Source organism: Phyllostomus hastatus, unplaced genomic scaffold, assembly GCF_019186645.2.
Source record: "Phyllostomus hastatus isolate PE091 unplaced genomic scaffold, TTU_PhHast_1.1 phas_scaffold_585, whole genome shotgun sequence".
Lineage (NCBI taxonomy): Eukaryota > Metazoa > Chordata > Mammalia > Chiroptera > Phyllostomidae > Phyllostomus > Phyllostomus hastatus.
In genome coordinates this window covers 11831598-12119955 of record NW_025334037.1, presented here as the reverse complement: position 1 = coordinate 12119955, position 288358 = coordinate 11831598, and the positions used below count along the sequence as shown (strand labels likewise).

The window sequence follows — 288358 nt, the reverse complement described above, 5'->3', positions numbered from 1 at the left end:
AGCATACATTTAAAAATAGACAATGAAAACAGAAGAGTCGAAGACAACTTGGAAATGCTAAACCTGCATGCTCACAGCGATAACACTATGATAATAGAGATAACCTGAGAGAAAGAGCCAGCTGACATTTGCTTGTAAATGATAAGTTTGGGTTTTAGAATTGGCATTTGTTTTTATTTTATTTTAAAAAAATATTTTGGTCATTCACGACCATTCATCTCAGCTTTCTTCCAGACATGCATTTTTCTCCCCACGGTCAGTCCTTAATTCTGGGTGACACCATGCACAACTCTGAAACAGAATCTGGGAGCAAGGCCTGAAGCAAGTGCTTTTATTCTTTTACTGCAGCAAAGGAAAGGCAATTGAAATAAAATGGGAGCAGACTCAACTTTTCCCACTAGATCTTAAACTTGGAGAAGAAAGTCACAGTGTAACCATGCAAACTGGGTCTCAGTCACTAGGTGCATTTTTACATGACTTAACTGTTTGTGTGGAAGGACCAGGGTTTTAGTAACAGGGTTCCAACACTGGAGGGAGGGCGGCTGAGAGCACTCCTGATTGGAGCCCTGCTCTTCCACGAGATCCAGAACTGCCCTTGCTTTCCAAAAGGCTACCAGCCAAAACCGTGCCCAGAAGTTTCTCACTGCCTTATTTGTCCTTAAATCTGTCACACAAATAGACTTTCATTCTCTCTGGAAAGTGCACCTGTGGGTTTCAGAGTCCCTATCCTCTCACAGCAGCTCTCCCCTTCAGGGTCTGGGGTGCACTGCTCCCAGTCTCCATGTGGCCATGCAGAAACCATGCGCCGTGCTGCACTGAATGACGGAGTCCCAGATGCTGGAGCCCAGGCTGGCACACGTGCCTGCATGGGACCCTGCCTCCAGGAGTGGGTTTCCATCCTCTGTGGCGTCTAAGCCCCTGGTGAGCCCTGCATCTCCTGGTCCTGTGAGTGTTCCCGTCCATGTGGGAATCAGGGCCAGAGGCCCAGAATGTCCAAATGCCAAAGCCCAGAGGGAGAGAACTTGTACCAAGGTCCTAAGTCCCATGCCAAGAACCCCATACTGAGCACATGAGAAAGAGAGAGAGAGTGAGAGTGAGGGCCTCTGTGCTGTTAAGTCCTGCTTCCCTTAAAAACACCCAAAAACAAATAGTCCTGCCTCCACTACCCCCATGCCTGGAGGTCCATGGGCCCTATTTCATCTGTCTGGTGCGCATCTACTTATCCAAAATTCACTCTGTGAACATTTATTAAACACTGATTGAATCCTAATTACTGTACTAGAAATAAAGTATTCAAAGATATTAGAACATGTTTCCTATATTCCGAGGTAGTCGTGGGGGAAATATGCAAATAAATAAATATTATAAGTTTGCAGAAAAAAGTTACACTATAACAAACAACCTAAAATGATACATGAGAAAAGGAAGACTGATGAAACGTTCAAAGAAAGGGACTTTGAGCTAAAATTTAAAGCAATGTAAAAGACACAAGCGTGAGGGAGCGTGGAGGCTGGGAAAGGCAGTGCAGGCAGAGGGAAGGGAACACACAGAAGCGCAGGGGGGAGGGCAGCAGTGGCTGGGGCATCCAGCGTGACTGTAGGGAGGACAAATGGGCAGAGGGAGAGGCTAATACAAAGGCACACAGTTTCATCTTCGTGTTCTAAATGTGTCTAGACCTGATTTCTCTGGTTCACAACCTATACCTCTGTGAACACTTCAGTCATATTTTGCTTTTGTTTAGCCCATAGAATTCTTTAGACACTGTGTGAATAACACACTAAATGATATGTCAGAGCCCTCCCATTTCAAATCTGATATCAAGACACCAGGTCTTTTCACACTTAAACTATTACTTATAACATGTTTTTGTGCACATAAACATGCATGTACTTTCAATATAGAATTTTTTTCTCATTTTACAATGTTTTAAATTACTACTTAAATATGAACCCCACAGTCCTGGGGAAATATCTGGTACATAAACACTTCATAAATATTTTAGCATCTCTCTAATTATTTTTGCCTGATCACACTTAAGTGCATGTATTTCAAAAATTAAAAACTAGAAATACATTATAATGGTTGATTTGAATTTCCTATTATAAACTATTGCATTCCCAGCAGGACTGACTTTTAGGGGCATCTTATGAAGGCAAACAAGCAAGTAGTTCCACTCACTAATTACAGTTCTTACGAAATTTGAGCAAAAAAGAAAAGATAATTGATACTCTTTTGGAAGGACAAAATGAGTGTTCTGGATGTGGGAATTATAATTATATCTTAACAGTTAACAGGTCATAAAATAATATATTAATTACATGAAGTTTTAATAAAATATCAATTTAAGGTTTACCAACTGTCTGTATGTGAAATATGTTTGAATACTTACCAAGTGTCCTCGTCAGGTAAGCAAGACCATTTTTTCCCCAATTCATTAATTAACATTTGTTAAGGGTTTTTTACTAAAACTTGTAAATACACAAATGTAATATGCCGATTCCTCATAGCTAAGCAGAAACAGTATGATAAACCCCATACTCGGAAATCTCAAATGAGAAATCTCTCCTATCAGTTTCCTAATGCTTCTCACACTTACAGCTGAAAGAACACCTGACAAATATGAAAAAAGGAAGAACTCAAGTTGAATCTAAGAATTACTAGAAAAATGCAACAGTAGTTTGAAGTCAGGAACTGAGGTATGATCCTTACGTGACTTGACATGAACCTGATGATCAAAAACAAACACTGATGATCAAATGAAAAACTGATGATCAACTTTCCCTTTATTTTTTTAAATCAATACTTGAACTGAGCACAACCTCTCGCTCCAGATCTCTCTCCACTTCCCTTTCCACCTAACGTGCACCAGCTGCACTGACATTGGTTTAAAACCTGAAGTTCATTGCCATTTCTGGGGTTTTCACAACTGGTTTCTTCTACCCTAGCACACGGTCTCTTCTTCCCTCTTCTGTCATGTGACCACTGCACAGTTCACCTGCCTCAGCCTCAAGATCCCTTCCCAACAGACACCTCCTCTGCATCGGGCTTCCTCTATGCTTCTCACAGCCCCAAGGACTGTTTGTTCTGTTCCTTTCTCACACGTTAACATCATGGCAGAGGGGTTCAAAGTGCGCGTTCACAGGGGGTTCAACTCCAGACCTGCTGCTTGTAAATTGTATAAGGAACTGTGGGGACAATTAACTGAGTAGTTGTGGGCATAAGATACGCACAAGTAAGCTTCTAGAGACGACAACCCTAGGATCAAAGCTTTATTCTTCCATTTACTGGCTCTTGTTAACCACCAGGGGTCTTGGTTTTAGCAACTATAAAATGTGGATACTAAAGTTTAAGTATTAAATGTCAGATATCTTATAAGATATTACGTAAGTTTCTTACATAGGCAAGAATGTACCTGGTCAGTACTTGGTATATATTAAGCAGTCAATAGTTTATGTGATGTATTTATTATATTTCTGATAAAACAGACACCGCATTGGTAATACAGACTCAGTTTTGTGATTGTTTAATGTTGCTTCACCTCTGCATGGTTAACAATGGTACCCATCTACCAGACACTGTATCCCCAAGAGTAACTCAATGTCTGTCACATACAACAGGCTCAATAAATAAAGCTACATGTGAAATGAGTTGCTCTTCCCCTTCAAGTGGAAGTTATAAAATCAATTAACTTGTAACTTCTTAGAGCTTTTGTGTGATTTTAATTAAAAACACCTAGCACACTGCCAGAAGTATGGTCTGTATTCAGTAAATGCAAATTGTTTCTCTCTCTCCCGTGTCACTAACTACCCATCTCTTCAGTGCGTCACATCGATGATCTGTGTCTCTCATATGCATCTTTATTCTGTAATGAGGACAATTGCCAGGACACTGAATGCTTGTTCTTTTATAACTTTCACCAGTTACAGTGGTTTCACTGGGGAAATGGTTTATGGAGGTCCTTACACAATTTCAGAAGTTTTCCTTAAATTGACTTTTAACATTTGTTCTTCCTGTAGCTTTTTGTGCCACCTTGGACAGTCACACTGAAAAGTGGGATTAGACCAGGTGAGATCTCTACCTGCTAGTCTATCACACATTTGCTTGTATTCCCTGTTAGGAGGACAGTGACTTCTTAGCAACCATAGGAAGAACATACAATCACATACACACACGGTCCTAAGCAAATTGCAATTTACCCTATTTTGCAGACTATAAGATGCACTTTCCCCTCTCCCCCCAAATTTTGGGAGGAAAATGGGGGGTGTGTCTTATAGTCCAATTGAAGCTTACTTGGCTCGTGGTGGGGGTGGGCCGCAGTGGAGCATGGTCACAGGTTGTTACATATTTTACCACATCTTTTGCTCCAAAAATTTTTTGCCTATTTTCCTCCTCTAAAACCTAGGTGTGTTTTATGGTCTGGTGTGTCTTATACTCCTAAAAATATGGTATATAAGCTTCTGAATTCATGTCCCTGAGATTTTTTAATAACTGCAACAATAACCAAGATTTCAAAAACACTTTAAGTCATAAACCACTGAACACAGACAGCTGCTGCACTTGTCCCTTTTACATTTAAAATTCACCAACCATAGAGCTTAGCTGAAAAAAAAAAAGTCAGAAAGAACACTTTCATCTGTATCATGCTAAGGAAAGGTCAGGAGAGGCTCTTGCACCATTATGAAGCCATAGGAGGCCCTGAGTGGCTGTCTCACCGTTGACCTCTGCTGGTGAAACTGAGGCCCTTGCGCTGTGGGTATGCTGTCCACGTAGCTGGTTCCTGAGATCTGATGACTTATGTCTCCTACTGACTCATTTTTCAATGAAGGGTAAAACCAGACTAGCTGTTTATAGACGTTTTCTGAACATTGTTTGAGGCAGGTCAACAATTCTGCTCCGAAATTAATGTCTGTGGCAGTCAGAGGTTCAGATCACTGTAGAGACAGTTCACAGAGTCCCTCTCTGTCACTTGTAATTTACTTGAACAACAGTATGTGGCTGATGCTTATCAAGCAATGTTTAATAGGGGCCAGATGCTTTATTGGGTGATTTGAAAACATGTTTAATTATACTAACCTCGAGACATTGGTATTAGGACCAAATGATGTAGTAATTGTTTGTGGTGATGGCTACACAATTATGTGAATATACTAAAATTGACTGAATTGTACAATTTAAATGAATAAATTATTTATATGTGTTTCATATCTTAACAAACTGATTACAAAAGCAGTTTGACTTGCTTTTCCTTTCCAACCTCTGCTGGACAGATAATGTCTCCTGTCTTACGAGGGGATTACAATTAGACATTTGTTAGACCTTTATACTATGTCTTCAAAACTTATTTCTGCATTTTCTATTCTTTTTTATCTGCATGCTTCAGTGTGACATCTTGTATTGATGATCCGTTGCATTCATTTTTTTCTGCTTTTTGCTGCATTTGGTCATCTGTTAATTTTTTTAAATGTCCACATGTTATGTCTTTTAATTCTAGAATTTGCATTCTATTTCTTCTTTGAAATACTGATTCTCCATCTTTTAATTTATTTACTTCTATCTGTTTCTATGGTAAATTTATTTTAAATTCCTTCCCAATTTTTTTTGTCTATTTTTAATTTTGGTTTTCACTTATGTGCTCCTGTGTTTTGTTATGTATAGTAACTTTTGATTGCCAGAAATGGAATAAAACATTTCAAAGCCTCCAGATATTATATTCCTCCAGAGAGGGTTCAAAATCTCCAATAAAGCAGTGGAAGAATTCAAGACTATGATTGAAGCCAGAACTGTTCACAGCATTGTAGGTTCAATCTGCCTCTGATTTATCCCTAGCCAACCACAATATTGAAGGGACAACCCAGTGTAGTTTACAGGGTTCCTCCTTGTAATAGGTTCCAACCTCTAATCTGTGTTTCATGAGACTGCGGATATTCCATTCAATGTGTTGGATGGAATGTGTTGGTAGAATTGTGCATAATTGTTTAGTTTCCACGCAACACAATCCCAGATTTCAGCAAGCATCCTGAGGGTAAATGCAAGCATGCACCATGGCCAATGTCTTCAAAAAGCACTACCATTTTTTGGTTGTTCTGTGCCCTTTTAAACAGCTCTACACAACTGTAAAATTTGAATCTCAACTTTTGGAGGTAAGCAGAATTAACAAATCTCTAAGGAAAATATGGCTATAGAATTAAGTGCACCTTGAGGTTCTTGACACTTCAGTAAATTAGTCTCTCAAGTCTTATTTCTTCAGCACCTAACCATTATACTCATATGAATAATTCCTCTATTTTATCCAATTTTTGCTCTTGACCTTGGTGGAAGTTATATACTGTTGTTACCTTAGTCCCTCCTCTACCATGTAACAAAATTATTAATAAAAATTTTTCATATATGATGAATTATTCTATTATCTTTTGCATAAAACTAATTATGTAGTATAAAACCTGCTAAGGAGAACAGTCAGTGTACCCATCAAATAAACTGACTGCACCAAACTGATGAGTACTTCTATACTGCTTGCTGCTAAATCATCTATCTCCACCAAACTGAAACACCTATAACAAAAACTTATAAGAAAAATGTATAACTTTTAAGAGTGTAAAGCTCCAAAAATTACATTTTAAAAGTTTATTTCTACAAAGCTAAAGTACATTAGCACATTTTCATTTAAATAGGCTTAGCTTTAAGTTAATATAAATTTTACCTTCATAATCATGTGGAAATGTTTTTGATATGCATAAAAATAACATATTGAAAACAATCTCAGATTTCTGCACAAGTATAAAGTAAAACCAAAGTGCAAACAGCACAAGAAGGATGTAGCTTTATAAACATTTGATACCTATTCAAATAAGTTAACTGAAATAAAAATCCCTTCAGAATGAATTGCGTATCAGGCACTGTTTCGTGTTCCTAAAATTTAGGTTTCTGGAGGATGTGGTTCACACACAGACTTTTAACATGACTGTCACCTTATAAAAACCCTATTGTTTTTAAAGCACTGGACAGAACAATGACTACTTCATAAATATAATGTTTTACATCAAAAGGAATTAAATGTTTGTTTTAGTAGGAGGATTCTGTTTTTGCCTATGGTTTCTCTCTCTTTTGGTCTTTTCCAGCAGATGTGAATTCCTGATGTTGAAATTCCTTGGAAAAACATAAGTTCTCTTATTGTTATCTAAAACATATAAAAATGTATTTTGGCAACCTATGAAGTTCTAACTTCTGAAACATGTTTATGCAAATAAGGAAAGGGAGAAAGTTATCTGAAGCCTCAGCAGATAGTTTCAAGTTTCCAAATTCTTTTTCTCACTGTCATAATTACAGCTAATCAAACTGCAGTTTCCTCTTTTATAAAATAGTGATAACTATAGTCCACACACCATTCAATTACTGAGAAGATGCATGCAAATGCAGTCATGTCACTTAGCTTGGTTATCTATAAACAGCTGCTATAATTCTTGTCATCATCACTTTTGTTATTACTATTATTTATGACATACAAATCTGGCACAGTGGTTAATCAAAATCTTACTGAAAGTATGTAAAACTAAAACTGTGACCAGTAATATCAAAAGAGACTAAGAGAAAAATGTTAGGTGAACTGACTTAGTCACAGAGATCAGAGATCTTTACACTTTATCCGTATCTGTTGCTTCCTCTACATGTCGCCTTCTATTCCTGGAGAATTTCCATACAGGACTGTCAGTTCCATCTTTTGAGAAGAGTTCATAGGCAATGATGAATATAGAAAACACAACTATACAGACACATGTGAGTGTTGGGGACATAGTATAATTGTAGCAATAGATAAAATTTATGAAGCATTATTCCCACTATCAAATCAACCACCCAAAACCAATCAGATGTTTTATAATAGTATTACTACCCAAACTTTACAGATAAAGAAAACAACTGCTAAGAAGTTTACTAACCTGCCGAAACTTGCAGAGCCAGGAAGTGCTGAAACTGGATTTTTAGTGCAAGCAATTTCACTTGCTGTGCTTTTAATTATTTATTCTCTTCCATTCCTAGTAGAGTTTACTCCACTGGCATAGTAGCTTTTGCATATGTTTCACCATCAACATGGTGCAAAACTGTGAAAGAAAGTAATAAATTGTATTATTGTGCTTCAAAAAGACGGCTTTTCACACCATCTAATCCACTTGAGAACTCAGTTCAGACAATGAAGTGCTATTGGAAAATAGAAGAACACAAATAAATTATAGTAAACCTGCATGACAAAAGGTTTAGATTATTTTTTGTTTTGAGTGTTTATATTTTATTGCCTCTATCAATCTTTCTGTAACACCATGGGAAAGCATGACATGAAAATCCTCATTAATTTGTTTAATCTTGAAACAACTGTGAGTACATGACTTTCTTGATCGTGATACTTTTAGATTTCATTCAACATTAAAAATCTCCCATATTAACCATAAAAAAACACATATTAAGATAACCTTAAATACTCAAGTTAAAATAATGAAGAAAAATTTAAATTCATGAGAGTCCCACAAATGTCTTATTGATTTTTACTATTATACTTCGAAGTGTCTGAATATTTATTAACCCCTCATAGTAAATTTGGGGAACACAGAATAAATTCTGTTATATTCAGACCACAAAGCCAGGCAGAAAGTAAAATGCATTGAGAAACAATGAACAATTCAGAGAGAAACTGTCTCTAGGTTCTCCTGTTTATCGCTAAAAAGTACAATACAGATTTAGTAACATGTTGAAACACATGTGTGTCCTGTTAGAATGTTGACTCAGAATAGTCCTGTTAGCTGTTACTTTACTAATTGAGGCATATTGAACATGCGGTAACTTCTCCATAAATTTTAGCTATTATCAAGTTGCTATAAAGTGGTTTATTTAGATAACCTTAAGAATTTATGGCAGAACTTCTTTATGTAAAATAAGCAGAAAAAAATGTAAAACTCCCAAATTATATAAGAAATGTGTCACCTAATTGACAACTCAAGTCTTTCACAGAGAATAAGATTCATACTTCACAGACAATTCTTTGATTTTCACATTATGCTCAGCAATGAAAAAATGCAGATTTAGCACATCATTATAAAAGACATAAAAATCAAGGTTTTTTTTTAAGCAAAGACATTTCTTTATTTGTGGAACAGCATTGAAATGAATCTCATCTTTTTAAAATACAAGACATCAAACGTTTCTTCCCTTAAACGTCTCTGTATAAATAAAATTCAAAATATTCCATCTGTTCCAGCACCATTTTTTACAAGAAACTGATTTTCTCTCAAGACAGTAAATCTACAGAGAAGAATGGATATGAAGTGTTCATGTGCCTGCTAGGAATAAAAACTAAATTGATCTGGCACTTCTTGGAAATTTGGTTCACGAGAAAGCTTCACCTACCCTTCCTGTACTTTTCCTCCGTTTCTGTAGAGAAAGTGCATGTGGAAGGAAGAATGAGATTCCCAGTCAGTAAGCCTGAGATTCAGCCTTCATCTGTGCCAGGAACAGCCACTTGTTTGGCTTGGTGTGCATCGTAGCAACATCCAACTTTTAATAACTCCTCATTAAAACACAGTAAGGACTTCTGTATAAGAGATGGTTGACTTCTAATTGAGGCTCCCTCCCACCCTTCTGGGCCACTTGGTAAATAAATTAACAATGCTAAATGTCAGGTAACTCCTCTGTAGCACTATCTAACAGGGTGTATGTGAATATCAACTAAAGTAAACTCCCTGGTTCTACCTTCCCATAGCACCTTTGAATTCCTTATGTGAACACTCGTTACATTGCAATGAAATGCTTTGTGTGGTTCTATCTCCAGTCCCTCAAATAGTGCCAGAAAAATGAGACATTCAATAAGACAATTAAGTGCTTAGTTCTATTAATTCCATGTAAAGCACTTAACATAGTTTCTGGCATGTATAAAGAGTTCATTAAATGGAATTATTATTTCTTGTTCCTCCATAAATTAATGTGGTTAGGCAGTACACACCTACAAGTAAAGGACGGAAGGTGAGAAATTAGTTCTTATTCTAAAAAGTCATCTACTCAAAAGTAGTTCTTTAACAACACCTTTGTACTGTACATTATGTTCACAACTGAGGGGAAAAAATACTAACACATATTTTTTCCATTCAATCCAGGAACCATCACCTGTTTTAGGAACCTCCTACTCTACAAAGACAGAGGTGAGCCTCTCAAGCAGTTAAGATTTTTACGTTGTGATCCCACTTCTATGTATAATAGTTGATGAACAGCGCAAGCAGCTGATCCAACTAACCAAGTAAGGTCTCTCTCCAGAGATGGTAATTTAGTGTCTGTAAAATATTAGAAATAAAGTGATGACTCTTTTTGAGCCAAGATTCAGATATGCTCTGGCTCTTGCGGGGGAAGTTGGTTCTCAGCAGAATGAAGTCAGAGAGACAATGCAGAAGGAAGACAGGACACGCAAAGGCAAGAAAGAGGTGACCAAATGAATTACTGAAAACTCAGTTTCTGCTTCCAACCAGCGTGTGCATTCCAACCAGGTCATGGGTCCCCTGAAGTGCCTGTCCACTTAAATTCTTGGAACAAATTCCTATTCTAGTTTGTTTGTTTGGGTTTGTTGTTTCTGATTGAAACAGTAACACATTCAAGCTTATTTATTCATCTTCAAAAAAGTAGGGATCTCATTATCAAGAGTGGCACAGACTTTACCTCAAAAAGAAATCACTATTTACCATCTTCTATTATTGCTTTTGTTCATAGGTGTATCCTTGAAACACTGAACGATATTTTATCTCTGTAATTCCCTCTTCAAATATGTATCATAGAAATCACTGGATTTATTGCAATACAGTTAGGATGATTTATTGAGCAAGATTTGAAAATGTTCAGTAAATTCAAATCTTACTAATCTTTCATCTCGTGGAGACAAACTGAAAGACCAATGAGAGCTAACCTGGAGTACTGAAAGAACTTGATCCAACTGATTCTGAATAAGGGACACAGATTTCCCGCTGCTCGGCGGTACTCTTCCCACCTGGCCACACTCACCTTGCACTGTGAATATATTAGACATTTCCTCATCATCACAACGGGGCAAATTATACCTTCTAATTCTATATAAATATATACATTTTTAACCTTTTGAAGGTAGTCATTTACACGGAAGTTTCTTATTTCAGGAAAAGAGAATAATGGTGGAACCTTGTGATGATGCATTTAATGTGACTAAAGTTTTTAAACTGCTTTTCTTTTTTTTTTTAAGATTTTATTTTACTTATTTTTAGAGAGGGAAGGGAGGGAGATAGAGAGAGAGAAACATCAATGTGTGGTTGCTGAGAGTCATGGCCAGCAACCCAGGCATGTACCCTGACTGGGAATCAAAACTGCGACACTTTGGTTCACAGCCTGCGCTCAGTCCACTGAGCTACACCAGCCAGGGCTTAAACTGCTTTTCTAATTAGAACCAACTTGGGAGATCAGAAGGAAAGTGAATATTATGTATCATGAAATTCAACTGAAGTATAACAGTATTTTAATTATATTTAATGAGTTTTTAAATAGCTTTCAGGAAATGGGGTTAGTGGAAACTGCATGAGAAGGGGCTGTGGGATGGTGTTTCCCTTGAGCAGGGCCACTAAGCTGCTGGGCAAAGAGGAACTGACTCTGTGAGAGAAGAGAAATGATTTCAAAACTCACTTCCAACTCGTAAAGTCAGTTATGTGATAGAAGGAATAAAGTTCTAAGGTATTTCCACAACCAAATTTTATGTTCTATTCATCTCCTTAAAACAGTGCGATTATACTACTTAAATTACCTTTCTACAGTTTTAATCCAAATAAATGTATGTTCTCTGAAGCATTTTTAAACTAGACCAAATGGATTTTAATGACTGATAATCAAGTAATCAATTACAAATGTGGCTTCATTGTATTGACTCATTTGCATGATAAACCTTCTATTCATTGTTACCAGAATGAACTAGCAATTAAGCATTGACATTTGCCTGCCTAGTTGAATACTATTTAAATTAATCATTTCTCAAAGCTGTCACACCTGTACATTCAACTAGTATTGGTTCATTTTTAGCAATATTCTAACTGCAGCAATTAGCATTCTAAATTCAAATTAAATTTACAGTCCCCAGGAGAAGCTGAAGTATATAATGTTAATTTGTTTTGTTACAGGGTGCAGCCAGGAGGGGGGACCCCAAATGGGCATTTGAAGTGGGGTCCAGAACTTAAGGTGTCCAGGAGATTTTAAGATGTCTCCATCCCGCCCCCCCCCCCCCCCCCGCCCCAGGGTGTGGGTTGGGGGAAGGGACAAATGGAGCAGGGCCTTTGAGAGCTGTTTTGCATAGCAACAGCCTTGCAGCTAAGCTCTGGCGTGGTCATTTAACATATCTATAGCCTTTGGCTGGTTGCTTAGATATGTTAAATAGCTGTGGCCATGCCCTGAGCCAGGGGAATGGAAGTAACTTCCCCACCAAGACCTAACTGGTGGGGAAGGTCCCCCAAGCTACAGCGCCTGCATGGGAGCTTGGAGATGATTGACTCCAGGACATGGGCCATGCCTGCCCAGACTCATGATGGCAGCCCAGTAAAGCTGGAAGGATACGAGTTCTGGCATGTGAAGTTGAGTGTGGGAGGAGTCGGAAATGAGGCTGCAGAGGAAGACTGGCCGCGGGGATTTAAAACCCAGAGTTGGCGGCCATTGAGAGGAGAGAACCATGTGGCTGTGGAGGTGCAGAGCGGATCACGGCCATTGGAGAGAGCCACACAGCTTTAGCAGAGTGAAGACTCCCGCATCCCTGAGAGGGAGAACCACGCAGCCTGAACAGAGTGGGGACCCCCACAGCTTTAGAAGGGGAACCACCACCTGGTTTTAGCAGAGATCCCAGCGACTCAGCGGAGGGTGCCGGGAACCCAGGGAGGTCTCCCAGTCGAGATGGAGGACTAACTGGGAAGAACCAGAGGACTGCCTGAGCCGTGGACTTCTATTTCCTTTCCTGAGATACGGTACTCTGGACTGGGCAAAGGGGGAAGGAAGGAAGGACTGTGTCTGTTTGTGAGTGTTTTTTAGGGACTTTAGGATTTTTGATAAAGACATTAGGCCACTACTTTAAGTTTGTATAGCATTAAATAAACATTTCCTTTCCTTTTCACAAATCTCTGGCATTGAGAGACGTCTTTCCTAGGGCGGCGGACATAACAGACCTGGGGCCTTCTTTCAATAATAGTATATTGTCCCAGGCCCCCCTTGTTTGTTCTGTAACAGTTTGTCTTTATACAGTTCAGCTTCTCCTTAATTAACTAGTTAAGGCAATTTCCAATGGCATCTCTGTAAAATGATCATGTTTGTTGAGATTTCCTTTGTATATTACATTGGATTAGTATAGTCATCTTATTAAAGTAATATAAATTGTAAATTTTAGTGACTCTACTATATTGTCAAAAAGTCAATAATTTGCACGAAAGCAAGCTTTTCTTAACAAATATTCTTCCGTCATTTGTTACCACCCACTTGTATCACCTTTATTACAGGTGTCAACCATCAAAAATTAAGAATTACATAGGACTATTTTGAGCATAAAATCTACCTTAAAAATAAATCCACAAAAGCAAGTTTAGTTTCAAAAATGCAAAAAATTATTTTCCTTTTAATTTTAGAATAAAAAATAAAGGTGATGACTTATTTCCACAGACTCCATATAGACATTCTTAAACCTGCTCTCATTCAACCTAAATTGAAATGAAAATATAATTTTCAATGTAGACTATGTCATAGAAATCAATGCTAAAGTATTATAGACTGTACTTGGAATGTTTTGGAAACAGAAGCAGATCCGATTCTACAGCTGATAGGTAACAGTAAAAAGCTAAAACTTCAACTGAATAAATAAACTGCAGGCAAAAACAACATCAAGAAACCATGCCAAAATACTATTTTCTGGAGTGTTGAATAAAATAAAAATATACATCTTTGGAAAAACTAAAACAAAACAATAATAAAGAAGTGAACTCCTTGTGTTTCTTCTGAACCCAAATAATGACCTTCTTATGGAAAACTATATCCATGAGTAGGCCACAGAGATTATCGCTTAGATATTAAATGTCAAAAACATTCTCATATGCATTCTCCTGAGAAAATATCTTTGATTGAAAGAACATAGGCCAGAGATTTAACTGCCAATCAAGAATATAAGCTACTGTCCTAATGACTCCAGAACTTAATGGCAAGTTTCCATCCTTCCTCCCCATGACTGGAAAATGCTCGATACTTACGTAGTGATCATGGCCATGAGATGGAGTATTTCATTGTAAGACAGATGTGGTAATATTTCTCAAAAATTATTTTGCTGCCATTTTCTCTTCAGAAATTATGATCTTAAAAATAATAGCTTGTCATAAAGAAAACAATTGTAACTACAATGCTGTTTATGTGAGATAAATAATCATTGCATTGTGTTCTAAAAATTAGAAAGTGTAGCTGGAAGAATGGATTTTGTTATTTGCTCAGCTCATACTTTAAAATCTTAATAAAACACTGATCTGATTCTTAAAATTTGTCAACCAGTTCTTTTTAAATGAAATTATCTAAAGCCTAAGAGCACACAGATAGTCTCTAAAGTTTTCTTATTTCTTGATAGTGCTTTTTAAGTGCATTAAAAGTTTGTTCCTATAACCTATGTTTCCATTGGCTTAAAGACACAAAAGTTAAAACTGGCTTTGCCTCAGATCATCCCCTAAACAGGTAAAAGCTCTGTGACCAACCATCATTACAGGTAAGGATGCTCAACAGGCAAACCTTTCCACCAACCTGCTGAAACCTGAGTGCTCCGGTTTTACAAGTAACTAACCACAGATAAATTATGAAGACAGAAAATAAAAAGGACATGTTAGTGGAATACCACATCAGAAAATGGTACAAGAGTTTTAAAAAGCAAAATTCCTGCAAGATCTCTCTCCCTCTCTCTTCGTCTCTGTGTCAACACACCTCCAAAAGGGTCTTAAGAAAGAGAATTTCATTATTGATCTATTTCCCAAGTATTTCTTGTGCTTATGCAACACTGCAGTTGTGAGTTTATGCTTTATATCACATCTTAGCAACTTTGAGGGTGATAAGTCAGGTTCTTTTTATTGCAGTTTTTCCTTATTTCAGAACCCCTGAGCTGCTGAACATGACACTCAGGTTTGTACTTAATTATAGAATGATTTTAATAAATCTTTATATCACCAAAGAGAATTTATCCAGTTTAAGGCTTAATCACTTGATCCCTTTGTTCCACAGACACTTTAGCTTCTCTTTGGCATCATTTCCAAAGAAGTGAACAGGCTGAACAGAAGAAAGCCCAATTCGCAATGTATGAGAGAGACAAACTTCAATTCTAAAATTAAAAATTTGAAATAGATTTTATTGCAGTATGGGTGCTCAAGGAAACACACCTTCAATGGAATTTCAGTATATGTATTAGGAAGTGTCTTTAGTATCAATATATCTGGAAGGGAGAGAAATGCAGATGCATTTGGCATAGTTCAGATGCAGGTTTGACTGTTTTGGAGGACTCTCCAGGGAATCTAGAGCTGCGATGGCCCATCAGAGTTGCCCATAAGTGGTAAGAATAGCCAGGTCATTATAATTCCACTTTGAGTTAGTCATTGGGTGTTGGCCATGCATGAAAGGTCCTGAATCAGGGCGAGGCAGCATCCCCAGAGAGGCTGAGAGTTGAATGCAGTCCACTGACAGTACTCACAGAAGTGGAAGCAACAAGTATTTTTGTTTGTTTTTAATTAAAAGATGTTATTTATTTATTTCCAGAAAGAGGAGAAGGGAGGGAGAAAGAGAAGGAGAGAAACATCAATGTGTGATTGCCTCTTGTTCACTTCCCATCTAGGGACCTGGCCCACAACCCAGGCACATGCCCATCATCGAACTGGTGACCCTTTGCCTTGCAGGCCAGCACTCAGTCTACTGAGCCCTACCATCCAGGGCAATAAGTATTTTCTTAAAGTGGAATCTGGTTGGTGAATCTTCATACCCATAGGTGGTGCTCCCCCAAGGTACTTTCAAGTCATCCTTCATTCCTCCACTTCATGATGAGGTCTCATTTCCCTTTCCTTATGTTTGCAGTCATGCCACCGTTTCTCAAACTCAGTTACAGATTTCATCTAATAACAGTAAAACTATATCAGAGATATTCAATTTGATTTAAATTCTCTTAATATTGATTCAATGTCTTTTAAATATCTGCAAATCTAAATTCTTTAAACATATCTCTTAAAAATTAATAAGTAAATTAAGTTTAAATACAAATGTAAGCAAAGAACAAGTCAAGAACTTCCAAATTGACATTAATATATTAAATAAACTGGTTTAACAGTTTAAAAAGATCAAATATCAAAATATATTCTTCTAGCTTGACAATAATAAAAATAATAATAATGCAATACAGAATAAGCTCATTGTAATAAGTAAATTTGGAGAAATGATCTTAAAATTCTACAGAGCAATCCTTGAATGCTTATTTCAATAAGGAGAAATTTCGCAACACTTGAAATCTCTCTTTCCATTGCAGATAAGATTAGCTTTGAGAAATATTAAATTGCTCACTGAGAACCAGGAAAAGGAAAACTCACATAATAATGAAAAAATAATGTCTAATCACTATATGTCATTAATTATTTTCAGCATTTTACTTGCATTCACTCATATATCTCACAGAGAAGTATGTGGTGGGGTCTATTAATAACACACTTTATAAATAGCAAGATTGAGTTACAGAGAACTTAAATAACTAGTAAAATGTTATAAAACTTCAGTGTGCTGTGTGTATATACTCATTTATTTTTATTTTGAATTATTCATGTTTTTGACATAAATATATTACTGTCATTCATTCTAATTGTCAAAAAGTCATTATTAATTTTGTTATATTTCAGCACAAATGGAATCACAAGCACAAAGTACCCACATTTTCTATTACAGTAATTCAAATTACTTAGTGATTTCTATCATTTTATAGGAAAAAAATGGAAATGAAATTACAGATGTAAAATATGTACATTATAGTTAATAAAAGAAAGAATAATCTACCATGGAACATGAAACTTGGAATCTAACTGCCAAGAAATCCAATGAAAAGTAAGAAGCAAAAATCTCTAATTTTATACGTGACTAAAAGTGGTTCTTGTAATCATTAGTAACCTCTGTAGCAAGAGAAAAAATCACAACTAAAATCTAATTTTAGTGCTTAAATTCTTGGTAATTATGTTATAATGTTTTCAAAATTATTGAAGAAAATATTACGAGCAGACAATGATAAAAAGGCTTGAATTAATGCAATCGGGATAGAGAGGATTATTTTTACAGTCCAAACACCATAGAAAATTAAAAAGAATAAACACTAAGTATTTGTCATTGAATATTCTAGTAAGTGGGAAATTGAGCTGTATAAAAACCAGTGTTAAAAAATATATGTAGTTATGCAATTTGTTTGCACAAAGAAACATTGTAGGCCAAAATAAGATGCATGATATATAATATCCTGGTAAATAAATAAAACAATAAGCTTTGAGTAAATGCCTCTGTGACAGAGAAGATATTTTATCAGTTACTCATGATTATAGAATAAGAAAACATTTTCATGTTTCAGTTTTATGATCTATCAAGTCAACCCTTAGCTATAAGGATAAGAGCAAAATTAGGGATAAAATCAATTACGTGATTTTATTGAAAGAAAAAAATTCCCCTTTTTTGTTTTTGAATCTTTAATTTTCAGGGGATGTTTCCATTGCATCTCAACAGCATGCATCATTTGTAGATGTAGGTTAACAGTCCAGTTCTTCTTTGTCTTTCATAAAACATGTGTACTTGAAGAATCACAGTGATTTTTGTCAGAGCAGATTCCCACCTATCACCAGTCCCAGGGGAGGGCTCCAACCACGTGGATGATGGGAAAGACCATCGCAATGCCAGCCACTAGGAACGGAAGTCCAAACACCTCTACCCATTGCCATGTAGAACACAACGCAGTCGAGCACTAGATGCAATAATGCTTAACTCACGTAAAGAAGAGACAGGGCAAGTTCAGCTTCAACTGTTAGTGTTGTTCTCTTGTGGCCAACAGTTTTCTGCCCAAGGCCTACACACAACTTTCCTGTGCCAAAGTAAAATACCTCATTCACTCCTTGCAGTGGGGTTGGCCAGGTGCCATATGACCTACATGCTTCAACAAAAGAGTAAGTGATATGCTTGGCACAGATGTGAGTTTTTGATTTCCAGGCATGGAAGTGCTCCAAGCCCGAGAACCATTTTTATGTGGCCATGTGGGGTAGAAAGACTGAATGCACAAGATCGCCTTTCCCAACAATTTCCTTGTCTGGGTTAATTCTGTAGTATCGCTCAGAGAGCCAATCATCTCTTGTAAAATTCACAAGAGGAAAATCCAAGTCTTTTCATGGTATTATAGTTTTTGAAAATATATATATATATCCACCCCACTGAGAATTTTTCATAATTATGGCTGACATTTTATTTATTGAAGAAGCAATATCCTGAATAACATAACAGACAGGGATTCAAGATAATATTCTTCCAGACAATATACATCGGGATCATTTAATATTGTTTGACAACAGGTACTTTTTTTTCTTATTTGAAAGAACTTATTTTTCACTCAAGAGTATCTTATGTCTTGGTTTATTTTCTTTCCTCTCTATATAAGACCTTTTTAAGAATTTCACTGTATTCTTTTTTTAAAATATTTTATTTATTTATTTTTAGAGAGAGGGGAAAGGAAGGGGAAAGTGAGAGAAACATCAATGTGTGGTTGTGTCCCGTACATCCCCTACTGGGGACCTGGCCCACAGCCCAGGCATGTGCCCTGACTGGGAATTGAACCAGCGACCCATTGGTCTGCCAGCCTGTGCTCAACCCACTGAGCTACACCAACCAGGGCAAATTTTTATTTTATTCTTGTTCATTCTATTACAATTGTCCCAATTTTTCCCCCTTTATGCTCCTCCATCCCCTCATCCCCGCTCCCACAGTCCATCCCATCCCGGTTGTCCATGTCCATGGGTCTTTCATACATCTGCTTTGACTGCTCCCTTCCCCTCCTTTGAAGCAGCACCATCAGCTAATGCTAAGTGATAGGTTTAGTTCTCTCTGCTCTGCTCAACAGTACAGATTCCACAGACATAGTTAGATTTTGCTTCTCTCAATTTACCTCTTGAATGCAATCAGTCCCTAAGGATATATACCCCAAAACATTGAACACTTGGTAATGCCTCAATATCTGATTTTTGCTCCATTTATTATAATTATAAAAGGAAAAATTGAAAAGTTTTAATTCTCTTTTCTCTCAGTGATATCTTGGGGTCAGTGAGGAGAATATATATGCAGAAATAAACACTTTGGTACCAAAAGTTGCTGTAGATCTTCAAGTTAGAAAATTCGTAGATGGTTCAGTGAATGCTACTTTACAAAAACATATAAATGCGGCTACAGCCAACTGCTTTAACAGCACTTTGTTGGAACCAGAGTAAACTCCTGGGACCCTTTACTGCTGTGTCTTAGTGCCTCAGTAAAGTAATCTTAATTTTACTTTGCTAATAGCTTATATATTGAGACAACATTGTACATTGAATATTTATAACCCACAGAAGGACCAGGTTATAGCAGTAAAAGTATGGTTGGGGAAATTTAAAAAGGAGAATTCATTTAATTTTCAAAATATGCTAAAAATGCAGATCCTAAATCCCAATGCATTTTTCCACTGCAGGTGAAACCAACTGAATCAAAGATTCTGTTGAATTATGAACAGTCATATTCCTCTTGGACATTTGCAGGTGCACAACTGAGATTTGGGTAATGATTACAAGAAGGTGTTTGAATACTAAGATATTGTATGTGGAAACATTGTAGCATTTAGGCATCAAGCAGGGTGATTTTTTTCAGCATCCTGAGACACATGCATTTGAAACTGACCTTGACAATACAGTCTACAGGTCCCTGGAGTCCACCATGACTAAAAATTAAATTGGGCCTCGGGAGTTTACAATTAAATAAATAAGCACAGAGAAACAAATAGAAACATTTGGTTGCGCTCAAGGAAGATAATAACCCATGCCTGATGAAGGAGAAAGAAAGACATATATAAATCTTGGTCGTATCTGTGGAGGTATCTTGGAGAATGTGAAATTTGAGGGGACTTTAAAAATATCTTTATTAGGTTTGCATGGTGACAAAGAATATTTTAGGCCGAGGGAAGAGCTTGAGTAAAGAGCCAGAGTCAAGAACAAATCAGGGCTGTGCAACATAGCTTGTAAGTCAGCAAGAGTCAAAAACGAGGCACACTGAAAAGGTAATCAGAGATGAGGTTGGAAAAGTAGAGAAGGAACAAATTATGAAGTTTTAAAGACAGGCTGAGATTTTGAACTTGACTTTTTTTCCCCAGAGCTTGCCCTAGGCTAACTTTTTTTAATCCAGAAAAGAAAACATAAGTATAGGAAAAAAATGGTAAGAAACTACTGATTCGTTTTAAAAAGCCCACATCTTAAAATGTTGGATATGTTTTTGAACATAATATTCCAAAATTTCAAATGTCATAACAAAGAATTTGGACCCATGTGTTACAGCACTGCAAACTCTAAATCATTCCAATGCAAAGTTCTTTACAAAAGTGCTGTGTGCAGAGACAGGATTTAGAATACACATCAGAGAATGGCAAGGCACAATGAAAAGAATCCTTTTTCCACTTCAAAGTAAATAAATAAAACACTTCACCAACCAAAAAAATGCAGGTGTCAGCTACCAAATAGATGTTGGTTGTGTAATAAACATTCTGAATAATTCATAGCCTAAATAACTTGCAAAAAGAATACATTCCTGCCCTCCCTCCCCGTCCCCCGCTCTGGCACCAAACACCATACTTCAGAATAGCCTTGACAATGGCAGCTGTGAGCATATGATAAACAAGGAGAAAAATTAAAAAAGAAAAGAATTGACTAAATGCTTTGACCTGTTTGTGTACTTCTTGATTGAAAGAACTTTTCAGTGAGCAGGAAAGAAACAAAAGAAACTAGAAAGAAAACTTAAAGCTTTCAAATATAATTTGAGTAATTGAACTCTGTCGTTATTTATTCAACAAACACATGTAGTGCTTACTAGACACCGGTGCTTTCCTAGGCATTGAACAAGTTGCAACTCCTTTAATTCTTCTAATGATCTGAAGACGTGGATATGGTTATAATCACCATTTTACATACGAGAAAACAAAGGCACATAAGTATCTTACAGAAATTTACACATATTTCCAGGGGGCGAGTCAGGGTGTATGTGCATAACTACTAGACCATGTCCTCTTTGTTTGCAGATTATTTTCCAAGTTGTAGCAAAAACGTCGTTATTAACATGCATTTTAAAAGATTAGCCCTTGTTTTAGTAGCTACACGAGATGCAGTGGTAAACTAAAACCAGGTAATAACTCTGCCTTTCTGGACCTCATTTTCTTTTTAGACAAGGCAGGGAATATATAATCAAACCATTAAATCAGTAAGATGATATCAAAGAGAAATATGAACCATGAACACAAGTTTTTTGATGGAAATAACTGGAGGTGGACCAAAATTTACTATATGCAAAACTGGCCTTGGAGAGGGCAGACTCAACTGTCTAAAATTTATTTTCAAGTCTCAAGACAGGAATCATTTTCATTGCCATTAGTTATCAATAATTTACATAGCTGTAAAGTAGCTCAAAGACAATGAAATGTAAAATTCCTATAGAATCAAATAACCCAGAAGAATGTGTTACAGATAAAACACTTTTTTTTTCTATTGATTATACCCAGGAATTCTCTTCTTCTATTCATTTTCAAAATCATTCCCAATTTTTCCCAACACTCTATGAGTCATAGTGTTGGTATCGTACAAGTTACTCTAAGAACTTAGAAATGTGTACCTCGAGTCAACATTTCCCCTGTATTCTGACTCATCTACTACCTACTTGGCATCTCCACTTTGGTGTGTGAAAAGCATCTCAAATATACCATATAAAATTATTTTTTCCATTAAACCTGCTCTTTTTCTTTTTGCTAACACAGTAAATGACAATCACTCATTTTGTCACTCTGCATGAAATCCATTAGCAAATCCTGTGTGCTTTACCTCCAAATTGCAGTGATTTTTTCAACTTATCCCTCTCTATTGTCACTACCCTTGTTCAAACCACTTTTGTCTCTCAACTGACAACTTCAACACACTTGAAAAACATCTTCCTTTTTCATTCTTGTCCTTCTTCCTTCTATTTTCTTAAGACCAAGCAACCAGGACAGTCTTCATAAAGGTAATGCAGATCATGTTACTGTGAGGCTTTAAACCCTTTGGTGCATCTCTGCAGAATGAAGGACAAATCACTCACTATGTGCCTATAAGTGTCTGCATGAATGTCTGTCTAATTCTCCAATGGTATCTGGTCCTCTGATGGCACTTAATATATGAGGTCTGTCCAGAAAGTATCCAGCCATCTAACATGAAAAATAGAAACATTTAATGAAGAAAATACCAGATACAGAAAAACATTGTACATAAAACAGTGATACCTCAGTCCCCTTCAGAGTAGGCACCTTTAGACCTCACACAGTTCTACCAATCACCACCAGCTGCCCTGTTGTATTTTCCTGAATCTCATCAATGGTCTCAAATCTCTTTCCTTGCCAAGGTGATTTTAGTTTTGGGAAAAGCCAGGAGTCACAAGGTGCCAAACCTGGGCTGCAGGGGAGCTAAATCACCTGGGTGATTTAATGTTTAGCCAAAAACTGCACGAAACAAGATGCATGAGTGAGCAAATTGTCGTGATAAAGCTGCCAGTTGCCAGTTGCCCACAGCTGTGGCCTTCTGAATCATCTGAAGAGTTTTCGTGGAGGAATGCTCAAGCTCAATGAAAAATTTGATGCAGATTCATTGCTCTACTCACTCAGTCATTTTGAATGTGAATGGCCACACAGTACACATGCTTCCTCAACACAGCGTCTACTACCCGCACTGACTAGTACAGTGAAGTTGTCATTGCTCACACATGCTCATCCAGTCCACTCTCCTGGGCTGCCAGGTTGCATTGATGTTGTGCAAACCGCTCTCATTATATTAACAATGCCTGGACTTTTTCTGGATAGACCTTTTATACACGACCGACACAGGGAATTTCCAGCTCCTCAAATATCACGATGTTCCTATCTTGAGAACTTTGCACTTTCAGTTCTGTGTCTGTCCTGGTCTTTCCTGGCTCTTCCCATACTGGATCCTTTACTAACTTCAGATTTCAGCTTTCATTTCCTCTCTTCAGAAATGTCCTTTTCAATCTGCCTATTAGAAATAAGTCATCCCTTCTCAGTATTTTTAATTGTACCACCCTGTTAAATTTCCTTAAAGTACTTACATCAGATATAATTATTTTACTTGATGATTTTCTGTCTCCCTAAAAAGAAAAGTCTAGGGAAGAGGTCCTGACTTTTTTATTCTTGCACATATTGATGCTCAACAAACACGTATTGACTGTTTAAAAGGCACTTACATAAATATTTCCCAAAGCATATTTCATGAAATAGTAGAGTGATAATTATTGACACAAACATGATCTCATTAACATCACTAGAATTAGTAAATGGTTAGAAAATACATTTTGAAAGTTTTGCAGTTTTGTACTTACTAGATTGAATATAACAATGTGAACTGTGAATTTCTAACAGAAAGACATAGTATATTGCATTTTGTTATTTTGGATTAAAGACATACTTAAAGTGATAATACTTTAACTCTGCAATATGGTAAGGTCTGTGCATGTATTTATATTTGTGTTTATTTGGCTTCATTGTAAAATGGGGGACCATGTATGGGAAACTCAGGTCGGAATTTCTTGTCTATTCAGTTTAGTTATCTTACCATATTTTTGTGACTAATTCTTAGTCATTTATACCTTTTTTGTGTTTTTCTGACTTCTGAAAATATACACACAATCCTAAATACAAGAATTAAATTTAATAACATTAATTTTAAAATAAAAAGGGTTTTATAGAACTGTTTTATCTTTAAAAAGATTAAATGAGAAAATAAAATTAGCCAACAGAGAAATGTGATTTATAAAGCTATAGATTCTCAAGCTTTTTAGCTAAGAGCATCTTCTAAGCCTGTTTAAATTATACTATGGGTTCTAAGCTTTGATGTTATTCCTCACCTGGGATAATAACCCCTTTTCAATAATACATTGACCCTTGAACAACACAAGGTTGAACTGCATGGGCCTACTTATACCAAGACATTTTTAAAGTAAATGTAGTCAGCCCTCTGTATCCGCAGGTTTTCTATCCATGGGTTCCACCAACTGTGGATGAAAAGCAGTATTTCCCATGGTTAGGAATCTGCAGGTGCAAGAGGGCCAGCTGTATGCATTATTTTATGCAGCTTTATAGAAGGGACATGAACATCTGTGGATCTGGGTATCTGCAGGGGTCCTGGAACCAATTCCCCTATGGATACTAAGGGACAATTATAGTTAGGTTTTGGGGAAGTCAAAAGTTATACATGGATTTTGAATGCACAGAGGTCAGCACCTATAACCCCCACATTGTTCAAGGGTGAACCATATTATTTGATTGTAATGCCTTTAAAAAGATATTATAGGGACAAAGAATGTGCATTTTTTATACTTGATATAAAGTAACCTATCATCCTTGATTTGTTCATGGGCCTTTGAACTTTAAGGAAAGAACTGATAAATCCTTTGTGTCCAGCCAGCTTTGCACATCTGTAATGGATTGATTGCCAATGAGAGGAAGAAAAAAGAAGATTTTTTTAAAGGTTTAACCACAATTTTCCTTAATTCATTAAATTTCAAATACTACGATGCAACGATGTCGTGAATAGGCTTTTACAGAAAACTCTGAGAGAAAGAAATGTCTCAGTGACTATGCCTGAATCCCCTAGCTATTTGTAGATGCATCATCTGGATTAGAGTAATTTATTAACTGATTAATTTTACAAACATTTACTGGACATCTCCTGCCAGATACTGGGAATCAGTGGGGCAGCAGCAGTAGAGTGGGACAGGAAGAGACAAAACACAAGCTTTACCTCTGTTGGATTCTGTGAGGAAGGTAGATATTATTAACAGTAATTGAGCAAATAAGCCCATAATGCCAAATATGACAGTTGCTATGAAAAAGGGCAGTACAGGTGACTAAAAAAACATGCAATGAGGGCACCAAATTTAGTCTTGGAGATTAGTATAGGCATCCCTTAGGAAGAGATGTTTAGAAGTTTCAGTGAATATGATTATCATACAGCATCATATTAAGTAATTCTGTTACAGAACAAACAAGGGAGGCCTGGGACGATATACTATTATTGAAAAAAAAAAGCCCCCAAGTCTGTCATGTCCGCCTCCCGAGGAAAGACATCTCTCAATGCCAAAGATTCATGAAAAGGAAAGGAAATGTTTATTTAATGCTATACAAACTTAAAGTAGTGACCTAATGTCTTTATCAAAAATCCTAAAGTCCCTAAAAGACCCACAAACACACACAGTCCTTCCTTCCTTCCCCCTTTGCCCAGTCCAGAGTACCGTATCTCAGAAAAGGAAATAGAAGTCCATGGCTCAGGCAGTCCTCTGGTTCTTCCCAGTTAGTCCTCCATCTCGACTGGGAGACCTCCCTGGGTTCCCAGCACCCTCCGCTGAGTCGCTGGGATCTCTGCTAAAACCAGGTGGTGGTTCCCCCTTCTAAAGCTTTGGGGGTCCCCACTCTGGCAAAGGCAGGTGGTCCTCTCTCCCAGGGCCATGGGAGTCTCCACTCTGTCCAGGCTGCATGGTTCTCCCTCTCAGGGCTGCGGGAGTCTCCACTCTGACAAGGCCGCGTGGTTCTCTCTCAATGGCTGCCATGTCTGGGTATTAATCCCTGTGCCAATCTTCTTCTGCAGCCCCATTTCTGACTCCTCCTACACTCGAGCACACTTGCCCTTAATCTGCTGTCTTCTCCAGCTTTTCTGGTAACCATCGTGGGTCTGGGCAGGTGTGACCCCATGTCCTGGAGCCAATCTTCTCCAAGCTCCCATGCAGGTGCTGTAACTCAGGGGACCTGCCCCCCAGTCACATCCTGGGGGGGAGGTCCCTTTCCATCCCCCTGGCCTTGAGCATGGCCATAGCTATTTAGCATATCTAAGCAACCAGCCAAAGGCTATAGGTATGTTAAATGACCACGCCATGGATTAGCTGCAAAGCTGCCCTGCATGTTCTTGCTCTGTGTGCCCCTTCTCCCAAGTCACACCTGTGGGGGAAGGGGTGAAGACACCTTGAAATCTCCTGGACACCTTGAGTTCTAGACCCCATTTCAAATGCCTATTTGGGATCCCCCCTCTTGGCTGCACCCTGTAACAATTCCCTTTTTCTGTAGCAGATTGGCCATTGCTATTTATAATTTAGTTACAAGTGACATGTAAATGCAGAGTCATAGATATGCAAATGCATTTGCTCCTGAATTTCTCCATAACATTGTTATTCAAAAGAATGACAACTTAAAGAATGAAAATAAGCTCTAATCAATGACATTCTCTTACTATCTTACACAAGAATATTTTCCATTAACAAGTATATTCATTTATGTTTTTAAAAATGTAGCTGTCACAGCTTTTTACGGAACATAATTTAATATTAATTTCAGCATTTATCATGTAGGTTTGCTTGAGTGTTTGCTATTCAGATCTTAAATTAATGAGATTTCAAACTTTGCAAACAGGATAAGAGTGTGTCAGAAGGCTGATAATTTACAGTTAATGTGTTTTGCCTTTATCCATTAAAAAAGAAAGTAAAATTTAGAAAGGAAATTAATAATCCTCAACTACTGGGGAAGAGAAAAAAATCTGTTTTGAAGGTTCAAAGGTATTTTTTTCAATCGCAAAAGCATCATTATCACCTCCAATTTCTAAAAACCTTTTGAAAATACGTCGTGAATCCTTGACAGTCTTTCTGGTAAGTAGTGAATGTGTAAGGTTTTAAAATATCTAGACAGATGTTTTGATAGCCTGTAGTTGTTTTTCAAACTCTAATAAAATCAGAAAATCCACTTAATGTAAAAATTAATACAGAATACATCTGTAGATGTTTTCTGTACAGCTTAGGAGTTTCAAGAGTTTTAATTCAACTTAGACATGGATTGGCAAATGTGCTTGCAATACATAACGAGATGCTTTAAATGCTTACCTTCTTGGTCAATGAAAATAAACTTGTGTAATGAAACTAATAAATTCATTACTGGTACAAGTTTCTAGATTTAACATAATGATCCCATGGAGTGTTTATTATGTGTTTGTAGCGCTGTCAATCCACAAAGCAGGAAATCACACAACTCCTGGATTCTGTGGTTAGTGACAAATTACACCCATTTTGAAAATATTACTGAGCACCAACTATGCACCATGGCTCTATGAAAGGTACAGGCTGGATTTCAAAGTGAAAACAACATAGATATTGGCACCAAAGAGCTTGAAATCATTTAATATGGTGTTGTCCAATATGGAATGGGAATTAGATTACTACAAAGGTTAGAGCAAACTGACATTATTTATCTTTTTCTTATTTATATCTTGTCTCATTTAAATATATTTCAAGTATGATATGTATGATACAATAGCAAGAATAAAATGAGAATTTATGTTGTAGGAAAGTAATATGTAAAGGACAGAGGATGTTGAATGTGGTAAAAATACTCATCATCACACTATAATGGTGGATATACAAAATTATATATTGTCCAAACTCATAGAATGTACAATATCAAGGGTGAACCCTAATGTAAACTGTGGAATTCTACTGATAATGATGTATAAGTGTAGGTTCATTGATTGTATAACATGTAGGATTCTGGTGTGGGATTTTGATAGTGAGTTGGTTGTATGTACATGGGAAGAGAGAACACATGGGGAATCTTTGTACTTCCCACTCAATTTTGCTGTGAACCTAAACATTTGCTAAAAAAGAAATTATCTAAGAATTGCAAAAAAAAAGAAGAAAAAAAATTTCAAGTATATTCATCAAATATATACCATACAATTCTACATAGTATTTAGTAGTGGGTCAAAAATTTGGCTTCTGACAGTGTAAAGAGAAAATTAATATCGATAACTCAGTTTTAAGTAAGGTCAAGAAGTTTTCGTCATAATGAGGCCTGAGAAAAATTTTCCTTTGTCTCCCTGAAAGGAGGGGTCATGTTTTGTAGTGGAATACAATATAATAAATATATCAATGGTGTTCCCATAATGATTCCTTATGAAAGAACAATTCAACTAATGTAATTTTAATAAGTACCAAAACAGTACATTCTGAGTATACAGCTTTTTGGTGATCTGTTTCCTAAATAAAATTTAGACCATCTAGAAGGTGTGCATCTCTAATTGTGTTATGAACACTCCAGAAGATAAGCTGAAGTGTGCAAGAGTACTTTACATAATGTTGAATCACGTGAAACATTACTTTTAATTACTTATTTATAAAATTACTATAATGAAGTTGTATGCACAATTAGCAGAATTTTCCCACTTTCACCCCCATCCCCCCAAAAGGAGAAAAATAACATGAGACTTTAAAGAAAATTCATTCCCTGTTTGCAGCAGGTCATTTGGCTCTGTTAGTGTCTCATGAGTACCAATGTACTCTGTGTCCTTAGGGTGAGGTCAGTAAAAACTGAAGTTGATTCCCAAAGGAGAGTGTGATATCATGTTTGAGTTAATGTTTGTGATGTGCTTTACTGGGCTGCAAACTTCAGCCTGGGAACACTCTTCATTTTCCCTCTGAGGTCCATCATCCCCTGAGAGCAGCAGCATTTCCACTGAAATAAAAAATGAAGAGACTAGGAGACATATCAGTGAAAATATTGCTGTGTGGAATATCAAATTTTCCTGTCTATGTTCTCTTCTAGGACTTTCATGGTGTTGTGACTTACATTTAAGTCTTTTATCCACCTTGAGTTTATTTTTGTGTATGGTGAAAGTTGGTGGTCAAGTTTCATTTTTTTTCATGTAGCTGTCCAGATCTCCCAACACCATTTGTTGAAGAGGCTATTTTTACTCCATTTTATGCTTCTGCTCCCTTTGTTGAATATTAATTGCCCATAGAGACTTGGGTTTATTTCTGGACTCTCTGTTCTGTTCCATTGGTCTATGTGTCTGTTCTTACACCAGTACCAGACTGTTTTGATTACCATGACCTTGTATCATAGTTTAATATCAGGCATTGTGATCCCTCCTACTTTCTTCTTCTTTCTCAAAATTGCTGCAGCTATTCAGGGTCATTTTTGGTTCCATATACATTTTTGAAATGTTTGTTCTATATCTGTGAAATTGGTCATTCGTGTTTTAATAAGGATTGCATTGAATCTATAAATTGCTTTGTATAGTATGGATATTTTAATGATGTTAGTTCTTCTAATCCATAAACACAGTTATATGCTTCCATTTGTATCTTCCTTAATTTCTTTCTTCAGTGCTGTATAGTTTTCTGAGTAAAGGTTTTTTGCTTCTTTGGTTAGGTTTATCCCTAGGTACTTTATTTTTCTTGCTGCTAGCAAATATGATTTTTTTTCCTGATTTCTGTTTCTGATATTTTGTTGTTGGTGTGTACAGAAGCAAAAATTGCTTCTGTACACACCAAAAGGCAATAAATTGCCTTTAATTTATGAATATTGACTTTTTATCCCACTGTCTTGCCAAATTCACTTATTAGGTCAAGTAGCTTTTTGAAGGAGTCTATAGGGTTTTCTGTGTACACTGTTATGTCATGTCCAAACACTGACAGTTTTAATTCCTCCTTTCAAACTTGGATGCCTTTTATTTCTTTTTCTTGTCTGATCACTGTGGCTAGGACTTCCAATACTATGTTGAATAGAAGCAAAGGGCATAAAGGACATAATAAATAAATGGGATTTCATCAAAATAAAAAACTTTTTCATGGCTAAATAAAACATCAGCAAAATTACAAGGGAACCAACCATATGGGAAAATATATTTGCCAATGATACCTCAGACAAAGGTTTGATCTCCAAAATATATAAGAACTCATACAACTCCATTCCAGGAAGACAAACAACCCAATTAAAATATGGGCAAAGATTCTGAATAGACACTTCTCCAAGGTGGACATATAGAAGGCCCAGAGACGTATGAAAGGTTGCTCAGCATCACTAGCCATCAGAGAGATGCAAATTAAAACCACAATGAGATAACACTTCCCACAGGTCAGAATGGTCAGCATAAACAAATCAACAAACAACAAGTGCTGCTGAGGTTGGGGATAAAAGGGACCCCTAGTACACTGTTGGTGAGAATGCAGACTGGTGCAGCCACTGTGGAAAATAGTATGGAATTTCCTCAGAAAACTAAAAAGGGAACTGCCTTTTGACCCGGCAATTCCACTGCTGGGATTATACCCTAAGAATTCTGAAATACCAGTTCAAAAGAACCTATGGTACCCCAATCTTCATAGCAGCACAATTTACAATAGCCAAGTGGTGGAAGCAACCTAATTGCCCCTCAGTAAATGAGTGGATCAAAAAACTATGGTATGTTTATTCAATGGAATCCTATGCAACAGAAAGAAACAAGGAGCTCCTACCCTTTGTGACAGCACGTATGAAACTGGAGAGCGTTGTGCTAAGTAAAATAAGCTAGGCAGTGAAAGACAAATACCATATGATCTCACCTATAATTGGAACCTAATGAACAAAACAAATAAGCAAGCAAAAAAGAGCCAGAGACACTGAAATAAAGAACAAACTGACAGCAACTAGAGAAGAGTGGGGAGAGGGGTAATGGGGGAAAATAGGGGAAAGGTCATCAAGAAACATATTTGAAGGACACATGGAGAGAGCCAAAGGGGGTAAAATCAAGGGTGCCAGGCGGGGGATGGGTAGGACAGGAAGGAGTGGAGGGGGAAAATGGAGAGAACTGTACTTGGGCAATAATAAAAAAAATGGGAGTTAGAACAGTAAAAAAATAAATAAAATAAAATAAAAAATCAAAATGAAAAGACTAAAGGTAAGCAACACAGACATAGAGAAGAAAGCTCCATCAGCATGTGTACTGTGTGTAGTGAGTTAGAAACATGGACTTCCTAGTCAGGGAAACCCTTGTTTGAAATCCTGGTGATGGCACATTTTTGTTGTATGACTTCAACAAAGTTACTTTACCCTTAGTATTCTTGTTTTGCAAATAATAATAAAAAATGTCCCTCCTTAATTAGAGTGAGAATTCTATGTGATGATGCTGTACTGTCCAATATGGCAACAACTACCTACTTGGGGTTACTGAGCACATGAAAGGCCACCACTCTGATTTGAGCTGGGCTGTGATTGTAAAATACCCATGGGACTCCCAAGATTCAGTAGGAAAAAAATAATGTAAAATATTGCAGGGATAATTTTTTATACAATTTAAATTCTTTATATATTGTAATTATATCTTCTATATAATGGCTTGAATGGAAAATATTAACTATCAACTATTTCTTTTTATTTTTTAAATATTCTTATTTGTTCTTTATATCCATTCTGAAATAGATTGCTTTCATTATCTCAATTTTACAGACAAGAAAACTGAAGCTTAAAGATACCAAGACATATTCAGAATTCCACAAGTAGGGATAGAATATTAAAACAAACTTCTATCTTATGCGTGTTTTTAAATCACTTGCCTGTGCTGTCCCTAAAAATTAGCATCACTGCAGAATATTAGCAATAAGAATAACAACAACATCTGCATTTATCAAGCATTCTCTCTGAGCCTGACGCTGTTCTAAGCACTTTAAACGAATTGACTAATCAGATTTTCACACCCACTCAGGAGGTGGATGAAATTATGAACTCTGTTTTAGGCACTGCAAAAATGAGAGGCAATGTGGGCCTGTATTTACTGGCTTCTTGCACTTTGATCTCACCTATAGACTTTGACTTAAATAGGGAGCAAATTAAGGGAACTTGAGATTTGTTTTTTAAAGTCAGAACTTCTTTGCACCTCCAATGCATGTCCTGAATTTCACTTTATAATACTGATTTATTAACCACTACCAGTAAGCATCTTTTGCATTTTACAAATGACTTTAAGCATTAACTCTGTTATATATATATATATATATATATAAATAATAGTGGTTCAGAATGCAAGGTCTCAAGCCAGCCTAAGTTCAATTCCTAGATCTAAAGCTTCCTAGCTGTGAATTTGGACAAGCTACTATTCTCTTCACGTCAGAGCTTTGTTTTATTTTGCTTTGTTTAGTCTGCAAAAGGACAGAAAGTAAAGGAAGGCAGAAATCTAGACTCTTTCTTATTTCAAATATTGTCATTTATCACAGAATTTCACCAAAGATTTATTTTATCAAGGTGCCAGTAAAAATATAACAAATAAAGCCTTTCTGAAATTCATGATTTTAATACATTTATTACTTACATTATGTGTTTTGAAGTGAAAATAAAAATAATGAAGAGAATGTCAGTGTTATACCAATATCAGTAGATAGATAGACAGAAGCAGTGTGTGTGATTGATGTTACTGTGTTGTCATACTTCTTAAATTCAAACGTAATTAAGAAGACATTAACATGAGTCATGACTTGGAGTAGATTAAATTATGTATCTGTAAAACCTTGGCATTATATACTTTTCTTATTTTTTTTTCATATAAGAAAGAAATGGACACCGTTTTTACCATAGCATTTTTTCCAGGTATGTAAATTGTCAAAGCATGTGAACTGTCTTTGTTAATAGAGCTCTGTGTACTTCCTTTATAATAGCCAAGTCTGAGGTGCTAAGCTGACAATTTCTTTAAGGAAATGATACAAGGTTGTAGAATAAATGTAGATACCACTCTCTAAATTTATGAAGTTTTAAGCATTATCTTTAACAGCCATAATATATATATAATCCAATTCCATTTGGATTATATATTGCCCAACCATCATTTGCAACCTTCTCTTAGTAGTTAATCTCTTTTGCTATTGCAAACATAATGAAAAACATGTATTTTAACTTCATCAATAGCTCTGAAGTCAACTTAGGAAAAAAAGCCCACTCACTGGCTCTAATCACAGAACAGAATAAATATTAAACCTTTCCTTGATTCACTGCTATACATTCTCTCTCTCTGGATTTAGTAATTTAATTTTCTATGTCTCAACAGCTGTTCAAGCATAGGAGTTATGTATATAAAATTCAAATACACATCAACCTAGGACAACTGAAATAAGAAAGAGACCATGTTCAACACTTAAATCCTCAGGGTAATACTTATTTGTGTGTTTTTCTCTAATTCTAAAAATGCTAATATCATTAATGAAAAATGTATACATTTGTTCGATGAGCATATGTTTTTAAAGATTTTAATCTTCATGAGACACCATGCTAGACTCCTGTTGGGGAACACCCTGCCTGGTCTTAGGAAGCTGTAACCCCCCATGACTTAGGCCGAGTGAAAGACCTCTGGACCAGGAGCCACTGAAGGAGACAAAACTTATTTCCCTGGCATGATTGGCAGTCAATGACGGGTAACAATTCTCTAAGAAAGAGAATGAATCTAAGACGGATGCCATCAAGTGGGAATGCCCTGAGAGAAGGGGCTGTGGAAATGAGAGGGTGATCAGACATCAACCCCTGCCCCCTTGGCTTTGTCAAAGCCTGAGTCTTTGCTCTTGGATGTGAGAAATCCAAGTCTCCTGGCTAACTTTGTCTTCTCAGGCCTGCAGGAGCAAAACAGCCCAGACCAGAAATGGTGGGCCCACGGGGTAATCAGGCATGGGACATAGAATATGCAAGATCCTGTGAGATCTGTTTGCTGGAGGATGTTATTATCTTGAAATTTAAAAGCACAGGCAGGAAACTTTTGGAACCTGTAGCTCTTTCATATGTTAAAGACCCCAAACCTTGCCCAGAATCTCAGCAGGAGTTCTGTCTGCACCTTTGTAAGTCACCTACATTTTTTGATCTTTTCTGCCAGACTGTGAATCCACAAACTAAGTCTGTTTTCTCAATAAAAATCTGCTTGGGGATGGACACAGCGCGCTCCCCATTAGAGGGGGTGGCCAAGCGGCGCCCTCCAGGAGAGAGGGTGGCCATAGGCGTTCCCCACATGAGGAGTGGCCCTTCTGTCCCTATTCCCCCACAGGACCTGGTTGTCTCTGGGTATGTTTTTAGCATGTTTTGACGAACATCCGCAGTCGAGATTGATACTGCAGGCCAGTATCATCCACAGACTCCATTGTTAGAGAGATGTCTAAGAAATAGTAACTCTCCTCAAGCAGCTAACAACTAAAATATAATTTCATTGGCACTAACATTTTTCATGAAGAATAGAGAAAACAAGTTTGTAAACATACTTGTAAACATACTTGTTTTCAAACCCTTGGGTGAGGGAAAGCAGGAGGACAGGGACACAAAGGCAAGGCTCACCAGGCAATATTTAAATTGCCTAATTCGATGAAAATTGACCTGGTGGACAATGCACAATAAGTTTTGGAGGAGGGGGCAGCCAGTCTATGGGGGGAAAATCACTCACAGAGGCAAATGCAAACATAGGACAAGAAACACAATGATTTAAGAAATTGTCAACAGTTAAGAAAGTTTACTCTGTTCCAGGTATACGTTACAAGGGAAAAGACATGGTTGAAAAAAGATGATAAAATGAGGTGTTCAATCATGGAGCAAGCCTTCCTTCAATTTTTGTGAATCATGAGGGAAGAGTAAAAATATAGGTCTACATATCACACATGAAAAATTTTTAGAAGTTAGAAGTTTTTAAAAAAGCTTGAACATAATTTTTTTACTGTGACTTATAATACCTCAAAATGACTAGGAAGGCCAGTTTCTAGGATTTCTTAGGAATTCATGCCAGAATGGGACAGTGAAAGAAAGCAGGCCCCTGGCCCCTGGCCTGTTGTCTACCCGTCATCTTTTCCCATCTGTCTCTATCCCATACCATGAGAGCCTCACACACACACACACACACACACACACACACACACAGAGTTAGAGAAACCCCAGCATGCTCATCCAAGCTCTAAGCTCACCTTCCTACCCTAAACGCTAAACTTTGGTTACTCAGGGGCCACAGGAATGCACACATAGGGAATGAGAGTCCCAGCTACACAGAGCATGGTCTGAAGCAGCTTTCTATAAGTTACTCATGAGTTTGGGGGCTCACACATGTATAATGATGTCTGTTGTCAAGAACTGACTCAGGTCAGGCCTACCTAGACCATAGAAACAGGTAGCCATTGAGCACAAAATTCTAAAGAAGACCTGAAAATCAAGGGTTTCAGGAACCGGTACTGAAGCTGAGCATATATCCTTGACCACAGAGACTGCCTTCCTGCAGGGAAGGGTACAGCTAGGGGAGAGCCACATGGTATCCTTTAAGTCATGAAGGACAGGAATGCTCTTGCTTGGGTCTAACACTGAGAGCTTTACAAGCGAGGCATAAGATTTGGCCTTTGTGCATCCTAAAGACACAGAGACACTAAAGGCTTTTCAGTAATAAGTGCCTTAGATAACATTTTTATTGTTTGCATAACTATAAATTATGAACAACACGGGTAGGAAAAATTTCTTTTCAAGGTGCAGTAATGTTATAACCTTCTTGGAAAGGACTCATTTATTAAGGTGCTCCACAATAGATAATTAGAATTGGCAAACTACATGATTAAAATACACATTGCTATTTATCACATGTAATGCTTTATTGTCTAAAAAAAAAACCCTCAATAACCCTGCCACGTTGTGGAGTTAATCCTGATAATGTTCACTCCAAGCACTGAGAGTAATAGTCTTCTCACAAGGAGGTTTGTAAATGTCTAGGCTGTACCTCGCCGACTCTTTGGAGGGACAGGAGAAAGAAAAGAACGTTCAGAGATGCAACTAGGGGACTGAATCTAGGAAGACTGGCTTTTAAACAGTCCAACCCTATTTTTTGGCATTTGTTCTGTAAGTACGTAGAGTCTATCCAGAAATCCTCTAGCAAAGCCATTTTTTGGCTTTAAAATTGTTCACCCACACAATGACTCATACAATATAAAAATATAAGAATTGTGTTGAAATACAGTAGAATTTAAATCTCAAAAAAAAAAAAATGTCAAACACACTGTAGTGGGTATTGCAGTGTGCTATCCAGGTCCCCGCCCCCTTTGGAACAGAAGCCCGTGTTTCCCCAGCTGGTTGACAGCTAAGTCTGTCTCTGGAAATTGCCCTTTTCAGAAGAGAACTGCCTCTTCCAGGATTATACCTCCTTCTCAGGGGGAGTAAACATACGATTAGTCAATGTCAGTTCCCTTATAAAGCTCCCACCTGCTTGCCTCAACGCATGATAGCCTTGCGGGGTCTCCTCAGCAGCAGAGCGTATAGCTTCGTAGCATCCCCTCTCCCTGCGAGCCCTGCTGACCGCGCTCCTCCACAGGTGTTGATCCTAAGACTCCCCCGACTAAATGCCCTGAGCTTGAACTTCCCTCTCAGAGTCTGCTTTCTAGAGAACAGGACCAGAAACATATATTGGCCTCAGCAGCATTTAAAACTGTTAGCTCAAGAAATGGGAAAAATCTCATTTTATTTTATTAACTTTTTTATTTTATTTTTTATTACCACTTATTCCCCTTATAATGTCCCCCGCAACCACCACACTGTTGTCCAGGTCTATGAGTCCTTTTTCCTTTCTGCTCCATCCCTCCACCCTCTGTCCTCCCCCATTATAGCTATCATCCTGTTCTCTATCTATGAGTCCGTCTCTATTTTGCTTGTTAGTTCAGTTTGTTTATTAGATTCCACATATGAGTGAAATCATATAGCATTTGTCTTTCTCTCACTGGCTTATTTCACTTAGCAAATGTTCTCCAGGTCCATCCATACTGTTTCGAAGGGTAAAACTTTCTTCCTTATTATGGTAGAGTAGAATTCCATCGTGTAAATGCCCCACAGTTGTTTTATCCACGCACCTAGTGATGGACACTTGGGCTGCTTCCATATCTTGACGATTGTAAATGATGCCACAATGAACATCGGGGTGCTTATGTTCTTTTGAATTAGTGTTTTGAGTTTCTTTAGATGTATTCCCACAAGTGGGATTGCTGGGTCAAAAGGCCATTCCATTTTTAATTTTTTTCAGGTGTCTCCAATACTGCTTTCCACAGTGGCTGCCCCAGTCTGCATTCCCACCAACACTGCAAAAGGTTCCCCTTTCAAGATTACGTGTGACACCAGTGCCTCATCTTTTCCTTAACATTGTGGTTCTGGGAAGGAACAATTTTACCCTTATAAGGGAAAATTAACCCTTTTAGAATTTTAGAAAGGTCAGAGAGACCTTTCATCCACTACCTTTCTTAAAACACTGCCTTGAAACACCTGATGATAACCCCTGTCTCTGTCCCTTTAATATGCATGTCCAGTAGCCCCACATTATCAGTTTCACTTTCCACCTCTTAAGGGCAGTCAACCATAGTCCAAAAATATTACAGGGAAAATCCTGGAATTAAACAATTCCTAAGCTTTAAATTGCACCTAGTTCTGAGTAGTGTGAAGAAATCTCGAGCAGTCCTGCTCCATGCTGCCCAGAACATGAATCATCCTTGTATAGAGCGTCCACTCTGTGTGTGCTACCATCCAATCAGCCACTGAGGTTTCTCGATGATCTTCTTAATGATCTTCTCGATTGTCATAGTGTTGCTGTGCTGGTGCTCAGCTAACCCTTCTATTTAATAACAGTCCCAAAGCCATTCATACAACTTTCATTGCGGTATATTGCCATAAAAGTTCTATTTTTTATGTCATTATTAGTTAATGTTAATATCTTACAGTGCCTGACTTATAAATTAAACCTTGTCATAGATATGTGTATAGAAAAAATATGGATATATAGAGTTTGGTACTATCCTTGGTTTCAGGCATCCACTGGGGGTCTGGGAATGTATCTCCTTTGAATAAGGAGGGACTGCAGTAACTCTTTTTAAAGGATAAATAAACCAGTGTTACCACCCAGGAAAGTTTTCTTAAAAGCTGGAGCATCATCTCTTTGAAATGTAAACATCAGGGAGGCTGGAGTTGCTGCATCCTAGCCATCAGAAGCTGAGCCTGAGGCCTTGTCCCTAGCTGCGACCAGCAGCTTGTCACAGAGGTACAGAAGTTTTATTCTTTCTTCTGATAAAAGTAGTTAGCTAGCCCAGCTTGCTAGCCCATTACCAGGTGAATTTGAGATTAACTATGAAAGATTATAGAGCAAGCAGTTTGGTCAAGTCTTTTTCCAAGACGAAAAATTACTGCTAATCTTGAGAACATGTATGTAATGGATTATACCTGTTTGAGGGTATACAAAGGATGGGACTCCTTCCTGTCTTTCTACATATCATTAGCAGATTACTGCTGATGCACACCCCAGTCTGGTTTAATGTTTATTCAATAGCCACGTGTTTTCTTTATTGTCCGTATTTGTGGAAAGACTATTCTAGGTCGAGAGACTTTATTTTTAATTTTTCCTCAACACATTGAACAAGTTTGTGTCACAAGGAAAAGTATATAATAAAGCAATGGTACATCAGTGTTCACAGTGCTGATGCCAGTGGTCTTTCTGTCACTTGATCACTCCCATGGAAAGAGTTAGACAGATGGCCAGACTCAGGCTCTGGAATCCTCATTCGAACGGGAGAGCTCTGGGCAATAATCACACAACACTACAGAGCTGGAAACCCCCATCCCTGTGTGGACCCTAGGTATTAATGAGCTGACTTGAGGCATGTGTGGCCTACAAGTAAGTGGCCTGGTCCCCAACCAGTCTTCTTGGTCTACTGTCCCCTGGACAGTAGTCATTACTACTTTTGAAAGCATCATCAATTCTAAGAAATTCCGATGACAGCTTTGGACATCCTACTCAGAAAAGTGTATATCTTCTTAAAGTCAAACTTTTGCATGCACATTTAGGAAAGCTGTGGAAGTCATGGGCCTCTTTTCTCCAGTAATCATTAGAATTAAATATTGCATAATACTATATGATTTTTGGCTGGAAAATACTCAGTAAATATTGGCTGGATAAATCCTAGTCTTCCTTGAAGAAATGAATGATGCCTATGATTAAAATTACAAACTATTACAGCCTTTCTCTTGTTTTTCTATGAAAAACTGAGTTTTAAACAGAAAAGGGTCATAGGCTATACTCAAAATTTTATTTTATAGGGGAACTCAAGAGTCAAAGATTAGTTATAGTTATAGTTTTATAGTTGAAAGGCTTATGTGACTAATGCATATGGAAAGCTGTTATTCCAGGAACTGGAATGGGATGCATGACCTGCATGACTCCAGAAAGCAATAAGCAATTCAACCTTTGTGCCCCAGGGGTCTGCAAGTCATGGAGAGGGTACCTGAGCCATCACCTTCCAGGGAGGGAACATCCACATCCGTGGCGATGCAGGTAAAGAATTATTAATCAGTAGATTTAGAAATAATAGGCAAATGACCACTCCTGTTTGATTAATCTTTTTTCAAACCCCTTACCTACCCTTTTCCTCTCCTTATAAAAAGGTTGGCTTGAGATCAGATGTTTAGACAGTTTTCAGAACACATAACTGGTGTCTTCTCAGATGGCCAGCATCTGAATAAAGTGCCCATAAAGATTCAATCCTTGTCTCTACTTATTGGTTCTGGTAGTGACAGGCAGCACAAATGCACTTTTCCAGTTTCAATGTCACTGAGCTTCTACAAAGGGCCCTCTCTGTATACACCACTATGCTTTAAGGGTGGAGATAAAAAGTAGGGAAGAACATAAACTGGAGTCAGATTGCCTGGGTTTCAAATAAACCTCTGTGCCTCAGTTCTTTTTTTTTCTTTCCTTACTCAAGGACATTTTTTTTCAATTGTCTTCTAGAGAGAGAGGAAGGGAAAAGGAGAAATATCCATGTGAGAGAGAAACATTATCACTTGCCTCCTGTATGTATCTGGACAGGAAATTCCATACATAGGAATGGGGATTGTACATGCCCAGGCTAGTAATTGAACCTGCAACCTAAGTATGTACTCTGCCCAGGAATTGAACCTGCAACTTTTTGATTATGGGACAATGACCCAACCAACTGAGTCATTGGGTATACCAGCCAGGGTTCAGTTCCTTATTTTTTTAATAAAGATAATAAGAGGTTCTACTTTATTTGCTTTTATTGACAATTAAACATAGACTAAATTTGATGGATTGAGAAAGAAAAATAAGTCTTAATGCTGAAGTTGTGACTGATGTGAGAATTAAAATAATATAACTCATGAGTGATTGAAGAACAAAGTTCATACTGATCCTTACTCTCCTCTTTATTCTTCCTCCACCTTTCCCCCCAAAAACCATATTCTGAATTTTTGGTTTTCTATTAAAAAATTGTTTTGAAGCCCTGGCTGGCATAGCTCAGTGGATTGAGCGTGGGCTGGGAACCAAAGTGTCCCAGGTTCAATTCCCAGCTAGGGTACATTCCTGGGTTGCAGGCCATAACCCCCAGCAACCGCACATTGATATTTCTCTCTCTCTCTCTCTCTCTTTCTCTCTCTCTCTCTCTCCCTCCTTTCCCTCCCTAAAAATAAATAAAATCTTGAAAAAAAAAGATTCTATAATTTCTTTAAAAAAATTGTTTTGAGAAATATAATCACTGTAAATTTAAATAAGTCAATCAGAGAAAGACAAATATCATATGATTTCACTTATATGTGAAATTTAAAAGAATAAAATAAAAGAACAAAAAAAACACTTGTCAGTACAGAGAGCAGACTGATGATTGACAGAAGGGAGGAGGGGTGGGGAACTGGGTGGAAGAGGTGAAGAGATTAAGAAATACACATTGGTAGTTACAGAATAGTCAAGGGGATGTAAAGCACAGCATAGGGAATATAGTCATGATATTGCAGTAACTATGGCTGGTGCCAGGTGGGTACTGGAAATATCAGGGGGAACACTTTGTAAAGCATATGATTACCTAACCACTAAGCTGTAAACCTGACACCAATACAGTGCAACACTGCAAGAAAACTGTAATTGAAAAATAAAAAAGCAAAAATATAATCACTATAAATTTGAATGACTACTATTCCTCTTTTCACACATGTGTCGTGAATGTGAAAATCCATATCATTCAGCCCACTATTTGTGAGCTGTTTGAAAATGCATATAATGAGATAATGCAGTCTCAGGTGTTTATTTTGCAATTTAGCTAGGCAGCCAGAAAGCAAAAAATTTATTTTTTATACTTCATTACCACTGCAGGCACCAAAAGGGATGTGCTAAATTGCTTTTTTTTTTTTGCAGAATGTCCCATGGGCTCCAACCTACAAATCCTGCCTATCACTAACAGTGATAACTTTTCACAGCCAAAATAGTCAAGGTAGATTTGTTACAGGGGAGCTCAGTTTCATACTTTTTTCTCCTGCTTCTGTAAACTCAGTCTTTTGGACTATCAATAAAAGAGAGTCATCCTTTTTGTGATTATATTTGACCTGAAGATAAAAGTTTAATGACCTCTATTTCATAACGTAACTGTAGGATATTAGACTATGCTCACATAAATATTGGCAACATCCACAAAGCCACTATGCTATGTTGTTCCCTTTATTACTTCCAGAAATGACCTTCAAATTAACTGCATCTTACCCTGATTTCTATTTTAAATTCTTTGCTCACATTGTTTTCCATACTTAGAATTCTTTTGCTCCACATAAATTTGAACAAATTCTATTTCTGGATCTAGACTTTATTAAAGTTCCATCTCTCCCACAAAACCTTCTGGGTCCACTCAAATTTGAAATTATACCACTTTCCTGTCTACAGCATTGCTTGTAATATTTATCTAATGTTCATGACTTGCTATCTGGGCAAAATCACAACTGGCTATCTTATGTACAAGTGGATCAACTGGATTTTTCCAAATGAGATTGTCAACTCTTCCAAGACAGAATCAGGCCTTACACTTTGTGTATCTGCCGCAGAACACTAGTACTTTAGATGTGATGCATGAACAGGGTCTTGTCGTGATGAAGCTGCCAATCCCCAGTTGCCCACAGCTGTGGCCCTTCTGAATCATTCAAATAGATTCCACGGAGGAAGCTTAATGCAAAATTTCATGCAGATTTGTTGCTCTGCTCACTCAGTCATTTTGAATGTGACAGCCACACAGTGCACGTGCTCATTCAACAACGTCGATCCCCCCTCCCCACTGACTAGTACAGTGAAGTCGTCACTGTTCACGCATGTGCATTCCAGTCCACTCTCCTTGGCTGCCAGGTTACATCGATTTCAATGTCATGCAAATCATTTTCGTTATATTAACAATGACTGGACATTTTCTGGACCAACCTATTTATTATCTTTCTTTTCTGTTGTTTGTTCATTTGTTTGTTCTGTGAAATGCTGCCCTTTGGAAGGTGAGGCCCTATCAATTGCACAAATAACCCTGGCCCTGACCCTGAGGTTGCAGTCTCATTTATCCCTCCCCCACAGGATTTTGTGTATGTTTATGGAAATGTAGGTTTAAAATGATCTCTTTTCCATTTGATAATTTTGTAACATCCCTCTTTATCTCTAATAATGCTTTTTGTTTTTGCCTTAAGGTCTGTTTTGTCTGATAACAACATGAATACAAAGCATTTTTATTTGTTTTGTTTTGCCTGGTTATGAGATTAACATTCTTGAAGTTTTTTTCTTATTAATTTTTATTAGCTGGTGTATTAACAAAGACATTCAATAATATTTTCTTTTCCTCTTCAGACATAGATATGTACTTGACAAATGCAACAACATATATTTGCATTTGAAAAGATATTCTTTTTCTACTTTATTTCTGCAATGTGGCTTCCTAAAGAACCAACTAATATGAAGACGTAATTTATTACTCTGTAACTATAAAATATCTGAAAGGTTTCACAAAGGAAAAAAAAATAGTCCCTGCACATTCTGTTTTACTTCCAAGAGCTGGGAAGTTACATTAATGTCCTTTGTAACAAGAAAAATCTGAACAAATCAGAAAACTAAGTTATGGAACAAATTGCCACCCAAAACATGGAGAGACAAATTCATCCCCAGGATGACAACCAAAACGTACTTAAATGAAGCAGAAGTTACTAGAGGCATAAACTGGTGAGAACAGTTACATGGTAAATCTGATAAACTGATGGAGGCTAAGTGTGCCTGCAGCAGTGTGGATGTCTCCTGGGGACCACAGTATTAGGGGCTCCCACACACTTTGTACGCTTTACCTCAAGAACCACACCCAGTTACCACAGTGCAGATTCATGAAAGAGAATATCCTTGGGTTTTGGAAGAGGAGGGGAAGAGTAACCTTTGTAAATATGACCCGAGCATGCTTTATGACAAATGCCTACCTTCCAGGAGGGAAAAAAAAGTCTGCTGAAGTCATATGTCAGCTGGTGAAATGGCATGTAATCATAGCAATTGATGCAGAAAAACATTTGACAAAACTCAACACTTGTTCAAGATAAAAACTCTTAGCAAACTAGGAAAGAGAGGAACTGCCTCAGCTGATTAAAAAACATCTATAAAAACCCTACAGCTAACATCACACTTCCCAAAGAGAAAACGGACACTTTTCCTCTAAGCTCAGGAACAAGGAAAGGATGACTTTTCGCATATTCATTCCTGTTCAGTTTAGTCTTAATGGATCAGGAAGACGAGGAAATTAATAAAAAGGTAAAAAGATTACAAAGGAAGCAATAAAACTGTTTTTATCTGCAGATGATATAACATCAATGTAGAAAAATTTAAAAACTATAAAAATCTCTTTTTGGAAATAAGTGAATAATATATCAAGTTCTGATGATACAAGGTTAATGAACAAAAGTTAGTTGCTTTCTTAGAATATAGCAATGAAAAATTGGAATTTAAAAGTTTTAAATTACATCATATAAATAGCCCAAAATAACAAAAATGGGTATAAATCTAACAAAGTATGAGTAGGTTCCACATAGAGACATTTAAAACACTGATTAAATAAATCAATAGAAATATAAATAAATGGTGATTTAATGGCATATTCAATATTAAGATGTCAATTTTTCCTACCAATTTTTTCAATATTCAACAAAATCACAAAAATATCCCAGTAGGCTATTTTGTAGATATCGACAAACTTATTCTAAAGTGTTCATGAAAAATAAAAAAGACCTAGAATATCCAACACAATACTGAAGAAGAACAAATTTGGAGGATTCGGTTTCTAGACTCATGTAAGTTTTCATAATCAAGATAGAGTGGTATTGCCAAAAAACACAGGTAAATGAGACAGTATAGAGCCCAGAAATACACTGACATGAATGTGGTCAACTGATTTTTGACAAAGTTAACAATTAATTTAATGTCAAAAGTATAGTCCTTCTAAAGAAATGGTGTAGTAACTACAGACTTCCAAATGTAGAAATATGAACCTAGACACACACCTTACAACACTGACAAAAAAATGAAAAAAAAAAGAACTCAAACTGGACTACAGACCTAAATATAAAATATAAAATGATAAAACATCTAAAAGAAAATATAGGATGATATCTTTATAAACATAGGTTTGGTAAGGAATTTTTATACACAACACCAAAAGCATTATCATGAAGGAGAAAATTGTAAATTGGAAGCTTTTAAAATTTAAGACTTGTGCTTTGAAGGAAAAAAAGGAGAATTAAGTCTCTTAATCAATTGGGTGGGGGGGGGGAAATAATTACAACATACATATTATAAAGAACTTGTATAAAAAAAAAAGACTACCTAAAACCCAATATTTCAAATCAAACAACCCAAATAAAATATGGGCAAAAGATATGAGCAGACAAAAAAGATATACAAATGGCAAATAAGTATATAAAAAGGTGCTGAACACCAATTGTCATTAAAAAAATCAAAATGAAAACAATGCAATACCACAATTCCTAGGGATAATATGCAGCAACAAGAACCATGACTCATTGCTGGTGGTAATGCAAAAAGCCACTTTGAAAGACAGTTTAGCAGTTCCTTACAAGGCATAGTCTTGCACTATGTCTTGTAAGACATACATAGTCTTACACTACATACATAGTCTTAGACTACATAGTCTTACACTATGACCCAGCAATTGTGCTCCTAGATATGTATCCAATGGATAAGAAAATTTGTCACTACACAAAAACCAGCACATAAATATTTACAGCAAATTTACAGCTGACCACCAAATTTACATAACCACTACAAACTAGAAAAAAACAAAGTGACTTTCAATATATGAATAAGGAAACAAAATGTGCTAATATTCATAAATTAGTATATTGCAATGATAACAAATAAGCTATAAACCATAAAAAGACATGCAGTAACCTTCACTGCATATTTCTAAGTGAGAAGTACCAGTCTCAAAAGGCTATATATTGCATGATTCCATTAACAGTCATTTGGATGGAAAAAAAAACTATAGATTTGATAATGTGGGAGAAGAACAAACTCAAAGTTCTTCTAGCTGTTCTGATGATCAAATAGATATGAAACACATAAAAACAAGAAAACTATCAAATTTAATACAGACACACGTATGGGAACCTCACTTACATGATAGGTTGAGAGCCCACATGCAGGAGAAGTTCAGAAACAGAAAGATGGAGGTATGACATAATGCACTTTGGGGGCTTCCAAAGGTCATTGTGTGGTGATAAGAAGTGTAGATGTTTAGTAAATACATTTTCTCTGCCATACAGGTGGGTCAAAAAGTTATCACTGATAATCTCTTATTACAGGCCAGGTACTAATTCAAGTTCTTCTAGGGAGTTAAAGGGAAGGGGGGAAGTTTCTCTGAGGATTCCACTAAAGTTGCCTTTGGCTCAAAACAATTTGCATACCACAAAGGCACATCTTGAGGTGACTCATTTTGGACCCCCACGATAAATACTGCAGCGATTGTCAGGGACTGCCGGGCGAAGCACAGGGGAGTTTCTAGGGGTGTAAACCTATCCTGTATGATACTGTGATGGTAGTTAAACAACACTGTGCATTTATCCAAACCCATAGAACTTTACAGCCTAAAGGGGAACCTATTCCCTCTTTCAGTAAATAGATTACAGTCCAATCCAAGAGCCAAAGTAGAAGCACTTTGTCTCTTGTTTTAATTTTGATTTTTTTAACAACAACTGATATTAAACACCTTTTTATATATTTATTTGCCATCCGTATATCTTTTTGGTCTGCTTATATCTTTTGCCCATATTTTATTTGGCTTGTTTGATTTGAAATGTTGGATTTTAGGTAGTCTTAATATATGCTCGCAAGATGAAGAATTCTAGCCCCTTAGCAAAATACAGTTCAATGAAATCAAGCCATTTAACCAACTCTTTCTAAAGCTGAAGCATTTGTCGGTGCATACAGAATTGGTAATTGTACACCTAAGCAGCCATTTTGTTCAGTGAACATCTGTTTGCAGATGCAAATGGGCTGGTTAATGGAAAGAGGGCCTAGAAATTATAGCATCTGTCTTTTCAAGATGTACCTTTGATACTTAACACACAATGCACAAGCTTCCACTGCCACCTTAGCATAATTTCTACGCCCTGAAAGCATTCTGTTTCAAAACTCGAGAAAGGATAATCACATGTATTTATGAGCAGCTACCAAACTCTCATCCCTCAGGAAGGTGTCTATGAATAAATGATGTAGAAATATGAGACATGATCCCTACTCTTTCCAGGTTTATGTATATAATACATTTAGAAAGATACAGCTAGATAGCTAAATCAAAATTGAATAGTTCAAAATATAGTTGTGGCAAGGGACTCTGAGAACAAAGGACAGGGAATGATGAGTGAGAAGAGCTGTGCCTAAATGCCCAACATAATGGGAAAAGGCAAAATGAACTTGAGCTAATGAATCTCTCTGTGTGTTGTTTCCACTTTCATATAAAAGAAATAATGTTACTACTACATACCTTATTGGACTCCACTGTGGAATACCCACTGAGCGTCAAGCATTAAGTAGCAAGATCATGAAGTTGGAATCACCCAGTCTCATGACCTTCAGATACATAAATCTCCTATTTGTATCCACAGGGCCCCTATTGTATCCCCTGAGCCATCATGGAGACAAGAGCTCTCCAGGGAGAGTCATAGGCGGCTAGGGGCCACACCACCTTTACTTTCCAAAGGGAAGAGGTCCTTGTCTGTTTTCTTCACTGTATTCTCCTCTTGACATTGTCTTTCACAAAGCAGAGTGTTTAACCTTAATGAAGTCAAGCTTATCAAGTCATGCTTTTATTTACCATGGCTTTTGTGTTGTATCTGAAAAGTTATGGAAAGATCCAAGGAGACTGAGGTTTTCTCCTATGTTATCTTCTAGGAGTTCTATAGTTTTGCATTTTACATTTAAGTTTCACATTCATTTTGAGTTAATATTTGTGAATCGTGTAGGGTCTAAGTCTAGATAACTTTTTAAATTTATTTTTAGACAGAGGGGAAGGGAGGGAGAAAGAGAGGGAGGGAAACATCAATGAGTGGTTGCCTTTCACGTGCTCACCCACTGGGGACCTGGCCTTCAACTCAGGCATATGTCCTGACTGGGAATTGAACCGGTGACCCTTTGGTTTATAGGCTGGTGCTCAACCCACTGAACCACACCAGCCAGAGTGATTCTTCTTCTTTTTTTTCTCACATGGATGTCCAGTTGTTTCATTCTCTTTAGTTTTTCTCATTATTTAATACTTTAGTACTTATTATTATGAGGCACCAGATAAGCACTTTATAGTCATTATTCTATTTAATTATGACAACAATTTTGTGTGGTAGACACTGTTATTATCCCAATTTTTACAAATGAGGAAGGTATTTATTTTACTTTTTAAACAAATACACAGTGCTAATTAGTGCCAGAAAACATACTAAGCACTTTAGAAATATTGACTTACCCCCCATGACAAGCCTCTGGGATAGGGACTATGATTACCCACAAGTTTCAGATGAGGAAACTGAGGGGCAGGGGGTTACTGCTTCACACAGATGATGATGCTCGTTACTGATGGTGCAGGACTCTAAGCTGAGGCACTCCGACCCCAGACCAAAACTTAACAATGGCTCAGTAACTTGTCTAAGCATGCACAGATGGTCATTGATGAACAAGATTTAAAAATCCAAGGTCTCACTGCAACATCATATTAGACTCCAGTAAGAGGAACCTACGCCCTGGGTCCTGTACTTTAGAGGGTCCCTCTCTGGTCCTCCTCTCACCAAGCCCCCTGACATGCACTTGGACCCTACCCTCTCTCAGAACCATACTAGTAGCAACTAGCACCAAGAACTGCCATTTCCAGGCGAACCACACCTGCCTCCACTGCCTGGATGTCCCTTGAGAGCTTACTGCACTGTTAGATGTCTGCAAGGAATCTGGACAGAGATTGGACACGCAGCCTCAGGACTTGAACACATGAGTACAAAGGATGCCTCACGATTCGGGACACATACCCAGGAGTGAGAAGGAAAAAGAGTGAGCCCTGGTCCAGAGGCCAGCAGGTTCCTCTCTCCACGTGCTGCCATGTTTCAATGAGAACTCCAAAGATTTTGAGCATTCAAATTTGAATATGGCCTTCCAGATCATTATGAAGAATGTTTATGAGGGTGAGGAGATCTAGCATATTTTGTTCAGCTTCTTAATTTTGTAACATTCATCTCTTTAGTGATGAGTCTCCCATTTGAACTTCTGTCTGGACCCCACACATGTTAGGAGTGGACCTGTCAATCTAATTCCAGTAAACATTCATTTATAACCCTTATGCTATTCTGCTGCTTCCACACTATTTCACAACATATTTGTAAAGTTTTGGGCAATGGAACGCCCTTCCTTCAAATTTATGTGATACTATATATTGTGGACTTTCCTAGATATTCCACTGTGTTTAACAATCCATCTTTTTCAAAAAAATTTAGTAACAGTCAAGAAAAAGAATATCATTTGATCTGAAAAAATGCTTACAGTTGCAACAAAATGTAACTTCAGAGAAAAATCAATGTTACCTCAGCTCGCAGTTTGGGAAGAATGTATGAAGGAGTCAAACATATGAAGACTGGCCACAAAGAACACAGAAAAAAGAACAAACGCAAAAGGTCAAACTTTCTTATTAGAGAGAGAATTCCCAATAAAAAATAATCTTTTCGTTACAAGTTAATATACCTCCATTTTGAAAAAATGGGCTTCTTTCTATCCAATGATTTTTAATAGCTTTTTTATTTGAAGATTTTTTTATGTGATGAATGTGAAATGGAAGTGCTGGTCATACCTAGTTCTTTTAAAATCTGTTGCAAATTGTATACGAGGGCAAACTAGCATGCTAAACCACAGTTCAGCTCCTTCACTCCTTACAGTCCCCTTTCTGGTCATGCAGCGATTTCATGGCCCAATTCAACTGCCTTGTTCAAGATGCTGAGACTTGCTGTGTTATTGAACAATATCTGTTTTCCTAAATCTCAGCTTTTGCTACAGAAATCATCGCTTATCTCCATTCTAAAGGAAAAGTCCAGGTTACTGAATTTGAGAGTGGTCCCTGGACCTGCGCCCACTGATTTCAATTTTGCTTTTATAATCACATTCATTAAACTGAACAGCTGTCTCATGAAATCCAACATTAGTGCTCCACTGATGGCTTCTGAAGCTACCTTAGACTAAGTCTGACACAAAGATCAGAGAAGTAGAAAGCAGATTATGTTCATTCCTCTATTTTCTCAATTCAGGTTCTTGCAACCAACAGCATCTTTGATTCTAATTCCCTGGAAATCGTATTCAAATTTGGGTACCATAATGTTTCTTACTGTCCTGAGTCACTACATGTACTGCTAATAGTAACAGCTAACACTTACATACAGCTTGCTATGTGCCAGGCAACTACTTAAGCACTTTAACTCATTTAAATATTATAACTCTACAGCCTGGGTAGTACTATTCACTTTTACAGATGAGTTATTTCTTCTGTTGTCCAGCTATCAGTTCCTCCACATTTAATTCAATTACATATTCATTCCGCAAATGCTTATTGAATTCCTTCTCTGTGCATGGCATAGTTCTGGACACTCAGGGAGAAACAACATACACCCACATTCTCTTCCTTCACAAATGGTACAGTCTAGTGGGGGAGACAGGCACATAAACCAACAGCCCAGGGTAAGTCCCAAAAAATGCATATGAGAGTACCTTAGGGTCACAAAGATGGCCATGGAATCAGACCAGGAAGGTCTTGGATGACTCTTGTGCAGGAAACACTTAAGCTGCATTTAGAAGGACCAAGTGCAAGTCAAAGAAAAAATGTTTGTGTGAGAGACAGTGTATGTGTGTGTGTGTGTGTCAGAGGAAATAATGCATGTAACAATTATTTTGATTATTTATAAGCAAATTTTTGACATGTGGTAAAATGTAATTTTGATGAGATGAACTTTTAATCGAGAAGCATGTGGGGGTAGGGAAAAGGGATGGGGGATGGTGGCATGGGGTGAGAGTCGGGTGGTGGGTTACTTAGCTAGTGGGAGAGACCAGCTTACTGGCCAGCAGCCACCTTAAAGACGTTTTTTTTGTCCATACTAATCTAGTTGATCATAAATCTCACTGTGAGACAAAAATACATCTTATAAGTTTACAAAAAAAGTTAAGGTTGTTAATTTACTGAGTATACACCCCAGAAATATAACTCTTAAAGAGAGAGAATGATAAAAGAGAGATGGGAAGTGGGATAAAAACAGATTCTAGAAAAAGATAAGAAGCTTTGCAATTATTTCTGAATCGGGAGCCACATAAAGTTTTTCCAAAGCACTCATCTTGGAGATTCCTGTCAAGAGTAAATTCTCTTCTCCAATCTGCTAGCTTCTTAGGATGTACTTGACTCTACTTCGAATAAATGTATTCTTTTCCTAATTACCTCTTGCTACCAAAAGCAGCTATACATACACCCCTGCTGTTATACAGACAAAATATATTACTTTATAGAATAATTCACATTAATTTTTACTTAATCCAACTATGACCACTATTTTTCACAGCAGGAAAAGTAAAATTAGGACCTTTGCAATCAGAGAGACCTTGCCCCACTCACTCAGGCAAGCCAGGCGAATCTCGACCCCTCAGTCCTCTCCATGAGCCCCCACAAAGCCGCTGGGAAGCCCCTATCTCGCTCTCTCACTTTCCCAGGCCTGGAGTCAGATCAGTCCCAAGCGTGAGTCAGGTATCCCTTCCCTGTGACTCTCACTGTAGTAACACATTTTAAGTTCTGCAAAAGGAACTTCCAAAGATATGTGGGGTGAGAAAGCTGCCCACATTGCCCATCACAACAGGGCCACCCGCAGGACAAGCAAAGTTCTCCAGAGAAAGCTCTTCACCAGCTACCTGTCCTCTCTTGATCACTTTTAATCTTAGAACCAAACAGAGGGGTTCACATGTCATAGAACGGTCTGGCCTCCATTCTCTTTGTAAAGTACCTGGGGGTGTCAGGGATGTGTGTGGTCTCACATGGACTATTGTCTCCTCACAATGTCTAAAGCTGAGCCAAGAAGAATTCCTTTCTAATATGTTAGTATATAAGAATCTGACAATCGAAACATTGTGAATTTAAACCTTTTAGAAAACTCTGACATTGATGGATTATTCAAGCAATACTAAAATTAGAAAAATATTTTTCAGAAGGCATCATTTAAATATCAACACCAGGTTTTAGCCCCTGTTTTTGTCACCAGCAAAATTAAAAATTATCCAAAGTAATTGTTTAAGGACAATTGAGTGAAAAATTTATAAAGCAAAAGCATGTATATAAAAGAATCATAGATCAGGATGAGATTTGAGTAATCACTTTTTTCCTCTTATTAAAACTTTGCTAAGACTGTCAGAAGAGTTTTGAGTGAAAGTTAGTCTGTGTTATTTAAAGTAATCATAAGTCACCTAACAGTGATGCTGAAACAGTTAAACAGTGAAACGATGGCCATTAAGATGTTTAATAGTTTTACTGCTCCTAAACAGGAAGTATAATCTGATCTGAAAAATAGAGTCTCTTGCTTTTATAGATTAATCCTCCCTTATGTGAATTCCTTGCGGGCAGGCTGTTTCGGAGTTCAGAACTTTTATGATTTTAGAAAAGCAGTAAAGTGCATAATTTGGGTGTTATGTTGTCCCCTGGGGGGGTCTGGGGCAGTAGTATCCTCTAATCAAACTCATTCATATCCCTGCAATGAAATGTGTGGCTGCTCTCAAGCAGTGGGAGAAATAAAGGCATTAATAGATTCAGATCAGGTTGCTTCTGGTTTTGTCATGAAATCTTTTAATTTTATGAGACCATAGATTCTAACACTATGGTTATAGGGTCGTGAACTCACACCACCTTAAGATAGAATTCTTAGCCAACTGACCGTAAAACACAGAACGCTTAAGTTAAAGAGATACAGTAAATCTCAGAGTCACGTAAATAGAAAATGAAGTCATTCTCCTGCAAGAAGTAACTACTTGCACATTGGAAGGAATTCAAACCTCCTCGTCAATAAAATTGAAAAAGACTGTTTCTCGTAAAGGGAATATTAAACAAATGCGCAGAAACTCCTAGCAATAAAATAGCAAGGGACACACACTTAACAATAAACCAAATCTAGAAAACCAAGGAAAACAATTTTCTTAACAACTTTGGGGAATGGATTCTTCAACTTTTCAGGCAAGAAGAAAGAATGAAATTTAAAATCATTAACCTGTTGTACATGTTACAGTTTGGAAAGCATGAATATTTTAAAGTTAACTCTCTAGTAACCAGCCTAGTGTCCTCAATTTTTAGTGAGGGTTGAGCCAAGCATCACCAAAGCCTAAGTTGAAGAATCTTTATATTTATTTGGATCAGGCAGAACTTTTCACAATTCAGCAGCTAAACTTCTAGGGCCACATGAAACAGATCTGGTGGGCATAATTCTGTCAGGAGTACTGCCCGCTGTCCTCACAGATCTCCTGAATGCACACACCTCCTAGTTCATAGCATAAGGCATGAGATAATATGTACAGTCAGATAACTAACTAACAATAGAGTGACTGCTATGCTGCCCATTTCCAAAACAGACAGATGCTCAAAATCAAAGCGCAGTTAGATAGACCTAAACAATGGACATAAAAAAAAAGGAACATAAAATTGCGGGGGCGGGGGGGGGGAGGAAATGTGGAGAAAGATAGCATTAGTTTTTCTCTAAGAAAAGATAAAGTCATTGTGTGTGAAAATCAAACCATAAGCTTTCAAGAATTCATGACAAAAGTGACAGTCGTAACTCTGTGCTTTCAGTGAAATAAGGTCAAGTCCATTGATAAAATTTGGAAATTTCCCTTATTTTATCACCAGTGTTGTGAATTTTTTGTATATAAAGTTATTTTTGGCATAAGAGTTTTGCCTCCTTCCTTTGAAATATTTATGAGCATTATTATACAGATACAAGTTAAAAGAAGTCTATGAAGATTTTAAGCATTCCTCCTCTGTTTTATATTTTGCCAAAACACTTAGGAAGTGATGTTTTAAAAAAATTAATCTGAGACGCAGAGACTTGAGATCACTAGTCTAGACAGAATGTAAGGCTAATTGGTTAAAATTTTACTACAATCAAGAAAATTCTGTAAGACAAGGCCATTTCTATGTACCTGTGGTAAAGCACTTTATTAGTGACTGTAAAATTTTGTATAATATAAACAAGAGAAAGCACTGAAAAAACTACTTTCTGTGGTTCTTTTACCTCAAAATGATTTTAATAAAAGTGTTTTTTCCAGTATGTGTAATGAAGAACAAGTTTCACATTTACTTACGTCACTGAACAGCCTTCATTCTCTTCCATGTTCCACTGCCCGAGTTTCTCAGGTGAGGAGGGTGGGAAAAGCCTACAAGATGCCCAATACAAGTAGCAGCAAGATAACCATGGAATATACCTAGCGTATACATTTTTCTGTAAGGCTTCAGAACAGTTAATTTGATATAAAAACAAGATATGTTATAAAGTAGAATTTCAGGGGAAAAGGGGAAGGGTTTACAGGAACAAATATAAAGGACACATGGATAAAAACTAGGGGTGGGTGGAAATGGGAGGGAGGAGGGGAGGTCTGGGTGGGTGGGTTGGGATGGGAGTAAAAGAAAATTGTACTGCAACAACACAACAATTAAAATAAAATTTTAAAAAAACTTTAAAAAAGTAGAATGAAGAAGCTGCATGGTCTTTTAAAGTAAAATTTTAGACTTCAGCGGATGGCGGCACCAGGGCTGCGGAAACTCGGCCTCCAGGACCGACTGGGGCAAACCTGGGGCCTTTGCAATCCGGCGTAGTGTCCTTTCCTCCACCCCCACCCAGAGGAAATAAAAATGATTAATGTTACCTTTTATTAGAAACTGTAGGTTAAGGATAAATGGAAACCTGCTATTTTTATTGCCATTAACCTACAATGGAAGGAAAAGCAAGAACTATCTTGAAGCCCACTTTTTCAACTGCCTGGTTTCCCTAAGCAACCCATGTACGCACATAGTGGAAAAGGCCCTGCTCCTGGAACTCTTGGATCACAGGTTTGTTTTGCTCTAAAGAAATAAAAAACTTACACAGACAAAATTTAAGACTCATGATGCTCCACCATATGGTCTCCAAGGACAAGGAATCTATCTGATTTCTCTGTGTCAAGACCAACACAATGTCTGAGCTCCAATGAGTGTTCATTATAGTGAACTTCTCTTCACTTCTCTGTACTCAAATATCCCAAACCCCCAAGATATGTAAGTACATTTTCAAACTTTTCACACACACACACAAAACCACTCACAGAGATCTTAAATTTAAATGATTGTGTTTCGTACTGTTTTTTTCAAATCAGATGTTTCTGACGCTCCACTAATTTGGGACACAGCTACAGGGGCTGAAATAGTGCAGGGTCTGCAGGTGGTCCCAGATTTTCCTTGTCAGAGAGGCTTCCGGGCAGCAATCTGGTTAGACGGGGAGACGGGGAGACAGGGGACTGGGAGAAAAGGCTTGAAGGTACACCATCAGCAGGCACATTGTTCGGTTCTATTTCTTAGAAAATCATTTACATTTTTAGTACTTTGGTATATAATTATAATAGAGAGTTTTTTTTAATAAGAATTTACTCTGAAAAGCCAGTAATGTAGAAGAAAAGCATTATGAAGGAAGCTTAAATAGAATAAAATGTTATTTTTTTCTAAAAAATTTAAACTTTTAAAATTGGAATAATGCACTAATTATACTTAACAATATCAAGCTTTTAAGCAAAAATTTTCTAAGTAAAAGTAAATTTTCATTTTTTTAATTTAAAGTCTTATTAAAGACGGTTTTAAAAATAAAACTATTCACAATTCCAGCACTCATCGTCATTGCCAATACATATATCATTGAATGTGCATTGTTTTTATACTTATATATGTGCAAATTTAAGTGTGATGCAAACTGTTTAATGTTGTGAAATACTCCTTAGCTCCTATGTACAGTGGTTGTAAATACTGTGCTAAATTGTAAGTAATCATAAACTGGAATGCAAAGAGAAGCAAAAAATAGGCCCTCTGCACTACTGTGAAAGCACCCTTAGTATGCAAGAATCGTTTGCACTTAGGCTCTTAGAGAAATAATTTGACAGAGTAATTAATCTGTCTTTTCTCCTAGGCAAGCATTTCTGCCTCTCCAATCATCCTTGCCCTCCAAAACAATGTGCTGTTAGCGTCAGCAGTGGCACAGGCCCTGGACCTTCACAGCCTTAATGCTAGGATCTTATTCCAAGGACACAAGGCAAATGATTTAGACACACTCTGCCTGAATAGGGTTATTCACAGGAGTCTGGCACATGAACACCTCTCATTCCATTCTAAAAGTATCTACAAATTTTCTTTCACTGGATATTGGAGTCCTGTTGAACACAGAATATCTATCTATCTATCTATCTATCTATCTATCTATCTATCATCTTCCCCCCGCCCCAGGGCTGCCCTTTTTATTGCAGGCCTTCTAGAATTCCTAATCTGAATGCCCAGTGACAGTTGCACCGCCAATCATTTGGACAGCCACACCAACTCCCACAGGTTTTCTCAACACTCCCACTGGGCCTTATAGCCCCCGATGGAAATCACTATCCTAGAGTGAATTGAGTTAAATCTAAGGACCATTAACATTTAAACATGAATTCTAGTGTGGCTTCATCTAAACTTCATCTGTGAGGCACAGCATTTGAGTTACAGTTCTAAGAATGGCAGAGACAGTTATTCACACTTCTGTACCACAAAGTGGCTATTGGTGGTCAGTGCTGTGGCTGATTCCTTCTAACCAAGCAGAACTTCAACTTCAGTGGGACTACCAAATACCAATGATTCATTATTGACATTGAATCATTGTTTTTATCGCTTCGCCACCTTATAGATGTTTACTACCATGAAGTCACATGGATCCAGGAAGGCAGGAGCGTTCAGTGCATATGCCATGACTCTGCCCACGGAAGATGTGACAAACCTCAATCTCAGCACACCTTCCTGCTAAGCAGTATGGGTCCTCTCTGTTCTCAGGCCCACATTCCAAGCACCCACAACTAGGTGAGACAAGTAGAATATGAAATGACATTGGTTTGTCATTCTTCATGTGGATGAAGATGAATAAACTATCAATGAGGCACTAATATATATATAAATAGTATTGTTAAATTCATTTGTTAGGTCTCAAACATCTCTACAAGAAATGCTACTCCAGGCATTCTGGGATCACTACAATGTGAATGAAGAACAACAGCACGAAGGGCTTTACTCTCTGACAGAAACAGAGTGCAGTTCGTCTGACAGGCAGGCACTCCATTAACCAGTTTACTCCTAAAACCCTTTCAACAAAATCACTTACATCAAAATTGCTGAGAAGCATGTGCACCTGCTTCCATGTAAGATGGAGGAGACACACCCCACCCGGTGGCTCACACTGACTGCAACTATGAAGTATGCACATGTATGAATGGTTCATACTTCGTACTATGAAGTATGAATGTGAGGGGCACTGACGGCAGACTCTGAAAGCAAACAGTAGCAGGCAGACCGAGAAAGAGGATCAATGTTTGAAGCACCAGTGAACCACGACTGAGTTTGCCTTTACCTGATTTTGTTCACTTTGGTGCAGCCCCAGCCTGGCCCCAAGCTAATGATGATGGATTATGACAGCTCCACAGGAAACCCGCTGGTTTGGACTCTGGGGGCTGGAGTGGGTTTCCTGATACTCAGGGTAGGGGAGAGAATCCTTTGTTTGTCTGTTTGTTGTTTTCCTTTCTCATGCTCTGGATGCCAAGCCCCAGACAATCCTATAGCAACACTGGTGAGAATGGGGCCCACAGGACTGAAGTTTTGAGGAAATGGAACCTTCCTCTCTGATGAGGATCCCCACAAGATGGAACAAGCCTCTACTTCTTTTTTCTCTCCCTATGTCTTCCTATGGTTTGGCCCTGAATGAGAGCACAGGCATGAGACGCATACAGGTTGAGGAAGGTAAATAAAACCCAGGTTTCTGGCCAGAAGATGGAAGGGGGAAGCCTGAGAGAATCAGAAAGAACTGGAGAGATCCCTAAGAGAGGGGAGAGCTCAGGAAAGCAACTTCATATAGTTGTGAGGTGTACATACATGATCTAACACTAAGTAGCATACCACGTATGTTAAGAATTGAGCTACATGACAGATCACTGCCCAGGTCCGAAAAGCCTCTGGTTGGTGCACACACAGAACAGATCAAAATGGCACAATAAAAGCTTGGAAAATATATCTGACATTGATACTCAAACTCACAGAAAGCTGGTTAGAAATTGCAGCCTAGCCCTGGCTGGTGTAGCTCAGTAGATTGAGCGCGGGCTGCGAACCAAAGCGTCACAGGTTTGATTCCCAGTCAGGACACATGCCTGGGTTGCAGGCTACGGCCCCCAGCAACCGCACATTGATGTTTCTCTCTCTCTCTCTCTCTTTCTCCCTCCCTTCCCTCTCTAAAAATAAATAAATAAAATTTAAAAAAAAAGAAATTGCAGCCTAAACCCAACTGGGTCAGTTACCCACTGAAACAAAAAATCCAGATTCTCATGGGATATCACCAAAACTTGAATTCCATATCATATTTAAAATGTCCAAGATACAACTCAAAATCATTTGGCATTCCAAGAGACAGGAAAATTACATCTCACATGATTAAGGCCATAGACACCAATGTCCAGAAGATATTAATACTGAAATTATCAGACAAAGACTTTAAAGTAGCTTTCATAAAATGCTCTAAGGATTAAAGATAAACACCCTTGAGATAAATGGAAAAATAGACAATCTCAGCAAAAATTATTATATAAGGAACCACATGTGCAATTTAGAATGGTAAATACAATAACTGAAAGTAAAGACTCAGACAATAGTCTCCACAGTGAGATGAGACTATAGTGAAAAGAGAGAAAAGAGTTAGTGAACTTAAATACAGGTGAACAAAAATGATCTGATTCAAACAATAGGGAGTGGAGCAAAAAGTAAATAAAATGAAAGAGAATAAGGAAGCTGTAAGAAAAATAACAAAGGGTTTAACATCTATGTTATTGAAGTCTCAGAAGAAGAGAGTGTGTAGTGCATAAAAAATATTTCTTAAAAAAATAATATGTGAAAACTTCCCAAATTTGGCAGTAGGAGAAAAACAAAAAGATCAGCAACTCCAGACAAAAGAAACCAAAACAATTTTTATCCAGACCCATCACAATCAAATTGATGACAATTAAGGACAAAGAAAAACTGTTTTAAAATCTCCAGAAATAAGCAACACATTACTTAGAGAGCAGTGTGTCTCAACAGAAATGGTTTGTCCTCACCCTCAACCACGGGACACCTGGTAAAGCTAGTCAGTTTTGACAGTCACCACAGTTGCTACTGCCACCTAGTGGGTGCAGGCAAGGGATGCTACTAATAAACCTGCAATGCCCAGGAAAGTCTCCCACAACAAAGTATTTTTTGGCCCCAAATATCAATAATGCTAATGTTGAGAAACTCCTTGTAGGGAACAGCTATTCAGAAAACAGAATTTCTCATCAGAAACCCTGGAGGCCAGAAGGAAGTAGAACAACATTTTTAAAGCACTCAAAGTAAAGAACTGACAACTGAAACTCCATATCCAAGGAAAATATCCACCAAAAGCCAAGATGAAATAAAGACGTTCTCAACTGAAAGAAACATGAGCATTTGTGAGTGACTTTCTCTTTAAAAACTATATAAAAATACATGTACAATATGTTAATGATGAACTAAAATGTAATATTACAGATGTTCAAATTAAAAGAGAAAATAGACAAAGGAAAAAGAAAAAAACAAGAAACATAATGATGAATAAACGAAGCCAGCCTCAAAGGTTACATATTAGATTATTCTATTTTAATGCTATGTTGAAAATAGCAACACTACAGTGTAAGAGAACACGTCAGCCACCACCAGGTGTTAAAGTTGGGGACAGTGGAAAAGAAGGACAACACAAGGAAATGAGGGGAGGTGATGGAATTCTTCTGTATACTAACAATGGTGGTAATTTCACAAATTTATATATGTGTTGAAATTTCTAGAACTGTACCAAAATGGGGTCAATTTTACTGTATTGAAAGGTATAAAAATAAAATTTAAACTTCAAATCTCTTTGAAAAAAGAGACAATATAATCTACTATATAGTAAAGCACATCCCTTTAAACAAGGGAAATTTTTCTTCCCAAATATGGGAATCAGTCTACACCCAGGTCGAATTGTTGCATAACTACTGCAAATGCCTCCAGAACTTAAATCTTTTATTAACTGTTCAAATTAACAAAAAATAAATTAATTAAATTAACAACACAAATTGTGAAAACATTCAGCTGCAAAGACCAGCATTTGATGTTCTCATGTACTGCCATGTGAGCCAGACTCACAGTATATATAAAAACCAAGTCTATTTCAGGGTATTCACTGGCCTCTTCCAATTAAAAAAAATAATAATTTGAACACTACCCTCGATTTAGAAAAAAATGAGGCAAGATACAAAAGAACCATTCGAATTCTTTGTTGCTGTAATTCCACTTCTAGAATTCTTCATATGGTAGGTACCACAAGCTGAATATCTGCGCTCCCCCGCCAAAAAAACCTTTTGTGTTGAAACTCAAACCCTAATGTGATGGTGTTTGGAGGTGGGGCCTTTCCAGGGTAATTAAATCAAGAAGGTGCCCTCATGCCCTGGGTGAGTGGCTTAGTGCCCTTATAGCGGAGGCCCCAGACAGCTCTCTCACCTCCCTCTGCCATCTCAGCGCACACAGCAGAGATGGCTGCCCGCGGGCTCCCTCTGACGAGAAGTGGGCTCTCAGCAGACAAGGAATCTGCCGACACTCTGATTTGGGACTTCCCAGCCTCCTGAACTAGGAGAAATAAAGTAGTTATATATAAGCTTCCCAGTCTATTATGTGCTGGTAAAGCACTCTGGATGGACTAAAGCTTATGAGAATAAAACAACAGAAGCATAACAAGTACAAATATTTTATTTAACAATCACTTCTAATAGTATAACTGTAAAAAAATAAAAAGATGGAAAAAAGGAAGAAAGGGACGGAGGGAAATATAAAGCCACATAAATGACCAATTAAAAGAAAAGTTGGTATGCTAAATCAACAGAGTATAATAATCATTGAGAATTAGGAAATCTGTCATGACACAGAAGAAAGAATTATGTAATTTCAAAATCAGAAATGCTGTGGACATAATGACCGCAACTACTTAAAATGCATCTGCATGGGGACTGAAAACCAATTTCCATCCATGCGTGTGAGGAGGTCATTATGAGAGCAAAATTAAGGAAGCTTTTCTCTTCTTTTCAAGAACATTTTTAATTTGCTACATTTCTATCCTCAGTGATGAAAAAAAAATAGTTCAATTTAGAGTATATATGGTTGACTAATTTATAAACTGCACACAAAAAGTTATTCTCTACCATGAAAATTATAATTGTTACAACATTTTACTTTTAAATAAATCTTGTTAAAAAGAGTGCCATGATAGAATACCAACAAGCAAAACAAAATCATTGTTAGTAAAAAGAAAATAAATTTAAATAATGAAATTTATACAAAATTGACTTAGTTTAAAGAAACATTTGACCATGCTGGCAAACACTCAACGGCCGTCTGACACCATTAATAAAGTAGGCAATGAAATGCTGACTAGCCTGAATGAATGAATGAATGAAAGAAATTCAATTTTAGCTACTTTTGTTCAAGCTCTGTAAACTATAAACTGAGAAAAATATTAAAGAATATCAATTCCCAGGGCTTTGTGAAGTAACTTTTATGCACATGTTAGTAGAAAATGATATATGAAAATTATCCAAGCTATGTGAAATAAAAAAGCTAAAATACAGAACAGAAAAGGCTGCAATGAAACATATATGCACATTCTTAGGAACTCAGAAACTCGAAATCTTCTCTCAATGTCCATTTGTACTCAATTCCTCTCCCTCCGTCTCCTTATTACTGCTGTAGCTGGTGAAATGGGTTATCACCATGACAAATGATAATCATCTTTACTCCCAGAGGTGGAATTACTCCTGCAAACCAAGAAATGGTAAAGTATTAAAAGAAATTTTAGGCTTAAAGTAGAAGCAGCCCACGGTCTCAGGCCTGATTATACACTGTTCGGTGAGATATCCGAGCATTGGGTCACTTTAGCCATCTAAAATAGATCCACATGGAGGTGAGGAAGCTGAAACCAAAGGAGGTTACATTTTGTCTACTGTGTTAGCCTTGCTCCCATCAGAAAAGGGAAAATGACGTGAATAATTTTGAGCATCCATGGTGAGCTTTCTGTTTTGCGTACATGATGTCAATTTTTGCTAAACAACCCTTCTCTGAGGAAAAGTTCTCCACTTCTCAGATGAGGATATTGAGGCAAAATTTCTTATGTTTTCCATGAACCAAGTTTACTTACTCACGAGGGAACAAAACTGGCTCTTTCCCTAATTATTTTCAGTCCCTCTTTCTCTAATATTCCTCAGTAGTTGTTTTTCTCCTGCTTTACATTAAAACACTGAAGATGTGAACAAGTAAAACCATTTACAAGGATACAATAATATCATTTAAGCATTATCTTTCTATTGGGCACTTGTTACTAGAATACAAAAAAAAATATATCAGAATGCCGTACCTGAAATTCAACTGGGCAAAACTAAAACGGCAGCCACTCATTATCGCTTTGGTAGGCTGTGGTGGCGGGGAACCGGCATGAACCATGGGATGCAGGTCGCACCATAGTCATTCTAGAGAAAAAGCATATCCAACTGTGGAACACACTCGTATTTGGAGATAGAAGGCAAAATGAAAGGCATAAACTATACTTAAAGTCAAAGATAATCATTTCTCTCCCCATAATCCTGTTATTCTTGGCAGCTGCATTGAGCAGCTGAGTGAATAACATTCTGGCAGCACGCAATTGAGACATCCTTGGCAGGTGTGGCACAGGTATGCTACTCCTTACTTACTAATTACTAAACAAAAATATAAATAAAGGTTGGGAAATAGTTTTAAATATACTAGTAATCAAAATAGTCTAATCATTTATTTTATTCACATTTTTTCAGGAAATGGTGCTTTTGTTATTGGCACAGGTCAATGAAGTGGCATCATTAAATTATGTGTATTTATATCTAATCAATTAAAGTCATAGCATTCAAATGACTCCATAGTCCAACCAGTTTAAGGCCCTCATTTTATTATGTACCATGACGACCACGTACATGACCATGTACATGATATATACGTATATGATATATGGGTACCCAAAAGAGCCACCCCAAAATCCATGACTAATATTAGATGTGGAGATTTTTTTAGATATTCTTTTTTAATCCCCATTAGCCTAGGGATTTTTTTCTACTCACTTCCTCATCAATGATCCAGTTGGTTTCTTAGACATTTTTATTAATCTTTAGTAAATTCTCCAGTAATAAATACATTACTATCTCAACTCATAAAAGGATATGTATATATATATATATATACATAAATATATTGAATTTCCAAAATATGCCTGTGCAAAAACTCAACTATAGTCATTTTTTTATTGAGGTTGAAACAGTCTTTAACTCTCTCTCTCTCTCACACACACACACACACTTTCTCTCTCTCTTTAATATGAATTATCAATTGCATTGATATTTATCAATTAAATATTTCTTACAGTTAGTAGAAGTGATCATTTTGGGTGCATGATCACTTTTATATGATTTTTTTAAATCACATACTCACTTGAAGAATGATCTTGTTCTCTCAGGGACAGATGCAAACTCAAGAATTTATTTAGCTATGAACAACTGAACACCCAGAAAAAAAAAAAAGACTTAACAAGCATTTGAGTTTGGACTTCCAGCCACCAGAACTGTGAGAAATATATTTCAGTGGTTTCTAAGATACCCAGTCTGTGGTATTTCATCATAGCAGCCCAAATGGACTAAGAAAATTAGTGTTGAGTAGCTGGGATGCTATTGAAATGAATACTGGCTTCCTCCTCTTGGAATTTCTCTGATAGATCAGAACCTCTGGCATCAAACAGTTCCTTTTCGCCTTCTGACCAGGTATGGTGTTGTTGGTTTTAATGAGCAGGGTTATGTTTTTCAGGGCTGGCATCAGGAGAGATGCCCATACAGGAGCTGGGAGGCAGCCTGAAAGTCCCTTTCTCCTTGGGGCCATCTCCCTCTGACAGCTGCCCAGGGCATGGTTTCAGGGAAGTGGATACCCTACAATACAACCACCTCAAGCAAACAAGCTGCCAGTTGTCCCTGACACCCTCTAAAATGGGGCAATGTCAGCGATTTCACTTCCGTCATCATCCATTTGACAGGTTGCTTGCATATCTGTTAATGACCATTTTCAAAGCTTGAAAATGTTAAAAAGCTTCAGGGGCAGTGGAGTCCAATTCACTGTAATTACATAACTTCTGAAACAGGGCCCTTCAGAAAAAGCCTCAAAAATCTACTCCAATGCAAATCTGCAGCTATATGCATGATATCCAGAAAGGAACATATTTATTCTAGCCTTAGGGATTATGTACTTGAATTCCCTTGAACTGCATTTAAATTAACTGGACGACTCCTCATAATACGAGTTCAGTGGTTCACCGTACAGCCAGAACCACTGTAGATCACTAAAGTTAATATGTGGAATAGAACTGTGGCGAACCTATGTGAAAGGTATAGTTTCTTCTGAAAAGCATCTATGCTAAGGGACAAGGGGAATATTACATTTCTGTTCATTTGCTCTATTACTTCAGCCCCTATGATTGCCAGCTCTAATCATATCATTACAAAAATTGTCTCCTGGGAGATTATGGGCATTTTTGTTCTGCAACCTCATCTGATGCAATGATTTGCAAAACTCCAGGAATAAATTAGGTTACTTTTCAATTTTTCTACCTCGATGATTTAGAGCTATAACTAATTGCAATGAATCTGAAATTTTAATAAAGGAAGCTTTTCACCCAGGCCAGCTCCACTAATAATAAAACATTCCTTTACTGCAGCCAAGGAGTGAATTCTGCACTAAGAACTGGCGTAGAGTGGCATTTTGTTGTCACTGTGTGGGAATATGTCTGCATGTACTGACATCCACATTCGATAGGGTCCATTTCTTCATCCAGTCTACTCTTCACCCATCTCCTTCTTGATCTCTGCTTCAGAGTCTGGCTTGTATGGGCTACATCAATAGCTTTTAGCACCCTTTGGCTTCCGCTGGATTTACCCAGTGGGTAGCCCCCAATAGGAGGCTCAAAAGGAGCAGGAGAGTAAGAAGATCCTGGTATTGATTCACTTGCTGTCTCCTTTCAAGTAACCTGTGTCTCTTGATCAAAGATCTTTGTTCCTGTCAAGATGCACATCTTATATGTTACAGACCATGGTCTGTAACAATTTCTTGTAATTGTCCCTTGAGGGATGGGTTAGGGAGACGGGAGGTGGTCATAGAGTTTGTGATCTTTAAAAATGCACCAAGTTCAAATGTTTCTTTTTTGCCCCCTAAGTAGAAGTAAAAAGGAGGCATTAAAAAAAAAAAAACAGTGCCTTCCCTCTGACAAGTTTCCAGATGTCAGTGGGAAAGAGTACAAGATGCAGCACCTGGGAATAAGAGTGCTCCTTCATGCTGAAGGATTCATTATGGAGAGGGGATAAATGTTATGGAGACGACTACCATGGAAACATCTACTCTGAGCAGGGGGCTCCCCAGCATCAAATATTTTGCATGTTAGTACCCTCAAGGAAATAAAAGTTTCTCTACATAAAAGGTTCTAGTAATTTCCTGTGATTTTTATGATACTGAACATTGGCCCAAAGAAAATAAGCACTCAATAAAATTTTACTCATCTGAAATAATCTGACCACTTTATTGCTTCTTTGTTAATTAAATCTCTTTTATTGTCATGCATTTTGTTTGCTTAGGTTCAATCGCATAGTGTTTATACTCATCCCAATGACTCAGCTTCTTTGCATTCTCACTTTACATAATTTAATACTGCAGTGGTTCCCAAACTCACATAAAAAAATGAGTGTCCTCCTAACTGATTCCTGGGTAAAAATCCAGGAGTACAACCAATTCCTCATCATTGCAAAATGCAAGAATAACCCAATTCATCTAAGACAGCGGTTTCAAAACCAGGCACCTGAGCCCTGAAGTATGTGATGGGAGGGCTAAGAACATTTGGGTCAGGGCCATCGGGCAGACCTGGCTCCAGTCTTGACTCCCAAGGTTACTGGCTGTGTGACCCTGAGCAAGTTACTGACCCTCGAAAGCTTCAGTTGCATCACCTGTAAAGTAAACCTGTATATGGAGACAATAATACCTAGCCCACAGTGTCATTATATTGATTACATGAAAAGAATGCAGGCAAATTGAGTGCAGTACCTGGTATCAAGTAAAAGTTCAATAGACTCTATTATCATCTATTGGGGATGCCGTAAAAGAAGTCCATGAATGGGTGGAGCAGGGGGTTGATCTCTCTCTCTCTCCCCCCTCCCTAACCTTTCTCTCTAAAAATCAATAAATAAAAAATTTTAAAGATTTACAAAAAAAATAACCAATCCAAGAATTCAGGAACAACCTATTTCCAGGAGCCTGTATCCATATAAAATACTATGAACAATTTCAGTGTAAAGTCATAAACTTTAAAGTTAGACAGATCTAGTTCAAATTCAAGGTGTGGCTGTAGTGGCCACGTATTCTCTATTGGGACTCTCAAAGTGCCAATTGACAAAAACTTAACTCTTTATTGGCACAAAGATGTAGTGATTGATGGAAAAGATCCTAGAATGCTTCACAAAATGTAGAACGAGGCCAGCCAAAGGACCTCAAGGTTTAAATCAGAGCACTCAGTACCAAGAGAACTTTCTCCTCTCCTCCTTACATTCTTCCTCTGCATCCCCCACACCTGTACTCAGCTCTGGAATTACATCCATAGTACTCATGGTCAAGAACAAAGGGGGACTTTTCACGGCCAGTTCCAGCACAAAACCTGACAGAGTGACTCCAATTGCCCAAAGGTGGACCACCTCCCTTCCCTTCCTATCCAACCACCCCACCCCCGTGCCAAGGAGGGACCCTCTTATTTCCAGACAGAGGAGGCCTGTTTGGAAAAATGAGAATTCACCAAGTAGACTGAAACCATAGTTACCACAGGGACTGAGATTTTAATAATATCTGAAAACTTAGGCAATTCTATTCTCCCCATTGGCTTACAATAACAATAAGGTGGGTTATATATGTCAAGCAACTGGCACATTGGAGATGCTAAATAAAAATGAGGTTTCCCAAGTTATACAGCCCTTCCTCCAAATAAATACAGGGAAGCTACTGACAAAGGACCAGAAGAACTAGCTGAGAAGGAACGTAAGTGTGTTCTTTTTTTCCCCCAACCACTGTACTTTTGAAGTGCTGGCCTCCCTGACAAAGCTGCTCCTCTGTACTCTGTTTTTCTCAGATGACCACTCCCCTTCTATCCACCCCACCCTCCTCAATCCGGGCAATGTCGAGGTGACTTCTGCTGTTCCAGAGGGGGTCCCGCAAAGCTTAGAAGCCATCCAGTGGCTTTTCACCATATGGTCTACAGTAAGAAATATATTTTATATTTACACTCATCCTCATTACATATCACTAAAATGAAATAAATTTCCATATACTATGACCCTGACTAGGTGTGATGGCTTTTCATATCTTGTGTTTGAGACAATTCCTTTAAAAAAAGAAGTCAGTTATGGATCACTAAATTGACTTTTTTTTAATTTTATTTTTGAATTACAGTTCACATAAATTGACTTTAAGACCTTTTACTGCCATGATACTCATTTTAAAATAAACACTAGTTTTGGTGGGAGTAGGAGGGTATAGGACAGGGAAGCTGGATCTTTCTCCTGCTATTAATTTCACTAGGCCTGTCTCAGCATGTTACGTGTTACGTGTGCCCCCTTGTGGTTGCCCAGTGGAGAAGCTATGAGGCCCATGGTACAAATCATTCCCAAGATGCACAGGTGGAATGTTGAAGGGTGGAAAGACAGCCAACAATTTGATGATACTCTCACCCATAAGAAGTAAAACAAGGGCTGACTGGCAGCATATATATGTGGCATTTAAAAGCCCAGGACTTGACAATACATGAATATGAGTACAAATCTACTATTACTATGTAATAATGCCGTATTACTTAACATCTTCAGTCCTCAGCCACATCTCCTGGAAACTAGAGATCAGAATAGCACAGTATATTTTTCATAAGATGTTTTGATAATTAAGTGTGTTAACATGTGAGAACTGAAATAACCTGCTCTATAATGTAGGATGTAAGTAACAGTCTCCAATAAATTTCCTAAAACACAACCTTTACATTCATATGTTTTCAATTTATCAAAGAGTCCAGTGTCTCACCCACTGAAGCCTCCCCCAGATGTGACTAGAAATCCAAGTGCTTCGTTTTGTCCGAAGAGTACGTTCTCTCTCCTTGTCTCTGGAGCCAGAGTTCAGCTGTGCCCCATGGAGGCCGGGGGGATTCTGAAACTGCTGGTGCCCCCTGAGGCAGCTTTTTCCATCACAACATACTATGCTGGGTGAACATCGTGGCTGGTGCTGAAGCCAAAGGCTGACTGACACAGAGGACACCGAGATAACTGCAGAGGGATCTGTCTTTTGTGGGCTGCTGCTTCAGGGGTGCCTGGAGTGTGTGGCTAGATCAGAATCCCCTGCCCCGGACCCTGCAACTGTGACTGATGCAAATGCTGGCCCCTGGCTGCGGTGGATTTCTAAGGAGTGAGGGAGAACACCCCACCCCCATGGCTGTGCTCCGTAGAAAGCAGCGCTGCCTTGGAGTCCAGGTACAGAGTGGATGCAGCATAATAGTGGGTAGGATGAAAGGAGAAGGGATACTATTTCTACACCTCCATTTAGGAATGCCACTGTTACTTTAGTGTCCTTCCACTTCCGGGCCTGGCCTAAGGAGACAACAAGAAAGATTTCATTTAATTCAACATATATCACTGTCAGTTCCATGCGGCATGCATTCTCCTGGAAGCAGCTGAATGATCCCTGAGTGATCTGGAAAATTGGGGTGCATATTGAGTGCACTATAAACTTGGCTGGTTACCAGATGACATCAATGAAATTAGGATCGTGGACTTGTCCCTAACTACTTGTGTGCCATCTGTAGACTCCTGACAAAATTGCAACAGTAACATCATACACACGCTCATGCTGTCTGTGGTCTCAGAGGACTGCAGAAGAAATGCATGGCATGGGGACACAGGTGGAGGGATTGAACAGAAAAGTTAAAAAAGAGAAAAAAACTCATGGACACAGATAACAGTGTCCATGGTGATTGCTTGGGGGAGGTAGAAGAGGGTGTAAGGGGGAAAAATGGTGATAGAAGGAGGCTTGCCTTGGGGTGGTGAACACAGTGCAGTGTACAGATGATGTGTTGTGCAGTTGTGCACCTGAAACCTGTATGATTTTATTAACCAATGTCATCCCAGTTAAAAAAGAAAAACATGGTGGAGTGGAAAGAGCATGAGCTTTGAAACCTGTCGTTTCAGCCATGACTCTGTGATGTACTATCTTTGTTATCTTGGGCAAGTTACTGTCTTCTCTGAACATTTTTCCTTGTTAACAATGAACCCATTACATCTTCTTCATATGTGTCTTTTCTCACAAAATAATGAAAAGTATAATCAAAGCAATAAAAAAAAACTGCAAAAAAAGCCAAATAAAGACAAAAACATTGCTCTGTTAATGTGAGCTGTCCTGTGCCTTTTAGGAAGTTCAGCAACATCCCTGATCCCTTCCCACTAGGTGTCAGAAGCAAACCACGACCCCTTCCTCCCTTCCCCAGCAACACGTAACAATAAAAAACATCTACAGAATGACTAACTGCTTCCCGAAACCACTGGTTTAGGAAATCTCTACCTAATAGGACAAATCTGGTGTTCTACACTAGAAAGAGAAACTTTCAAATTCCAATTTTCCTGGAAATTAGGATCTTGGACTTGTCCCTAACTACTTGTGTGCCATCTGTAGACTCCCGAAAAAATTGTAACAGTAACATCATACACACGCTCATGCTGTCTGCGGTCTCAGAGGACTGCAGAAGAAATGCATGGCATGGGGACGCAGGTGGAGGGACATAACCCAGTCTACTCTCATGCACCCATCCCGAATATTGATTCATACATCAGTAATGCAGAAACCAGTAACTGCATAGAGTCTGTGATGCAGAGGGTGGCATCTGTAGTAAGCTATAGCGTGCATCCAAAGATAGTGTGCCGTGGACCAGTGTTAATGGTGCTGCCGTGTATACTGCGGTGCCTAGACCCGACCAGTTCTTCAGCGTCATCAGGGCATATTGTTCTTGGCTACAATAGTTTCTAATCTTGATTTTGAACCCTTTTTAAAAAGTTGGAGAGCTACTCAACAACCTTTCAATAAATTTTCTGCTCGTTGCTTGCACTTAATAATTCTGACTAATACAGTCACTAGTGTATAAATTCAGATGTTTCGGGAAATGATGACAAATTGTGAAATATACAAAATTTGCTTCCAAGTGAATGTTCTTGTCTTCTCCTTTAGAGGGGCTGGCCAAACCCTTACTGGTGTCTACAGGTTTGGAAAAGAACATCTCAGATAGGTATTTCATGATGGATTAGACAAACAGATGCTACTTATTCTGCAAGATCAAGATTGCTTTCAAAGAGAAAAGCTAGTTTGAAAGAAAAAGAAAGTGTGTGCTGAGCTATAATTTTATGTGGATCCTCCAAGGCTGCTGCTGTACAATACGGCACTGTTACTCCCGAAAGATGGTGGCTGGTCCACTGCCAAGCTCATAACAGGCTCTCAGGAAAGGCTTCTTAACTCGACTACAGAAAGCACACTATATGAAAGTCCCCTAATGGTATTTTTCCCACTTTCTAAACAGAATGTTGCTTTGGCTGGTGATTTTAGAATAGGAGCTATTGTGCAGAAAAATCACACAGCAGAACTTTTCATTCAGATACCTACAAATCCTCTTCTTAACATAAGATGTCCTCTATGGTTCAGAGCTGTGGGAAAGGGGAATTGAAAAGATGCTGGGATGTTAGAAAAAGGACTCATTTATCTCTCTGACATTGTGCTTTTAAACCAGGATCACACACTCCTTAGGGGGCAGGGAGGCATCCAAAAACTACCAGCCATAGGCCCTATGCTTTTTATGAAAAAAAGAAAAAAAAAACACTTAATTCTCTCACTTGACCCATACTCTTGCTCTGCTCACCCAACCAGGGACTTTTGATCTTTTGCATTTTATCTTTCACTCTCAGCCTCAGGTGTACTTGGACGTTATGGGTGTTTTTCTCTTTTGGGGACTTTGAATCTCTAAGCTTTCTGGCCATTATCTTGCATGTATGTAGAGACTTTTTCCTCATCTGGATGCTTCAGACACTCATCCCTCCTGGCTCAGTTCTAGCCCACCTCACCTTGACACATGCCCGCCAAAAGGAGGCTCCAGCCTGCTCCAAAAGTTTTTCTTTAAAAAGGGTATCAAAATACCACATTTATCAAAAGGCCTGCCCCTGAAAGAACAAAATCTCCAATTAAAACCTTGTAACTACACAGGTACTTATCATCTTACCAAATCAGAAATCTAGAGATGAAGAAGCTAGCACTGGAGCAGCAATTCAGCACTGTTATCAAAGACCCAGACTCCTCCCACTCCTCTGACAGTGCTGGGTGTCTGCCGTGAACCCCCACGGATGCATGGTTACAGCCACAGCTGCAGTACCCCAGCATCTGCAGCAGAAAAGGGGGGCATGGGCAAGGTGGTTTTCTGCATACGTGGCTCTTCTACCTGGAAGGGAAATTGTTCCCAGGATATCACCCTCAGACCTGCCTTCTGTCTCATGGCTCTCCAACTCACAGAATAGTAAACATCGTGGGGCTGGGCAGCCTGTCACCCAAACCCACTTGGAATCTCATCGGCAAGAAAGGAAGACATGCGTTTGAATGTGCAACCAAAAATGGCTGCCACCCTAGCTCCGAGCAGAGTAAAGAAAGGCATGGTGTTGCGTGTGCTATCCTTGTTCTTTCCACCATTTACTCAAAAAACACTGGAGAAGAGGCAGGTGTTTCGAAACAGAATTCAAGTTTTAGTCGAAAGGGGGCATTCGGTACCACTACCTGAGTAATCTGTAGTAGATTACTACAGATTAATCATCTAAATGAGAATCACCTTGTAGGAGGACCCTTTTGGTGCCTGTCCCGTGAGGAATCACCTTTAGCTACTGCAACTACCACCTGTGCTCTCGATTCCTATTATCCTATTTGTGGGGCCACGGGAGGCAGGAGGAATCGCAGGGGCAACAGAGCTGGCAAATCTGCACATGGAGATGGATGGCCCAGCGCCTTCTCTCTGCAGGCTCCTGAGCCGCGGCACAGCGCGCTGCGGGGCAGAGGCCGCATGCGGAGAGAGCAGCCAAACGCAGGTGTAAACCTTGTTTTGTACCAGCCAGGCAACCCCGAGGAGACCATGGTGATGAATGTTCTAGAAGAGGGATTCACTGAAAACTATTCTGACTGCGCCGCAGAAAATGCTGCTGATGTGTTGCGATAGCTGCTAAAAACAGGAGGCTTTAGGATAGACGCCGAAAACAGAGCTCATCACAATGCAGAAAGTGCTCCGTTGATATCCATGCCCGTGGGGCAGACTTGGCAATCGCCTGTGTGAATGGAATAGTTGGGCTGAAATAATCCCGCGCAATGGGGGCTTCTTTGCGGTTTTACTTTTCTTCGTATCATCTGCTCCGGAAACCAACTTTGAATCTGAGTCACCAGCATTATTCCATTTTAAGTAAGTACATTTTATAAACCTTCATGTAAAAACAAACAAACAAAAAAGAGCACATGGCTGCTAGAAACAATTTTTTTTAAGATACACAACAACATCAGTAGTAGTAATATATAATGTACAGGAAAATCTTTCATTAGTGTTTTCTTCCCACAGCATAAAATGGGTAATAATACATACGTGACAGAGTGTTCATAGGTACTTTATCTGGATGAGCCTGCATCAGTGTTTTTTGTTCTACTTAGAGCTTCCCTACATGTGGGGAATACTTTAATTCTCAACCTCCAGCCCACTCCTCTTTAGTCTGGAGGGTTTGGAAGCTATAAGCTAAATCCCTCCAATATTCTTACACCTCGAGTTCTAGAAGCAAACTGTAACTGTCAGTACTTGTGAGAGATTGTAATCTTAAAAAAAAAAAAGAGAGAGAACATATAAAGTCAGTCTGGGATATCTTAGGCCAGAGGCTAAGGAGGATTCAAATATTGATGGGGATCACGTCCAAAGTATACAGCTTAACTGTCCTGGCTGGCCCCCGAGCCGGGTGGATTCCCATGCCTGGGTTGTGAGCCAAGTCCCTAGTTGGGGGCATTTGAGCAGGAACCAACTGATGTTTCTCTCCCTCCTGCCCTCTCTCTAAAAATAAATAAATAAAATATTTTTTAAAAATACTTCAAGTGATTTCTGATTTTTGCATTCAACTCTACTGATTCACCTATATTTTATTATATCATGATTGTAACTACATACATCTTATAAAACAAAAATACTTCTTTTAAATCTCATGCCATTCCTCCCCTACCCAAATTCTTTCTTTAAATTGAGCTGGTCTCTTTGCTATGCCCAGAAATGCCCTTAGTTCATTCTTACGTGTATGCATTGGCATCGTCTAGGTCCCCCTTCTGCCCGCGCAAGCCCAGTGGAGAGAAACCATGGCATACAGTGCAGGAGCAATGAGTTCTAACTGTCCTGCCATACCCATCGTGCTTGATCCAGCAACAGCAGTCCACATGGGGGACCTGCCATGTCCAGCACAGTGGGACAAAAGCACTGTGAGATGCAGCTGGGAGGAATCGCTTGGGCCCAAAGAAAAGTTTAGGTCGAAGGGGACTTCACAAGTCCAGAGCTGCCCTTGAACAAGGGCACGGATAATTTGGGAGTATATATTTATATATTCTGATCCTTATGTATGATTTCATTATGACTCTCCCCAACAGAACTCTGAATTTCAGCAGCGCACACTGCAAATGAAAAAAATCGAAGTCTGTGTCATATGACTCATTTCCTCCTCTTTGTTCTTCTAGGACAAAGTTAACATCAGATTGTATTACTCTGTGTCTTTCTCAGGTTTATTTTTTAAAAGAAAAATGTAGCCCACAATGAAGTGCATCAAATGTGCTGGGATAGGCCAGCCCTCATCCTCAGAGCCAGACCAGAATGCAGTCCCCTCACACAGAGAAAAGCACCACTTCTAGTTTGTTGAAAGTCTTTCTGCCATCTTCAGATGCATGCACATACATGACATTTTTTAATGGAAACGCACATGTATGTATTTTTTGCTACTTTATATTTTCTCTTACAATTTACCACGAACATATATCCATGTCAGTACATGTTAGAATACCTCCTTCTTTTATAAGGCTGCCTGGGGGCCCATGTCAGTTTTGAGTTCGTTTCCTCACTTTGATTCATGGAAACAATGAGGCAATCAATGTATATCTTAGAGTACTCGGAGTTAACTTGATTTGGGAAAAAATGTTGAAATGAAGGTTTCATCTGCCATCTAGCAAAAAATTTTAAGCATTAATTTGCATACGATGAGGGCTGAGGATAAAATGATGTTTCTGTTTGTAGTTTGATATAAAATTTGTATTGAGGCATAAAAATTAGAAGGTAGTGTATTAAGTGTAAAGAACTTGACCTCCTTTTCTGCATTAAACTAAAACAGGTTCCTGGAACAAGAAGCTCATTAACCACCTATGTTTATGGATGAAATCGAGATTTCTACCTTTGAAATACAGAATTTAAGTCTAGCCCCAAAAGCAAAATAAACTAATTTTATTGATTCAAAATTCAAATGCATTCTCAAACATTTATCAGTAAATGTTATCAGTGATTCGGTAAAAATTAAAAATATAATTTAAAGTAGACATTTTCAGTTATTAGAGAATATAATACATATGAAACAAGTTCTGTTTATGTTCCAAGTATAATAATATGAGTTTAAGCTAAAATCAGGGATGCTGATCATGGTAGGAGGTCACACATTCTTTAAAGTCTCAAATGCAATGACACTTAATCACAAGACCCTACGGAACCCCCACCCCGCCCAGCAATGGCGTCAGAAAGCAATCAGCAAGGCAAAGACAGACATAATCTTTGTAACAAATCATAATCCCCAAAGAATCTCAAAGCTCAAACCAACTTCAAAGGCCACCTAATTGCTCTCTAGTCCTTGAATTCCCTTTTCTGCTCCCCACCAATTGACTACTTAGTAGCTTAAATACCTCTAGTTACAGGAAATTCTTCACCTATTGCCAAAATTTGTTTTATTTTTAGATACTCAGTTTTAAAAATCTTCAATTTAATTCTTCTGTAAGCTTTTGTTTTTAGATCAACCCCCCGGAACCACGAAAAATAAGCTTCACCCTTCTTTCACACTAGAAGCCTTGCAGATGCCTCGACAGGGTGTGGATCAGTGGGTTGGGCATCATCCCACAGAGGGAAAGGTCACCAGTTCGATTCCTGGTCAGGGCCCATTCCCGGGTTGCAGGTTCAGTCCCAGTATGGGGTAGTGTGAGAGGCAACGATAAATGTTTCTCTCCTCTCTTTTTCCCTCCCTTCCCCTCTCTCTAAAAATAAACAAATAAAATCTTTAAAAAGAAGAAGAAGAAGAAGAAGAAGAAGAAGAAGAAGAAGAAGAAGAAGAAGAAGAAGAAGAAGAAGAAGCCCTGCAGATATCTGAAGACAGTTAACATCTGCATCCTGATGTTTCTCTTGAGGGTAAACATCTTGCCAATAAAAAATATCCTGAACCCATCAAATCTATTACACTTTCCAGAGGCCTATGATTTTTTTCTTTGATCCTGCATTTCATTAATATTTGTTGAGAGCTTCTCACATGTCAAGCATGACACTCTCACTGTCTAGAAATACAATAGTTAGCAAAGTAAACACTCCTCTGTCCCCATGAAGATTATGTTAGAGTTAGAGCAGAAAAAGACACTGACCGATTTATCCCCACAAACCACACCCAATTCCAGAGGTGCATGTCATAAAGGACAGCTACCCAGTTGCCATCGGAGCACATAATAGAGAGCCCAGACCTTCCCAGGTAGGTGATGTTCGAGCTTGGATCCAGAGAGTGTGCAGGAGACATATCTCAATGGAGATGTGGAGAACTGCTCTGCTCACTGAAAGAAGACGTGAAGAAGACCTGCAGGAGGAACACAGTCTGAGAAATGCCAGGTAGTAAGGGGCAGAGGAAATAAGTGCAAGAATGGAGAAGTGCCTTGTTGGGTCATACTGGAGGTGTGGATGTTTGAGAGCAATGGAAAGTTATTGAAGGATTTCTAGACCGGCAGTGAAATGATCAAATTTACATTTATAATATATTGCTTTGATCTCACGAGAAAACAGATTGGAGGGGGCAGGAGGGAAAGTAAGTCAGCTACTAGGAAGCTACTGGAAGGGACCAGAAGCTGAGAGTAGGGGATGAAAGACAGGAGGTGGCTGCATTTAAGAGACAGTTCATAGGCAAGTGGTTAGAATTCCAAATGAACCAACACCAATTTTTAGAATATAGTTTTTGATTATATGAAAATTTAAAACAAAGTTATAAAGCAGTTTAATTATTTTAAAGTGCTGAAAGACTTGAACACTGACAAGAGAATATACAAAGGAATTAAAATGAAAGTGTTTTAGAAAGGTCCACAGGGAACAAGAGAAGAAATATTTCAGCTTTTTTGCCTAATTTAGATATGTCAGAAAGTGTATCTGCAGGTTTCTAGATCTTCTGATTCAGTGTTTCATCTTCTAAGAGAATCAACATCTAAGAGAATGTTGCTGGAAAAGCTGAAAGAAAAGATCAAGGAATTTAGATGAGAATGATGAGTATTTCTATTTTTTAAAAAGCATAATCTTGAAACATGAAGACAAACAACAAAACTTAAATTTTTTAAGTATATTTTTCTTTGCAAAGACTGGGAGTGACTAAAAAGTAGAATGTAAAAGTATTTCTTGCTTTCATGAGATAGTCAGTTATTTTATTATAAAAGTAATACATTTGAAGTTTAAATTTGAAGCTACTAAAGACACAGAAGAATTTCAAAAATGTGATGTCAACAGCACATTGGTTATATATTCTGGGATTCAGTAAAAGTGAAGTAGCCCATTTCAAAAGCAGACCTTGGTTTTTAAAGATTGGTCACCTAGCACCACCTTCTGGCTACGTACCAACTTTCACTCCCTCACTACAAATGGCCACTGTGTAAATATTATGGTTTGGGCGCCATCTGCTGGACCTTTCTCTAAAAATGAAGACATCCTAAAGAGTTGTTACTGGGAAATGAGATAATTACACTTCAGTGTTATGACTTCTACTCACTCTAGAAAAAAATTATAATATTTGCTAAGTAAATAAAAAATTCTAAGAATTATTCTAAATTATCCATATATACTATTCTAAAGAATTATTATGTATTCTATTTGTTCTCGAGAAAGGCCATAGGTATCATTCATAGGTACACACACACACACACACACACACACACGTACGAAAGGGTAATTCATTCTCTATTTCCCTTTTGCTGTCCCCATACAAACTCTAGCCACATGAAAAACTCTCCCCAAATTTTTAAAAAGTAAAATACACTTGAAACTAACACCTAACCCCTTAAAACTCTATGAAATACACAGGATTAGCCCCGTTTTGCAGACAGGAAAACAGACACAATTGAGCTGCACCTGAAGTGGCTGACACCGGAACAGACCACACAGGAGTCTGAAACAAGGGGTTCTGCATTCCGGAACCCCTTCTCTCTCTCCCCACCTGTTTTCATTGCTTCTTAATGGAGTTTGGGCAAATGTGTATCACATATAAATATAATTTAAAAGCCTACTAAAGGACTTTCTAATCTCTACTAATTTGTTTCCTTATCAGAACTTTGTAGCTCTTAGTCGAGATGACTATCTTTTCTATTAATTTTTCTGCAGGCTGAATGCCACACTTTCTATTTGTCACCTTGGATTTCTTTCTGTGTATCTCTCAAAAGCAACCATGGCATTTAAATCTCCCTTACTAGTATTTGAATAGAAAAGTAAAAAAAAAGAAAGAAAGAAATAATTTGTCACCTTTTCTACATTTTTAAAATTCAACCTAAAAATAAGGATGCTGTAATTTCTGAGTTAAGCAACAGATGCTCCATTAATTTACCAGTGCTAACCATATTTCATATTATTTACTGAGCTTTTAGATTATGTTCTTTTAACTGCTAGTATACACCAATTAGGATCCTCCCCCGAAGCTGAGATAAATACTCTGTCTCAGGGAGTGGGTCAAACTGTAAAGAACAGTGGTAGCCTAGTAGGATGAGGTGGGTGCTAAAGGTCCTCCTTATCTGCAGAGAAACCTGTCCACAGCAAGACAAAGTGGGCCAACCTGTGGAGGAGAGCAATCTCCTTAACAGAAAGGTATAATTACTTGACTAAACCAAATGTCCTCTTATGTTTTCATCATGCAAGCCAAAGTAATCATCCCTTTCAATTTATTACTTTCCTGTGTTTCTGTTGAGGGGATATTCTGCCACCATGAAGCTACTTTTTGGGATATTGATTTTAAGCTGTTCATTAGGAAAAAAAAAAAGACTCAGAAAGAACTTTGACCCCCTCCCCTTTCCTGTCTAAGAGATTCAGACTAATGTTAGCATGTTTCCCTTAGCCTAGTTCGAATTAAGTGCAGTAAACAAGAGGTGCCCCCTGTGTGCCATTGCTTCCGAGTCACCTAGCAAGGCTTTTCCTCACAGGTGTGCTGTGCCCTTCCCCAACTACCTGCAAACTGCCCATTCTCACTTCTGAAATTGAATACCCCATTCCCCCACCTCTTCCCCTTTGTCCCAAATATCTTATGTGACTAACATTGCCTCTCTGTCTTTGGAATTTTTGTGGAATTGATGGAGTAGTCAGTTAGGCATGAGCAGAGTAGAAATGATAGGCCAGGTACAGAATGTCACCAAGGCAGAAAGTCCTGGGTGCCTAGCAGCAAGCAAAACTGGGAAACGCAGTATTACAGGCTAGGACCTTACCCCCAAGGTGACCTTTCCTCTCCTAGTGTCACTGTTACAGGGTGCAGCCAAGAGGGGGGACCCCAAACAGGCATTTGAAATGGGGTCCAGAACTCAAGGTGTCCAGGAGATTTTAAGGTGTCTTCACCCCTTCCCCCACAGGTGTGAGTTGGGGGGAAGGGGCACACAGAGCAAGAACATGCAGGGCAGCTTTGCAGCTAATCCATGGCATGGTCATTTAGCATACCTATAGCCTTTGGCTGGTCACTTAGATATGCTAAATAGCTATGGCCATGCTCAAGGCCAGGGGGATGGAAAGGGACCTCCCCCCCAAGATGGGACCTGGGGGGCAGGTCCCCTGAGTTACAGCACCTGTGTGGGAGCTGGGAAAAGATTGGCTCCATGACATGGGGTGACACCTGCCCAGACCCACGATGGCGACCAGAAAAGCTGGAGAAGACAGCAAATTGGGGGCAAGTGTGCCCAAGTGTAGGAGGAGTCGGAAATGGGGCTGCAGAAGAAGATTGGTGCAGGGGATTTAAACCCAGACACGGCAGCCATTGGGGGAGAACCACGCAGCTTTGGACAGAGTGGGGACTCTCCCTTCCCGCAGCCCTGAGAGAGGGAGAAACACGCAGCCTGGACAGAGTGGGGGCTCTCCCCTTCCCTCAGCCCTTAGAGAGAGAACCATGCGGCCTTGACAGAGTGGGGACTCTTCCCTCCTGTGGCCCTGGGAGAGAGGACCACGTGCCTTTGCCAGAGTAGGGATCCCCGCAGCTTTAGAAGGGGGAACCACCACCTGGTTTTAGCAGAGATCCCGGCCACTCAACGGAGGGTGCTGGGAACCCAGGGAGGTCTCCCAGTCGAGATGGAGTACTAACTGGGAAGAACCAGAGGACTGCCTGAGCCATGGACTTCTATTTCCTTTCCTGAGATACGGTACTCTGGACTGGGCAAAGGGGGAAGGAAGGAAGGACTGTGTCTGTTTGTGGATGTTTTTTAGGGACTTTAGGATTTTTGATAAAGATATTAGGTTACTACTTTAAGTTTGTATAGCATTAAATAAACATTTCCTTTCCTTTTCACAAATCTCTGGCATTGAGAGACGTCTTTCCTAGGGCGGCGGACAAAATGGACCTGGGGCCTTCTTTCAATAATAGTATATCGTCCCAGGCCCCCCTTGTTTGTTCTGTAACATCACTAGTTATTCAGTTTAGACCCCCTGACCTTCTATATCATTGGTCATGCCATCGAGAGCCCCCCACACTTAGAGGAGGAACATGGGGGCCAGAGAATAGCCTTACAGGACTCCCATATAAGCCCTTGCATGACCACTACCTTAAGCATTGAGCCCCTAGGACAATGAGGTTCTGAACCATATCAAACAGTCTTAGAAACAAAACCTCTGATCTGTTAACCACAGAGACAAAGTTCAGGTGGAACTAGAGATAACACCTAGGCCTCAGCTGTGTTTTGGCTCCAGGCCCAGAAAAGCAGCCAAACCAGATGCTGACATCAGGACCAGATGCAATGACTAAGGGTCTCCTCCCCTAGTGCCAATTAAATAGCAGAGACCACCCCAGACCCTGAAAGGACACACCTAGAAAGCTGATGAGTGTTCTATATTCTATTGAGATCCCTGCCTTTGGAAAACGGACACAAGCCTTTAAGACGAAGGACCCAGTGCGCCTGTATACTTGCTTGTGCACATGCTCTCGCTCCCTCTCTTACTCTCTCTCTCTCTCTCTCTCTCTCTCTCTCATGCCCATGCCATTCCCTTCTATCCTCAGGAAGGGTCTCTCTGGAGTACAACCTCACCTTTTCTCTTCTTCTTTCCCCAGGTGCGTTATCTTTGCTGTCTTTCCCCCAAGCACCAAGGACCCTTCTTTTACCTCTATAACTTATTTCCTGAGTCTATGCAGCCCAACTGGCTTATTTCTACCTCTGTCACTTTCTAAATAAATTTCTTACACCAGAGCCCTTGACTCTGAATTCTTTCTTAGCTAAACTCAAGGACTGAGGTCACACTCTGCTGTTAAAATTAAACTGCTATGTGCCCTTTTCCAACAAGTATAACCTACCTAAATAAAGATGGAAAAAAATTGAATAAGAAGTCTTCAAATGAGTGTTTTTCCTCCAACTCTATAATTTCCCATAAAACAGTATAAACACTTAGAAAAATGGAGAGTAAGAAGGAGCTATAACTTACCATAACAGACCGTAAGTCTGGAGCATTAATAACCCTAAGAACAGATCAGGTTCAATATGCAATTCCTGGGAATGCATGCTATCTAACGAAGATATATCCAGTATTGAGCCATTTAAGGCATGCCCACATCAGATTAAAATATAAGTACTCAAAAATGATGAAGTGTGATTATAAATCATTCATTTCATGTTTACTTTGATGACTGCCTAAAAATTAGTGTTACATCCTGAAATCCAGAACTGTGTTTTCCCAATAGGGAGTTAATTGTCATTCCAGATAAATAATCTACTAGTAGTTTATTTTTAGAGCCATGGCATTCCAAGAGAAATATGAAAGTATCATCACTTTTGAAAGATTTCTCCAGATAGAAATTATGCAACAAGAATTTCTCTAACACTTTCTGAAGGTTATCCATGATGAGGAAGGGATCAATTAAGTTTTGCTGTGAAAGCTGATCCCCATTAGCATGACAAGTCTGTTTTGCATTGCTGATTGCTGTATTCAGATAAGTGAAGGTCCAGGCTACTCTCATGTGTGAAGATCTGCCTTTCATGTCTTGGCCGGTGTGGCTCAGTTAGTTGGAGCATTGTCCAAAAGGTTAGGGGTTTGATTCCCAGCCCGGGCATATACATAGATTGCAGGTTCAATCCCCAGTTGTGGCATGTATGGGACACAACCAATTGATGTTTCTCTCTCAAATTGACATATTTCTCTTTCTCGCTCTCCCTTCCTCTCTCTCTAAAATTAATAAACATATTAAAAAAACGATCTGCTTTTTCATGGGGAAGCAAAAACCAAGGGTCCTATCATCAGACTTCCATAGATCAGAGCATAAATGAGCGATGAGATGAGGAAACTCCTACATGTTCCTCTAGGCTGACTGTATGTAACGAAAGACAGAGACCTGAGGAAGAGAGAATGTTTTATATTGTTAAATGAATGAAACAAGAAGGCCATTAGTCTGATGTGGCATCAGCCTTGATGGCCTAAGTGAGCAACCCAAAATTCGTGCCTGTTAATGCTCCAAGGTTACAAAATCAGGACATTAATGGCAACCAATCACAAATAGCCGACTAGGCTTGAAGCTATAGCCAACCAAATAATTTCTATATATGTCTTTTCCCAGGTACCTGTTAGAGAGAAAAGGGCTCCTAACACTTCCAGCTTAGCATTGCCCAATTCCAATAACCTTTTGCTGAAATAAACTTTAAAATTTTTAATATGCCTCAGTTGATCTTTTAACATCACCATGTTTTGGAGCATGTGGGTGTGTATATGTGTGTGCACATCTGATGATCTAACAGAAAGGCTGTGTTCTTACTGGTAAGGAAGTGTTTGCAGTCCTTTCCAAACCTTCTGAATCCTGACATAGGATTAATAAACAGTTAAACATTCTAACTAAGAGAGAAAGGGAAGACAAATTTCCCCAAGGTTTTTGTTTGTTTGTTTTTGGCCAGCTAAACTAAACTTTTAGAGACATAGCTTCATGTAAAAAGCCAAATGTCTATTTATAATATTTAATTAATTTTCTTGTACATTCTTTTTTAAAACTACATTATATATCAATATATTACTTTAGAAATATTGCTTATTTGCATACCTACATCATCTGAGTTTTAGGTGCCCTCTTCACATGCATTTTCAACATTGCTGTCTTAATTGTCACCAGAGCCAGTTTTTGAGCAATTTCAAAAGACATTTTCACTCCTGCCTTGAAATATAGCACTTTTTAAAATCTAATTTGATGCTGTTCCATATTACTGGAAATTTATTCAAAGCCCTAAGTTCTCTTCCATGTAACATTTGAACAATTGTTTGTTCTTTGCATTTGTTCTTTAGATGTATACCAAGGATCTCCAAAATACAGTCATTTTCTTGTTCTGTTAATTTTTACAATTTTTTACCCTTACCAAGGATATTTTTTCATTGTTTTTAGAGAAAGAAAAGGGAGAGAAGCATTGATATGAGAGAGAAGCCTTGATATGAGAGAGAAGCCTTAATCGGCTGCCTCCCCTATGCACTTTGACTGGGGACAGAACCCGCAACCTAGGCATGACTCCTAGGCAGGGGTCAACCTGCAACCTTTCGATTACAGGATGACACTCCAACCAACAGAGCCACACTGGCCAGGCCTGTTCTGCTACCTTGTAAAGCAATCTTTTAAAAAGGCTTGTTTACCAGACTTTCAGAACTTCCAAATATGAGGCTATTTGACAATTACTAAATTTCTTAACTTATGTTTGGACTGATTCACCCAGGTGATCTCCAGCAGCACCCAAAGATGGCATTCATTAAGGCCGATTTCTAACTAATATGTTGTCCTGAAAAAAGCTTTGTTTTTCAAAGTAGAGTAATTGAGAAGGAGCTCTGAAATAGACTTCATACGAGTTCTTATATAAAGTGACTCAGTCTTTTCTGAGGAACAGTTTTGGGGAAAGACCTGACCTTTTATTGGGGCAGGCATGATAGCTGTAGAGTCAGCAAAGATGAGGAGGTTGAAATGCAGATCAAGTGCAGAACAACTTAGGATAAAGTTTCGCTGAGTGGGAGCAGGGTTCATGGCCTGTTAGCTCCCTAAAGCCCTAGACACAGGGCTGAATAGAGAAAAGAGAGGAGAGAAACCATGAGAAGAGCAGCCATCACCACTGGTTTGTGGGTCTTGCAGTTGTTTTACTTTTACCCCTTTGTAACTTCAATGCCCAATTCCATCCCTCTCCATTTAACCTCACCTTTTTAAATTGCCAGATTCCACCCACAGCTTTCTAACCACCCCAGGCTATTATAAAGGTAACCTCCTAAATGATCCCTTCCTGCCTATAGAACCAGGTCTTGTGAACTCTCTGATTTCCTCCTTCTCTCTCCTCCGGTTCACTCATTACCTATACATTTCTAAAAGCTGATACAGGAGAAGGTCCATGCCAGCCTATGCTTTTCCTACACCTTAATGGGATTTCTCTAGTCAAGGTCTCTTATATCCTCTCTTGTGTTTGTTCTGCCTTGCTCTTCCTTCTGGGCATCTGTGCCAAGCCTACGATTTATGTGGCACTATCACCAGCTAGCAGCTCATGGCCTCAGCCATCTCATACCTATATGCAACCTCAATAAAAGCCCTGACTTATCTGCTGGCCCAGAAGGAATTAAAAAACCAGAAACAATGACATATGATTTATGTCATACCAAACAGGATATGGGATTAAAAGCATCATAAAGATGTTGTCAAAGACAATTTCTTATCAGTAATAATGGCAAAAGATGTCACTTGTTACTTCCAGCTTTCTAGCTGCAGCAGCTGATTATCAGCTTTCCCTGCAGTGGATCAATGACCTGGAGACACATTAAGTGTGACCCCAGCTAGCTCTTTACCATAGAGGTGAGAAGTTTCAGCTTCAGGTGGTGGAAAGAAGAAGCAGGTTCTTGTGAAATGAACCCCTATTCAGTGCCAGGTTTAGACATATAGTATCCCTAGGGGCCAAAATGTATAAGGCCCTTCCTACATATAATTAAAAATTAAAGAGGTAAGTTATCTGTGGTAAGTTCATAACTTTTGAAGATATGATCATGTTCTCATGCTTGGAACCTATTGATGTCTCCTTATTTGCAAAAGGGTCTTTGCAAGTGTGATCAAATTAAGGATTTTGAGATGAGATTATTCTGGATTATGTCGGTGGACTCTAAATACATCACAAGATTGGTATGATGATATTCCACCAAACCATGGTGGAATACCATGTCTTTATAAGAAAGAGGCAAAAAGAGAGATTAGACACAGAGGAGAAAGACAAGTAAAGCTGGGGACAGAGGTTGGAATGATGTGGCTTCAAGCCAATGAGTGCAGGAGACAACACAAAGCTGGAACAGTCAAGGAACGGGTTCTATCTAGAGCCCTGGGGACAGCACAGCCCTGACAACACTTTGCAGACTTCTGGCCTCTCGAGAGTGACAAATAAACTTCTGTGGCTCTAAGCCACCACGTGTGTGGTCATTTGTTACAGCAGCCGCAGGAAACTAATACAATAACCCAGGACACAAACGTAAACCAGCCCAACAAAAATGCCTGATATTTTTCTCCCTATTTAATTCCTTTATTGATTTCTCTTCTTCAATGTCAACTCTAAAATTTTATCAACATTAATTTTTAAGTTATGGAAAGGTTTAATAAACAAATTTCAATAGGGACTAGAAGCCTAGAGCATATCTAGATTCCAGCAATGTATTCGAAAAAGCCGTGATACTATCATGGGTGAGATGGATATCATCAGAAGTAGTTGATAGCAAATCTGAGTGAATTTATAAAATAGTGAACAACTCTACCCAAAAGTACTGGCAAATAATCACTGATGAACACGCAGCGCAGCTGTCTGCGCTTTGCCACAGAGCGTCCTTTCCGGCTCCGCCCCGTGCAGCGCTGTTTTCACCAGCTTGGACGGTGACGTAGTGTACTGATCTCGACAGCAGATGACCTGAAGGCCCTGTGCTACAGAGAAGAAAAAACGCTCTTGGCAAGATGAAATAATAAGTTGAATCTAAAAAAAATGTACTTAATATAAACAAATTAAAATGAGTATAATTTAGGTTTCACAATTTAACTGCACAGGTACAAAGAAGGGAAAAAAACTGGTATAAACTCAGTACATGGCAACAATAATAAAAAATTTCATTAAATGCTATGGTGTACCAGGTGTTCCATAGCCAGACAGAAGATAATAGATGATAGATAGATAGATGATAGATAGATAGATAGATAGATAGATAATTTCTCAAAAACTGTAGGATAGGTTCAAGGTTACCTGCACAATTTGCAGGTCCTAGTGCCACATGAAAACACAGAGCCAGTAGCTTAAAAATGAAGCATTTTAAAACAGCAAGAGCAGAGCAACTACAGGATACAGACACAGCATTTATTAGTGCAATGCTATTTTAACTGATTTACCACTGTATATTTATCAAATATCCAGAGAAAGAAAATAAAAACACCATCTGTGGTATGGAAACATCCTAACAAACTAATCTTACTTGTATTATGAAACAGATACTTTAAGGTATAAAACAACAAAGCAATCATCAAGTTTTTCTGAGACAGGAAATGAGACAAATAACTAAATGCAGGAGTGGTCGATGGCTATAAGAACTATGGGAGATAAGAGTAATTTCCCTAAGCCTAACTCTTTCAAGAGATCTCTCTGCAGTTTCTAACACTCTGCAGAAGACACACGGTACAAAGTGTTCATTGATCAACAGGAAGATCATTTGTAACTGTTTCAAAACAAATACCAATAGGATAAATAGTAAGGGTTGAAGCTGATCTCAGTGAGCCAAATATTACACTGGATGTAAAGAGGAGATGAGAATTGCAGACAACTCCTATGAATATTAACTGTAATCAGGGTGTCCAACCAGCAGCTCAGGATGTCTACGAATGCAGCCCAAAACGAAATCATAAATTTACATAAAAATGTAAGTCTACTTACTTGAGATATTTTTGTTTTCATTCGTGTTCGTGTGTTTAACGTGTGGCCCAAGACAACTCTTCTTCTTCCAGTGTGACCCAGATATGCCAAAAGGTTGGAGACACCCCTGCAATAGAGGAGATGGAAAATAATTATTATCAGTTGTTGTTCAGGGTTTTGGTTTATTAGTTTGAAGAGAAGAAGATTGAGCATATGGTATTTAAATGTTGAAAAGAAAATAAATATAAAGAGGTTAACAAGAAAAGAGAGCAATCTGTGGAGTAAGATCTCTGAAGAGGCTTCTAGGCAGGCAATGGCATAAGAACAGGAGTAGAGAGATTTACTTCAGACAAGAGGAGAGGCAACAACTTTTGCAATTGCAACAGGACCACAGGGAAAAGGATAATGCGGATACAAAGTTATAGGCATATAGGTGGCAAGGAATTGAGGTAGCTGGTCTGGGCTTTTAAAAGCAGTTGGTGGCAGCCCTGGCAGATATGGCTCAGTTGGTTTAGCATCATCTCATAACCAAAAGGCTGCAGGTTTGATTCCCGGTCAGGACACGTTCCTAAACTGAGAAAACAATCCCTGGTCCCAACTGCATATGAGAAGCAACCAATCAAGGTTTCTCTCTCACATTAGTTTCCCTCTTTCCCTTCCTCTCTCCCTTCTCTCTCTCAAAAAGCAGTGACCCGAGGATTAAAAAATAAAATAAAATAAATAATAACAATAAAATAAAAGTAATTTGTGGAATAGTGATTAAGGGCACGGGCTCTGAGGTCACTTTGTGAATTGAAATCCCACCTCACCCTCTAACTGTATAACCTTGGACAATGAACATACCAATGCCTTCTTTTCCAGAGGATAATAGTCACTCACTGACGCTCTTGGGTGGTTGTAAAGGGTTGATGAGCTAGTAAGTATACATTCATCTAAAAAGACTGAGCATGAGTTCTACACGCTGTAGCCATTATCAGGCTGTGGAGCAGGTGCTGAAAGCACCTGGGAGAAAGTGGGTTCAGAGGTTTTAACAGCAGGAAGGCGGTTTGAAGGGAATGCTGCAGAGTACAGGAAGGAAAGACGCAGGCAACATCAAAAGGGTGAGCACTGGTGAGCACCCAAGCTAAGTTGCAGATTACAGATACTGTCGCGGAAATCTTCTTTTCCCCACTTCAGCCCAGGGAGAAGGCGGATAGTTGGATGGATCCCACTGGAAGCTGTGATTGACGAACAATGAGATCATGGAATTAAAACACCTGAAGATAGGCTGGAGTAAGGGGCCATGTCATGTAAGTTAGATATATTAATAAGTGAAGGGGGACTCGGTGGAGGGTAGCGAGATGAGAACTAAAAAAGATGAAACACTGGTATTCTGCGGTTGTCTGAGCGAAGAAGTTGTGAGGACCGGGAATTGCGAAAACCTGGCATCCCTAATTCAGAGGCGCTCTCCGCACAGCCAGGGACTTCACCTTCCCTGCATTATGATTGAAAGACGGCTGAGGGGAAGGGCGGGGCTCACCGGTGAGGACAAAGAGAATTGTGATGGGGCGGGCGGGGCTCGAGGGCAGTGAGTGGGTGCGTGGCCTGCCAGCAATTGCTTAGTCGGGATCTTGGCAGTGGGCTCCAAGGGCCCTCTGAGGCTCTGAAGTATGTGCCTGCACTGTTTAGGGGACGAAACTACCCACGTCAACCCCGTGAGTCTCCTGCCCTTAACCTGCCTCTGTCACCCTTGTCCAGGCGTCGATCTTCGAGGCCACAGTGGCCACTAGCACTTCAGGCTATTGCACACACGGAGTTAGGTGTGGAGGGTTGGGAAATCCTTGGTTAAGGAGATGAACTGCCCAGAACAAGGAAAAGCCCTCCACCCTGTGCCTTCCAGGAGCCAATCATGTTTGTTAACTGACCCACGGAGCCGCCCTGGAAGGTGGAGTGAGGGTTACAGAGGTGAGGGAAAGGACTGACTTCTCAATATACAGATGGGGAGGAGGTTGCTTTTAGGTGTTGTGATTAAACAATTGGATCAAAATGAGGTTGGGGGAGTACCGCACAATTTAGAAGATAGGGGGAGGAGTGGGAACTCCATAAACTACCAGCTAAACTCCCTGCGCCTCAGAAAACCTGTCCATCTGGAGGAGATTCTCAATCCCCTCAGCTTTACTAGACTTTAGACTCCAGACTAAACAGAGTGGCACCACTGAAGTCATGTACCAACGGAAAAACATGAATTTGGGGATGTATTGTATCTCATTTTCTTTCAGAATAAATCTCTGTAGTCAACGTGTTTCCTGTGTTGCCCTCAAAATAAAACAGCCAATTATTTTAGTAGTATAATGGGTATAGCTGGGAATAGCAAAGAATTGCTATTCTAGACAAGCATGTTATAGCAAAAACTATAGGCTAATCCAACAAGCAAAGAAAAGGGATTTTATAGTGAAAAAGGGGGAAGTTGGGAGGGGTTGTTTTGAAGGACAACCCCTTGGAGAAAAAGTGAAGGTTCAGGGTGATGGTGGTTTCTCATTGGCTGAGTTGTAAGGAAGGAAATCTTCCTCCTGCTGGAATCGTGGAAGGGCCATGCTGAGGTCCACGGGTGACAACTCTTCCTGATGGAGTCTGTCACTGAGGTCCAATGGCAGGGCCGGAGGGTTCCCTCTACTGGCCTTCCTGCCCCATTTTTCAATTTTCTTACCTGTTATCTGGTTTATCGCTGGTTCTCTTTTCTTATAATACTATCATCAATCTCTCTACCTTGGCTCTTACCTTGATGTTCTTTGGGATAATATGCCTATATTAATTAAAAAACAGGATCATAGGCTTCGTGTTATAACAACTAACCTTTCTGTTTGCCCATGACTTTCATGTATTTTAAAAATTATTTTACATATTTTGTAGGAAGGACCAAGACGGCCACATCCTTCAGATGTCACCAATAGGCAGGTAATGCTTAAATACATAATTCTAGGTATTTCAGAACTGTGATTTTTACCTTGTCCCTTTATGTGGGGTGCTCCCTAATACAATAGAACTTCTATGAACACTTCTGTGTTCTCTTTCGTGGGACTCTGGGGTCTTGTGACTTGCCGTTAGAATGAGACTTAACCAGGATCACCTAACTGGCTTATATTACCATTTTTAATGTACATTTGATACAGACACAAGAACATATGTAGAATGTGCAAACTGTAAAACAGAATAAGAAAATAGATCCCGAACTTATGAAAACATTACAAATATCCCTGAGCTCCTCCAGGGGCTGCTTCCTACCTTCCTGATTCTCTCCGAGGTGACCACAGTCTTGGGTTTTATGTTTACCAATCTCATGTTTTAAAAGTAGTTTGTCACGTGTGTGCCTCTCAAAATATATGGTTTGATTTTGCGTGTTCTTTAACTTTATAAACATATAACACACAATTTGGCATATAAATTTATTCCCCTGAACATTGTTTTGTAAGATGTCCCCATGTTGTTGTATACTATTATTGTCACTGCTGTTTAATATATCTCAGTTCATTAATCCTTTCTCCTGTTGATGGGCAGTGGGTAGTTCATACATTTTCCTGTAATAAACAGTGCTACTGTAAATATTCTAGTACATGTCTGTTGTTGCCCCTGAACAAGAGTTTCACTTGAATATTTAGGCAGGAGTAGAATGATTGGATCATAAAGAAAGTGAATTTTCATTGTTATGAAAAAATGCTGCATTATTTTAAAAGCAGCATTAAAAGCATATATATACATATGCACACATAGTAATATACATATATGTATATACATATATTAGTAACACACATATATGTATATAAATATATTAGCAATACACATATATGTATATACATATATTAGTAATACACATATATGTATATACACACACACATACATATGGAAAAAGTCCATAACAAGAACAGTTTGTGTGACATTGATGTAACCTGGCAACCAAGGAGAGTGGGCTGGAATGCACATGTGTGAACAATGACGACTTCACTGTACTAGTCAGTGGTAGTGGTAGATGCCATTGAATGAGCATGTTATGGTGTGGCTGTCACATTCAAAATGACTGAGCGAGTATAGCAACAGATCTGCATCGAATTCTGTGTTAAGATTGAACATAACTCTGCAGAAACTATTCAGATGATTCAGAAGGCTGTGGCTTTGGGCAACTAGTGATTGGTAGCTTCATAATGACAATGTGCCTCCTCCTGCATCACATCTCAGGCAGAGTTTTTGGTGAAACATCAGATCAACCAGGTGACTCAGCCCCACTGCAGCCCAAATTCGGTACCCTGCAACTTCTGGCTTTTCCCAAAACTAAAATCACCTTTGAAAGGGAAGAAATTTCATACCATAGATGAGCTTCAGGAAAATATGTTGAGGCAGCTGATGGCAATTAGGAGAACTATGTGAGGTCCTACTTTGGACCTATGTCAAAGGTGCCTACTTAGAAGGGGACTGAGGCTTCATTGTCCTATGTACAATGTTTCTTGTATCTTGTATCTTCTTCAACAAATGTCTCTATTTTTCACATCACATGGCTGAATGCTGTCTGAACAGATGATATACATATAAATGTATAAGATTCATATATATATGACTCTTGGATCTATCTAAAGGTACACAGTTGTTAAAGTGAAAATCAAGAGTAAAGAGTCCCTTTTGAAAACTCTATGACAGTCCAATGTGTTTTCTTCATCTACAAACCATATGCATCGATTGTGTTTATCCTCTTGTACTCACATAAACCAAAAATATAATCTGCATGTTACCTTTTTGTTATAAGAAGTATGATTTGTTTTCTTCCCTTTTAATTTTCCACAAGTCCTTAGCAAAACGTGTTCAGAATATGAAAAACCTAAGGAAAGAGAAGAGGAAACTCAATAAAAAGTTTACAAAGGCTGCTCCTGTCCCAGAACCAGGGCTCCTAGTAAGTATGAAGACATCACTGAAGTTAACAGATTCTTAGGCACAATGGTCTCACCCTTAATTTATGAAATACTCTAAATTTTGTTTTTCCCCTTTCCCTTGAAAAACATGTGACTACAGTCTGGAAAGGTACCTGAAAGCTCCTCTAGCCAAATTCTCATCAAGTATTTAAATCTCCTTTGTAATCAGCATTGTGGTTTAATGAAAAGAGTGTGTGTGATCTTTGAAGCCATGTGTCCTGGATTCTGGTTTTTGCCTTTGCTTTGTCATATGTTATCTGACAAAATTATTCATGTGAATATTTTAGATTATATTATTTGAAAAAAATTGCAAAATCTCCTGCTAAATGGTTACTCAGACTAGGTTTGGACACAGCAGAAAACTCTACACCAGTCACAGCTTATTCCATTTTTGCACATCCTTGACATGGAGTTAAAAGTTCTTGCACATAACACATTATATTGCATCCATGAGCCTTTTACATGTGGTATTATGTTCTCGTAGCCAGAGATAAATCCAATGCTTTTTCCGTCTAAAAGTCCTTCAGATAGTTGTGCACAGTTATTACCTTCCTTAATATTCAGGCTTTTCTTTAGGGTAAAAATTCCCACTTTGCTCATCCATTCCTCTGTCAACTCAGTAGTGATTCCTGGCCTTATCCAAGCACATCTAGGAACAGGGATTATATTTCATTATGGGAAAATTTTGGAAACATTCTATTCCTGACAATTAACGTCTCTTCTGTTCATTTCCTTTCTGAAAGGAAATATTTTGTAAACACAACTAATTGATAACTATGTCAGTTAGGAATGGCTAACTTTAGTTCCTTACAAAAGAAACTCAAGTGCAGTGACTTACCCAAATAGTAGTATATTTTTTTCTCCAGACAAGAACAACTGACCTAGGCAGCACAGGCTGAGATGGTGGTTCCAACAATCACCAGATGTCCCAGGTGCCTTCTCTGTTTCTAGTTCTTCAGACCTTTCTTATGACCTTGCTTCTCATGGTCTCAAAAAGGCTTCTACATCAGGAAATAATGTTTCCACATTCCAAGACCAAATAGTACAGGACAAAGCTGGAAAAATATATGCCAGCTGAGTTAGCTCCCTGTTCATCAGGAAAGCAGGCCCCAAATGAAGAGTATGTGTCTATTGTTGTTTATTTTTCAGCTTTACTGAAGTATAGTTGCCATGTAATAAACAGTACATATTTCAGGTGTACATTTTTTAATGTTTTGACACATGTAGATCCATGAAACCATCACCACAAGATAATCAACATATTTTTCTTGTACCCCCTTTTTATTTAAATCAATAGTCTTTATTTTTTATAGCAATTTAGGCTTATAGAAAAACTAAATAGAAAGCAAGGAGTTTCTACAGACTTCTTTTCCTTTTTCTACACACCTCCTATTATTGGCACCTTACACAGGCATGATACAGGTAAATATCTAGATTTTTTTTTAGCATGTGGATGAATGTTGTTCTAGTCGTTCCAGCATTGTTTGTTGAAAAGATATTCTTCCACTATTGTATTGCCTTTGCTACTTTGTCAAAGATCTATACAGGTCTATTTCTGGGATTTCTATTCAGTGTCTTGAATACAATATCTGGCTTTTTTGCCAATACCACACTGTCTTGATTACTGTAACCTTATAATGAGTCTTGAAGTCAGGTAGGTGACTTTTAATTGAGATAAAATTGACATGTAACATTATATTAGTTTCAGGTATATAACATAATGACTCAATATTTGTAAATATTTTGAAATAATCAGTGTAGTGAGTCTAGTTAACATCCATGACCACACGTAATTACAATTTTCTTTCTTGTGGTGAGAACTCTTAAGATCTACTCTTTTAGCAATCTTCAAATATACAGTACAGTATTACTAACTATAATCACCTGCTATATATTATATCCCCAGAACTTATTTATTTTATAATTGGAATTGTACGTTTTGACTCATGTCACCCATTTCACCCACCCACCCCCAGCCCCTAGCTCTGGCAATCAGCAGTCTGTTCTCTATGAGCTCAGTTTTGTTCTGTTGTGTGTGTATGTGTTTTAGATTCCATGTATAAGTGAGATCATATGGTATTGTCTTTTTCCATAAGATTTATTTTACGTAGCGTAATGTCATCAAGGTCTATCCATGTTGTTGATATTGGCAAGATTTTCTTCTTTTATGGCTAAATATTATTTCATTGAATATATATTGTATTTCCACATTTTCTTTATCAATGGACACTTAGGTTGCTTCCATATCTTTGCTATTGTAAATAATGCTACAATGTGTTCAGTTTTTTTGTTGTTGTTGTTGTGAGGATGGGAATGATGATTTCCAAGCTCTTCACATGTCAGGCTGGAAGCCCTCATTTATATATCATCTATAAGTTGTCCAAAATGTATAATATCCCCTGTTTAAGCTGAAGCTCCCAGTGCTTCTCCAATGTGGTCAAAGATGAGTTTTGTTTGATTTTTCTTTAATTTTGTTTGTTTGGTTTAATTTCCAAACCATCATAACATACAATCAAGATGTCATAACAATCTCAAATTATTATAAATGAACATAAATGTATACTCTCAATTCTCTGTTAATCTTGTTGCAAAACAACATTAAATGGAAGACTAGCACCCAAACCAGAGTGCACAGAATAACACTGCTTTAAATGCACTGATTCTCCTTTCACTTTTTCTTTTCATGTCATTTTGCAAAGTGTTGTGTTGTAAGCTGCATCCCTAAGAAACTCTTCTCTTTTTCTGTGTTTGTTAAATTGATCTTTGCCTTCAGGGAAAAAAATATATAACTGTATTTGTGCAACTTAAATGATTGGGAATGAAAATTAAGACCTGAGTCCATACATGTGACAAAAGTTCATAGGGGCTGTGCCCAGTAGAACAAAGGATGCATGATGAGACTAAGGCCCCCAGGTGTGGAAAGAAATCTGAGAAATTATTTTTGTTTGGATTTTTGTCAGCTTAAAATATAACAAGAAAAATTATCTCCTACTTATATCACTAATTATATACTTACAGATATTTAAATTATCCTGAAATATTATTTTAAAGTTAAATCCCTATTCTTATTTGTCCCAGTTGATCACTTCATTTTGAGTTATTTTAAGACTTAAAACATTCTCAACAGATGTTTATGTTTTCTTAGTCAATCACAGATCATACGTTTTAGAAAAGAAAAACTCTATGTTCAACAGTTCTGTCACATCCAGATGTGTAGAAGTAACTGATCCTTTCTCCACACTGTTATCTTTATCTTCTACAAATGTCTCCTGCTCACGGAATTTGTTGTCTGGCTCACAGAAAACAAAATGTTTCCATCAAATTTTCTCCAGATACGATTTATTTGACACTGGTGATTTTCATATCTGGATGGTATCTGAATGTGGCTTTAATTGAGAATAGCACTTCTAGCTCTTTATATAATTCTTTCAGTATACGAAAGACTTCTCTTTGATACTTTTACAAGATAATTTATAGTTTACATAAACATTTCACTAAAATTTTAATTGAGTTTAAAATTCACTATAAATTTTAATTGAGTTTCTTTTTCTTGTATATTCTATCTCTTCCAGTGGACATAAAGCAGGACCTGTGTGGAGAAAATCATGTGCAGGACCAAAATGTGCATATTTCTGACATCAAGTGGCATTTCCACATTTTACCTCATTTGAAAAATAAAGGCAAAACTCTGCGCTTAGTGCAAAATAAACACAATGCGATCATTTCACATCCAAGCCACAGGCTCTAGAATTTTATTAAATATCATGTCACTCTACCACCTTTACTTGTTTGGAAATTTGTGATTTTCTGCTTTTCACCAAATAATAATGAATATGTGTAGGTTTTTTTAAAGTAGTAAGCTCATGTTTAGGTTTTGCAGTTGTAATTATGACATATGTAGAGATTTAGAATTATGTTCTAATAATAAGGGAAATAGATTTCCTCTGCTGTATATTTATAATGACTTATGCTTAAACAAAAATGTTTAAATAGTCCTTGGAAAGAATTTTAATATAACTAAAACCTATGCTATTTGTTGATATTGCAAATAAGCTATAGTGTAATTAAAATTTTCATTTAAGGTAAAATTCGGATACTGAATTAAATTTTACTTTCATGTATGAAATGCATGATAATCACATGTTTGTAAAATACTTATTTAATTACATATGTAATTCTTAACATGCAAATGGAATTATCACAATTATTTTCTAAGTTGAAGGACTACCAACTATTAGACTAATATGAACATTATATTCAGTGAATGATTTGCAGCATCCAAAATACAATTTCAAATACAGGGGATTCTGTTTCTTGGAATGATGGAAGTACCAGAATTATGCTTCCACAGTAAAGAGCTAGAAAACAGGACAAGATTTTTAAAACAATGGTTTTCAGAAATGCAGCATAAGTCAAAAAAAAAAAAAAGGGCTGGTCCCTAAGAGAAGGGAAATAGGTGGGCCCTATGACTACCCCTTTTACTGCCTGGAGAAGCATTCCAGATTCCAGATCTTGATGCAGAGAAAAAAGAATCACAGCAGTTTTCTTGAGTTGAAGATGAGGTGAGGAGCAGAGATAAGAATTCAGGAAGTCTGGGAATAACTGGGAGTTGTAGAGCACAATTCCAGAGAGTAAGGGACTACACACAGTACTTTGGAGATTTGCACACAGCTTATGCTGACTCTTTGCCAAATGCTAAACTGCATATTCACAGTGTGAAACTCACCAAAGTCAGATCTGCTTATTCTTTGTGCACTGTCAATGTCCAATGTCTGGTATCTAGTCAAAATTACTAGGCATGCCAGGAAGCAGAACAATGTAACACATGATCAGGGGAAATCAAGTCAATAGAAAGAGACTCAGAAATGAAAAGAGATTATGTAATTAGAAGAATTCATTTTAATATTGTATATGTTAACTATGCTCATTGAGTTAAAGAAAAATATGAACACAACAAGTAGAGGAATAGAAGATTTTTAAAAGAACTAAATAGAACTTTTAGAACTAAAAAAACCTAAAAAGTCACTAAATGAGATTAATGGCATAATAGACATTTCACAAAAGTCATGAAATAATTCAAACTGAGGCAAAGAGGAAAAGACTGGAATGTGATTAGCTCCTCGCTGACCCGGGACACTGAATCATGCGGCCCGACCTGAATAATTGGGAATGTCTGAGCAGAGGAGGATGGGATTGAAAAAGAATTCCCCAAACTTTTCCAAATTTGATAAAAACTAATCCCATGGATCCAAAAAGGTTAATGCCAAGCAATATAAAGACCCAAACTTACCAAATATTTCATAATCAAATTGCTGAAAAACACTGAAAAGAGAAAGGAAAACAGCAATGGGGGAGGGTCATTAAACACTGAGAGACAAGCATAAAAAACTCACAAACCTCATTAGAAACTACATAGGCCAGAATGATACCTTTAAAGAATTGATTAAAGAAAAACCTATCAAACTTAAGTTTTTTATGGAGCAAAAAATGTCCTTCAAACCTGAAGGCAAAAATGCAGATTATTTTTCAGCAGTGCCAAAAACTGTAACAATAGACTTGTAGGAGAAAGTTCTTTAGGTGGGAAAATAATTGTATCGGGTAGATTTTTGGATCTACACAGAACAATGAAACGCTCTGGAAATGATATACATATAAGTAAATATAAAATCATTGTATTCTAATATTTTATTTAAAAATTAATTGAATATTTTAAGCAAAAGTAATTATTATGGTTTTAATAACCTGTAAGGGTAAATGCATGGCAACCATAACAAAGGGTGGAAGAGTACAATCATTGAAAGTTTCTTATATTTTATGTGAAAAGAGGTATTAACTGAAGGGACAATTAGATATGTTAATTACATATACAATTGGATAATGCAAATACTAGAGAACCACCCCCCCACACACAGAGAAAGAAGTATAGCTAACAGAGATAAAATAGAATGCTTAAAACCCATCCAAATGAAGACAGAAGAAGAAAAGAATGGACTTGATAATAAAGAAAACAAATGGCAAGATAACAGATTAAATCCCAAATCAATCAATAGCCACATTAAATCTAAATGATCTAAACACTCCAATTAAAAGGCAGCATCTTAAAGAGTGATGGATTTGAGATTTTATTCTACTTACAAGAAATAAGTTAGACCATCACAGTTTTGTAGATGCTGGCAGAAAATGAGAGTTACTGGGTGGAGACGAATAACCCTACTACAATTCTCTGGGCACAGGAGGCTCTCAAATGCATGTTTGGATTAGTTTCCCTTGACTCGTCAAGCCTCATGAGGTTCTTACACAGGTGAGCCCAGGTGGATACTGTGGACACTGTGGGTTTGTGTTACAACTAAGGAAGCCCCAATCTTACCTAAGGGGTTGCTAAGCAAACCTGCCCAACTTTGCCCTAGAGAGAGGCATTATCTCCATTGTACTGGATAGTAAGCCAATCTGATCTAGACTGTATATCTTCCAAGTTTGATTACTATACAAACATCTTTAAAAGACAGTCTAGAGGAAAAAAATATTAAAACTTCGCTCAGAAAACACACAGGAACATGCAAAACCAATGGAGAAATTTCTTCAACAAGCAGAGGTTATCAAGGTATTTAAAAAAGCAAAGCCAACTACTGATGCGGCCACCGACCAGCAGTGACTTCAGAACACTGCGGATGGCTCATTGAAACACAAGAAAAACATACAGAGACAACTGAGTCCTGTGGGGAAATAGGAACGAAATGGCCACTCTCTCTAGTGGGGAGTGCCATGGCCACCCTCTTTAGGGGAGAGCACACCCCGTTCTCCCACCCGAGCAAGCTTTTATTGGGTTCATTTACACAGGAATTCAGGTAAAGCTCATTAATCATTGCCAGGAAGTAAGGATCAAACAATAGATAACAAAGAACTCTGAGGGCCTATTTTGGATCAGGGTCAGACAGCTAAAGAGCTGTAAAAACTTTAAGGAACAAACTTACTTCTTGCTTGGACCCTTATCATTTCATTGAGAGCATTCTAAACAAAGCAGGTTTCACAGGATTTTACATATTTTTTCTTCAGCCTGATCACCCGGGAAACCAGCCCTTTCCAGCACAGGGCTGAACCACCCTCTTCATTGTTTCAGGCTTAGGTGGAGCAAGGGAACTAAGGCAGCCAAGAGATTAGGAGATTCTCTCTCAGACAATGAGGACTCAGGCTATTTCAAAGCCGAGGGGCAAGGGTCCATCACCCCCTTTTGCTGTAACCCTCAAAGTCCTTCCATGGGGGCCTCCCACATGATTGTGCCTGTCTTACTTAGATCGTTCGCCCCATGGGGAATCTTACCCATCATTGGCTAACTGACCAAGCATTGGGGGCCAGGCAGGGTGAAGTAAAAGGGGCAGAAGTGGTGCTCCTGCCAGGGAGATAAGCTTTTGTCTCCTTGCTGGCTCAGGGTCCAAGGTCATTCCCTCAGCCTTAGCCTTGGCAGGGGTTACAGCTTCTGATACCAGGCAGGGCAGTTCCCAACAAACTACAAAATGTCTATTAGAAACATGCTTTGTATATAAACATTGATAGGTTTAAAAATAAAATGATGCAACAGTATATACCATGAAAATATAAATTTTAAAGCTAGAATGGTTACTAATACATATTAGTTTTCAGAATAAATCATATTATCATGTATATAGATAAATACTTTATAATGAAAGCTTCATTCATCACAAAGACATACACTCAATAACAAAGCATCAAGACATTAAACAAAAACTAGAAGAATTCAAAGAATAGACACATCCACAATTATAACTGAAATATAGCATTCCTCTCTTGAAATATGATGCAATAAATATAAAATTATTAAAGATTTAGGAGATAGCACTACCATTCAGCAATTTTAGTGATATTTATAAAATATTCCACTCAACATCAACAGAACAGATATTCTTTCAAGTGTACACTAGCACACAAAAAATAGACCATCTGTTGGGCACATAAGGCACAAGGTCTGTCCAGAAAAAGTCCAGTCATTGTTAGTATAGCAAGAACAGTTTGTGTGACATCAATGTAACTTGGCAGCCAAAGAGAGTGGACTGGAATACACATGTGTGACCAATAATGACTTCTCTGTGCTAGTCAGAGAGGTGGTAGATGCTAGTGAGCATGTGTACTGTGTGGCCATCACATTCAAAATGACTGAGCGAGTAGAGTAAGGAATGTGCATGAAATTTTGCATTAAGCTTGAACACTCCATAGGCAATTGGTGACACTGCTTCATTACAATAATGTGCCTCCTCATGCATCACATCTTGTGCAGTTTTAAGGCCAAATATCAGTCAGGTGACTCAGCACCCCTACAGCCCACATTTGGCACCCTGCAACTTCTGCCTTTTCCCAAAACTAAAATCACCTTTGAAAGGAGAGAGATTTCAGACTGTGATTAAGACTCAGGAAAATACAATGGGGCAGCTGATGATGACTGGAAGAACTGTGTGAGATCTCAAGTTGCCTACTTTGAAGGGGCCTGGGATATCATTGTTCTGTGTATAATGTTTCTTGTGTCTTATCTTCTCCAATGAATGTCTCTATTTTTTATATTATGTGGCTAGATACCTTCTGGACAGGCCTTGTACATTTTTACCCAAAGAACTGTACACAAATATTTATAGAGCTTTGTTCATGATAGCCTCAAAATGCAAACAGCCCATATGTCAATGAATAACTAAATTCATTTTAAAAATGTGATACATCTATAAAAGTGGAGTATTATTTAAGATACATGCACACAGTAACATTAATAAATTTTAAAACTTTATGTTGAAGAAGTACACATGATTCCATTTATCTGAAACTCTATAAAATACAGTCAATCTATAGCAAACAAAAAGCAAATCAGTGTTTTCTTAGGGCACAAATAAATGGAAAGATATATTGTATTCATGAATCACAAAAATTAATAGTTTAAGTGTCCATTCTATCGAGAGAAATCTGCAGATTCAATGCAATTCCTATTAATACTCCAATGGTATTTTTTCACAGAAATGGAACTAACAATTCTAAAATTTGTATGAAATCAAAAAAGACCCCGAATAGCCAAAACAATCTCAACAAAGAAGAACAAAGCTGGAGGGATCACACTTCCTGATTTCAAACTATCTTACAAAGTTATGGTAATCAAAAGGTATAGACTGCCATAAAAATAGATGCATAGACCAATGGAACAGAATCAAGAGCCCAGAAATGAACCCTTGCATATAGAGCTCACTACTATTGGACAAGGGAGCTAAGTGTGTGCAATGTGGAAAGGATAGTTTTTTCAATAATTGAATGATGTTGGGAAAGGTGGATAACAATCTGCAGAAGAATGAAATTGGACCTCAGTCTTACACAGCTCACAAAAATTAACTTAAAATGGATTAAAGACTTAAACGTATGACTTTAAACCATATAATGGTGGTTTTGGAGGTTTTAATGGTCACTTTACAACCTACCTTTCTGTGGTATTTGAAGATACTCCAACAAGCAAGGAAAACTAGTATAATGCAAGAAAAAAAAATCAAAAGCAGATGTGTGAAGAGATCAGAAACTTTACCTTTACCCAGGAGCTTACTGGAAATGAATTGCAGGTTTCACCCCAAACTTTTTTAACTCATAAACTACATTTTAACTAGATGCCCAGATGATTTTATGCCTATTGAAATTTGAAAAACAATTAAAATATTTCTGAATAGATCAACCTCCATCATTACCGTTGTAAGGCTAAGTGAATCCAAAAAAATCAGGAACCAATGGGCACCTCAACTAACGCCATGTTCAAGAGGCTGGTTTCTAAACCATAGTGACCTACAGGGAGTGGGAGAGGGTCCGGCAGAAGTAAGCCTGCATGAGTGTGGTTGGTAGGGTAATCATATAGGTGTAATAATTTATGGTTTTAATTTGAACATTTCGCCTAAAATGTCACATGTGTGCTTCAGTGTGCTATTTTGTTACAGAATTGCATGCTTATGATTTTGTAATAAAAGATTTTGTAATAAAAACAGGGGTGTTACTTGGGCTGCATCCTGTACTTCATACTCTGCTCTCTCAACTGGAATAATACCGAGTCACTTAGAAAGCAGAACAGGGTGCTCATGTCAATTTGCAATTCCAGCAAGTTTAATCCAATTAAATTTTAATTTCTTGGAGGTCCGAGTCCCATCTCACAAAAGAAGAAGCCTAAGCCATCCAATGTCGTGCCACTCAGTTATAAACGGCCAGGCAGGTGGGAGCTATGAATACAGTTTCTCCATCCCATCCCAGCACGCCGCCCAAAGCAGGCGTTCCCCGGCGCCCCGGCCCGGTCCGACAGCCGCAATCCCGCTATCCCGGCCCCTCGGAGGCGGTGGGAAGCGGCCTCAGGGGGGCGGAAGCGAGCGCAAGGCCCGGGCGGAGGCGCGAGGGGAGGAGCGTTGCCGCCGGGGGCGGAGCCGACCCGAGTGAGCCGCCAGCGGGGTGGGGCCCGGGCGAGCGCCGCCGACCTCGGCCGCGCGTATCCCCGCGCCGTTTGCGCTTACCGGCCCGGGGCGGGAGGGGTCTCCAGCCGCTGCCCGGATGGGGATGTGTTTTCCCTGTCCCGGGGAGTCCGCGCCCCCCTCGCCAAACCTGGTGAGTAAGGCCGCGTTTGCGCGTCCGCCCGCCGGCGCCGCGCGCACCTGTTCCCGGGACCCGCGCTCCCGCCAGGCCCGGCGCCGCGGGCACCTGTGCGGGCGGTTGGACCAGGCGGAGCGCGCCGGAGGCCCAGCGGGTGGGCGCCCTGGTGGCGGAGAGGTGCGGTCGCGTCCGGACGGACCTTGGGATCCTGCCGGCGGGACTTGGGCCGCCGCCTCCGCGTCGGTCTCCCCACTTTGGTTTCACGAAATTACTCAGAGGCAGCGCCCGGGTCTCTTTGCGAATTGGAAGTTGGTAGGACGCCGGCGGACGCCAACCGTGCGGTGTAGGGGGCGTTCTCGGCGACGCGGTGAACGAGTTAGGGTGCAATAAGGAATTCCTCTTTCTGCACTGAAGTGTCGAATCTTCTAGTAGGAGATGTGTGTATTCCTGTGTCTGTACGAGCTGTTTAAAGAAGGTGCTCAATATAGCCCCGTATACACCTGAGCTTTACTGGATATTGTATTAGTACTTTCCCTTTATTAATCTTTTTTAAGTTCTTCCTTTAAAAACGATTGTTTTACGTAGCACATACAGTTTTAAAAGTTGCCATATTTAGCAAATAAGAATACAGGACGCCCAATTTGAATTTTCACATAAACAAGGAATACATTTCAAAAATAGGCTTGTCGCATACAATATTGAGACATTTATACTAGACTTATTCGTTGTTTATCTGAAATTCAAATTTAGCGGTTTGTGCTACACTGCATTTATTCTTTTTGTAGCTTTGTTTTTAACAGTATCTTTACACTAACACTGCCTACTGAGAGTTGCTAACAGAACAGCTGAATTCCTCTCTTCTCTCCTATCTTGCTAAAAATTCTTGTGAAGAAATTAGGTATTTAAGAAAGTGCATAAGCTCTTCAGCTATTTGGTTATAGGTACTGAAAATGACCTGGAAGTTGGTACCAGGGATTTCATCATGCCTTTTTTGCAACTGTTGCTTTTAAATGCTGTTACTTTTGTCTGGCTGCTGATAAATTTCCAGTCTGTAGGCATCTGTTAAACCCTCCACCCACTCCCACAGATAAACACGTGGCTCACTACTTGAATGTCACTTCATTGTTGCGGTTTTTCTTGACCGTGCTAAATAAAATAGATCCCGACTATACCACCCACCCATCCTTCTATTTCTCTTTCTTTTTCTTTCCTAAGCATTTACTACCGACAGACACTTTTTAGTTAATTATATTTGACTGTGTGCCTTCAGAATTTAAGTTTCATTTGCGTGGAAACATCAGTATTTTTTCAATGCTCTATCCTCAGCTCTCCGACAGGCTCCTAAGACATGCGATAGGTGTTCAATAAGTACTGTACTTTTACAGGGAATGAATATGGACGTATATATGGAAAACGAGGGAATTATTAACACAGCTGACACAAGTATGCTACTTACTGTCTTATATAAAAATGCTATAATTAATACGTGTTAGAGAAAATCATTGTTTCCCACCATGGAACAGTACCTTTCCTAAACATCCCATAGTTCTTCCTATCGTACACAGTGAGATTCACTCACTTATTCATGAACCTTTCCTAAAAACACCAGCCTACTTCAAACCCCCTTATAACTGGTAGTGCCAAACCTTGTATTATTAAGTATTATTTGTTTTATTGCCCTGACTTGCTTGTAAGCCTTTTTTTAAACAAAGGCAAATAGATAATTTTATAGACCAATCTATGTTTTTATATATATGCATATATAATACACAAGACATACAATATGTATCATATATATGTTTCAGCATGTTCTTATTTGAAAGTATGTTGATTAATTGTGAGAATGAAATTCAGAAAGTTGATTATTTTATAAATGTAAATACTGGCATTCTTGATGGAACATTTTGGGCCAGTACTAAATATTTTTATAAACTGTATATTATCTATTAGAGATATATAGGTGTATAATTATCCATGATAATGTTTGGTTTTATTTTAAAGCATGTTTTTTACATATATTCTCTAGGAAGAAAAAAGAGCAAAGCTTGCAGAAGCTGCAGAGAGAAGACAGAAGGAGGTGAGAATAAAAATGAAATTTTACCTAGTTAGAGAAGTTTGTACTTTATTCTTTTCTTTTTTAAGATTTTATCTATCTTATTTCTATCACATCAATATTTCTCTCCCTCCCTCCCTTGCCGGCTTCTTCTCTGCACCTGGGCACCCGGGCACCCGGGCATCCATACCCGGGACCAAACCTGCAGCCCAGGCTCGCGCCCTGACTGAGAATGAACCAGTGACCCTTCCCTTTGCAGGAAGATGCCCAACCAACTGAGCCACATGGTCAGGGCTGTACTTTATTCTTGATAGATGTCTATGACTAGTAGTATTCTCTAACAAACATGGTATTGGATATCCTTTAAATTTATATTTAAATGTAATTATTTTTTCAAAGTGATCTCAGTGTTTCTATAAATTACATTAATGTATTTATATCATTTAATATATGAAAATTATTATATAGACGTCTTCTCTAATGTGTGATGCCCCTTTAATAACATTACTCCCTAAGATAAAATGACCATGCTTTGTAAAATACTGACAGATATGAAATTAATTTAAGGGAAAAAATTGGTTGCAAAATACCCAATGAAAAAATGATTTTTTATGTAAAGCTCTTATAGAAACAGTCTAAATCTTTGTTACCAAGTTGATCAATACCCCACCTCGAAAGCAAATGAAACAGACCAAGACACTTGGGTACTGAATTTTATTGTTTTTTGTACTCCTTAAATTTCTTAAAGGCTGCATCTCGGGGCATTTTGAATGTTCAGTCTGTGGAAGAAAAGAGAAAGAAAAAAGAAAAAATAGAAAAGCAAATAGCTACATCTGGGCCTCCACCAGAAGGTGGACTTAGAGTAAGTATTAAAATTTACTTAAGATTTACCTGGAATTTTTTTAAAAACTTCAGTGACAGTCCACTCAATAATTTCCTCTTAAAATGTATTATCAGAAAATTTTGAATTAATTTAAAAGCATGGATACTACAGATTGGAAGAACTGTCAGTTTATTTGGACATTCTAGCATTTACTTGGTATAGGTTTACTTTCTTTTTCCCAAAATTAAAATAGATTTATGCTGGTTATCTTAATACTTTATATAGTTAATACTAATCTTGACTGTGTAGAACACTCAGATAATATGAAAGAGTACAAAGTAGTCAAAATCACCCAAATTCAGTGTACACATAAATCCTACTAAGTTGGACTACACTAAAAATTTGTATTTAAAACCTACACTTTTTCTACTTCATGATATTTTATATCTTTCCATTGTCATTCATGTCATAGTGAGGTAAATGTTCATTTGGATAGTAGGGCCCACAGGAGCGAGTGTGACGCATGCACCTCCCAGTGTAGCGGTTGGATCTCTTGACACTGGGGGGATAATGGTGGGCAAATTAAATAAGGTCCTTGAACTTGGGGATCTTCACAGTCTAGTAGGACGATAAAGGTTTTATTTTACATGTTAAAACTCAGAAAATAATGGTTAAAATACTAAGGTTTTATTCTTTGGTCCATTTTTAAAGAAAATATCTCAAGTATATTTGTGAAAAGGACAATGTTCCGAATTTCAGTCAATTAGATTTAACTTTTCAATCATTTATGAGCACTTGTTTAGCCAATTCACTGTCTTCTCAATTCAGTTTGGTTTTTACTCTCAAAACTATATATAAATACTGAGATGTATTTGTGGGGCAGGCAATTTAGGAACATTTTGAGTGGAGGTGATTCTGGCTCAGAAATATCACATAGAGATAAGATTTATCTGTGTGTGTCTTCCAATTGTATGTTACTTTATCTAATTTCACTTAAAACACTTTTGTGTTAACTTTTAACAATGTATAAAATAATTGGTTTCAATATTAAATAGCTGCAACCATTTTGCTTATTTTTATTAATATACCCCCAACAATAAAATAGAATAAGTTTAGTATAAAGTAAAACAGGTGGGAAATACAGGGTAAAATAGTTATCAAAAGTAAAGATACTTACTTTCATTATTATGTTGAGATAAAGATTTGTGTCACCAGGTTTACTTCATAGAGGGTTCTCAAAAACAATTTGTGAAAATTAAATTATAGGACTGGTAATGATGCTGAGATCTACTGTTTCATAGTAGAAGAAAAGGAGGTACTGAGGGACTTGTCTCATACAATCTTATAAGGAAAGGATACTTTGTATATTGTTGTGCCTCCCCACAGAATCTTATAAAAAAAGGATACTTTGTGTATTGTCATGCCCTCCACATAGTCATCTCCCAACCAGCTCTTCCTCTGCCCAGGATAACTGGCACTGGTATTATGCACTGTCTTTTGGAAAGGCAACCTTATCTTAAGAAGTCAAAGTGGTGTTGGCATCAGGATGCAGACTAGCATCAGTACAGAACACAGCACTACAGGAGTGACGACAGACCTCTAGTGCAGTGGCTCTCATCCCTGACTGCATGTTGGAGTCTCAAGAGGAGCTTGCAAAAGAGGCTGAACCGTGTGCCCCACCTTATACAGTCAGAATCGCTGAGAGTGGGGTGTAACCACCAGTATTTTTTTAAGCTCCCTGAGGTAATCTAATGTCAAATCAGATTGAGAACCTCTGATCTGGTGTTTTTTACCCTAGTCCAAAGAGAAACTGTGGAAAATAGACTCCCATGGTAAAAACATGTTTTAAAATTCTGTATATTATGTTGTATACTATATCCCTTTCTCAGAAAAAAGAGTACAGTATTCAAGTCTGTAGGACAGGGGTGTCCAACCTGTTGGTGTCTCTGGCCACAGTGGAAGAAGAGTTGTCTTGGGCCTCACATTAAATACACAAACACTAACAACTGATGAGCAAAAAAAAGGTCCACGCATAATTTGCGTGATATCCACCACAATAAATAAGCAAAAAAGTCTCTCATAACAAACCTAATTATGCAGTGGCCCTTTCGATAATCTTTTAAAATTTTTGAGCAGGTCCCAAGTTTGTGATTGCTAATATAGAAAGTGTACCTATCTAAGTAATGAAACATCATGATTTAAAATTTTTTATTATAAAAGTAAAAGAAACGAGGACAACATAAAACTAGTGGGATGTTTGACATTGTATTTGAGAAACTAGTGCATCAGTATCTGGTTTGATAGAAGGAGTTGCAGTTCCCAGTGAGTTCCCAAGGTGCTCATCAGATATTTTGGCTCTAATTTTACTCTTAATGTGTCTCATTGTTGAAAGTAATTGCTTGCAAATGTAGATGCTGCCAAATAGCGATGACATGGATAAGGTGTGACTGTGAAGCCAGGGATATTTGTTTCTGAAAGATAGGACCTATAAAAGTCCAGTAAAGAGACACGATCAAATTTTTAAGTTGGGCATCAGATTGCAGCTCTGTGCATTCCATTTGAAATTGGCAAGTAGCATATTTATGTCGACTGAAAATGGAGTCACAAATATATGACATAATGTTTTAAGTCAGTTTACAATTTTTGTCTTTACTGTATTTTCATTTTGTAGCTTCATTGTTTTTATTTGGTGGTATTTGCTTCTTTTTTTCCCCCTTAGTGATTATTAGATATTTAGGATTTAGTTACCCATTAATCTGACCAGATACTTTATTTCTTTGTATGTGTAAAGTAAAATTTTATAAATCACTGCTATTCACAAAAATCAGTTTACATTTGCATATCCCAGTGATTTTCAATCTTTCATCTCATGACACATATAAACTAGTTACTAAAATTCTGTGGCATACCAAAAAATGTGTTTTTTGCCAACTAACAAAAAAATAGGTATAATTTTGGTTCATTCACACTGGATGGCTGTTGTGTTGGCTGTTGTCATTTTTTTATTTGACAATAATAAGGGTCAATAAGTCAGTGCCCTGACTAAATAGTCAGGTATTGCATGTTTTTTTTTTTTTTTGATGTGCAATAGGAATATTAATCGATTGCCTCTCACCCACCCCCAACTGAGAACCTGGCCCATGCCCAGGCATGTGCCCTGACTGGGAATTGAACTGTCAACCTTTAGGTCTGCAGGCCAGTACTCAATCCACTGAGTCACACCAGCCAGGGAAGGTATTGCATGTTTTAAAAATTCTTGTGGCACATTGGTGATTTTTTAAAAAATTCTTGTGACACACCAGTGTGCCGTGGCATACTGGTTGAAAATCACTGGCATATCCCATCAGCCTCTCTTTGCCTGTCTGTTCAACTTTGAGTATTGTTACATAACCTTAAATAAAATTTACTTTTCTCTGTATGTTTTTATTTTCTAGTGGACAGTTTCATAAAGGATAATAGGAGTGAGAGTCTACTGCCAGTAACTAACATCTGCAATCAAGTGGACGTCCTCTATTTAATTTCTTCTTTTTGAATAAATGAAGATTCAGGCTTTGTAATTTTAGTGCCCTTAAATGCAATGCTTTTTCAGTATTGAAATATTGAAAATGATTTCAATATTGATTTTCAGACTTGGAAAATGGCCAGAGCTTTCATTGAATACTTATTTTCCTACATTTGCTGTTCTGCTGGTGGTGGGTAATTTGCCATTTTTAGTCGTGAAATCTAAAAGGTGAATATATATACGTCACATGTAAAGAGTCCACGTACATCTCAAATATTAAAATTTGCAGTTTTATTTTTCCTCCTTCATAAAAATGCTCTACCCGTTTATGGTTGTGCTGCTTAGCCACACGCTTCTTTTGTTTCATCACGTATGAAGCCTTTTGCTTAAACTTCTGGACATAGTGCCTTTCAACTGATCATCAGGGAAAACCTTAAAATCATTCGAAGGGGTTACATGAAGGAACACTGTAAATTTTTATAACTCATTAGGTAATGAATATTTGTAGAAAATATTGCATTTCTCATTTGTTTTCTACTTGTGTAGCTTAGGAACACAACCTACTGTTTCATATTACAGTTTAAGTTTTTGGCTTGCTGGATTGGAAATCACACACCAGCGGTGCCGTCAGAGGGCAGCGATGCCCTGCTGTAGAGTACCAGAGTCCGCACTGCGAGGGTCTGTGTAGTCACTGAATGAGTTAAACTAAGAATCAGGGTGGGTTAGACCAAGCGGTAATGTACTTGTCCAAATTTCATAGATGTTTTTATTCTTTTGTATTTATTTAAAAATGACCATAAGATTCATACAGGTATGAAATTGCCAAGGCAAATAGGAATGCCTGAAAGAGAAACATATAGGTACTGTATTTTAAAAGGACTGCTTTAAATATAAAAGTATTGTGAGGTAATTCTGTTAGGCATAGTCATGAATTTTGCAGATTTTTATTTATTAGTAACATGAGTTTTATCACATTTTTGTTTTTTGAATTTTTTTTTAATGTATACTGAGCTAACGTGGGAGAATCGCTGTATCTTTTAAGTAGCTCTTATGATCGCTAACTCTTTTGGATGGCAAGGCTACAGTCTGAGCCCTAAGTTAGAATTTGCAGATACTGAGTGTCAATAGGGACTAAATAAAATAGACCCGCCCATATGATTTATAGAAAGGAAAGTGAGCCACTGTGTCGCTCATCCCTACCATAAGACTTATGTTATATTGCAGTGTATTGTATATGTTCATTATAAAGAGTTTGAACTATAATATAGGTCTCTTGACTTATCATTGGAAAAATAACCCTTTCTATTATGGCATGAAATAAAAATTTCATGATATCCATGCAAGACATACAGTTAGGCTCAGTTTTCTTCATCCCTTAGAGGATTAGGGGCAAAATCATAAAGGATAGTGAAACTATTGAATTTCATTTTAGAAATAAAATTTTGACTTTATGAACGTGATTTTTTCCAAGGCAGAAAGGAAAAAGGATTATTAACAGCTGAAAGGATATAGAACCAGATGTATCATCCTTGAACTGTGCAAATCCATCCTCCTGTTTTAATATAGAGATCACAGTTTTATCAGTACTGCATCCTAAGAATGACAACTTGGGTTAGTGTACACAAAAGGTTTACATCTAGGGGATAATTCCCTGTTTCTGACAGCAGCTTATGTGCAAACACCATGCTACTCGCTGTTGAAGCATGAATGGGAGGCTGCTGCATTGCTTTCTGGGTACTGTGGGAGGTCCTGCTCCAGCCAGCCACAACCTGCCTGCCCCCGTGGGTGTGGGCAGCTTCCCCAGGCCACTTGGGTTACATGGGTTCAGAGGTGATACCCAAATGCTAGGAACAGTGTTAGGAAGGGAAAGGGGGAGACTAAATGCCTGACAGGAAACCGGTAAATTATTACTAAAAAAGGAATATTTGCACATGCATACAGATACATCCAGGCATCTCCCTCATAAAGTTATGAATCACTTCCTGATGAAAACCTTAATGAGGAGCCATTTACCATAATTCATAACTTAAATAGGAAAACACAATGCTTAATATACCCAAACCTCCCACTCAAATTACCAAAATGTTAATGAAACAGTAAAATGCATATACTTAATGATTATGATAAGATGTAAAATGCCTGAATCACTGCTTTATTCTTCTAGTTGTCAAACATAACATGGCTGGTGACAAAAAGCTGCATATTATTCCATGAACTCTTGGTTGACACACTGCATGTTTTATTAAGCGTCTGTACGAGTCACTGTTCTGCCAGTTGTGTTCGGAATGTAATTAATAGTTTTCCCACACATGGTTTTGTTATAAATTCTGTATTGCCATCTAGGGATATAAATACACATTTTTCCTTTATAAAAGTTGGCTTTGGTTGTCTCTGTTTAACACAATTTTGTCCTCACTGTATCTTAAATAATTAGAACTTGGGTTAGTGGTTAGGGAAAGCTCAGCAACACTGTCGTCTCTTTGGAGTAATGAGAGCAGCGCTAAGAGCTATTCGGTGTGTCCATGCCACCCCTGAAGCTGCAGGCGGGCGTGTTTCTTTTCCAGTGCTCTAAAGAAGAGATGATGTCACTAGTCCCTTGTTTTCTTAGAGAAATACCACCATAATAGGTTCTAGCTATCATCCTTGGTCCCCCAGGAGAATTGACATAAACCTTGCATTTTCCTCTCTTCCAACAATTCACCTTGTTTATTTTCTTATAAGAATTATGCCACACCCTTAGGGAAAAAAGTAACTTGTCAGTTTGAGATTTGAGTAATAACGGCACAAATAGATCAGTAAGAGGTTGGTAGCTGTGCATGCCCATCTGTGTTGAGAACCTCTCCAGCCTGTGGTCAGATGAAGAAATGGAAAGAAAGGAAGAAGCATCACTGAGATGTTCTATTGCTGGCTTTGAAGAGGGAGGAAGGGGATGTGTGCCAAGAAAACCAGGCAGCCTCTAGAAGGCGGAACAGACAAATGGATTCTCTCCTAAGAAAGGAACACAGTTCTGCTGACGTCTTGCTGTTAGGCCCAGTGAGACCGTCGAGACCGCCTTGTACTTCTGACCTACAGAACTGCCCCATAATAAACATGTGTAAGCCACTGAATTTCTGGTCACTTGTTACATCAGAAAACAAAATACACAAAGAGATTAATATTATTTTTGTTAACTTAGACTTCTTTTTTAAACTAAATTTAATTACTAAAGATATAACTATGTTTACAAGAAAAATTTAAGCACAGGAGAAGGCTTTGATAGAAATACTCTTGCCCATTACTACACAGAGCAATTCAGTGTGAATATTAGCTTAGGAACATAAAATTCAAATCACTCAATATCTGTGTTTTTAAGACACTACAATTTTAGCCACTGTTCCAAGGTAATTTCATTTCCTACAAAACTTTAATTTTCCCCCAGAATGATTATCACCACTTTGGTGCCACCAAATTACACGGTGCCTGTTGTTTACAAACTTCCCATTTAACAGGTTGGATCGTCTGCATCTAAAGTGGTCACATGACAGGCATTTCCTCCCTGACTTTCTGGAGCAAAAAAGGTGGATGATGTTGAAAAATGAGGAAATGACAAATTACCTCTGCCTATACTTTTTATACTCAAGGTAGCATTTAAGGGGCCACCTATGATAAAAACTAGACTCTTCACACACCACCATCCCTCAGCTGCCCAAAGTGAAGAAGTAATTTAACTCTAACTCTCAGGGAGAGATGCCGCGTGAAGATTATTGTTATTTCAGAATGAGGCATTGATATTGAGACAGATGAAATTTTTTTCAATTTATCTTTTTAATTTTTGAATCAGTGAGGACAACATTTTGCCATTCATGGTTACAAAACAGCTCTGTCCTCGGTGTACAAGGGTATACATAAGTCTGTAACATTATTAGCTACAGTGAATTGACTTTACTAGACAGCATAGCAAAGTAGGATTAACTAAAGATATACTTTAATAAGAATGCTTTAAAAGAACATGAAGTCAATGAACATTTGACTGTACAATTTACTCTGTCAAAATATAAATGTATGGGTCAGCTTATGGGTGTGATTACGCTTGGTCTCAACACAGCCCGAGGAATGTCCGGGCCAGTTTATTAGTGATTCTCTAAGGGGCGTGTACTGAAAACCTCCAAAAGTACCCCAGATATTTGGTCATAGATAAGGGATAAACTTTAAGGCAATCTTCCGAGTGAATGTAAACTTTTCTGAAGTGGACTTTCCAGTCAAGTATTACTGTTGCGAATACTCTGGACTTATAGTGCTGTTGGGTATTTTTAGTAGCACATTATTACACGAATTGTCACTTTTTAAAAATTAGCTTAAAAATCCTGCAATTACAAAAATGTCTGGGGTTCTTTGTAGACATAACGCAGGCACTTTCTGTTTTCCTTACTTGTAAATCCTAAATATTTTCTTCTAATAAGTTTTTCTCTCTCACTAGAAGTGTATTTCTAATACTGTATCCTAAATACTGTATTCACCTATTGAGAAGTAATCATTTGCCTACAAATTTGTCTAATCTAAATGTGAATTGAGAATTTCTTTTCATAGGTCATTTTCTACAGAAGCATTAAAATAAATAGTGCTACTCTTTGAACATTTTTTGATATGATGGCATCTTTCTGTGTGTTGCACCTTTTTCAGTAATTTGTGGAGCCTGTGAACTAAACTGACTACACTGGAGAGGTGGACACAGGCCACTGTGAGAGTCCCCTTGTCATGACCCACTGGTTTCACTTAATCTCCTTCTTAGCCTTGTAATTGGCAGAGACCACCAGGTAATTATCTGGATTCATGTCCTTGAGGGTGGGAGACTTGCTCTGGATGGGGGACGTTTTGCCGTCCACGCGGGAGATCTGCAGCATCCGGCAGGGGTCGTGTTTCAGCAAGTACCCTGCGAAAGTCTCCCAGCCGCCTCCCACGCGCACCATGACATGCTTGTTGTGCAGCATCTGCAATGAAAGGAGAGCAGAGGGTCACGTTCTGGGAATCCTCACGGTGCTTCAAGTCGGCTTTCAGTTCTACATGTTGTTACCAGGTTTTGTCTGTCTGATTTTGCATGCTCCGTGGTTTATCGGCTGCACCGTGTCCGTGCTAGCCTACCATTTCTAAAAGGAGCTTTGTGCCACGCAGGTGCATCAGGGGCACACACCCTGGAACCCAGCCCTACCCTGCTCTGTGAGTTAGGGTCTGCATATGACCCTTTGATTGGCTTAATGTGTCTGGAGGCTTCTCTCTGACACCTCATATTCCATGACAGGCTCATCTCTGCCCCCATTTCCTGCTGCTGCCTCAGGTCCATGCTTCCTTCTCCCCCACCAGGCTATTCCCCTTTGAACTGGGACCTAAATGACCATGGGAATGTCTTCTATTGACTAGAAGGCTAATAATCTCACAGATACTTGATACCAAATAGAGTTGAAAATGCACTCAGAAAAACTGAAGTCTTCCAAGTCAAGATGTTATTGAATGGCCAAACATCCTTGTTTTCCTTGACTCTTATTCTTCCTAATTACTTCAGAATACATCTTTTTAAGAACACTTACCTTCAGGCCCACAAGGCATTTAGAGCTTCAGGGTAACAAGGCTATGGATTCAAAAGTGAAGAATATATGGTTCTCTCTATCTAGTAGAAAGATGTCAGAGCTGAGGGTTGGCATAGACAGCCAAAGAATTTCATCCTGGCATCTTTCAAATGCCAGGAAAGGTAAGATTATGGGGGAATGTTGCACCGTGACTGAAGACCCTGTTGGTGCCCTCCCCACCCACAATTCTATGAAGACGAACTGGTGATGTGATGTCATCTTGGGAAAGGGATGGAGTTGTGTGAGGGGACTTGGGAAGTTGTTCTCATTGTCAAGTCTGCTCAATCTATTCAAATTCACCATGTGTCAACTGGAGATCTGGATGTTTCTGACTCCCACTGAGCGGGGACAGCTTACCGCTGTGCCGTTACCACTTTCCTTTACTTGTTGAAAGATGAAAGTTCTGACATCTTTATGCCCAAACCCACAGAGTTTTGCATGTGTGGGTAAAGGTTTCACAGACTCCCAGCAGTCCACCCAGGGAACTCAAGCTAAGAAATTCCAAATTGTGGCTAATGTGAAGCTGTTTTCAAAAAATCAAACAACAAACAGGCTGAAAATCAATAATTAAAACTATTAGAATCATGAGAATTACATTAAATGTAACTGCTGGTTATTCCCATTTAGAGTACCAGAATTCTAGAAAAGTCTTAGAAAACACATTCTTGCTAGAAGCCTTTAAACTTCTTTTAGTATCAGATTTTACTCCTTAAACAAATAATCCTGGGAGCCCCTGAAATATAAAACAGATAAAAGGAGTCAGGATTTAGCTTGCAGCTATCTTGCCTCCCAGGTCCTTTCGGTGGTTCTGTGTTTTGTTTTTTTTTTTTTTTTTTCCAGGTGAAGACATTGAGGCCCACATCTCTCGTGTGATTTGCTTAGAAGAGGACCCAGATTTTCTGACTCCCAATCTAATGCTTTTCCCAAAATATTCATCCTTAAAATATACAATTCATCGGGGCTTCAATAACTGGCCTATGATTGGCCTGTGCCTATTCCCACAAGTTGTTGTGTGTGCCTCTACTGCCTGATTCCAAAACCAGAGTTGCTGGAACGAAGGCCGGCACCACAATAGTACTTTGACCCTTCTTCTCACTGTTCCCAGAGAGCGGCTTGGCCTATTGTTGAAGTGCTGGCACCAGCTAGTCCTGCAAATCACATTCAAGAATTGCCTCTGAACATCCTTGGTATGAATGCCTGAGAGGCTATTTCAACCAGAAGAACTATCAGTCAGAACAGTTTTTAAACAATTAGCTAACTCTGGAAAACAGTAAAGGAAATGATTTTCCACCTGGAGCACACAGGTGTTTAAGTACAAACTCTCCTTGCAGAATCTTTAATGAATCCATAGGCCCATGCAAATAGGATCTGACATGAAATTGTCATACCGATTGTGCATAACACAGGAATTAAATTGCTGCCCACCTTCTCTTCCATATCCTTCCTATAGCTAATCAGCAACCTAGGATTTGCTAAGAAAGTCAGTGGACAAAGTGGGCCACAGTTTCAAGCATGGGATTAAGGGCCATTGACTGTAGAAGTTTCCTCCCTTTTCTTGGTTATGTGCTCAGTCTCAAGAAAAAAAAATCAACACCCACCTTCATCTCCATAAAGAAAACCCCTATTGTTTAACCTAACAGCGAATCAACATGCTGTAAACCAAATTACTGTCAACTCTTCCCTTCCTCCCCTCCCCAGTGCTTGCCTACACAACCCTGGTCTTGGATCAAGGGTATAATAGTCCTTCTAGGCCAGAGCAGAGCTGCTGAGCTCTGCCAGAACCCTTCCCATCTCCAGAGTGTGACATTAGGCCAGTTGCAGTTCATTAATCCAAACGATTTGGGTTTTAGCTCCACTTCCTATTCCTATTATTCTTAAACACACTCCCTACCTTCATCGACATCAGCCTGCTGATGGCTTCCCCTTAATTAGGCCTGGCTTCATCTCTCTGGGCACCTCCACTGGCTATTTTACTTCAGGCTACATTTATCCTTTTTCCTATCCTTTCTCATCACAGCAAAAAGTCTTTCTGTCCAAGGTCAATTCCTCCCCTACGTCTTCATTCCCATTACCGCTCATGCAGAAGCTGGCTGCATGGAACATCCCTTCTCTCTTCTTGCTCTCCAGTTGATTGTATAAATGGTCCATAACCTTCAGGAAATAAACATACCCACCCATGTCTTTTCCACTTTTATTCAAAGTCAACCCCTTTTCCTCCCACCCCAGGCTACTTTGTTCTCCTGCTTTCTCCTTAAGTCTGATATTCCTGATAGTTATTTACACTCAGTGTCTTCACTTGTAACTTCCTCCTCACTTTTCTGCCCCAACCTCTTAACTGACTGCACCAGGACCGGAAACCAAAGGACTTCTAGAATTATCAGCTTCAGTGGCTGGCCCTTCATCCTTATCATTTTTTATCTCAAGTAAGCTTGCTGATAGTATTCTTTACTCTGGTAGTGTCTATCACAGGACTCTCTGCCCTGGATCTCCTGCTACCTTGTATCTGTTTGTTCTTCCTCTGCCTCTTTGATAAATTCTATTTCTTCTATTTTTAAGCTCTGCTGTACTAAAGGATCCTGAAGGATTCTTTCTGTTCTCCACTGCTTCTCTCATTCTAACCCCTCTATTTGCAACCTTATGGTTTTCACTACCATCTACTTTATTTCCAAATTATAAGCCCTTGCTCTTCCCTGAGATCCCACATGCAGACATCCCAGTCCATCACCTTCCACAGGGAGGCCCCACTAGCCCTTCCTAATAAGATTCATGGCATGTGCATCTCCGTAACTAGTCAGATACCAAACACGTTCATACCCCTCCCAAATGTTCCTCAGGGTATTTGTTACCATTGCTGCTGTTTCATTCAGTGCCTCATCTTTTCCCTGGGCTACTGTAAATGCCCAAGTGCCCCTAGCCTTTCCTCTTTTGACCCATTTATTAAACTACTACCAAACGTAATTCCTTAAAATGCAAATTTGATTGTCTCCTGCCTAAAACACCTTCACTAGCTCCCTCTCTCCTGTAGGCTGAGATGCAGTTCCCTTGATTTACATACATCATTCTCCTTGACCAGCCCTGAAAACCTCAACTGCCCTGCCCTGAGCTCTGGGACCCATGAATTCTTTTAGTTCCCTATTCCTGAAAAACATACTCTTTGTGCACATTTGCCCCTAATTGTGGACTTCCAGCTTTGCCCTCCCTATTTACCAGGACTACAAATCTTCCCCTAGTCCAACATCACCTCAACCTGAAAGATCTTCCGAGACCACACCCTCTCATCAGGTCAGTGAATGCTTCCTGACTGTCCACTGTTTAGTTTACACACAATTTCACTGTTTCACCCCTTCTACCATCCCGCACTTCACCACTATGCCCCCTTTAATAATGCGTGGGCTCTCCGGAGAGAGTGGCGATGGATTTCTCAGTTTTGGGAGCTCAGAACAGTGTCCGTGCTGTTGTCATGCAGCATCCCTTTTTGTGTACAATTCCACAGGCTCTCCCTGCTCTGCCTAATCTACATCATTATCAGTATTGTTCCCATTTTATAGATAGAAAAGTGGATTCTCTTAGGAGAACAACTGATGCTCTTAAAACAGCTTGTGCAAGGTCACACAGCAAGTCAGGTGCAGAGCCGCAACAAGGGCCCTTTGGCCCGAAAACCATAGCCACTTTTTCTGTAAAACTCCTAGATTTGGGTTTTCACGTCTGCTTAGTTACCTACTAGTGAGAATTTAGCACAGGCAGGGGATCACCAATGTCAGAAATAGAAATAAGGAGCTCAAGCAGATTAAATGCTCACGTAAAATGATTTACAGTGTTTATGTTCTAATAAACTCTAACTAAACATTGAATTAATTTCAGGAGATTATCTTCTAGCAGCCCTAATTACTACAGAAATAAGCCTGTGTCAAGGGCAGGTAATAAGACAGGATATATTTTTCCAGGTTTCTGTTGGTATAAGCGGGACAGGCTTTGATTCTCTGTCCAGGGTACACCTTACAGCTCCCTTATTATGTTCGATGCTTCACAATGTTGAACAATTTCACAATGTTGAACAATTTTGTGCTCTCCTTTCCAAAAGATAACTCTTTTTGACTGGCAGCATTAATGTGCATATGAATCAGGTATTTAATATTGATTTCCTATGCTGTTGTCTGTTGCACTTCTTGAGTAAAGAAAAATATGTTCGAGTTGCTACAAATCTTCCCCAATGTGTGTTGCAGGCAGTGGTTTTTGCATGTTAGGAGTTAGGTCTATTCTGGCTCTTTCTATTTTTCACAACCAGCCTCATTTCTCACTGTACCCCTGATGCTGATACAGGGAAAGAGATTCCTACAGATAGAAAAAAAATCAGTAATAATAATCTTGTCTCAGTGTTTCCCCCAACAGCCTTGATGATGTTTTATAAACAGATCTGGGCTGTTACAATCATTGCAAACATTTTGTTTATCTTGTTCAAGTGAGGAAGCTGTATATAGCTATATTAGCTATAGTATATAAGCAACAAAACAAGTAAAAACACCATGAGCAAAAATAAACAATGACTAACAGGAAGTGTCTTCTAGGTAAGCAGAATTTAGAGTTAAATGCTTCATGTTCATATATGGTAGCTTTATTTTTTTTTAATTCTCCAGCCTAGATCTGCTTGAATATTCACATCTGTCCTTCATCATAATTCCCACGAAATGCTTCAGGTGTCACCACTTTCTCAAGACAACAATGACAACAAATCTGTTTCATTCTGATTCAAACCTCACATCCTCGGTGACCTTGAAAACTGAGACAAGCAGGAGTGTCTGTCAAGGGCTCTGAGTGCCGATGTCATTCAACCCCGAGGATGTAGAAGCTTCCCAGCAGACTGCCCTCACCACCTCTCACACGTCACTGCCCCCCACCCCCACCCCCGCAGTCTGGCACCAGGGGATCTTTCTAAAAGGAAAATCTCATCACGCCACTGCCCTACCTTACATAAAACCCGTGAATGGTTCTCTGTAGTTTCTCAGCCATTTTTAGTCCCAACCCACCTGAGAAATATGACTCACTCTCAGCACAAGAAGTCTGTGGCAAAAATTCTGGGGGAGCAGCATTTGTATTTGTGTGTATTTGTGTGTGTGTGTGTGTGTGTGTGTGTGTGTGTGTGTAAGGACTGCATAGAACCTGCACCTTCAGGGTGGGCAGCAGCACACGTAATATCCCAGCAATTCTGATACTCCCTCTCGTACCTCTGTCCCACCAACTCCCCCCAACCCCAGAACACTATCCTGCCACACAGGGCACTCTCTGGTCCAGCTACAATTCCTTTCCCACCTTCTCCCTCTCTGCGCCAGAATGACCACATGCAGTTGTGCAGGTTGTGTGCACTGCACAACTACGCAGTTACGCTGCAGCACTTCCTGTCTGTGCCTGAGCCACCCCCGAATGACCTGCCCTACACACGCTCTGGACTCCTCAGAATTCCCCGAGGGTGTCATGCTTTTCTACGTGCAGGAAAATGTTCTACACTCACCAGGCAAATTAAAATTCATTCCCTTCCTTTGACCATTCAACACATATTTACCTGTTAAGTGCCAGGCAAGGTTATTCCTTGCTAAATTTCATACCCAGAGGGACCAGCACAGTGCCAAGTATACAATGGGCTCTCAATAAATGTTTGTTAAATGAACGATTGAACAAAATTCACACCTACAAATGCTGCACCCAGGCATCACTGCCTTTGTGGAATATTTTTGTACTCTCTAACCTTTACATTACCTTCTTGGAACCTTGCAATTTTCCTGCAAAGTGCCTTTAATACTTTATTGACTTATTTACTTGTCCATCTTTCTCTAACTTCGTGTGACCTCCCTAAAGAGTCACATCTTTTGTATACCTGGCAACAATGACAATATGTGAGAAGTAGAAGACATTACTTACTTTTGGAAAGTAAAAGGAAAAGACTAAGTGATTTGTCTTTAGAAGAAAGAGTGAGAACAACCAGGATGTGAAAGGTAATCCATAGCAACTATCATTTAGAGCAGGGGTCCCCAATCCCCTGGACCACGAACCAGTATCATGGCCTGTTAGGAACTGGGCTGCACAGCAGGAGGTGAGCAGCGGGCTAGTGGGCGAAGCTTCACTGGCATTACCGCCTGAGCTCCATCTCCTGTCTCCCTGCCACACCCAGCGCCCGGGTCTGTGGGAGAATTGTCCTCCATGAAACAGTCCCTGGTGCGCAAAAGGTTGAGGACTGCTGGTCTAGAAAATTGCTTGAAAGAAAGTTAGATTTTGGTAAAAAAAAAAAATGAAGCTATCATGGGAATCATAAAAAAGAAGAGGAGGGAGAGTCTGTTGAGTATCAATTTAGAAACTGGACAGGAAAGAGAAAAAGGAGGAGGAAGGGAAATGAGAAAAAGAAAATATCCTGAATGAATGCAGAATTAATTAATTATATTATTCTCTTCATGATCTTCTTCACGAATCCTCATTACACCTGGAATGCATTTAAAAAATTCATTGTTCACTGGAGTGACAGATGACTTAATAAAATTTTCACACACATCCCATTTTATCTCTTCATGCCCAAGTGTTTGGGGTCACTCAGTGCAATCTAGCTGTCGTTAAACCCTTCCCCACTTCACTGACCACAGCGGCTCACATTTCTGCCCACTCCGTTAACCACTCTCTGCCCAAGCCATCCTTTAGGAGACAACCGTCTCTGACACTGATTGCCTAGAAGAGACAACATACCCAAATTTAGATCAGTTCAGCCTCCTGGGAGATCATATGCTTCCTGATACTTCCTTGTCATCCCTGTTCGCTGTGTTTTTACAAGACGTCATAACCCAAGTGAAAATATTGTTTTTAGAATGCAGGCATCTGCTCTCCAGAGAAAGAGTATTAAATTAATTTATAGGACAACAGGCTCCGTCACCATCTAATGTTATACTGAAATGGCATATGTTCAAAATTGGGTGACTGGGAATTCAGCTATCTGCCTGAGGTACCATAGCACTCGGAGGAGGAGGAAGACAGCAGGTGTCCAATCGCTGGTCTGCCGTGTTGAAAGCCTGAATCCTGCATTTTTCAGGTAAGTGATACAATTACCTGTGAGTAGGGCAACCGAAGCTCTGTTAACCACAGCTGCCATGTGAAGATTGTCACAGATCCGTGATTCATCTCATCCTCTCTAACTTTTTGACATTATAAATGGCTAAATGCTACCTAAATCAACAAGATTTTGGTATTATTGCTTTATGGTTTACAAAGCATGCTTCATATTTACTGCCGTACTTTTATTTTCCTAACAGCTCTTTCTTGATGATGTCTTTTTCATAGATAAAGCTGCAGAGAGATGGCTTAACAGTGTCCATTTGTTTTGCCCTTACCAGATGGCCGACATATGGTCACTGCTAACTGACTGCACAGTTCTGGCACCTTTATTTAATCTCTGTGCCTCAGTTTCTCATCTGGAAGTGATTATAATAACTCCTTCTTAAAGTTGGTTGGACAAAGATATCAATATTTGTAAGCTTGTAGCAAAAGTTCCTGGCACACGATACTCAAGAGTAGCCTGCTGTTGTTATTATTATTATTAAAGCAACAATCTTGTTGTGATGGTAATGACAGGCTTCTTATAGACTTTATTCCATTTAACTCTTGGAGCAACTTTAAGTAGTTTGCGTTACTATCTACATTTACAGATGAGAAAATGGTAGCTTAGACAAATGAAGTAAATTGCCCAAGATCACCTACCTTGGCAGTGACAAAGGTTAGATCTGAGCCTGATTCTCTCTGGCTTTGAAGACAATGCTCACTATCACTTAACTGTACACACACTAAAGGAGCTCTGCCAGGGGTCAAGGTGGTCTGCATTCTTATCTGGACCTTCCCATGGACAACACTTCATTCAGGAATATGTGTTGACATTTTACAATGTCTCCATCGCTGATCACATTGCCCAGTTCTGCACATACCCCAGACACACCACAAAGAAGATGTTTAAGACATGCTTGGAAGAATCTATTTGAATTTGAAACTGATTTAATCATCCATATCAAACAAACAAACAAACAAACAAACACATGTTGAAAATTAGGTTCCTCCACAGTGCTTTGCCCTGGGCCCCACACTCCAAAAGAAAACCGTACAGGAGAAAGAACCCTGACAGTCTGCCAAGTCCTTCCTCTTGTGTGGTTTCCTTTTGTTGGCACCCCTGCTCAGTGCTTCACCAGGCCAGTACTGCTATTCCCATTGCACAAATGAAGAAATAGAGGCTTACGGAGTGTAAGTGGGTGGTTCACGAACACACAACAGGAATACAAATGCAGTCTTCCGGCTCCCAGTTCTGTGACTTGTCTTTAGTCATAAATCATCCACTGGGGGAAATACAATGCTCACACTCTCATTGGAAGGATGACCTACTGCAGTGACGCAAATGGTAATAGCCACTCCTCCTACCGGAACAGGGCTTTGAGGCAGAAATCTGGCTATTGAAGCTGGTCAGAAAAACATTGCTGGCCTGCTTTTGTCGTTTCCTTCTGAGGAAGTTCACTTCCCAGCCTCACTGCAGACAAATGACTCTTTCTGGAAGCAAACATGAGAAGAGGAGCTAGCAGATGAATGTAATGATTGACTGGCAAAAAGTTCCATTTGCATCTCCTTGGAAATCTGTGTAGGAGCACTTAATGCCAACTGCCTGTCAGTTCTCATTTACTTGTTACGTAAGGTCTCCATTTTCCCAGCTCTGCACCAAATAAAATTAAGAAGCCTGAGCTGCAATCTAATTACCCATCTATGGCACCATTTCAGACAGGGAAGGCTCAGACAGCAAAGTTATGATAAATATTTTATAGAACACTCAACCTAGGGAAAGCAATGAAGTGGAAGACGCTGGTGCTGGAAAGAAGAGCAGCCAGGAGGGAAGATATGCAGCTGGTTTATACCTGATTGAAACTGGAATCCATCCACACCCCCCCCAAAATACCCCAACTATTCAGGAAGGAGAGCCTGCATGCAAGTGGCAATGAAAGCCCACCCATCCCTTTCACTAATCAAATGTTAGTCTGACTCGATCTGAACTCCCTTCTCTCTGATAAACACTGATACCAAAACCCAACAGACTGGAATCAGGGCTTAAAGAGCTGTAAGTTCTTTTGTGGCAATGATACACACCAATGATTTCCAAGTTGCTGTCTTCTTGGGTCCCCCAAATTAACAACAACATCTGTAATCCGGACACTGGAAAAACTATTACCTTTAGTAGGTCTATTAAAATTGAAAACAAAGTATTACTAAAATATATTCAAATCTTTTACATTGACAAAATATTTGAAAATGTAAGTCTTCTTCCTCTTAAAGCCCCAATCAAATGAAAGGCAAGGAATAAAGATGTTATAAATCTACAGGACAAAGGATGAAGGGAAATTGAGAGGCTGTAACAGCAGACAAGAAAGGTCAGCTGAGTGCAACAGAGCAGACACCCAGATGAATGTGAATTTCAGATACACGGTGAAGAACTTTCTTAGGATAAGTATGTTCCCTACAATATTTGGAACACGCTCATACTGAAAAGGACTTGTTGTGTGCCTGAAACGCAAGTGTAACTGAGCACTCTGTATTTTATCTGGCAGCCCTACACACACACACACACACACACACACACACACACACACGAATATGAAGCCCTCAAGCGAGTCAGGGATCTACTGCTTTGTTCCCTGATACATCTTACCTCCTGGAACACTGCTTTTTCATGACATATGTTTAATAAATATGTTGGATGAATGAATGATTACACATTTTCTCAGGATGACTTCTCCGAAAACAGTGGAACCATTGGCAGAAGACCCAACCCAGGAAATACGGGATCCAATGTAAGAACAAGTGAAAGAAGAATTGGGTGACGCAAGAAGGCTGACCTGGGGAAGAGGGAGACATGGAAGGACCGAGGATGAAACTGCCAGGTGACCTGGTCTATCCTTCTGTAACATCACTATAATGGGTTCCACAGTTCTCGCAGGGGATCTGGTAAGGGCTTCTTCATCATATCCACAATAACAAGCTGAGACATTATTGACATCAAGGAAGACAGAAATTGTTACAAAAGGAGAAGCAATTGTGGCACACTACAATATTCACAAGACCCTTGTAAAGTCAATGCTAGGTACTGATTTGACCAATACCACAGTACCACCAATGATTCTGCACAAGTAGGAGGAAGAGAAGTATATGTGTCTGGTGGGAAGATTCATGGCATCGTTAAATCATCATCTTCCCACTCCAGCTGCCCTGGGGCTTATGAGTGTACCATAAAAAATGTCTATAATAAAAAAAGTACAACAGCAGTATGTGTTTTGGAAACTTAAAGATGAATAAAAGAAGAAACAGCTATCAGAGGTGAGAGAGCTGCTTCTGGGAGAACTCAGGAGAGAGGAGGAGGGGGAAGGGAAGGAAAGGAATAGGGCAATTTGCTCTTTTTGGTCACACGTCTTATGGCAATGTTTTAGTGACTTCATACATGCACTTCTTTATAAAAATTCAAATTAAAATATTCAATTCTTCTACCTAACAAAATAAAATTGGGAAAAACAGAATTTCTAAAACATCACCATAGGAAATACCTATATTTCATCATGCAGAAAATAACTTTATTGCTATAAAAACCATGTTCTTGTTTTGCAAACTAGCTGGCAAATTTTCATACACTTCACTGTATTTGGATGCAATTTTATCTGACATCGCTACAAAATTAATGGTGATCTTTTTTCCCCCTTAACATACTTCAGGAGTAGTACATAATGAAAGAGTATTCACAGCTTAGGTACCTGGGGTCATCTAAATCTCAAGTGGATTTTCTAACATTTTAATAGTACCTGCTGGTTTACAAGATTCTTTTTAGACCACTTCATTTTATTCTCTAATGTTATTTTTTAAGTTATTTTCATAATACATATATTTGGATTTTTCCAATACTAGGCAAAACCACCATCATATACCCTCAGATAGGAGGGTAACATTAACTGAGGAACACAAAGCTTTGCTTTTTGCATTGTTTCCCTTCAGTTTATCTTCCTTTTTTCTATGAGATGTTCCTGACTCTTGAACTGTAAGTCTCAACATTTCTCTCCTAGAAACTTCCTTTCCAAGATCACGATTCTTTGTTCTTATTTCTCCCTACAGTCTACTAAAATGCCATACACTCCCCAAAGCTTGATCGTTGTCATCGCTGTGGTCCTGTTTGGTTCCAAAAACTTTCTCTGAAGCCCCAGAGCCTTCCTCTTCCTCTAACTCAGGTTCTCATGATGTGTAAACAGTTCCAGAGCATAAAGGAAAAATATAAACCAATCTCACCTATCAACATATATGTAAAATTTTACTTTGTATATGGATTTAAAAAATATCTTTTGTCTTTATCTCCCACACAGCTATTCTCTCTCTCTCTCTCTCTCAGATTTTATTTTTAGACAGAGAGGAAGGGGGGAAGAAAGAGAGGGAGAGAAATATCAAGGTGTGGTTGCCTCTCACAGGCCCCCCACTGGGGACCTAGCCCACAACCCACGCATGTGTCCTGACTGGGAATTGAACTGGCAACCCTTTGGTTTGCAGGCCGGCTCTCAATCCACTGAGCCATGCCAGCCAGGGCAATTCTCTTTACTATGCATTGTCAATAGACTGTCCTGTTCTGAATTTAAAAGTTTTCCTTTACTGAATATTCTATTTCCATTGTTCATTTTCCAATATGAGTAGGTGAAGTTTAGGGCTTCCACATTATTCAATCCTCTGAAAAATGAAGTCCAGAAAGAAACAATTCATAATTGACTGTGTCTACCCATTCTTGCCTCAGGGCCTGGTCACATGCTCACTTATAAATGAGCCTATTGTCCCAAGGGGCCACCCAGAAGTCCCTGAAGGGAGGAAGACACAAACTCTGTTGATACAAGCCACACAGATCTAAGCCCTAGGAAGTTACCACCAGCAACTGCCTGCTCAAATGCACCCTGCTGTCACACACGAGCTCATAAAGCTCCATGGTGACTTTCTTTGCTCTTAAATTCACTTTCACCTCCAAGAATTCTGGAATCTCTTTCCTTGTCCAAAGTTTACACTGGAATGTTCACCAGCCCATCTTCTATTATTATATTTCCATAATTTTCTATCTCTATTCTCTCATTCCTATACTTTTGTTCATGATTTTCTAAAGTTTTTTGTGTGTGGGCATGTGTATACAGGTGAGTTATATACATACAGTTAAGAGAAATAACTTACATAATGTATCCCCTGATATAAATATACACACACAGACCCATCACTGTGTCTTTTCTTCCTCCAGCTACTGGGAGAGGGATGTTTTCTGACTCAGTAGGGCCTGGCTGGAACACCGGGGTAACTTTCTGCTTATCCAGATAGTGCATCTCTCTCAAGTGACAAAGTCCACAGAACAAACCCTGAGCCATGTGGGACCCTCGGCCATTTCCTTTCCTTTTGTCTATAGCCCATTGCACACGATTCGTTTCTGTTTGTACAAACAGCTTCACATGCTTTGGGAACTTAGATGCATAGCAATATCTCTGCAGGTCAATAAGAAACCATAGTTTTTCTAATAAAACACCATCTTGTGTCCCTTTTATGCCGAGTTAAATAATGATGTTGAAGGAGGAACAATGTCCACTCCCCATCAACAAGTCCAGCCTGTATGTCCCAACACTTTGTTTCCAGCTCAGGTAGCCCTGCAGCAATGAGCTCATTTCTGTAAGGGCCTTGTGTACAGACCCTGCACCTCACTGGCTAACAGGAATGTCACCACTTTGACAGCCAAAGCCACATCCTTATCTGCACTATCCAGGGAGGCAAAGCTGGCAATGATGTCATTCCTCCCTGATTTACCCCTAAATGTCACCTTTGGTTTGTTCTAATGTCTATTAAGGCCAAAGCTCTTTTCTGTCACCTTGTTGTGGGTCATGTCCCCTAGCATCTAACCAGCTTATATAGTAAAATCAAAACAAAAATTTTGCAGCTAATGTTAAAGTCATGTCAGTGGCCTCCAAATTCAAGGATCCTGCCTCTCTCCTTGTGCACATAATATGATTACTACACAGTGTTTAATGAAAATGGATATTCCATAGTCTGCCCATTAGCTTCTAAAAGTGCTTATTAAAAGCATGACTGTCCAAGGTCTTCAAGACCTCGGCACCGAGGCTTAGGAGTTGAGATGCACTATCTGTCCACGCTGACCTGACAGTGGTCACTGAAAGGGGACAGCAGCACCTAAAACCCTTGCATCTCCCCTCTTCACTTCGTATCTCCACTTAGAGAACTCTCCCTCCCTCTAGACCTTTAGCTCTTTACACGTTTTCTCTAAAATCCATTATCCAGTCTCTTAGTAGCTTTACCATCTAGTCATTCCTACATCTCACACCTACCAGCCTTTCTTCTCTGTTTCTCCTGCATCCTGTGAGGTCTTCAGGAAGGGGACTTAAGGTCACCTGATCTTTCTTTACATTTGGAGCCTGTTTGATCTTTGATGGCAGCTAATTCTGCTAGAATGCCTTCCCTCGGTAGGAGTCTTCTTGTTATCTATGTTCTCAATGTTATTTTTACACAACTCCCATGATGTACATTTTTATAGGCTGTTTTGTGTCCAATTTCCTTTAATCCTATTAAGCAGAAACAGGTATTCTACGCATGTACCATATTTTAAGTTTCTCTTTATTCTGATATAATTTTAACCATCTCCCACATACCCCCATCCAGCTTGTTCTAGGATGGGTTTGCAAAGATGCTATGAAAGTGCACTGGATACACCATCAGCCTAGTCTTCGAGGGGTGAGGATTCATATGAATATTTCATGGAGGAAATGATTGGAGTCTCAGAGGAAAATGTATTTCATTGGATAAAGAGGGTAACACAGGCTGAGGGAAAATCATGTGTGATGGAACAGAAATGTAGACAGCATGGTTGGTACATAACACCGGGCAGCTCACCATTATCCCAGGTAAAACGTGAGAGGGATCAGGGAGGACTGTTAGGAGATATGTCTCGTAAGGTGCACAGCGACCTATTGAAAGGTGCCCTTGACTGTCTAACACACATGGCATTGGGAGGGTCACTGATGGGTTTTAAGCAAGGGAATGGCAGGACGAGATCTCTACTACACAAAGACTCTTCCACAGATTCATGGAGAACTCAAGACCTGGAACAAGAAAGATTAGACGAGAAGCATTTCCAGCATTTAGGGAGAGAGGTGCAGACGACAGACTTGGACTGAGGGGAAGACAAACAGACACCCTGGAGCGATCTTTCCGCTGCTGCGCTCACACCTCCAAATGACTTTGTAGGTTATCTCTTCCATCCTCTGGCCTTTACTTTGTTTTGTAGGAGGCCACATAAAATTATAAGCATATGTTTCAACTCCCTACCTTGATATCTGTTCTAGTCCAGAGCAAAATACTACATAGTTATGGGATCCCAGGATTTAAAGGGGCTTGTTCTCAGGGATGAGCTAGAAGAAATCTGTCCGGAATAAAGGAAAGTTTGAGAAATGCCTCAGCACATATGGCTTTGGATAAGAGACAAGCAGAATAGACTCAAAACAAGAAGTTGCCAAGCCCAATAGACTTTAATTGCTGATCTCTCAAATTAGTCCCATACCTTCTTAGTCCCATGAACCATTATCAGATAATTCTCTCCATTTGTTCTGCCTTTCTTTTCAGGGCCACTGTACACACTGGTACAAGACTAAACTTACCCTGTACTGGACACTCTTTGCTACATCTATTCTAGGATCTTTAAAATATGACTGAAACTCAACTCTAGCTTTCTTTCCATATATTATACACCCACCTTATACAGACATCGGCTAAACTATATTACTCACTGTTTCCCAAGTGCTGGCATTTTTTTTGAACAAGATATGTTCTCCTGGTGATGTACAGAAAGTGATCCAAAATCTGTATCTCTGATGAATAATTTCAAGGCTTTCATGGCTTCTACCTCCAAATTAGATGCCATTTATTCCTCCTTGGAATCACTCTCTTGGAACTTTTTTAAAGTCCTTATTAAAATTGCATTTCTGCCTTATCTCTTGTAAAATGAAGAACAAGGAATCACAAATGCTTATTTTAAGAATCTTACCCCAAAATGTATCCTCCACACTGCTAACACTAGATCATTTGTATTCTTTCTTCTTCCTTTCAAAGGATGTTTCCTAAGCAACTACTACATGGCAGGTAATATATTAGCCACTGGGGATATAATATAGAATAAATCCAATACTTCTTTCCCTTGAGGAGCTTAGAGTCCACCAACAAAACCGACATTGAACCAATATATGCAAATGTGATGGGCACCATAAAAGACAATTCCAGTGGGTTAAAGGATAAAAAAAAACATGGTTTGAAAGTCAGGTTAGGCTAACTGACTCAGCAGCCATTCTCAACCTCCTTCTCTCTTTTCGCATCTGCTCTTCAGGCTGGGAAGTCTGAACACTCACGTCTCCAGCCTTCCTGGCAGCAGGAGTGGCCACAGGCATCTACTGGCCGACAAGCGTTAAGGAGATCCAAAAGGGAGCTATGACCCACACCACTCCTTCCACCTGCTCCCTGCTTCAAACTCGCAGCAGCCACCTCACCACCACGCAGGGAGAAATGTGACCAGGGGAGCCAACACACCAAGGGCAGCAGGTGAGGAGATGGAAAAGCCTGTGTGCTTCAAGTGATCCCTGTGTTGATGAACCAGCAGCAGTATGGACCAAACTCTGAACTTCACTGCATGTGCAGTTCAAGCCGCTATCAACACAGTTTTCTGTTCCAAATGGATCCAGAGGAAAACTAACAGGATGGGGAAGTCCAAGATGGGTCCCTGAAAGCTGAACCTTTTGTGCAGAGGCTTCAAGGGTGCCTATGCGTTTATCTGTCAAAGGAAGTTGAGGCAGCAGAAGGCAGAGAACATTTCAGCCATAGGATCAAGATGGTCACCAATACAGGGCTCCTGCTGCTCACTGAGCATGCTATTGAGGTTGCGTGTGATGACACCTTGAAGCACCAGGCAGGAGCCCTGAAAAGGCACTTCAAGATCTTAGTCTCTACATTCAAAGCAAAGCCTCTTAAGGACTCTGAGGAAACAACCTGTTTACATTTTTTAAAAAGATTTTATTTATTTATTTTTAGAGAGGGAGAGGGGGAGAAAGAGAGAAGGTGAGAGAAACATCAATGTGTGGTTGCTGGGGGCGGTGACCTGCAACCCAGGCATGTGCCCTGACTGGGAATAGAACCTGCGATGCTTTGGTTCACAGCCCGCACTCAATCCACTGAGCTACGCCAGCCAGGGGTCTGTTTCCATTTTTAAAAGCTCATTCTAGATGCACAGCAGTGACTAGACAGAAAGGAAAGAAGAACAGATATCGTAGGCCTGTCGTGAGGCTACTGCAGGTGTCCAGGTGTAAAGATGGCTGACTGAGCCAGGTGGGGTATGCCTCACAGAATATTTTTATGGTGTCCCAGTGACCTCACGTCATTCACATCATCTCATGCCCCCCCACCCCAGGACTGATGTTATCTTCTCCCAGGATAGAGCACTGATTCACAGGCCAGAATCATGTCTCCCCCACGACATGAAGACAGAGTGGGGAAGGGATATATCCCTATTCAACAGTGGAAAAAGTGAGACACAGAAGACAAACTGGCTTACCAAACATTTTGTCACGTCAGAGAAACTTCCAGAACAGGTTCGAAGAGTCATGCTTGTATATCATGCCACGTTAGAAAAGCACTTTGTCATAATTGTGTTACAATCCACCATCACTCTAAAGCGCCTCTCATTTTATAACTTGGCATAAAACTGAGCTATGAAAACAGGTAAAACAAGTTTCAGAGGTAAACATACTTCTTTTCTGATCATTGGCCTCAGAGATAATATAATTTGTTTTAATCTAGGGACTGCCCAGGAAGCTGGATTTTTCTATAGTTCAACCAATTGACTGGCATTTGATTCTCTAAAAGTGTCTCTGTCATCTTAGCGTCAATTCCAAAGAAAAAAAAGACACCTAATACCACCCTATACTGCCGTCAGCTATCACAGTAGTAATCATTTAGTTATGTATGCCTTTACTTAACTTTGTTCTCCAAAACAACTCTAATTTACTTTGGAAAAATCCTGGGTTAACCAGCACTATCTCTAGGGGCTAGCACAATCCCTGGAACACAGCTGTTATTAAAAGTATTAAATAATAACCAGTGATTACTGAGTAATTACTAATTAGTAGACACTGAGTTAAGGACTTTAAATGCAATATCTCATTTAAATTTCACTCTAATCTTATAAAGTAGATATAATTACTATCTCTAGGTTATAGCTGAGTACAATGAAACTTAGAGAATGTTAATTTATTTAATCACAAAATTTAGTGACAAACTCAGACCACTCATTATAACACTACTGCTCTTGAATATATGAATGAATGAATAAATGGATGAATAGGTTGATTGAATTTTCTTACAATTCACTAGGCATCACATCAGCTTTGTCTCCAATTAGGACAAATGCTAAACAAATTAAAAGTGATAAAAATCACTTGTTTATATGTAATTACAACAGCATGCTTTTACATTTGCAGTTCTCAACCCAGGGGACTTGGTCAATTTCTGGAGGCATTTTCAGTTCTCACAAAGGGAGGGGTGGTTGCACTGGAATCCAGTGGGTAGAGGCCACAGATGCTAATAAACCTTCTACAGTTCACAGGACAGCCCCCCCACCACAAGGAATTAACCGGTGCGATATGGCAATGGTGCCAAATCTGAGGAACACTGTCCTATACCATATGACTGTTCGTACAAAGTCAAATTATACTGAAACCACTTCTGTAAAAAAAAATTTTTTAATCATTTTCCCTATCTCAGCTGTAATTTCTTGTTTTCACCATCACTTGGGTTCTCCTTTCAGTGTTGTTTTTAGTCCCACAAGATAGTTAACATGCAAGACTCACAGAATATCTTATTCTAGGCATATTAACAGTGGTAACAGAGGGGATGCGGTGGCTGCAGCAGGGGGCGGGCAGCAGTGCATCCCTGGGATGCAGACTGGAGGAGGAAATGCACACCCCTTCCTGTTGCAAAGGCACCCTCATACCTTTAAGATAGACATGCCATGTGACCAGCAAGAAGCCAGTGAACATCCCACTTGGGTCAGCCAGCTATTCACTATTTCACACTTGAAAAGATAAAGGAAACAAATAAATTCCCACAGCCGCGACTCCACACTATGTAGTATCTGTTTCAAAATGGCTAACGCAGTACCAGGCTGTTTCGCAACCCCCAATACCTGTCAAGGAAACGTGTAGCCAAATTGCGCAGTTCTTAAATCTAGGCACTAGGTGGCAGAAGCACACAAGCGCGTGGGTTCATCCTGGAATAAAAATTCAGTGCTGCATTGTTAAAATTCTATTGGAACAAAAGCAGTAAACATGTTTTTTACTCCCAGCATTTCTCATCATTGCCTTGTATTTCTTTTACTAGGCTTAAATTACTAAGCTGCTTTTGTTTTCTAAATTAATCTATATTTCACTCTAGAATATTTGAGAGCAACGTTTAGTGTGTATGTGTGCATGTATACACATAAACATACACAAACTAATTATATACCTGTAATTATGTAAATTGTATGTACATAAATTGCATATATTATATGTAACTGTATAACTTATTACATGCAATATATAATAGTGTTAGTGAACATGATACAATTATAATAAATAACAATGGTGACTCCATTGAATAATTTATCTCATTTAATACATTTGACAACCTTATTGCAAGGTGTTAGCTTTCTCCCTTTATAGTTTAATTGCCAAGGACCAGAGAGATTGAACAACTCGGCCAGGTTCACACTGTGTAATGAGCCACAGAGTGGGATTTATGTTACACATTTCAGAGAACCTGAAGTCTGTGAGCTTTTTGAGCCCAAGGCTTTTGTCTTAATTTCTATTCTCCCTTACCAGACACATATAAGTGCGCAATAATGTGTTACATCAGTTGTAAAAACAGCTTGTTCCCATTTCATAGTGTTAAGGAAAAATAATCCACATGGGGAAATAAAGGCAATTACTAGGGTGCATGTTAAAATGTGGATTGCCAGATCTTATTGCAGACTAATTTAGTCAGAATTTTTTATGGAGGGTAGTTTTCTTCGAGTCCTCTGGATAATTCTGTTATATAGACATTATTGAGAATCTATAGAGTAGTAACTAGAAGTTTTTAAATAGTTTTAGAAGCCTTTTCCCACCTCTTTTTGATAAATCCTCAAAGATAGAATGAAAATAGGAAATAGTTACCAAGAAAGTTATGGATATGATATTTGGCACTGAGGGAGATACAAGTTTGTAGCTTACCAACCCTAATAATGTCCTGCCCATCTGAGTTCTATTCCTTTTGTGATCAATTTTGTGGCTTCAATAACAATAACAATAACAATAACAGAAGCAGAGATCTATTTTTACCTATTTAAATAAACAGCATTTCCATACAGGGCCAACATTCTTGGAGGTTAGTGGCTGACAGAATCATTTCTGTCCTACATTACTAATTATCTTCTGGGACCTCAGCAAAATGTCCAAGATAGATCTTGAGATGTGATTTATTATTAATATTAAGTCTAAATTGCTATTATTGAACACAGATCTTTGCACGTGATGAACACATGATAACCTTTTCCTGTATGAGTGTTTAGATAAATGGACAACACACAGTATTAAGTGATAAGATTTGAGGCTGGTCTCATTGGCTGATTTTCAGAAACCCACTTCAAGGCATTTTTACTAATCTCCACCAGTATTTCTATCCAGTCAATTGTTTACAGAATGATAAAGATTGATGGTGACATCTCAGGCAAAGTTCCCCTTTTCACAATTTAAAAAAAAACTCAATTGATGTGAACACAGATCTGTTTTCAAATAAGGAAGGTACGGCAAGCTTTGTGATTGTTCAACATAACTATGAGCTATAATCAGGAACACCTGAAGCTATTCTGACATGGCCACAACAAAGGTGGTTTGCCTTTGGAAAGATACAATAGTAAGAGTAGGTTTTGTGTTACTTCTTTTATCCCCCCTTTGGTTTTGAAGCAAAGCGCCTCGTGGAAAACCAAGTCCTTTTGCAGGACTTATCCATGAAGCCTGCCTTGTATGTATGCCTTTATGTTCAGAATCAATTCAGATCACTACACAAAACTCACAGTCAGTATTAGACTGCAGGCAATCCCTGGGCTTGCTCACATGTTGACATGCTCCAGAACTACAATGCCAGTTCTCCCATCAAAGTGAAGCCGTTCATGTTAATAGCATTTTTTTGGTTGTTTATATTCCTGAAGACTCATCATCCTGCAGAGGGGCACTTAGGAACCTTTCTAACACCCCTCTGATGACAGAGGCATACCATCCAGTACTGTGAATGGCAGAGAGCTCAGAGCAATGAACACCAAGGGCTGCAGTAGCAAAAGCAAAAGGACAGACACACTTAGCAAAGAGTCCCAAGAAGCCTGTGATCCATGCGAATTGTCAAGACACAGCTGTGGAGGTGACGGGGGCACTCCCTGATTCCCAGGACATCAGCAAAGTCCTTTAATCAGCATGCACATTGTTCTGTTCTGTATATAATATTGTTCTTGAATATTAAGCAGCTGGTGATTCAGTGCCACCTGGCACTTCCTGGTTTGGCACAGCTCTGATACAGTAAGGATGTGTCAGGAGTAAGGAAACATAGTTTCCAGGAAGAACAGTATGTCAGAATGAGTCAGAGAAGCTAGCTGAGAGTGTGAGAGATGACAGAACACCATGCACTCAGGATGAACAGAAGAGGGGGTGATAGGGCACCGAAAGCTTGTCTCGTTGACCTACTTTGTCCATGCAGCCTTTAAGGATGTACTGCCTGAGTGCTGTGGGTTGTTTGTTTGTTTCTCCCCTCGGCAATAATGCTGTGAAGTATGGGTCTGTGACACACAGAGTAGGCGGGGCTTAGTTGACAAAACAGCTACAACTCACACAGGTCAAACAAGCTGTCCTCAGCATTCAGAATCCCCGAAGCTGGAGCATGGAAAATGTGATAGAGGAACTATGAACTTTCTCTGTTTCCCGCCACCTCCCCAGCCCCTTTGTGTTCTACAAGAACCAAAAGTTTTACTAGAGCCTCCCTCGGCCAAGCCAGAAGATGCAATGTGGCTTACAAATGAATCTACCCTATGGCCTCTGACCTTACAGTTAGAGAGAATATCTAGATGAGAAAAACAGGCAGAAAGAACACTGAGAGGGGTGTATTAGAAAAGAAAGTTGAATGCTTTCACATGAGAGTGGAGATGCAGCACACGCCGAGGACCTGGACCATGTACTAGCACACATGTGCAGGACCTGGTTCGATTCCCGGGCCCCCGGAGGAAGGGTAAGGCAGCATGAAGCACACCCGAAGAGTGTGGCTGTGACAGTGGAGAACCTAGCAAACCTTGATTGTGGGGAGGGCTGAGTGGACTCCTCAGAGTGATCAGCTGCCACTTACAGTTTAGGCCATTCCTGCTCTGGGCTGCGTCCTAAATGCATGACAACCTGGAAGGCAGAGCATTCCCTATCTATTTTAGACAAGGACGCAGGCTCATGGAAGAGAAGTGACTCACCAGACAGCACCACTACACACTGCAGAGCTGGGAAAGGAAGTCTTGGCTGCGGGGTGAGAAATACAAACCCCCTAAGCTAGAACACAGCTTAGACATCAGCAACCCAAATCTTTCCTTTTCACAGAGGACAAAGAGCCCTAACTGACATGATTTGCTCAAGCTGGCTTTGCCGAGATCAATGAGTCCTAACTTTGTTGAGCCTTCAGACAGCACTTCCTGCTCACAACCAAGGGACCCTTTTACTTCCTCTTTCTTTTAAACCCCATGTTTTGATGGAATGAGGATGACAATGATGATGATGATAATCATCCTTCATAGACTATAGCTACGTGCTAATTACTGGACTAGGCATCCTTCCTAGTTCTCAGAACAAATACATCATAGCTATCATCAATTCCCTTTGTACAGATGAGATAGTTCATTCTCACAGTTGAGTGGGCTACTCAAAGTGACAAAACAGTACCAAGGCTCCATTTCATATTTTGTTCTAAGACCTTCATTTCCTATCATGCTGAGAGAACTTGCCTGCAAAACTTCTTCATTAAGAAATAACTTAGGCCTTAGGCAGGTAGCTCAGGTAGTTAGAGCATCTCCTGATACTCCAAGGTTGTGTGTTTGATCCCTGGTCAGTGCACATACAAGAATCAACCAATGAGTGCATAAATAAGTGGAACAACAAATTGATGTTTTCTCTCTCTCTCTCTCCTTCTCTCTCTCTAAAAAAAATCAATAAAGTAAAAAAGAAATAACTTACTCCCCATTTTAATTAGCCAAAAACATATATATGCTATGTGGAACATCAATTGATTAGTATAAAGAACCAACTATTATACAAATCTGACCTAAAGCCTGATGTTTTGGTGTGCCCATACGCCCTTGCCATGGGTGAAGATACAAGTTTCACTTTGCTTTCTGCAACACTGAAATCAGCCCGTGGACCCTCATATCTAAAAGCACAGGACCTGGGGGGTCTGGCTCTCTCAAGATGGAACTGGCTCCATTACGCTATTATTAAAAAATAATTCTTGCGGATTACATGCTCTTGGTCTCTATAGTTCACTGACTTAAATAATAAACCTCAGGGAGTTTGCTCACATATTTTTAGCTAAAAGCACAGATCCACAATTGTGATTTGCTTTGCATTAAGGTTCCCAGTGAAAATCTACGAGTTGTTGAAGGGGTTACGAGTCTTTTCCTAGAGAAACAAAGGCACTAGAAACGCGCAAGAGGTATTGAGTGCTGCACTTTTCTCTCTGGGAGAGGAAAATCACAAAGGAGAAATGATAGATGGTGCTCGCCAGAAATTTTAATTAAACCTGCGAGTGAAAAATTCTGAATCAGGCCAAGTGGCATCTGCACTCATATGTGACCTGCTGAAATAGCAGGGGCGGGGACATGTGTCAGGAAAGAGATGTCCTGTGAGAGCGGCCATAATATCTTTGAATTTCATTTAATCTAGTTCTTCGTAAAGCCTCGCTTTGAAGGTCCTTCTAGGAGTCCCCCCCACCCCCCACTGCCAGCTCAGTAGTAACTCAGAATACAAAGCAATCTGCTCTCCGTTGCTTAGTGACATCAGAGTGTACACCACAGCATGTCTTCAATACGTGTGTGCTGTCTCTTGTTTGTCAAAATGCAGTGTTCCCTGCCCCTCTGCAATGCTACCTTTGGCACAAAAATTAAGCCATTAAAAGTCCTGACAGTGGAGGATTCCATATGAAATTTCTCTGCAGACTATGACTAAAGAACACCAGGTATCCATACAAACATCATAACTCCTTCCAGTGCCTGCTGTACCAGAAAGACATTTAGCAGATGCATCTTTTCTCATCCAAATTTCCACATGTTCCCCCATCAGGCTTTGACATGCACTTGGAGACAGGAGTAAAAACTTAAAAATCAGGCATGAACATGGTTCAGTCTTGACTTTGTCACTTACAAGTTGTCTGATCCTGACCTGGTGTTAATTTCTCAGGTTCTCATCTGTAAATCTATCTAGCTTGGGAGGCCGTTATGGGGCCAAATGTCCCTAAATCAAAGTACTTTGTAAACATGGTCTGTCACTACTTTTCTTTATTTTTAAACCCTGCTTACTCTCTTTTGCATTTTGAAAGTTAAAGACTTATTTGGCTTGGATTTGATCTTGAATCCAGTTAGAATTAAACTTCTTGCAAGTTGATACATTTCTTGAGAAAAGCACGCTATTCCTTATTAACACCATCCTTGATATGTTTGTCTCCTGTAGGAATTGCACCAAAATAGCAAATCAAAAACCACTATTCAAAAAAACATATTTTAGTATCAGTAACTCTTGTGCCTTTAAGTTTTATTACAAATTATAGGATCAAAGTCTTAAACTCAAGGCCCAAATTAATGCTTGATGGCCAAGTGGCCTTTCAGCTTAGGTCCCATCTTTGTGATGTCCACCCCAACTTCCTGGGAAAGACACAGTCAATCTCTAATACCTTCATATTTCTCCAGAGCAGTAGAAATTTTAGCTGGGCACAGAGCTGCCTAGAATGAAAGCTACTTTCTCAGGCTCCCCTGCAAGTAGACATGGCCACATGTCTAAGTTACAGCCAACAAAATATAAGCAAGAGAGTCAAATGGATCAGGAACTTTCCTTAAGTGGCACAGGCACTTTGTCCCTTCCTTATTCTCTCCTCCCTGGTCCTTCCCGGGGCCCAGAGCAGTCCTGGACCATGCGTCTGAGACCCAGCACTGGCAATGGCCGAGTGACAAGCCGGAGAAATCTTGAGTCCCTGAGCACTTTGAGGAGCAGAGTCATCAAACCAGCCCTGGACTTCCGTGATGGAGAAAAAAACTTCTGTCTTCTTTAAGTCACTGATGTCTTGTTTGTTTCTATTACTCGCAGCCAACTAATGAAATCAATTTTCCACATCTGTGTTTTCAGAGGTCCTTGACTTTCACAAAACCCTGCATTGTCTCAACAATATCTGTTGATTTTAGTGTGATATATTTGACAAAAACAGGGTAGGGCAAAAGTAGGTTTACAGGTATGAGTATGCAAACACAGTTTATTCTTGTGTCATTATTAATTATGTATTATTTCCCATACAAACAACTGCAAACCTACTTTTGCCCCACTCTGTACTTCTTATACACAGCTTACACGCAAGACCAGGGACCAGGGACCACATCCACATGGTACTGAGGGAGATCTGTGAGCAACTCCCACATGAGTCCCACCGCTCAGGTCCGTAACAGTGAAGGTGGAAAGTGAAGTGTGGGCTGCTGAGGATCAGAACCCTTAACAGAGACATGCAGGAGAAAGGAAAGTGTGTTGGAGGAAGGACCTTAGGAGTAACAACTAAAAATGGAGGTGTTACAAAGTGGGCAGAGAAAAGACAGGTATTCCACACAGAGGAACAGTATTTCCAAAGGCCTCTGAGCCAAAAGCAGCACAGTGTTACAAAAGAAGAGAAGTCCCACACGGCAGGAGCAGTGCAAGGGAGACACCAGAGAGACCTCCTGGAGAGGTAGGTGGACACTGTCCAAAACTTCTCACTCTCCTCTCACTCCACTATCACCTCCCAAACCGGGAGGATGTGCAAACACTGAGAAAGATGACCAGCGTTCATGCAGAAGAAAGTCCTAGGGCCCAGTTTTTAGAATTTTCTTGTGGGTGAGCAGACAGAATTTAAACCTACACCACAGAATCAAAGTATTCCCTGGTTCTAGGGGTTCCCCTCCCCCACAGGAAAAACACTGAAGTGAGGGGAAAAAAAAACCAAAAACACTTAATGGGATCATTGTTTTGCCCTAGTGTATATAAGAATGAACAGACCAAGCTAAATATGCAAGTCATTCCTCTCAACAGAACACCTCTTGTTCCCCTCTGTTCCTAGTCCTTCTCATTTATAAAAATAAATAAAGACATGCAACTCCTCTCTGGCAGAAGCTGCTTCTTCAGGATTTTTTTTTCTTTGTTGCCTACATGAGGAAATACCAATGCATTTCACTGAGCAAATGCGTGCATGTACACTTTTAACATCCTCCATGGTACTGGGAAGAGTTGGAAACAGCCCAGTTAAAAGGATTCAATAATTCACAGAGGACACTAGAGGGCAGGTGCCCCTTTTAAATCTGCTCGAAATTCCACCCACAGACTGACCACCAACCCAGCACCACCGTTGTAGGTAAGCGTGCCTGAATCGGCCCCCTTTTCCAGCATTGTTCACATATGAGGGGGAAAGTCTGCTACACTGCTCCTCAGATAAGCCAAGCTGTATGCTTGCTCCTCCTGTCCCCTCTACACAGCTTTCCCTGCTCTTGTCAAACTTGGCTTCTTGTCATCATTTTGGTGTCACTTCCCTGGAGAGCCCCCCTTACTAGAGATTTGCCTAAAGAAATCCCTCCTGAATCCCATTACTCTGTATTGAACCAACGTTTCCTTCTGACACCTGCCAGAATCCAAAGTTACCTTGTATATTTGCTAACTTGAGAGTAACCTCTCTCTTCTAGCAAGTATAGTCCTCGAAGGCAGTGACCTTGTCTTATTTATTCACTACTCTATTCTCAGGACCCAGAAAAGAATTTGTGGACTATCTGATGAGTGAATGAATGGTTAGTCCTTTAGAATAAGCATTATTATTAGTATTCGCACCACAGATGACACTGATTTCAAATAACTGGATTAAGGTTTTGCAGTGAGTCTATGGCCCAATTACTTGACCTCAGAAGTTCTTTTAAGCTATGCAAGTTTCTTCTCTTAACTAAATTTTTTTTGGGGAAAGGTGATTTCTCTTAAAAAAAAACCATCATTTTCTAAATTCTAGCTTGTTTTTTGCCTGCTCCCTCTGTTCTATTCAATATTCAATCAAGTCAGCCCTCAAAATAATACTCATATTGTCCATTTATTCTTTCCATTCTCTCTGCCACCATTTTAATTAATGCTCATAGCCCATAAACAATTAAATAACCTCTGAATTAATTGCATTGTCTTTAGTTTCTTCCTGCTCCAACTTGTAATTCTATATACAAACCTCTTCCAGATTAATTCTAAATTTTCAATTTTACTGTGTCATTGCCCAATGCCTCCAATTGCTGTCGAATGCTATCAGGTTAAATTGCAATGTTTTTGGCTTTACATGTAAGTCCCTCCATGATTGCCCCCAACCTACCTTTCTCACATTATTTCTATTTAAACTCTCTACACGATCTCCAGGGAAACTGTTTTCAAACACCTCTCGAGTTTTTTTTTATTTCTCTATTGTGCTTATCCTAAAATCCTCCAAAAATGCTCTCCCACATTCAAATGCTATTCATTTCTCAAGACACTGGTGAATTTCCACCTTCTCTTGGAAATCTTTCCAAATAAATCCAACTCACTTCGAGCAACTTGTATCTAAATTCATCAGTGGCTACAGCAGGGCCCAGCTCATTATAGGTACTCAGAGACTTCCTGTCAAATGAATTACTCAGTCTGCAGTTGAAACCATGCTCTCTGTCTTATGGCACCTTTGATTTCATCTTATTTTATTTTACTTGAATTATTACTCTTGGGCTCCTTTCCAACTGGATCTTAGAGGTGTGAGTCCCTGATTCCTATCCAGCTCTTCATACACAGGAGATAATACCCATTATCTGACAGATCATTCCACATGCTTTAACCAAGTAAGCCAAAGGTCATATAGTATTATCGATAAACTTGTCCTTTCCAATTTGTTATATGGCTCAGGACTTAACAAAACTATGCTTAAAACAACTAACTATACAGATCTTATCAGAATGACCACTTGAGATTCAAAACTACATCCCTTTTTTTCCTTCACTTAATGGTTTCACCATCATCGATATACTGTGAATCAGATGATCAATCCAAGATACCTCTTGTTAGAATCCTAGCTGCATTCTGTTCTAACTTTTCTGATCCTCATGAAATCATAACCCAATAGTTGCAGTGTGCCAACAATGTGAAGAAAACAAACTAGGCACCGAGGATAGAAACTAGCACAAAACACTGTGCCTACACTTCAGGGCAACATATACAAAAGACACTGACCAGTGTTACATTTTATCAGTGCTGAGTATCATCACGTCATACATGCCATGGAAATCAGAGGATGTATGAATGAACACAGGCTGAGCCATGATGAGAAGAGACCCAAAACTGCCGGCAGCCACAGCGCTAAACTACTGAGCCCCGCACCCATCGGGCTGCCCTACTGAGTCCGACCCTCTATGAATTGTTCATCTGTACCTTAACTATAAGAGCCTGACACATATTTTTTAAAACGGATGAAACTGACATCTTGTTCCTTAGTCATGGGGACGCTGATTTAATCCACGCACAAAGAGGTCTTCCCCAACCACCGTAGCCAGAGTCACATCCAGTGGCTCCCCTCCACATTACCCTATTCTGCCCTCTTTATCAGCACATGAAAAGAGCTTATGTATTTATTAATCTGTGGCAGGAATCAGCAACATATGGCCCATAAGGCAAACCCGGCCCTATCCTATTTTTGTAAATAGTTTTATTAGAACTCGGCCATTCGTTACATGTTGCCTGTGGCTGCTCTTGGGCTAAGACAATGGAGTTGAGTAGCTGTGCCTGAACTGCACGGCACACAAAGCCTAAAACATCTCTGTCTGGCCTTGACTGTCTGACTCTTGATCTCTGTGTTTATTGTCTGTCTCCTCACTCCCAAAATATGAAAAGAGACTGCTCTGGTTACTGCTGTAACCATGATGTCAGTGCCTGGCACATAGTAGGTGCTTAATCTCTGTTGCTGGCCACTCATAGATTTAACAGAACGGTAAATTGCATTGTCATGTACCCAAAGCTCTGAACTCAGCCACGCATGTGGACTCACTGCTTTCTGGGTCTAAATGTAATGAACTCAGGTAAAGAAATTTGTAAATGGCCAAAGAATACTCTGGGGAGGATCCTTGTACCAAGGAACAGTTTTCATAGAAAATGCCGCGGTTGCACTGCAGGGCCTATTTAGAGCACTGTATTTTTTATAACCGTGCTATGGTAAAAGAAACATGTCCTACATCACCAGGCAGATTTGGAACTGCAAATCTGGGTAACATCTGGAGAATAAGAGCTCAGAGTAACAAATTCCTCAAAACTTGTTGATAGTAGCACCAGCTTTTTCTTAATTTCTTTGACTCCTGTCAATTGATATTACCCAGAGGGTTTTTTTTTTTTTAACTCACCACAGTTGTAAAATATAAAGACACCATTGCCTGTCGTTCTCTTTTAGTTTATACGAGCAGCTTACAATTTTATTCCATGGTAAGATTCTCACCAAAAGAACTCCTTATTAAGAAGTGAAAACTCTGACCTACCAAAACCCAGTCAGTTCCTCTACGCCTGGTGGGCATGTCAGAAGAAGCCAAAATCAACATGTTGCTTTCAGATATTCTGTTTAAGGGGAAAAGATGAATTTAACAGTGGCTCAGCTTTTAAAAACCTACACACACAGACAGGGAGCCTCGCCCGGTAGGTCAGGAGAGGTGTCGTACCTGGAAGTTTTATTGGATCGTCTTCAGACTGAGCTGCCGATGCCACGATGCACCCACTCCCCAAGCCAACACAGCTGGAGGATATTCCCCCTAATTTAAACCCTTTCTATTCATTCTCTATCCCACAGCCTAAGTGGATTAAAATATAATTGACTCACATGTCTGCCCTTCTAAAAATTCTTTGGTGTCTACAGATTGCCTTCAGGAGAATGCCAGAGGTCTCACGATACAGGTGGCCCTTCATGACTTGCCCCTGGGCCTGACTGCCTCACGCCCCCTTCCCTGAAGGCCCACATCACCCTCTTGCACGCTCACCCTCCTCTCTGGAGGGTGCGTGTCTGGGAGTTCTGATAAAGCCTCGTTCTATCTCTGTCTCCCTTCCATCCTTTTCTAGCTCTTTCTGCCTTGCCCTTTTCTCTAGTGCCTCTGAGCCTTTGTGCATGCTGTTTCCTTTCTGATTCTGGTGGAAACACTTTCCTTTCTCTTTACCATACGAGACTTCTCATCTCGGACTTCTTTCTCCTAATAGCCTTTCCTGATTCCAGAAGTCCAGATTAATAGAAAAATCCTATGACAGGTAATACTACTGGGAATCTCAACTCTAAATCTAAGAAATGTATCACATGAAAGATTAAGGAGAGGTAGAGCACTAAATTAAACTGCGATGTTCCCCCAACATAATCTAAATTCTTAAAGTCAATGTACCACAAGTACTGCTTTTAGTATTCTTCCAAGCAACCCAAATACATGTCTCTTAGGCAAATCTTCAAATGCTTTGCTATTGAAAAAAATTGCAGGATTGTTCTTTTAAAACACGGTAAAAGTTTTCTATTTAAAATAGCATACTAAGTTTAATCAAAGATACACCTTGTTTTGAAAGCCTCTCAGCTGAAGGAAATCAGAGAGAACGTGGTTGAAGATAAGCCACTTATGGCAGCTCCAGCACCTAGTAATGAGAAAGCACTGGTAATTCTAGAGAAATACTTGCAACACAATAAATATGTTTGGAGATCATTTAGTTGAAAATACATGTAAAACAATAACAACAACAACAACAAAATTTTGACATATTTAACTGGGAATGTCTTGAGCAGCAAATCCTGGGTGGAGGCATTTCAAGTCTGTCAACACCTTCCTCGACATCCTCTGATTAAGTGGGAACAGCTGTAATCTCAACAGCTAAAGTGCTTGCCACCTTTCTGTAACCTGCTGCGGGAAAGGAGTCAAAAGTGGCATCTTGGAAGTGAAACAAATTGATCTAAGAAGTGCCAACAAGGGCAGGCAGAAAAGGTAATGGTGCTACAGAGAGAACGGCAGTTCACGCCAATCAAGTCCCAGGACAAGTGCCAATTCCAGCCCTGTACAGACCTGGCAGGATCCAAAGGTGGTTTACCTAAGAGGGACTAAGACTGAGGGGTGGCACTGCACAGCAGGGGTGAAGATGACGAGAGCAGAAGTCCCATCTGCGGGAAGGTACGTGAAATGAGGCAGGGGAAAGCCGGAAATGAGACGGGACTGAAGACAGCATGGCAGGCCTCCCGGCAAGAGCCTTCGAGGGCCAGAAGGCAGAGCGCCTGCAGGGAGTGGTGCGCAGCGCGTCGGAACCACAGGCAGCAGACTGCAGCCTTCTGGAGGCGGAATTAGGGGCTTGGCCTCTGCCGATCTCCAGGTATTTCAGCCCCTGCTCCATGATACGATAAAGTCTTCTAAACCCTGCTTGCCAATGTCTAGGTTCAAAGGTGAAAAGACAGATGACCCTAAATGGGGCTGCACCCACTGAAGGCTCCTTTATTGTTCCAGGACCAGAAAAGAACCCGATGATAACGCTCAGCTCCAAGCTGCTTTTCGGGCATTGCGGGGTCTCTGAGAAATGTCTCCAGGAAGCAAGTTTCGACCTTGATTTCTGTGCATTTCACTTCACTTACGGCAACTGTCATTTTGAGTCTGCGTTGAAGTGGAAAAACAAGGATCCGGGATGGGGGATGCCGCTCCAAAAACCTGGCAAAGTGTCCACTCTTTCTCTAATTCGTCTTCTCTGGGGAAGGAGGAAGGCAGAGAAAACGAGAGAAGAGAGCTCTACTGGTTTTAGCCTCTGCAAAGAGGGGTTTGAACTGCCCCTTCCCCAAAAAAGAACTAGCATGCCAGCTCCACTAAACCTGCCCTATGAAATCCATGATGCCTCCGAGATCATAGGAACTTCAAGGATTTTCTTTAGTGACACACACTAAAATACAAAGAATTGTGGCTAGGGTTATCTGAGATAACCACATTCCCAGCTTTCTAATTCAATTTGTGCCCTCATAAAAGACACTTATGAAAAAGAAAAAAAAATAATTTTTAAGAGAAGCAAGAAGAGGTGTGGCAATTAAATGAGTGAAAAGGAGACAGACACTCATTCTCCGAACAACAACAACAAAAACTCCATTGGACAACATCTTCCTCTTTAACCAAGTGACATCTGAACACTGAAGGGCAAACTTCACAGCCAGCCAGCAAGAGTGGTTAATCAACCTTGGTGAGAAATGAGGGTCAAGGCTGTCATAGTCAAATCAGCACAACAGACTTAGGCTTCACCTTTGTTTAATAGTAACTTGCTTCATAAGTCTCTGTGCAATATCTTTCAGCAGGTCCAAGGAAAGTTAGAGTTGGTGTTTCTGCCCCCACCTTGATCAGGCATTCTAATGTTTTCCAGAATATGTTCAGGTTTGGTGAGATTTTAGAAGTAACTCTTCAGGAGCTAACCACTTTGTTTTTCTTGTCAATTATTAATGTCTACAACCAATTAAATTATATGTCATTGTCAGAATCATTAGTAGTATGTGACCAATTTTTTGCATTGTTATGCATGATCTTTATAAAGGAAGAGTTTATACAGAAACTGTGTCCTCAAGAATTCTAATAGTTCTTTGCACATTTCACACACTCATGGATTTGCTGAATAAAGGATAAATTATGCATAAGGAAATGCATTTAACAATGCTTGTTTTAGAGATCTCAACTAAATCTCATATGTAGTTTAAAAATATATTTACCCTATTTAAACAATTTAAAAAATGGAGATTTTCTAAAGATTATTTTGTATTTATGTGAAACAGGTAACACTCAAGTAAGGTGCTCTTTTTGGACCAGAATTATTAATATTGAAAAACTAAGAATGAACCAAACCTTCTATGCACACCAGCAATCTCAGCGCTGCAAATTTCAGTCATATTCCATTTCTATTTTCTCTAACTTTTCTAGTGCCAGAGTAACAAATTGCTTATGTTTGGTAAAGCACCACTGGTGCATCAGTAAGTGCAGTGTCAGGAGCACAGATTCGGCAGGGGTCCGGGAGGTTCTGTATGTGATCAACCACAAAGGGCAATTTGTGCAATGGGAGTAGAAAGGGAATATTAAAAAATTATAGGGTGCTTAATTTTATTCCACAAGGATACTATCTTAAATATTTGAAAGCAAAACCCAAGATACTATGGCATACAGAAGCTGAACTGAGATTTCTACTTTTGAACAATTTTAATAATAAGCTCAATGAAGGAATGCTCTGGAGCATGGGAACTATACTCAGAAAAGGTAAAAATACTAGGTTACTGCTTGCCACCCACTGACAATAAGCTCCAGATTGCCATTTTTGGTGGGAAAACCAAAGGGGAACCATCATTTGAAAACCTGACTGAAAAAAAAAGGAAAGAGAAAAAAAACTAAGTAAATTATTCCCTTTTTTGTTGCCCAACTTCCCTCATTTATCTGGAGGTCAAGGCTCCGCAGTGAAAGCAAAGTGGAGAGGTTTCCCCTTAATTATCTAATAAGTAATTACCTTAAATGTCTGCTTTGCTTTGGCTGTGGAGACATAGTAACAACCATGAAGACCCTACTGAAACAAGAAGATATGAAGTTCATAAAATGCTCTCCATCTCCACTGCAGAAAGGCACAGGAACATTACCTGAAAATGCAAACTGTGATCTTTTGTGACAAGATTAAAGAAAACTTTTTTTAAAAAAAGTTACAATGAGACTGACTATTCATTTCCTACAGTGCAGTTTTACTGCCCAGTGATCTAAGTTATAACTGAAGCATATGTAAAAGGACCATCGGCATTTTACAACATGAACACTAGAATTATCTCTTTCCTGGGGTCCTTTGGTTTCCTGTTCATTGCTCAGAACTCTTACTATAAAAATAAGAGATACACGTACGGAAATAATTTTGCTCAGGCAATCAACATCAAGTCTGTGTGTCATTTCCATAAGAGAAACATACCAGACTCTAGAGAATGTCTGATGCAGTCCTAGAAAAAAAAAATTAAATGAAGCCATTGTTTTCAGTATGAAAATTCCTACTTTAGGGGATATCCTGCCATCTTGTTCTGAATTCCCTGCTACCCATCAGCTCACCAATGCTGGCCCCTTGCTTATATTCAAGGCCCTACCATTACATTTACTATGGAGAGGAATTTTGTAATGTATACATTGTGGTCCCAAGTGCCTCCTCGTGCAAGGCTGGATGAAGTCCACCTTAGCTTTACTCCTATCAGATGGGTAGGCAATGTGACATTAGTAAAACTCCTCATGTTCTGTGGACCACAGGAGTTTTGATGATTTTTCTATTAAAAGACCATGAATATTGAAAAATGAGTACTGGACTGGGTAAAATTATTACAGTTAACACATTGATGGATGATGACAAATTAATGCATTATCTGGATGCTCCAGTTTTGAGATGGGATTCTCAGAAACCTTATGCCTGAAGTCAAAGTTAGAAGACAGATTTTAAATCAGGCTTTCCCTTTACCGGCTCTCAAATGATGCCTTAGAGAGACTATCCATGAGGCCAGATTACAAAAAAAATAATAATAACAAGTGACAGGTTCAGAGTAAAAGTGAGAGACTATTAACCAAGGTGTCAGTTTCTGGGAAAATAAACAAAACATTGGCTGGATTGTATTTTAAGGGATGAGAAAGCCTTTTACATGGCGATTTCTCAAATAATTATAGTTTTTCCAGAGTCTATAGCCCTTAAAATCTGCCTATAACACAGATTAGATTATAAGAACTCTATGCTAGAAAGATAGCATTTCTCCATGAGAGTCAAGGGTGTGCGAAGGACAAGCTGTGAGGGGAGCGCAGGAGTTGGCGAGAGAAGCGAGTGAGTAAAAGAAATGGAGATGGGAAAGAAAGGCTGCAGCCAGGAGAACAGTGGTGGGATGCGGTGATTTCTTGCTGCGGTTCTTCTAGGAAAATGGCCAATAAACCTCTAAATAACTCTCTGGGATTTTTTTTAGTAACATCAGGATTTTCAGGATTTCACAAATTGAGAATATATCTTAAGGCCAATAGCAAACCCAAATTCTTATGCCTTGTTCCTCCCAAAATCTACACAAAGACTTCTTCTAACAAGATGGCAGGAAATGGCGAAATGTATCCTAAAATAAGACACAACCAGGCTTCAGATAAAAATGTTAATACTAGTAAGATTGACACCCGCCACTCCAGGGAACTGAGATCTGTGTGAATCAGTAAGGCTCCTGCAATGAAAGGCATAGCAGTGAGAAAAAGGAAGCACTTGTTGGGTCCAGGACCAGAAGAATTCCACATTTTTAACAGAGGAACTGAAATTCAAAATGTCAAGTATTAGAGAAAAAAGGCAACACAAGGTCTAAAATGACCAAGTCACGCAGAAGCTTAACTCATCAATTTTATGAAAAAGATACCACTAAATAAATGAGTCCCATTTTATTATAGCCCCTGTGGTGATGGAAAAACTTCTGCCATGTTTGACTACACTCAAAACAAACTCAAGATGCCACATCTGCAAAGTACGTTTCTTAATGAATCGGGCTGCGTCCTGTTTGTCAACTTAAGCCCACAGGAGAACTAGATATAATTTATAGTGACAGATATTTCACAGGTTTATTCTTTCACTGCTAGAAGACTCATCAATAATTCAAGACAATGACATACTGTATATAACTGTTTCATTGCTTTCTTTTCACAAAAAAATCATATTTTAATCATTAAAGTCATTCACATTTATATAAAGTCATTCACATTTATATAGATCATATAAACCAAGATGTTCTTGTTGAAGACTATGAAAGGAAGGAAGATAAAAAGCTTATGAATTTTACAATATCACATTATTATGTGATATCTATTTTGTAATGCAAGGCAAATTCTTAACTTAGAAACAACCAAAAAAATTCTAAAAGTAAAAACATGGTGAACAATTGTTTCTATTTTTGTTAAGATTAAAAAATCCAAATGGGTATTTTACTGTGTGAAGTTTAAAATGTATGGAATTTAATATATGAAAATTTATAAGATTCAACCTGGCACCAACTACTTACTAGCCGGATTACCTTGGGAAAGTTGTTTAATCTTTATTATTTGCAGATTCCTCAATGCAATAAGATTGCAAATTAACAATCACACAGATTTTTCTCAAAGAATAGTAATGAGAATAAAATGAGATGACATATAAGTGAATGTACTTACAAACCACATAAAAGAAAGATATTCTTTACTGCCATTAAGTACCAGGATAAAAAGAGTTAAGAAAAAATGTTATTTAAATATTAGTTGACATCCATTTTTTAGAGACCTTGTTTTTAAAAGCATGAGTTGCAATCAAAAGTTTTCAGTTTGCACTTTGTCTTAAGTCTAATTTAGACCATTTCATAAAAGTATAAAAAGGAGAACAAGACAATTTCACCTCCCTACCCGACCATGGCATGTTCAGAAACTCCTTTTATATATAATCTAACTAAAGGATTTAATCTTAACTTCATAAAAGCAAATATATTTAATTGAAAATATTCCTTAGTTTCTTCATTTCCAGAATACATTTTGCTTCTGGAAGACTTTTCAAGTCTGGTCAATATATATTTAAAAAATCAATAAATACATTGTACAATGTGAAAATCACTCTGGTTGTTTTTCTGAATTTTCTTGGGGGTCATTGTTTTTTAATATTCTTTGTTTCCTGGGTACTTTCTTCTGACTCTCCAGCAGGGAATGTCTACTAAACTTCATATTTTGTCAAAGCACACCAGCAAAATGGGTAAGCAAATGAAGAGCTGCACATTAAGTACCAGTTAATTATTAATGGCTGTGGAGAGGTTGAGGAGCAATACTCACAACAAGACATGCCAAGAGACTAGATAGTCTGAAAGAGAATGAAAGCACATGCTGGAGTTAAAACCGCAGGCTCTGAGGTCAGATATGTTGAATTCCAAGAAAGGTATGACTCATAGCTGTGTGGCCATTGGCAAGTAAATAATTCCCTAATGCTTGGTTTCCTTATTGTTAAAATGGAAATAATAATAATAGTGCCTATATCAAAGAGTTGTGAGGGCTAAATAAAAGAATCCAAGGACAAAGTAGTCAGAAAAACACCTGACGCACAGAAGTCATTCCGTGAATATAGTGTATATGATGAAATGTAGACAAAATAAAAGGTTGTTTTGTTTTTTTTTTTTTTGCACCAGTTTCTTGACCTAGGGGTTTACATTTCAGGCACAGAAAAATCAACTTAATACTTCTCTTAAAATCAAAATGCCAAATCATTACATTAATTCAACTCTCTCACACTGTGCCTTTCACTACACATACACACACCACATTATAATACATACCTATATATGTGTGTATGTGTATATATATGTAACAGATTTATTTTAATGGCAGAGAGGCAGAAATTGGAAATACAGATCATAAGACCTGTGTACATTCTCAATGAAGCCATTTAATTTTCCAGTGCTTCTGTAAGTTTAAATAACTGATTTGTGGCTAGTGAAAAAAAGTGTCCATTTATTCTTTATGAAAGGTGAGAGAGAGTCAGGAGTGCACTGCACAACTACGAGGCAGGTGAACCTTGCTAATCTGGTTGGAGAGGATTAAGGATGTTTCTCAGGTTGGGTGGAACATAGACACAAGTTTTGTTAAGCAGCCAATAATAGCGAATTCTCAGGGGAAAGGTCTCTTTGCCTTTGAGCTCTCATTTGTTCATTGTTCTTCACACGTGATATATCTCTCAACGATTCCACAGAAAGAGAAGTGAATTCTCTAACTTAAATAAGAATATACAGATCTGCCCATATATATTAATCTTTCCATTCTTGTAAGAAGTAACAACTTGCATTTTTTTCTTGCCTTTAAAAGTGTTGTCAAATGTAGTGTTGGGTGCAATCTTCAACCAAGTTTAACTTACATTGTTGCATGTTCAAAGCTTTCCAACCTCAATGGATAATCTTAGAGAAACCACACCCTAACAGCTGATTTCTTTTTACAGCAACGGTTAAACATTCTTTGCTTATTTTGCATTCATGTAGGACACATACCATTCTCAGAAAGGAGAGTTGAAGAGGATTTATCAGCACTTGCAAAGTCCCTTGAAAGATGTGTTACCAAAGGGTACATTATACCCATGTTACCCATAAAAGTGTAAAAAATTTAAAAACTGAAATGGAAGTGTTTTAATACATTTTAAATGTTGCTGCTTGCTTCTCCTGAATTAGTGTTCCTTTGAGGCAGTTGAGCAAAGGAAGATACCCAGTTTGAAATATTCACATGCTAACAGCAGCCAGTGTGTCTCTCACCGTGGATCGGAGCCCTCCGTGTTACCTGAGATTTTGCATACATCAGAGGCAAACATGGTCATATTTTTCCTAGAAATGAATCTAAACCATTAGACAGTTTTGAAATCCTAATCACTTCTCTCATAAATTGCTAAATTAAAGCAAAGGTTAGTAGTAATGGTTTTTTTTTTATGAATTTTTGACATTCAGCTTCTAAGTAATGGCTGTTTGTGTAATGTTCCCACTAAGATAAATGGAAGTATTGCTGTGTTTGCTACTTGTTTAAAACTCCTTTGCATTTTTACATAACATCCCATTTTTCATGACCAGGAAAGGTATGCGATTTGAACCATGGTACTTTTTCACTCACAATAAATCAATGTGTCATGAGAACAGAAAATGAAGTAATATAACTCACTACCATTGGACCTTCCCTTAGAGTGAGTCCCAGAAGACATTGCCAGGGTGGGTTGCTATAGCAACAGAGCTCTGATGCCTCTTTTGCTTGCTTTGTTACAGGGAGTTGATTTTTACCACACAGATATAATCCTGAAGAATTTTTGTAGTAAAGAAGAAATTACAATGAGTCTATAACAATGTGTGTGACCTTTCCATTTATCTGAGATGATTTCACTTAAAAGGAGTATAAAGAAGGTGACTCCATAACATTTCAAATCCCTTTGCTGACTTCCAATTAAATTATTCATTGTCTTTTTTTTAGGCTCTTTAAATAGTCACACTTCTTAACATAAGAAAAAAAATTTACCCTGAACAATTAGGGTGTTAGCATGGAAAGTCACATGTTCTTTTTTCCTTGCAAGATTTTGTTTTATTTATTTATTTTATTTTTTTATTAAATTTATTGGGGTGACATTGGTTAATAAGATTATACAGGTTTCAAGAGTACAATTCTATGATACATTATCTGTATATTGCATTGTTGTCATATAATTTTACCTAAATATGAAGGTCTGCTATAAAAAATGACTTCAAATAATACTAATCCAATTTAAAAAATATCCACAATTAGTAAGAAGACTCAGCAAGACTTTACTGGCAATATAGAAGATTTACCTTCTGACTTCTATTAAAAAGATATCAGGACAGATAATACATCCAATGATGTATACAGGTCTAATCAATTTTGACTATTAAACTAGATACACCATCTAAAGCTTTTTGAACAGCGCCTAGCATACACGTAAACACCTAATAAATATTGTTATCATTGTTCTTACTATCATTATAGAGTCAGGCAAACATAGTGTGTCCCTTTCTTCACGGTAGGGCACTATTGAGTAAACGACTGTAAAGCACTTTGCATTTTTAATATTTTTAAAGCAAAAATGGTACAAGGAATACACATCTATATAGTCAAGCCTTAAATATATTGTAAAAAAAAAAAGAGGCCACTCTTTTTTAGAGAACTAAACTTGTGAATAAAATGTTTAATGACATGCCACAGGAAAGCAGCCCGAAGTGGAGTTTATTATGGGTTTGCGAATCAAAACTTCAGTTTTAGTTTTGTTTGTCATACTACTTACTTCAGGCCTAGCCTCTCTAAGTCTGGAAAAAGAAAGGACTTTTGTCTTTTCACCTGTGACAAAAGGATAAAACAATTCCCAGCTGTGTGGCAGAGGGGAATCAGTGAGACCATGTCTATAAAGCACTTGCTAAAATGCCCGGCACACATGATACATTTTTAATGGCAGCTGTCTTTCCTTTAAAGGTTTTCCAGTCATTTCCTTGAATCATCATTTCCAAACGAACTTTAAGGTGAAAATGGCTATAAATTCAGTATTTCTTAGTAGTAGTTTCATATATATGGGTTTTAGCTCTGACAAATGCAGAAAACTTTCAATTCAGTATACTTCTACATTACAAATTACTTTTTTAAATTTGCTTCAATTTATCATTCTTTTCCCAAAGCATGTTTTCATGACCTTCCAGCCCAGGATGATGCTCTGGGGGGCAGGGGTGGGGGAACATGAGAGAGGGACACTTTCAGATACATCTGGAAAATGCTGCATTGTACATCTCACTATGTACTATGGGATTGATAGGTCACATTAGCATATTCATCCCTCCAAGGACTCCCAGATAATCCCAGTTAAACAAATCAATATTTCTCAGTGGTAGAGAGCATAAATTCAGGAGTTGGGCCTTTGAAACCCTCCTTCACCACTTATTAGCTTATATCTTTGGGAAGTTATTCATCCTCCATTTTATAGCTTCCTCATCTATAAAATGGGAATGATGACAGTGTCTACCACACTGGGATGAGATGTAAAATGAGATACGCCACGTGCTCCAACAGAGACTAACAGAGTCCATTATCAATAATAAGAGTAACTAAAGAAGCCTGTTTAGACTCTTTATCATGATAAATAATACCTTCTTTATAAATAATACCTCTGAACATCTTCTGAAACTATTATTCCTTGGAACACACCTTGAACAACATTAAAGTACAATGTTAGGGTAGTGATAAATTGTAATTAAGTAAAATATATATATATATGTGTGTGTATGTATACATACACATACATACACATATACATACACATGTGTGTATATATGTGTGTATATATGTATACACACATATACATTCATCATATTATTGCCCAATAGAAGCACAAAAAGTCAGCTACCTCACAACATACAACCCTACTGGCTTGCTTGTGATTGTGCCAGAAAGTCTTACTGCCGGAGCATTACAGCAATGATGTTAAGTGTAGAGAACTCACCCCGTGGACAGTCTACTCATGAAAGCTGTTTACAAATCAGTTTGTCATATTAGCACAGATCAGTTGATCATATTAGGTCATTTGCATGACACTAAAAATTAAGCTTTAAAGGAAAGGGAGATCATAATTAAAGCCTTCATGCGTAAGAGACAGAAAACTGAGTATGTGGTTCAATTATGGGGTCTGCAGAGAGAAGGAAAATTGTACAGATGTCTGTGTTTCTTTTCGTACTAATCCAAAACAATCTGAGTTTTCAAAAAGGAGAAATAAAATAGTAAAGGAAGATAAGAAAGGGTAAATAGCTTCAGCCAAGGAAAAATGTGCTATAACTCAAAATGCACACACACAAAAATGCAAAATCCTCCTTACTCTATAACACATGACTCCAATAAACCTCCCTACCCTTTTCCTGAAGACAAGAAGCTTAGCCAAAGGACCAGAAAAATGAGCCGTCAGCTAATTAATATGACAGCTTATAAAAGTCTTTTTATTTATTCTCAAATTTGCAACTGTATCAGGTTGCTGACTGCTCTTTTAAAGAGTTCATATTGTTAATGTCATCAGCAGAAGTAAATGCAAAACAAAAAATTCAGTCCAATTTTATGCCCTCAACAATTAAAAACTATTTTCCATTATTCCTATTCCCTTCAAATCTTAATCATAACCACATATCACTTCTACACAGAGGTATTTTTATAGGTAAATACAGTTTCAAAGTTTGGGGTTTTTTGCCACTTAATATTATACCCTCAGTATTTTCTCACATACAAGTCTTCAAAATGATCATTTCTAGTACCTGAAAGCTTATTGTCTTCTATAATCAGACATGCAATGATTTCTAATTGTGGCAGTTTACAAAGAGTTTCTTACTTTATATCATTCTTTCTTTCTTTGAGATTGGTGGTTTCAAACTTCAGCAACTTCAGAAGCACCTGCAGGGCTCGCTAAAACACTAGTGGCCCAGCCCTGCCCTCAGAGAGTTCCCGATTTATAAGTCGGGGGAGACCAAGAATCTGCAACTCCCCACAGGCTCCCAGGTAATGCATGTATTGCTGATATGGGGATCACTTTCAAAACTTACTGTAAGATAATTTACATAGAATATTGTCATCGTTGAACTGAGGATGACAAATAAAATAGCATAGACTTTTACATGGCTTCCGGACCTTTAGACCCTTAGAACTTTCCCTTGTTTTTAGATGTATACCTTGGAGGAAAGTAAATTTTCATCTTCACTACACAGAAACAAATTAGCTGCATTTATCTTGCTTGTCCACGAGACTGGTTGAAAACAATGTTGGAAGGTGTGGAGCAAAAATAGGGCTTTGAAAATTATTTTTTATAAGTTAGAAACAAGAGAATTCCCACTTGGACAGGGCATCATTAGCATGATTGTCTAAAAGTCAAAAAGCTCAGAGGTTTTCTTTGGCACTACTGGATTCTTTATAATTGGATAGAGATTAATCCCTCGCCTTGAAATGCAGACATATGCATATAAACAGACATGCCTACAGAAGCATTTAGATGCATCTACATAAATGCATACTACATAGCCATGTATGCGAAGTATCCATTCATACAGTAGTTTCTAGAAACCCACAGATAAGACATATGCTTAGCAAAGATATCCTCTGCAGAAAATGTCTTCTGGGCTCTCTTTCTTTAATCTGCTCAGATTCTTAAATTTTCATTCTTACTTGTTGCTACTGTATCTGTTTGAATGTATAAAGAGAAGATGTGTTCACATACATAATAATCATAAAATCGTATAAAGTAAAGTGATCAGGTGTTGTCAACAAACCTTGGAATTTGATTAGCAATGAAATCATTAAACTGAGAATAAATGTATTATATGAAGACTCATTAAAATAATCTTGTATTTATCAATTTCTAAGAGGTAGTTTTTTTTCTGAGTCACTGTTTTGATAATTGTACTGTATTTATGTAAGAGCTAAGTCAACAGTCTTAAGAATGGCCTTGAAAGATAGAATCCTTCTTTGCATGGCCAGGTTCATTATGGCCATATGAAAGACACTGCTGTTCTCAGGACTGACAAAAAACTAGGAGATCAAAGCTAAGACACCACGTATTGAGTTGGTAAAAAATTTTGTTTGTTTTTTTCCATAAGATGGCTCTCTAGTTGCTCTTAATTGTCTTTAACTTAATTTGAAACAATTTTGTTAGATTGTATTGCAACAGCTCTCACATCAGCATGCATTTAAAAATCTTACCAAAATTGGTAAATTTTTGTGTAGCCATTTTAATGCTGAAGATGGAAGAAAATATGCAACATTTTGGCATATTATGCTTTATTATTTCAAGAAAGGTAAAAACACAATTGAAATGCAAACAAAGATTTGTGCAGTGTATGGAGATGGTGCTGTGACTGATGGAACGTGTCAAAAGTGGTTTGTGAACTTTCATGCTGGAGATTTCTCACTGGACAATGTTCCATGGTCAGGTAGACCAGTGGAAGTTGATAGCAATCAAATCAAGACATTAACTGAGAACAATCAATGTTGTACCATGTGGGAGATAGCCAACATACTCAAAATGTCCAAATCAATAAAGTTATTGGTGAAAATGAAAAACGTGTCTTTTATTTTATGGAAAAAACTAAACAGACTTTTTGGCCAACCCAATAGTAAATATGACCATATTTAGCAGCCTCAAAAAATATATGACAAAGTTTACAATATGCAAATATTAAACATACAAATATAAGAAATGCAGAACTTCAATGAAGACACCGTGAGGTGATCATTCCCCTGCTGTGTGTAAGAATTTGTCTAAAGGCACTCACTGCTTAATCCAGGTGTTCAGAGAACCATAAAGTTAAGATATTAGCAACAACAACAAAAACCATATGATCATTTGAAAACCCATACCTCTGAGGGTTTTTTATTTTGAGTAATAACTGCCAGTTCTTTACAGTGAGTCAGTGCAGAATGACAATCAATTAAATACAGACCCTGCCCAAATCAGAAGTACTAGCCAAATTATGTACTTAGCAGTGAGATGCTATTATTTCATGCATTCACTAAAGTGAAGAAAAGAGGGAGAAATGTGCAATGAATGGCATGATAGGGCTTGCATGTAGAATTTCCATTCCTATACTCAAGGGAATGGGAGGTTATAAGTCTCTAGGGATAACCAGAAACAACAGAGGAGCGTTTTTAGAATCATTTTCCTCCATCAGGGTGGGAATGGACCCCCAGCAAGCCAAAAGATAAGAATTTCAATAAATATATGTTAATGGATATCTTCCTTTCTTGGACAAATAATTTAACTTTCCAATTTAGGCAGTTATATAAAGAGTCCTTTTTAAAAATTAACAGTTGAAAAAATGTGTTAATTCAAAAGTGAAATCTGTCGTAAAACAAAATGTTCAAAGTATATGTGGGCAGTACAAAATGAGGAAAAGTGAGCGACTGAAGCTGTTAAAGCACCTCCGTCAGCAGCAGGATGCCGCAGCTTGCTGGCCACTCGGTGCGTGACCACATGACAGTTCCCTCCTCACTCCTGACTTACCTGGAGCCCTGGAAGCACGGGACTCAATGTGCACAGTATGTTCTGCTGTGACACACTTGTATTTTAATTCAAATGCTATCACTAGGGATGTTCATGCAATTTTTTTTCAGTAATGCAAATCCCAATTCCTCTATAAACAATGCAATGCACAGATTTTACCAAAAGGAGACCATTTTCTGAAAAGAAAAATAGAACACCAAAAAATACCGTAAAGGTTGAAAACAAGGTAAATTTATGTAATTCATAAAAAAAGATATCAAATTCTTTGACAATTGACTAAATGTGGAACTCTAGACACAAATAAAAATGTTTATATATATATATATATCCTAAAGATATTAGGGCACATTGGAGGAAAAAGTATCTAATTCATTAATTTGTATGAATGTACAAAGTTTATTAATTTAGAAATGTTTTTGTCAATACTTCTATCATAAAAGGAATAATTTTTCATATGAATAAAATGCTGTTTTGATTCTGAGCTCAAGGGCCTAATATTCTCAAGGGGCCTGAGTCTGAACTGAGAAAAGTCAACACAGTAAAACTGAAAGACATCTTTGGAAATACTAGGTCACTATTTTTTAATGTATGAAAGGGAAAGGAGGCAGCCTAGCTAAAATAAACCTGTTCGTTATCCTTATCATGAGGAACAAGGAAACAACAGGCCCTGATGGGGCAACTGTTTACAATAGTGAGGCCATTTTCCCAGATTCGTACTCAAACCCCTCATAAAAAATCTCACTATATCCCCTTCACGGCTATTCCAAAGCAACATGTCAATTATTATCTGAGATTTTTAAAAAATAATCAATAAACCTTGGCCTACATTAGACTAAAATCCAAAATGATTGCCATTATTGTTGAAGGCTAATTATGATCAAACTTTTCTTCAAATAACACGTTGTTGAACTTTTAAGAACAAAAGCTGAGCCTGAAAATAATCTTCAGTCAAAAGTTGAAATTGAGAAAACATTACGGAGACAAAATTCCTACCAGGCCATCACTGATTTGAGCATTGTTTAGCATATTCATTGACTGTACTAAGCGTGCACACTCAAATCATTCTGCTCTATGGAATAATCACAAGCAATGTATTTGTAACTTACTCATATGAAGAGCGACTAGAGCTCCTTTGAACCATAATGACTGTTATTTAGGAAAGGACTAAAAAATGAGGTAGAAAATACTTATGCTTATGAATTGAAGGTTTCTAGAAATGTATCAGTGTTATATTTTTCATTTTCTTATTTCTGAGAAAAATTCTTGGTCTTATGAAAAGTCATAGACTTATTCTGAGAGATTAAGTTTTCTTGATTATTACCAAAACAGATCACAAGTGAAAGGCCTGAAATGTTACTTTATTGAGCCACTAATTACAATCTAAAACTGCTCACAATGTAAAATGGACAGAGACCACCGAGTCACTGATTGGCACAGGTCTGCATTTCTTTATTCAACCCCCAAAAGCTAAGTAAGCAATGGCAGTCACCATTTCACCATGCTACTGTACCAAATTCTCATTCTCTTCACTCTGGTTTATAATCCAAACATCTTGAAAAAATCATGTTTAAATCATTTGAAAATTACTGGGACCAATAGGATGATCTTATTGATGTGAAAGGTCAGGACAGAATATTGATTTGTTTCCCACTGGGGTTGTGTGTGTGTGTGTGTGTGTGTGTGTGTGTGTGTGTGTGTAGATAGTTCCTTTGAGACTAAATGTACAAACAAAAAGCAATTTGTTGGTTTTTCTTTTCCTTATTCTATTTGATCTGTACGATCTATTTGGTATGTGTTTTTGTGTATATATGTAAAAAGAGAGAGTTCTATTTATTTAGCCCTCAGCAGTAATTATGTATGATACATTTTAAAACATTCATACCTCATGTCTTCAAGTCCAACTGTAACCAACAGAGGGGGAGTTCCTGCTTAGTTATTGGTCATATTTTCCTGCAACACCCAACTCAAGTCCTGAAAGGCTCATAAAGGACAAGATATCAAGTGAAAAGTAAAACTTTACCCTAATGAAGAGGATCTTTTCTCCCACTCGGTATCTTCCTTGAGAGAGCCTCTCCACACAGAATTTGCTTGGGCATTTGCAAGGAGGATCCTCAGAAATCCTTTTCACCTGAAATAGAAGAGCAAGCAAGTTCATTCTCCTTAATCAATTCCCATTTAGATTGATCAGTTCTGTGGGTTCAAAAGCCCCTGGACCATTACTGCTTTTAAATTTGTTCTATATCAGACTATGGGCATGATTTGAGCACAGAAATAGCACATTAAGTCTAACTACATGGAGGTCAGGCCCAGAAGCCACTTCCTGAAGGCCAATAACCACACTACACTAAGGTGTGAGCTGGATGATGATGATGATGATAATGATGCTGGAGAAGAACAATGAGCATATCAATCGGCAGCATAGGAATGAAGAACTGGGTTCTCATTTTGGGAAGATTAAAAAGATCGCGTACATTGGGTTGCCAAGACAACTGTATTGAAAGCTAGAATAGAAGGTATGTTAACAAGGCTAACCTATGTTTACTTATTATAATTTAACAATATGAATTTTACCCATTTCAAAATAAATGATAACAAATTATTTTTCTAAATAAGACTGTAGTTTCATCTTATTTTGAGCTCAAAGACTTTTTAAAATAAGCCATCTCTCCTTCACCCCCGGGCTCATCCAGCAACTCACTCCATCTCAGTTAAGTACCACCTACCAAAACCTTCTTCTGGGACAGGATCGTACATGCATTTTACAGAACCTGATACCAGAATTTATCTCTATTTTATCCATCTTCCTATTCTTAAAAAATAGCTACTCTAAATATGTGCACAGTACTTATCATGCTATCAGAAGACAGTGCATAGTCCATGATTTAAGGAATAAGGTTGATATTTATGTTCTGCCTCATTGAGAGCCTGTCATGCTATGTCTCATGACTGCCCTCTCTTCAACTAACCAACCAACAAACCCACCAACCAAACAACCAAAAACAACACTTTCCTGTGTTTTGAGTCAAAGTCTTCTTGGAAGAGATATCTAAACAATGTGCAGCCTGCATTTGAGAAGCTAGAGAGAATAAATCTGGTTTCTGAAGGTGCTGGCTTGACTCTCCCCACTCAAACCTTTTCCTCCACAAAGACATGGTTCCTCGAGTTTCATCAGCAGAGACAGTCATTCCCTCACATGAAGCGGAGTCTGACCTCAGTCAGCCTTCTACTAAGCAAAAATGTGGGCAGAGTAACATGAACTCACTGGTGTGTTGTTGTAAAGAACTTAAACAGCTTGGCTTCCCTAGATTGAGAGAGATTCCAGAAAGTATGGAAGCCCAAAAAACTAGAGGAACAGCTACAAAAAGTGGAGGGATACTGAATAAAACTTATCTTAAGAACTATACAATTACGCCTCGGTTGAGACATAAAGAGAAACCAACACTGTAGCTGGGGGAAGAGAACCAACTTCGGGATACATATTTTCATCAATCCCTTCTAGAACCCCTAACTCTGCCAACATGAAAACCTACAATTCTTAATACTTACTCTTATCATATGAAATTGTATAACAGTTGTTAAATAACCTTATCTTCTCTTTGCTGGATTGTGAGTTACTTATGGGTGAAGATGGTATTTCATTATAGTTTTAAATCCTTGAAATAAGACTCAATGTCTTAATGGCATATATTGTGTGTTCAATAAATGCATATTGAGTAAATAAATGAATTGATAAGAAAACATGAGCCTATAAGGACACAGGGAGAAATTAGTGCAACAGATTAAGACTGGATTTATAGAATCTTACAGATGGCTTTCATTGCAAAATGAAAAAAAAAATGCCTCTCATTATTAATTTAGTGATTAGATCCCTGTATTTGAGTGCTGAATTTTTTTCTACCATATGATACTTGGCCCATAGATACATCCACCCATTCCCCAAGTATTAACAGAATTCTGTCTCTAGGGACTTTTTGAAATGGAGATTCATGAACAAGATGGTGATAATAGAACAATAAGTCAGCATAGAAAAGTGCATGGCTCAAACTTTCCTAGAACCATGCTTAACACAGTTTTATTGACACGTACTAATTGAGCAAAGGGTGAAGTGGTGTTCAAGTTGTTCCTCTGCTAAGCGACGACAATCACCGTACATATAAAAAGTATTTCCATCCTGAAGTGTTCTTAGACAAAACACAGAAACTCCTGGAATCCAATGGAGTGAAATACAAAATACATTTTCTCAAGTGGCCTGCCCTTCTCTCATGCCTTCTGAACTTTGAAAATGGACTTTTTAAAAAAAAAAAATCAAGGGCTTTTTTGTAGTTGTGTGAGAGGTGGAGGCAGATATGGAAGAGACAAGGCCAGACTGTGGGTAGTGGAAATACATTGTTAAGTAAACTGTGACAGATGACATCTGTGCTTCTTACATTACCTCGGGATAAGTCAGTCTGGCAGGTGTTCTGTTTTGGGCCAGGAACCCAGCCAGTTTTCTGCTGAAATGGGATTTCAAGAGGAGCCTGATTACTCAGAATTACACTATCTCTCATCCCCAGACTGAGGAAGTTGATGGAGAAGAGGAAGAAAGTAAGAATGGTTTCTTAGAACTGCATTCAACTCATTGTGTGGGAACCAGCTCAACACGAGGGAATGCAAAGAAAACTTGACCCACCGCCGCCATGTTATCACAGCTGAATCACGCTGTCAGGACATCGGGAGAATGAATTAATCTGAATGGATCCACTGTGTTATGATATCTTGATTAAAGAAGGTGAGATGTATTGTCCACATAAAGGGCCACCTATTTGTTTTTTCAATTTTCCACAGTTCCCCTCATGGCAAACAAAGAGATGAGAGGAAACACTGAAAGTTTCAAAACGGACAGTGACTGTTGAAATTGTTCACGGGAACACGGTATCTTAACACAGGTCTGCTTTTCTTACTCTCTTTTTTCTTTCTCTTTTCTCTTTATTCCTCTTTCTTCTTTTATTGTCCCTCTTTATCCTCCTCTTTTCTTTTTTCTTCTTTTTTTGATACAAATAGTAACTTTGCCAGAGCAGAAATAGCCAGTATTTTTAACTGAACTCAGGAACTTTGTAAGCATCTGTATTTTATAACATCCCCCATTCTAAAATACAAATGAGAGTACATGAATTTCAATTTCCAACAGCTACATATGCTTCACGTGCAGTGAAGCAACTGCCATAGAAACTATTTACTTTTTATATTTGACATACGAAGCTCTGATTTAAATCATTAGTGAGGCTCAGATTATGTTTCTCTCTTCCACTGTCCCTGAAATAAAACACTTTGGTGAAAAACTAACACTTAAACAGAATGAACATATGTCAATGAAATTTTCCCAACACAGTATGTAGGAGACTATAAGACACTTCTGTGGCCAAATAATTTGGAAAATTCCAGGTCAAACAAGATCTCATTATGGAGCTCACTAGTGCCTTTGATATACCATGGTGCATTGCCAAACTGTGCACAAGAAATACAGTAAGCTGTATTTCTCAAACTAACCTAACCATGGAATTCTTTTCCCTGTGGGGCATCTGGGGGTGTTAGTATTTGATTAAACATTCTTGGAGAAACATTGGCTTAAAGAGTTTCAGAACATAGCATTCTAGCTGGCAATGGTACAAAAATAGCCACTTTGCACATTTCCTACATTCAATTACAACCCCCTAACTAAACAGATAGTTATGTTCCCAAACTCTGGTAAACTGTAAAGGGGGTTAAAGCTCTTGTGAGGCCCCCCTCCTTGTTTCCAGTTGAGAGACCAGAACCTGGAGTAGAGAGAACAGCCACAGAGTGACGGTCTTGCCATTTTAAAGGGAGTTCCTATCTCATTCTACCTCTTCTAAACTGCAGCATTGGAAAAACTTTTCCCAAATCCCTTCCACAGCTGTTTCACCACCTTCTCCCTCCCGTCATTGTCCTCCCCTTCTCCAGGATACTGGATGGCTACATACGGGACAAGCTGGTGGAGAAAGGGGGCCCTTCTAGCCGCCCCTCCCAGGTTCATGTAAATAGCAGCAAGGAGCAACAAATATCTCCTCCCTCTGCTAAGTGCCCCCATTTTCAGAGCACATGGTCATTCTAGATAAATAGAACAAGGAAGAAACTTTTTTATATCTCAGTTATCCACACTGATAATCTATTCAACAAAAATGACACTAACAGACATAGATTAATAAAAGATGGTCCTTGTCTTTGACGAAAAGGACAGCCCATAGGAAACAATGGGTATTTATACCCAATAAAGTAAATACTTCATTAAAATGTATAAAAATTCTTGGGGCGGCAAAGACTACTTTGTCAGTTTCACCTGGGATGGGAGAGGCCGAGAAAAGCTTTATATCGGAGGCCGCACGACCCAAATTTTAAAAGATGAAAAAGTGTTTAAAAGTAGATTTAAAAGATGAGTAGGTATAAGCATGGTGAGGAAAGCAAATGGGGAAAAACACAGGGTATACAAGGTCCTCAGGACTTTGGCGTTAGCGGGCATCTTTATAATGGACACCTCAGAATGCCAGGGTGAGTCTGAAGGGCAATAAAGACAAACCAGGGAAAGACAAAACAGGCCAGAACCTGGAGGCGTGTGTGGACCGTAAATGAGTTGGGGGTTTACCCTTTGATGTTAAAGGGAACCCCTATATAATTTTCATCAAAGCAGAGTTGCATTTAGGCTGATCATTCTGGTAAGAATGATGTTTGTGGAGAATAATGTCAAAAATGCATGGGTCGACAGTGCCAAACATCAGAAAGCAGCCTCCTAATCTGAGGACTAAAACAATGTATTTGATTCAGTAATTCATTCATTAGGAGGTCAGAGGTGATGCTGGACGGAATTATGACAATAATGTGTTAAAGAAAATGAATGGAAGTGATAACTGAAGGGAGAGGGATTCAATCAAATGTAGTTGCCCCAGAGAAATACATTTATAAGAGAAAGATTAAAGGAACATCTTACTCCAAATTAAGTTCTAATCGAAAAAGTGTAATTGAATGAGAAGAACATTGTTCATATCAATACAGAAAAATACACTATTATCTACTATTAATACTTTATTCAATTCACTTATAAAATAAGTAAGAAATACTGTAACAAACAAGACATATAACTGATCCTTAATAACAGTCCTGTGATTTTATTTACTTATTTTTTATTGTATTTTTTCCATTACCATTTTTCCCACTTATACTCTCCTCCCCCCACAATTACATTGTTTTAGATGGTATTAAAATACCCTCGCCCATTTAATTCCTGAGTGGACTAAACAAAAGAAAGCTAAATTAAGTTGTTACTGGCTAAGATACCTTGATGGGCTAAGTTTAAGTTTGCTGCCTTTAGTAGAAATAAAAAAATCTCAACCTGTCAGGAAAAAAGTAGTTAGATTTCTGCTCCTCTAAACCCGCAGTGTAAGTCGGAGTGTCACAGGGAGGAAAGCAGAATATGGGAAAACCTCTCTGTGTGCATCATGTAATGCCAATCATCCACCATCCCAGGCCTTTTCAACTCAGACCCTGGAGAAGAAAACCCTCAGCCAGGAGCCAGCAGTCCCTGGCAGTCCCGTCTACTCCATGTGATGAGCATTACGGTTGCTGCTAGTTTCTAAGGACTCTCCCCACGTATGTGAGACATACTTCACCCTCACATCTCTGATGTTAGACTGAATGGTGTTACTATGTTCCATCAAACAAATTAGCATTTTTTTACAGTTGCACTAAAATACATGTCCTGGGAGGTAAATACACACATGCAATCAAACACACTACTTATAACCAAGAACTACTTAACAGTCAAGAGAGGTAGCCAGAGAGTTCTAATGCATCCTGTCTGCTGTTACACCCAGAATCTGTGATTACAAGAGTATAGTGAATATAGATCCTAATCTGCCAAAGACTGACTTGAGGACTCTGCTCAGTAGAGGAATGCAGAGTTAGACAAAGTTGGGTTGGAATCTAAGCTCCTCTCCTTACCTCGGCAGGTGATTCAACTTCTAAGTTTCTGTTTTCTCAGTAAAAAACCTGCCTTACAGACGGTGAGAGCACTTGAAAAGTAATGCTAGACAGATTAGACCTGGCCCGTAGCAGGCAGTCTGGGGCAGTTCTGATGTCTGTTTAGGATGCTTTCCCTTCCTCAACAATCCTTACGATCTCGGGCCTCAGGTATCTTATCTGTGAATAAGGACCCATAAACCAATGACAACAGACTTAAGTGTTTTCAAAGCCAACTTTCGGAAAGTTGATATGTTATCCTAAAATTTTAGATACTACTCAGCTGAATTAAGTGACACTTTATTTGCAAAGACTGGCTCAGTTTTGAATCTCAAAATGAATTATTGAACTATAAATTTTTTATAGGATTTTATAATGAATTTCAATGAAGTTTAAATAAGTAAAGGTTAGACTGATAAGAGATTTACAAAATGAGTTTTGAAACTCAAGGAAAAGACTAAGTGGTAGGAAGAAGTCTGGCTCATTTTACTTACTGCATCATCCAGCAAGTTTCCCGTACTCTTTTTTCCAGAAGACTTCGATGAAGGGGAGGGTGAAGGAGAAGGGGCAGAAAGTGTTTCTTCTTGTTCAATCTCTTTTTCCAATTTTATCAAACCAGGAGGCTCCACGCCATACCTTTTAAAAGATACCAGATCACACATGCATAACTTAAAATGATCCACTTACCATATGTTACATTTGATTATGAACACTATAGGAACAAAGTGGTGATTTTTTAAAATAACATTAACTTTTCCTGGCCTGAAATGGAAAGTTCTTAAATGGCACTCTTTTAAGCAGAGGAAAACCATACTTGCTCTGTGTGTGTATACACATATATATAAACAGACACATAACATATAACATACTAAGGTTAAATAAAATACTATGGGTATATGTTAATGAATCAATAATATATAACCATATAAAATTTAGTCTTCAACTTTCATATTTACTAGCAAATGATATTAGTGCTATAATTAAACTGCTATTTTGGATACAATCTTGTTAAAGATGGAAATAAAATCAATCAGAGCCAAGTTTGAAAACAGCAATCCCCCAAAATAAACATTCTTAAATGATTTAACAGAGAAGAAGTTCACTGTTAAATGTAGATCTCCTATGGGCTCTGGAACAGTGGACCATGGATTATACCGGTTACTCTCTTAAGAACAATACAATGAAAGCATGGCCAGGATTACTAGGAAAGCATATGACCAGAAAAGAAAGGGAAACAATTTAAAATAATATGTTAAAAATTATTTGTTGTAAATTATAAATGCCAAGAAGTTATACAAAAAAAGATTGATAGTTGTTCTCAGTGTTCTTACCATTCTTACCTCCCATAATCATATTTTTGTTTGGCTGAACTTAAAATCGATTTGGTTTTTTTAGATGTACCTCAATTATACCCAGATAGAGGAGGTCAAAGATAACTCCAGAGTTTAAGAGCCAAGGAGGATCTTTGGGGCAGTCTAGTTATACACTCTCACGTGTACAGGCAAGAATACAGGTCCAGAGAACATACAGAACTACACAGAAGCTGGACCAAGATGTAAATTGAGGTTCTCTGACTTCACAACTGAGACCAGTTTTCTCTGTTATTTTAATCAGAGGGAAGAGTCACAGGTTATGGATAACCTACAAAGTAAATAGTCTACACACAGAGGATATAAATATGTTGACAACATGTCTAGTATCTTAGATGAATAATATATTGAAACAATATTAAATGTAAAAGCTAAGATTCCTATCTTGTTCTAAAGGCTAGTTATTTTAACTGTTCAGCAGATATTTCTAGGAAAAAGCAATTTCCTTTCTCTTGAGGTTTTGTCCTTGTAGAGGTGCTCAGTTAGCATAATTCCTGGCCTTTCTCCCTCATGACTCATACTTCTCCAATAAGTTAAAGGATTTATCAAATTGGAAGTCTACGAATAAAATGAGCGTGTTTGTCTCAGTTTACCCTTCTTCTTCTAGGGAAGAAACTGCCCACAGGGAGGTCTCCATAGCAACCTCCACCCTGATTCCCTCTGAAAGTAGAGGTGAAAATGGCCTGCGCTAGCGGCCTGATGGAGCAGCAGGGGCGCGGGCAGTGGAAGAGCATTGGGCAGCTGCCTTCGTCTGGCGCACTGGGGCGTTGTCACACACATTATTTCTGAGCCTGTTTTATCTCCCTGTAAAATGGAAACTCTACTTCTTGTATTTCACTCTCATTAGGAGGAATTAAAACAGTATGCACGGCATGCCCATCACAACTTCTGACACCTGTCACGACCTCTAAGATGGCTGTTAATTGATGTTTGAAATGTTGCACGACCAGAAAACCGCAGCACTGAAGTACTTTTGCCCAAGTGTTTACTTTTAAAGCATATTATGCCACCAAATTAAGTCATACAACAGCATCAGAATTAAGATTTAGAGCAGTATTATTAATATTGTTTACATTAGTATTGTTTGTAACCTTTACAAAAAATAAAATAAAATGTGCTATAGGCTTTCTTTGAATCTATTTTCCTGCAGGTGTGGAAGGGCAGAAACACCTCAGTGCTGGAGTGGAGCAGCCCTCGTCATAAATTCAGCTTTGCTGCTAACTCACTGGATGAACTTCAGCAGGCAACTCTTTCTTCCTTTCCCTAGACTTATGAATTCTTAGTTCTATCAAGGCATAAAATTTTATGTTTCATGTCCTTAGGAGAATAACATAAACTGGGCAGTGCAAGTAGGGGAATTTAAAGCACTAGAAGTCACAGCCAATTAAATATCAATCCTAAGTGAAACCATCATATTTGAAGTATAAAGTAGGCCAATTGGAAAATATGATTTCATTCTTAATTGTAGGTGGATTCATGCCACCTTTCAGGAACAGGTTACATTTTTTTTTCTCTTTTCTTTACAAAGTGAAATAAGAAATATATTTTTAGAGTGACAATAGGTTTCACTCAATGTCTAATACAAAGTAGATGAAGTTTGGATGAAGTTGGTAACACAGTTACACATGGAATCTTGCCCTGGAGATTTTTCTTTATCTGAGAATGCTGAAAATTAGCTATGCCACTGAACACAGAAAATCAACACTAAGCCCCAAATCTCTGCTTATATTGGCTTTTGAATACTTCAGGCTGCCTAAGGTATAGTCGGCCAGTCCAGAAATGCACACTTAAGTACGATTCATGGGCTTCCTGTCTGTCTGGAGATGTCAACAGGCCGTAAATCATGAAATTCCCCTGGGTTGGGGGCCCACACCTGCAAGCCAACTCAGTCACCAAATAGGTCTTTTAGTTCTCCCCAAAAGGCAGCTTCATTATGATTTCTATGATTAACTCTATACCACTTCGCATTTCTAGTGTGTCTATGAGGTTTTCACAAATTTATACTATTTTCTACTCCTTTCCAACCACAAGATTTTAGAGCTTTGGGGGAGATGGGGCTGCTGTAACTTTCAAACTGAATAAGCGTCTAACTAAAGCAAGAAGCTTGGATCCACTAAGACCAATCCTCACATCTGTATACATCCCAGTGATAAAAATGTAGGGTGGATACTGAGAAGGCAATACATGATTTTGTCTCATTAAAAAAATATTATGAAGTGCTAGGGAAGGGTCTTATGGTTAATGACTTTATGATGAGATTCTAAAAAATGGACTTTTCATTTTTTTTGGCATGAGACACACTTTTGAGATTGTTCTCTAGATGAAATAACTGAGCCCCAAATGAGAAAATTTACTCAAACTATTTAGAAGATTATAGTTTTAAACAAAAGACATTGGGAGCTGATTTTTGTAGAGTTAAAGGAACAAATTTTAGAAACTCCTCCTGTTTAAAGCATGTAACAGACAGGTCACAGATTCTTGCAAGGTAGTTTTTGCTCCATTTTCATTCTGTCTTCAAGTAATTTAAAGATATTTAGATTTGGAAGAAAATTTCACCCAAGTGAAAACATGTAACATTCTTAGTAGGTGGAGTCAAATGCTTTAACTAAGATGAATTCATTGGTAAGTCTTGTATAAAAATATTTTTCTTTTAAGTAACATTTCACTGGGCTGTGGATTGAAATAGAAGACTAACAAAATTACTTGTAAAGTATATACCTTTGGAATAGCCATGTATTTTGTTAAATCACAGAAGTTCTCAGAAATGAAAATATAAAAAGCTCCACTATGATGTTGGTTATTGATTATGGCCACAAACCAAAATATTAAGTGTTTTACTTTTATTGTAAAGCTAATCTTAATTCTGTAGTCTGTAAAAAAGTTGAATTCGTGGTAACGTTTATTTAGGAACAAATATCACAGCATTGTCATTGAAAGATTGTTGAGGTTTTATCGACCTGCCTTTGCTGAATGTTTTACTTTTCAGAAAGCAAGCATGCATGTTTTATACCCAGGAACAGACATTGCTTCTGAAGTGTTGAGGGATTTCCCTCTCCAGTGATGACAGCTCAATTTAGTTGAAAACAAAAGGAAGTTTTAATCCACGAGAACACAAATAGGTGGTTTCATCCTCCCTTCTCAGAACTCAGAGAAGCCCACAGCTCCCAAAGGAGCTTTGCTGAGTGTTCCCACGCAGAAGAGGGCAGAGAATCGGAAACATTTTGCCAGTCATATCCAAAGTAATGTTGATGCTTCAAGATGATATTTATGTAATTTGAGAAGGAAATGTTTAGAATCAAATACCAAAAAAGCATCATCTACCAGTAATAAAATAAAAACTCACAAAGTTGTACTGGGAACTTTTTAATGCTCAAAACTCATCTGCTGTGTGCAAATGAATGTTATGATTCCTAGAGTTCTCCCAAAATCACTTTTACTTTTGGCTAAAACTGTCTTAATAATTTATGTAATCCTCCACGGAAGAGTTGGGGGAGGAGGAAGCATGAAATAAGGATCTAGATATGTTTAATATATATTAAAAATATAGGAGTAAAATGAGATTAGGGGAAAATGAGATTTTCCCTTTAACTAAAATATGCTTCAACATATGGCTAAGGGAGAGAGGTTTGGGTTTATTGGCTTCCCATTTATAAAGCACAACTGAACTTCCATTAAAACGGAGATCTTTAAAGTGTGTAGAGAGAAACCTCAGTAGACACTGGTACTTAAATGTTCAATCTATCCAATTCATATTCAACTATTTAGCCTTGTGCTGCATACAACAAAAGTATAACACCCTAAAAAAATCTCTTAGCATATTTTCTCTTTTTCAGTGAGAGTGTGCAATACTTCACACCCCTCAAGTAGGTGAAGAAAATAAAAAGCAAAACTTACAAGTTGAGTGTTGTTATGTAAGGGTATCTTACTCCTTAGATAACTCCTTTGTGGAATTAGTAATAATTCCTTTGTAACATGAATAAATACTGCTTTTGTCAGCTTGCATGATCATAAACACAGAGGGAAATGGAGCAACCCCTTCTTATCACAAATAATAATAACTGATAATAATAATAGACAGCAGGAGGAAATTTTTAGAGGTGATGAATATGGTTATGGCATACATTGTGATAATGTTTTCACAGATCTGTACTTATTTCCACACTCATCAAATTCTATGTATTAAGTACAAGCAACTTTGTGTAGGTCAATTATGCCTCAGTAACAATGTTTTTTTAAAGGAGTAACCCAGAATCTCAAGTTTAAAATACTTGGGGGAAAAGACCAAAATGTAAAACTTTTCATATGATGCTTCATCTTGAAATTGACCAAATCATTATGATTCTGTTTCATTAACCAAGACTTGGATTTGCTTTATGCACCATGGCAAGGGGCAATTTATACCGGACATCGAGTTGGAGGGAAGATGATTCCTAAAGGGGTTTTTGTCATTGGATATTATGTCTTCTCCTTTGAAGACTCAATAAAAGTTAAAATGTCCAATTTAGCAGGATTTCTAATCAAAGTGTTCAAGTAACCAAAAATATAATTACAATAAAATAAAATAAATCCACAAACATGCAAGTCATATAAACTAGACAGAGGAAAATGACAATCCCCAACTAATTTTGTAGATAATGCACCTCCTTCTCTTTACCTCTACATCACAACTTTCAGATTCATGATGCTTATGGATTCATATAGTTAAAATATTAAAGCAACAGTCTGGCACTTTAGAATATTTTGACAGTACAATCAAAACAAGGAGCTAAGCGAAAAGCTTTCTGCCTCACTGTTAGTAGGAACACTAGACCACCCATGTTTCTTTTACTCCAGTATTTCCGAGGCAGCAAGTCATTCACTGAGATTTTAGTGTTTGTGTTTTCCTCCATCACCCCTGTATTTTTAAATCCCCTCTTTTAGGGCACATCTGCTGAGTCCTTGCTATTCCTTTGACTCAAAACTATTTGTCCTGTGGGCCAGAAGCCCCAAGACTGGTGGAAGGGTGGCTTGGCAGAGTTCTAGAAGTGACAGGTACCTTTGTCTTGTTCCCTCACAGAACCCAAGGAGGCAACCCAAAAAGGACAGGGAGTTCAAAGTACCAGCCAGACTCTGCAAGCTTGAACTACGCCTGAGCAGTCAAGACCTGAGTGGACTAAAGACTAGGGAACCCTCTCTGAAGGCCTTCACACGGAATCTGGGAATGGTGTGGAAGAGCACAGAGAAAGCTCAGAATGTCTCAAATTGATTTGTTCACTACTTGCTGAGTGGAACATCAGTCATATTTAATTTGAAAAAAATTAATTAAAGAAATCATTCTCTCACCCAATTATTGTGGTAAATTAAAATGCATACTTGGTATACAACTTGTTAAAATAACATTGCTTATGATGTTTTAAAGAACTTGGGGTTCCTCATTTTGATTACAAGTTAATTTTTTATTAGATTAAAACATAGATCTATCTATTGGTAGAAAGCTTTCTACCAATTGCTGAAATTTGCTGATTTGCACATCTGTGTTTTCTTTTCCTTTATTTTCTTTATAAATTTCTCTTTGAGAATTTATACCCAGAGTTAGCTCTCATTTTAGCTGATTGGTTAATCTGATCTCAAATCTATAAGCATATCCAGTTCTGGATGAGAAAACATCTCCTAATTTATTCTGATTTTAATTTTGCATTAAGACTTCTTCAAAGATTTAAAACTTCACTTCTGATTTTTTTGGCTTCATAGAACTGTCAGAATCCCTGCTTGATGGTTTGCAAGAACACATGAAATGAAGCCAGCTAGTTAATAAAATCCCTTCCTCTGCTTCTTTAAATATCATTATGATTTTCACAACTGTTTCTTGTTTATTTTTTGCCAGAAGACAAATTCCCAAGATGTCTCTACATAAGAATTATAATATTGTATGTCTTTCTCTAATCAAAATATGGAGAATAATTTAAAAACTATTTCCCCACTCAGTAATAGAAATGAAAAAAGCTGAGAGATAAGATGGTGAATGGGGGGAAATGAGGAAAAATGAACAAAAGAAGAGACTAAACATTATTAATAAAGAGCAAAGAGGGAGAGATGGGATGAAGGATTAAAGAAAAAGTAATGGGACTAGACTTTCCAATAATGAAAGACCAATCGTCACAGTCAAGTTTATGTACAGGACTCTCCCAACCCCCAAGAGACAGTGGCTTTGACAACAGGATAACCATGTTAAGAATATCGGAGGCATGCGTTTAGTTTGAACAGCTGTTCTTGAGATGTTGCTACTAATTGTATTTGTAGGAATAGCTTTCTCAACAGGTTCAATACCAGCAACAAAGGCCATCAATGTTTCTCACACTCTTGGACACTGAGATGGTCCATGACTTAACACAGGAGCAGTCGGCTGACCTACCTGGCTGCAATCCGGCCCAGCTCTAGCAAGCAGAGACACACTTCTCTGGGTTGCTTGTGGAGGACTGAAAGACAAGATAGAGGTGAACACGTTTAAGATACAAGGGATTGTAAAGCAGCTCAGTGGTGAACAGGCTTGCCATTGACCCTCTCATCCCTCCTGCTCCCAGGAAATTAACTAGTCTTCATTCTAACATTCAAAAAGCCAGCCTACCCTACAGAGACTTCACTTCACTAAAGTCCCAACGTAGTTGTCAAAACTCTTTGTCTAAACCCACTCCCCAAAGCCATTATCTCAGGAAATCTCTACCTGTGTAAATCTTACCCTAAATTTATTTTCTTTAATTAGTTAATTTCAGTAAGTCTATATTGGAAATACACGTGGCTACAATGATGCCATAAATACTGGATAGATATTTTAAAACAGACAGCACATAGAAGACTATGGAACAAAGATGGGTCTTTTTAAAATCCTAGGTTTACTTTCACTAGTGATTTTAGCAGAAATAGCATAATAAGAATAAAAATTACACAGAGCAGTTCTTTGCTATCCTTTAAGCAAAGCTGTCAAGTGATACCTTGAAATTTAATGTCCTCTCTTAATAAAATCTAATTAAATGATAATTTAGAAAGAAAGACTGACTGGGTTTTGTAAATATAGAACAATATAAACAAACCATCAGCCAGCTTTGCTCATAAAATGAGCAAATTAGAAGACTATCATTTGCATTAACATTTTATTTGAATATAACATGATTACTTAATAAATCTTTACCAATTGCTTTGGACACATTCAGTAATGTTGACAAACAATACTTGCATTTATTGAGCTTACCAGAGGAGTATGTACTGCTTATATTTCTTTTTAAACCATTTTAGAGAATTTTTAAATGTTATTTTATACAACACCTAATAAAGACAACAGATATTGGAAAAATATCACATTGAGAATGTCTGTGCATAGACACAGCTAATATCCTGATTAATAAATATATCAGCTTGGTGAAAAAACTTTTCAAAAGTTGCAATGTTGCTTTAATTCTTAAACACAGAATTTTATAATTCAATATCCCAGCATTATTCCATTCCTTTAATTTAAACATCGAATTTCTTCTTTACACAGATTAAGGTAGTGGCAATATTTGGTCCAGGGTCACCTGAATGGAATTTTAGGGAGTTTGTGGTGATTAGAAAAATACTTTCTTGGATTTTGTGTGTATGATTTCACTTAGGTTTAAACAGACCCAAAGTTTTATCTTATTATAAAATGTGACCTTTAAAGCTTTTAAAATAAATTATAATACCATCAGTAATGTTCATTAAAGCAGAATTTATTAGGGAGTTTCTGAATTACAGAATATTTACAATCTTGGTAATATAAATTTTAGCTTCAGATGACCCTTAGCAAATTGTCACAAAATCTGAGTTGGGAATACTTAAAGTTAATTTAACTAGAGGGCTTAAAATAAAGATACTTAATACCTACAAAGTCAAATGCACCAGTAGTTGTCTTTGGGTTGAATCAAACAAACTTCACAACTTTAGCTATATTAAATCAATTCAGCACCATGAAACTCACAGACTGTCATATCACATAGGCATCAGTTACAAACAGAAAACAATAACAGACACCACAAAACAGAAGCAAACAAATGGAAATTAATCTTCTTGTCTAATTAATTTCTTTCAATTTGAACCTTTTTTGGAAAACTCTGTCCACAGTACCAAATAACAAACAGGAGTTTTGAGTGAGAAAAAAGAATAAATAAAACCTGAGGAGAAGAAAACTTTTAAGGTCCTGCCCAATACTCTCATCTTCAGTCAAAGAAAGCTGTGTGAAACAAGTGGTTAAAGCACTAGCAGCTTTGAATACAATCTCATGCATTTCTTGATGAAAACAATGTGAAAAATATGAAAAATTTGGTGAACCAACCAGTGTCGATGTGAAGTCTATAACCAACTATAAAAAGTAATAGCTGGCCCAAGTATAATGATTCCTTAGCCAATTTGTTGTACATATTCTGAGGCTATATAAGCATTGGAAGTAAACAGATGAATTTTATGGAAAATAAAAATCATTTTGAAGGAAAACGATAATATGGGTAATGTATGAAAGACAATGTGATATGTGGGATGCTTCACTACTGTGGATTTCATTGTTTTTTTTTTCAATAAAACTATTCATTTAAAACAGCTTTGTATGCCCAGACTCAAATATCAAATCTACCATGGATGAATTAGAAATTTAATTTAGCAAACTAAAAAATAATTGCATGAATCTTCATTTATATCTTTAATAGAATCAGTCTATGAAATTTAAGACAAATAAACTTCTTCTTCTGTATCATTCCTTAGGGAAATGCAAACAGAAACATAAGGTTTTAGTTTCCAATATTTTTGGAAATATTGTCTTTTATAAAACAATAAAATCACTTCAAAACACACCTATAATATTGTCTCACATGTCAATGACTTCTTAAATATTAGGCACATATGCCTGGCCCATAAGAGCCAAAAACAAATCAATATTTGACAACTACTAAGCAATAAATAAGATAAATCTGTAGAGGTGCATAATGTCTAGAACAGAGTAATTATGCCATAAGTATATCGCATAGTATCGAGGATAATAAAAATTATGTGGTGATGATAGTGACTGTGGCAATGAATAAACAGAATAAAGAGTAAAATCTCACTTAGCATTTTTAGAAAAATCAAGATACAAATTATGTAAAGGTTGATTTAACTATAAAAACAAACTCTATTACCTTATTGTTATCCAATTAAATTCAAGAGTTTTTAAGTAGTATCTACATTATACCTATGAGATGACTCATTTTACAGCAAAGCAAATGCTAACCCAAAGTTCATAGTTGGAAAGCGTGCAGTGGTGCGGGAGACTGAGAGCTCCAACACATCCTCGCTGTGCTATTTAGGGACGTCATTTCATAAAGTCTGTTTTCTGAGGGGAAAAATATTGTGTGCTACACAATATTCTTGTGAAGATCACACAAAATAACATTCATTGTTATTATTGGCACCATGTGTAACACATAGGAAAGATTTGTCCAAGGTAAGCTTTCTTTATTGTTTTATATTCATTGTTATAAATTGTTTACTTGAAGATCATCTTCATTTAAGTTAGTCAAAATTAATTTACTTTTTTTCCTATACACATTTTTTTTGTGCATCTATCATGTGTTGGTCACTCTGCAAAGCAATGGAAGAAACTTTGGAATGAAAAAGCATTACTGTTGGTAGATTTGTATGATTCAGACTGGCCCTATTATATTTGAATATTTTATCATTTATATTATATCAGAGACATTAAGTTCTAAATTTAATCAAATTTCAAGTTAAATAAGCCAATTTGGCCAGCATATATAGACATATATAAAACAAATATCCTATAGTTATTATGGTTTTGTGCTAAGGGTAAAGTTTAAGTAGCAATTACATCAGGACATCTCATTTTGTGAAACACTAACATCTTTCTGTTAATTTTACTCCACCCCTGAGAATAAAATATTTAGATGAGTCTATTTCCAGTAAATTATCAGAATGGATTATGTATAATGTATTTCAGAAATTAAATAACTAAATGCATGTCTTTGTCAGAATGATTAGAAAGGCAACTTTTAATATACTGCATTTGAACTAAAGCTTTTGCATAGAATGATATATTCTACTCATTTTAAACACATTTACTGATTTGTCTTTTCAAAAATATGAAGAATCTTTTACTTTTACTAAAGTTTATGGAAGAAAAGACATTTTGCTTTTATCATTGTAACATCAGTATGGTCTTTCTCTCTGAATTAAGGGTAGTAGAGGGGATCACTAGTGCTTTCTTTCCTCTGAACAAATCCTCTTTAAAACAAATAAAAAGCTCTATAATCAATGGTGATTATTTTTCAAAAGGTTTTTATCACTGGAGGCTTCTTTTTAAATAATCAAAACCATTTCAAAGCAACGTATAATGTGGAGCACCTCCGGGAGAGGCAACACAGATCCCTATTCAAAAATATGTGGCCAGAGACTCAATCTTATAACCTAGATTCTATAAAAATCTCATGGGCATCAAATGTCAAACAGAATGCTGCTAGCTCCAGGAATAGAAAACGAGGCCTTCCACTAAAGCAAAGGGTAGAGTTTCAATGTCACAGAAGCTGCAAGGATGAAATGCATCGAACCATAAATTCACACTATTGCTAAATATATTGTTTTAACGGGTGAGCAAAGAAATGAAAGCATGAAAATTGTCCATTTAGTTTTCTATACACTAGTACCACAACACTCATGTTGGTCTTGAAGGAAACTGGTTTTAAGATTCATATTTAGAAAGAAAGCAAAAAATATATATTTGGCTGAATATTGTTTGTGAAAACATCATAAACGAATAGTGGCTGCTCACCTTCCCAAAGCAGAGAACAGGTTCTAAGATTTAGGGAGAGAGGTGTCGTTGAAGATGTGTAAACCAGCAGTCAGAGGAGTGTGTTCTCATTCAGGTAATACAATTTTCTCATCTCTCAAACAGTTACCTCACCTTCCTTTGGAGGTAATTTTGTGGTTAAGAGCACTTGGCATATGGTAAGCACTCAATAAATGTTGCTATTTAAGTGTGGTCCACAGACCAACAGCCTTGGCATCAGCTGGGAGCTAGACAGAAATGCAAATATTGGGCCCCACCCCAGATGTACTGACCAGAATCTACACATAAACAAGCTCTCCAGGTGTTGAGTGTGCACACTGAAGTTTAAGAAGCAGTGCATTAAAAAATGCTATCATTATTTTATAAATGTCAGGTATAATTCCTGTGTCTATGAGGTGGACAAAAGTTGGTTTACAGTTGTGAGTATGTGGAACACAGAGTTTATTCTTGTATTATCTATATTTCCATAGAAACAACTGTAAACCGAGTTTTGCCCACCCCTGTATTCTGTTAAAACTATTCAAAAGTGCTTTGATATATGAAATATGCTCTGTATGTTCTATAAATGTTTAGGATAGCTGAGGTGATGTTGATGAATAAAGGGAAAATAATTCATTAATTCAGTTAGTCTTCATTGGGTATTACGGGTGTATTTCTCCTGCCTGGATATATAAGGTAAAAGATGCCACTCTAGAAAGTGAAGGGATAATAACAAACTGCTCCCAGCCATCATGTGACTCTCAGTAAAATGATGCAGAAATCTTTGAGCTTAAAGGTAGGAGGCAATTAGACAAGGCAGAGCAGTTTAGGTGCCTTCAAACCTGACCCGAGGGAAGCTAGAGAGCAGAAGAAAAGGCCAACAAGAAAGAATCATGCAAGCTCATTACTGCTTGGGTGTGTGTGTGTATCCACATTTCTCCAAATAACTATTCACATTGAAAAGAGAATATAACATTCACATAATTGCACACAGTGTAGAGTTCATTCCTAATCTCATAAATAATGGAAGATGTATTGTAAAGAATAAAATGTAGTTAATTGCCTCTGCCACTAAATTGAAAAATGTCTCAGCACAAGTAGCGCCCCTTTTTCTCTAGCAGCCGGACCTTAAGCTAATTTTATGGATCAAGTCACTGTCATGCAGAATAGCAGCAGTAAGAGGCAAGAGTCTTTTCTAATTTGTTTTATATTTTATATTTTCTTTTACTTGAAAAAATCAAATGAACATCTAAAATTAACTCCAAGTATAACTCTTGGTAAATGGTGCTGAATTAAAATCCTAGCTCGGCCATTGAGAAGCTGTGTAACATTGGGAAAGTTATTTATTTCTCTAGGTCCCAGTATTCTCATTTATAAATGATGGTTTGGGGGAGAATAAAATGGCAGCACATGTACACTGCTTAGCACTCATTATTGAGCATATTAACTTTTATTATTAAATATTGTACAGCAAAAAAATTTATCCTGGAAAAGTTAGAAAGCTGTCTACTTTCCTAATTCTACCCTGACTCCATCAGGTCCTGATACACCTATGATTTCAGGAGACATTTAATTCCTTCAGTCAGATTCCATTCTGTACTCACTTATGTTTTCTTTTTCTTGGCATAGGGCAAATGGCTAAATTTGAAAAAAATTTCTGAGGTCAAAAGTAGAAAGTGAATTGAGATGCTAAAACAGTATTTTATAAAAACAGGTATTAAAACCCCAAAAGTCTAAAATAAATTGTTCTTGGGATAGAATTCAAGTGAATATAAATAGCCCAGGGCTCAATGGGTATCCTGAAATTGTTAGCCTACATAACACTAATAAAGTAATGTAGCTTTTTCTGCAGAACTACTCTTACAGTCCTCAGTGTGGACAATAACAACAAAAGATGGTTCCTCAAACACTGGAAGGCAGGCATAGATTTTTTTTTCTGATGACATGATGGCAACAGGTGACATGAAAGTATAAAATGGAAATCAGTGTTTAAAAGTCCATATACAATCATTTTTATTCTTGTATAGCAATGTCATACCATTAGTGCAGGTAGATTAGAGCTTGAGCAATGTTCCATGGGACAAAGGACTTTGTAAAACTGCACATCAGAGTCATGCATCAAAAAGAAGACAGTGCCACACAGCAAACACAAACACAGCACATAAAAATAAAAAGCAAATCACACACATTTGCATGCTTGCACAGCAGATAGCAAACCCTTTTCTTGCTGAGTAGATTCTTTCTCAGAGAAATAGATGAAGAATAGTCACTGGCCTCCAAATCCTATAATCATCCAATAACATAATGATATTGACACAATTACAGAAAGCAAAAAACTGTGCATTTTTAAAGAATTTCCGCCCTCCCTCCCCTTTCCCAATCTCCCAGCTCATGGAATGCAAACAAATAATGCAAAATAAACAAGTTTCTGGGGAAAGAAATTAAACTAACATGACAATTTCTAATTAGTGTGCTAAGGTAAATTACAAAACATAAATTCCCCCACATAAGAATATGACTTATTTTAGTTTATTACTTAAAATATATTTAAAAAGATCATATAAGAGCATTAATTTTAGGATTTAAAACTTATTAAGTTTGAAAATAAATCATATATTTCTAGTCTTAATTTAAATAATAAAAATGAAGCATATCAAAATATTCAGCATTATTTTTTAAAAGGTAGTTGAAGTATTAATCTTCAAAAAACTATTACCTTTACTGTTAGGAAGAATAATAATTAATACAGTTTAAGAACTTTTACATCTCTGCCAAACTAAAATCAAAGAATGCTTTCACACCTAGAGCCTTCTAAACACTTTTTTTCTTTAGTCTACAATTATAACAGCCCTTATAATACACTGATATACACATTTTTATGTCCATAAAGTTTCTATGCAAATTGGTTCAAATTGTATCTTAACATAAAATTCATCATCCATGCTTCAGATTATATGCCATATTTGTTTACTGTCTAGATGTCGTTAATAGATAATTGAAGAAGAAAATGATATCATTTATAACCCAAATACTGTTTATCTTTCTTTCAAACTTTAAATACATTTTCTTGTTATTTACTAGACATAAATGTGAGACATCATGTTTCAAAGCATACTGTAAATTCCCCATGTCCTTATGGCCTCAAGGATATTACCTTTGGTTGGTATCTCTGGATAATTTGCAATTTGTTTAAGCTATCACCAAATGTCATAGATTCAGTTCATTTTCATATTTTTTACTCTTATAAAAAATGTTTCAGTGGACATTCTGATGCCTATTTCTACGTATTTCCTTTGGATAAACTTTTAGAAGTAGAAAAACTTAGTTTTTGAACACTTCTGAAGTCTCTGATACATGATGTCAAATTGCCCTTCAGAAGAGACATACCAATTTCCAATTTTCTTCAATAATATATAGAATATCCCATTTTCCTACATTATCAACACTAAACATACAGTTGTCTTCATCTTTGCTAATTTTCATAGTTTTAATTACACTTACATATTACTAATGTGTCTAGCACTTTTTTATCTTTATTGGATTTTTATAAGTATTTTATGAATAGGCTGTTTATGACCATTGTCCATTTTTCTATGTTGGCTCATTTTGGAAATACTTCAGTACAGTAGTGGACTTATGATCTAAGAACTGACACTTCACGGAGGAAAAATTATCAAGAATGCCATAGAAAATAAATTGCAGGATATACTCTGTACGTGTTTGTGTCACGTGGCATAGAACGTTATCTGCCAAGAATCAAAAAGACAAGAAGCATGAGAGAAGCATACGCAATAAGTTGCTGTCCATACTCCCCAGCTCGCCCCTGGCATGCCTTCCCCACCCACTGAGATCTCTTGTCATTAGCTGTTGTGGAAATAGAACAAATCGAGTGAGTTGTGAATCAAGATCCTCTCACAAATAATCATACAAAAAAGCACTGCGACCAAGGGTAGCATATCAGTTGCCACAAAGATAAGAATGCTTTATGCAGGCAGAGACCTTTGAACAGCTGAAGACAGAAGGCTCTTGATACACACTCAGCACAGTGATCTACTTTATCATTCACTCAAACAGATTTTCCCCTTCATCAGGGCATCTTTTCATTTTATTTGCTATTCAAAACACTAGGACACAAAGGATGCTCTTCATCTTGTGTGCCACTGAAATGAAATCTTGAGGTAGAAAAAAGGGGGGAAAAAAAAACCTTGTCCTAAATTCCCTTTCAAAAGTGAGGTGTGAAAAGACATCAAGCCGAGTACACAGTATTATTGTTACAAGAAAGTCAATTCTGCAGGCACAGAATCCAAGGCCATCAGCAGCGGCTCAATCACTTCCTCACTTCCAGTGAATAATAAGAAAAATCCAAGGAGAAAGGGTTCCAGCAGGGAAATGGAATTTCTCATTGTCCTTCCTCCTGCTTTTCATTAACATCTATGGGCACAGCTGTTTCTTTTTTTCTGAATAATCCTAAAGTCAATGCTGTAATATCAGCTCCCTTCCTCCAGCTCCCAGGGCCTATTATACATCACCTCATGTCCTGTTCTGAGAAGCAGAAATTTCAAATTTATCTTTTCATTAAGCTGCAAATGAGAATGTATATTTGCTTTAATTTGGTACTTAGAAGGTTAAAAATAATATTTTCATTTTGATAGCCATGAGAACTTGGTCTTATTCTACTTTCATGGATATGTAAGTGCATAACACAGAAGATAATCAAAATCAAAGCTATTTTAACAACATACTCAATAGTTATCATATTTAAATTCTCCTGGATTTTCTTTGTAAAAAGTCAGGGGATTCTGTTAAACAGGGTGAAGAACTAGGCCATCTCAAAATTCTTCTTGATGTAATTTTAGATGCTGCAGAACACGTGTTTATATGTCACAACCATTATTCCGTACATTGCTTTGGGCTTTATTGTTACAAGATAAAATGTCTTACTTATTATCTGAATGGCACTTTAAAACACCACCAAAGCAAATAATATGCATTTAATTCTCATTAAGACCTTGGACTATGGTGACATTTACTCTAGAAAAAATTTCTTACTAGATGGACTCTTCTTTTATTCCAACTGTAAGTTTTATTGATTCAAGTAACAAAAGAGCTAATGGACAGTGAAAAAGTTGAGACAAGATCACATTTATATTCATGGTTAGTAATCTACTTGTCCTATAGTCACTGAAAAGCACTTCTTTACTGAAATCTGTTCAATGAACAAGTTAATAAACAATAAAGCAGTTTCCCCATCTGGACAATTTTTGGTAAGTGAGGGGCACTCCAGGATTTTAAACCCTGATGTTATTTTTCCATACATGAAGAGTGTACTCCTAATATTTGATTATATAGCTATATATAAATGAATTCATACTAGATCTTTCAAGTATATTTTTCACACTCCCTTTTTACAATCCTCCATTCACCAAGTTTCCTATTAACCTAAAGGTTAAAATCTATCTGTAAAGTTAATACTGGACTTAAAAAGAGGTATACATACATCTTCCACCAAAGTTGTTTTACTTTAATGCAAGGAAGTGATAAGAATAGTCAACGCCCCTTCATATAAATAACATCCAGTGAACACACTATTCAACATAGTATGCTATTATGCAGTTACTCTGGTTTATTTTTTCTTTCAGATATAAAAAGTTCTCCTAGTCTAAATTCATATATTTTTCTTCTCTGCTGTGATAATTCTCAGAAACGTGATGGCCACCAAGGTTTTAGCTGTTACCATCAATTTCCTAGGTTTAACAGGGGAATATTGCTTTGTGAGCCCAGAGGCACAGGGAAGCTGGCTGTCTGGAAGGCAATTTGTATACAGTCACACCTCAGTACTTATTGGTTTCAGAACTTGTCAAACCCTGTACTTGTCGCATTTTGATGAGAAAAAAATGTTTCATCTGAACAGACTGATGGCGGCCAGAGCAAAGGGGGGAGAGGGATCACTGTAGAAAGAAGAGGAAGGGACTAGTCAAAGGCCATGTATGAATGACCCATGGGTGTGGACTACAGTGTGGGGACTGACTGTGGCACTGGGGCAGGGGGTGGGCTGGATGGAGGATGCATTGCAAAGAGGGTAAAACTGGGACAAGTGTAATAGAATAATTACAAAAAAATTTATAAAATGTTTCATCACTCATTGCTTGTGTGCCACTCAGCGCACCTTTCTCATGATGAAACAGAGGTTGACACATCAGTCTCATGCTAGCTCAGTACCAGCCAGTTTCGGCACTCATCACAAGTTCCAGAACAAATTAACAAGTAGCAAGGCACCAGTGTACTTGTTCTTTCTGAAGGATGCTCAGCTTACTTTGATGTTAGTATTTGGCATTATGTGATGTTGTGGCTTGACTTTTTAAAGCAAAAACCAAAAGCTTCCTCCCCCTACAACATGTCCCCTTTCTTCGCTCAGTTCTATTTCATGAATAATGTCAAAATGTTGAACATTGTATGTTTTGTCCCAAAGAAACACAAAAACTCATTCTATGGTCTGGAAGTGGATTGGGAAAAATTCTATCACAAAACAAAACAAGACAAAAACCCAAAATTATCTGAGTAGGTCTGGGCACTAAGGTGTCTGTCCTTTATTTCATCATCTTTAATTACTCCAATTTCATGTTTGCTTGACTGATTTTTAACTCACTAAAATTAATTAATTAACAAACTTAAGTTGCAACAGAGTGAACATATGGGAAATGATATTTCCATGCCTTTGTACAAGTGCAAAGACAATAGTGCTCTCGCGGCTGGATCACACAGAGCTAATACCTTCCTAGTGCAGGTTAGAGCCTGGTGGTAAAATTGAATCCTATGTTTTCCAAATATCTCCCAATTTTGTATTGTATTTTCCTGATTTTACATTAGAACTAATTGTGCTATTTTGTTCCTATTCTTTACCCGCAAGATAACCAATGGTAATAAAACACAGATTTTTTTCTACCTTCAAAAACTCATTTACAACAAACTACAAACTCTTAAAAGTTAATGTGTGAAATGATATCACGCAAAAAGTTAGTTTTGATACTTGTACTGAAAAATACAACAATTTTAATATTTTATCAGTTAAAATTCTGAATAAAATACATACCCAAACCTTCTGATTCAAAGAGACATGTTTCATCAACCCCTAAATCTCGGCACCAGGATAAGAAATTTGCTGTGTTGTCTCGGGCAAAAAAGGAGCCTGAGGGTGCACTGGCTTTGCATGGAATCTTCTTCAATGGCAGAGTCTGCAAAAAAGAAAAGAAACCTCACTCTGGAGGAATTCTGGCAAAACCATTACAGTGACACATTAATATATATTTATGTTTTCAACACAATGCTTTGGGATGACCTTATGTGAACAAACAGGTTAGTGAAGAACTCTAGAAAAGGAAGTGAAATGTAAATAAAACTTAGCTGGCATTAGAGATGATAAAAATCTGTGCCTGTGAACAGACATCATAGTACCTAGTGGTAAAGAAACATAAATCCCTTCCCTGTCCCAGATGGCCTCTTTCCTTTCTCTTCCTCTAAGTAGCCTATCATTTTGAACAAAGTATTTATAAATATATTTCCCTTTTATGAAGAAAAGGAAACATAAATATGATACATGAGTATATAATATATAACACACACACACCTGCATTATTATGTGCATACATTTACACACTATAAAAATTGCATAGTAACTATAAAGTCAAAAAGAAAGCAGCAGAATGGTGTAACATCACAAGCCCCCATCACCAATACTAGAAAATAATACAAAAAATCTTTTAACAACAACATTCTACCATCTTTCTTCTAGACTATTTTCTTTTAAACCATAGGGTATTGTTATATTATATAATATAAAAATCATTCTGGTCAGATTTCTGCTATCTGACCTTGAAACATATTGTTTATATTCTGCACCATTTCTCTTCTGGGATAAGAAAATGCTTAAGATAGGGAGGGTGTGAACCTCTGCGGACTTTTCTACTAACAGTTTCTCTTAATTTTAGCCAGGAAATCTCCTTTGGCACCATACCAAGTGCCATAAAGAGTTGTGTGCGTTTTTTTAAAAAGAGACTATAACCAGTTTCCATGGCATTCCATGAAATCACACAATGCAACTCTACATGAAAGACTGAGCCACGAATATGGGTGATCTGGGCTACACAGAGCTTTGTCTCAAAGAGAAAAGATCAAGAGAGAAGTACTTTGTGATTTACATTCATGGATAGGCTGTTTCCTCTTTTCACTGTAAACCAGCAAATATAACCAAATGTTGTTGACTGTTGAGTCCATATATAAGGATGCTTATAAAAATGATACAGTGGTCCATTAGTGGACTGATGAAGTTCTGCTAACATCAAATACTACTAGGTTTCTTCATGAGCAGAGATTTTATGGCGAGACAACTAGAATACTCACTCACTAAATCATTTAGAAGTTGTAGCCATCCATCTCCCATCTCTGTGTTTGCTGACTAAATTTGATTTAGGGTCAGCATAATCGAAATTTTTGCATGAATACACAAATATCTGCAGAGATATATTTAGGTGCTATAGATATGTATATATATAAAAAGGGGGTTACCTATATAGCAATATCCCCTTAAACTTTCTGATTAAGTAATGGTCTTCAGAGAAATACTTTCTTATAGGAATTATAAAAACAACCAGAAATAGCATAGTATAATATCTCCTTTATAAAATATTCACTAACACCAATTGGTATTCATTAAAATTAAAATACATATACCCTTAAAGTTAGCAATTCACCTTCAGTACTACATTCTATAGATATTGTATTATTGTATTACTGCTTAGAAATATATGTATATTTGTTGCTACAGTGACTGAACAAGACAAATACAAGAAAACTCTATGCAACCCATTTTTAAAAGATAAATGTATATGTATTGAACCATAAAAATGTTCATTATATACTCTTAAGCAGAAACAGTAATTTGCCAACATATATATACACACACATACACACACATGCATGCATACATACATATCTCACAATTTTATTTTGTGATGTGTGTATACACATATATACTCTTATATGTATATGTGTGTACAAATACACACAATATAGATGGACATACATGAAATTAAATTGTATATAAATGAGTATTATATTTATTTATATAATTTTAGTTAGAAAAACTCAGGAAGAATATGCATCAATAGTAATATACTTGAGGAAGGTCACTGATGCATAGAGGATCATTTTCTTCTATTTTACGTAATTCAAAATACATTGTAGGATTTTGAGTGACTTTCCAATATTTTCATATTAAATTAGACAAAATAAATAATGCCAGCCAAAACATTAAAAGGTATATTTTTGAAATACACTCTCCAAAGAGGTGACTATAAAGCTTTTTTATGATGTGAATAAGGCAAAGATCATCTTTAAGAACATAAATAGATCCAAACACTGAGCCATTTTAAGATCTACCACTTCTGTCCCTGGATGGGGTAAAAAATAGCTTGTGAAGCCACTTCAAAGGGATGAATGAACTTACACACAAGAACTATAACTGAAGAACTATAAAACATTTGACACTGCTAAGGGCATGCTAGAGGACAGGAGGAGCACAATTTGTACATCACAAAGGAACACAATGTCCATACTGCATGAAAGAAGTTACAGATTGATCTGACACTTAATCCACCACGAGACACATTTTGAGAAAATACCCACAAGCAACAAGCCCACCCCCCACATTGTTCGGCTAACTCTTTAAGAATTTACAAGGATAAGCACTGAGTATATAAATAAAACTAGCAATTTTTTCCTACATACAAGCCTGTGGTCCTTACAAAGTCATCTACATATCGTATACCAGAATGTAAGTATTTATTTAAAATTCATTCATATTGAAAGACATGGAAGTTATTTTGGGACAAATAAAATGAAAGCTGGCTATTGATACTTCATAATCTGGAAATTCTCAGTGCAGAGAAACACATCAGCAACACTAATCTAACGATTTAGCATTTAAATGATTTATGGAGTATTTGCTTCTGTCCTGGAGCAGTTAGATTTAGTGCTTCCATCAGCTAAAGAGTAGAAACTATAAACAGTGTGAAAGGAAGCTTCCAATCATCATCCAGATGAAGTATTTTACTTGGTAAAATTTTCTAAAAGTCAGTTGCATTAGTTCAAATGACTAATGAACCCTTACCCACAGCGCCTGTAAAGGCCGTCACATACAACCAGGAGGAGAATCTCTGCTCATTGGCTGAGAGCAGCAGCACATAGTTTATAGGATTCAGCATTCTCCCTGGCTACACACCAACCAAAAGGCAAATGTGAGGGTCTCCCCAGATTGACGTGCCATTTATAACTGAGAGTCTTAGGGCAGAAGTTTGATTTCACTTGAATTAAATTCAATAATCCCTGCACTCAGTGCCTTTGGAACTTAAAAATATTTTGACACATTTGATACAAAAATATTTATGAAGTTCCGAAAATCTTCACAATTATACCTCTTCCAGTTCTATGACTTTTTTAAATTGTTAATTTCCTTTGGTTCTCATGAAAATCCTGAAGGAAGCCAGTTCTGAATCTTCTTTCATATTAATAAATAGAATAAAAACAAACTGAAATAATGAATAAAATCAACTTTTACCTTGCCAAGGAAATCTTGAAGAAGAGATTTAGAATAGAGAAGTGCCTGCCTTGAGTAATTATGGAAGTATATACTTGAGTAGCTGAAAACTGATCACAGATACAGAAAGGAACCCTTCAGATCCAAAGAAGTGGGGATTCAACAGAGAAGCTCCACACATAGCTCATCTGATATACCTTCCATAGTGATTCTCCTTTACTGCTCAGTTCTCCAAAGAACTCCTACAGCATTTAATTACATACCATCTTTAAATACTTACTGTATTGGTTTTTACAGACAAGGCTGTTATATACCATGTCCTCCAAACCTGACTGATGAGTGCATGAATGGATGGTTAGACTGGACCCTTCAAACCAGACCTTTATCTGCACGATAGCAGAAACAAAGACTGTGTTAGGCTTTTTAACCTTTTCAAGGGGTGTATTTCTAGTGCCTTCAAAATTCATTAAATTCATAGTATAATTATACATAAAATGCTTCCCATAAATTAAGAAATACTCAACTGGAAAATGTCAGTAACACCTTCCAACTGTTTTTGAAAGTTACTGAATACAGGATGATGAGCAGGGAACAACGGCCAAGCTGAACTGAGACTGGATAGAGCATGAGGCTCACTCACACACTAGCAAGGGTCATGCCACTGTACTCCAGCCTCCATGGCATGGAATTCAATATTTATGATAGCAAGTGAGAAATAACTGCTAGTAAACCATTGGGGTCATGTGCAAGTAGTCAATTAACTCTTCTAAAACCACGAGTCTGAAGTTTATCCTTTCATGTCTCAACAGGAATATTTACAGATTGGATGAATAACATACAAGAGAATGGTTTGAATTCCAAAAATGTCTTCTCCATTCCCTCAGGCAACAATCAAGTTAGGTTGCAATTAAAAGAAATTCTAAAGGCTTTTAATTCAATCCATTACCATTCAGGCACCTGCTAGGGCTTTAGAGTCCAATTACCTGAGTTCGAACTCAGCTATATCACCTTCTTGCAATGACACTTTTGGGTAAATTATTTAATGTTTCTGTGTCTTAGTCTCCTCTTCTATTCAACGAACATAGAAAATAATGCATTCCATGGGCCATGCATATATGAGTGTGATTAAATAATATAAATGAAGTGTAGAACTATTCAGCTAAGGTTTTTTTATTATTGTTGTCATCAATTCAAGTAAAAATATGCTAAATTGCCTATAATTTCCTTTTCTCATGTTTTATTGCAAACATTTCATTTTTTCTTATGGGTATAAGAACTCATAAAAAGATTGGCAAACAATTTCTAACTTCATGTTAAACTTGAATCTCACCTTTGGAATAGTTTTCCAACAGAACGTTCTTTACTAATGGGAATGTTCTAGATCTCTAGTACCCATTATATTGGCATATGGCTACTGAGCACTTCAACTGTGCTGAGTGTGACTGGAGACTAATTTTTCAACTTTATTTCATTTTATTCAATTTATAGACACATGTGACTTGTGACTTGTGACTATCATATTAGATAGTACACTCATAATAAAGAAAATAAAGCCACTTTTTGAAAGTTAAAAGAGTCCAATATTTGACCACTTCACTAGATTTCCTCTAACTAATATCATCCCCAGGTCTTTAACTCTCCTCAAATGCCAATAGTTTCCCTTTATACAATAGTTTCTGAGATACAAACTATGTTGGTCATTTACAAAGAATACTTATATACTGCAGAGTTCAACATGTGTGTCTTAGTTATTGTATCATGGGTATTATGTCTTCAAAAGGGCAGGAGTGACTAATTCTATTTGTAACACTTATAATAATCTACTCCTAGAGAACAGGATCTTATTTATCATTATACAGCCACAGTGCCAAATATAGTGCTTTACACATTGGCATTACTGACATTGTCTTCTGAACCATATGGAGGGTGGGGAAAATAGGAATCAACACTGGAGGCCCACTATACTCCAGGCACAGAAACACTTACTTTCATATAGATTATCCTCTTTAATTCTAAAAAAAATGGAGGCATGAATCATATACCATTCACTAGGTAGTTACATTTTCCAATAGTATCTACAAATTTTCCATGCAAATAATGAACTCATGCAGTTAAAATCAAATCATTTAGTCTCTTATACCCATATGATTCTAATTGTTCCAGAGAACTCAACAATGTCTGAAATTTAATATATATCAGCATTTGATTTGTTCCCATTTTTTTGTCTGGGTAATGTTAAAATAAAGAATTATATATTCTCTCCCATCTGTCTCCAACTAGAAGACAATGGTGTATTTACTTCTCTATATGCAGTAAACTGAAAACTTAAGATTAGTAGTTTAAAACATTCTGTTCTTTGCAAAAGTTTGATGCAAACTACTCCCCTTGTTTTTTTAGTTATTTCAGATATAAAACAGAAAAGATATAAAAAAAAGATGTGAAAAATGCCAAGAACTAATACATTTCCTTTTCCAGAGGGCATGCAGAATGTACTGTTCAAATGCGCGGTCAATAGAGTCACATTTTCCATGGGAGGATCAATGTTTCCATCCCCTTACTACTTTTAGTTTTATTGAACAAAATTCAATAAAATTATTTCATTGAACATTCACAGCATCAAGATATTTAAATGTAACTGCTAAGTGACTTTAGAAAGGATGAAAACATATTCTTTATGATCAAACTTATTAAAATTAAAAGTAGGGGGAAAATTCTTTCTGGTACCATCAACTTCTGCTGGGGACTCTGCAGTTAGGACCTCATGCCTCAGACAAATGGAGCTACAGTTTAGTACAGAAGCAATTTGTCTCACTAGGATTGAATTCAAAATGGACCTTTCCACCCCTTTCTTTCTCTAATATATTGAGAGGAAACAGAATTTGCCAACCCAAAGTATGACTTTGGGGAAATGGGCTATTTTAAGCTGGTTATTGTTAAGAAGCAAAACACTCAGGAAAAGTCATTGACCTTCCCCTCTACTGCCAAAAAGAATTCAGATAGAGGACCTGTTCCAAGAAGGCAGCTATCAGCAATCATCATAGACAATTATGGTTTAAAATGAACCAGGTGTGATAGACAGGGAGGTACCCAGCAAGGCCCATTGGATGACAGTCCTCTCTGTTTCCATTGTTAAAGATGGCTCAGCAAACATTTACCAAACACTGCCTTTTCCATCTCCCTGTGAACTACCTTCCTGCCCTCTGAAGCCCCAAAGCACATATACCATTTTCTCCATAGCTCAAAGTGCTGTCTAAGCCTCAACTGCCTAATTTGTCCTCGGATTCCATACACTTACAAAACTCCTGTACATAAATAGAAAGCAAGTTTGGTTCTTTTCTCCTGCTAATCTGCCTCATGTCAATTGAATTTTTAGACCAGCCAGAAGAACTTATAAAAGTAGATGAAAAACTCTATCTCTTTTTCCACAATATATTTCACTTTATAGAGGACAGGGCTTATAGCAGAATTTGGTGCAATCTTTATGCTGTAATGCTGTAAGAATATTCACATAAATAAAGAAATATGGAAAAAAGGTTTCTCATAGAAGAATTCTGGTATACCCTATAAAATGAAGGAAAATCACTTAAATAAAGAAAATCACACAAATATAGAAAATAATTTAAGTATTTTGAATTACCTGATATTACCTCTGGCATAACATAAAGTGATGTTGGAAATGGTGGTCAAACCTACTACTCAAATTTCAGGCTTAAAAGAGGAAGTGGACAATAAAAAGTTAAGATATAAATGAGTTGAAAACTTATATCCACATAAAAACCTACACATATATATTTATAGCAGCTTTATTCATAATTGTCTAAATTTGAAAGCAACTAAGATGTCCTTCTGTAGATGAATGGATAAATAAACTGTGGTATATCCAGACAATGGAATATTATTCAGCACTAAAAAGAAATGAGCTAATATGTCATAGAAAACATAGTGCAACCTTAAATATATGTTACTAAGTGAAAGAAGCCTATCTGAAAGGCTAAGTATTGCATGATTCCAACTATATGACATTCTGGAAAAGGTAAAATTATAAGAACAGTAAAATGATTTAGGGGTTTGGGAGGAGGGGGGATAAATAAGTTCATGAGATTCATTTATCACATGAGATTTTTAGGGCAATGAAACTATTCTGAATGATACTATAATGGTAAATATATGTCATTATGCATTTGTCAAAACCCAGAGAATATACAACAAGAGTGAATCCTCATGTAACTTTCGAATTTGGGCGACAAGGATTTGTCAGTGTAGGCTCACTGGTTGTAACACACGTAACATTTGGGCCCTTTCTGCTCAATTTTGCTATGACTCTAAAACTGCTCTAAAAGTTAAAGTCTATGAAAAATTAATTATGTCACTGATAATTGTTTAAGAAGCATCAAAGCCCTCATCAAGAAGAAAATGTGGGAAGTTCAACAAATGCATTCTTTCCATTTTTATATGCAATGTGCCTAATTGTATATACACTTATTCCACATGGGACTCATTACCTAAATGCTCTGCTACTATGAAAAGCTTCTGTTCTCCCATCTAATTGTTTACATATGACTTGACAGAGATTGGCTTCTCCAAAACTCCAAAAGTCTAGTCTCACACTTTAAATTCGCTTAAATATTGGAACTGCTTAAAAATGTTAGTAGAAGTTTAATCTGATTCAACTTAAGCCACTGTTATTAAAGCACAGTTCTATACCACTTTTAACACTAGGTACCAGAGACTGAAATGTAAGAAAAATAAAGCCAAGGTATATTTCTGAAGACCTTCAGTGTCTTTGAGGACAGACTTAAAAATCCTGATGTTATATGGTAAGAATTACAATAGAAGTTTAAGTATTTAAATAGAAGCTTAAATGTAGTTCTTTGGGAAATTTGAGAGTATGTGCTTAACTTTGGGGAGAGATTGATCAGGCATCATTATAGAAAAGCCTGACAAAGGAAAAGCAGTTTACAAAATAAAATGATCTCAAGTGCTCAGCAGGCTGAAAAGAAAGGGGAAAGGAAGGCAGGAGAAAGAGAGAGAGAGAGGAAGGGAGAGAGAGAGAGAGGGAGGGGGAGGGAGGGGGAGAGAGAGAGGGAGGGAGGGAGGGAGACAGAGTGTGTGTGCAAGGGAGAAAAGCAGCGTAGCACATAACGTGAAACATCTGGCAGAGGCTTGAACAAGCATGCCTGTTATGGATGAGGACAGAACACACATAGAGGAGAAAAGGAGTCCAGAAAAGTCAACTGGGCCAGGATCCCAAAAGGTACTTTATGCCTAACAAGAATTATTAATATTGTAATCTCAAAGGCCCAGCAGAGGCCAGGCCAATTAAATAACACAATGAAGTGGCTGGCTTCAGAGGACTCTACAGAACAGTGGATACTGGGGAAAACTGAAGAGTTCTTTAGTGTCCATGATTGACAGCCAATTTTTTTTACTTCTAATCAGAGTTACCACAAAGAGATGCAGCCCTAAGGTTGTTTGATCTCCAAATTTTCAGAAGAATTTGGAAATCTGGATATTTTAATGTGAACATTTCCTAATTTTGAACAACTGGATCTACAGGCAGATGCATGTGGTCTAGCAACTTACAACTGCAGTGTTCATTACGGGGTGGGGGTAGAAAAATTTCTAACATTTTAAACTATGAAGTAACCAAATTATGTGTGTCCTTTGGAAAAATACCTGTGTCATTTCTTGTCAAAGGTGGATTAAGGGAATAAATAAAAAATAGATAATTCTACAGAAGCGAAAAAAAAAAAAAACAACCCAACAGTGAATTCTTTTTCTTTGTCCCTTTTCACCTTAGAACACCTCTCAATCACAGCTAGAGTAGCAAGACTGGAAGAGTGAGGTCTGAATGGGAGGAAGAGAATCTTCTCTGAATATGAAAGATTCTCAGAAGAACGGCTGTTGGATGCTAGGGCTGACAGTCCCTCAGATTCTCAACAAAATTAAAACTAATAGATAATTATTAATTAATTATAGGAAACAAAAACAAGTGTATGATAATTTTAAAGATTTTTTGAGAATGTACATCAGTTTTCCCTGTGTCCCTTCTACAGTTGAGGGCCTACCTTAAGAAAATAGGCAGGAAAACTGTTTTTAAAATGGATCTTGAGCCCTGACTGGTGTGGTTCAGTTGTTTGGGGATCATCCCACAAACCAAAAGCTCACTGGTGCAATTCCTGTTCAGGGCAGATGCCTGGGTTGTGGTTCCATCCCTAGTTGGGGCACATAGGAGAGGCAACTGTCCTGTATTTCTCTCTCTCATCAATGTTTCTCCCCCCTCTCTCTTCCTCCCTTCCCCTTTCTCTAAAAATAAATATCTTGAATTTTTCCTTTCCAACATTTTGTACATTTAAAGATATAATCATTTATAATTATTAACAGCAAATTTTGAGTTCACAGAATCACTGATTCTAACATTTTAGTCTAATCTGCTTTTATGGTTACCCACTTGTAATGAATGTATGCAACAAGGAGAAGCATTTTCAGAAGTCTAAAAGTTGCTTTATAGGTGGATTCCAGGAAAGCCAATTTATTTTAGTGGCTTACAGATTTCTAAACATTTTTTGAGCCAAGACTGTCCCCCGCTTTTCAGTAACTTCACTGCACTGCATACTTGGGGCACTCTGACATCCTAAGTGCCCGTCGACTGACTGACAATGTGTCCCATCTTCTAATCTTTTCATCATGCTGTGCATTTGTGTTGGTTCTCCACACGCTACTCATAACAGACTTTTCAAAAGGCAAATATCGTTCTCCAGGGCTTTCAGGACAAAGACAAAGCTCCTTATACAACGGCTTCCATGGTGTGAACTAGCTTGGCTCCCGCCTGCTGACCTAGCCCCATGGCTGTGTCCCAGAGCCACACCAGCTCCTGAAGCCATGGTAGGAAAACCGGCATTCCTGACCTAGAGGGAAGAGTCTATCCTTCTCCATACCACCTAGAACAAAACAGACTCACAAGAGATTTTCAGAGTTTATTTAGAATTTAGTTGGTTCATTCCCACTTTAAGATTCCTATCTCTTTTGTTTACTTCAAAGATTAATTGTTTTTAACAATTTTGATTGAGGTAAGTTGTGTGTGTGATTTTTTAAAATTTTGGCTTCACGATACACAAATTGCTACATTGTTTATTTCCTATACAGAGCAGGGATGCCAGCAAGGCACCCATTAGACAAGCAGTCTAAGCTGGTGTGAAATTAGACATGACTGGAAGTGGCATAAACACAACACACATACTAGACAGCTTCATGCATGATATGAAATGCATGTTCAAACTGCTAAGTAAAACAATAGAAGGTATTCATGTAGTCAGCCTCTGAAGTCTTAAGATACAGTTGAAGAGTTCTGTGGACTGTAACCTGAATTACCTCATCTAAAAACCATTATGCCACTACTCTGCAATGTACCAGTACCACATCCCTTGGACCACACACACATAAATAGGTTGAGTACTTACATTTTAAATCATCTAGCAATTCTCAGACATTTTTAATGTCAGAAGGAACTCTTTTCCTCTAACACTCCGTCCCTGAAAACAAGGCTCTTGTTATAAAATCTGTAAATGTTCCCCTTTAAGAAATGGCATGTATATTCATTATTGATTTATTCAAGTGACCTCAATATCTCCAAAGCATTTAGTAACAGCTCATTTTAAAATAATTAATTTTCTATTTTCCATATGGTGAGAGTGACTTTTCGTGACACAGTATTCTATATCCACAGTGCTCTGGAACAGCAGTGCCCACAATTCGTGCTATCGAATATCATGAAACAGTTCCCCAGTCACGCTCCTTTTACAGTCTCGTCCTGCCCATGTGCCTGTGCGCAGTTAAATGCAGGATGTGAGCTTATATGTGGAAGAGATGATGTCGTCATGGAAAAATTTGATCAGGTTTGCTTTTATGCTAGGGGGCAACATTCTGCTGGTTCTGAGAAATTATGTATATGAAAAAATGTGTGTGTGTGTCTGTACCTCCTTCTAATTCAGAATTTGTTTTAATTTATTTTCAAGCTTTCTGAGAGTTCAATTCAACAGGTTTTAGTTTTAATCTTATGCTGCGTGTGCCTTGAATGGAACTGTTATTTACTGCACCAAACACTAACTTCTAGTTTGAGATTTTAAAAGCAAAGAACTTCTGAACAGTTTTGAAGGAGGGTCTTTTATCAGCAGATTCACATAAACTTGTAATCTCTGAAACTTGGCAAATTTCCAAATGTCACCACCTGGTCTGCCTCTCCCCCCTCGCTCTGGAATGTGCAGATTCCTAGCAGAGCATTGGATAGGACTAGAAACACCCTCTCACATCTCAGCTAAAAGAGTTTATTAGAAATAAACTCCAGTATGACATTAGAATTTGAGAAAATAACAGTTTGGTATGGGTTATTTAAAAGGGTTGGCTTAAACAACAAAAAAAGAAAAGAAAAGAAAGAAAGACCCATGGACATTGGTATGGTAATTTCCAGAAGGAAGTTAAAATATACTTAAAACCAGTGCAACAGGCCCATATATAAAGAATATAAACTGCCCCAGCTGGTGTAGCTCAGTGGATTGAGTGTGGGCCTGCGAACCAAAGGGTTGCCAGTTTGATTCCCAGTCAGGGCACATGCCTGGGTTAAAGGCCAGCTCCCCAGTATGGGGTGTGTGAGAGGCTACCACACATTGATGTTTCTCTCCCTCTCTTTCTCTTTCCCTTCCCTTCCTTTCCCCTCTCTGTAAAAGTAAATAAAATCTTTTTAAAAAAAGAATATAAACCTACTGGGAACTGCTGTGTACAATATATTTTATAAAGCATCTATTATTTTTCCTTGACATAACTCTTGATTAAGGAAGGAGATGAAATATACTACAAATAAAATTTTAATAAAATTACATGCATAAAAACATTTCAGGGTATACGTCACGTTTTAAGTTCTATTCCAAAGTCAGCCACACAATAAAGCACTGCCTTTCTCTTCTTTAATCTGAGACTGCTGGAAATTAATGTTTTCAAATCACTTTATAAGCTGGATTTCAAAATCTATGTATTAACACAGACATCCTATTTCTCCACCATAAAGAGTAAATGTCTTGAGTAGACTCTTTAAGTTTTTGTCACACCCTTTCTCACGACCAACACACATGCACATCAGCATCACAGCAATAAAATGATGAACTTACTGTACTCCATGGCCACTTTCATCTCCTCTTTGAGGTATCCATTGTTTAATCTAATAACACATTTCTGGAAAGCCAATCGTAGCATTTATTGCTCATTGTTCCTTAAGCACTGAAGTGCTCTGATTCCCTCCTGCACTTTTACAGTGTATTTTTACCTTGGTTATTAAATAGTGTCTTGGTAGATGGCTAATTAGGGGCTCTGAGAAGAAACAATAGTTCTTATAGTCCCATTGCTCTCACCAACTATTTTTATTGGACAAAAGAAGTAGTTATTGAGAAAAAGATGCAAAAATAACTCACAGTGATTCATTTTTATGGCTCCTTCAGTAATTGAAAGATACAACTCTTAATTACTGAAACAGTACCTCACTTCAGGTCAAAGATACCACTTGAGAATTTGTTATAAAAACTCCCTGCAATTATTTTTTTTTCCTAATTCTCGATGGTGAACAAAGTTATAAAACCACAGTTATTCATCTGATTCTTATTTTAATGGGACCACAGGAAAAACTATAAATAGGCCTTAAAAATAATCCTCAAGTTGAATAAAACATTTGGATATTAATATGCTCATGTTGCCATTATTTTTATCTTTAGATAATGCTCTGAACTCAAGTAATAATACATCACATGACTATATAATAATATCTATAATCAATTAAATGGTCAACCTCCCCCAGACTTCTCTCACTAAGTAGACCACCAGGGCTGGTTACATCTGCCACACTCTTATCAGCACTTTTGATATCCTCAGATTTTTCTTTTTCTCAACACCCCTAAAATTCTCCAATCCTCTGCTTTCTCCACTACTTAAAAGTCAACTTTGTGCCCTGGCTAGTGTAGCTTGGTGGATTGAGCACAGGCTGCAAATCAAAGGGTCACTGGTTCGATTCCCTGGGTTGCAGGCCAGGTCCCCAGTGGGGGGTGTGTGAGAGGCAACCACACATGGATGTTTTTCTCCCTCTCTTTCTCCCTCCCTTCTAAAAATAAATAAGTAAAATTTAAAAAAAAAAAACACTAAAAAACAGTTAACTTTGTTCTTTGTTATTTTGACCACCAAAGACTTCTGAGTGAAGCAAAACCAGAAAAGAGAAGAATTTCAAACGTGGTGAGAATAAAAGTCTTCAGGATTAAAAACTAAAGATTGCTAAAACCCACCGGTAACAACATCTTGGATCTACAAGTATGTGGCTACATTGGGCCATCCATTCATTAACTCACCTATTGACAGACCTATATATGAATGAAAGCATAAACTATGTCCTCAAGTATCTTACAGTCCAGTAAAGGGATAAAGACAAGTAATCAGCCTAGTATTACAGTATGGTGCAGGTGCTCTGACGGATGAGGGAACCGTAACTATGGACGGGATCATAAAAGACATCTCTCCTCTTCCAGGATCCTTTTTCCCTTCCTTTGGAAAATAAACCCTCTCTCATTTTTTTCTAGTCTGAGCAAATGTCAACCAAGGTGAGGCCATAGTCTGGTCAGAGTTGGCTATTTATCACACTAATCAGATTCTCTCTTGCTAAAATTTGAATGTTGAGATGAATATAAAATCAATTTAATAGCTTAATGTGAATGGGAACCCATGTGCTGCAGGTACTACTCAGTGCTTATGTATATCAATTTATTTAGTCTTCATAACATCTTGATAATGTAGGTACTATTACTATTTACATGTTGCAAATGAAGAAATTAAGGCGCACAAAAGTTAAGTAATTTTTCCAAGGTAATAAATGGAGTCAAGATTCAGACTAGGATGTCTGGCTGCTGAGTCTACACTATTAACCATTTCTGTTTAGCTGTGCTTTCTAAATAGTGTTTAAAATAATGGTTTCTGACAATGGTACTCTGAAGTGACTGCCATTGTACCCATGCTTTATAACCTTTAGGAAGTATATAAATCCTAGGCCCTCTAAGGCCTTTGATGTTATTTTAGTACCAGAGACTTACATTCAGGCATCAGCCCTCAGAAAAATACTGACTATTTAGAATTGTTGTCCAGGCTGAAAAGGGAAAAAAGTGTGGGATGGAAAACTAGCAGCCAGTGTTTCATGCGGGGGTTAAAGAATAAACTATTTCTGGGGAGTTTTAAGCTCATACAATTTGAGGGTCCTTTTATGAAAAAGAATACAGGATTATGAATATAAATTTAGACACTTATTTAGGATAACAACAGAAGGCAAAACAAATGGATAACTTTTAAAAGATGATAAACACTAGAACCAGCATAAAGTATAGAAAAATAACACAATATTTTTCTTAATTAACTGCCTGACAGGACCCTATTTTGGTTTTCCTTATAGATTTTGTCTTTATACTTTTTGATTGCCTCATAATAAACAATGACTTAGAAATATTTTCACAGGGAGAATAACACAATTTTTATTTTAGCATGATGACTCAGAACAAATCTTTTTGACATTTTTATAAATTTTGCAATTTAAAAAAGTTCTATTGTCAAATTTGGAGAAATCTGTCAAGTTTTTTTCATATGTGAGCCTTTGAGTATGGAAGAATTTTCCACAGAATAGCTGTGGTATAAGGAATTCAAATAATATAATTTGCATTTGGTACTGGTTTCTTTCCTTTCTTCACTGATGTCCCCTGAGCTTTTGCTGTTTTCAAACAGGAAAGAGCTAAAATTCTCATCTTAGAGGAGGGACAGAGACATGAAGAGGACAGGTAAACTGGGAGGTGAAACAGCAAGCCCTTCCTCAGGAAGTAGGGAAGGGACGGGGTGGATTCGCCCATCCCTGGTATTATTCTCCTGGACCCGGCTAAGAAAAGGGTATCAGTTAACCTGGACACTCCTGAAACCATTGCTGTCCTGAAAACATCAGCTAGCCATAGCCACACCTGACAGCCTCTCCCAGGCACCCAAATACAGCAGCCTGGGTCAGGAATTTAGAGACATCTCACTGCAGGACTCCTGGCCAAACAGGAATTCCAGCCTCAACACACATTTAAATATTTGAGTGCTATGAAGCATACTATGGCGGGGGAGTTTTCTGTTTATGCAATAGACTTTGAGGTTGTTAGTCTGGAAAGAACAGCATGTAGTTTTAGATTTGGCAGAACTGATGTACTCTAAATGCACCGAAATTCAGTGTGCTAGCGTGGACAGCCACAGGTGCTCGTGCAAAGTCTGGTGGATTTGCTAACGCAAACGTATGTGTGATGCTAGCCCATGCTACATGACACTAAAAGGCCAGAAGTCATGTGGTACAATAGAGAGAGAGGAATTTAGAACTCAGAGAAGACATACTGCATGCAATTTATAATGTACATCTCATATAAGCACCTTTCTGACTGTGTCACACAGTGGGGCTTAAAGGGGCTCTATTTTTCACTTAAATGTGAAGAACAGGTTGGTAAGGAAAGTTCCAGAACTTTTTAATGTGACTTTTCTCTCCAGACCGAGAATGCTGGTGACAGAAGCTCGCTCATGGGAATGAGAATAGAGATTCTCCGGGTGGCAGAAATACATGGTGGCACTTAACTTCCACAGGCAAGATGGATGTGGTCGGGGGAGCACAAAGCAGACTGATCAAGTCTCCTAGAATGTCTGTCCCACAGGAGCTCTGACTGATTTATTAATCACAGGGCCTCTGCGTGTATATGAAAGGCAACTCCCTAAGTTCTTGACTTGTGTAACAAAAACAGCAACAACAAAATAAGAGATTCTTTCTGACAGCTCAGTTCCCAGACCAGAGCCGGTCGGTAGACTCAGGACCCACTAAATGAAGAGAGTCACAATCTCGAGTCTTTATTGTGTAGCTTCCCACTAGCCTCAAAAGGACCAGAACTGAGCACGATGCATTAGTGAGAGAAAAATGCTTTGTGGGGATGAGGTGATGGATGGACTTTTCACCTAGGTCCACCTCACACTATGACTACTCTGCCTTTGAACCCATCAGACGTTATTTTTATATTTTTTTCTGAGTGACTAATTGTCATGGATATGAGAACAGCAACTGTCAGAATTTTTATTGCTTGACATATGGAATAACATTTTATTTGGCAGAAGGACAAAATAAAGCACTAGAACTTTGAAAAATCATAGATTCATGCTACTATCAATGATCCAAACATTGCAAGGAAGTTAATTTCCATCACCTCTCTGCTCAACTTAAGCCAATAGAAAAGATGGATGGGATGTGGAGAACAGCAAAAAATTAAAATGAAGTGACGGCTTCATCAAAGTTGCTATTCCAGGAGAGGTCTTGTCACTGTGGTACCATTTTTTACCATGTATAATGCACACCCGTGTTTTTGGCCCAAACTTTCAGGAAAAAATATTTTGTTTTAATTTTTTAACTCAAATATTTATTTATTTATATTTAAAAACCAAACCAATTATCATGTTCCAGATTTTGCATACAGATATCATTATGCTTTCTGGAGTTACGCTTTTAATGCATAAGTATACATAAAAGAATGAAAAATATGACTATAGGTGTGGAATTAGTACTACCCATGTATAATAGGTATCCTTATTTTTCCCTCAGAAATTTGGGCAAAAACATATATATTATACATGACAAAATACAATATATTAGTACAAATTTTGGTACTTGCATCCATCCATCTGGAAAATGCAATTTTCTTAATGTTCTTCAAGAGAAAACTCAAGAAGCAATTTGCATGTACTTGACAAAAATAACAGAGCTCTCTTACTGTCTTACATGTCACCTCCTGCTCTGTGACATAAGTCATAGAGACAATGGGCATTTCAACATCCCAGAAGACACTAAATTCTTCAGTACCATAGTATTTTGCTGATTTGATATTGAAGAGCAGGAACAGTAGACAAACTAGATGGGTCCATAACATACATGCATTCCAGAGGGTAGAAGAATCCCATGAGAATCCAGGATGGGGCTTTTGTCAACTAAATGGAGTTTCTGGGCCAGAAACTCCATTTGAGTGGTTGAGTAGGAGCTATGTAGGAACACTGCCTTCTTTGTAAAGGACATCATGAAGATCTTCCTCACTTGCTGTTGTTGTTTGAGGGAGGCTGAATCTCCATCTTGGGATACCATGACCATGAAACTGGAGCTGTTGTTTATCATGAACTAAATGCTAAATAATTAATTTGCCCATATTTTTAGTTGTGTCCAGCAATACATTGTCGTCGAGTAGAAGGGATGAATGTAGATTAGTTGTTAGGTCTGAAGATCCAGGTAAATTCAGTAAGTGCATTATGCCCTCTCTGTTATACTTACTTTTTCACAGTGCTCTTTTTCTATCTTAGCCTGTTTACTTAGCTCATATCAAGTCCCATATTACTAATTGACTATGGGTAGGAAAAAAAGTCAAGCTTCTTTTCCTATATTATTCGACATGATGCACTAACATTTATTACTATAGCACTGAGTTCAGTTAGGCATATCTCTTTGAGATGGTAGAATTCCCTGGCCAGGTAGCTCAGTTGGTTAGAGCATCGTCCAAATACACCAAGGTTGTGGGTTCAATCCCTGGTGAGGGTATATACAAGAATCAACCAATGAGTGCATAAATAAGTGGAACAACAGAGCAATGTCTCTCTCACTTGCTCTCCAGTGTTTCTTTCTCTCTCTCTGTTCCTCCCTCCTTCCGGTCCTCTCTTCCTTCCTCTGTCTCTAAAATCAAGAAATAAATCATGCTTTTTTTTTAAAAAAAAAAGAGATGGTATAGAACACTCCCAATGAGAAAAACATTAAGCTAGACATTTCCTTATCTCTGATCTAGAGATGAAAAATTGTCCAGATAGTCAGGGGAATTAGAAAATGGTGACAAGGGAATTTAATTTTACACTGGAAAATAATTTAATATATTTAAAACTGAAAGATATTTATACTTGTTTATTTTAAATCCAGAGGAGTTGAACTTTATTGTGAACTTCTCTCTCTTTTTTGTTTTTTCCCTAAGTTCCAGGCAGCAAAATAACTCATCAAAAAAGATCATTTATTTCCACATAATTACACCTATATTCCCTCCATCTTATCCTAGTTCATTCTGTTGATTTAATCCTAGCATTATATTTGCATCTCAAAAACATGAATTTCTTGAGAAATACACAATTATTTTATTGTATAGTCAGAGATGGATAACTCTAAATTAATTGCAGCTGAGATCATTAAGAAAATTTTTTATCACTTTACCATACTTTTTTAATCTGTCAGAGGTATCAGCAATAAACACAAATTTCTAGATTCCTCTGAATTCAATTTTGACAAGGTGTTCTCAGAACAAACATGCTATTGATTTTTGAAGGGAAAAACTAATCTTTATGTCTTTAATTTAATTCCTGGTTGGTACAGCATCCTGAGGTACTGTTATCTGACAGGTCAGAGAACAAGGTATTCTCAACCGGCAAAAGCACTACAGGCATTCTATCTCACTAGGATGTTCTTTCAGCCAAACAAGGGCCGGATTCTACATTTAGATGGTGAATGTCCAGTTCCTTCCTTGGAGCATAATGTGGCATTCTACTAGGTAACAGAACTATTTTTTTCCCCTTTCCCCTTCATGTGCTTCAAACCTGATCTAACTACCCAGGGCTCTTTGAAGTCAAAGGAAGCTCTGAACCCAGAGAAACTCTGATGTCTGGGGCAGAGTCTCTCGAGATAAACAAGACAAGCAGAAAGGAACGTTAGGAGAAAAAGGGAGCGGTATCTTGCAGCATGTCGACACCTTAGTGGTTGAGAGGATCTTGCACAAATATCAAGTTATGACTGGTAGAAAAAGAACAGAGTAAATACACGATATGAAGGCATTCATACATTTGAACTCTCTGTAGACCAGGAAGTGGAAGTTCACATAGCAGTGTAACAACTGTTCTGTCTTGATGGGAGATGCCAACTCTGAGTCAGGTAATTAAGAGTCATAAGGCATAAAACCTAACATTGGACTTCTCATTTGTTTTCTCATCCTGACAGGATATCAGAAAGATTAGTTTTGTTTAGATTTTTGCCTTTAATGATCCTCAGCCCCAAGAATATTAACATTTGTAATGCTAGTGAATTGATCATATTATGATATACAAAATAGTTTAAATGTATTAAAATTAAATTGCTGCACACTAACTTAAATGCTTCTGCTCCATTACTGCTTAATTCTGTGGTATCAATACAATGTTTCCATGCAAAGGAAGAAAATTCAAAAGCTAAGATTAATACTTATAGCTAACAAACACAGGCTATATATTTTTTATTGATCTATTGATGCCTGGAAAGAAAAAAATCATAGAATATAATTTTTCTTATTTAGGGTGCTTTATCAAGCTAGAATAGAATATAACAGTCATGAATTTATAACTAAAATGTTAAATATCTTAGCTATCTCACATTTGTATTAAATACAAATTTTTCTTTCAAATATTAAAGAAGGCTTAAATCATTCTTAACACAGACATACTTCACATATACTAAGCATAATTTACTCACTGAAATGTGTTTACACAGCTGTAAACTCCCTAAATTAACCAGCAATCAAAAAACTAAAATTATTCCTATTAGAACAAGAACATGAGATTTAACCTTCTAAAAGAAAATAACTAAGGGCTTCCTGTGATGTGAATTCAGATGGGATCAAGTCTGTTGTTGATTTTTTTAAAAATTCTGTTTTAACATCTCCCTACACACAACATTTCATGAATTCAGAGAAGGTATTGACCAGCTCATCTATTTTCACCACTACGGTCCCTAAATTTCAAAATGCCAAGGAGAAAAATAATTACACACACAGAGATTTAATATTGTAACCTGAGGTTACTTCTACTCTGTTCAAAAGCCTTATTTTTTTCTATGGGAAATACTCAATGTAAAGCTACCTACCTGGGCTTTGGTGGATCTATTATTGATCTTGTGCAGATCACTTAGCCTGCATCTAACCAGTGGAGGAACCACGACGAATGCAGTGGGTCCCAAACTTTGCTGAACAACAGAGTCACCTGAGGAGCTTTTCAGACATCCCAGGTTGCTCCCTAGCCACGGATCAGTAGATTTGAAAACACTCAGGTGAGTCCAGTGTGTAGCAAATTTTGGAGCCACTAAATTTTAATTAGTACTTTCACAGAGCTGCTTTTAAGATTTAAAAATGAAGGGGCTTTTATATTACATAGTGCTTTACAAAGTAATATAAAATATTATCCATAAACTAAGTACACTGCTATAAAAAATGCAATGTTTTAGGAAGTTTAATCTTCTGTTTGGATGTCAGTTCAGTAACTGTAAAGAAAGTATACATAAATAATCAGTTTTAGTCTGTTTGCCAGAGCTGCAGAAAGTTTAACAGTTGTGTTTTACTTTTATTTTAAGCTGACTTCAACATTATTTTAACCTTATTTTTTATTACCTTTTCACCTTCTCTATTAAAAATTATGAAAAGTATTGTCTATCTATTTTTCTTAAAAATATATCAAACACCATACTTTTATTATGTTTTTACAATAAACAGAAATAAATATTAGAACTAATGTGCAGAAAAGAAACCTGAACTCTCTTAAAGAAAATAATTTTTCCCATGTCACATTATTCAACACTACTGCCTACTGAAACAAACAAAAAATTACACACTCCAGACATTTTGTTCCAATATTCTGCCATAATGATCTACTTGGAAACAAATACCTATTCAGTAAATCTCTCTTGGCTAGATTTTTTTCATTACCTGATGACATATATTATTTTCTCTGCTAAATTTTTAATCAGTACATCAGAATCAGCCAGTTTATACACAGCAACTGTTTTGTATTAATACCATCAATTCCTATAAGCTTTTATGTAATCCGACTTACCAAAAAGATTATGTAATTTATATAATTAGAGGATAAATAACGTGTTACCTAATTAAAAAGCACCCTCATTGTTGTTAATAGAGACAGTAATACATTCATCCTCAATAAAATCCTGAAGTTAAATTCAGTTCATAAGCAGCCACGAGTGTAATCCACCTCCCAGCAGTTACTCTGCCCACAGATCTTTTACCTTGGTGGGCTTATTAGCATCCATGCTCTCTTTGAATTTCTCCTGAACAGTTTCTGCAAGTTGACAGAGCAAGGCACCATTGTCCAGTTTCTCCATAAACGTTTCTGCTGTAATCTCCTTCCCTGAAATAACAAAAAGAAGCATTAGAAAAGCATAACCATTCCCCAACACAAATGTGACATTCATGTTAACACAGTCGACATAGTTTTTACCATGAAAACTTCTACTCCAGATGAGTTGCATGTCTGGGACAGGAACTTGCCAGAAAGAATTGTTTCTTTGGAATTTTATGCTTTCCGTGGGTAGCAAGAATCTCAACATTATATATTTAATAATGAAGTTTCAACTGCATCAATGTTCTATTTCACATTAAAAGTGACAAAGGGATCTGGGTGAAAGAGTCCCACCATGCAGTAATCGAGCAGTCAGTGAAACTCAAAGAACCAGCTTCACCCATGATTGCACAATTCAGTGTCTGAGGTTTGTTCAGTTCTCATCCTCAGGGACCCATTCGACTACTTCAGCCTGCAAGCCAAGAGCATGAAGCAGAACTGGTACTGTGTGTATGTCTGTGTCTTTGGTAAGAAGAACACCATCCCTCTGTTCCTTAATTTGAAATAGAGCCACAGTATATGAAAAATCAACCATCACCAGTGAGTTTAATAGCATGGCCAGTGCTTACAGCCACATGTCCAAATTCCATTGAATGTGTTTTCCTGATTAAGATAATAGAGGTAAACTCAATGCCATTGATAAATGCTCTGTAAGAGAACACTCCCTCTCTAGCCATCCCCTTCCTGCTGTGGTCCTTGAACTGTGGAATAATCAGATTCAGACCTCTGCTTTTTTCTCTCCCCTCACAACCACTCACAGCTTCCTCTGCTGCTCTTATGAACAAGATCCACAATTGTTCATCCCTGACATTTAACTGCTTAAGCGTTATTTTTCTTCTTTCTCATGTGCTCCCACAGCATATTTTCTTTCTTCTTTTTCTATTTTATAACAGCTTTATTGTGATATAATTCACATACCTTACAATTCATTCATTCAAAGTGAAAAATTCAATGGCTTTTAGTACATTGTAGCCCCAGAGTTGTGCATTCAACACCACAACCAACTTTTGAACAATTTTATAACACCCTAAGAAACCCTGTACCTTTTAACTGTCACTCCTGATGGCCCCATTCCACCAGCCCCTATAAAACCACTACTTACATGCTCCCCCAAACTCAGCCCCCCCAAAGCTCTCTTCTGCTCTTGGTTCTGTAATTCTCTAAGTTTCACAGTATTTTCTTTTCCTGTCGTACTTTCCTGTAACTTATTAGTGACAAATCCTGTAGATTTATGCTTCTACTGTTTTTTTTTTTAAGATTTTACTTATTTATTTTTAGGCAGAGGGGGAGGGAGGGAGAAAGAGAGGGAGAGAAACATCAATGTATGGTTGCCTCTCATGCCCCCTCCCCTGGGGACCTGGCCTGCAACCCAGGCATGTGCCCTGACTGGGAATCAAACCTGCGACCCTTTGGTTCGCAGGCTGGCACGCAATCCACTAAGCCACACCAGCCAGGGTATGTGTCTTATACCATAATCTTAATAAAAAAAATTTCCTGATCTGATACCTAAACCTCTAGCAAAAAGACCCATGGCTATTTCTGGAATCTTCAACTTTTTTGTCCAGTAAGTATAACACTCATTGCTAAAACTATTATTGCTAAACACCACCCCCACTAGGTCATTCTTCACCTTTAGGAATAGTCCCTAATCTTCTTTTATACTTAAAAGATGACTTGTATCTACTTCAACCCAATACCCAAATGTCTTTCTAAATCCGCTAATCTAACTTTCTGCTCTAACGTCCTCACACCCTGCTTCTTGGTCTGCACCCTGCCTTCAAGGGTCGTTAGCAGACCTTCCAGCTCCTACCAGTCAGGCCTTTGTTCCGGGCATAGCGCCTGCCTACAGTGTCTTACCTTCTATCTGTCTGGCCAAGTGTTTTTTTGTGAAAAGTGGTTAAGGAAAAATAAAATGAAGTATTTTTAAGTTTTATATTTAGACTCTCATCAGATTAACTTTTATCTTAAATGCATGAGCTCAAATCCCTGAACAGTCAAACATAACCCAAAAGGAACAATAGACAAACCACTGGCTTAAAGGGAAACACACAATACCTAATACATTTGGGTTTCAAGAAACATCCATTTGAAAAAAAAATTTTTTTCTGTTTTGGGGGAAGGGTAGGCAAAAACAGAAAAGAGAATTACTCTTTTTTTAATGTTCTTTTTTTCCTTACTGGATAGTTCACATTTCAGCCCCCAGTTAGGATAATGACTTCTGCAGGTGGCAAACATCAGTAGCTCTCAGCTCTAAGCACAGACACAGCCTATTCAGAACTATTATTTCAACACTGTAGGCAGCTCAACTAAGTTCAGGAATGAAGGTCATAGTCTCAAGATGCAAAGAGCCAGCACAACCGAATTTGTATCACTCATTCACCATATTGGTGCGTGCTTTCTAACATATGAAAGTTATTTTGCAGACAAGAATGAAGAATAAATATTAGGAATATTTTCAAAATTAACAATTAAATCTCAAGTTCAAAAGATAAACATTTAAAAATTGTTGAATGTATATATATATATATACACACACACATATATAAAAATGTATATATATATTAGTTTTAAGATTTTCCCTATTTACATAAGGTCTTCAGGTATTCTTATTTCATTAAGCTCCATGGCAATTTACGATTTGACTCATAATGTTAAGTGACAAGATAATTATAATATTTACAAGAATTTATAAATTATAAGAAGAAAATGTCTTTCATTTGAAAGTTGTTATCAATTTCCCAAAAGGTATAATTTTCACTTTTATGCATTGTATCTGAAATTTTTTAGTTGTCCTGATTTTCATGAACCCTTGAAGAAAGAATTTACATTGAACATCTGTATCTAATGAAAAATATATTAGGTGTCAGCTTTCAATTCTGTATATTTTATAGCTCCAAAAGGTGATTTTTTTTTTTTTTGGCTAAAACAGGCACCGTTACATACTTTATAGTTGAAGTGTGCTGCCTTAAATGAAGGAAAAATGCAAGACGGAGAAGTATTTTTAAAAACTTTCACATGTAATGTATTTTCCATCCGAAGATTAAGAATCATAAAATACACATTTTAAATGTACTATATAATTGTAAGAAATCAGGTACAATCCTTGTACGGCATAATATATTATCTCATTCTTATTGCATTAATATTACCAAAAGTATAAAAAAAACAGAACATAAAGTTAGCTGAATTGAACTATGACATATCCATTAGAAGAGGCTGTGAGGAACTAATGACAATTTCTCAGGTAAGTATTATACAAAGTTAAACATCTTTGTTAGGCAGAGGCAGGTACTCATCTTGTGTAGCTGGTTTGAGGCAGTAGCTTGTAAATACTAGAAGCAGTAGGATTCTTGTAACATAGAATCATTTCTTCCGCAGCCCCGTCCGTGGTATGTTTGGGGAAAGACAGGGCAATAGACAGATAATTTAAATCTTCTTAAGTACTGCCCACACTGGGTTGTGCAGACTATTGACCTGAAGGTTAACCTAAAATAGCCTCATCTAGGGGTATTGTCTTCACTTCCTGAGTTTGTAATTGTAGGCTTTGAACTTCACACCATCAGTTCAGCCATGACTGACAACCTGACAGTAGACACAGATTTTGGTTAAAAATTGTGGTTAGTCAATTCCTATTGAAATATTAGGGCACAAAGGTATGAAATAAGCATCTGTCAGGTAACTAAAAATCAACACACATGCTTGTACACATCAGTGGATTCCTCCCAGAAATACATGCTCGCCATAATTTCCATTAAGATTAAGTATCAACCTACAGTGTTTTACAATAGAGCCAGCATCAGAAAAAAGAAGCCCTTTAATCTTACACTTTGCTGAGGAAGAATGTTTTCCTGCCAGTAAGTTTGTAGTACTAAACTCAGATTCCTAAAGACATGATAGCATTTAATGCTATTTAAGATTTGAGTTCTTACTGCATGCCAGACACTTTACATGTATTCCTGTTTTTAATATTCTCACAAAACTATGAGGTTGGGTGCTCCCACTCTACCCATTTTATAGTTGATGAAACTGAGACCCTAAGATTAAGTAACTTGCCTACGGTCACACAGTGAATCTGGCTCTTTAAACCATGACAGCGAGGTTTAGAGTTTATGCTCTTAGTTACCCTGTTTGACTTCTTAAATAAGTATCTGCTGAATATATAAATGACTATTTCCCATTACAGTGCACTCTCCCTAATTCAGTTGTCTTTTTCTCTGTAGAAACTCCAAAGAAAGGCCTTCAGGCAAAAAGAAACAAACAAACAAACAAAAAAACAAAAACAGCATAGAGGTAAAGATAATGATAGCAGTGTTGAAAAATGACTAGCAGTTCACCTTGGAAATTGGAGAATGCCTGAGAATGTCATTCGGGCACGTTCTGATCGGTGACCTGATTCACTGCAGAAGAAAACTGGCATATTTTATCTCCACAGCTGAACCAGATAGGATCAATCTCTATCTGAAACTCCACTGCACCTCTTAGTCTCAGTATGCTTCTCTAATTAGAGAATTCATCTGCTATCTTGACTTGAATTACTCGAGTGTTTTGAGACTGAAATTTGAAGGTCGTGAGGTAGAAAATGATTCATTCTATCCAGAAACCTTAGATCATCGTCTGTACCACAGTAATTCCCACTCTCTACCCTGTGTTTATATCAAGACAAGACAAAGCTGGTTCTGTTGGGAAAGGCAGGTAAAAAAAAATGGGCAGTAACTTTTCTGAAAGATGCCAGTTTGTGAACATGAACTTGATTCTTTAAACTTTTGAAGTAGTGAAAGATACCACCTTTTCTAAGGAATTTTTACTGACTATCAAGAACGTAAGAGCTCAGCAGAATATGAATCTGGTAAAAGGGCTTTAAGAAAAAAGAAAAGAAAGCTGTTCAAAACTTGGTAGCACCAATTCTAGTAAGTACACGGTTAACTTTTTAATGCTGAAAATAGGTTATTTTTATAAATAACAGATAAAAGAAAATTACTTATTGGTCATATTAAGCATATAACAACTGAATTTTTTAGTGGAAAGCCAGAGAAAGGAAAAGTCACCATAGCATCAATTTTCATGATGCATTTCTAAATAGAAGCAAAATCAATTAAGCAAAACTTGATTTGTAATATATCTTATGATTTACTCAAAGTCCCTACAGGTATTCAAACACATATGCCTGTAACTAAAGATCTGCAATCTGTAAGAATAATGTCAATTTCTTTGCTACTTAAATATAATTGTTCAAAAACATATTCCCATATGATTTCATATAGTGTTGTTAAACAAATACTAATTAAAGATAAAGGTAAATCATCATTTTCAAATGATTAATGCACACAAGTGAAATAAGCAATTTGAGAACATTTCAAAGCTAAGCCAATAACAATTTTCAGTAGTCCATCAATAATCATTAAATTTGTAGAATGTGCCTAATCTATTTGAATGGTGGGTTTTTGCTATAATCTGGGAGTGTTAATTTAAAAATATGTTGTTTAGGGAGGAAAGTGGTGGGAGGGGAATGAAGACAACTGTACTTGCATGACATAAAAAAAAGCGTAAATAAAAAATGTTGTTTACTCAAAGTGATAATTAAGTTTTCCCCAAGATTTGTTTGTATAATATTTGATGTTGGAACATGTCCAAAGGACACAGATCAATTACAAATGGGAAACAGCTAGATCATGAACAAAAATAACAAAACAGAAGGTCAAAAATAAAAATGGAATGTGTATATTTAATGTACATAGGGGACAATGGCCAAATATCTGCTTGATAGGGAAGAATGGAGGGAAATTCAGGATTCTTTTACTGCCCTTTTCTTAATGTTGGTCATAAAACTCCTGCCTGGTGCCAGCTGTTGAAAAACATAATACGTGTACTACAAAAGTATATTCGATTAGATCAGCTGGTATTTGCAAAGATATGTGAGTAGTCAGTAAATGTTACATGATGTCCTATGAATGACATCATTGGTGTGCTATCTCACAAAGAAATCCCAACAACCATAACTACTTACTCATCTTAGCTAACTTCTCACAGCATAGCTATCATTTTACACTTCTACACATAAATTTTAGATAGTCTGAAAATTTTCTATTGCTGCTCTAATTCTATGCATTAAAATCTAAAGTGGTATGTATTAGTGTTACTGATTAAGTTTTATATACCTGGAAATTACATTATACCTCCATATGTGACATGAATGCAAATATTGACTATGAACCAATGAAACAATTTTCTTCTCCATCTATTAATTTTTATCCACCCAAAACTTCTAAATCCAAACTGAATGTTATTTAAGTAACTACATATTTCAATTTATTTTATATGAAAGAGCAGAAATATCTGAATTTAGACTATCATAACACTTCTTTGGAAAGACATAAAAAGAAAAATGTTACATTTTAATCAAATATTACTAAAAAGAAGTAGTAAACCTTTCCACAAGTAAGGTCCACATCATAGTGGTAAAAACTAATTAACAGATTTAATGTAGAATGTGAATTTTAACCTCACCAAAAAAATCAGATACTTTATACAAAGACAGCATCCACTTTGGAACTACTTTCATGGTATCTCTAACTTTCAAGTAGATACAAAGCAAGAACTGAAAGAGAGCTACATCATACAAATTTGAAAATATTTCTGAGGTGATAAAATGGCCAGCAATAAATAGTTTTAAAGTGCACTTTACTGACTTCATTTCTAAAATATATGGATTCTAAATGTACCTAATATATGTAACAAAAATATCTTCCAACACAGCCATTCACTCCATCTCCCCTCTACATCACCATTCCAGTACATAACACACTTTCTCATCTCCAAATGTTTTGCCACTTTTAAATAATGTCAAGTTACTGTTCTACTCTTTAAGTTACCATAAGGATATTCACTTGAAGTCTATTATCTATATCTACTTTTATGAATTTAAGTCAACACAAGGTGGTATTTTACAATATCTTGAAATTCTTTTGAGATTCCTATTCTGAGAAAATCTCACAAGCCATCAGTTGCATTTGTGTTACCAACTGCTAGCATTAAAAAAAAATTAGTCTATTCTTTAAAAAAATTATTCATTTATGCAAATTATTTTCTCCTTGTTTATGCATATTGATGATCTCAAACTGGGTTTGAAGAGATGGATTTCTTGGAAACTGAGACTTTTGGAACTGGAAAGGACATTAGAGATCATCCACTCCAACCCCTTCGTTTTATGGTTGAGGACACGGAGCCCAGAAAAGATAGCTGACTGGCTTTGGGCAAGCTTCCTACTGGGAGGCAGAGCCAGAACCAGAAGCCAGGTCTCCTGACGTCCTGTTAGGAGCCAGGTCTCCTGATTCTTATTCCAAGGATCTTTCCATTACACACACAGTGACTCTCTATTCTTTGAGGTTGTCTTGGGCTGCTCACACTGATCAAGCTGCTTTGTAAGTGATCACATTCACCAAATAAAATGCCTTTGATGACAAGTCATGGGACCTTGGAACGTCCCTGTATAATCAGGCTATACTCTGATTAATCACCATCTCCTCTGTCTAGAACCTCACAGTTCCTCACTGGTCATACTATGAATTATAAAGTTCCTTAACATGGTCTTTTAAGCAGTGTACAATCTAGCACCTGCAAGTGTCATTAATCTCTTCTCTTGATCTGCACATTTGACACTAGCCTTCATTCAGTTCTTCCCAGGTACCAAACTCCTTTCTGTCTCAGCACATGCCATTCCCTGACCCAGGCTCCTCTCCCATGCTCCATCTGGCTAGAGATTCATCATACTTCAGTCCTCCATTGAAACACATATAAGCCTCTCAAGTCCTGCAATCCTTTGTCCCACGACCACCTCCTTGTTTTTACACTCTTATTTCAACCTGTATCTTTAAGTGTTTATAACAAGCCCAATTAATGAATTATGTATTCAATACCTTGTTTAATGTTTCATTATCAACATCTCTAAGAACAGGCATTATGTCTGTATTTAATCACCACTTACCCACCAGTACTTAACCTGTGCCTGGAACACAAAAATACAATAGTTCGTATTCATGACAGCTAGTTGATGACTGTGTAACAAACCTTATTCTAAATGTGATCACTCATTCAAATTCCCAACAATCCTTTGAGGGTGGTACTAGCATTTTACTTATCTTGTAGATGAAAAAGTCGAGGTACAGTGCATTTAGACACCTCCGTATCACAGAGCGAGTAAGAGAGATAATTGAGATTTGAATCCAAGCATCCTAATTCCAGTGTCCATATTTTTAAACTAATACTTTATGCTTCTGCACACTCAAATATTTGTTCAATAAATAAACTTATCCACAAAGTCAAATTAAGAGGAGCACTGAACTATATAATTAAAATAGCAATAACATATATAGTGCTTACAAAATGTCAGGGCACTTGCTAAGCAGTCCACGTAATCCCACTGCAACCCTACAAAGTAGGCTCTGCTGTTACTGCCACCTCACAGATGAGGAAACTGAGGCCCAGAGAGGTTAAGTAATTTGCCCAATTATCATGTTGCTAGTAAGTCACAGTTCCAGGGTTCAAACACAGGCGGTCTACATCAAGTCTGTTCTCTTATCGTCTGTTCTATACTGCATACTTGTGATAGCCCATATCTAAAGACAGCTCAAAGTTAATAATAAATTATTAGTGAAACAATCATCAGTGACCCTCAGAAGGACAAAAATAAAGAGGAAATCCACTTGCTTATGTTAAGTTGACTCCCTCTATGTGATGGAGATAAAAGTTCCTCCTTTGCACGGGTGAATTGCAAAAGGGGGTAGCCTCTTCCTTCCTGTGAACACAGCCCCACAGCATGGGGAAGGGTCCCCTGGACTGTCTCTGCAGCTCTGCCCTCACCCTCTGGCTGGGCGCCCTTGTGGAAGGTATAACATGCAGCATACTCTCACACTGTAGCCCTAGTTAGACTGCATAGAATGGTCCAAATACTGCGCACATGGTGGGAAAAGAAAGCATCCTAACTCTAACATAAAGGCAAAGAACAAAAAAGCAAAAACCCATGAAAAATGCAGAGCCTTGGTGAGCAAAAGGAAAATCTTGCTAAAACATGCTAAAGTCTTTCCAAACCTTGCTGAGAGTTCAGGTGGACAGGATGCTTCTCACTAAGTTCTTTAGATTCCTCAGGTATAAAGTGGGAATAAAAACACTGACCTTGAATGATTCTTTAAGTAATAAAATAATGTTGGCAAAGTTCCTTTTGCAAATGATAAAGGACCATATAAATTATATGTTTACTCGATATTCAAACCTACTATCTTATATATCAATAAGGGTCCTTCTCTCAGATCATAAATCAAGTGTATTCTTGGTAAAAAAAAACTATTGGTGAAAATAGTGTTTCTATATATAATGATCCTTTAAATGCACATGGTTAAAATTTTATCCTATGACTATGCCCACACAATAGAAATTTAAAAAGAGACAGCTTTAGTGTAAGGTAGCATTTTTCTCAGAGATGGTACTTTTAGAAGAATACCTACAAACAAAAGTGAAATGAAAAGAAAAATTTTAGTTCAAGTTTGGGTGACTCTAGTCAGCTCATTTGGACAAAGGAGAGCTATGTTTATTCTAGAGTTTGGGTATTCAGCAGTTTTAGAAGGTTTGCTATAAAAGTAGGGCAGAGCACTCTCATTTTAGACGTCAGATTTCACAGACTATGGCCTGTGCAATGTCCAAAGAACAGGTCGGATTCGTCAGTGGCATAAAGGAAAAGTAAAAAATAAATCAGATCAGCATATAGATGAAATAAGTAATTTGACCACATATCAATGAAGGATATTGGAATGACTAAGCACAGTTACTGTGAGAGACATCAGGAAATTCATTTAAATTTTCCACATGCTTCAGGTTTCCCAGATGCAATACCCAAATAATGAAATCTTTCTTTCCAAGGCACTATCACATGCTTAGGTGAAGGACACTATAGGAGGATAAAAAAATAAAAAAAGCTGTTATCTTTGCTCACAAAACGAGATCTTATAACCTTACCTAATAGATTGGTTAACCACAAGGCCAGATCTTCTTTCATCGGTAGCAAATTAGCTTCATGTCTGCTGGCCAGCCATTGGCTATACTGATGCATATCAGAGAGGCCAGGTCCACTGCGTACCTTTGGGCTCAGAGCAGTGCACATTATTTATCCACTTGTAATACCTGTTTTGGAAACAAAAGAGTAATTGCTTTTCATTCAGACTTTCTTATTAAAATGTTGGTGCCAATGACAAAGGAAGGAACCAGATCCATGGAAATGTTGATGACAGGTCAGGTTATTAATGATTAAACCCCAGGAAACACTGCTATCTTTACTGGTCCTATCACTGTTAACCAGCCACTTGGTAGAAAATAGCAGCAACCAAAGGTCAGAGACGAATCAAACAGTAAGCACTAAGCTTGTGCAAAACATCACATTTAAAAAGAGTCAGTTTCTAAAACAAGAAACTCTACTTACTCAAAAGCAAGCAAAGCTGTTGACTAAAATTTTAATATCCAAACTGTAAACTCACATTGCATTCGTTTTTGAAACAAAAATTACAGAACTTTAGGACTGTGTGCCAGCAGTGACAATATTTGCACAATTCATTACACACATATGGTCACTGCCCTTAAAATCACTTCCTATAGGATAAAGGACAGTACTTGCTTTTTTGCAGATGGCTGAGCAGTCATGGATTCACAATTCAGAGAACTGGGTGGGAGACAGGGTAGGAAGTGCTTTCAAAGAGTCCCTACTATATTTATCTTGTATTACAGTTAATGAAAACAAAAACCAGAGACAATCAGTGACTTAACCAAGAATGTACAGCTAGATCATAGCACAGTCAGGTTTGAATCCGGGTCTTCATACTTTTTCCTGAATGACACATTTTACAAAATAGATTCCTCAAGAAATCACAGTATAACCCAAGAATAACACCATCGTTCTAACAATTACTGCTGCAAGTTTTTCTTTTGTCTTACTTCGTATCTTTTCACTTTATGGGTTTTTCATCCTAGGTTTTGTTTGCAATCATCTTTCCTGTAGAAATGATTCAATATCTTACATCTACAACCCTGGCTAGGTAGCTCAGTTGGTTGGAGTGTCATCCCATATGCCGGTTCAATTCCTGGTCAGGGCACATACCTAGGTTATGGGTTTGGGGACGCATGCGGGATGCAACCAATATTTCTCTCTCTCTCTCTCTCTCTCTCTCTCTCTCTCTCTCTCTCTCTCTCTCTCTCTCATCATTAAAACAAATTCTCGGGTAAGGATTTAAAAACACATAACCTTACATCTACAAAATAAAAGTTGATATCATTAACCTGGTCACCTTATGGGTATCACGGTCCCCTAGGTGGGTTGTAGAAAAGTTGAAAATATACCTGGTCTTGAACATAGCACTTTCGTGTGCATTACTTATAGGACCTAAGACTATAGAAATAACACTGAAGCAGCTAAAGTAACAAACTCATGAGTTTAACAATGTGTAGGACTCTATTATGTACACCAGTAGTGCATATGAAATAACTAAATGCATTACATTATTACTGAACAAAATGAAAATACAACTGGCAAGAAGTAAGATTCATATGATATAATGGGGTTTACAGCTATATTTCAATAATTATATCTTTTAGTTATCAATATGAGCATATATACACTCTTGTCAGTTCTATTCTTTGAAATTTTACATAAGTCTAATTCTTTTATCACAGGACAACTTTTGTCTTTTAAAGACTGCTTTTTAAGACAAAGAAAGATATTGGTGTTCAGAAAAATGCAAAGTGCAACCATCTCCCACTCTGCTGTAGTATCAGAAAGGGCAGCTAGAGCGTAAACACCTAAAAGGTGTCATAAACATGTAACTTAAAAGCACAGATTACTGCATTTTGAAACAACTATGCTTTGGAGTAATTTTTTTTGCAAAAAAAATTACCACAAATTTCCTTTGAAAAGATTTTTTATAAATCTAAGTATCTCTAATGAACCAGTGCAAACAGTGCTAATATACCTTGTCATATGTTACTAAATTATCATTATAGGAACCAGAACATTACCATCACCTATTCTTTTCTAGTTAATTGTCACATTATTCAGACAAAGCCCTAAAATTTTCTCCAACTCTCATCATCATACATAAGACACCTAAAACATTTTTGCCCCAATTCTTTTAAAAATAGGTCTAGTCACCGGAAAACAAAACATCTCCTTGGAACTGGTTAGGATTCCTATAGGCTAGCCAGCCTCAGAGACAAACATTTAAGTAATATTACATTTAAGCACATGATTCATACATTTAAATAACTAATTGAAATCTTAAAAGGGTTACCTCTAAAATGCCTTTCTTCTCAAGACACAATCTCTCCCACTACTTTCCTGAAAGTGAGATGTGGTAGGTCAGTAACTTTAGCTACATCCTATTATGTGTTCTGCAACTTCCATTTAAGCATCAGAGTCCTATTCTGCTCTGTAAAAGCAAGAAGACACCTCAGATTCTTAAGCGCATTGTCCAGCAAAGAATTCATCAAGGGATAGTTTACAGTAGGCCTAATGGCGTGTAACAGTGTCAGTGAGCCAGAGGGACACAATCCTTCCCCTCAGTACTTCTGAACAGTGACGTTTTTATTTTCTTGACAGTGGCACATTTATTTCTCATGTAGTCGGTCCTGTATTTTGCCAGAAATGTGATTCAAACTATCTTCTAATATTTATAGATGATCATTAGGTAAAAACAGCAAGAGTAATGAAGCAATTTTTGTTATGCTGTTTTGTAGATAATCAAAATTACAAAGGGAAAAAAAAAAACAACCAAAAAACAAGAAAAGAGTTACCTTTTACCAGGAGGTAAAAGTGGGAGAAGTAAGGCTTAGGGGGTAATCAGCATGAAATAGAAGAGAAGTAATTAAATATATATTGACACTTAAAGTCATTGTCATGGATAGGAACTCCTCTCTTAAGTCTCTTTTGAAAAAACTTTGGATTTTAATCCAATATGGTCCCTTTTTCGTATTTTAAATCACCATGTGAGGCTCAGCTGACAGTCAGTCACTCCATTCACTACATGGATGTCTTGGAGTTAGATAATGGCAGAGGCATGAATATGAACCATGGAGATGAACCCAGTTAGCAGGGGTGTGGAAGAATTGCTCCAGGGTGAAGGAACTTCCCACTGAAATGGTTAAACCGGGTGAACAAAAGTTACACAAATATACTACCAAACATAAAAAGACCACTCCAGGATGATAACCTTTTTAAAATTTTTAACAAATGTTTAATCAATGTGGATGAGTTGAATTAAATCACAAACAACAAACTATAACCAAAAGATCATTTTTGATCTTTTGAACTCATTCAAAGGTTTTCAAAAAACCACAAGAGATGAGAAGGGGTAGCTTTTAAAGATGGGAAGTAAAATGAAGAATGATTCACTAGACTTGAAGAAAGAAGTTCAGGTTTGGGAAAACAAAAAACTTTTTTTTATATACTGCATCAAAACACTGAAAGATGTTACCATTAAAATTCATATAATCTAATTATGTACAAAGCTTTATAAGTGACTTTCTCAAGTACTAAACAAAGACATTCACTTTGGAAAGAGGAGTAAGAATTCAAATACTTCTATGGGCCCTCTAAACTATGGCTTCTCCGAGGTTTATGGCTCTATCTAAAAGTGGATAACTCAACCCCCTGGATTTGGAATTCAGAAAAATAAAACTTAAAGCGAAAAACATGCAGAAACTTAATACAGATTTCTTCAAAGAATGTGTGTATTTTTTTCCTTTCTTTCCATAGAAGTGATTCTGGAATAACCATTATGAATATGATGAGATGTGAATTAGCCCAAGGGAAGAAGAAAAAATTAATGACTCCGTAAGTAAAATATCATATGCTTAAAGACTCTGTTTAGTCTGTTGCTCCAGAATCCCAGCTGAAGAACTCATAGTTTTGACTCTGAAGATAAAGTATTCTTTCACACCACCTAGAGGTGTGCTCTGAATGACCAAGATGGTTTCTAGTCTATCTCTAGACTTTGTTGACATGTTATTAAAAAATGCATTGCAATACTGCATAGAAAATACATGGGAAGGAAGAAAAATAAGAACAAAATAATAAACATTATATGATAGCTGGCTGCTATGCGATTCCATTAAAAATTCTAATTAATGAATATTAATTGCAGTTTTAGAAATGGAATCAGAAGTCATGTGGTCAAATACTAGCTCTATTACCCACTTACTTAATAGCTGGTCTATTCCAATTATGTGTCATTTTCTTTCTGTACCTGAGTTCTTTAGTATGTGCAATGAAGGTTAACACTTCAAATGTAATTTTGAAGATTAAATATTTGTGCCAGTGTTGGCATACATTTTGATATTCACTAAATACTAGTTAAATCTAAATTTATCACCAGAGGAAATAGGCTTTCTGTTGACTTCCATTGACTTATTTTAAAAAGAACAGCAATTCTACAACAAAATAGGAATACTTTGTAGACCTCTAAATCACAAAGAGGGGACAAAAGCTAAAGAGACATGAAAACAAAGTACTGATGAAACAAAATCATAAATATAAGAAAACTCAAAGTTTTCTTCACAGGATGATAAATGAAATGTTTTGCTCTAAAATGAATAGTTTCCATGTGTTTTTAAAGTCTTGTTAACAAATTATGCTTGGTTTTTGACACCAGGTAAAGATTATAAGCTATTAATTAAGATAGGGGAGTGCTACACCTCTCAAAATAAATGTGACGGGATGTCACGACACACCTTCTCCACCCCCCCCACCCCCAAAGGCTCCCTAACTGTGACCCTTTAAAACAAAGAGTGCTAATGAACCACAGTGAGTGGGTCCCACCCTAAAGGCCACCTTTGTTCACTTCTGCACATTGACCTCACCTCTGCCTGGCCAGGTTTGTGTGCTCTGGGAGTGAAACAATGGAGAAACAGTTTATAGGCCAGTAACACTATCTTTTAAAAAGTTAAAACAAATAAATAAATACCCTAAGCCAAACACCCTCCCAAAATCTTGAAGGAGAAAATGGTATCTTTCAAGCTAGACTAGACGAATTAATGACGAAGGATGGCTCTTTCACCATTCTGAGTTCTTTACTCCTGTGGGACTCATTTTGGCTAACCAATAATATCTCTACAATGCTACATATTCTCAACCCATGTCACGAATGCAAAATCTTAACCTAAGGGTCTAATCAGAAAATTAAAGCTCAAAATTTAATCATAAAAGCAATTCCAGATCTTGTAAATGGACCTCTACTCCTGGCTGAGAGGACCAACTTGTCCACAAATCAAAGAAGCACCAAACATAAAGTCAAAAACAACACACATGACTAGCTTTCCTAATTATGTAATAAAATCTTTAAATTCAAATGGACAGAAGATTTACTTAGTCAAATTCCTGGCTCTTCATAAATCTTTGGAGGCCTAAAATATCTTGCCCAAAGTAACAAGGCTACATACGTAGCCACGGAGCCATTACAAATACCCTACTCAGCCTCTTGGTGCCCAATATTAGGAAACGCTAACTCTCTTCCAAGAATCTTTCTCATCCTGGAGCCCCATGATGATTTGTTCTGAACCAAATAATGATACACCTGCAATAATAATTCCTTCTTAAATCACAACCAAAAAATTAAGACTGAGTGGAAACTGATTTCTTATATTTTTATAACATTAGCATTTTTCCCTTTTTTCTTTTAACTATATTGTACTAGACCATTCTTCCAAACAATTTAGTACAGGTTTCTGAACCCCTCCAAGATGGATACATAATTTGAATAGTAAACCATCTGAAAATCATAACTCAACTAGAATATTTAAGGACTTCCATCAAAATTTCATCTAGGTTGATGAGGTAAAATGTCATGAGATTTTGGGGGGGGGCGGTTATATGTTTGGAATGCAATGATTTTCTGTTTTATTTAACTATAATGTAGCTGGGAGCTAACAGATTTCTACTTTCTACTGAAATATATAGACATGTATCTATCTCATGTAAGGGGAGAGCATTAGCAAAAACTCAATTGAAGTGACCGTGAAAATGTTTAAGACAAAAATTACACAAGCGTTTTACTCATTTTGACAAGTGATATGTTCTACCTGCACTCCAGTCTTCTCTAGCCAGAAAACACTGAGTAGAAAACCTTGATAGGTGCTCAGGAGAAAATTAAAAAGCAACAACAACAACAAAAAAACACACAGTGGTATCCTATTTGTGCCTCCATATCAAAACCACAAAGATACCAAAATAGCCTTAACATCTGCTGCAATTTTAACAAATGTAACCAAGTTCCTCTGCAAACACATTGTTAGAGCCTCCTTTTCTGGTTTCAACCAAGGTTAAGTCTGGCCTTCCAAAGGCTCCAAATATCTATAATGCAGGCTTGAAGCAAAATTCTGAAATCATGCATCACATATTTAGGATTAACACAAGACCTGACATTTCATCATCCCTGAAAGTTTAAGTTTTAACTAAGATTCCTTAACAAGATACTAGAAAACTCAGGGGCAACCATATGACCTTTTGCACCAGGGGAAATAAATTTTGCCATGTGAATTTATTTCCCAGTAAAGAAGAGACCATATCACACAAGTATGGTGTTTAGCCCCAAAATAAAGAAGCTTAAATTAGTTTAGTAGCATACAGGCTGAAATCCAAGCTACCTTTCAGTTTCAGAGCCCACTCAGAGAGCCATGTGGAAAGCCTACAATGTCCCATGCCTCAGACATCCCTTACCTTCTCTTAGGCAGTCAGAACCAGGACGCCCATGTTGGAGAGGACCACCACAGCCACCACCTCCCCCTACACGGTTAGGGGGGAGCATTCCTCGAGAAGGAGCTCATTGATCGATTTCAAAGACAGGCTGGGCACACTAGATCCCAGCTGCAGTTAATCAGTGTCCACACTGCTAAGAGGTTGGGGGAAAGAAGCAATGAGCACAAGGGCTCGTTCTCAGCCTTGCCTCTGTGAATCTCAGGGGACAGGTGGGGAGGAAAGGTGGACTTCCCCTGCCCGGCTGGCACATCCGACCTGCCTGAGCCTTTATTTTAACACTAGGAGGCCAAATGGGTGTTCCTGTGCACAAGCAGATCGTATTTCCTCTGCATAAGATCTCCCATACACAACTGATCTAGCCTTGTTGGAAAGGGCTCTTGGGGAGAAGGTGGAGTTTACAAGAGGGACAGAAAAGGTTTGCAAATCTTGATTGTGAGAGAATAAAGATGAAGGAGGTGAGAGGAGGAAGATGAAGAAGGTGGGGAGGGTAATTGTTTTAATTTCCAAAAAGTTAACTGGAGGAAAGCACTGAGTAACCCACCCCCACCTCCAACTGTACTAGAACGTTAAAAGCAGTAAAAACCTGCTTTTGCTCTCTCTCCCTTCAAGACAGTAAAACTTGGGATGGATGGACTAGGTTAATGCCAATCTCCTTTACTAGGCTGATAAAGCTTAATTTTGCCAAAATAATTAATGCCTTTAAAACAAAGTTGGCTCCTCTGCTTCCCAAACAATTTCAGATTCCAAAACCCTGCTCTTTGGACTCAAAAGGAACAATACTAGGCAAAAATATTCCCCAAAGGGGGTTTATTCACAGGCTAGCATTTCCTTGTTCACGTAAAAGGAAAAAAAAGCTTAACTCTGTCAAACTCATCAATTGAAAAACTGGGTATCACCCCAAATCACTCGAGTCACCCTTCTTCCTCCCATCCTGGCCTCCTGACTCAAGTAAAACATTCAGGATCAGTCCATTAAGACCACCCCCCACCCTGCTCCCTTCTCCCCAATAACAGCATGCATCACAACGACCTGGTGCACAATGAGTAAGTGTGCATTTATAATCGTTGTGCTAATTAGAAATCCTCACTTCGGTCCCTGGTTGGCTGAGCCGCCCCAGCGGGCTTTTCGCGCCGCGGTCACTTGGACTGTTCCACAATAGGGATGAGGAACACATGGTCCTGTCCAGTGAATCAGAGAGGAACCCACTGCAGTGACCACCCCTCAGCGCCAGAGCCCGTCCAGCAGTCCGTGGCTCTTCACCCTGCCCAGCCCAGTCCCCCGGGTTATTTTTTAAGACCTCCCCCAGCCCCGTGGCCCCCCGTGCCCACGCAGGCAGGGGCTCCCGCGACCCCGCGCTGCAGAGCGCGCACGCTGCGGCGGAGTTGGCGGAGAGCTGCGACCGCGCGTCCGCCTAGCTCACCCCCGCGTCCGGAGCTGGCTGCTGGCGGCTCTCAGAGGCGCCGGGGCTCCCGGCTCGGCTCCTGCAGCGTCTCGGGCCAGGCCCCCTCCCGGAGCAGGTCCTGCAGCAGCAGCTCTCCGCACCCCACCAGCCCGGCGGCAGAGGCAGCAGCTACAGCCGCACTGCCCCTCTTCATACTTCTCTGATGGCTCCTCTTGGTGCTGTTTGGGAAAACGATTTTTCCCGCTGCCAGAAACAGATTTCCTACATTTCATCAGTCCACATAGACCGAGCGGAAGTAAAATGCTTACTTTTTTTCTGGTGGACGGCAAACGCAATTGACACTGATTTACCCTTCAAACGGGGAGAGATTGTATTACAAGCCCTTGGCAGCGATTCCGAGGTTAGGGCCCAGCTCCAGCCCCCTCCTTGACCCCCAAACACTAACCTAAGAGGGAGAGGGCCGGGGGTGGGGAGGGGATCATATTTAACTCCAGGGTTTTAACACAGTCAATGGCTTTAGCACAATATTAAAATGGGGTGTTGGAAAAGCTTTGCTTTCCTGGCCAGTGATTTTGCAGACTCAGAAGCATGAGCTTTCCAGTAACTTCAGCCCCTTTTCGTTCCAAATTGAACAATTTGATTTCTTACACTTCTCTTTAAATATCAGATTTTAGAAGAGGCTACACTTTGGGCTGTTTTCGCTTTGCAAAAGGAAATACAATCCCACCCTTCCTTCTCTCAGCCTCAGCACAGCATTATGTTGAATGTCACAGACAATTTTCTCCAACTGTTGTTTATTAGTCCGTGTAGTCTGAGACGAAAAGTCTTGCCAGGGCCTGGACAGATGTTCGAGTCTGCTTCACCGCTGATGTATAGGTGACCTCCTGCAGTGAGTGTTCTAGCCACCTCAGAACACCGCTTTCCCTGGCTGGAGACCAAAAGTACTACACTTGGTTGTTGTTTTGTGTTCACGGTCATCAGTGTCGCGTGTATCTCCATCCCATATCTGCGATGGCTGTGACGCAGGTGTTCTGATCCTCTCACGGGTACCGTTTTTTAAGTAGTGATTAACTGCTCCCACCCCATCCTCCCTGCTCTCCCCCAAATAGAAACTACCCATAGATCTACAACTGCAAAGTGATGTGGATAATTTTAGATGGAATTAAAGGATGTGTGTTGCATTTATTACCGCCTTCATCTGGAAGTGGTTATTTGATCCCAAACATCGAGACACTGCGTGGGTTACTTGCTTGTAGCAGTACAACAATGAAGAAGGGGACAAAACAGAGTGCAAAGTTTGGCCAATTGACCCCCAAGCCTTTTATTTTGGTTCCATTTGGTGGGGTAGCTGTCAGCTCCATGCTCTTGCTTGGCTTCCCAAAAGAGGCAAAAGGGAGCCTCATCATTTTAAGGAGAGCAGCATTATCAAAAGACCTGTAGTACTGTTTGGGTACACATAAACATCAGCCAATCATACAGATTACTGATGAATTTGAGGAAATGATTCTGAATAAAAAAATGTATCAAACGGTAACCATATATATGAGTATTCCTAGAGCCCTGACAAAGTATTATGAGTTTCTGAACTTGTATAATTTGAGTAAAAAGTCAAACATTCATGATAATTTTTCATGATCCAACCTCATCAGCCAATGAAATATCCTCAGGGTTCAGAAGAAGAGTGCAAAACACCTAACACCTTTGATTTTCAAAATCCTGTATCCTATTTCTTTCCAGATGTAAATATTCTTGTCACATTCTTTCATATTGATGTTATAAAAAGTAAAGTGTAAATCCATGTTTTTGTTGGTTCAGGAACAATGCAAAATCCATTTGGGGAAAATAAGGAGGCTTACAGAGGCACTGGGAAAGCATGATCATTCAAGTTACTCACCCAATGCCCCTTCCTTCCAGGAGTTTGTAGTTATGAATTATGCATCAGATCCTCTGTCCTTTTAGCAAAGGTAGAAAGGAAAATGCTAGGAGAAATATGCACTTTCTCCCTAAGCACCAGAGAGTTGGGCTGACTATCTTTTGATAACAAAGCAAAAGTAATACAAAAGATTTCTGAAAAGGCATCAAAATATTGTTTTAATTGATTTTTTTCAGAATTTGTAACAATACCCACTTGATTTTTATTTTGTATTGTTCAAAATCAAATTTCTATTTATCTATTCCAATCAGTCACCAATACATTTGTCTGATATCTTTTTGTCCAAGAATGTTCTTGCTTTGGTCTCTCTCACCCTAAACATGTTCATCTTAGGAAACCATGGTCCAGCTTACCTTCCCAGAACCAAAGTGAAGGTAATGGAAGCAAATGCCTCTCCTATTGGGGTGAAAAAGGCCTACACACGTTCTTGAAACTCGACAACATAAAAAAGAAAAGCCAAACCAGATTTAAAGAAAACATGGTTTAGTTTTTCTTTTTATCGCTTAAATATTAAAGTCTAGAGGACCTTAATATTGAAAATTTTTAGGTTACTCTGTGTTTTGGGCATTTTACATCTTCAACATTCTCTTGAATATAAACTGTGCCTTTTCTTTAAAAAATATACATATCTTCTTATATTCTTATATTCCTAAGTAGCTTCAAAAGGGCTATTAAATATGGCATGTGGTTGCCTTAGAAGTAAGAGATAATAACAATACAGAAAGCAGTTAAAAACCTGCCCTGGTGCTGGATAAATATATGAAGCAATGTAATAAGTGAAAACACTTATTTACTTTTTATAGAAATACTTTACTAGTGATGTAAAATATGCTTATCTTTTTCTACCTACCACACTGGATCCTAATCTAGGCCTTGAATTGATATATATTGAACTATTTCAAAATACCAAACAGAAAGGATTTTATAGGTCCTAGTATGGTAATTACACATACTGTTAGGGTTAAAAAGTAAATGGTAATATTTTTCATCACCATTCATATACAACACTACAAAGAATAAATTAAATGAGAGAGATTTCATGTGAAAGTTCAAGGTTTACTCTCATTTTGATATGCAACTTAAAAACTCTATATTTTCCCTGGCTGGTGTAGCTCAGTGGATTAAGTGCCGGCTGTGAACCAAAGCATCGCAGGTTCAATTCCCAGTCAGGGCACATGCTTGCAGGCCATGGCCCCCAGCAACCGCACATTGATATTTCTCTCTCTGTTTCTTTCTCCCTCACTTCCCTCTCTAAAAATAAATAAATAAAATCTTTAAAAAAACTCTATATTATTCTAGCCCTGGCTGGTGTAGCTCAGTGGATTGAGCACGGACTGGGAACCAAAGTGTCCCAGGTTCGATTCCCAGCCAGGGTACATGCCTGGGTTGCAGGCCATAACCCCCAGCAACCTCACATTGATGTTTCTCTCTCTCTCTATCTTCCTCTCTTCCCTCTCTAAAAATAAATAAATAAAATCTTTAAAAAAAAACTCTATATTATTCTCAAAGGAAAACTTTAAACTTTATAAGTACAATATAACACTAGTATAGATATCCATTCCCTACTGTGCGAGACTCATATTTTTTGCAAAATGTGTGTTATATATGATCATATGTCTTCTAATTTTTTCACAGAGGAGAGATTACAAGCATTTCATGAAATACACTGTTTATCTCATCTAGTTTTAAATATCCTATGTAATGCATCCTATTGTATGAATTTTGGTTTTCCTTAAATATTTTTGTGGTTTGTTCCTAAATATTTTACAAATATCTGTGCCATTCTAATTGGAAGGTCAAATTTCATATGAATGTTTATATAAAATGTTATTTCAATAACTTTCTTTTGAACCACTGCTATCTCTAGCATCTACAATGCCATTGGGCTTCCAGTAGGCATTCACTCAATAAATAATTGTTGAATGAATGAATATTAGAAAAAAATTCAGTCTCTTGGGAAGCTTCCTACTAATTGGTTATATTTCTTATATATTGTCTTTAATTTGGTAGTTTGGAACTCAGAATAGAAAAATAATGTTAAAATAACATTTTAAATGATGGCTTAATTCCCAGGCTAGAATCATTTCATCTGGTAAAATGTGACTGGAGTTCAGTAAAACAGATGCTTGCCTGTGTACCAGGCTTATAAATGAGGTCAGTCTGTCACTTGTCACTTCATTAAAAACCAAGGTTGATTTGGACTCAGGGTTTAATCATAACCAATATAATAGGAGTGCAATGAAATGCTACAGAAAATATTACTACTTCAGTGGTTCTCAAACTTGCTCATTGTGACCCGCAAGGTGGAATACCTTAAGGGAGAGACACACAGAAACACATTCAGGTACATGACCAAAACATGTTTCAGAAAAATAGTTATTGACCTTCCTAAGTGAATACACTCTGATATTTTTCTGTTTGGCTTTCTTCTAGTCTTCTCTATGCCATTCAATTGAAATGAAATGCTGTTGGAGAACTGCTAAATTTATTTCAAACACACAGTTTCAAAAAAATCTGACTTTGAAACTAAACTGAGGAGAAAATGAATTAAAAAATGAGGTAGCATATCAATGAGCAGATGGTTTCATTATAAAGTACAAAACAGACGTGCATATGTATTGTCCGCAATAGACTTGACATAATGTAATATCACAACATCCCAAACTTCGTATACCCTCACACCTCCATGTCTTTGCTCGTGCTGACTGGAGTGATCTCTTACCTTTTACTTTCTCCTTCTGAATAAATCAGATTCATTCTTCTAGGACTAGATTAATAGTTATCTTCTCTGTGGTTCTCTTGATCTCCCTGACAGAAATATTGTTCTGTCTGTTTTGCTTTGAGGATTTTTTTCATTTATTTTGTATCTCATTTATAATGTGGTATCACAGTTATTTTCTTACACATACATCTGCCTACTAAAACTGTGAGTCCCTAAGGAGGAAGGACTAAGTTATTCATCTTTGCATATCAAGTCCTCAGTGTAGTACCAAACCTCAGCTCATTGAATGATTGAATGAATACATGGACCATAAAACCACTGAATATCTGAAATAGAAAAAGCAGGTGTCATTGGATGATGGGACAGATGCCAGAAGAAAGGACTATGCCCATCAAAGGGAAACTGAATGGTAACCCCTCTAGAAGGACAGCCAGTTGTTGATTTTGCACCCTTGTTGATAGAACAATTTATACTTAAATGAGATTTTACTGTCACATTTCTTGGGATTCTCTTGCAGGTAGACCTTGTTTCCACCATCCATTTATTTTTAAGAACACTGATAATGACAAATTTAAGATTACTTTGTTGAAGGATGAAGAAACATGCTGAAATTTCTACAATTGAAACTATCACATATTTCACAAACACGGAATCTTTGACAACTGCTGACTTACAAAAAGCATTTTGAGAAATAACTCTTACAATCATATTGTGGAAGGGATTCTCTAGCATCTAATACCAGACCAGATGACAAGACAGCAAGCCTAGTGACAGAATTGCACAGGAAGGGGTCAGAGGTAGTGGGGCTCCTCTCAGCAGAAGGAAATGCCGTCACGCCACTCTTACAGTAGGCGCTTGGGTTCCAGAGTCTCTTACCAAAAGATTTCACCACCCATTATCTCCACCAAAGCTGTCAAGGAATAGACATATTAAATTGTAATAATAATAGTCACGGCAGTTAGCTTCATAATTAAAAGTCCAGATTTGGAAACAGACAGAAATCAGGGTGAAGTTCTAACTTCTTCACTTACTTGTTAAAAATGATGGGCAAATTGGTTAACCTGTCAAACTAACAGTTTCCACATCTGTAAAGTGGGGTTAACAAATAGCCAACACAGTGACATCTGGGCAGAGGTCCAAACAAAGTAAAGGCACTACACAGACTCCTAAAGACCATTTCAGATAAAGAAATAGCTAGTGCAAAGTCACTGAGGTGGCAGGGTAATTTCACAAATCAAATGTTCTAGGAAGTCCAGGAGGCTCCTGCTGCAGAGAGACGTTCCTATGGGGGTAGAAGACAATGTCAGAGAGACCAGGGATTGAGAAGAGGGGGTTCATATCCCATAGGGCCTTGTCAGTTTTTGCAAGGACTTTTTTTAAGAGTTTGAGCAAAGGGGTGATATAATCAGATTTATAGTTTAAAGCTGCCACTCTGACTGCTGGATGGAGAATAGACTGTAGGAGGACATGGGTGAGTGCAGGGAGAACAGGTTGGTGGCTATTATAATAATTCAGCTGAGAGCTGACTTGGATGAGAGTGATTGCAATGGAGTTATGGTTAATAATTAGACTCTACATATCTTTTATATGGCTATTCTCTCCTTCAATTTTTTCTCCTCACATTATTTCTCCCCAGTATATTCATTTTATAGTGAGGCAGCTGAATTATGTAAGCACCAAATTCTACTCTAGAATACTATATCATCCATTATTTGTGTCCCTATGACTTTTATTTTAAATTGTGATTTAAATTTTATCCCTGATGGGTGGATATGTGGTGTGAGAGACAGACAAGGTAGGCCCCAGGATTTGTGTGTGTGTGTGTGTGTGTGTGTGTGTGTGTAAACGATTACAGCCACTATGCTGCCATGTACTGAAATGGGAAAAATTTAGGGAAGAAGTTGTGTTTTTGTTGTTGTTTTGCTGTATCTTGTCTTGAGAGAATTGGGTTTCTAGTTCTGGAGAAGTTAAGTTTGAGATGACAATTTGATATTCAGTGGAAGCTATTGTGTGGTCAGTGGAGGCCAGCAATAGGGTGAAGCAAAGATGCCTGAGTCTTTTGAACGCAAATCTTGCGTGTGTATACAAGTATTCAATTTTCTCTGTTCCTCCTCTTCTCACAAAGCTATCCAGATTGTTTAAAGTCTCCCACCTCAAATATTGAGGAATTTCTGAATAAAAGTAGGAATACTGATGATCACGTCTAATCATTTAGCTACCAGTTGTCATAGAACCCCGGGAGAGACTTAGCTCATTACCTAAGTGGGAAGCGAAGTTAAATCCTAATAAAATGTATCAGTAGTAAATCTGACCATGGGCCAAGACAGGATGCTCACATCACTGGGCTCCCACATTAGCAACGAAGCCCCGGGGAGCGAGAGTGGGAGGAAAGAGCGGTTGTGACCCTGAAGAGTAAGAAAAGAAAATAACCGTATAAAGAATCTCTTGTTTGAGAGATAACCCACTGTTTTTTCCTTCCTGCTATTTTTTCTGTTCTTCTTTGCCTTCTTTATATGTAGAGTTTAATTGGCTGTTTTTCTTCCTATGTATATTTATACAATGTAATATATGTATAATATTGTATATGTATTATAAATTATATATACACATATATAACCTTTTTTCCTTTCTAGTCCAGGAAAGTATAATATGTTGGTGTTTGATTATTTGTTTGTTTTTATGCTGTCTTGATCCAGTTTTGAGGCCCTGGGTAGAGTCTTTTCAGTTCTTCCTCTTAAGTAGTCAACTAGGTACCTATCCTAAACACTTCCCTTACTGGTCTCTCACATTCTGAGCTACTATGTACTCACACTCACCCTAATTTCTTTGGGGTCAGGTAGCAGACAACTAGGGAGAGCCCCCATGCCCTGGGGGTCCACAAAACTAGTCAAATTAGTCACTGCCCGGGGAGACCCAAAAAATGAACTAAAAGGCCACCTAGGTTCCATAGAGAACTGCAACTCGCTGTTACCCTGTCCCAGGGTAAACAGTTAGTGGGTATCCTCCTGGCAGCGTTTTCTAACTTGGAGCTACAACAGAGTTCTGGTTTTCTTCTGTCCAGGTCTTGGTTATGTTGTGATGTGTCCTGCTCTGGAAAGAATCTTTTTTTTTTTCATTGTTGTTCAGTTATAGTTGTCCCACCTTTTCCCCATTGCTCTCTCCCCTGCCCTGCCACCCCACAGTCAATCCCCACCCCATTGTCCATGCCCGTGAGTCTTCTACTCATGTTCCTTGACTTGCCCCTTCCCTTTTTTCCCCATTATCCCTCTCCCTGCTCCTGTCTGATCACTGTCAGTCTGTTGTGTCCATGTCTCTGGTTCTATTTTGCTCATTTGTTTGTTTTGTTGATTACTTTCCACTTACAGGCCAGATCATATGATATTTGTCTTTCACTGCCTGGCTTATTTCATTTAGCATAATGAAATAAGTTCCATCTCCAGTTCTATCTATGCTGCTGTGAAGGGTAGGGATTTCTTCTGTCTTTCTGTTGTGTAGTATTCCATTGTGTAAATGAACCACAGTTTTGTGATCCACTCATTTGCTGATGGGCACTTAGGCTGTTGCTAGCACTTGACTATTGTAAATAATGCTGCTATGAACATTTACATTTTATGAAACAGGAACAAAGGGTAGGAAAACTCTTTTTTTTCCTACTTTCCTTTTTTCACTGTATTCACACTTCTAGAATCCTTCTCCTCTTATTCAATGACCAGAATCCTCCTGCTTCATTGTCCTTCTCTCTTAAAATGTTCCTTTCTTCCCACTCTCTCCTCTCTACAGAAACATCATAATCATACTTCACTGTGCTCATGAATCTCTCTAAGTTATCTCAAAATACTTTGTAAAAGTAAAAATGAAAGAAAAGATATGAGTAAAAAGTATGAAAATTTAACAGAGGAATAATGAAAGTGTCCAGCATCCGATATAAAAGCATGTAAGTGCTACAACACACACACACACACACACACACACACACACACACACAATCATGACAGACACCACGAGTGAGAGAGTAAGAAGCATACCACTGCATGATATCCTCTGTAACTGGAACCTCCTTTGACTATTTCCAACGTCAGCAGTTTTCTCCTGCTCATACATCTTATGCCTTATGGTGATCTTCAATGGTTAATATTGCTTTACCACCAGGCTGTGGATTTTACAAAGCATAAAGTCTACTTCTATGTGTGTTTTAGGTGTTTTTCAACTGCAGTAACGGTTTATAGTTTACCTGGGCTATAGATTGTTCTTTCTCCCCCCGACATGTGCACATTCTCTTAGCATTCATTCAATTTCTCCTTTACACAATTCTGTTCTGTTTTTTCTTTTTCTTACCTCGGTGCTCTTTGCTTCAACAGATATCCATTTTCAACGTTCTGTGCCTTAGGCGGAGCTCCCTAATTGGCACTGCTGTCTGTCACGCGCTGTATTAAGACTAGCCAGGAGATTACCCAGCTCCCTTTATGAATGACATGTGTTCCTGCAACTCATAAAAGCACTATGAAAAGTTTCCAGTTTCAGAAAATATAGCCAAGTTTAAGACCCCCAAAATATAAGAGAAGGATCAGAAGACACATCAAATACTAGTGTATGCTATTGTTTTATACTTGGTAGAAATCATAGATGTGATTGAAATAAAAAGTGTCCGATTTGTTTGAAAACATGTTTAGTTCCTTTTTCATGAATAAATTTGGCCTGCAGTTTTATTCAGACAATATGACACCACATAGAGATATATTTTTATGGTCTAGTAAGTAAGAATGTTTCTATGAAATAACAGGAAGAAAGTATGATCCAAGAGGCACAGGAAATACAGAAATATACTGTAGACAAAATGTTTACTTAACACTCTTGCTGAGAACTATTAAATAATTTATAAAATCACATATACTTGGCCTTAAATATTGTACTGATTTTGCTAATTAAATTGTAATATATAGCCTTAATAATTTGAGCTGGACACATAGAAGGTAAGGAAATGAAGGCAGGCTCTGTACCAAGAAAGTATATGATTTACACCTTACAGTTTGGTTTAATTTCTTTGCTGAGCAAGCAGAGGAGGCATTTATTAGGCTTGCCAGATCGTGCATTAATTTTTTCATTAAGGCAGAGTTTATACATGGAACCACAAATTGTGTATGGGAATTATCCAGATGCCTCCATTGAATAGAGATGCTAATTTTTTTCCCAAACCAAATTGGTGATTTCCACAATTTAAACTTTATGATTTCAACAAAGCTCGGTAATTTTTGTTTTTGTTCTCATTTTACAATTTTGGAATTACAGAGTAGTTAGAGACTCTGATAATGTTTTTGGAGTGCTTCTTGCCATGTTACAAACTTACCTCAGAATGTGTCCTATTTTTTTGACGTTTGACGATATTTATTAAGTGCCCAAGATGGGTGATATAAGAATATGAAGGTGAATTAGACACACCATTTCCCTTGAAGAATTTTCCATTGGTGAAGAAAAGAGAATTAGCCTAACACAGAATGAAATAGTGTTAAAGATAGATACAAACCACGGTCTGCAGAAGGAAAAAGAGATGCAAGAGCAGCAGCCTCTGTGAATCAGGGCAGGGGACACGGTGGGGTGAGCCTTACACATTGAGGTAGAGGAACCGAACGCAGGCCTGGAGGTGCTCAAGTGTTTAGGCTTCAGGGAATGAGAGGCACTCTGGGAAGTGTGGGGGTTCAGATGATAAAAGGTAATAGTGGGGATTTTAGGTGACCTTGAATACCAATGTAAAGCCTTTGGACTCTTAATAATATAACTCAAGATTCAATTAATTTTCTAATGCAATTGGTTTTAATTTGTGTATAAGCATTACATAACTACGTATTCTTTCTTGTGATGAAAACTTTCATTTTCTAACCACAAGGGATAGTTATACTGCTCTATGTTAGCCATAAATCCTTATAGTCTATATTTTAGTATCATAATAAAGATTCAGGGAGACTCTCCAGACTGGGCCATGCTGATAGAGATTGTACTTTATTCATTATCCCTAAAACATAATATGGCACATATTATGGGCTCAAAAAGTGTTAGGTGGAAAAGTGAGTAAACTATTTTCCCAATGCATCTTTCCTCACTTCATTTTTTAAATTTTTCCAGCCCTCAAAAAGCTAGAATATCCTTTTCATTCTTCTACAGATTCACACACACATGCACACACACACACACACACACACACGTGCACACAGTCGTTAGCTTTATTTGAATTCAGTACCTTCCTTCAGGTATCACCTGATGTTCCAGTTACTACAGCACGATAGCAAACCACCCTAGATTCAGTGACATAAAACAGTTACCATGTAATTTTGCTAACAAACTCTATGGAAAATACCAGGCTGGAGGATATTTTTTTGTGCTCAACACATAGTGAACACCAATCATGCATCAGTGCTTACTCTAAGAATCGAAGGTACAGAGACTCAGCCCCTCCCCTTTAAGAGTCCAAAGTCTAATGAAAAGAAGTCTCCCCATCTAAGAAGGGACATACTCTTTCTACTCTCATTCTTGCATGCCTGAATGCTGTAAAGTACTGTAGAAAGTATTGTTGACATTAAAAATACCATTAAGACACAGTCATCCCACTCAAAAAGTTTAAGTTAGAGCTAAGATGAACATATCCACTTGAAAATACAATGGGTCCGTGGGTTCTTGTCTTCTTGTGCAGAAGGGACCCTGCACAGTGAACCTGGTATATTGCATTCTTACGGTAACAATATGCCTTGCTCAGTGATGAATTCAGTAGGCTCATGTCATTAAACATTTGGGTCATAAAAAGAACCTAACTTGTCATAAAAGGCATTAAATAGTAAGTGACAAATTAACAATGTAACCACAAGTGTTTGAGGAATCTGGAAATGAAACAGACTACTTTCTGCTGGAGTTATTAGGAGAGACTCATGAAAGGGCAGAATCTGATTTGGGTTTTGTAGTATCGAATGAAGTGTTTCATGTGAAGCAAGAGGGAAGACAATGGTTCTAGACGTATGGGACATCAGGCACAAAATAGTTGAGAAAGGGAAGAACAAGATTGTTCTGGGATAGAAATAAGACTAGTTCAATCAAATTAAAGGTAAAGTGCATTTTTTAAGGAAACATTATAAAATAAAGCCTGCACATATTTCTGACTACTTTTGAGCTCTTATACTACACACAGAATATTAGCTCCCTTTTTCTGAGTGCTTTGTATACTTCAAAGCTGATGAGTCTCGTCCTGACCATACACAGAAAAAAAGTGAATGAACAGAAAGTAAAATCCCTGAAAGACAGAAAGAAAGAGGAAGGAAGGAAGGAAGGAAGGAAGGAAGGAAGGAAGGAAGGAAGGAAGGAAGGAAGGAAGGAAGGAAGTTTTAGAATTAGAAAGCAAATTTGGCAGTGAGCACACACTACCTAGCTAAGCCACCTACCATAGATGGTGTATGAAGCAGGTTTTTAATTTCTGGATTAACTTCTAAAAGAGGTGCCATTCACAAACAATTTAATATAGTCAAATGTCTTATGAATCTGTTTCCAAAATACCCCCACCTTTCTCAAAATAGATTTTTCTTCTGGCAGTTTCAATTGCCTATTTCTTTTAATGCTGTGTTGGAAGTCCTTCCAATTTCCTACCATCTGGGCATGAGATTAATATTCATAGTTTATGCTCCTCAACTGTATACGTAATGAGACTACAAAATTCAACAACATACAGATTTAAAGTTGAAAATACTTGGACTGCTAGAACCTCAGAGCTACATTTACTGTACCCTAGGGTCTCAAAAGTAGAGAAGAATAAGGGAACATTTTGCAGCTGGTATAGGCAATAAAAACCAGGTAAATTGATTTTAAATCACACTGTAGAGATATTGAGTTATCCTGTTAAAATTAAGCCATTTTTTTTCCTTTTACTAAAATCTGTAAACAAACAAATTGAAATCATCACATTAAAGTAGAGAAGAACATGGTGTTCACTTTAATCATTTCTTGTTGTGCAGGATTGTAGTTATCAACTGATATTACCATGGTTGGGCAGAGAATAAGAACACAAACCGTTTGCTGCTAAATGGATAAAATCAACTGAATATTGTTTTTACAACCAAGAACACCAAGAAGAGAAACTTTATTTGAACTAGAAGAAAAAGTTAAGAATATTGTACTTTAAAAGTATAATTTTACACACACAAATATTTACTATGAACTTGACATTACTTGTTTAAAACTCTATTGTTGATTGCAATCCTTAATTCTGTAATATTCTAATATGATTCTTATTTAGGAAAATATTTCTCTGAAAATTTTTTCAGTATTTCCCACTATATAGTCAAATTTACTGCTACATAGTTGTTTTAAAAAAATTCTTGCCTTTATTTTTTATCACTACTTCCCCCCTTCTACACTACTCAGTATTGTTGGGAACTCTTGGCATTGTCTAACACACTGAGGTGGCCATGGAATACGGAAAAGATCTCAAATGGGTCCAGAGACCTAACATCCTGGTAACAGAGACGTTGCCTGGTGCATACCCCTCCTCCTCTATGTACACCATCAATAAAGCATATGAATACCAGAATTATGTAAACTAAGGGAAAGGTGAAGACACATCATATTCTAACATAACACAAAATAGGGGCTTTGACCCATTTGGATCAGTTTAAGTCAGATTATGCAAACTATTAAAAAATTATAAGTCATGAATCCACTCAGAATGATAAAGGGGAAAGAAATATTAGATTCTGGCATTTTGCTTCAAACACTTCTTTCCCCTTAAACAGACTGTTTCCCTCAAATCTGATGAAATATTCCTTTTAAAGTTTCTTTATACTTAAAGTTTTGTAACTAATTGATTAAAAAAAATTTCCAGAAAGAATTTTTACATTCAAATAAAATGTCTGTGTGATATTATGAATTTTGTTTTAATCACTTGTTTTGCTTATTTAAACCAGTTTATTTGGAAATGCTAGGAATCTTTGGGAATAACAGTCCTTGACATTAATGACATTAACAGACTAACCCAATCTAAGAACTAAGATTAGGTCTGGAAGTTATTAAAACACGAGTTTCTTGATAACTTTTCCACCATATTTGCTCCTCTGTGAGAAAATATTAATAAGGAAAATTAAATTCATGTATTATCTTTTAAAGGAAAACTTAAAATAAACTTACATGTCTATATATGTATTATAATGCATATTTTTCTTTGCTTTCCATTTCCTTAGATTTAGTTTTTTATATATTAATTCTCTTAGGACATTTCTGGTTATATGTCTGGAAATTTCAGCCATCCAGAAAAAAGGTTGAGAAATAATGAAAAAAATGTGCTGAAAGAATTCACATAAAAGTTTTGGAGACTTGAAAATGGGAACAACAGACACTTAAAACATTATTGAACCAGAAAAAAAGCCTTTGCTGGCAGGTACTTATATAGCAATATACTGATAACTGTGGAATAAAAATAAAGGCATCCAGACATTATTACAGAGATCTCCTCCATGAAATCAAACTTCTAATTCAAAGAAAAAGAGAGACCCTGATTCCTATTATTTTTTTTCTTCCTGTTTTGGACATTAGGAAAGAAATCATCAATTGTAAAAGAAAAATGAAATCTTAAACACAAGTGTAGTTGAATTATTTAATTCAAGTATCTTCTTAGGAATATCATCCCATTACTTCTATGCATTACTCTGTATATACAGAGGAGGGTGTATAATCTGTGTATTAACATATAGCCTCAAAAGTATATGTTATTTATTCAATTTATGTCAGTATGAATTTCATCATGGTCTCTTATTTAGAGGTTTTTTTTTAAAACAGGTGTCCAAGCAGTGGAAAAATATATAAATGATAAAACTCATAGGAACTTCTTATAGTGAGATCCATTCAAATATCAAAGCAGTTTCTGAAGATTAGCAATCTAAGAGATATCAAATTAAATATGCGGGCTGAGGGAATTGAATTAGATATTATTTAAGGAAGGGGACAAATTCTTATTTAAATTATTTCTTTTACATAATCCAATCTGTGTTTTTAATAACTCAACTTTGTGCAGTCAATGTGTCTTCTGAAGTTACCATAGTATTCACTAATTATGTGTTTTATTATGCTAATCCAGGGGATCCTAAAAAGTACGAAATGAGAGTAGTCTGGAATTAAAAACACAAATTCATAAGAATTTCCACTGAGATATGTTTTGATATGAGTTTTTAATTCTTTTTCCCAATTACTGGCATCAGTCAAAATCAATACCCACTCCTGTTGCATTCCAAAAGATACTTTTCCCAATCAGTTAAACTAGAATGTGCAAATATTTTGAGTCTCCTTTCCATGATCTATAAGATTCTCTGTCAGAAGGAATTTTCAGATCTGAGTACCATTGTCTCCTAACCTTCCTTAATATTTCCTCTGCCACTTTCTTAGTAAAACTGTCATTTTGTGCACCTGGACCAGTGCGGTATTTTTCTAGGGAACCTCTGTCTCTAGCCATTTGTCCCAATGGGCTACAGTCAATTTTCTCCATTGCTCCATAACAGATTACTATCATGTCATTCTCCTGCTCCAAAACTGTCGATAGCGTCTGAGTGTCCATTCAACGCAGACCCTGTTCCTTAGGGCAGTAGGACAAAGTCTTCATAGTCAGGGTCCACCTACAAACATGCCTACCACTTCCCACACTAAACAGGAGATTTTCAGAATTATGGGTTTCACTGACTTATTACCTTATTTATCTATAGGTATACAGGGTCCAGCATGAATAATGCCCCTTTTCTTATTACAAAATCATAGGCATGTAATTCTGTAATGTAACAATATCACACTCAAGCACACCACATGACATTTTAGGTGGAATTTTCAAATTAAAACTATAAATTATTACACTCATATTATTACCCCACCAACCACACTCAAGCAGGTGGTACTTCTGCGGGACCCTGTGTACATATATATTTCTACACACATGTATTCTAAAGTAGGTTTCTAAGATAATTGCAAACTTTTTAATTTTTACAAGTTAAGAAAACACAAAATGGCCACTTAATATCACTGTTACTTTATATTTTCACCTTTACCTAGTTGCACTTGTGAAAACATTTTACATTGTTCTTTCACATGAAGGTAAAGTGTTTTAATGTATCAGTAGCAATGATGACTTTGTCACAGATTGGCAGGAGTATAGGATAATGATAGGTGTGTGGTAATCACTGCCCTAGACTACTCACCATTCCCTAAACACATACTGACTGACAATTCTAGCATTCACAGGCTTATATTAATTATAAGAATGCCTGAAAACTCAGACAACTTTTTCAATCAAGGTTATGGCAGGGAACAGGCAGTCAGCAAGGATTTAGAAAATTTAACAGAGCCGCATTTACGGAAGTGTGGCCAGAGTTAGTTAATGCCTGTCAGAGAATCCAGGGATTAGCAACAGCAGCAATTCCTTAGGGCTGCAGGGGTAATACATCTATTAGAAGCTCAGGGAGGCTTCTTAAAACTTTTAGAGGAAGAAACCACAACAGTGATGCCTTAGTAGAGAAAGAAAAACCCTACATCTCTCTTCTCCTATGATTGCTCACCAGTGCCTTTCATTGGTCAATCCAGCAGCAAGCCAACAGGCAAGGGGGAAAGGCTGACACAGTCAACAAGGACCAGGCCAGTCCTCTCTGCAGGGCAGGGAAAGGAGACAGAATGGATGCGGTGATACGGGAAGGACAAATGGACAATAACTAGCCAACTAACTTTCTCCCTTCCCCCCTCCCTTTTTGCCCCTTTTTCTTAGCTACCTGTGTCAGAATGCCTACATTGGAGCAGTGATTTCCAACACTTTTCATGTTAAGAATATGCTAGTCAACCAAAGAGGGGTTCAGAGGCATACATACGAGACTTGGTGACTACCAATTTGTACTTACTTCTTGATCCCCCATCCTTTTCACCTAGTCCCCCAATCCCTCTTCCTCTGTTAACCATCATCAGTCTGTTCTCTATCCACAAGTCTGTTTCTATTTTGTTTGTTTATTTTGTTCTTTGGATTCTACATATAAGTGAAATCATATGGTGTTTGTCTTTCTTTGACTTATTTCACTTACCATAATACTTGCTAGGTCCATCCATGCTGTTACAAATGGTAATATGTTATTCTTTCTCATGGCTGAGTAATATTTCATTGTATACATATATCACAATTTTTATCCAATTTTCTGTAGTTAATAATATTGTAACAATATATATGATGTCAGGTGGGTGCTAGAAATATTGTGGGAAACACATGGTAAAGTATACGATTGTCTAACCACTGTGCTGTGCACCTGAAACTGATACAAAGTAGTACTGAGTGTAAACTGTAATTGAAAAATAAAATTTAAATTAAAAAAGCCTTGGTGAAAAAAGGTTTTATACTCTTTGTATGATAATGTGAGTAAAAATCATTCTACATGTTAAATTTATATGAAACTTTCCAACAACATTTAAAATTGAATATTTAAAGAAAAATTAAGCTTGCTTCCATGAATTTTTAAAATATTTTTTACATTAGAAATTGTTAGTCACGATTTCTGATCAAGACTTTAACAAAGTTCTCTTCATATTCTTGGGAGGCACCATCGGGTGGAAGTGTTATCGATGAAATATTTAAATCCATTTTTACAGCCTTTTACAATTTACAAGAAATAAAATTATAACTAAAAAGTTGTTTTCTCTTAAAAGCTGTTTATAAGGCAATATAATGTTAAACAGTATTATGATGATGCAAATTAACTTCAAATTCAAAGAAAATTTTCATGTCAAGTATTGAAAAATTTTCATAAAGTTCTAGTTTTCTGAATACACCGGCTTTGTTAGAGCCGGCTTTCTGCTGTTTCTTTTGATGCCATTTGAAGTCACACCCACTGCAAGTGAAGAAGAGGATCTCAAATCTGTGAAAACAGAGATTCGGAGCCATCAGCTAGACCTGTGCCCACAAGCAGACCCCATTTTTTAATCTGTCCTCCAATACTTTACTCTGAAATCACTAAGGCTATGTTTTGTCTGTCTTGGACATCTGGAACTCTCCCAGATGTCTTTAACTTTTTGGGCTTCCTGTCCATGATAAATTGCACTGTAAACTCACTCTGGACACTGAATAGATGTCCAGGTGGTAGCGCATGTCCAAAGAAGGACCAAAGGGTGGATTGTCGGATCTCTCTTTATCTCTGTAATGACTCCAGCCTCTAGGGCCTCACACCTATGCCCCAAGGCCAAAGGCAATCAATGTCTCTGGCATACAATTATAATCCATTCTGCTCTGCTGTGACTGGGAAGCTCAAGATCCAGAGAAATATTTGCATAGTTACAGTCAGTTAGCTTTCTTAAATCAATTCTAAATGTAGAAAAGGTAAGCATAGTGTGTTTTTCTTATCTGTATATAAACTTAATATTTTTGAGATTTGGTATAGCATTCTACTGTCCCATCAGAAACTAGTTGTAGTAACAGAAGATTCGAGACAAGACCCTTTGTTTCTGGAAAGTTAGTTTAGATTCCCCTAAACATGCCTAAAGTCCTGTATTTATTTTACTTCATCTGATGGTTTTCTCACTTGTATAAGGAAAAAATTAAAATGAAGAAATTTTGACTTAATCAAAGTAAATACCACTAAAACCAATATTCCCCTTCCTCAGAAATATAGTTTGCATTGTCACAAAAAATAATGGCAAATATGTTCGCAAAGTTTCTATGACAAATCCCTCTTCAAAAGCTATGTCAACTTGCTACCTGCTGTTGCTAAAGAACAGAGAGAGGCCTGCCCTGACTATAAGAGAGAGGTCTGGCCGGATTGCTGGGCAGAAGGGAAGGGTGCCCGAGAGGGATCGGGAAGTACCCCGGAAGTGCTGATGGTGGTGGGCTGAAATTGCAACCACAATCACATGGCAGGTTTCCATAACCCCGGGGAAGGGTAACCAGCTAAGGTGACTCATGACACAGCTTGCACAGAGTCTGTGTGGGCTGTGTCTCATGGAGGTGAACATGGTGACATCCTTCCCTGAGCAGAGCTACTATGTGGGCTGATGCATGTGGTGGGTGCCAACCTAAATTGGCTGGGAATTTGGACACTCCCACAGAGCATAGGATTTGGGGGCAGAAGATTTTAAACACAGGGTGTGGAGAGACTCGTCCCTTTTTTGTGTATGTGTGTGTGTGTGTGTATGTGTTCCCCTCACTTGCATGGTTGGGAGCCAGCTTCAGAGACTGAGTTCCATGTATTGGATGTGGGGATGTGCACCTTACCAGTGACAGGCCCATGAGACACTGCAGCCCCGCGCCACATGGCACAGGTCCCAACCACTCCCATTCTCCCACTCTGAGACAGTGCACTGACATGCAGGTGGGAATGTTCACCGGCCCTCAGGGCGTAAGTAGCCTTGGACACTGGGGACCCACAGACAGAGCCCCTTGCATGGCCAGCTGCAGTGATCAGGCAGGGTGCCCTGCCCTGAGAGAGGGAGGAAGCTGCAGTGGGGCAGTGAAGATACTGGCCCCGGAAATGCACACTCCAGACAGAGAGAGGGCGGCGGGGGGGGGGGGGGGGGGGGGTGGGTGGGAGAGAAAGAGAGAGATCCTGAGCTAGTGAGATGGAGACCCATCTGTGATGCAACCTTTGGACCAAGGAAGACAGATAAGAATGAAGTGGGGTGTCTGGACACTGATTTAGACCCTGGGGTGTCTGGCTTCTTTTCTGTGTTTTTCAGAAAAGAATGGCTTGGAGCCGGGGAGTCCCTACTCCCCTCAGTTGGGCACCCTATTAATAAAAACCTTTTTCCTTCCCCACCAATTATTGTGCTATGCTTGTGAATGGCGGCAGGTGGCCAAACCCCACTTTGTTCAGTAACATAACCCCTGTCTGGACTGAGGTAATGGAACCAGAATCACATGTAATCATTGCCTCTAATATTCGCCCTAGAGCAATTTTTAAAAGGTCAAAACACTTTCCTTCCATGAAGCAGATCCTGGAATAAGGGAAAAACTCTCTATATCTGCCTTGCCTGAAGACATGGAGTCCAGTTCTTGTTTATAGAAAAAATGTTATTTCAACAAGCAGAGGGCTGAAATTAATATGTGAATATATATTGTTCAGAGAATTACAAAAGGACACCAGACCACTGTTTTCATTGGTCTCTAAGTAGTAGTGTCCTCTAAAGTTCACTTTATTGTGTATCTTAAAATAGCCAACCATTCAGACCCAACCTAGAGTGTGGAATCAACGTCATTTTTCAAGTTTTAATAGTCACTGAATAAGGTTGTATTGGAAAGCTCTCAGGAACAAAAGTAAATATTGAGTAGTAAGCTGCATATTTCTTTAATAAAGTTTTCTCAACCACTGTTCATAATAATGCTAGCAGTTGCTCTTTCATATTTGGGAGCAGTGGAATATGGAGAAGACATGAAAAAATGTCTTCAGAGGGTTACATAATATTAGCATCAACAATAGCCAATGTTTATCAAAGTGTTTAAATGTACCACACAGGGTTCTGTAGGGCTGGTATTAGTTGGATGCATTTAGCTAAAAGGAACAGAAAATAAAACTGAACCTTCTTCTACACCCCCAAAAAAACACAATTAAAAATATATAAGGTTATACTATAAAACAGGGCTATTTGAGGGTGGTTTAAAAACCAATTTTTTTTATTTTATTGATTTTAGAGGGAAAAAGGAAGGGAGAGAGAAATTGACTTGTTGCTCCACCTATTCATGCCTTCACTGGTTGGTTCTTTTACGTGCCTTGACCAGGGATCTAACCCACAGCCTTGGAGCATCAGGACAATGTTCTAACCAGCTGAGCTACTCGGTAGGGCTGAGGGTTGTTTTAATGTAATGAATTCTTTGTGATTCTGAGCTTCTGTTGGGTCTGGAAAAGACATGACTGTAGCAGGTGTGGGCTTCATATAAAAATATAACAACATCAAGAGGAAGAAACTACCTCTTAAGCATGCCTGATGTTTAGTTTATAAATACCTACACTGTCTATTACAACTCTCTCTTCATATTGGTCAGTGTTCATGCTCTACAGACTTTGAATAGTAAGAAAAATGTCCTCTGAATCATCTAGGCCTCATTGATTGGAACTGATTCACCTAGTCATTTCTGAACAAATTTCTGTCATGAAAAAATGCTATATGTAGGTTCCTAAATTAATTATTGAATTAAGAGAAGGATGAATTAAATGATTGGCTCAAAATTACCAGGCCTTAACCTCTTGAGCTCAGCGGGTATCAGTATCTCAAATTACATCAGTATTATGCAAAGAGGGTGGGGGTGATGGTAAAATGAATATTGAAAGAAAATCATGGTATCAAGAATGGCATTTTAAACACAGATCCAAAATGGCAGAGACGGTGAGTGAAAGTTACACCAACCTCTTCCCAGGACCAATCTGAAATTGCAACTAAATTGTGGAGAAATTATCCAGAATAAACAACCGAACAATAATGAGAGAGAAGCCTTATGAGCATGAACAGAGAGAAGAAACAGCTTCAACACAATGTGATGGGTAGGGAGTGTGGTGGAGACATGAGAGGGCTGGCTGGACACCTACAGATGGCAGCTGAAGCGCCAGAGGGGTATTTAAGAGGCTGGAGGGATCCCCTAGAGGCTGTGGTGTCTAAACCCCAAGCTGGGCTCACCAGCCAAAAAACCACAGCCTGAGAAGTACACAGATAGCATCCAGCTGTAAAAGCGGCAGGGTTTCTCTCTGCCAGAGATGATGGCTGGAGATACAAAGAGCGGTTTAAAGGGTCAATGCATAAATTTTCACACTCAGCCACTTACCCTGGGCTCTGGCAAAGGGGGAGGGGGTGAGTGTAGACTAGAGATGCTTGAGGACAGACTGGGGACGGTGGCTTTGGGGAGAGAACTGAGAGGGCAGTCGCCAGGATCCCAGTGCTGAATCATCTCCCTTGATTTTTTTTTTTATTTCCTTATTGAGAACTTCCACCTTTCAGGTAAAGGAAGTACTTTACAGCTTCTTTTTGGCATATCTAAATTTCCAGCATCACTACTCTTGCACTTTGGGACCATTTTCAAGTAAAATAAGAGTGATTGGAACACAAGCACTGAGATACCTTGACAGTGGGTCTGTTAACCAAGAAGGCTGCAGTGAGTAATGAGAGGGCAGCGTATATGACATGGACAAAGGGATGGTTCATATCCCAGGCACGTCAGACCAGAACTGAGTGAGATTTCACCACACTACGCAGAATGGCACACAATTTAAAATGTATGAATTGTTTATTTATGAAATTTCCCATTTAATATTTTCAGACTGCATTTCACTGCAGGTAACAGAACCAAGGAAAGCAAAACTATAGGTAAGGCAGGAACTACTGTATGTTTTACTGTATGTTATTTCTCCCAATTGAATTTTTCTTTATTCCTTGATTGTTCAAACACTTTAAGGCCTAAATGAGGTATTACTCCTCTGTAAAGCCTTCCAAGAACCCTCCTGTCTGTTTACATCTGGTCTATCACAGCATCATCCTTGCAATGTTTTAAAATTAAATCTATTGAGGGGGCATCGTTTGATAAGATTATATAGGTTTTCAGTGTACAATTCTATAACACATCATCTGCATATTGCATTGTGTGTTTAATACCCAAAGTCAAATCTCCTCCTGTCACCATATGTTTGCCCCTCTTTACCTTTTACTACCTCCCCCCCAAACCCGGTTCCCTCTGGCAACCAGCATACTGTTGTCCGTGTGTATGAATTTTTGTTTGTCATTCTTACACTTTTAAAACCACTTAAAATCTGATTTGCATTATAGTTAAGTGTTTTTGTGTTCTTCCATATCCCTGCCTGTCTTGATAATGTAGATTTCTTAATGGACCTTGTCATAATCATCTTTCAATCCCTAATATTCTACATATCATTGAATTGTATTGCATTAAATGGAACACTGCGGAGAAGCTCCAAACCCTAGGCTTTTCTTTCTTCTAAAGGAGAGAAAACTTCATAGGCCCACTTAATGAAAATAGGCTAAGGTGAAATATATTGTATATATCTAATGTATACATTAGATATATAATTTATACATTAGATATATATCTAATGTATACATTAGATATATACAATATATTTATATATATTGTATATTGTATATAAATATATTGTATATTATATATAATATATTGCTCAAGCAAGGATTTAAAAATATTTTAAAAGTGAAAAGGTATGAAGGTAAAGTTAATCTGCACAATTCTTGCCTTACATCTCACCACCATCCAGAATGGAAGGCATCCTTATTGGACTTGGCTTACCTTCTTGAAAAGATTGTGTTTTCTCAACTCAGGTGCTGTATATTAACACTGTTTTGGCCATGAAAACTTTTCTCAGCACTCAGCACTCACCACTCAAGCTTTAAGGTGAAAAGTCAATTTCTTAAAGAGGCCTTCTCTATCATCTAAGTCTTAGAGATCCACTTCCATTATATCCTTCTATCACATTTGAGATTAATTTCTCTCTTCAGTGTTACAAAATGAACTCCTTCACTAAGGGCTACGTTTACTTATTTACCACTAAATTCCCAGTATTGTTACAGAACAAAAGGGGGCCAAAGGCAATATACTATTACAGAAAGGAACCCCCCAGGTTCATGATGTCTGCCACCTGAGGAAAGACGTCTCTCAATGCCTGAGATTCATGAAAAGGAAAGGAGATGTTTATTTAATGCTGTACAGACTTGAAGTAGTGACCTAATGTCTTCATCAAAATCCCAAAGTCCCTTAAAACACACACAAACACACAACTTCCTTCCTTCCCCCTTTGCCCAGTCCAGAGTACCGTATCTCAGGAAAAGAAATAGAAGTCCGTGGCTCAGGCAGCCCCCAGTTCTTCCCAGTAATCCGTCTCAGCTGGTAGGCCTCCTTTGGTTCCCGGCACCATCAGCTGTGTCATGGGGATCTCTGCTAAAGCCAGGTGGTAGTTCCCCCTTCTAAAGCTGAGGGGGTCCCCACTCTGGCAAAGCCGCGAGGCTCTCTTTTCTATTGCCACAGCCACATGGTTCTCTGCAGTGCCACAGCCGTGTGGTCCTCTCTGCACAATGGCCGCGGGAGTCTCCACTCAGCCAAAACCGCATGGTTCTCCCTCCACTGGCTGTGAGCAGTGGGGGGGAGTCGCCACTCTGCTAAAGCCAAATGGCGATTCTCTGCATAAGCCACATGGTGATTCTCTCTCACAGGGCCACGGGAGTCCCCACTCTACTAAAGACCGAGTAGTTCTCTCACAATGGCTGCAGGAGTCTCCACTCTGCCAAAGCCGTGTGATTCTCCCTCCAGTGGCTGCTGCATCTGGGTTTAAATCCCCGCCAGTCTTCCTCTGCAGCCCCATTTCCGACTCTGCCCACTATTGTCTGTACTTGCCAGCACTCCCATATCCTTCCAGCTTTTCTGGGCTGCCATCATGAGTCTGGGCATGTGTGGCCCCATGTCCTGGAGCCAATCTTCTCCAAGCTCTCATGCAGGTGCTGTAACTCTGGGGACCTGCCCCCAGTTATGTCTTGGTGGGGGAGTTACTTCCATTGCCCTGGCTCAGAGCATGTGGCCCTGGCCACAGCTATTTAACATATCTATGCAACCAGTTAAAGGTTATAGATATGTTAAATGACCATGCCAGAGGTTAGCTGCAAGGCTGTTGCTATGCAAAACAGCTCTCAATGGCCCTGCTCCATTTGTCCCTTCCCCTAACCCACACCTGTGGGGGCAGGGGTTGCCGTGAGGACATCCTAATACTTCCTGAACACCTTGAGTTCTGGACCCCATTTTAAATCCCTATTTGGGTACCCCCTCTTGGCTGCACCCTGTTACAGTATCATACACTATGCAACATAGTAATTGCTCAATAAATAGGCTTCCATGGAGCCTATATATTTGCTAAAGGTAGACTGCACCTTTGGCTCAAAGTTTCTAGTAGCTAAGACAAAGAATTTTAGGATACATGGTATCCTTAAGATAAAATCTCATGTAACTACCTCAGGACTACGTACAAGTTTGGGCTAACTAAAATATCGACTAATAAAATTAACAGCATAAGCTGTTACTTTGTTTAATTTCTTTGGTTTTTAAGAGGTATGAAATGCTGATTTTAATACATGAAAAATGACTCTTCCCCTTTGAAATCTTTTTGATAAAGCAAAACAAAACAAAACACTGATTCTGACTACTTATTAGAATAGTTTTTGTTGTTGTCATCAGGACTGGAAAGAAATTCAGCTCAAATGAGTTATTATGTCATTAACTTCTTCAGTAAGTTAGATACTGTTACGGGCTTTTGGACAATGAGTTGGCAATTATTTGCTGAATACATAAATTAATAAATATCCAGATGACCGTCCAGAAATGGATCCTTCTTCCTCTCTTCTCTCTTCCCACACACTTAAGCCAATCACCTGTTTTTGTTATTTGGGTTTAAATTTTATTTTAATAAATTATTTGTGTGAAATGTGTCAACTAAGCTATCTTGCCTTGGAATTTCTGAAACCAAAAAAAAAGTGTGATTTTGAAATAAAATTCTAATTTCTTTTAAAACTGTAATGAAGTATTAATTGTTAAGTTTACTTTTTGTTTCAATTAACCTGAGCTTCAAATCTAATAATGAAAAAACGTCAAAGCCCAGACTTTTGCATTGTGCCTAGCATTAACTGGAGTTAGTACATTTCTACTAAATGGAATTGAACTAAAAATTTCATTTCATAACATTTTCTTATATGTAACATCATGTGTCTAGCGGTTTCCGATTATGATAAACCTCAACACGATTCTCTCAAGCAAAATTTAGGAAATCTCTACAAGCGATTATTTCCAAAGAAAAAGGATGCACAGAGAGTTTCGTGACTAACAGCCTCTCTCACGGGTCTCTGGGAATTCTCGCTCAGACGCCTACACTTACACTTCCTCCCCTGAAGGTTTGAAGGCCAACATAAAAGCGCCCCGCAGTTTCTCTAATTTAAATTTCCCACAGTCAAAGTCCCCGGATTAAAGATGAGCTGTCAGATTGACTGGGATTTCATCCAATAGCATTGCAGGAAGGCGTATCTTTTCGTGGACAATCCAATCGGCTCGCAGAGAATCGCCATTGCGTGAGGGAAAGCGGAAGTAAGGCCCTAGCGCGCCCCCATGGAATCGCTCTTGCAGCACCTGGATCGCATCTCCGAGGTTCTGGCTGTCTCCCGCACACCCCATGTCAGTAGTTGGGACGCTGTCGCCGTGCGTAGGGCCTTGCAGTGGGCTCGCTACATGCGCCAAGTCCACAGGCGCTTTGGCGGTCATGTCCCCATTCGCACGGCACTGGAGCGGCGGCTGCAAAGCCGGTGGAAGCAGGAGGACGGCTCTGGGCCCGCTGCTGTCCCCGGGTTGACGAGCTTCCGGGATTTGGGGCGCTGCGACATCCTATTGTCTCAACGCCTGCTGGACAACCGGGCCCTCGGGGATGCCGCCTTTCATTGCCTGCTTCAGCAGCTCTTTCCCGGCCCTGGCGTCCCGGACGCCGAAGAGGAGATGCTCCAGGGCCGCCTGGCCGTCCTTGCCCGCCGCCGGTCCGCTGTCCACCTGCTGCGCTTCAACGGTTTTGGAGAGAACTCCGCCGTTTGGAACGACTTACTGGTAAAGACTCAGGCGGAGCTGCTGCTGGAGCGTCTGCAGGAGGTGGGCAAGGCCCAAGCGGAGGGCCCCAGCAAGTTGCTCAGCAGCCTGTGGGAGCGCTTGCCTCGGAACAACTTCCTGGAGGTGATAGCGGCCGCGCTCCTGCTGCCGTCGTCATCCCCCCGGCCGCCCAAAGAGGAGTTGGGACTGGGCAGCCCCAGAACTCAGGGAGAGGGGGGTCACGAGCTGGTTCACTGGCTTCTGGGAAAGTCGGACATCATGGCTACTTTTTGTCGCAGCCTCTCAGCCGCGCTTTTAACTTCGGTGGCAGGCTGCCACCCAGAGCTTTTTCGAGTCTATCTGGGTCTGCTCACAGAATGGGGTCGACATCTGCACTACGATCTTCAGAAAGGCATTTGGGTTGGAGTTGAGGACCGAGATGTGCCCTGGGAGGAGTTGTACAGCAGGTTTCAAAGCCTCTGTCAGGCCTCTTCACCTCTGAAAGACGAAGTTCTAACGGCTCTGGAGGCCTCTAAAGCACAAGATGGAGATTTTGAAGTCCCTGGTCTTAGCATCTGGACAGACCTGTTGTTAGCTCTTGGGAGTGGTGCATGATGTTGCATTGGGGAAAATACAAGGTTTAGGTCTCAGCCCGGGTCCCAGATTTCTCTGGACAACGTTTTGTTATTGATTACTTGAATATACTGTTTACAAAGTTAAAATTCCAGTGTCCCACCAAATCTATAATGTGTCCAAAATATTCTAGGTGCTAATTTATAATAGGTGTAATTATAATCTACAATTAGAAATATGTAAAGTAACTGGCTTGTGGTGCCATGGATTTTTCTGGATAGAGGAGGTGATATTGGAAGTACCCTACTTAAAGCCATGTAATTAACAATAGTTTGCTTTTTAGGAATGCTGAAGAGATACATACTTTTCAAATAAAAAAAAACACTTTAAATTGACAAGACACCTTTTTTGTCTTATCAGTATGGTTTACTTAGTTTTTTTTAAAAACCTCCAGTAGTGAAAAGTTTTCTGTAACCAACAACTGTGTTGTCAGAAGTGGTCTGAAAAGCTAACTCATCCATCTAAATTCTGTCCTCAGTACCCCTCTGCAATAAGTCTTGTCAAGGTCACCAGTCATCTCCATGATGCCAAATTCAAATGACATTTTTCTGGTATCAAACTACCTGACCTTTCTGGGACTTCAGGCATTTTGACCACTCCCTTCTTTTTGAAACCAGGCTTGAAATTCTATTCTAAATTATGTGACCACTGTATCCTGGTTTTCTCTTACATTTCTAGGTACTTATTTTCAGTCTGATTTTCTGGCTAACTTCTCTCCTAATCAGCCTTTCCTGGGATTTCTCAGACTTTAACAGTCTGGTTCCTCTTTGGTGTACACTATCATCCCATGTGATCTCATGTATAGGTCTCAGAAGCCACTCAAACCAAACATACCTAAAACAAATCAATATCCCCACATAAGCCTGCTTATTCTCATGAATTTCTTAGTAAATAGCCAGAAACCTGGAAATTATTCTTGAATTTTTCCTCTTCTAACTCTTACATCTATTTCACCAACATATTTCCCCCTCTCTCCCTCTCCACTCATCCCCCTAGTATAGGTTAGGCTGAGCGTAACTTCTTGTTTGCTCAGGACAGATTTGAGTTATGCCTGATGCCCTGGCATAATTAATACAAGTGTCCCCTTTTATTCTCTAAAGTGTCCTGGTTTACCTGACAATTTATGTGGTCACCCATCCATAACTCTCCCAGATTCTGCAATTAGGTGGTTTCTCTTCTTTTATTGTACCTCTAAAATCCTTACTCCACCTAAATGCTCAAGTAGTGGGCTCTGAGTGCTATTCACCGAGAAAATTGAATTGGAAGAGAACTTAGGTAGACCTTGACCACCACATCTATCGATATTAGCATCTGTGCCCATGTAATTCACCTTGTTTGTTTTCAGTAATAAATTATTCCATACTAAGCCAATTTCTATAGACTCCAAAATATAGGATTTCTTAGGAGAGGCTGAGCTTTCTTCTTAGAAACTTTCATTATTCCTTCAGCCAAGAATGTTGTAAACCTTCACTTCTCATTTTAATTTCACTTTCTCATAATGCCTCTAGCTACATATGTTCCCTGTTAATTTTCTTCAGGCCACCCACTTTCCTGTTAATTATAGCTGTATTCATGTGTGTCTGTCTTTTCCACTAGAGCACTGATTTTCAACCTTTTTTTATCTCATGGCCCACATAAACTAAAATTTGGTGGCATACCAAAAAATGTTATATTTTTTGGTTATCTGACAAAAAAGATATAATTTTGATTCATTCACAGCAAGTAGTTATTGTGGTGGCTGTTGACATTTTTTTTTATTTGACAGTCTAAGGGAAAAGAGGTCAATACTCCTGACTAAATAGTAAGGTATTGCACATTTTAAAAATTCTCACGGCACACCAGTTGAAAAATCGCTGCACTAGAGTATTAACTCAGTGAGGTCAAGGCTGCCTCTGTTGCTGGAACATTCAAGACCCTCACACTATACAGATATGCATTAAGTAGTTGATAACTATGAATGCATAAGAATGGAATAAACAAAATGAAAAGGAATGGAGCAAATATTTGACTAGAATATTACCTTTAGGGTCATTAAGAAATGCAAGTCATTTGAGTAGTTGATACAAGAAGTACAAGTCCAAACAAAAAGTGGGGTCTCCAATACATTAAAACATTTCTAAGCTACAACCCGTTTGAAAAACCTTCCGACACTTTGTTGAATTTGAGTTCAATCAACATTTACCAATATCTTGATTTAGTTACGGGGATTAAATTGCCCAGTTTTACTTGATCTTCATAGTTTTTATACATTTTTTTGGTGCTCTGAAACAGTGTACCTAAACTCTAAAGTAGTAGCCAGTTGTAAATAGAATGGCTCATCTTCCCTAGCAAATGGTGGATATAGGGTATTCATATTAACATAATGTAAATGCTTCAGGAAGAAATCATTGATTTCTCTCAGGAATTAACTGGAAATGATCAATCACTAAATTAGAAGTGTGGCAGTAGCATCATTTATCAGATACTAATTGTCAGTGGGCTAAGAATGCCATTTTGGCTTAGAAATAAGGTGGCCCCTAAGGGTAAGAAAGTAGCTTGAATAATTACAGCAATTAATGTGTATACAGCTGTCTCTTGAAGCTTCATTACTTTTAATATTGGGATAGAGATTTGAATTCAAAAGAGCTTCAGTATTTTAAAGCCTATTGTGGTTTTATCTTTTTATTTCATGAATAATAAAGATTTAAATATTAAAAAATTTGATACATAGTAATTCAGAAGTATAAGCTTAGAGGTATAAAATGTGAATAATCGGTTTATATTTTATATTTATACATATTCTATTAATAGTATGCTATGAATGAAGTCTATGATAATCTTAGGAATATATTTGAAACTTGGGTTTCACTCATTGCTATTAAAATAAGTTTACTTTAAAGGCAATTGTATTTGTTTATCACTATAAAATCTCACTTTATATGTAACCTTTTATTTTTATATTTGTGTCGCAAATTTTTACTCATTTGTGTAACAAGCATTCATCATCTACTTATATGTCAGACTATAATGCACTCAAAAGTTTATAAACCAATTTATTTAGCTTATATTTTTATGTTATGAGCCAAATTCTCATTAATAAAAGGAAACGATGTCTAGAAAGCGGTATGTGAGGCATAGATACTTGTGTAGATCAGTATTGGATATTTTACCCTCCATAGTTGTTCAAAGCTCTAATGGGATGCTGTTGAAATATTCATTGTTATGCCAAGCATCTGACACATGATCAATACTTATTTGGTAAGATATTGTATTTGAGGCTATGCATATATTTACGGGCATTGACAATATGTCAAAATACAATAAGAAAGTAGCACACTGTTAGCTTTCACTGAATATAGACGCACCCATGGACAAAATGGTTAAAACTTCTTTGCTTATCTAATACATAATAATGTACATTAAGAATATTAACTGAATTTAAATCTATAATGGATGTTAATATCAAATTTCAAATAATATATTGCTAATAAATTGACTATCATAATGCTGAATAGGGAAAACAATGTAGACTATTTTATAGTCTCTTCTAGAGAGAGAGAGATCTCATAATTTTAGAATAAATATTCTTGGCAGTAAGGGAGTATGTTCCCTAGCTTGTGTTTTTTAAAAAATCACTTTCACAGGCTTTGATAATTTTTAAAAATATTCAGTATCTTACATAAACATTAATAGCCAAGAGTAAGGATGAGTTTGGAGAAACACATTCTCTGCTGTTTTCTTAGTAATTGTGAAAACATGTGTTCCCGACACTGCTGGTTTGAAATTGTGGGAAACATAAAACAAATTACAAGTGACGAACAAGAGCAATTTATAGAAGATACATGATCTAGTTCACTAGTCAGCATGCATGGGTTGCATATGGAATGACTACAGTAACCAAGACTAATGGAGAGCAGGCGCCATTGTCTAATTACCGCTGGGAGCTCCGGACCTTGCCCACTGCACCAGTAAATTGGCCCCAGCAGATTCCGAATGACTGCTGTTTGCCATTATATTGGTTAGCTAAGGGCAGGATATTTGAAGAATATGGTTTTTGCAATTTGTTGAAAGTATTACACCCATTTTTATAGTCTAGTTCTGTGGACGGAATATTACACTTACAATTAAAAGGTATTTATATTTCCATTTAAGAGTTAAAGAAGATTTAAAAAACTGATTTTAAACTACAATGTAACTAAGGAGGCAAGGGGGGAATAAGTTTAAAATCTTCCTAAATAGCTTTCTTTTAAAACTGATTTTTATCCTATAACACTATTTTTGGACAAGCTTTGATAAAATTCTATCATTGTTCTAAGCATGCATGTTTTCATTTATACAATTGTGATAAGAATAATAACTATATCATCCCTTAGTAAAACAAGATCGTGCCTATTCAAGAACTTTTTAGTCATTCTTTAGGGTAATCTATTGATGTCACATTCTCCTAATTTTCCTTCATCTGAGAATGTCTTGAATTTCCCTTTATTCTTGAAGAATAATATAGCCAAAATTTGGGGCTGATGTATATCTTTTTTTCTGCATTTAAAAATGTGCTATTTCCTTCTGGTATCCATGGTTTATGATGACAAATCTGTCATTTGTAGTTTTTTCCTCCTCAAGGTAAAATGTTATTTCTCTCCTTTTTTAAAAATATTTTTTTATAATTACTATTTTGTGTGGGAACTTTATTTAGGTCATGGCATTTTAAAAAATATGTTTATTGGTTTTAGAGAGAGAGGTAGGAAGAGAGAGAAACATCAATGTGAGAGAAATACCAATTGGTCGCCTCCTATAAGCACGCTGACCAGGATCAAACCTGCAGCCTAGGTATGTGCCGTGACTGGGAATCAAACCCCCAACCTTTCGGTGTATGGGCTGATGCTGCAACCAACTGAGCTGCACTGGTCAGGACTCATTTCTCTCCTGCTTTACGTTTAGTTTTTTTCTTTGTCTACAGCTTTCAGAAGTTTGATTATGATATACCTTGGTATAGATTTTTTTAGGTTTATACCATTTGGGATTTGACCTGCTTATCTATAGGCTTATGTCTTTTGGAAAAATTTCAGTCATTATTTCTTAGAATATTTTTCAGCCTATTTGCTTTCTCCTGTCTGAGAGTCCAATGACATCATGTTAAATATATTGTTTTATTCCAAAGTTGCTGAGTTTCTGCTCATATTAGTTTCCTTAGTATATTTTCTCTTTCATTCATGCTGGGTAATTTCTACTGTTCTGTCTTCGAATGCACTGATTCTTGCCTCTGTCCTCTCCTTTCTGTTGTTGGGTTCCACTGAATTTTTATTTCTGTTACTATATTATTCAAGTCTAAATCTTTAGTTTTTCTTTATGTCTTTTATTTCTTTACTGAGACTTTCCTTTTTAAATTTGTTTTAAGTGTCACAACTCATTGAATCATTGATATAATAATTGATTTAAAGTTTTTATCAGATAATGCCAACATGCGTGTCATTTGGGCATTAGTGTCTTTGCTTGTATTTTCTCATTCTCTAAGAAAATATTTTGAGAGGACAAATTTATTTTTTCTATCAAAAGTGAGAAAAAAATCTAGGTCCTTTGTTTAGTATCTTGGTCATAGATATTATTTCAAATGTAGAGACCAAGGACTTTCCGCATAGGGTCCATCAACCTTCAGAGGCTCAGAGAATGGGCCTGAGTTATTTTTGAACTCCTGAAATTATATGCAAAATTTGTAGTTCATTGTTCACTTTTATTGGAAGAATCATTAGATTCTCAAATGATTAAATGATACCAAAGATTATGTTGACTCATGCTGCCCTATGCAGTATCTGGATGTATAAAGCAAGTTACTGTATCAATGTCAACATGATCTTAGATAGAATCAGTAATTATAATAAAATAGTGATGCTTTTTAGGATTTTTTTCATATACTAACACTTTCGATCTTCATAACAACTCACTAAGGTGTTATTATTTTCCCATTTCAAATGAAAGTTTCCATGGAAATTAGGGAGCTTTTCTTTCTTTTTTAAGACTTTATTTATTTTTAGAGAGAGGGGAAGGGAGGGAGATAGAGAGGGAGAGAAACATTAACATGCAGGAGAAACATCAGTTGATTGCCTCTCCCAATCAGGGACTTGGCCTGCAACCCAGGCATGTGCCCCAACGTGGATGGAATTAAACTGGCTTGCAGTATAATGCCCAGCTCACTGAGTCTCACTGGTCAAAGCTGAAGCTTTTATTTCTTGACTAAAAGTCATGGTACTGTAGCAAGTTTAAAATTTCACATTACATTATCACACGTTAAGAGTTAACAATTTTCATTTCCTAATGAACTTAGTGTAGCTCTCAAACTCTAATTTCTGCTACTGGCAGAAAATTTGATTTTGTCAGTTTAAGGTAATAAAATGCCTATGGTTTACATCTCAGTCGTCTTTGGATAGACCCTTCTGTTTCTGTAGTATGTGGGTGATCTCAGCTCAGGAGAGCCTTTTCTGTCATCCTAGCATATTCTGGAGGAAGGTCTCTGACCTGTGGGCACTCTTCTGTTCTTTTGGCATGGGTAGTGGGTGGAGAAATTCACAATCACGTCTTGATGAATATGCCCAACCCCAACTGCCACTGGCAGCACCCATGGCAGGAGAAGTAGTCAAAACTTCATTCAGATGGCAGTTCAGGCTGTCCATTCCCAGCTGATACTACTGGTTTTCCATGTATCCATCCCCATTGCCACTTCATTAGATATACAGGCTCTTAATTCTCAGGCATCTAAATAATGCTCACACCTTGTCAATGTCCTGTGGAAGCTAAGTAACATTCAAAAGGAAGAGAGATGAGGAACTTGAGGCCCTTAGTCCTCTGGGACCTGCCATGCCTGCATGATGGCATGGGTGCACTCTGCATGACCTTCTCAACTCTGTCTCCAAAGTTCCAGACCAGAGTGCTGCAGAACCCCCCAAGTTCCTTCTGCTTTCGTGCAGCCAAACCTATCAAGAGTTTTCCATGATTTCTCCAGGGTTTTGACTGAGAGGGAAGGCAAAATTGAAAGCAGACTTTCACACTCACATCTAAAATCTCTTACTCTGTCTTCCAAATCCTCTACAAACTCCTATGCTATACCAGAAAATAATTTTAACCTCTTCTTTTTGTAAAGACCTGTAAAATGTCATCTCATAATCTCCTCTTACTATGTAGTTCATTATGTAACCCTGTGGTCTGAGTCCTCCAGGCATGCACTGTTAATGTGCAGAGCTAGGATTTCAGGACTCAAGACAGACAACCTCAGTAAAAGCTTTGAAAAGTGTGTGTAGGGTCCTTTTTGATATCATTGTTCTAAGCTGTATCTTCCCTCCCCCAAGGAGAGAAGTGTTTGTTACTGGTGGAGAGAGTAAATGAGACACAAGGAATGGTGGCTATCAATACATTATAATGTCCTAGCAGGGTGAAAGTTTAACAAAATGACAAATAAAGAGGATTTGGACTGTATCTTCTAGGAATGATGGAAGGCCAGTCTAGGTTTACCTTCACTTTTAAGGGGAGTAGAAGAGAAAGGAAAGAAAACACGGTTGTTCTTGAAACTGAGATGAAAAATGAGCATTTTTTACAACTTACTGAGGTTCACACATTTGCAAATCACTTTTTTTCTTGATGGAGTGGCAATGTTTCTAATGGAAATAGCAGTTCCTAGTTGAATGGACAAACCATTGGGGTGATGGGAAGGGATCCCTGGGGCCTGAGTGAGAAAGATGAACATTGTTTGACCATCCATTTGCCAGGTACTTTGTTAGGCTTTTTACTTACAGTAGTTTATTTAATCACCACAATAACATTGCAAAATAAACAGCGTTTATAAATAAGGAAATGGAAGTTCAGGCAGGTTAAAACACCTGTCCAAGGTCATTCAGGTGTTTGATGTCCTTGGAAGAGACAGTCTCCCTAAAATAGAATGAATACAAATATTCAAAGATATAACAGAAAAGAAAATCTCCTAAAATGTGAAAACTGTAAACCTAAAGAATGAAAAGTCATACCACATTCAAGGAAAATTCAGTAGCAAACAATCAAGTAGCACGTCCTGATTAAGTTACTGCACTTCAAGAATCAAAGAAGGAATTTTCAATGGCAAGGTGGAAACCGTGAATCAGCTGTAAGTCAAAAGATCAGATTGGCCTCAGATTTCCCCATAGCAAAATTGCATGCCACAAGAAAAGTAAGCAATATGAATAGTTCTCTAATAGGAGAAAAAGTCTAATGAAAAAGTATTATGCTGGTCTTGATAATTTTGTCAAGAAAATGATAGCATGCAGAAATGTTTAATCATGAGACAACTTGGGAAATTTAGTTTACAATTTTAAAAAATAACTTACCTGGGAACCAAAGTGTCCCAGGTTCGATTCCCAGCCAGGGTACATTCCTGGGTTGCAGGCCATAACCCCCAGCAACTGCACATCGATGTTTCTCTCTCTCTCTCTCTCTCTCTAAAAATAAATTAAAAAAAAATCTTAAAAAAAAATAACTTACTTATATGTGAAATCCAGTCAATTGAAATATAAATTGAGGAGCCTTTGTTAAAATGAGTGCAATGCTCATTTCCAGAAGAGAGTGGAGCAATGGCCACCAAATCTATGGCATGGATTTGACATTCAGCTATATTTCTTCTTAATATTATGACAACACTGATTCTCAAGACGGCAGGATATCAAGCAAGAACTTTATAAATATTGCACATATAAAACCTTTATAAAGAAGCATTTTAAAATGAAAGTCAAACAATTATGAAAACAAATTAAAGGACACATATATGGGCAGAAATTTGTGGTGAGCATTGAATCTACTAAATGTGTGTGTGTGTGTGTAAAGTATTTTTCACATTAAGTGTCTGGACCAAGTAACAAGTATATAGCTAATTGAAATAGGAGATGGAGAGAAAAAAGGAAAGAGGAAATACAAAGGTCAATCTCATTTTTTGCAAGAAAAAGCTAATCAATAATATGCTAAGTTAAAATATGATTTAACAAACTGGCCAACTTTTTCTTTTTTTTTTCATAACTTTTTTTTCCTTTCCTCATCTGGTACTTCATTGGCTGTCAGGTCTACTCTAAAAAGAGTGGCACTGGTGATTTGCTATTGGCTTCTAGGTTTATTTTCTACCTTGTTTTTGTTCTGCTTTGTAAATCAGGGAGCTAATCCCTAAAAGCTATATGTCCTGGGCCTCTTTATCCATACAGTTCCAATTTGGTCTAGTCAATGAAAATCCCTGGCAGAGACTGACGGATATGGAGAAGGCTTCCTCTCTCTCTTTGCTTTGAGTGCTATCCCTGGCAATAACCATACATGTGATTCTAACTCCCAAAGAACAGCCTCTACAGTCTCACCCTCCTGGCAGCCTAGGTGCCTAAGCTCTGATAAACCACTTCCTCCATTGTTCTGGGTGGCAGTGGCTTCTTGATCTTTTTAGTAATGATTAGCTCATCGTTTGTAAATATTTTAACTAATTCTTCAAAGTAAATTTCTGCTAATAAAGTTTCTAATGGAACACCCAGAATGGTCTCTGTTTTCCTGATGAGACTCTGACAATATATTTTCCATAGAGGCATCTTAAGTCATTAATATCTCTTAAAAAACTATTTATTAGCAATTTATTGTTATGGTTTGGGGACTTTTTCCTGTTAAGTTCAATTTTTATCATGTTATTTTTATCTATTTGTCTACTTGCTTACTTACTACCTACTTACCTATCTATGCATCTATATAGCTATGGATATGGATAAAGGTATCAACATACATGTAAATATAGACATAGACCTATGCATAGAAAAGTGGCAGTTCATCTAAATTTAATGATCATTTCTAAACTGTAAGATAAGATCTCATTTTCACTTTCTTTTTAAAAAATTTTATTTATTTTTAGAGAGAGGGAGGAGGAGAGGGAAACAAACATCGATGTGAGAGGGAAACATTGACTAGTTGCCTCTCATATGTGCCCTGCCCAGGGACTGACTGAACCCTCAACCCAGGCATGTGCCCTGACAGGGAGTCGAACTGGTGACCTTTCGCTTTGCAGGAAGATGCTCCAACCAACTGAGCAACACTGGTCAGGGATGATTTCAACTTTCTTATTTGTACTTTTCTTGAATTAAAGAAGTAAGCATATACAAATTTTTGCATACAATAAAAATGCCAAACATTTAAAAAATATATAATTTTTATAAATGCAACTGAGGAAATAGGTCAATATAACCACCATCTAATTAATTTGGTAACCACTAACAAGATGATGACACATTAATTTTATACTCATCAATAGGACATTGATTTGATGAATATTAAATACGGATCTGTAGACCCCATGGAACTTTAAGAACTGTTATGTAGCAATCAGACACATTTTCTCCCTGGGCTACTGATACATATCATAGCAGGAGAAGGCACAGAGATGAGAGAATCCAGAGAAAGAAACAGTTGGTTTAATAATAAAACAAAATATGTGTATGTTTTTTAAAACACTTATATGTAATTGACAACCAGACTTTTTGATCATTTATTTATTCATTATTTATTTTGCTAGAAGTTGTTTTCCTTTTTAAAAGGTTAGGAGAAATGACATGCTTTGTTTATAATAAGATTTGTTAATTGAAATAATTTGTAACTTTGAGATGGAAGTACCAACATGAATTTCAAACATTCTTTTGAGCCAGGAAAGATTGATTAAAAGGTAGAAATGATTGTGTCATTTCTTTAACTGGAAGTGACAAACTTTTGGCATGTCTTCAAAGATAATATATTGGTTAACATTATCTATTGGTTATCAAGTAGATGTCCACCTGTTTGATGTCCTGATTATGAATATACAATGATATACATTAATGAGATTAGAAAAAATAAATAGAAGTGTAAAAATCACTTAAATGTTCTGATTTACATTAGATTGAATAAATAGAAATTGGTTTTTATGCTCTATATGATCTATTCTGAAACTTTGATGTGAGTAAAAACATCTGCTTTACAATGGCTTCTTCGAACTATAATTATGCATAGTGAATAATTTAAGCAAAAACAGTTATAGAATAACTTTCAGAAAATGGGCACTCATAACATTTTGAAGACAGAATATTATTTGAGTGTTCATTCCTCTAACCATTTCTTCAACCTATTCCAAAGGAGGGACAAATATTGCTAAGCTTTAACCAAGTTGAGAAATTGCTAAGGGGACATTTGTAAGAAAAATCACTATAACGCTGTTGTTCATTCAGTTCATAGCAATTCATTATTCTTTTTTGGTTCCTTCTTATTTTTAACTTTGAAACCATACTGTATCAGAGAGAACTTAACTAAAATGGGTGATGTAAGGTTGAAAAAGACTCTCTTCAACTAAACTTTAGTTAGCCACCTCTGAATCCCCTTTCCAACAAAACCTCAGTCTTGGCCCCTGTCCAGTCCTGTCTTTGACCTCTTTAGCCCAGTTTTAGCAAATAATCCTGCTAAGTCATCTTCCCACCCTTGATATTTGACCACCCATGATATTTGATCAGGCTCTTCACCCCCCACTTTTGTTGTCTATGTCCTTGGTCTGTCTTTAGCAAGAATCTTGTAAAGCCAGTTTAGCAAGAATCCCCCTGTCTTAACTGTCTCTTCTTACTAATTTTCCATCCACTCCCCTCCCTGCTAGTTAGCTATGAATCCCTGGAAGCCTTTGTTGTATTCAGAGTTAAGACCAATCCCTCTTCTCTACTGCAGTACCCCTATTACAAAAATAATAAATAAAGTATTCCTTCCATTTAAACAAGCATCAATATTTTTACAGTAACAGAGTCATAATACCAAGATAAATTACAGAAGTAGTTTTCCAGGGTTTCCTATATAATCTGAGCATTGGTAGGAGAACATACAAACAAATATTATGCTTTCTACTTTGAAGTTCGCAACCAATCACTGAACAGATGATTTGGTGAGCACTTGCAGAAACACAAGTAACTAGAGGCAGCCAGCAAAGAATCAGTAAGAATATGTCACGAAAACAAAGGTTATTTCATTTATGTAAAGCTTACTGGGCTAATATTACCGGATATGCCATAGATGAACTTACGAATTGGGGAAGACACTTGACAAAGTATATCATGCTCACTTTGTGTGCCCGCTGGAGGAATGCGAGCCTGGCAATGGTTGGATGGGTCCATTGATTGTGTGAAGTAGCCCTCTCTCCACCACTCACCCTTTGCGTATTTGACTTAGTCTATTACATAAGTGTGTCTTCCTTTCATCACAGCACTTATCACTATTTTGGGTTACTTGTGTATTTATTCGATTATTTATTTAGTGTATTTCTTCACAGCACTATGCAAGAAGGGTGCCATTATCCTCCTCATTTTGCAGATAAAGAAACTGAGGAAAAGAAAGCTAAATAACTTAGTCAAGTTGTACACTTATGACTACTGCATGGTGCCACCTTCCTTAGCAGGGTTTGATGATGAGTTTTTATGGACAAAAAAGTGTATGTCCATGACTCAGCAAGGCATACCAGACACTAGGTTTATGACTGCTAAACTCTCCGCTCCACTCCATGGTGAAGGTTCCCTGGGGAAGTGAGCAGAGTGGAGTATGCTGGTTAGACTTATTCAGTGTTGGAGGTCAAAGTGACTGGGGAAAATCAAGGACTAATATTAATTAAGCAATCATTGTTTCATTATTTATAAGACAATTTCAATGATCTAGGCAGAATTCCTGAAATAAGTTAAATAATTGACATGATTTAGCAGCCTAATGTTGCTAATAGAAAAACAGACTATTCCAAAAGATGGCCAATTAAAATACACCTTACATAAAAGTTTGAAAAATTAATGTTCTGCAGACAACTGCAAATATGAAATTAGAATTTAGAGTTAGAAATAAAATATACAGCATTTGACATAAATAACATTGAGAAATGATGGTTGTTAAGACTTGACTAGCTCTGTAAGAAAGTTGGCATAAAATGTGTGTCTTTGCCTTGGGCTTTTTGTCTTTAGCACTTATGTCTCATATGCTGAGGGAGTCCCTTAGAGTCATCATGCCGAAGGAGGAAGATCAGTCTCAGGAGCTGACACACAGGAAGATGAGTGGGTGACAAAGGGAACATGATGTCACCAAAACTGAGAACAGTATTTTAAGAAGATGGTCTGTGGTGTCGTTTGGAAACAGAAGTCTGAGAAAATAGAAACTGCCTCAGATTTGCCTGAAAGAAGGTTTTTGATAAACTGAGGGCCAGAGCAGGGCTGGTGAAGAAGAGCAGACAGTTTTTAGAAGACTAGAGAGAATACATTAATGCAACAAAAACATAGAAAACAGGTTGCACACCACTGACTGACTTGAAAAACTCATTGCAAATAGAAATACAATGCAACCTCCATTCTTGAACTTAATTCATTCCAGAAAACTGTTTGAGAAGTGATTTGTTCAAAAACAATCTCCTTTGTCACCTGAGAGACACATGACTTATCATACAGGTATCAACATGAAAGCGTTGTCAGGTAGAGAATCGAGGCCTGAAGTTTTTTGTTAGACAATTGAGACATTTTTTTCCATGAACAACTTGGTCAAGAACAAAATTGTTCAAGATCCAAGACGTTCAGAACCAAGATTTAACTATTACAGCGTGTTTACTAAGAAGCTGGTATTTGGAATCAATAGAAAGTTGCATGTTGGGACCCTACAGAGAAACAGACTTGAAAAAAATGAGGATCATAACAGTTCCAACCAAGAGCATCCTTGTCGGGATGATATAGTGCATGTAAAATATTTAGAATAGTGTTTTCATATGATAAATACTCATTGAATGATATACATCAGTATGGAATGATAGTTGTAAGAGGCAAATATCAATAACACTTTAGGATGTGTGTTTGTATGTATTTAAAGTGGCATCAAATACCACAATATCACTTTAAATGGAGGGGTATAAAGGAGATCTGTACTTTATACTCCTAGTATGCAGTCCCTCTTCAAGTCACAGCACCCTGCTGTTGCTTCAGGAAAATTACACTTTTCCTTTGTATACGGCTAGCTCAGTGGGGCTCCTGTTAAGTGCTCTGCTCTTCTCTATGCCAAAAATATGAAAAAGTGATTGGGGTCAGTTTACCTTAATCATGGTGTCCTGAAAGACTTGAATTCATTGCTTAGATCCTTAGAGCTTCCCTGATTTGAGGCCCTTTCTTGCTTTTTATAAATTTGTTTTATTTTTGTTTTTATCCTCTTTGTTGTTGTTTTCCTCAACTATTCTTGTAATGTGAGAAATTCAGATGCTTCCAAAAAAATTTCATTTGGCCAGTGACAATCTCTGTTGCTTGTGGCCATATAGTCCTATTTGGTATAAACAGGAATGAAGAAGGACTTGGAAACATTAGGGAAAGAATAAGAAGATAGAATTTCAAGACTCAGGTTGGAAAAGTTACTTTGGAGCAAAAGGTAGGCTTTCTTTTATCTGAGGGGAGAGAACAGTTATAGACAAGAATGTGTGGAAGCAAAAGGTATCAGAGAACTTGAATGTGAAAGCGCAGGCAGATGGCCTTGATCTCTGTAAACAAAATTATCACACAGTGATTCACTCTATACAAGGAAGGAAGGAAGACTTTAAGAAGAAAAAAACATAAAATAACCATAATTAGGAATCATTTGGAAAGTTAGAACTCATAAAACCAGAAGGACTTTTCAGGCCTTGGAAAGAAAACTCACATTCATTATAGGGAAACGAGCATTGAATATACTAATGTACACATTTGTTCTCGGGGTAGAGCCATCCAGTATCAGTAAGCCTTATCTAATCCAGGCTCCTGTTCTTAGGCAGCATGTAACAATGAAAAGTAATTACTTTACATCAACCAAGCTGAAAAATTAGATTTTCCATCAGAGTGAAATATTTGAGTGTAAGAGAGTGATGAAATCTTGGGAATTAGTGACATAGTACCAAGGTGAACAGAAAGCATGACGTGCCCTGAGGAAACAGAAAAATAATCACAGCCGTGTCACCTCTGTCAGAGGGGTGCAGGAGACATTACTTATTGGCTGCCTCTGCCAGTGAAATATTGAGGAGATTAAAAGGAAAATCTTGAATTATTTATATACAAGACTATGACTTCAGAAAACATACCTTCTAGTTCTTATAGCTGATTTTATCTCAATTCTCTAGACCAGAGTTGAACAATAGAACTTTTGTGATGATGGGATGTTTTATAATGACAAAAATAATTTTAACATATATAACTAATGAATGTATTAATTCAATAATGATCGAGTTAATCATATTTCCCTAGGCCATTTGCAGAAGTAATGACTGATTCCAGTTCCTTAGTGAGTATAAACATTTATTAATTAAAATTAAGCTGCTATAATTTTATTTTAATATGGTAAATGTCCTAAATTACATCTGAAACACAATTTTATAGACTGATATATTATCTTTTATGTTTTACTTCTTATAAAATTTTCATTTAAATTAATTGCAGTGAATTTCCACTGCATCAGATTAACTATACTCCTAATGTACCTATCAGTATGGAAAAGATTACCATACCATTTTAGCAATATAAATAACATTTAAAATGAAACTAGAGTGTTATTAAAGTATATCCAACATTATATTTGGACTATAGTTCTAATTTTTAAAGGAATAATTACCAGAACTTATTTTTTCTATTGTACACATATTTTGCTTTTGAGGCATTTTTCTGGCCAGTGTTTCCCACCCGCCTTACGAAAGAACAACTATGTGAGAGATGATATATCAGGTTGGCCAAAAAGTCTGTTCAGTTTTTTTCCATAAAATAAGTGACACATTTTCCACTTTCACTAATAACTTTATTGATTTGGCTATTTTGAGTATATCGGCTATGTCCCATGTAGTATAACACTGCGTGTTCTCAATGTCTCAATTTGATTGCTATCAACTTCAACTGGTTTACCCTGCCCATGGAGCTTCATCCAAATGAGAATCTCTAGCACAGCAGGAAGCTTTACAGACCACTTTTGATGTGTTCAGTCAGTCACGGCACCTTCTCCACTCACTGCACAAATCTGTTTTTGCATTTCAGTTGTGTTTTTACCTTTTTTGAAATAATAAAGCATGATATACCAAAAATGTTGCTTATTTTCTTCCATCTACAATGTTAAAATAGCTAGACAAAAATTCACCAGTTTTGATTAAGCTTTTTTTAAATGCATGCTGATATGATAGCTGTCACAATACAATCTAACAAAATTGTTTCAAATGAAGTTAAAGACAACTAAGCACTACTAGAGCCATCTTACCGGAAGAAAACAGACAAACCTTTTATACAACCTAAAATTTCTACTGAGTCTATATGAGTAATACAGTGTATGCACTTTGAGAAAACTTTTTGCTACCAAGTTTCCAGTGATATATGCCACCTACCAGTTCTCATCATATCTTAACTGCTGAAGCAGCTCTTTGGCGAAGCCATGCAAATCATTCCTCACTATGATTCAATGTTGAATGTGAGTGTTGTTTACACAAAATTCGGGCTACATCGTCATATCCTGAGAATAAAGAAGTAGCTGAAGAAGAGCATGTGAAGTATTATAAGTGAGAGACAGGTTCTACAACTACTCTATTTCCTAAACTACACTGAAGCCATTATTTGAAAGGTTTACTACCACACTGAACATGGAAAACGTGAATCTAAATCAAAGAAATACAGTGAGCACTTTCTAGAATTATTTATAATTAACTTCATTAGGAGTAATGAAAGGTATGGCTTCATTATAAATATATATATAGTAAGTGCACACAATACATTTACAAACCAGTTCATAATATACTATACTTAATGATCCTTTAAATTACATGATAGTAAATGTCTACTTCAATACATAGCATCTATGTATTTAAAGAAGCAAGTCTTCCTTATTCATTCTGTCATTCATGCATTTAGTTCTTTACTAAGTCATCCAGCACCTTACCATAACTCCTACTAGGTAAGGCCCTGCTCATAGTAAGAAAGAGCAAATGCCTAAGATAAATACTTTCATTGTATAGTTTGAGACTTGTTCACTTATATAAGCTATGTTAACACTTAAATTATCTTAAATTCCAACAATGGAATATAAAATTATGAAATTTAGAGTTGCTTGTTACCAAAAGTTATAAGGAGCAATTTTATCTGCTCACAACTATGAAAGCTTAAAACTAAGAAGGCTTATGGAATTTAATGAATAATTAGGTTTGAAACTATAAATGTAATCAAGACCCTAATTTATAGAGCATGAGCTAAATGTTTTGTTTTATACCAAGCAAGGTTTTATTTGTCAAATTTATTCCTTTTCTTAACATTCTATTTATTAACATATTTGTTATTGCATAAATAAACAATAAATTGAATGCATCCAGATAGTTATCAATTTTTTATTCTATAGAACTAGTGAAAACAAAGGAGAAGCCAGCACAAATACTGTGGAAAGAGCAAATGGGAAAAGAAAAAGAAAACAAGGAACTTAAGGGCTGGCTGTGAAATGATAAAAAGCCAAAACTTCCTATTAAACTTTGCTCTTTGTACTGAGGTATTTGCAAATGATGCGGCACTGTCAAGGGCCTTGGAAAGCAGATGATCTTAGATGATAACTATTTACTAATGACTAGTTTCAATATAATGAGAAAAAAGACATCTTTCTGGCTTTGATAATATAATCAAAACTATTTTTAAAAGAAAAAATTAACTTAAAATTAGTAGTTTTTTTTTTCAATGTAGAGTAGTTTAAAAATTCCTGGGGAGTCATTCAGTTCTTACTACGTCACTTACGTTGTAGTACAGTAGGTGTAAGAAGAAAAATCCTGTGAGAATTATAATAACAGCATTTCTCTGTTGGATCTGATTCTCTTATTCTCACGAACTATCAAAATTATCAGAAGTGTTAGACAGCAGGAAATATCTTTACCTATAACAAGGATGTCAATGGAGAGAAAGATTCAAATGGAAAAGTGAATTATTCTACTTTCAACTAGACTGGTGATAATTCTATTTGATGGATAATGGCTGCTGCCCTAAGGGCCAAGGTGCAGACTCTGAGACTCTCTGGGGGCCCAGTATTTGCTGATTAACCCCTGCCAACCCCACTGAGAGGAGGAAGTAGGGGGATGTACACCAGGTATTTATCTTGGGCTTCAATGAACTTTTCACTGAGAATATTTCTGTGTATAGATTGTTATCTCATTGAATCACTAACAGAATGTCTCTCTACGCAGCTGCCCTACGGATTCACATCCTAAGTAAAGATTACTCTAAGTCATTCTGTAAAATGGATGGTACGGCTCAGCAATGAATCGCTGTTACTAAGCAGGAACAGAGGTTCAGAAAAGACATTGGTGGATGGGATCATTTTCCTTTTACCTGACATATGGTTCTTTTATTGAGGGAAAGAAATCCCTCCTGCTGGTTTAGTTATTTTTCATGTTTATATGGTGTAATTATAGGCTCATATGGTAGATCCATATAAAGCAGTCAGTTGCAAATAACTTATAAAACATGATTTATTTATATTAGTTCCACATTTCCCTTTTTGTATAAAATGCATTTTATATATCTTGCCAAAGTTATCACATTTTATCACTTAAAAATTGCAAAGACTGTGGCTATGCTTTCTTCATTTTTTAGTTTGAAATGAGATTTATTACTTCTAGCTGAAAAGGCACACTTATAATGGGAACACCATATGCATCACCAAAGGTACTCGACGCTTCTGCCTGTGCTGTCCTTGGTTGTCACACCCTACTGACACTCCTTTTTATCCGTTGCAACCTGCTGTCTCCACCTGTGGATCTTAGAGTGTGTCCACGCACGGGGTTCTAGGGGCTGGCTTTCGAAGTGAGTTCACCTACGTTCCCACCTCTCACAGCTCAGATGGTGCTCTTAACATTTTCATTTTTTTAAAATATCAAAAATAATGTAAATTCAGACATACAGCAAAAACAGTGAAACTCCCTTCACGTTGCTCCTATCATGACACTTGCCTCTCCATTTTTCAGATAATCATTTTTAACAATTTGGTGTGTATTCTTTCAGGCTGAAGAGCTATTTTTAAAAACATAAATCATATGCATCAGCATATTGTTCAGTCCTTTACTTTTTCACCTAATTATATGTACCTTGGAGATTTTTCCATCTTTGTTAATATGGACCTAACTCACGCCTTCTAATAGCTGTATATTATTTGGTAATATGGATAGACCATCATACATATAATCATTTCAAAAAAAGATATTTAGAGTTCCAGTTTATTCTATTAAAATACTGCAATTTTCATCCATTAGGGATATCATGTTCAAATGCTAAAAGTTCTTTGTAGGAGAGGTTAACACTGTCTCCAAATTTCTTCCTCTAAAGACTCTACTCATTTACAAATGCACAAATACAATTTTCTTCAGCACTCTGCTCTAGGAATTTATTATGCATGTAAATGCATATCTACATGATAGTACTCATATATAGTGTTTTTTAATTGTAGCATTGTCATTAAACTACATGTCCATCAATTATGTTATATCTATACAATACAATACTATAAAGTCATAAGAAAGAGTGAGAAAGCTCTCTGCGTGTATAAAAAGTAAGGTGCAAAGCATTGTGTAACTGTGTAAATGCATAAAATAAAACTGCATAGGAGATCAATCAAATGAATTGCCTATCAGAGGTAGGCCTCTGGCAGGGAACTGGGTGGGAGGACTATTATACAGCATTTTGTACTTGTGCTTTTTGACTCATGCGAATATATTACCTATTCAATATTAAATAAAATGTGTATAATTTACCCTACCAAATTATGTTTAAATATACTCTTATCTTACTTGCTAACTTTTCATTTTAAAACATATTTTCCTGATTTTCAGTGACATCGAGAATTTTTATATGGCAATGGGCTATAGATATTTCTTTAGTGAAATGTTTGACCTTTACCCTATTTTCATCTTACAGGTTTTTGGTTTTCTTATGTATTTGAGATGTTAGGATATTTCATGTATTAAAAGTATTCCAAATATTTCTCTCTGAATCAATCCTTATATTTTCATTGTTCTTATAGCACATTTAATGATAATAATGTTTTAAGTGTTCAAAAGTAAATTCTGGTTTTTCTTTACAGTTTCTAATTTACTTACTTAGGAAAGCTTCCCCTACCTTAATATTATCAAAACTCTCTTCCTCTATTTTACTTTAAAATGTTATAGTTTTTTTATGTTCTTATGTATATTTTTGTTTATATTTAATTCACATAGAGTTGATCTTTAGTCCATCTGAAATCTATTTTTATCTTTAGTGAACACAAATGGAGATCACATTATCACAACATCATTATTAGTGTATATTTTTCACACTGATCTGCAATGTTAACTTTTATATACTGAAATTTTCATGCAAATACTTCTAAACTTTCTATTCTGCTTGAATGATCCATTTTTTTCCCAAAAAAACACTCTGTTAATTTCCTTGTCTTGTAATGTGATTTGATTCCTGGTGAGATTATGTTTTTTGTATTATTTTACTAATAATTTATTAGTTATTCTATCACATTTTCTACTTCAGATGAACTTTAGAATTATTTACCACATCAAATTACATCCAAAAATATAATAGCTTTCTCACTGGTTTATATTGAATTTATATTCAATTAAGTTAATTTGGGGCTGATATCTCTGTAATTTTTGAGTCTTCCAATCTGAGAAAACTATACCTCTGTTTCTTCATTCATGGACTTTTATGCCGCTTGTGGGTTTTTTTGTCATTTATATTATGTTACTTAATTTATCCTTCATAGATCTTGGGCATTTCTATTTATACCTTTTGCTCAGTATTTTATAGCTTTTGTTCCTCTTTTGAAATACTTTTTTGTTCCTAACATATTTGAAAGGACCCTAAGTAAGTGGCAATTATTTCTGCCAGTCCTTCTTACAATCAATACTTTAATCTTTCCATATATAAAGTATTTTATTTGAGAAATATAATTTTATATATATATACACCAAATATACATTATATACATGTAGAGACATTACACACGTACTTGTCTTTGTCTGTTTAAGATTCAGCTATTTAGCCCTGGCTGGCGTAGCTCAGTGGATTGAGCACGGGCTGCGAACCAAAGTGTCGCAGGTTCGATTCCCAGCCAGGGTACATGCCTAGGTTGCAGTCCATGACTCCCAGCAACCGCACATTGATGTCTCTCTCTCTTTCTCTATCTCCCTCCCTCCCTTCTCTAAAAATAAGTAAATAAAATCTTAAAAAATAGAGATCTTTAAAAAACAGATTCAGCTATTTGAGGGTTAATCTAAACCTTGCCTTACCTAACTGAACTTCTAAAATTTCAGGGGAAAATATTCTATATTTCCCATCCTTCACTAAAGGCAGTTCCCCCATTTCTTCCAGTTTCAGTATTTTTAAGTAGAGAAAATATATCCAAGTATCTTTAGTTTTTCACCTGAGATTCAGTCTGTGTGCAATGTGAAATGTGGGGCTGCATCTGAGAGCTTGCTTTAACAGAACACTTCAGCTTATTTTTACCCTAAGACACTTTTTTCTGTGTTCAACCTCTAAGTTTCTGCCAGTCAAGTTATGAAATTTAAATTCGTGTAGCTATTTTGGACATCATTCTTTGTATCAGTGATTCAGCTCTATATTTTTCATGACAGTTTACCCATTTCAGAATGTAGAAATGCAAAAAAAAAAAAAAAAGAGGCAAGCAATTGTTCAAGTCAAATAGGTCAACCATATTTTTGGTACAATACTTTGTTTCATTGTAGCATGTCATGTTTTCAGACATTCTTCTCTCTGGACCACAACACCAGTTTTTAAGCACTTGGATGTAACTAATTTTCATCCTAGCTTCCACATGCAATACATAAAAAGAATGGTAAAAGTATATTTATAGTTCTGAGTACATGAAATAGAGTTTATTCTTGTACTATTATTTATTAGTTATTGTATAATGCAAATTTTGCATTATTGTATTATTGTATTTTGCATATTTTCCATATGCAAAACTGTAAACCTACGTTTGCACACCCACTGCATATACTTTCGATCCCAATTTCTATATATATATGTCAGTGCTTATTCACACTTCCCTCAGCTTACTTTTACTGGTTCTGTTACTGAAGAATAATTTTTTTAAAGATAAAACAAAAAGTAAAACAAAACAAAACTCATTTTGCAAAGTCACCGTGAATTTCAAAAACATTGCCATTTCTGTTTAATGTCACACAATAAGAAGTCAGAGGTGTTGAAAGAATCTTGGAAATAAATAATTACTTTCATTGTTAGCAATTGCCCTGGGAGGGCATAAACAATAGTTTCCTGTAGGATTTAATATTTAGTAGTCTGGCATCTGTCATTCTTGTGTCCCCTCCCTTCTTTCTATATGGTTTGGTTTCAAACCTCCAAGGCCTATGGCTCTTTCTTTTTGGTAGTTGGAAAAGGAATAATTATTTTATTAGTCTTTTCAGATCATTGTGGATGATCTTCTTTGGTGCACGAAAATTCTGCAAGTGGTAGTTTCTTTCTTTTCTTCTTAAAAAATCTTTATTATATTTTTTCCATTACAGTTTAGTCTCCTTATACCCTCTCCTTCCAGCAATCACCACACTGTTGTACATGTCCATGAATTCTTTTTCCTTTTTACTCAATTCTTCCACTGCCTAACCTCCCCCAACTAGCTGTCATTTGCTCTCCATCTATGAATCTGTCTCTGTTTTGCTTATTAGTTCAGTTTGTTCATTAGATTCCATATATGAGTGAAATCAATATGGCATTTGTCTTTCTGTGACTGGCACATTTCACTTAGCAAAACATTCTCCAGGTCCATTCATACTGTTGCAAAGGGTATGATTTTCTTCCTTTTCACAGCTGAGTGAAATTTCATCGTGTAAATGTCCCACAGTTGTTTTGTCCACTCATCTATTAATGGACACTTGGGCTGCTTCCATATGTTGATGATTGTAAATAATGTTGCAATGAATATAAGGATGCTTTGAATTACAAGATACCAGCAAGAAAGTACTAGAACTCATAAATGAATTCAGCAAAATAGCAGGATACAAAATTAATATCTAAAAATCAGTTGCATTTTTATATGCCAATAATGAACTAACAGAAAGGGAAATTAAGAAAACAATCCCATACACGATTGCTTCAAAAAGAATAAAATGTATAGGAAGAAACCTAACCAAGGATGTGAAAGACCTGTCCTTGGAAAATTACAAGACACTGAAGAGAGAAATTGAAGATACAAATAAGTGGAAACACATGCTGTGTTCATGGACAGGAAGAATTAACATCATTAAAATGTCCATACTACCTAGAGCAATCTAAGATTCAATGCAATTCATATCAAGAGTCCAGTGACATATTTCACAGAACTAGAACAAATATTTCAAAAAGGAATATGGAACCACAAAAGGCCCTGCATGGTGACAGCGATCCTGAGAAAGGGGAAGGAAGTTGGAGGAGTCATCCTACCTAACATCAAGCTGTACTATAAGGCCATAGGAATCAAAACAGACACATGGACCAATGGAACAGAACAGTGAGCCCCAAAAATAAACCCATACCTTTATAGTCAATGAATATAAATGACAAAGGAAGCAAGCACATATAATGGGCTAAACATAGTTTATTCAGTAAATAGTTTCAGGAAAGTTGGACAGATACCTGCAAACATATGAAATCAGACCACCTACTTACATCACACACAAGAATAAATTCAAAATGGGTCAAAGACTTAAATGTTAGACCTGAAACCATAAAAATCATAGAAGAAAACAAAGGCAGCAAAATCTTGAACATTGCTCAAAGCAGTTTTTTATCGGATATATCTCCCCAGAGAAAGGAAACAAAAGAAAAAATAAACAAATGGGACTATATCCACCTAAAAAGTTTTTGCACAGCAAAGGAAATCATCAACAGAATAAAAAGACAACCAACAGAATGGGAGAATATATTTGCCAGTACATCTGATAAGGGATTAATATACAAAATTTATAAAGTACTTATGAAACTCAATAAAAAATCAAACAACACAATTAAAAAAGTGGGCAAAGGACCTGAGTAGACCCTTCTCCAAACAGGACATGCAGATGGCCAATAGACATATGAAAAGATGCTCAACCTCACTAATCGTCAGGGAAATGCAAATTAAAACCACAATGAGATATAATTTTATGCCTGTCAGAAGGGCTGCCATCAACACATTTTTACAAACAACAAGTGTTGGCAAGGATGTGGTGAGGATGGGAAGGCTTTTGCACTCACTGATGGTGGGAATGCAGACTGGTGCAGCCACTGTGGAAAGCAGTATGGAGGCACCTCAAAAATTAAAAATGGATCTGCCTTTGGACCCAGCAATCCCACTTCTGGGAATATATCCGAAGGAATCCAAGACCTATGGCTCTTTATTGGAAGTTTGGTTTCAGGCCCTGGGGCCTGCTTTACCAGCACTGTGGGGAATTAAAAATGTACAGGGATTAAAATTTATGTCTCTCCCATTTCTCTGGGGTAGCCTGAAAGCAGTGAATAAGACTCCAACTCCCTCTCCTCACATCAGGACGTCTTGAAGGAGAATTTACACTGGAGGAATTCCCTGGAGGTCGGGCTGAAGTTTCCTTCTGTGAGACTTTGTTTGAGAGCCAGTCCACCTTTGTTTGGCTGTCTCCCCTTTCTCAGCTTCCCACACTGGTCTTACAGGTTTTCCCTACAACACCTCCTTATTAAAACACTTTCCATGAATACTTGCCTCAAAATCTTTCTCGCGGGCACCCTGACCTAAGACACAGCAAACAGAAGCATTTTGAATGATATTTTTATATTTTGTGCACATCTTCCATTTTCCTCATTAAACAGATGGGTTCTCTATCTGTTCTTTTTTTTTTTTTTTTAGCTTTTCTCTTCTTTATTTTACGACAAAAACTCTGCCTTTTCAGTCATTAATTCTGCACCACTCCTTGGTGCCTCTAAGTCTCTTTCGTGTCAGCCTTGCCTTCTCACTCAGGCCCACCTCGAGGCCCTGGGTCTCTTGCATTTGCTGTCAGTTCCTGCAGGGGGTTGAGGAAATCCGATTTGGCAAGACTAGGCTTCAGGTTTAACTTCACTTAGCCTACAAAGAGGTTTTTTTGAACATATAATCTCAGGCACAGATGGGGAAAAATCATGAGAATGCATAGCTAGCATTTATTGAATGCTTGCCATATGACAAGTACTTTGCTAAATATTTTCAAGTATTATTAATATACATGTTATGATACCCATATAAAGTATTAACACTGTTATCACATTTTTACATATGAAGAAATTAAGATACAGAGATATTAATAATTGTCCTGAATTTACTTATTTTGTAGGTACAGAAGTAGAATTTGAGCTTGTGTCTCTGACTCCAGTTCATGGTCTTAACCACGATGTAGCCTTCCCTCCCAGCAGTAGGCCCTTCGGAGTGAGACACAACCTTGTTTCTGAAATTTGGATTCGAGGCACCACAGCGTGTGAATCACCTGAGGGCCTATTAGAAGTGCCAAATATTGGGCCCCACCCTCCATCTCTTTAACCAGAATCTGAATTTTCACAAAATCCTCAGGCAATCACATTCACATTTGTGTGAGAAGCACTTGGCTAGAACTCCTGATGTTATCGCACTAGATGGACATCAAACTGACAAATAGTTCATGTATTTCACAAACTTTTGTTGAAATTGTACTGTGGGCAAGCTCTGTATTTGGTAAGTAGTAAAGCTGATCCCTGCCTTTAAGGTGTTTACAGCTGAGTTGGGACTCAAATCAGTCAACCAATGAAACAGATCAGGATTCTCAGCTGGACTGTCAGAGTGCAAACCATGGGAAGCTATGGAGTCAGGGGCACAGCGAGGGAGGAATTCTACAGTCTAGAAAAGTTGAAACCTGATTTTCATTAGTCTCACCTTCTTACTAAAATCCCCCTCACAATCCTGGGTTTCCTGCATTTGTTATCAATTTCTGCAGGGAGCTGGAAAGAATCTAATTCACCAAGATTAGTCTTGAGGTTTACCTTCCCTTAGTTTCTGTCTATCTGTCTGTCTGTCTGTCTACCTACCTACTTACCTATGTATCTATAAAATATTTAGAAATAGCTAATGGATGCCATATATGACTTTAGTTCTTAGACCAAAATCACTCATCTTTTAAAGGACCTTAGCATTTTAGCACTGGTTTACAGTTGATAAAATGTACTTGGCTGATCAGGTGTGTATCATCATAGTTAAACAGAGGTGTGTGTTGTTTTTAGCTTTATATGCATACATATACACTTAAAATAGAAACTCAGCATCGCTTTTAAAGGGAGAACATCATTAAAAATAATAAGAACTCAATAAAACATTACTTTTTGAAAAAAGTAATGGAGTCCTAGTTATTTCTGTGCTTGCTTTTACTAACTCCCTTGTGGTTTAGGTAGACTACTTGTCAGTTCTAAAGCTATCTTTACCTAAGTAGGTCAAGGATTCATGCAAATATTATCTTAAGGATGAATATTTAACTTGGACACAGCTAGACCATTTCTTTCCATTTTATAATTTTAAGACTTGGGTTGCCAGATGTCTATAAAGTTACTGGATTAACAGAAGATTAATGGAAAAAAAAAAGACCCTACCACTCCTCAGCCTAGCACTCAAGATGATGCTTTTGATGCTATAATTACCACGAATTCAAAAATAATTGATTGTGGCTTGTCCATGACCCAAGAAGTCCCACAGAAAGCTCCACATTCAAACAATAGCAGAATAAATATTGCTTTTTTTATTAATCTGTCAAGAGTCTCGCATCACTTAATGTAGCATTCTGATAAGTTTCAGTTGGAAAGTCATCTTAGATGTGAGATCTAAATAGAGCTTCCATCCTCTATCTTAGTTCTAATAAAAAAACTTACTCTTATCTGGTCTCTGAGCAGAGAGACAGTTGAAACAGCCTGTTAGGTGTTTATAAAACAACTCAAAAGGCCACAGAAGCAAGCTGCAGCCTTGGTCCCATGGGAAAGACTCCCAGAGACAGGGAGGTCAGGAGGAAACTGCAAAGAAGGCTGGCAGGCTTTAGATCCACGCTCTATCTGCTGACGTGCACCTATAACAGGTATGCCCCTAGTCTTCATTCTTCCCTCAGAACTCACCTGTTTGACAGAACCAATATCACGTCTGGAACCCTAGCTTCGAACCTGGGGAATTTCATTTTCACCTTTCCAGATTCTGTATGTAGGAAAGGAATATGAAAGAAGTCTAGAAATGATGCTGAGTGAGTCCATCTAGAGAACAGGACGTGGTCCATCCACTCCTGTCTTAGAGACCCCTGCTACAAAACCAAAAATGTTTTGAAGGTTAAAAATGACATGTGCACATACATTGTTTTCTTTATTTACTGTAAGGGAAAGTAAAATGTCAAATTAAAACTTAATATCATTAAGTTTACACTCAGACACCTGGCAAAAATAATACCATAGGAACTTTACCAAAATGAAAGCTAAAGAAAATGCCTCCAGGAGATGCCAGTGACACAATTATAGAAACCAAAAATAGGGAATATGTTTCAATTTCTAAGTATGCTACTTCTATCATTACAGAAAAGTATATGAATGATTAATGAAAATATCTTTTATTCATTACACTTTTCATGATGAGTTCTGGGCATTTGGGAATATCTTTTAATTTTTCATGATTTAATGATTTCTCTACTAACTATTCGAGCAGGAATTTCAACTATGTTAATGACTGGCAAGTTTGGATAAATCAGGGCAATATTTTTATTGAATTTATTGAGGTGACGTTGGTTAATAAAATTATATAGGTTTCAGGTGTAAATTCTATAATACATCATGTATATATTCTATTCTATATTCACCTCTCCAAGTCAAGTCTCCTTCTATCATTATTTATTCTTCCTATACCCTCTTCTATCCCCTCCCCACCTTTCCCTCTGGTAATCACCACATTGTCTGTGTGATGATTTTTTTTCTTTTGCTTAATCCCTTCACATGTTCGCCCAACCCTCATCCCGTCTGACAGCTGTCAGTCTGTCCTCTACCTATGAGCCTGTTTCTATTTTGTTTGTTTTTTTGTTTCATTCATTAGATTCCACAGACGGTGAAATCATATGGTACTCGTCTTTCTCTGACTGGCTTATTTCACTTAGCATAATGCTCTCCAGGACCATCCATGCTGCTGTTGCAAAGGGCATTGCAGCATGATTTACAACAGCCAAGATTTGGAAGCAGCCCAAGTGTCCGTCAGTGGATGAGTGAACAAAAAAGCTGGGTACATTTACAAACTGGAATGTTACTCGGCCATAAAAAGAAAAAAAATCAGGGTAATATTTTAAATTGCAAATCTGAGCCATGAATCTCTTTTCTCACATAAGACACAATATTAGACTGTTTGGCTAACGCCCCTACTCCATAATTCTGAAATATATAGGGAAGCTGTGAAATCCTGAACTGAATCCGTTAGTAAGTGTATTCATGTCCTAATTTTCCCATTAAACTTTGATTTTGCCTTTGATTAAAAATTACTTGCAGCCTACACAGGCAATGCAGACTAAAGAAGTAAAACAAAGGATTTACAGTCCATTTGTTTCCCCTTGGGTAAAATGGTATTAAAGTTCCCTGATTTGAAAAATTAAAGTGCTCTTCTAGCTATACAAATCAATCTGTTGTTTCTCAACCTTTTAGAGGATCTGTGCCATATTTTCAAAAATTTTTTGTTCACTATAAATTTAGTGGAGTGCTCAGGCAAAAATATCATACTCCCAAAAGGATGTAACTTAAACATTGGGAAACTCACAGAATCAAGTACACACACACTAAGACCAGAGGATTGTAGGGGCCCTCGATTCTTTGAGGTGGCTCATTAGGTATGGAGCTTTGCTACAGGGGTGCGCCAATGTATTGAAAAGGAGAATTAGAAAGGATGGCTATATCCAAGCATAGTGAGGTTTTGAGATTCAGACCTAGAGCATGGTTACATGAAAAATAATGGTAAAAGGTTAACACAAAACCAGAGGTAGAAATAAAATGATGAACAAAATAGAAACAGAAGCATGGATCTATGGAACAGACTGACAGATGTCAGAGGGAAAGCAGGTGGGGGAACTGAATGAAAGAAGGTGAAAGAATTAGCCCCAAACCATGTATACATAACACATAGACACAGACAACAGTGCGGTGATGCCCAGAGGGAAAGGGGGTGGGCTAAATTGAGGGAGGCAAAGTGGGGGTGGGGGATGGGGACAGAAAGCGACTTTGGGGCAATGGGCACATGATGTAGCATGTAGATGATGTTTTATTGAGTTATACACTTGAAACCTGTATAGTTTTATTAACCAATGTCATCCCAATCAACTCAATTAATAAAAAAATGAATGAGCATGACAAATACATATTTTTAAAAAGGAAGTAACCAAAATTGATGCATCTGGGTTTTTTTGCATAATTGGCTCTTAACGTTAGATATCAGCTCTTCTCTCAGCTCTTCCAGAATTTAGTTAGCCATACACTGACCAGTTACTTTCCAGTACGTCATTCTGCTTTATTTTTTCATATGTCTTACCACTGTCAAAAATTATTCATTTATTGCTTTAGTTGTATCTTTCCTAACCCTTTCCAGTAGGATATTATCTCTATAGTCACAGATGCCTTGTCTCTCTTGTTCCCCATTCGTCTTTCCAGGACCTAGAACAAGGTCTGGCACACAGTTGTCACTCAATACACATTCCTTGAATGAATGAATAAACACACCCTTAGCTTTCACGTTTTCTCTGTGAAAGTTTTATACATACACCCCCATATACCTGAACTATAATATGCGGTTTCCGGGATTATCCTCAGTTAGGCTTCAGTGGAAAATTCCATAAGGGTGTTCTAATACCAACTGATATCCCTTGGCTATATTTAATCTAATAAAGCCAGTCTATAAAATCTCCAAACTAATAACTTGACACTTCTGGTTAGAGCCAATGTTGCAAGTAAAATGTGCCTCATGATTAGATGCTCTGTGAGGGTTTGTGTCACAGCTGTTATGTATTGGACGTTGCTAATGAATCAGGTCTTTGTATCAAATCACACTAGGTCCATTTTACAGAACATATATTTATATAGAAAATAAGAGTAACATTATAGACCTTGGCATAAGCCCTTGGAAAATTCTCTCCCAGGGCTATACTTTTCTCATAACAATGATTATTTTTCCTGCACAATGTTTCTGGCCAAGGCCACGAACATTCCATCTTACTCAGTAATGTTTCTCCACAATGGAGCTTGGGTTCCATGTCCATGACTTTCCCTGCCTGTCTGTCTCCACAGTTTGTCCTGATTGTTACTCATCCCTTATTAAATTTCCAGGAGAAGAGTTACATTTCTCAGGTTATGAGGTGTTTTTATTGGGTGGATTTTATTTTTGGTTGAGGGCCGCCTTAGTAAATGAGAGGATATCGTTGACTCTTCGGTGATGGCAATTTTATACTGCAGAACGTCATCAAGCTGAACATCGACTCCCATTTAAAGTAGCTTAGACGCACAAGGAAATGAGTTGTAGATTTCCATGAAAGTAATTTTTCATCATACATCAGCAAAAGGACAACTGACAAGCTGAATAGCAGATTTCTCAGAAAAACAGAGAGTAGGAAGAAAATCTGACCAAAGTGCTGTTACTTTGTGGTCTAAACTACTAATGTTTTTTATAAAACCAAATTATCTTAAAGATCTGGACTCAGTGTCGAAGAAAAAAGGTATTTTTACATTTAGCCAAAGTCATTCATATTACATAATCCACAAGTATCTTTAAAATTACAAAAGAGACCATCATTCCTCTCAAGTTCTGAGACTTATGAGGATCACACAGTGTCTGTTTCAGTACTCTGTCTAAAAAGTACATATCGTCTGTGCAGGCTCAGAGCAAGAAAGTGAGAGAGAGAGATCTATTAGGTCTTCACAGTTCAGCTATCATAGAATGTTTTTTTAAGAGCTCAGATTTTGTAGTTGGATCAACCTGGCCTCAAACCCCAGTCCTGATAAACAGATTTTGGGCAAGTTGTTAATCTCTGAGTTTCCTCATTTGTAAAAAAAGAAAAACAGAAAAACTATAATATCTAATCCATAAAGTAGCTGTAAAGATTATGTGAGAAACTATTAGTATAGTCACTGGAACAGAGTAAACTATTTCTTACATTAGCAATTATTGCTGTTGGTTTTATAATTCCTTGCACCCAGACAAAGTAGTTCCTATACTACTCTTCCTTGTAAAAATTCAGTAATAAAATTTTGTTGGCACATTATAAGATCTTTGGATGAGCAACTAAATATTTGCACCTTGGGCTAACTTTAGCAGTTTAAGTTTTATCAGTTGGTACAGATTAGTAACCTCTAATTTACATCTCCTTACAAATTTGTTTTATCTCATACCTGTCCCAAGTCATTCACTGTATTGCTTACCAGTCTATAGGTGTTTGAGCTTTGACCCCAGGTGTGCAAAATAAAATATAACACTTGCACTTAAGAAGCATACAATAATGTATGCTCCTAGAATAGTTACATATAAATCTAAGAGTATGTATATATACCTATATACATATACATGAGTATACATTGCAATATATTCAGAAAATAAAGTTATATATATGTATTATTTTCATTTTAAAAATATCAATGGGTTATGTGGGTTTTGTGAGCAGTGGGGTTAGAATATTTTTGTTTAGGGTTGTTTTAAGTTTTCTAAGATAATAAAAGTGTACAAACAGTAATATTTAAGAAACTTATTTGATTAAAGCATTGCCTTTCCTCCTATCTCTTTCTCTTTCCTCTTGCTGATCCCAGGTATAAAGTCTAGTCATAAGTTATGGAATAAAATGCATGAAAACATTTTCTCCTATTATCTCAACTTTTCCATTGGTTTAACAAAGTACTGCTTATGAAATTGCTGACAAGCGATGCTACTTATATAATCACGTGTTCACTTATTATAGCCATAGAGAATGGTTAGTTTGCCATGGATTTGAGACCAGTTCAGTCACACTTAGGCACGAAGGAGGACTGGTGAGTGTCACTAACAACACCCCACACAGGACACATCACTTGCCCTTGGAAGCCTTGTGCTGCACCAATGGGCCACCACAGGGTTTCGCTGATGGAATCCAGCTCAGGGATAGCGGGAACCCTTAAGAAAGTATCTACAGATGGGACCTAGTTCTCACTTATTTAACACAGGAGCTATGCATGAAATGCTTTGAAATAGATTTGCCAATCTATGAATTATAATAAATCAGCTCCAGAGGCCATCTGGAACAAACTTTCAGAGAACGATGTTCACCGAAGGTGAACACATAAATCATTTTAAGGTTTTTGACAAGAATAAATTTTTGAGAGGGAGAAAACTCTGAAGAAACTTGAATTATATCTAATTAACTATCTGGCTTTAGCTTCCGTCAAGAGGATAGTCTGATGGAGTAGTAGGTTTCTTTGGTTTAAGGTACACTTCAATATGGGCTATAAATAGACTCAATATCATTTCTTAAATTGTGCCTTAAATATATTTCAAACCCCTAGGCTGTACAGGGATCTATTTGGGAGGTATTATCTAATGAGAAGGGAAAAAGGAAAACTTAGGCTTTTTACTTATGAAAAAGTGAGCCAGATAATTGGTAAGGTGACGTCATTTCTCACTGCCCTCTTAGCAATGTACCTCTTGGGACTTAATGGATCCGATTTATTGAGTTTCTCTTTTACCAAGAAATGTACTGAGTATTCAATATGTATTACCATATTTAATCCCTTTAAAGCTCTGTGAATCAGGTACTATTATTATCTTCATTACACACACACACAGTTGAGGTTCAAAGAGTTCAAAAGCAATTTGTCATAAAGCGTGTAAGTGGCCAAGCTAAGATTTAGCTGGGAAGTCAAACTCCATAACACATTCTCTTAATCAGAAATTGTACTGATTTTAACAAATTTAGAGCATTTAGCTATATGATATATTACATACTTTCATGTACCCTTTGAGGTGTCTAATAACCTGTAAATAACCTTCAGTTATATATATACAGATTCAAATTAGAGCAACTGCATGGATGTTACCGGGGATTCCTAAATTTTAATCGAAATACTTTCATATTTTCTAAAAGCCTTTGATCACTCTAAAAAGTATAGAAGGTAAAATACCTGTATGTGAAGGGGCAGTTAAGGGGGAAATGTGCACTATTCTGAGTCACTAGAAGAGCAACTTTAATAATTGCTTCCATCTGTGAAGTGTCTGAGACTAACTGGAAATCTTTCCTCATGACAAACTTGCATGGTAGGTATTATCCACTGATGAAGAATTGAAGCCGAGAGAGGATAAACAGCATGCAAAGCATCACACAGGACTCTGATCATTTGTCTTCTGTGTTTTTAAATTTGTGCTACACTGATTACTTATAAACCAATCAGGTAAGGTTTAGAAAGTCAAGAACTCCCAGGGCACCTTCATTGTTCTTACCAGGAACCATCGGCCTTGAACATCCTAATCATGCAAAGAGTATGGGAAAAATTGCTAGGCAGTCCATCCTAAGAGAATTATTGATATGATCCCAAACAAACACACATGAAATAACAGTGCTAATAAATAAGCACAAAGTCTTTCCAGCTCTTGCTGGAGAACTCAGGATCCTGAAGAATGAAAGAATAACCACAAATCAGACATTTGAGAGTCCCTAAGTACTATATCCCTCTCCTTCATCTCTTCAATGCACCCATAGGAGCCACCCTGACCAAAGTGATGGCTGGTGGAATAAACAGAGGAGGGCAAAAGTACATTCACAGTTGCATTGTGACATTCTTTTGAGAAAATAAAGCTATTATAATAATAATCATAACCTGTGTGTCTTTTTTCATATGAACAACTATAAACCTACTTTTGCCCACACTTGTATGTTCCAGGCAAAAACAATGGCCCATGAAAGGCTGAGTAGTGGAAAGGATATGGGCAGGGTAGGTAGGGTATGATGTTGAAAGTTTAATCTACCTAAATCAGTATAAAAACAAAGAACAGAGCTAAGAATCAAAGTGGCTGTGAAGTAAGCAAGATCCAGCAGAAACCTGATTATATTAACTACAAATATGCTGCTTTCAGAGAAAGACCCTAAGATACCTGAATATTGTTGACTAAGAGGTCAAAGATCATTCAGGAAATGGAGGTTCTTCCAGCAGAAAGCATTAAGGGACACAAAGATCAAGGTAAGAAACTATGGCTAGAATAAGTGCCCCTTGGCTGTATTGTGATCTATAATGGAAAAACATCTCACCCCACTAAATGTCTAAAGCAACAGTAATTATTTATTTATCTTGCAGTGTATGGGTTGTAGTATACTCAGGAGCAGCTCTGTTGGTCAGTTCTAAGGATCTTTCATGAGATCATAGTCAGATGTTTTTTGAGGCTGGAGAATTCGAGGGTTTGGTAGTAGGAGAATCTCACTCCAAATGGACTAGTCAATACCAGGGAAATTAGTGCTGGCGGATGGCCAGAAGCTTCACTTTCTATCCTTTCGGTCATCTCCACAGGACTGGTCAAGCATCCTCACAGCAAGGCAGAAAAAAAAATATTCCAAGAGACTAAGGCCTATTTTATGACCTAGCCTTAAAAGTAACTTGACATGCTATCAGTTGTCTTCTCTTGATCACATGTACCAGCCTGATGCAAATATAAGGAAGTGAAGGTCATAGGAAGTCATAGGAAGTCATATGAAGTTATTTGCCCTATTTTCCAATCTCTTCCCTACTGCCTTGCAAAAGGGCTTGTGAACTGTTCTGACTACCAATGTGAGAAGAGTTTGGTGGTCTAAGCCAAGTTCAAAGTTACAGCAATATAGTGTAAGAGATCTGTAATTTGTTGCATATGTCTTATTTAGATATCCAGCGTATCTTGTCATTACTTTAGCCACATTGTAAAAATAAAGCTATTTTATTTAATACTGTTTCATTATTAAGAAGCTTATCATGCTATTTCATTAAAAATATCTGAATAAGCCCTGGCTGGTGTGGCTCAGTAGATTGAGCATGGGCTGTGAACCAAAGGGTCTTCGATTCAATTCCCAGTCAGGGCACAGGTCTGTGTTGCAGGCCAGGCCCCCAGTGGGGGCCACGTGAGAGGCAACCACACACTGATGTTTCCCCCCCCCTTTCTTCCTCTCTTCCCCTGTCTCTAAAAATAAATAAATAAAATCTTTTAAAAAATCTGAATAATGGTATTTACCAGAAGTACAATTTATCGAGCACTTAACTATGTACCAGTCATATCCAAGCACTTAGAGCCATTATCTAATTTAATTTTTATAACTCTATTATCCTCATTTTTTCAGGTAAAGAGAATGAAGTAAGAGAATTTAAGGAAAATGCAAAAGGCACTAGAGCTGAGATTTCAACTTATATTGAGTCGAATCCAAAAATTATCTTTTTAACCTCTATGCGATTCTTCTAGATTCTTACAGTACTCTGATTGGCAAACTTTGTGTCCTAACATCAGCCATAGGAAAGGGGTTATGTAGTCAACATCAGAAGAGAGATGGCTACTAGTCATGAACAAGAAAAAGACTGAAGTGTACAAAGGGGATTGAAAGAAATGTACTGGAGCTACAGGGAGTACAACGAGGTTGGAAGGTATCAAGAAAGGAGATATATAGGAAAGAAAAGCATGGTAAGTATGACGAGCAGGTCCACAGCCCCTTGAAACAACCAGACAAAAAAAATGAGTATCCGCAAAGATCTGGGCTGTGTTAAGTGCACAAGGTGTAGTCAGGGTAGCAGGGCGCAACAGGAAAAGCAGGCACGTACTTGGGATTTAGGCTGACCAGTGTTCAGATCTTGGATGCACTACCCCTAGGCTCTTGGTGATCTTAAACAAGTGACTGTAACATTTGGAGTCTTACTGCTCTAATATTTAAAATGGGAATGATAATGACCATATCCACCTTATTAGACAGTTGTAAGGATTAAAGAAAATGGCATTATTAAGAGAATGCTAAGCACACAGAAGGCCGCCAAGAACAAAAATTTGCTATGTTCTGGAACTATGCTAAGGGCTTCATACACATTATTGTATTACTAAAATAAGCTTGGATTCTCCACTTTATAACATAAGATCCTGAAGAACACAAGGTCAGGTTCCTATTATACCAGAACAACTTAAAACTGAACTTAGTTCATCTAAATGGTGATAAAACATAATTATTCTCCACAAGGATTCTTTCATTAGAAAATGAGTACAAATATTCTTGTTTGGGGAATGAAAGACTCTTAAATGTATTCCTTTAACATTTATAATTCCAAAATACTAGCACTTAATTTGCTGTTTTATGAATGTTTGTTAATTAACCCGCATCCCTTCTGTTCCCCCAACTGAGCCGTAAACTGTCGGGTCCAATACTTTTCTTTGTGCTTCCTTCTTGTTATTTCCAGCATTTGCTACATTATCTAACAGAGGGAGGCCTCAAGCATTTATTTAATTCAAT

At 37.7% G+C, this 288358-nt stretch overlaps 3 protein-coding genes across 5 annotated transcripts; 2 read left to right on the top strand and 1 right to left on the bottom strand.

Annotated features, from left to right (window-relative positions):
• The first annotated feature begins 101703 nt into the window (after positions 1–101703).
• LOC123810059 (small VCP interacting protein) lies at positions 101704–108547 on the top strand. The gene is made up of 4 exons (XM_045825450.1): positions 101704–101870; positions 103882–103932; positions 104657–104770; positions 108166–108547. Exons 1-4 carry the CDS (start codon positions 101817–101819, stop codon positions 108178–108180), a joined length of 234 nt encoding a protein of 77 aa, XP_045681406.1. The 5' UTR covers positions 101704–101816; the 3' UTR covers positions 108181–108547.
• A 1099-nt stretch (positions 108548–109646) lies between these two features.
• GAS2 (growth arrest specific 2) lies at positions 109647–225265 on the bottom strand. 3 transcript variants are annotated; one of them, XM_045825449.1, is made up of 8 exons: positions 225202–225265; positions 216827–216991; positions 206709–206830; positions 185072–185213; positions 173572–173635; positions 166305–166446; positions 159824–159931; positions 109647–113200 (listed from the first exon to the last, which is right to left on the bottom strand). In XM_045825449.1, exons 2-8 carry the CDS (start codon positions 216969–216971, stop codon positions 112982–112984), a joined length of 942 nt encoding a protein of 313 aa, XP_045681405.1. In that variant the 5' UTR covers positions 216972–216991; positions 225202–225265; the 3' UTR covers positions 109647–112981. The 3 variants fall into 3 exon arrangements, with proteins under 3 accessions (XP_045681405.1, XP_045681404.1, XP_045681403.1); XM_045825448.1 differs by lacking the exon at positions 225202–225265 and adding an exon at positions 225025–225191; XM_045825447.1 differs by lacking the exon at positions 225202–225265 and having other exon boundaries at positions 216827–217085.
• A 25065-nt stretch (positions 225266–250330) lies between these two features.
• On the top strand, positions 250331–252226 carry FANCF (FA complementation group F). Its single transcript, XM_045825768.1, has one exon. The coding sequence runs from the start codon at positions 250789–250791 to the stop codon at positions 251866–251868; it is 1080 nt and encodes a 359-aa protein (XP_045681724.1). The 5' UTR covers positions 250331–250788; the 3' UTR covers positions 251869–252226.
• The last annotated feature ends 36132 nt before the right edge of the window (positions 252227–288358 follow it).

Bases quoted from the DNA above. Each gene is read 5' to 3' on its own strand.
- LOC123810059 (XM_045825450.1), top strand. From the start codon at position 101,817: ATGGGGATGTGTTTTCCCTGTCCCGGGGAGTCCGCGCCCCCCTCGCCA. The intron at 101,871-103,881 runs GTGAGTAAGGCC...TATATTCTCTAG, and splicing joins CGCCCCCCTCGCCAAACCTG to GAAGAAAAAAGAGCAAAGCT. The intron at 103,933-104,656 runs GTGAGAATAAAA...AATTTCTTAAAG, and splicing joins CAGAGAGAAGACAGAAGGAG to GCTGCATCTCGGGGCATTTT.
- GAS2 (XM_045825449.1), bottom strand. From the start codon at position 216,971: ATGTGCACTGCTCTGAGCCCAAAGGTACGCAGTGGACCTGGCCTCTCT. The intron at 185,214-206,708 runs GTAAAAGATCTG...TCTTTTTTGCAG, and splicing joins ATGCTAATAAGCCCACCAAG to ACTCTGCCATTGAAGAAGAT. The intron at 173,636-185,071 runs GTATGTATTTTA...CTTGTCTTTCAG, and splicing joins CTTTGAATCAGAAGGTTTGG to TCCTCCACAAGCAACCCAGA.
- FANCF (XM_045825768.1), top strand. From the start codon at position 250,789: ATGGAATCGCTCTTGCAGCACCTGGATCGCATCTCCGAGGTTCTGGCT.